Source organism: Diadema setosum, chromosome 16 (assembly GCF_964275005.1).
Source record: "Diadema setosum chromosome 16, eeDiaSeto1, whole genome shotgun sequence".
NCBI classification, from domain to species: Eukaryota; Metazoa; Echinodermata; class Echinoidea; order Diadematoida; family Diadematidae; genus Diadema; species Diadema setosum.
Genome location: NC_092700.1, coordinates 4,685,447 through 4,936,482, shown reverse-complemented (window position 1 = coordinate 4,936,482; position 251,036 = coordinate 4,685,447). Strand labels below are relative to the sequence as shown.

The 251,036-nt window shown below is 37.4% G+C and overlaps 9 protein-coding genes across 9 annotated transcripts; 6 read left to right on the top strand and 3 right to left on the bottom strand.

The window, feature by feature from the left end:
- The first annotated feature begins 9,152 nt into the window (after window positions 1-9,152).
- LOC140239562 (RCC1-like G exchanging factor-like protein) lies at window positions 9,153-21,361 on the top strand. Its single transcript, XM_072319393.1, has 11 exons — window positions 9,153-9,683; window positions 10,610-10,739; window positions 12,022-12,150; window positions 12,989-13,055; window positions 13,388-13,439; window positions 14,578-14,662; window positions 15,371-15,481; window positions 16,670-16,828; window positions 17,862-18,035; window positions 19,054-19,139; window positions 20,962-21,361. The coding sequence occupies exons 1-11, from the start codon at window positions 9,207-9,209 to the stop codon at window positions 21,037-21,039; spliced, it is 1,548 nt and encodes a 515-aa protein (XP_072175494.1). The 5' UTR covers window positions 9,153-9,206; the 3' UTR covers window positions 21,040-21,361.
- A 5,517-nt stretch (window positions 21,362-26,878) lies between these two features.
- LOC140240217 (myosin-IIIb-like) lies at window positions 26,879-85,498 on the bottom strand. The gene is made up of 25 exons (XM_072320009.1): window positions 85,385-85,498; window positions 84,203-84,268; window positions 81,806-82,033; window positions 77,792-77,906; window positions 77,196-77,343; window positions 75,720-75,837; window positions 74,993-75,110; window positions 74,315-74,386; window positions 73,413-73,551; window positions 72,497-72,722; window positions 71,525-71,698; window positions 70,507-70,634; window positions 69,719-69,838; window positions 68,685-68,763; window positions 66,657-66,862; window positions 65,867-65,978; window positions 48,351-48,611; window positions 38,487-38,747; window positions 33,169-33,323; window positions 32,076-32,307; window positions 31,174-31,369; window positions 29,548-29,624; window positions 29,062-29,243; window positions 28,132-28,292; window positions 26,879-27,036 (listed from the first exon to the last, which is right to left on the bottom strand). Exons 1-25 carry the CDS (start codon window positions 85,496-85,498, stop codon window positions 26,879-26,881), a joined length of 3,846 nt encoding a protein of 1,281 aa, XP_072176110.1.
- LOC140240298 (heparan sulfate glucosamine 3-O-sulfotransferase 5-like) lies at window positions 80,411-81,586 on the top strand. The gene has a single exon (XM_072320082.1). It carries the CDS (start codon window positions 80,411-80,413, stop codon window positions 81,584-81,586), a length of 1,176 nt encoding a protein of 391 aa, XP_072176183.1.
- Window positions 85,499-102,528: 17,030 nt separating the features above from the next.
- Window positions 102,529-116,103, bottom strand: LOC140240107 (adenosine deaminase-like). The gene is made up of 9 exons (XM_072319915.1): window positions 115,912-116,103; window positions 109,430-109,491; window positions 108,536-108,658; window positions 106,964-107,211; window positions 106,216-106,334; window positions 104,789-104,932; window positions 104,266-104,363; window positions 103,535-103,664; window positions 102,529-102,621 (listed from the first exon to the last, which is right to left on the bottom strand). The coding sequence occupies exons 1-9, from the start codon at window positions 116,101-116,103 to the stop codon at window positions 102,529-102,531; spliced, it is 1,209 nt and encodes a 402-aa protein (XP_072176016.1).
- A 2,227-nt stretch (window positions 116,104-118,330) lies between these two features.
- LOC140240216 (serine/threonine kinase-like domain-containing protein STKLD1) lies at window positions 118,331-125,988 on the top strand. The gene is made up of 5 exons (XM_072320008.1): window positions 118,331-118,345; window positions 119,969-120,787; window positions 121,924-122,066; window positions 122,893-123,023; window positions 125,957-125,988. Exons 1-5 carry the CDS (start codon window positions 118,331-118,333, stop codon window positions 125,986-125,988), a joined length of 1,140 nt encoding a protein of 379 aa, XP_072176109.1.
- A 222-nt stretch (window positions 125,989-126,210) lies between these two features.
- LOC140240043 (chitinase domain-containing protein 1-like) lies at window positions 126,211-139,320 on the top strand. The gene is made up of 10 exons (XM_072319854.1): window positions 126,211-126,327; window positions 127,807-127,962; window positions 129,518-129,650; window positions 131,536-131,687; window positions 132,707-132,861; window positions 134,428-134,523; window positions 134,863-135,015; window positions 135,830-135,901; window positions 138,673-138,715; window positions 139,155-139,320. The coding sequence occupies exons 1-10, from the start codon at window positions 126,211-126,213 to the stop codon at window positions 139,251-139,253; spliced, it is 1,176 nt and encodes a 391-aa protein (XP_072175955.1). The 3' UTR covers window positions 139,254-139,320.
- A 5,891-nt stretch (window positions 139,321-145,211) lies between these two features.
- Window positions 145,212-157,111, bottom strand: LOC140240215 (sialin-like). Its single transcript, XM_072320007.1, has 9 exons — window positions 156,893-157,111; window positions 153,668-153,907; window positions 152,152-152,239; window positions 151,382-151,477; window positions 149,354-149,478; window positions 148,698-148,856; window positions 147,164-147,296; window positions 145,739-145,980; window positions 145,212-145,388 (listed from the first exon to the last, which is right to left on the bottom strand). The coding sequence occupies exons 1-9, from the start codon at window positions 157,064-157,066 to the stop codon at window positions 145,212-145,214; spliced, it is 1,434 nt and encodes a 477-aa protein (XP_072176108.1). The 5' UTR covers window positions 157,067-157,111.
- Window positions 157,112-174,862: 17,751 nt separating this feature from the next.
- On the top strand, window positions 174,863-186,538 carry LOC140239924 (development-specific protein LVN1.2-like). Its single transcript, XM_072319742.1, has 7 exons — window positions 174,863-174,894; window positions 177,421-177,530; window positions 179,916-180,073; window positions 182,104-182,194; window positions 182,430-182,618; window positions 183,359-183,453; window positions 185,031-186,538. Exons 2-7 carry the CDS (start codon window positions 177,434-177,436, stop codon window positions 185,106-185,108), a joined length of 708 nt encoding a protein of 235 aa, XP_072175843.1. The 5' UTR covers window positions 174,863-174,894; window positions 177,421-177,433; the 3' UTR covers window positions 185,109-186,538.
- Window positions 186,539-192,007: 5,469 nt separating this feature from the next.
- LOC140239993 (development-specific protein LVN1.2-like) lies at window positions 192,008-206,078 on the top strand. Its single transcript, XM_072319801.1, has 7 exons — window positions 192,008-192,121; window positions 194,483-194,592; window positions 198,318-198,475; window positions 201,501-201,591; window positions 201,786-201,974; window positions 203,391-203,485; window positions 205,364-206,078. Exons 2-7 carry the CDS (start codon window positions 194,496-194,498, stop codon window positions 205,439-205,441), a joined length of 708 nt encoding a protein of 235 aa, XP_072175902.1. The 5' UTR covers window positions 192,008-192,121; window positions 194,483-194,495; the 3' UTR covers window positions 205,442-206,078.
- Window positions 206,079-251,036: the final 44,958 nt, after the last annotated feature.

Genomic DNA, 251,036 nt, shown 5'->3' with positions numbered 1-251,036 from the left:
CCGGTGGAAATGAGATTCAGCGGCCGCTATGGCAACTGTCTCTTCGAGGCGCCCCTGAGTGTGGCGGAGTGGAGTACAAATGACTGTCCAAGCCCTTCTCGATCGGCGCACCCGTTTAACTCTAGTAATGTATAGTGTGCGCCGCTCAGCTGAGCCAGCGAGTCTAGTGCATTGTAATGAGATGAAATACCCACACATCTTGGGGGAATGGATCGATGTTGATGATAGATGCACGCTAGATTAAGAGCTGCAGCAGTACATTTTCTCCCTCACTGCCCTCTCGTGTATACTCAATGTCTTTGCTCTCTCCCTCTCTCAAAATATATAAAACATTAAACATAATATTATGTAACCATTATATCAAATCTGTAGGCCCTATACTATACTTATAAGTGACTTATCGGTGTTATAACATTATAGCTCAGATGAAATATATCGATAATAATGATTATAATATGTGCGACTGAGTGTCTGCTGAAATTATACACGAAATTATACACGTATCCTTTCTATTTATTTTGAACGATCTTTTATTATCAGCCAAAAAAGTATATTACTTTTCTTATCTTCTTTCCTCTCAATTGTGGAGATGATGACGAAACTTTGAAAATTCCAGTGTATATCAGTCTTTGCTCCCCCGCTCTCTCTCAAAATATAAAACATATAACCCTATGTATATGTAACCATTACAATCTACACCTATAAGTAACTTATCGGTGTTATGATATTATAGGTCCAATAAAAGAGCTAACCATAATTATGTGCGTGTGCCAATTGAGTAGCTGCTACAGTATTACACGTCTCCTTTCTATTAATTTGAACAATTTTTGATTATCTGCCAATAAGGCATAACCCCCATTGCTTTTCATATTTTCTTTCTTCTCAGTTTTGGAAATAGTAAAACTTAGAAAATCAAAAAATGATGACGTTGATATACGAATGATAATAACAGCAAGCATTGCTGTTGTCGGTATGAACTCTGATACACTCATACATATTTTTTCTTGTTCCTCTTTCTCTCGTGTCATTTTCTAATTTTTGTTTCTTCACTTCTCTCACATCCACAATTATGTAGCTCACAACAATTACACACATACCTGCACTCGACCTTTTTTACTCTCTCTCTCTCTCTCTTCCGCTTTCTCTCCCTCTCTCTCAAATTCTCTTCCTAATTTCTGAGCAAAGAAAAAAAAAACCAACAACACCGAAAAAGGACCCATCACTCTTGCCGTGGTCACGTGCCTACCGACCAGACTAAAAAACAAATGACTTTGTATTTTTTTTTTCCATTTCATACGAGCTGTAAAACGATTTCGCCATCTGCACTGCATTATACACTGTCGTGCAGTTTATTGTAAATACTCAAACAGCTAGATCATAATATATCATAATTCATTTATATCAAACAGCCTTGTGACAATTCTTTAATATTAAGGGTTGAATCTGATTTCGTATCTACAATGCCTGTGAGTGAGCTATTTACTATCCTCCGCAGGGCCCCAGGAATAAATTATAGTTGAGAATACGCGACCGTGTCTATATCAAAAAGATAAATATGAGAGTAGTACAACGGATGATTTCCCCATAGCACGTCGCTAGCCCCTCGATCAATGAGCCGTACAGAAAATGTGGTACGAGGTGTAAAATTCGCATCAAACGCGTACGGCGCATTATCGATTCCACACACATAGAGGAAAAAAACACGGAAACGAGGCGATATTCATCTGTAATATTAAAGATCCTCCCGCTCAGTATGGTTGTATGTTATTCACATATAATATCCATTAGCAATCACATAAAGCAAGGGCCGTCCAAGCAATTCTCCAATGAGGTCTACAATATTCCCACCGAGCTTGCAAATCGCATGAGGTATATATATACAATGTGACTTACCGGTTGTGTATTATGCGTCCGTATCATATGCAGATCTTAAGTGGTTGTGCGAGCGGGCAGAGGTAAATTGGCGGCCAATGCTGCAGCTGCAGTTGTTACTGGCGTGTAAAACACCACGGGGAATGGTACACACAATATTGCTAGCAGCAGGTCTCCTTTTCCCCCACTCTCGTATAAAATAAGCTTCAGCTCCTAGGTACGCGCTATTTCAGCGTACGAGTTCGCATCGGAGAGTAAATTATGAATGATACTATTAACCGGTATATAGAAGAGATGATAATCATGATAACACAGCGGCAGGCACTTGTCTAAAATATTCACAGCAACCGCTTCTTGCACAGTTGTAGATCTCCGCATTGCATTTATGTTGTGTTGTAATATGCATGTTATAGACCAACCATCGCTGATACAGAAACATAGATTATGAGATTCACACCTTATTACGTTTTTTTCTTACTCTCTTTGACTCGTGCAGCCGACCAACATGACACACAGAAATTGCTTAATCGCAAGACCCACCTGCCATTATCAAATCATTTCACATTATTACAAAATGATGAGCATGTGCAGATATAGGTCATTGCACCATCTCCTGAAGGCTCTGTAATGTATTCCGATTTTGTGCATGCTTTGTTCACAAAAGTTGCCCCCAAAACCACAAAGCTTGCCAGAGGCTTGCCCTACGTTGCAACATCTAAGTGAATTCTCACCTGTGGAACTTAATGGAAGGGATCGAGCGGGTGAATGAAATATTTCATTACTATAGGCGGTAAGAAATGAAATATCCATAATTGTGTAAACGGTCTATTCACTTGCGACTGAGGTATTCAAAAAAAGGCTTTGATGAAAACTATGGTTTTGTTTGTTTGTTTGTTTGTTTGTTTTTAGATATTCATGTATGAACGAGGTGCACATTGGAATTTATCTGTAGGTGAATGTGTATAACTATTCTTTTCAACCAAATTTGCAAGAGACATTCATGCAGCACTTATTAATTACCACTTTCTGCTTGGCTGTCTTCAACGTCATCTTACGAGCCCGACACCCACGAGTTATAATAATAACCCACGAGCTCGACATTGAATAAAGGTCCATGAGTCGTACAGCCCACGAGCTTGACACCAGGCAAAAAGCCCCACCGGCCCGACTCTATATAGGCAAAATAAGGCCCATGAGTTCGACTCTTATAATGGGCAAAAGATTAATAAGGCCAATGACTTCGACATTAGGCAAAGTGGATGGCCTATAACGAGACCCGACACTATAGGCAAGAAAGGCTCACGAACTCGACACAAGGCAAAAATGACCCACGAGACCGACAATACACAAATAAGGCCCATGAGACCGACAGGGGCCGCGATACATTTTTTTATTTTGGGGGGGGGGGGGGGGTGAGAGGGTCAACGTCAAAAGGTCATCCCAACCTTTAGAACTTAGTAGGTGTTGAATTTTTGCCGTTTTTTATTTCCTTGTCTTTATTTTGTTTTCTTTTGACGAGCCAAACAAGTGGGGGGCCACAGCCCCCATTAGTCCCCCCTCCCCTCGGTTCTGCCACCCCGACTAACACGAGACAAACACGGCTTACAAGCTCGACACTGACTGTACGTATAGGGGCAAAGGCCCTATAGCGAGCTTGACACTGCATACATTTTAAAGCCATGAGATGTAATGTCGGTCTCATGCGATGGGCCCTTTTTTTTTTTTAGTAGTGTCGGTCTCGTGGGCCTTGTTTGCCTACAGTGTCAAGCTCATGGACCTTATTTGCCTAGTGTCGAGCTGATGAACCGTAGCTCGTGGGTCCATTTTAGGCCTACTTGATGTGGAGCCCATGGGCCTTGTTTACGTTATAGTGTCTTTAGCTCGTGGGTCGTAATTTCCATGACTCGTGGGTATCGAGCTCTTGAAGTGCACCTCTTATTGTTCTTTTAAAGGATTTAATCATTCATTGTGTTGTAAAGTCTCTGGTTCCAGAGGCCTAGTCTTGCAAACAAGCGAACAATTTCATCCTTACGAGACCGACACCCAAAAATCATACAGCCCACGAGTTCGACATTGAAAAAAGGTCCATGATTCATACAGCCCATGCACGAGTTCGACACTATAGGCAAATAAGACAGGCGATTTCGACACTAGGTAAAAACTTGATTCGTGGGTGTAGAACTCGTGACGTGCACCAACGAGTTATACTGCCCAAGAGTCATAATAGCCCACGAGTTCGACACTAAGTAAACTAGGCCCACGAGACCGATTCCGATACCGTTTTGTAATGTTGGCTCGTAGGCCTTATTTAGTGTCGAATTCATGGGCTGCAAGATTCGTGGGCTAGGACTCATGGATAGACCTTCATACTTCGTACTCCAGGGTTGTATAGATATGGCTCGCGAGCTCGTATAAGATGACCCCGCACGCAGGATCCTTTCAAAGAGGAAACAATGAATTTCATTATATGCACGCATGTGTGATCTTTTACAGTATTATTTTCTGCCTTTGAGTGGTCTCTACCCCCCTTTTTTGGGGGGAGGGGGGCTCATCCTGATGAAGAGGGGGGGGGGGTGCATAGGCCTACTACAGAGAAGGAGGAAGTACTGTTCTTTTTTTTTTTTTTAATCAATACACGTAACACAAAACAGATTACGATTGTATTTCCAGGGTGGTGGAACCACCTCCCTGCATCCGTACGTCATCAAGACAGTATATAATATTTTATGCTGCGCTGGTCTAGTGTATTGCGTGTGTTTGTGTATTATACATTAAAAATAAAGGAATATGTATGCTCATGCCCGTAACTTAAACATGTATGCCCATGCATCTATTTTTTGTTCTTTTTAAAGGAATGAACAATAGTTTTGGCTGAGATGGGGCTTCAGGTTGTTGTAAGAAACTGTGAAACCTCTGATGAGATACAGTGAAAGACCATTCAATTTTAAGACGAATTCAAAATTTATTCAATGAAAATTGGTTTTCAAAATATGGCTGAGATATCCAGTAATAAAGAGGTGGAACCCTCCTTTTATTAGGATCACTTTGGTTTACTTTGTTTTTGTATATCTCAGCCATTTTAAATTCATCAAGTTAAACTTTGAATAGGCCTACTTATAAGAATGGGACTAGAATCATGAGTCTTTAATATTTCAAAAGTGGTTTCTATATTATCTCGAACAAAGTTAGAATCTGAATTCCCCCATCTCAACAAAAACTATAACGCCATATGCCTTTACTATCGATGCGCATGACGTCGATGAAGGGAAATTTGTCAGTTAGTTGCAGTAGATGATTGTGCAACTTTATATAATTATAGCGAAAAAAATAATAACTTAAAATTGTCATCTTATAATAACAAGATATGAAAGATCACAATTTTGATTTATCTTTATAAGTCCCTTTCCACAGTTAAAGGCACTATCATTATAGTTAGAGCAACGTAACAACAATTTAAAATATCGATGAGGAGAACCTTTTTTTCCCTCTTAATTTTGATTCCATGTTAAACAAAGGGAAATTAATGTCAATTTTGTGTGGAGGCCATTATCATCCTCGAAGACACTCTTTAAATAACGAGATAATGATCTAAAAACGTCATGTGAATGAGCTTAATTTATGGTCACTTCGCTTCCCCGTATTGGTCACAGTGTATGATATTATATAGTTGCCGTCCTTTGGAGAGACGGGGTTGTACACAATGAAGAGGCTTAGCACATTCTAAAAAAAAATGTCTATTTTGTTTTCAGGTGTTAGGCTTATTATTATAATCATAATACACGGTTGTTACGCGCAAAGGATTTGCATCATTGGTGACTGATCAAACTGTATATCCCTTCTGTATTTGTTCCTGCTATCTACGCGTGTAGACATACTTCGAACAAAAAAACAAAAACAACAACAACAACAACAACAACCCAGCATTCTTACAAAGCGACCAAATGAACAAACACTCAGACATTAATCAACACAATTTTCCATTCCCATCCTTATTTACCTAATGTATACTCTGTACAAAAGACATGTAAGATTTCTTCATTTTGTTAATCACAACTTTTGTTAATTTACGTTTTGGGCATTATAACAGTCAAACCTGTCCATAGCGGCTACCCAAGGGAAACAACAAAAGTGGCCGCTATAGACAGGTCGGTGGCCATTTTGAATTTCAATACTTGCATTTTATGATAGCAGAAAATAGTACCGCATGCTATTCTTTAAAAACAACAACCAGCAAATAAGTTTGCATATTATAATATATACAGCTATATTCAATTCAATTCAATTCAATTCAATCATTATTGTCTGATTTAAAAAATACAGAAAATCTTCCTCCACTGCCAAGATAACAGAGCATAACACGACAAGAATAACAAACAGATCACATACAAAAAAAGAAAAAAAATGACTGATAATCAATTAACAATTCGATACATCATCAAACGATATATCGTAACTAATTAAACTGAAATACTAATGAAATGAAGAGGTATGTTTGAGACTATAAAAATAGAACATTAAAATATACTATTGATGCATTGAATCTTTTCAACATGCTGACGTCTGACTATGACATATCAAAAATGCAAAGTCATAAATACAAAATTGCACAGGCCCTAAAAATATGTTGGGAGTGAAACATGGTCGGTGGCCATTTTATGATAGGCCCATATATGGGCCTATCATGGGGATTTTTGTTGTACAGTTTACGTCAGTTTGATATCTTTTTTTTTTTTGCGACTTAATCTGTTCTTTTGATTTTAAAGATAACATTTCGGGCCTATAAGGAGCTGCTCTGGTTCGTACCGGTTTGCATGAATTGTGTTCACGAGTGATTTCGAGGGGACTGAAAATGTGCGAAGCTGACGTAAACAACAAACAATACCCAGACAAATACCCTATTGTCCTTATTCAAAGGGATTTAATAGGCCTAATAATAGGAGCCTAATAGAACTAGTAATTGACAGTTCTTAGCCTATCGGCCTATAGCGCATAACACAAAGTGATAATGTCCCTATAATATACACTATAGTCGGCATTTTGGTAAAATTCTAAGATGTTATTAGGAGTTGTCTTTGCTTTTGTCGCATCTATTCCGAGGGCGACATTACTGAAGCCTAGATCTGATTTAGTCATTAACTCAAGTTAGTTCTAGTGCTAAGACGGCTTTTCCAAAAAATGGCGAAGAGCTGCATTAGTTTTGTCAGTCATGTCTGTTTGATTAGGACTGAGCTAGGACTTGGTAGAATTCACGCGATGAACGTAAAAACCAACGTATTCATGGCTGATTTAGAGGTTCAGCTAAATTTTTGTGGCCGCTTTAAGCAGGTAAATATTCACCATGGGATACAAAATGAGTGGCCGCTGGCCGGGTCAGGCAGGTGGCCGCTAAAATTTTGTACGGGATATTTTTAAGTGGTTGCTATAAGCAGGTGGCCGCTATAGACAAGTGGCCGCTAACACATGTTGACTGTATTACAAAAATGTTCTGCTTACACATTATGATATATAATTTTCTCTGTTTATTTGATGAAAATGAAAATAAATTTGAACTTGAACTTGACAGAAACAAAGAATATATTGTTGACGTCGTTTCGATGATTTTCATAACGTTATTTTTGACTGACAGTCTGAGCAATGCAAAGGTGGATTGTTTCCTGTAGAGTGTGTACAACCTTCCTTGTTTGTGGTTGATCTATGGACACCATAGACCGTGTTGCGATGGTAGATTCCCATGTGTTGTGAGGGACTGGTACGGTGCACGGTCGGTGAGCGTGCTGTGTATTTTACCAGTACGCTCGCTCCCCCATCGGCCTCATTGATGACCTCCCATCCCCACCCACAGCGCCCCCGTAGCTAGCTCTGTGATTCTCATGCCCGGTCGCGAGTACGAGTTGAGGTCTACCAAAGCAAATATGTTGTAAGCTAGCCGTGAATGTACGTCAAAAGTAGGCCTACTATACCGAGAAGTGAGTAGATTGGTGAAGACAGTTGGAAAACGGCAAGAAAGTTCAGGACAGTATTAGAGCTCACTTCTCTACAGGTATGATTATGTGTCCACAATAGATCTAATAGTCATCTTCATCTAATCTCAGCTGTATAAAACACGTGAGTATTCCGGCAATTCGCACCGATAATATAGGGCCGTAAAGTGCACAATTGCCAGTATTCCTACCATTAAATTTAGCCTGAAATAAAAATCTCACTGTAATAACGTTAGTGTTAAATGTTAGATTCTAACAGCTGAATTAATTTAGATCTAAATTGTTAGATCTCATGTGACTGTGACTGAGTGTAAATTTACGGATGCATGGGAATGTTTACAGTAGGTAGGCCTACCTGCCTACTGTGGTATTCTAGTAGGTAGGCCTAGGACCCTACTGTGTTATTCTAGTAGTAGTAGGTCCTAAATTGACGACTTCTGCTGACCTCACTCACGACCTCGACCTGTGGGCCCATTGTTCTCAATCTGTAGACACAAACACAATGATCATTGATACAATGGCAATGCAACATTACTAACCAGCCAGTGCTAACACGTAACAGCAAATTTATCCAGTGACAGTGTGGGTGAAAGTGCACTGCCACTGGTGCTGCTGAAATCTATGACAAAGAGGTAGGACTGCCTAGATCCTAGTGTCTAATGCCGTTAGAATTTACAGAAGTGATTAAGATACTTTTATAGATCCCCTACCCTAGAACCTAACTAAACGTTAGTGAGACTCAAAAGAATGGAGACAGGTTCATGGTTGAATAGCCACAGTGACCTAGCCTTTATTGGGGTCGTAGTGATTTAGTATCTACAGCGACTGGGCTGTAGTTAGCCTTGGGATGACGCTACAGTTCAATGACATTTCTAGAAACATCCATTTTCAGGGAGGATCCAAGAATGGTGCTGACAAAGATGGTTTCTTTACAATTTATATAAAAATCAGACTGCAGTATGTTCCTTTTAATTTTTTTTTTTGTTTTAATTAAAAAAAAAGGGGGCGTGCATTCCCCCCCCCCCCCCCCCCCCCCCCCCCCCCCTGGGATCTGCCACTGATGTTGTGCATGGTTGAATTTTGGCACGGGAAGTCAAATTTCAGTGTGGACAGGTAGGGCCTACCATAAAAGTCTGAATTGAATTTGAAGAAAGCTCATAAGTACTAGAGACTGGCTGTATACTTTGCTCACATTGCATTGCACTGTTATAACTTGCAGGATAATTGTCAATACTATGAATGTTTAAAATTATCTTCTGTGAATTTCTGTGAATTGTGCCACTGCCAATTTTGGTTGATTTCCAGGTGTACTCCAGTCCAGCCAAGCGTTGTGTATAATTGTGAGAAAGGGAGATGTCGCTGACACAAGTTCATCCGCCCCTCCTGCTGCGTGCATGCTATACTTGCAGCTGCCTAGTCTTACCAAAGACCACCCCATCCCTCAGCAGAATCCCCTTACAGCGACAAGAATGCTTCTCTCAAAGACATTTTCACTGCGCAACGTCGACGGCAAATTCTTCCCTTGCACGAGAAAAGAGCTACTCTTTTTCCCGCCGCAGTCAACTCAGAACTCTCACCTCTGTTGGCGGCAAGAAGGCCGGCCACGAAATGCCAGACTCGATGAGCCACAATCCCGAGGGAAAGGACGTTGACATCATGCAGTTGGTTGGGAAGCACCGGAAACGGTACACCAGTGTGTATTCGTGGGGCTTTACGTACACGGGTGCGCTGGGAGTTCCCGCTTACTTCTTTCCCACCAAGAGGAAGAACGCCATACGCAAGCCGAAGAAGTTTCAGTCCACACCGTACAAGCTGAAATTTGATGAAAAGGTGATTTTCCTGTTAAAATATCCATGTCCCACCTCAAAATGCATAATTAAATGCATACAATGTGAATGCCATGTTCCATTAATTTTTTGAGATCTTTGCAAGCTGACATAACCTGAATACCAATTCTCTGTTCTCTTTTTTATAATCTTGGGTATGGGTGGTGTAATAGTCTACAAAATGTGAAATGGAAATTACAACAAAAATGCAAATAGGGTCCTACATTGATTAGAATCTGCCCATGAGATCTACAGAATACAGCACTTGACAGAATAAGGATTAATATCCCTTTTCAGAGAAAAACCAAGTCATTTTACACCCATAACATGTAGGACTTGGAGATGAGTACCACTGCCACCAGGGGATGTTTCATTAAGCTGTCCTTAAAGTTACAAACAACTTAGAATGACTGGAACACGTTCTGATGTGCTATACTTATCAGAATTTCAATAATTCAGCACAAGAACTGATCACCAGTCATTCTGAAAGTTGTTCTTAGCCTAAGAACAGCGTTAATGAACCCCCCCGATGTACTTGACTACACTTGTATACACTGTACAGGTGTACTTTGTAGAGTATTAAAACCTTATAAAGAGGTTGGATAAAACAAAACCCTGTTGTACACGTATATCCGGGTGATTTTGTACAGTTTGTAGGTCTCAATTCCGTACACTGTATTATGTTTGTTTGTTTTTGGAACTGGTATTGTAGTAAGATTCCTGATGTAACAAGATAATTGTCATGGGTTTAAGATTCTTATGAGGAGGTTCCCTTGTGTTACTGTAACTAATGGCAACATTTTACTCGCCTCGCCTCGCCTCACAATAAACACACCATGATAGGTACTGGTTAATGGCACATGTATGTAATACAAGAAAGCTGATTGTTGGGACAGCTAAAGGATCAAAATTCATTTTCAACATCCCCAGATCACGACAGCGGCATGTGGTTATGGCTTCACCCTCATCGGGAGCAACACCTTGGACACTCAGAAAGTTTGGGGCATGGGAATCAATACCAACTCACAGCTGGGCTACCAACCTAAGGCAGAAACCAGTGGTAGGATATGGAATCTCTTTCCATTAGCACAATAAGTCCTAATGAAATCCTTTTTTCCTCCCCCTTTAAAAAGGAAATCCACCCTTAAAATGAATAAACTTTAAAAGAAAGAGAAAAATATTCCCTACAGAACAATACAAAAATGACAAAAATTGGAAGGGAAATAAGGAAGATATGACATTTTGAAATTTCACATTTTTTTCGAAAAACATTTCTTGACCTGTCCTTAGGAATATTCAAATGAGCAAGTTGACGATGTCATGCTCTCACAATTTCTTATTAATTTCATATGTATACAGAAATGACAAAAATATCATGTTTCAGCTGTGTAAGTATAAAACTTGCCTTTTGAAACCACCCAAAAATAGAATTAGAACTAATGTTAACTCTGATTTGGTATGAGAATGTGCTTATTACTTGTATTAGCTGAAAATAGCAATTTTTCAGAATTTCATATTTTTATGTACAGTTGTAACATGCGAAATTGTGAGGATATCATGAGGGTGTAAATATTTTTCTCTTTCTTTTGAAGTTTATTTATTTTTCGGCAGGATTTCCTCTTTAAATCCTTTTTTAATTAGCTTGGAGTCTTGTGATATGTAATGCAGTGTGATGAAGCTCAGTCCTGAATTCCCCCCACAAAGTTTTTAGCCTGTGCCATTCAGCCAGTGCCAGATTGATTTGAAGATTCTGAAAGGAGAATGAAAGGTGGTCTGACTTCAATAAGAATTTCAATGATAGGCAATCAACCTTAATGTGGATACAAGGGATTTCATTCACAGTAGAATCAGTTACAAATATAATTTGAAGCTGTCGACTTGTATGTTTTTCAAATTTGTTTACAGTAGGTTTTATTTTTTTTTCCTTTGTCAAAATTAAGAAAGGTGTGTTTTTGCAAAGAAATATATTATACATACTACCTGTAGAAATATTGATGTAGTATGCTTAGTGTGAGCAACTTTTGCATGTTTGAAGGAATTCGAAACCCAAGTACAGTATGAGGATTAGCTAATTAATGCAGAAATTACAGTAGAACACATTAGTGTAAAAGTTTGAGGAAAATTGGACAATCCCTTCAAAAGTTATGAGATTGTAATTTTTTTTATTTTTTTAAGTGAGGGCATGTTGACAATATCAGATAAACTTTCAGGAAAGGTAAACAAACCAGTCAGTTTTTCAACCCAAAATGCAGCTTTTTAGCCCTCCTCATACCGTGATGTTGTTTAAACAAGGATAGCATCCTTGGGTACAATTGTATGTGTTTTACTATTGTCATTATCAGTGGAAGGGATGCATACGATCATCTCTCCAACCCCAATCCACCTGCCGCTCATGTTCCCGAGGAAGACGCGAGTCACCCAGGTCGACTGTGGCCGCGCCCACTCATTGATTCTCACCGACGAGGAGGGAGGTAAGGATACATTACCATCCTTTTTTGTGTGTGTTTTTTTTTTGGTGTTTTTTTTTTTTTATGTGTTGATGTACAATGTACATATTTGTTACCCACTGGTGTACTTGTATATCATGTGTACTTGTACGTTATTGGCAACATGTTACCATGTACAATACATGTATTATTACCTCCGCCAAGGGAGGAGGCTATGTTTTCTGCGACATTTAATGGATTGTTTGTTTGTCGATGTGCAAATACTCAAAAAGTAGTGAATGGATTTGCATGAAACTTTACAGGAAAGATTGAGAACAACACAAATAACAGATGATTAAATTTTGGTAGTGATCCGGGAATTTTTGTGGATTTTCTGAAGGATTTTCGATATTTTGGCAGGTAGGGTCAGTGAGCTTTGGAGTTCAAGCTGCGCATTTTTGAGGTTTTCATAAACACTAAAGTGCGTACTCTAGTTTCTGCTGTTAAAGGCAAGGCGCGCCGCGCAACTGGAGGTTGATGACGTAACAAAAAGCTTAGTTTATTTGGGAAATCGTGTGACTGTCAGCATGCATACGTATGGGTGGAAATCATGTATCTCTATGAAAGAATGAGATCAGTGGTGGAAATGAACTGCTTTACAGAGGTCTGCGCTCTCAGAGTGCTTCTCTAGTTCAGAATGTTATTTTAGATTATGTGCACGCACTGTATGCCATGCAAACAGAGAGAAAGGAAGCATTGATTAAGAATGTGAAAACAAAGAGGAGCTTTGTTCTGTGTGCATGAAACCATAGTAATCTCTTTCCACAATGCACGTTCTCTCTCTGTCTCTCTCTGCCCCCCCCCCCCCCCCCAAACCACTCAGTTTTTAGTCTTGGCAACAATGCTCATGGCCAGTGTGGAAGACCCGTCATAGAGAATGAAGATTACAGGTTAGTATTTCTTTATTGATGTTGAAATATTTCCCAATCATTAAACCAAAGCAGGACAAAAAAAAACAAAAACAAAACAAACAAAACAACAACCAAAAACAAAAGACAAAAAACAAAACAACTAAAAAAACAGCATACAGCTTTACACACGTATGCACACACACACACAGCACAGCACCCATACCACAGTGTGGTAAAGTACAGTACGTCATACATTGTTTATTATAGATTAAAATGGTACCTGCTTATCTGCCATTTTTTATTTCTGTTCGTCATGCCTACATGCCATTCGAACTAAAATATTTCTATCCATTCAAATCTTGTTTCTGCAGTTCAAATAAAGTGGTGCACAACATCAAGGGCATTGAAGGCAAAGTGACACAGGTGAGAATCAGAGTAATTTGACCTTTTTTGTCAATTTGGTGATTTTAAAGGCCGACAGTTAACAATTATCATGTATGTGTGAAATGCGCTATATAAAAAACCAGCTATTATTATTATTATTATTATGTGTGCCATTTATTGTCCGCTCTTTTGTAATAGGATACAGGAGTTTATATCTGGTCAAAGCTAACGGGAAACAACAAATGAATAGTGACAATTTTTGACTGCCCTAACCTGGTGCGAAGTTTGCTTAGCTGGATTCAGGGCATTGTGTGTTCATCTCGATTGTGTATAGTTGCGCTTGGCTCATAATCCCTATAGATGACAAATTTTGTACAGCTTTCTAAATGTGTAACAATCAGCAAGAGCATTGAAGGTAAAATGACTATGGTGAGAATCAGTGTGATTTGACCCTTTTCTAGTCAATTTGCTGATTTGTGGATTGACCTGTAGTCGTGAATGCTATATGCGCGTCCATATTTGTTTGCTTTTTGTACTTCGGAGGACATGGGAGTTTGTATCTGCACAAAGCTTGTGAGGAACAAAGACTGATTTACTGTCAGTTTCTGACTGTCAGTAATGAGTGTTTGCTTTGGTGCACATCTTCGCTGATGGACAGTTCTGTTCTAGCAAGCCTGTGCTACTGTAGTTGTGGTTTTGGAATGTACTGCGGTGGACAGCAAACAAAGATCAATTTAATTGAAGTACCTAATGTCTGACAACCAACTCCCTTTAAATGCCAATCACAATTCATTCTAAATAAGCTGCCACAAGGTTTAATACATTTTATCAAGTAGCTGTGGTCATGTCAGCTGGGAAAAGACTGTCAAAGTTTTCCTTGATAGGGATTGTTCAATGGGGTTATAATGTTGTTTGCTTTTGTTTGGTTCTTAGTTGGTATAATTTGCAGACGAAAGAGAGTCATTTTTTAAGGGCACAACACTCAATATTTTGTATTTATACTCCTGCAGTACTTTACAATGATTTGTTTCTTTTTTCATTGTTTTCTCAAAGACCATACAAGAATTTCAGTAAATGATGGTGCTGTATGAGTGTGAATCTTTGTTCTGTGAAATGACAAGGGAAATGTTGTCTGCAGTGTGAATGATGTCCCGCCTTATGGTTGCTCCCCACGCAGATCGCATGTGGACACGATCACAGCCTCTTCCTGACAGACGCTGGTCACGTGTACAGCTGTGGGTGGGGTGCAGATGGCCAAACAGGCAAGTGACATGCCTCATTAATATTTATGATCAATATTACAACATTGGCTCACCTAATTTGCATATTTTGACTTTTTTTAGCATAATAAAAGAGCACATAAGTATATCTCTTTCAGAAAGCAGGGGGAATAATTTATTCTTGACATATGTCAGTAAGTCGAGGAAATGTGTAATTTCCCCACAAAAATGGAATTTTGTGGATATCTTGTTGCAATTTTCTTTATATTGTTGTACATATGTGATGTCACAAACATTAGTAGTCTTCTCGTCATTGTGCCTGCACTGCAAATGTAAAAAATTCATAACTTTCTAGTGGATGGTCTGATTTTCATAAAACTTTGCTGATATGCTCTACTAATATTGCTGCATTTACTTAATCCACAGGTATATTTGGATGTCATTCCCCTATAACTTGTTTTTTTTTTTTGTTATTTCAATTTTGTTTGATAATTTTGTTGAATAATTTATGCATGTTTAACAGGACATTAATATACATAAAGACCAAAAACACTTTGGTATGAAACTGTTTTGTATGAAAACATTAATTTTTGATCCTGAGACTTTCTGATCTGAAATGTTCACGGAGGAATAACATACATTGTATCCTTGTCCTTGTAGCTCACTAAATTAAACAAATAATCAATCACAAATTATGTGGAATGTGTGAGCACGATGAGATATCATCTTTTGTTTTCTTTCCCTCTCCAGGTCTAGGCCACTACGGTGACACCAGTATTCCCAAAAGACTAGAAGGAGACATCAAAGACGTCCCCATCACACAAATCTCAACGTTTGCAGATTGCTGTCTGGCTATATCAGGTATGGTCAAACTTCAATGAAATCTCTTCTCATACTTATCTAATAGTAGTCCCTTTCTCCGACTGTACAGAAACCCCAAGAGCACACCCGTATTCACAATGACATTAGTTACGTTCAGACGGTGATCCTTAATCTCGAGGATTACCTAACTTCGAGGATAAGCTTGTCGTTAAGTATGGAGCGCCAAGTGTTGCATTGTCTCTTTTTGTCATAAAATAAAAATTTCATGATGAAATTGTGTTTTTGTTAACAAGTGACAATGTAATTTGTGTCAATGAAATGACAGTTTTGTTGTCGAGAGAACAGTTTCATCTCAAAATGACAATATTGTCAATGAAATGACAATTTCGTTGACAAAATAGCAATTTTGTCATGAAATTGTTATTTCATTGACGAAATTGACGTTCACAAATGTGTACAAAAAGCAATTTCATCATGAAATTGTCATTTTGTTACAAAAGAGACCTTGGCTCCCCATACTTAACTACAAGCTTACCCTCGAGGTTAAGGATCACCGTCTGAACGTAACTTCTGACTGCTTCGAGGGTCATGGAACAAATCCTACATAGACCCCTAATATTCACTCTTTAGTCTCAGATGTGTTGAGACCTGAATTTTATTCACTGGTCATAGCATGTCAGTTAAAAGTAAACAGATTTCTTTTATACCCTTGTTCCACAGAGATTTTTTTTTTTTCTCATCAGTCACTTGTCGGAAGCTAGGTTTGTTGCTTCCGGCCACCCACTGAAGTGTCCACTATCGGATCACAGTCTGATGAATCAGACTTGTGTTGGTCGTGTTCCGAGGTCAGTGTCAGACATGTCAGGCGTGTTCCGATGAGGTGAGATCAGTCGATGGAGGAACTAAGCTCAGTGCTTAGTTTGCCATCAGACGCAATTTGCTGTCACAACTCGAGTCAGCGTGGGATAAGTGTTGTGTTAACTTGGATGTGTGGCTGTTGAGCATGTCAAACCAGTGTCCTATGACTGTCTGTTGAGTGTCTGATGACTGAGGACTTGAGTCGCCACCAGGTCACCACCTAGTATACAGGCCATTGAGATACCCACATGATCTTTGGGCCTTGAAGAAGTATTCTCATCTGAACACACATTTCTTGTATGGCACCATTGCATGAATTGGTGTGTTTGAGTATTAATGTGTGGATGCTATTTGTTTGATATCTTTCAGACCAGGGTGAGCTGTTTGGCTGGGGGAACTCAGAGTACAACCAACTCAAGTGTATCACAGAGGAAACCCAAGTCTATGAGCCCCGGCACATTCCATTCAAGGAAGTGGGGAAGGTCACCAGTGCTTCCACTGGAGGGACCATTTGCGCCCTGACCAATGGTAGGAAATAGCAACCTTTTCTAAAAGATGTTAAAGATTATTTCAGGTTTTTAGAGTTTCAATAATGGCACTTGTCAGCTCAAGCTATAAACCAGTGTGAACCTTTCAGTTAATATTGAAAATGATAGCGATTTATATGGTTTATTGTAAAAAGAGACCCCTTGACATGTGCAGAGGGTATTGAATATTTGAGGTCTCAATGGCCTGTATTCACAAAGTCTGTTTGAATCAAAATGATGGTTTACATTTAGTCCATGGACTTTATAAACTAAGCATGAAATAGGCACCATGTGGTCATTAACCTGTTGAGGACGAGTCCTGAGTATACTCGGGCAAGTACGAATGTATCTATGGGAAATGCGTGTTGTAGCAAAATCAAACCGTCCTCAACGGGATAAAAGTCGCTTGGAGAACACAGTTTGTCAATCACATTTGCACAGAAGAATTGTGCATTAAGGGTAAACCAAGTTTAAGAAACCACCTGAGTGAATATGGGCCATCAAGTTTACAAATGTCATCAATCAGTTAGGATTTACTTCACTTTTGCTCCATGGATATATTGCCCCATGAAGTAAAATTTACCTTTACCTTACCTTTAAAAAGATGCCAGGTGTTGAAAACTGGTTGGTGCTGTAAATTGCAAGAAATTATGAGTTTTATTGCAAAATGAGCCAACTCTGTTCTTGTTAAGTTGAGATATTTGTGATTAAAGCTGCTAAAAAACAAACAAAATGATAAGAAAATACAGGATATTTTTAATCATAACTTCTAAAATATTCATTGTTATGTTGCAAGTGAAGTATTACTGGAAAGGTTTAATTTTGCTCTATCTGATGACAGACTTTATACTTTGAAATGTTTAAAAGTTGTGCTTAGCTCATTTTGCAGTAAAACTCTTCAAATCATTGTATACAGGTAGCTGTCTATTGAATGTCAGTTGTAATTCATGTGCCAAATATTCCTGCTGTTTTCTGCAGCAATATGCAGTGCTGCCTTGCAGTAATATTTGCGTGTCTGTTTGAATTTTCCCCAGATGCTGGTGAGGTATGGGTGTGGGGTTACGGCTTTCTTGGTAGGGGACCAAAGCTGACGGATACGGCCACGCCCGAGTGCATCGACATGAATCTCTTTGGGAAATCCCCTTCCAAGACTGATGTGGCTGTCACCAGGGTCTGGTGCGGCCTTCATTACTTTGCAGCTGTAACAAGTGAGAATGCTGCCCCTCTTTGAGAGAAAATATATTTTTTTTCTTGTTTGTTTCTTTGTTTGTTTGATGTCTTCATGCATTCCCAACAGCCCTGAGATGGCAAAACGTTATATCTACATGCAACCTCTTTTCCAGTAAATCAAGTTTAAAGTTTGGCAGAAATTTATAGCTCTGTTTGTGTTTTTGTTTAATGTTTCATATTTTACCCTAAGGAACAACAGCATAAAAAGTATATGGAATGCAAATTGATTTCACTAGACCAGATTTCACCAGGCAAAACATCATAACTCTCAATTAAGTGCGCATGGTGCATGTCACACAGCATCAATTTGCGCATGGCTCTGCACATGGTTCTGTGAACCCGGCCCAGCCGTGCAGCCTTTTACTGCATAAACATTATGTGGTCAAACAACATATTGCATGTAGATACATTGTTTTGTAAGTTCATGACTGATGCGTGTTGAGAAGGGGCCACATGTTTTGTCTTACCAGCAAAATTCTAACATTTCAAATTGGGAGGGGACATCATATCTTGGTATCAACTGGATGCGTTCTGATTTCAAGATTTGGTTAAAAGTTCGATTACACTGAAAAACATTGAAATATGTCACTATAAAAAAGTCAATTTTCCTCAATTTCAACATAACATTGTTTTGCCATCTCACGGCCACCAGTGATCACTTCAGTGACAGTAGGTAGTGTACATTTTGACAGTGGTTGTAATGTATGCTGTTTTTCCTTGGAATGGAAACATTTTAATGTAAAATTCATAACATGTTTCTGTAAGGAATGTTATAAACAAAGTAAATCATGTGAATCATGTCTGTCTTCCTTGTGTGAACCTGTTTGTTTGGATGATAATAATAATAATAATGAACCCGGGTCCTCTGATCGGGAGTTAGGAGTCTTATCCACTATGCAACAGTGCCCCCATGATGGAGAAATTCAGGTAAGAGAAGGCCAGACAGCTAAACACACTTTTACACGCCCTTTCTCTCTCCCTCTTTCCTCTGTTTAGACAAAGGGGACCTCTATACCTGGGGCACAAACGGCTCCGGCTGCCTCGGCCTCGGCCAGCTTCACAGTCAGTACTTCCCTCTCAAGGTGAGCAGAAAGACTTTTCCCTACCTGAGGATGAGAAGTCATTCTGCCTGCTTCTACCATTCCCTCTTTGCAAACCCCCACTGTTCCTACAAAGTTTTATCTGTTTCCTGTCTTAGAGATTTTTAGCTCATATTGCTTCACTTTTTGGCGGCATATAATGAGAATGCTTCCTGAATTGTGTTTTGGTTACATGAGAGTCTGAAAGATTTCCAATAAAGGCGACAGGGGGGGGGGGGGGGGGGGTTTGCATCACTCATGAAGTCTGGTTAGGAATGTACTCTTATTCTGTTTGTCTTCGTCTTTAATTCACACATCCACAAAGTCATTTAAAATGTTGTAGGATATTGTACAGTGGATTTGTAGTCTGACTATTGAGCTATTTAGCATCAAAATGAGCTATGTTTCTGTCAAAATGAATAAAGAGTATGAAAAGTTGTCTTCTGTTGCAATGGAAGTGTGACTAGAATATACTGTAAAATATTCTTGTTTTTTTTTAAAAATACATACAAATATATATTCATTACTGTCAAAGATTCTTGTACTGATGTCAATTTTATTCCCTACAAGACTTTGTTAGTCCCAACACACTTCGTACAAGATGCACTAGGTTTCCCAGGCAGTGCAATAATTGTTGCCAGATAAAACCTTAAGTATTCCATGCTCATTGATGCCTTCTCCCCTGTTGCTATGGTTACATGCTACAAGTTTCTCTTCAGGCCATAAAATGACCTTAAAGGGATGGTATAGTTTTGATTTAGTTAGGGGATTCAAATTGTAACTATTTGTGAGATAACTAGAAACTACTTATGAAATATAAAAGAGCATAAAGAGAAATTCAAAGTGTATTTGATGAAAATTGGTTTTGAAATGGCTAAATTCCTAGAAGCAAAGTAAAACAAATTGGCCCTAATAAGAGATGGATCCCACCTTTCATTAGGACCTCTTTGTTTGTGGATATCTGAGCCATTTCAAAACCAAGTAACATGAAATAGAATTTACATTCTTCTAATAGTTGCTCTATTTCATAAGAGGTTTTTCATTATCTTACAAAACAGTTGGAAACCTAAAGCCTCTCTCAACCCAAGCTATACCATACCTTAAACATGGCTCGACACTAATTTTTTTGTTTGATGGCCCGATGGGGCCACCAAAATGCTAAAATTCAAATTTTTGGTGGCCCGAGAGAAAAATTTGGTGTCCCGAAAAAAACAATAAAAAACATTAAAAGTCCTTCTTTTTTAATGAGTCAAATATTTAAGTTTTATGATAGTAAGAATTAGAAATTGGACATATCTACTCATAAATAAACTTCAACAAACTTGCAACACTCACTCTCAGGCACTCATTCAGTCCTTTTCATCCATCCTTTAAACAAATTTAACTGCTAATTTCCGGCGCAAAAAGTTGCGAATTTATTGACATACTTTTCAAAAAATTTTGGTGGCCCGAGGCGGGCCACCAAATTTGCCCTTTTTTGAAATTTGGTGGCCCGATTTTCATTTTTGGTGGCCCCGGGCCACCGGGCCACCGTTAGTGTCGAGCCCTGCCTTAAACAAGGTGTAACATTCACAACAATTATATTGACAACCCACTGATAACCTCTTCCTTGTTCCCGTGGTAACATGCCGTAAGATATGTTGCGAAATTCACAAAGGTGGTGTCAGTTTTTCCATTGATACATTCTTCATGTCCATGGTAAAGTGCTAAGACTCGGTATCTAGGCCTAGCAGTGCCTCTTAATTATGTCTCTATATTATTCACAGTGATGATGTTGGTATTCTCCTGATACATCCTCCTTTGTTTCCATGGCGATTCGCCACAGGTCTCTCTTCCCGGCCAAGTGACCCACGTGGCATGCGGAGTCGACCACACCCTGGCCTTAGTCAAGAAAGACCTGTGATGATGCTCTAAACCCGGTCACAGCCAGCAACACTGCACCAGTGCTCAATATCCATATCATAAGAGAGTTGGTGAATATGGGACGGTTATAACTTGCCTGAGAGAATTTATTTCGTATCTCGTCATTGAGCGGTATATGGATATCTTTGTTCATGAAAACAAGAAAGAAACGGTATCCAGGATACAAATCATATTCTATTAGCTGCACAAAGTGCCAAAGGTCGGTGATGGATGTAAATGAAGGGAGGCATGTGGCCTTTCTGTGTTTTTATCATACGTATGTAAAAGCAAGAAGTCACAGTTTATTATATTTTTCTTGCACTAGCCAGGTGATATGTTTGATTTTGTCTTCATTATGGGTAACGGAACTTAACCCATTGAAGACTAGCCCCGAGGGACTCAGGCAGGTATGACGTGTCTATGGGAAACATGTATTATAGCAAAATCAGCCCATCTTCAACGAGTTAAACTGAAGAGGTGGGTGCAAAATATCGATCAGTATTGTTACATTGATCCAAAGTTCATCAGGGTGCAAATAATTCAGTCTTATGCAGTCCTGTTATATTCACTCCTGTAACATATTATGATTGTAGAGTATTTGTGAGGATTTCGGGCCAGAATCATTCGCAATTGCTGCTTTTGGATAATTTTTGCATGCAATCATTTTTTTTTTTTTTTCACATCAGAGACAGTCATTTGAAAGGAAATTGCACCTTTAAAATAAGTTTCTTGAATGAAACCAGAATAATAAAAAAAACAAGAAAGTAAAAGTCTGACCAAATTCGGACTGAAAATTCTCAAGTGATGAAATTTTGAAGGTGTGACTGATTGAACAGAAATCAACAACTCTGTGATGTAGAACATGTAGGATGTAAGCTCCACCTTCCACTTGCCATGTACATGAAATTCCATAAATATCTAAAGATGGAATATGTTTTATGTGTGCAGAGGTTGTAATGATTGTAAGAAGTGTGCATGATATGCGCAATTGGATATTTATGTCATTGGAGAATGAGAAATTTTATATATGTATTTATCTTATGGTACAAAGCAAAGGGAAGTGAGCTCTTATGTGACATCAAGAAATTGTCAATTTGTGTTTGATTGTGATTGATTAAAACTTCAAGAAATCATAATCTCTCAGTTTTGATCAGAATTTGCTTCAGCTTTTGCTGTCCCAGTACTTCCTCTAATATTTCTGCTTCTACAATTTCTATGTATCTACACAAACTTATGTTCATTGACCTTGTGATTGGAAGTCTTTGGTCTTATCCATTGAGCTATACCAGCTTACCTATCATAGGTCTTTAGCACAGGATGCATTGCTTATTTTGCTCTTTCATAGTTTTCTAGATACTGCATTTTTTAAATTTCTGTAACACATGAAGGAATTGGAACTGATGCCCTGGAATATTGGTTTGCTATTTCTTTTCTTTTTTTTTTGTTTATTTAAAAATATTTGTGAGTGGGCTTCATGTGTGAAGAGACTTCATGTATTAACCCGTTGAAGATAAGTCCCGAGAATACTCGGGCAGGTGTCTATAAGAAATGCGTGTTATTAGCAAAATCAGTCGCCCTCAACGGTTTAACAACAAGTAAATGCAGCCAGGAGATACATGTATGACAAGTGACTCCCGTACTAACAAAATCCTCTGGACTGGCAGTTTGCTTTCATTACATTGAAATTTTGCGCAGCCGGACAAAGAAAGTGTGTCAAGCTCTATAGATGATAATTTGGGGACCTGAATTTTCACTTTGTTGCAGCAAAACTTTGTCATAACTGCGTTTGTTATAACTTGAGCGTTCTGTTATGGTTGAACTATGCTAATTTTCTCAAACTTTCACAAACTTTCATCCAGACATTTTGTAGAATGGGAGATACATGAATTAAGTACATGTTTTTGGGCAAGTAAAGTACACGATGAACCGCTGGCATGTTTGCATTATCAAAATAGTTTATTCATGTTTGTATACACAACATTTATTACGTGACAATACAGTATATCCTCCATGTTTTATAACCCTTCTTTCACCATAACACTATGTTTTTGTACACTGGTGTATCTCCTTTTAAAAATCATATGCTATGACACAAGTGAAGATGACGCAGTAGGTGTAACAGCTTTGATGTGTTAACACAATGCTTATTCAGTGCAAACTGAGTGTAAATTCAGTTTGGAAAGTGAATGATAAACAAATTATCGCCACATAATGTGGTCATTTTGTTTTCCAAATATAGCATACAACGTACATAGCATTTTTACCAACTAGCCTTTACTTTGCAAAGTTCTGAGCAAAGGTGCAATGAACACAGTTGTACATACTGCTGAAATCTAGCCATGAGCTCCCCTCTGCTCTCTATATTGATACAAAGGGAACTGACAGATTCAGAGATTAAACATCACCCTTCCTGCTAGGTCAACTATTCAGTAGAATGAACAAAACATGAATACATCTCATTAGTCATATCAAATGTCCACCCACCTATGCTAACATTTCTACAGTAGAACAATTCTGTTGGTCTCATGCAAAGTGCTGAAAATATTTAATTACGTATCTTTTGCACTAAACTGCAGTGTCAGGCATAAAGAAAAAAAAAATGTCAAGTTCTTTTAGACACAGATGTAGTAAAACTTTGAAGAAATATAAATTTTATGTGTATACACCCACAGTATTTTCTTAAATGTGCTACAGTACTGTTTAATTCTCATAATTCTATGTACAAATTGCTCAATTATTCATATATATACAATATCATCAACCAACGAAGAAGAAAAAATAAAACATCAGAAAGTGGCGCTACATGTAATGGGCTATTTGCAGCTACATTGCAGTCGCCCATTGTGGATGAGAGTTGTAGAAAAATAAAATGTATTGAACTGTAACAAAACATGCAGACTCAGCATGAAAGCAATATATACTATTCCCAACACCAGAATATTACAAGACCTTCATGATGTTAATTCAAATACTGACACAATTTTCTCATGAATTTAGGATAAATGTGATAAATGCTTCAATTTTTGAAGCTTTCATTTCATATAGACTTTCATATTATTAAGTGCACTTGATTATTCATACACTTTGTATAGAAATCCTGACACATTTTGTAAATTTTTAAAAGTGCATGTATCTGTACATATGGACTACTATGCTGACAAGAATAAACCAAATGAAGATATCTACTGCCATAAGAGTTGTTATACTAGTGCAGATAAAAGGTTGCCACAAATACCAGAGCTATTTACTTTTGATTATACAAAGTTGATAAAATTTATCAGTCTTGAACCAACCGGGCATAACCTTCAAAAACGCAAAGAAATAGAAACTGTGTCTTGTTTTCCACTCTCCTCTGCTTTCTATAACTTTCAGTCATGCCTGACTTGACATTTGTTCATGTTGGCAGTAGACTTACAAATGAAAATACCTCCATGTATTTGATAACAACACAGTATTTCAGCAGATGCTTTATTATTTTGCATTATTTTGTCCCTGTGAAACAATTTTGCTGCAATATTTTCATCTGTGTGTGAATTTTACAATAATTGAAGTTGAAAATGCAGTATTCTCATAATTGGCAAAGTAAATTGTCCTGAATTTTGAACACGGAGCTCCAGTACACATAACCATGTTTGCTGTGGGTGGAAGAAACTCTAAAGAAGCATGCTAAAACTCATTTCATTCAATGTTGGCCATTCTCAACAGAGACTTTTCATCTAAGTTTGTCCACTTTATGGAGAGATGTATTCTTTATAATCACATGTTATGCAAAGTATTTCATTTGAAGCACTTCTCTAGTTACTGTCAGAATTGTGCATTATTTTAGAAAAAGATGTACAGTATGTGTGCCATAATAGCGGTATCATGAAATGATATGCAATGTACCTCATGCATGATGAGTTCCCACTGCGCTTGTTCTCTTAAGAAGTTCAGTTTTCGTAGCCAGAGAGAAAATGGGCAGGGAAGATTGTTGAGGGACATACTTATGAATGAAGGCCCTGATTTAAACATTAAATAAGAATATGAGTTGCATTGCTTCTAGATATTTGTTCTTTATCAGTCCATTTTAGAATGCTGACTATCCTGCATCCTACTCATGATTTCATATTTTATTATTCATTGAAATCTGGTTCATACCCTTACTCTTGTCTTTAAATTTTGTTGCAATATGATTATTAAAACTGTTGAACACTGCTCACTTTTATTATCTTTGAATTATTGTTATATTCTTAATCATTCTTGAAAAGATTATACTGTGCTTAACAGTTCAACAGGTTTTTTTTTCTTTTTTTTTTCTCACATCTTCATGCTGCAGTTCCATATTTTGCCATCACACCCAAGTTTATGGTATGCAGCTGGATAAAATTTAGTTAAGAAAAGGTGGTTAATGTATCGAACTGAATAATTTTTTTCCCTATGTCAATCATTTTGGATGATATGCATGTGATGCTCGTTTTGCTGTCCAGTTTTTTTATGAATTGTTGCAGCTCTGAAATATTCATATACTTCTCATGGTTCAAGCCTGTTATTGAATCATTTAGATTATTGGCACAAGGCCTCTTCATATTCACCATTATTTGTAGTTCGACTATAATGTATGTAGGTAACCAGTCAGAGTACTCCAGCAAATGCTCAACACAATACTTGGCTAAAGTCTTTAGAATTGCTACATGGAGAGAAATGTGTAGTGTGAAAACTTAGTATGAAGAGATCTGATAGAACAGACTCTCTTCTACTGCTGTAGTACACATGGAACCAAGACATAAATAGCAAAATGCCTCATGTAATGGCAAATCCCTTGCCTCCTCCGCATCCTCACTGTATTTGAATAGACAAATAATTTTGACTCATAATTACTGTGAGGTGCAAGAATTAAGAAGGTATTCTCAAGTTGTATAAACTGATGTGTAATTTGAAGTAAGGTGCTGGTCAGGGAGACTAAACTGTGCCGTGGTCTTTTCATCTTCAGGGCAGCCTTGACTAGAGACTATTCAAAATGTTGCGTGATGTCAACATTTGCAATACCGAATGCAAGTTTAATTTCTTTTTCTTTTTGAAATAAAATATGGATACAATCTACTGAAGAGGGAAGACTGAGTATGTTGTTTGTTTGAGTTATCTTGTAGTAATTGTTGGGTGACTTTAATATTCACATGTAATCTTAATGTATCACTGAGAGTTGACTTGAAACCAGAGACTGGTCTGACATTAGTGCGTAATAAAATAATTATCTTGGCATACTAGTAAACATGTACAAATAAAATTTTGGATATAAGTGAAATGCTCACAGCTCATATGGTGATGTTGCCATGGTTACAGTATTTATTAGTCGTAATAAGGCGTTCGGCAGAAAGGCGCTCGGGATTCTACAAAGGGGGAGGAAAGAAAAAAAAAATTATAATTGTTTTGTACTAGCGTTTCAGTGTTATAAAATGCCGAGAAATTTGGATAGACTGTATGGTGACGGCACGAACCGATCGTTTCGGATTGATAATGATTGTACTGTGCTATGTCCTGCGTCTAGCGCGGCAGCGCATCCTGCGACCGCTGTCATGTAGACTTCACTATCTCATGTCAGCCCTAGTTTGCAGGCACAAACCCTTGTTGGTCGTATAGGAGTCTGCATGCGCCAAGACTAATACACGCACCACTACACTGCAGCCTCTCCCAGGAGAAGCTTCAACACAGGGCCTATGGGACAGTGCCAAAGTGGTGCATGTAGTAGTCTTGGCGCAGACTCCTTTACGACCAACAAGGGTTTGTGCCTGCAAACTATGTCAGCCCCTTGGCGGCCGGTGGTAATGGGTATGTGAGGAATGCTTCACAATAATCTTAATCGTTCAAAATTCTTCGGCGGCTTGTCGCTCTTTCTTGATCAGACGTACCCGCGCCCATTCCCGCTTCTTTTCCAAGTCGTAGCCGCTGTAGTTCGACGTGACCTGCTCCTCGCTCTGGCGATCTTCCAGTGACGAGCGGAGATTGCGTTGGCGGAACGCATCTAGAAACAAAATTAATACAAGCATTATTTGTTGAAGTGTCATTGATATTGTCGTGTGGAATAGTTATCATAATTATTATTACAATTACTGAAAGCTTCAATAATTGTTGTTACTGTTGCAGCAACAGACGAGATAACTGATCAGTTGTTGCTGCAATGACTGCAGTCTATTTACTCTAAATGAAACAAGATGACGAATAAGGGAGTTCATTGTTAGCGCATGTCTCATTTGACCCCTACACCACAGACTTTCAAATAACATGGAAAGGACCTGTGACAGAGCATTTTTTGTTGAAGCATGCCACCTTTGTAATCAATGTCAATGAAATGCGTGTGCAGTTTTTGTTAAACATTATTGATGAATCACTTTCACCTGTGCGTTCTAACAAGGTGAAACACACAACTTAACATTCCAAATCCTCATTTTGCCTAGGGATTCTTTTCGTTTGAAAGTCAATGGCAAATATACAAACATTCTCATTTGACCTTTATTTTGCACATGCGCAAATCGCAACATTTACCATGAACTCCCTTATTGGTTTCATCGCGATAGCTGGGAATGAACCCATAGAGGGCGCCGTAACTTACAGTTCGTAACTCGACATTGGGTGAGACATAATAGACTTTGCAGATTGAAGCAGGAAACTCTTCAGATTTACTGTTCTTAACCGATGTGCAGAGACGCAAAATCATTACATGTAACAGGTATCATGGGAAGTTGATGATATGAAATAGAGTTTCGATGTGTAACACATCTCGTTCGAGACAAGACAAGCGGTTTGTGACGAAGGAAATGCAGTTTCGTCCCTGACATGCTTTTTTTTTTTTTTTTTTTGCTCGAATCGATTGTTACATTGGAGCATTAACTTTATGCATTAGTCTTCTTTTTAGTCTTTGATCAGTCATGATTTCTATGATATTTTTCACTGCTTTTACATCACAATTTATTCCCTGCCAAACTAAATTTCCTTCTAAGACTAGAATCGTCTTGGGAATCTCTGTCTCAGTTTTACAAGCTTTGATATGCGAGTCTAGAAGGATACTAAGACTCTTTAGGGAAAAATACAACTTTTGAGAATCGGTCATCATTCTTACCTGCGTTTCGAATCGACACTGCCCTGAAGACACTCCGCCTGGTCGTCCGGCCACCGTACTGTCCGTACCCGTGAGAGTCCCCTGCCTCACTGTTGTAATACACCGATCCCGTCTCACTGTAGTTGGAGTAACGCTCGCTGCGATCGAACCCGGACACCACGCTTTGCCCGTCACTTGGGACATCTGTGAAAAGATTAGAATGAGAATGGTGATAATGATAATGTTAAAGGCATAATTTACCATTTTCAGATGGAACAAAAACCCAGCATTAGTGCTTTAGAAAAGTTCTAAAATGTGAGTTCGGGATAGAAACAACCACTGTAAAAAATTGAATCGGTAAAATCGATGTTAAGTATTGTTAAATATACAAAATGTGAACAATAGTTGTAATGTTTCCAGACTAAACCGTCTACAATTACGGTTTATTGAGAAAAATACAGATATCTCCTTATATTTTAGGCTTTATCGCGAAAATTTTAAATGACAGGATGTTTTGTGATACAACACACCTAGACATGTGCATTAAATGTCTATTTTGATTTTTTAAAATCACTGTTCCCAAAGGTAAACAGGACCTTTAACGACGATGACGATAAAGATGATGAAGTACAGATAACATTCTCTTGTACGAAATTTGATATTGACAACAACAGAACTGATCTACCTCTAATCATAACAGGGGTGAATTAACATTTACTATACTTCATTCAATGATGACAATAATATATACCAATGATAGGTAAGAGAGGTTAAAGGTGAAGATAAAAGAAAAGGAGGAGGAGTAGAAGGAAAAGGAGTAGAAGGAAGAGAAAGAAGTGCAAGGATGAATGAGAGAAGAAAAGAATATCATACTAGGAAAATGAAAATGGCGGGAAAGAGGAGGGGACGAAGAAGACCGATATCTCCGTTGCTATGACGGCAATAAGCCACGCCTCTACTTTGCCCGTACCTGGCTCTGATTGGTCGTCGTCTCCTTCCCAGCTGTAGTTGAATGGTTGCTTCTCCTTCTTCGCCTGTTTCATGGCCTCCATACGCGCGCGCCGCCCGTCCTTCTTGTCTTCCTTCTCGAAGTTGGAGCGCCGCTTGTTGACGCGCGCCCACTTCCGGCTCGTCTGTGACGAAACATCAATGTAAGCCGACCGTTAATTTAGCCAATTAAGAGAAGGGAGGAAAATGACCGTAAAAGTTGTAAGTGGTTGGGGACCATCATGTCAGTCAATTTCCGTTATGAAATCACTCGGCCCTATATTTCCTCCGAAGAGGATGATCTGTGTATCTTATCTTGATAATACGTTGTAACTAGTCCCCATGTTGGAGGGCTACTGGGTCAATAACTACACGTCAATCTTCGTACACTTCGTTAGATTCATCATGCTAAAAATGTATGAATTGTAATAACATTCCATTCGTTCTTACCTCCCGCCCCATCATGTTGTCTTCGATTTGAGCGGCAGTGCGGAAAACTTTCAGAAACCGGTTGACGTCACGAAGAACTGCATGAGAAGAAAGATGATTGGCTGAGGTTAACTCTTTGCCTCTGGCATAGTTAAAATAGCTTGAGTTAAAACATAACGAAGCGGAGTCCCATTTAAGAAAAAAAATAAAGGAAGGAATCGCATGACTCATCAAGCGAGACGCTGCTCTTTTCTTCATCTCCAGTGGGTATGTTGTATGGCAGATATGTACATTAGTATATTGACCAGTCGTTAACATAAATGATTATTTCCTGGCAGATATGATATATTGATCAGTCGTAAACATCGACATATAAAATACTAACTAAGGAAGCCATGACTCATCAAGCGAGACTCTGCTTTTCACTTCATCTCAAGTGGGTACTAGTATATTACCTGGCAGATTATGATGTATTGACCAGTCGTAAAAATCGCCATATAAAAATACTACAATACATACTACAATACATACTACAATCCATCCTACAATATAATTATGTATTGCATGTGACATTTATTTTGTACCTGCATAATTATGAATAAAATTTCTTTGTGAAAAAAAAAAAAAACCTAACTGTGCTCAGTAATTTAGTAAACGAAGACGCTTGCTCCCACAGGATGATTGTTAGAAATACAAAAAAAAAAAAGATGAAAAAAATTGAGATAAATTTAAAGGCAATCGGCGAACTTCCTCCACATCAGATCAGTTAATTTGATATTTACAAGAAAATCACGTGGATAACGATTTGAGTAAAGTGGATGTAATTGCTGTAGACTACATACTACGATGTCAGCATTTCATTTAAACTTTCAATCATCGCAGAAGAAGTCGATCTAAGGGAATATATATAGTGTAGGTGTCTGTCTTCAATTGCTTACGTAATTACCTTGTTACCTCGGTCGTGTAATACAGCCTGTCTGTCATGTCTCATTAATTCATGCGGAAGAACGAATCATTTATTACGTGATGAGCTGGGCCATTACAGATTTTATAGCAAAGAGGAGGCCCAACGTGTTTTGCATATAACGGGTAACCGTTATGGGGCGCACGGAACTGTGTTATGCCAAGAGCCTAGAAGTACCTCCTAGGTTATTCCTTACCTATTATTTTCACATCCTTGGATGACCCTTGAGACTAATAATCTCATAGGGATAATGTACTAGCTGGTCGGTTATACTATAGTAGTTCCGAGGATCTTTAGTGTACGCTTCTCATATGCCGTGCTAAGACACTTTGCTTGAAAAAATCTAAAACTGCTTGTTTTTCTTGTTTTTTACGATGCTGACTTTTCAAGGGTATCCTTCTATAATATATAATATAAAAAGAAAATACGACTATTGTCATGTATTAAAAAATACATGCATTATTCGCCATTAATGAGACTCAGCACCTATCATGACAATGTCAGGTCTCATCTGAATTACTAAGGTGCGCTTGCCAAAATATGATTGGATCGATAAAGCGAATTCGAGTTTCAAAGTTGATGCGCTGCTGTTGAATAATAGGATCAAAAAAGTGAAGTTCTATATCGTCACATGGAACAGGACAAATAAGATCCGTATCAAAATTTACGGTACCAAAATTTACCTCTGGGATTGTCCATTTTGATGGCGGGGAGAACAACTACAGAGATCCAGCAGGGTGTGTTGAAATCCTCGACCTTGTCCTTGACGAAGCTTAGCGATACGATACCAAGTTTCTTTAGTCGATTGCTATCGATTTGGCCATCTCCTTTCTTCGCCTCGAGAGCAAGTTGAACTTTGTACTCCACGATGTCAAAGACCTGTGATAGCACAGACAACCACAGACAATTTTGGTTTGATGTGCGATGGCGATGAATCATCATAATGGAACATGCGTAACTATAAGCCGCGATATCAAACGTAATTATGTAGGGCCTATGTCACAACTCAACCCTATATACGTATTGCAACGGAGTAGACGGACAGGTTTTATTTTCAGAATATGATAACTAGACTATCCACATTTTATTCTTCTCAATAGTGTGCGATCTCAAACGCGTCTATTTGATAGACGATCAATGAGAAATAATAATAAAAAAAAAAGCCTCACTCGTTATCATAGCTTGGATGGAATAATACGGCTGAATCATAATAATGAAATTTGTATGTATGGTAAGGTCACAGTTATTTGTAATAATTCGTATCACATATTAATGTAAAATTCACTTTTTTATTCGAAAAACATTTCTTTAAAACATAAAGAGAGTTTAATCGGAAAAACTAGTTAACTCCGCTGTTTTTAATTTGAGAAATTTACTATTACTTAATAACAAAATGTGGAATACTTTTGATCGTAACTCCAAGAATATTCATTGTTATGTAACAATAGATCATCAATCATAAATGGAAAAGTTTTATTTTGCTCTATCTGATGATGGACTTACTCCAAATTGTTTAAAGACGGCATGTAACTCGTTTTGCAATAGAATTATCCTTCAAGTGGCCTTCAAATGGCCTTCAAGTTACCTTCATGGCCTGGTTACGTGGTAGCCGTCCCATCCTTTCGATCACATCGGCGGAGATGCAGTGGTTTTCGGGTTCGAAGCATCCTTTCACGTAGACTTCGTTCTTGCCTAGTCTTGTCGCCCAGACGTTTCCATCACTGTCAATCTCCAGCTGGACTCCCTTGCCGATGTGCTCGCGTACTTTCTTGGTCTCCTGGTCGCGGAGAGGGTTTGTGAGCGCCCCGAATCCAAGTCTAATTTAGGTGACAAAAGATACATACTCTTACTGAAAGGAGACACCCAACCTATTATACCATCCCCGCACTTTCCAGATCACTGAAAACTGATTTCAAGCAAGCGAAGTGAGGGCGTCACCCCCATCCCCCCCCCCACACACTTTTACAGAATATTTGTTATGTCCAAATCATTATAATGTTTGTGTTTCCATTTCTTTCCTTGTCTCTTCACAAAACCTTGTCGAGAAAAAAAAAAATCCATACTTTCTGGACTCATCAATAAGCACCTGAATTGCAGCGTCTATCATTATTGTTTAACCTAGAGCTTTTCGGGATATTGAAATAAGAGATACAATTTCGACTCTTTTTAACTGCGAGTTCAGGAGTTACGTATTAGATTGATGAAAATGCAAGGCCACAGTTAATAAGGCCTGACACTTTTCTTTACCAGGTACATTGTACAGTGCACTCCCGTTATAACGAACACGGCTATAACGAAATTCCGGTTACAACGAAGTAAAAATTCAGGGAGCAGCATCATCCGTCCTATGTCTTTTATTGTGTATTTGTTGGGTTATAACGACAATACAATATTGCCCTCATGCACGTTGCCCTGTATGAACTCCCTCTCCAGCGTAGAATATACAAAACAACAACAACAACAAAGCAATCGAACACATGAAATGTCGTCTTTGATATTGACCGGTTCCATAAGTGCAATATAGATTAATATACAGTATGTGGTGTTTGAATTTATTTCGTTTGTTTGTTTGTGCGCGTGTGTTGTTATTGTTATTGTTGGTTTTTTTTTTTTTTTTTTTTTTTTTTTTTTTTTGGTAGTTGCTGATTTATTTTTCAATCGTGTTTTGCTTAACCAACCTGCCCGGATGTTGGAATGCGTAGCCGTCGATGATGAGGGCGGGCGACTTGATCTGATAGTCGGAGAGTCTGCATCGCTTCTCCATGAAGTAGACTTTGCACCAGGCCTCGGATCCGATCTCGTCCATGCCGTACGAGAGTTCGCTGATAATCTCCTGTAGGTCGAGAAAAGGGTTCGAGAATCATTGAAAAAAATTGAAAAAGATAAAAAAAGGGTCTCTGGTGGAGTCCATACTGGTCTTCCATCACCATGTGGAATTTCTTGCTTATAGTCTCAAGGCAGAAACGACTTAGAGGTAGACTATTCTGAAAACATCATGAAAACACCAAGCACTGCATTTCTCTTTCATCGTTAGAGACTTGAGATGCAGATGGATTTTTTTTTTTGGTTTTTTTTTTTGGTGGATATTTTAGGAGATGTTTTTCTCTGACCTGAACATAAGTACAAACTATCAAGCAGTCAGCATTTGGTCGGTGACACTGTGTGTTTATGAGTGGACGATGGCAATCTATCTGTCACGTTTACATGAACGTATGAAGACTTCGTCTTCAGTGACGCCATAATGAATCTATACAGAAATATAATCATTGAAGGAATAGACAATTTAGATGCCTGAATATGACTTGACAATGGCTTAGTCATCCATCTAGGGTCTATGAATTCATGATAACATGCTACTTAAAGTGAATGAGTAGATGAACATGAGGCCAAGAATGACTCGTCATGACTTTGTGGCGGGGGGGGGGGGGGGATAACGATATTTCATCGCCGAACTTATTGACGTAAAGAAACGTAAATGAAGATTTTACATGCACTAAAATAACATGAGGGGCATATAATACCATCACAAGACATGGAACTGCCGAGAAGTGATCGTTAATACGGAATCACTTTAATTCTTCTGCCAAATTCTTGGCACAGCTGATAGACAATGACACTGATAATGGCGATATTAGCAACATAATTCTATTTAATCTTGAGGCCCGCAACGTATATACAGCTACAAACGTCTATAATTACGTCATCAACAGTTCTTATAAATGGCAAAAGGTCCTGCATTGTTGATAAATCGAATGTTTTATTTATTCAAAGCTCATGAATTTATCCCTTTTCCTGTGGTGAAGTATCTTTTTTTTATTCCCAGAAAAAACAAGGCGAAGAGTATTATGTGATCATAATGGTTGACTCTGTATTACATGACGAACAGGAAGAGATTCCTTCCAGAAACACTTGAATAACATAATACAGACCAAGAAAATGTAAATGTAAATACAAGAACAAACACAAACACAAACACAAACACAAACACGCCAGCAAAGTTATCAACACCATTTATCTTTTGTTGAACCTTGACGCCAAAATAGACAGCTTTGGGGATTTTAATAATCATCTTTATAACCATTTTCCGAACCGCGTTTCTTGCATGCTATATGTGTCAGGAAACTTGTAATCGCGACTACCTGTGTTTCGCAATGAGCTCATGAAAACACGAGGGTTCCAGAAAAGGACGAAAATTACACTCCGATTATGAATCGACTTCTTGTTTAACTTGCCCTGTTACTGCCGCACATGCTAAATAGTTATCGCCGAGTAATATGGAGACTTGGCAAGACAGAGCACTTTTATTTTTTTTTTTCCATGGTTTGGTCATACTTTTACACAAAGGATCAAAATGGACAAGAAAAAAAAATACGAGTTCGTGAATAAGTTGTACCTCTTGGATCATGTTTTTGCCCTGCACTGCTCGGCGTATGATGCCCACCGACGTATCCTGCGTATTGCCGTTTGACCAGCTAACATGTTTTCCTTCTGTAGGGCTGGTCTTTTGCAATCTCTAAACGTTTGGGCGATGGAAACGTTATGATGACTTGAAATTTAAAACCACGAGCTGCAAACTGATTTTTTTTTTCCCAGGCAGTGGTGAACTAAAACTACCTGCTTCAAGTCTTATATACTTGACAATGGATTTGTTAGCATGTGCTTGGAGCGAGGATTAAAGTCATGTGGTGTAGGGCGCTCCAATATACACAGTAAAATGCGGAAATAGCGCTAATTAACTTTGCAAAAGAGAAAAAGCAAGCAACGCACCTATATTGCACATTTTTACCTACTTAGATATATCTATCATTCTATCTATCTATCTATCTGTCTATCTATCTATCTATCTATTTAGTGTATTATGATAATGCCGTAATGGTCTATATTATGAAACAAATTGATACAATACGAATACGAAGAATTAGTTATACACTTTTATCAAAGACATTTGGTATGTTTCTTCTTTCTAAGTCATTGTTTTCTTTGATATTCATTTAGTAATTTGAAGAGATAATGTTGAAAAAAGTTTTTTTTTTCTCAACCCCCCCTGTTTTGAATGTTATCGTCGTATATCCAGACGCTATTTGTATATCAACACTGATGGATCCCATTTTAGTGATTACAGAAAATAGAACTACTAAGGGGGCTAGAGCTACTAAATCTATAAGTATAAGACCTACTAAGGACTAAAAATATCCTGACGGTCATTTGCACAAAGTTTACTTGATGTGTCATATTGTGCGACTGCGTGCAGTGTGTTTGCGTGCATACATGTGTGTTTGTGATTGCCATGAAATCTCGCAGAATTTGTTTTTAAATTAAAAGCAATCATTATTGACAACGACGGAACACTGCGCGTGTGTTTAAGCAATATAAATTGCAAGTGCAAAGGAGCCAAATCTTTTCAACGAGTTATCGGCTCGGGAGATAGGGGTGATATAGCGCAGAAGGAAACAAGCTAAGCGTTCCGTCAATCAACTGCCTATAAAAATCATTCGTGACTAATAACCCCTGACTTGTGTGCTGCTATTAATGAAAGGTACAAATTTGGCAAGACAGGCGGCTAAATCTATATAGAACGCACAAATAGCTTTACAAGTTAAAACATCGTATATACAAGTAGTGTCGGTATAGTTTTGAAAACATGCAGGTTTTAACATATAGGATTTATATGATTAATAACGCATAAAGCAGAAGGAGGGAAAAGTATACCAAAACCTAATCTCCCTCGGCTAAAATGCAAGCATCCCAGAGAACTATCCATTTGCCCTGAATATTATACACCACTTCTCCAAAAATAATATCGGTAAACAGCAGAAGCAGACACACAAATAAGCCATAAAGCCCGATAAAACCCCCAAAACAAAATCCCGCACTCAAACCCAGCAGTAAAGCTTTTTCTGGTAAGTAAAATGACTCCTTCATACACATGCATTATTTTCTCTCTCTTACCAAACACACACTCATTCTTACACACACACACACACAAACACACACACACACACACACATTTTATCAGAAAGCGGATGTGAGCTTTAATACCCATTGAACGTGCGTTAGAACTAATGTTTGTGATATAATGATGTTGGAAGCATAAAAATATTAATGAAAACAAAAAGTTGTTCCTATATAACCAGAAAATATTCTGGGGAGTAACAAATCTAATGCATGCAAACAAACTTGGTAATGTGTGATATGTACGGGTGGATGGAACACCCTGTTTCTAATTATCATATAACAGGACTGGTCCTCACAAGGAAAATATGTCAGAAATATATCAGAAACGTGAGCCAATGCGATGCTTTGAAGGCCAGCATACATTGAAACTTATTCTACACTAAAGTATAATAGTTAAGTAATCTAATTTTAGTTTGTGATCACAGTCAGACTGTCTGGCTTTAAAAGAAACGTTTATGTTCGTATAAACTGCTAAAGCGACTAGCATGCAACTATAATGTCATTAGCGCAATTATAAACCTAGGTTAGTCAAATTGTTACATCATTTGAATAGAATCATTAACAGGCGATATTGTAAACATGCATTATTAAATATATGACAGATTTCAATTTAGTTGAAAATAAAATTACGCACATAAGAACTCTTGTATCACTTATTTGCTGAGGCTAAATTTTGTCTACTGGGCTGAACAAAATACATTTTAAAGACCCGGGCAAAATATCTCTATCAGAAAATATCATTTGTAAAATAGTTTAAATGATAAATGGCCAGGATATAACGTATAATTGTGAAGTTTAAATATATATATATATATATGAAACATTTCATATCAATCTATAATAAGTTGTTCATTTTCACAAGAGGCAAGAAACATCATTTTTCATGAAGCGAAATTTGCAGGGTAAACACATGGATTATATGAAAAGTTTAGTCACAAAATGAACATAAGCGCTATTTCTAAGCATCTTTAAAAAGTCCATCACTAGATGGAGCAAACTGAAATTTTTTCAGTAATATCTCACACGAAACAAAACAAAGAATGTTCTTGAAGTTATGATTAAAAATATACCACATTTTCTAATCATTTTCCTTGTTTATTCTAACAGCTTTTAAACAATGTTAAATTACAAATATCTCAATTAGGCAGCAAAAATGGAATTAACTCGTTAACTGCGATGAAACTCTCTCACAACGATAATACGATGACATTTTGGTCATATACACTACAGCTGAAGACCTAAAATCTTCCGGTTAAACTCAAATTCTCTTCGTCATTGTTGCCTGTGGTAGGTACTGCCTTTGAGAGTTTGTAGATGCAATTCGATTAGCTCCCAAATAACAAGCTTGAAATAAAAAGCATGAAGACATGCTAAGGAGGGATTTGGGACGAGTGTGGGGGTGGAGGGGAGGGGAGGAAGTAGCCTTTAGGGTTGGAAAGGGTACAGAACAGGACCTTTCTCAGATATGGGGAGGGTAAAAGGAAGCCTCAGTTATACAGGACGTCTGGTGGCCACAGCGGGATATGTAACGGGTCTTCGGGCTACAAATCTTACCCGTGGGATATACTCCACCAACGCGCTTGACCCCGTTTCGATAATATGAAATAGTTCTCATTATCGTAACGGTGATAGAAGGAAAGGGATGTCACAAGGGAGGGGGGGGGGGGGGGGGGAGTCTACCTAACGGTGCACAAAGAGAACGGTGATCGTGTTTTCCAGATTATTTGATTGTCCATATTCGATCAGCTAGAGACACTCAAGACAGTAATACATAATTATTGCCGGGTTATAGCTGATGCCGCGAATACTTTCCTTTAATTCTCAAACATCTCGACCTTGTTCTACATAATAGAGTAATAATTATTCTAAAACAGATAGATTACAGTGTTGCAGGCTATAGATTCTTTAGTGTCTTGAAATAAAATGTAGATTATTTTAGTATCTTTTCGTTTCTTTTTTATTATTGTAAAAAGGTTGGAATATTTGGGTATAAAGCCTTACGGTTAAACAAAATTGAAACGATTGAGAATAATCGACTTACATCGTCTATTTGAGGTTTGGCGGTTGGGATCTGAGATCTGTCTGTGCGAGGGCCGTTTACCGGAGTAAGAGGGCTGTAACCCACAGGGCGTGGTGAGACCGGTGGTGGGCCAGATCTTCTCTGGTTCTGAGCGTGGCTTGGATGCAGTCCGCCCGAGTAGTGGCCATTGACCGGTGCGCCCGGTGATGAGGCCGGGCGATTCTCCTGCTCCTTCTGTTTCTGGAGGCCATCGGTCTTCACTCTCAGCTCGGTCAAAATCATCTGAAAGGGAAGAAAACGTGCATGCAGTAGATTAGGATTTTATTCTCCTCTTAAAGAGTTGAGAGGGCTGAATTAATATTTAACTCAGATGAATTTAGTGCTGCCAAGAGAGTTAAAAAATTGATTGCGAGACATAGGCCCTACAGCTAGGTCATAAACATCATAAACTATCATAGTCAAACCTGTCTATAGTGGCCACCCGAGACGAAAAATCAGACATTGCAGACAGGTGGCCGCTATAGACAGGATGTATGGCATAAATTTTATGGGAAGGGGATTGAGTTTAGTGGTATTATACTGCAGGTGGCCACTATAGACAGGTGTTCGCTATGGAAGGTTTAGCTGTAGTTGCCATTGTTAATCTAAACTATGAATAGGAAGAATTTGCAAAAGGATATCACTACGTAAAAAGCTGTATACAAACAAATAGACAGACATACAAGGAAAGGTGGAGTTGATAAATGAGTGCAAAAGTGCCAAGGGAGAGAGAGAGAGAGAGAGAGAGAGAGGGGGGGGGGGGTATGAAGTGGGGACCAAGAAATGTAGAGACTCTATAGTCCATGGCGTGGGCAGGAATGGGTGCGGGTGACAACCCCACCTGCTTACAGGTTATTTCCCCATGGCAACGCAAACGTTCGAAGTTTGACTTCGTATAATATTATTCTTCCTCTTTGATGAAGCGGCAAGTCACTTTTTCCCTTCTTGTGATGTTTCAAACCTTTCCGCGACGCTTAATCATCACCACTTCATTTCCATTCTACTCTCAATTAACTATTCATAAACGAGAGGAATACGAAATCTCCCACGCTCTCTTACTCATGCCCGCTCTCCATTAGTCACTAACGCCTGAATTAAAAACCAGAAAGGAAAACATAACACAAACAACAAAAGAAAGGGAGGACACCAAGCTTAACTCGGGGTACCCGAAGTGAATTTATAGATTATGACGTCGTAGTGTGGTTGAGAAAACGTAAAAAGTGCAAATCGCTGAATGTAAACGCCTTCAGACTAAGTCGCCTTTGAGTGAATTCTCACCCTAGACCTTCACGCCTGCCAAGAATAACCCGAAACTTAATTGGGAAAATTGAACTTGGTGGTCATCGTATATGACGCCTGCTAATTGACAAAAGAGCTTCGCTCCACGCTTGGCCGCTTCCGGAGCAAATCCGCGGTGTCTTGACCATGACCGACATCACTTGTAAAAGACCTTCGACGTAATGGCACTTCCAGAGTGACGTCAAAGTGACGTCGCCACTGGTCAAGAAGTGGGTCAGGTCAAATGATGGGAGCTCAGTTAGCAAAGCTGAATCGTGTCAAGACTCAACAACTTGATATCCTAACTTTGAAACTCTCATTTAGAGAGAATTCTAGGACAAACAGATTTATCCACAATGTCCTTCTTGCCCTAGGTACCGGAGAGGATAGAATCACATCATCAAGCATTTTTTTTTAATGTTTAAAATGAAGGAAAACATATCTTAAATATTTTAATATGTCTCATAAAGGTTTCCTTAGTTGGGACCGTTAAGTCAAGTCACACACAGGCGATTCGTCAACTTTCATTGTGGACTTTCATATTATTAAAAAAAAAATCATGGGAAATAATGCAAAGAAAAGATATCGGGACATTCTCCTTGCGTCGACTTACATGACTTCTATTCGACTTATGCAATGTCGATATACGCAATCGAGGTTTATTGTCGTGTGATATAAGTATATTCTCTGCTAGAATATTGTCGGCGTTGGGTGCGGTTTGAACGATGCTGAATGCCAATCATCAATATAATTAGTCCGATTGATGTCCGGATGCCACAAAGCATACCACCTATCAGCATTTATTCCTTAAAATTGGCAGAGACTCACAGTGACCACAGTGAACATACATGACTTCCTGCTTCATTTTGAGCTAGCAAGCAGCTAATTTAATTACTGTCGACACCTTATCCTTCACCTAATCTGGGAGATCATGGATTTGGCATTGTGCCGTGACTGAGGCAGTTTATTCTTAGGAAACACATGAACAGGTACATGCAGTTAACCACAAGATAACGTGCTAATTTCAAACTCTTGATGCTAGTGTGCGACGAGAAAAGCTCTACCATAACTTGTTTGCTTTAGAGACTTCCTTTACTATCTCTCTGCTTTCTGATTTAAGACATTATCACCCTTGATATAGTTTGCATGTGTCGCTATTAATTCTTATCCTCTCTCACTGATATGTTTTCTTTGTTGTTTTAATTGTTGATATGGAAATATCGCATCTCAACCAGAAGTATAGCAGTCACCTCGAGTAGTAAAGTCAGCAAGCAAACTAGCGACAACTGTTTCCTGGGTAATATTTAGAGGTAATCGCACAACTGTATCCAAAGTCTTGTGACTAAAGCTAAACTTCCCATACTTCTGGCTGAAGTTAGCGGCTGTCGTCTTATGGTAGCTGTGAAGATAAAACGCGAAGATAAGATCATTTGTGCGGCTATTAGTGTCCGCGCTCGGCGCCATCATGTTTTTAACCAGGCCAGTCTTGGCGTCAAGGTATCCAACGCGACCGCTCGGAGCTAATCGCCCGTTTTTCGTCATTCCACCTGCGCCGCGCGAAACGCAAACTTCAATCTGTCATCGTGAATTCTGCCGATGACAGCTCCAACTCGGACATCGCGAAAGCCGAGTGCGTTTTGACGTCATAAAGGGGGCTAAGTTTAGACGAGGATATTTTTTCTGCGACGGTAATCTCGCACGAATTCCCAGCAACGAGCTACTCTTAGCTCCAGGTATTCCAAAATAATATAGACACAAAACAAAGTAACATTCTCCGGGTTCTATCTGTCTCCACCAAGAGATTTGGTCACGGGTGCATGAGAAAGAAAAAACGTCAACATGAGACATACATTTCCTCACCACACACCCATCAAAAATAACCCCATAACTAGATTACAGATGACGAAAAGCAGAAAGACTCCCCTCCCCCCAAAGAACAACAAATACAATTACAAAACAAAACTGGAAAAAAAAAAACAAGCACAAAAGCTAAATAAAACCCAAGACATCTTAAAGCTCGGTTGCTCTATGAGCTTGCACGTAAAAGTTGAGAGCTTCTAAGCAAAAAAAAAAAAAAAAAAAAAAAAAAAAAAAAACAACAACAAAAAAAAAAAACAAAAAAAAACGAAAACAAAAACAAAAATAAAAACAAAATAAAATATGGACGATAATGTGCATTGCAATTTGAACGAACTGAAATCGAGGGATTTGTCCATTTACCATTGTTTACGCCATTTACGTCATGTTATACTATTATTAAGCAGCATGCAGTTCCACCACTCGTTTGTCCTTGTTTGAAAAACATTTGAAGAAAGTCTCTTTGACAAAAACTAACTAACAAACAAACATACAAACCAAAAACAAGACACGATACCAAGTTTAAGACACATTCCCAGCACTCAAAACTCTACAACAGTATCTATCAGATCCCTACCTTATATACGGAGTGGGAGGGCATTTAACAAGAGAAAAGACATTTTAACAAACGAATAGCAAAAGAATGAATGCATGAATAAAAAAAAAAGAGAAAATAGATGACCAGATGAATTGATGAATAACTACTTAAGTAAACAAGTAAATGAATAACTAGGTATGTGTGTAACTAAATGAAGAAATGAATGAATAAATGAATGAATTAAAAGTAAATATAAGTTCTGAATTGTTTTTATCCTCATGGGAACGGCATTTTTCGGAGTGGTTACCGGTACCTGTTAAACCCTGGTGGCTTCCCGCCCAATTTGGCGCGGAAATGAGCCTAATTTCCGTGGATTTATGATATGACCGTAAGCCATGAACCCACCCAATATGATTTTTTCCTCTCCCTCTCTCTCTCTCTCCCTTCTTCTCTTTTCTAGTCTCTCTATCTGCCCCCCCCCCCCCAAAAAAAAAAAGAAGAAGAAGAAAAAAAAAAAAAAATCCCCCTTCGTTCCAGTATTCCCCCGTGCCATCTCTCGCTTGGGTCTCTTCCTCCGCCGGGCATCTTGAGTGCACATGTCGCAACGCGAGTAGGGGAGCTGCATGCGCCCGCTCTCCCCGGTGTATTCGTATGATCGGCGTGGAAACAGTTGGTGGGGGTAGATAACGGACGAAAGTGGCGCCCGTAACTCACAATTTGGGGTAACAACTTCTTGTCGCGCTGGGATTGACATCATAACTATTTTGGGTCAGCTATCCAAAACAAAGAGCCCTGATATTAAAGTGTATTTCTTTGTAATATTTCAGTGGCTGCTTGCGATTGACCCCAAGCCCTGGGCGTGACTCTCGTTTTTTATTTTGTTTTGTTTTGTTTTTGTTTTTTTCGCTGACCTCCTTTAACTTTAAGACGCTCTCGTACACCTGATATGAGCAATCATGAGTTTACAGTCTCTTGTTTAGGCCTACTTGTTTTTTTTTTTTTTTTTTGCGGGGGTAGGGGGAAATATAATCAAAGGACCGTCCACCTTCCCTGCCGAGCATTATATCATTATTTTCATGTTTGCTTAAAAGCTCTGAATCCAAACTATGAATAATGATTTCAGAAGCCATCTAGCACCGATAGGTCTCCAAAATACACGCATCATTAAGTTTTGCTTAGCTCTGAAAATAATGACAAGTTTCTTCTTGGTTCTTCTGCATACCCCCCCCCCCCCACCCACCCACCACCACCACCTGTCCAGAAAAGTGATGTTACTGCTGTCAGATACAATCCCAGCGTGATACCGTCGCTTTGTGTCGGTTCGAATCCCGTTCAAGGCATTTGCAAACCTGAGCGTGATATGATTGCCCTCCCGGTGTTCCCTTATCGAGCGGAACACCGAGCTTCCTCACGCCAGGAGTTATGGCTCATCACAAAGTTCATATACCCGCTTGAAGACATCAAAGTTGACCATGATCCTTCAATGCCTTGGGAGATAATTAATATTTTTGAAGTTTACAACTGAATATAATTTTGGAAGATAAAACAAAGGAGCTTGAAAGGGTGCAAGTTACCCAACATTACGTCTCTCCGTTTTGTTTTGTTTTGTTTTGTTTGTTATGTTCTTTCATTACATCATTCTTTTAACAGATACAGAAACCATGAACTGATGCCTGAAAAGAAAAAAAAATGAAAAGCAGCAAAATTCAGCATAAACGCTCTGAGATGAAATGACGAGAATAATCCGGTTGATATGATAAATATCATAAATTTAATATCTTGAAATTCCATTACCTTGCTTCTCTATGATTTTTTTTAAACAAATAACTGTGCACTTCTTCCACGCATAGAGAATATTTGCCGAGACACGACATACATTATCACCACATTCTGTTGGTCTACGTACATCTTCTGTAGTTATGAACGTTCTTGATGGTACCAGGGATACCTCCTTGATGACACTAATCCATTGATTGCAGCTGTTGTGAAATTATAATGCAGCAATTCTTCATTGGCGACTTTTCTTCATGCCAAGGAGCAGAGAATTTGATATTGTGTGTGTGTGTGTGTGTGTGTGTGTGTGTGTGTGCGCGCGCGTGGATGCCATCCCCTCTCCATCTCACTTTGAAACGCTTTGATTCAGAGGTACAACGCATCTTACTTCAGACACGTGCACAAGTTAACCAGGGACGTGGATCTCTCTTCCACCTCCCTGGGTTACCTGCATTATTAGATGAAATGTGCACCATACAATGATCTTGATCTATGTGTGCAATTTCGAATGTATACGTCTTGCAAGCTGTCGGTGGCTATATATAAGAGTATTCGTCACTTGAACGGACTATGAATCCCAAAAAAAAAAAAGGTTTCACAGATCACGATAAGCATTCAAATTGATATTCTCGGCAGTTGATAGATAAGCGAACTTTAATTCTACATTTATGCTCACTCCAATTTGCCCTGCAATTTGCATCATTATTTTTCTAAAGTCTTTTCAAGATTAAAGAAATTAAAGGGGAATTAAACACGCATGACGTTTTCGTATCGACACAATTGGCTTCTTCACTTACATGAAGTTAGAATTACTTCGAAAAACCGTCTGTATCCCTTTGGTTCAATTTGGGGTGTGACGGGGAGAGGTTACTCAACGCAAGAATTTGCAGTGGGCAGTGAGAGGGAGAAAACATAAGGTAAAGTTTTCAAGAAGTTATGTTTGTACCTATTTGATATTTTTGCTTTATGGTCGGTCACTGCAAAACTGGAACCATTATTTTTAGAAGCAATTTCCACACACGGATATTAGATCACCGAGTCACGGGAAACTCTCGGCCATATACAGCGGTACCTTGCTGCTTGTTTCCTCGTAAACACGAAGGAGCGCTTTAAGAGTTTGTTGAGAAGTCGCAAATCTATTCTGAGTTTGAGTTACTTTCCGACGAATTTTCTCTTTGGATGAAATAATTTCCCCATTTATGTATCCATGGCCCACGTGTAGGATTTGATACCTTGGAATGCAGGAACCATCTTGAAGAAAGATGTGTGTGTGTGTGTAATATAGGCCTATATTGAGACCCGCCACGACAAAAGGGTTAGAAAGTTGCTGACAGCCTATGCGAGGAATTTACCCTTGAAAATGCTGCAAGAAAATTGTCACTATCACTGGAATGATAATGACAATGGTCGCAATGCCAACAACGGCAATAACACTGCTTCTGTACTACAACAATTTAACGATATAAGATGAAAAGTAGTCATAAATCAATATTATGTTTATCATGTAATTGTATCAAAATTATTAGCGTTGCGATCAATAGTATTATCATCACTGTTATACCATCGATTCCAAAGGCACCATCATCCTATATACAAACAAAACTTCCATTCTAATTTCAAGTACAGCCTTGAATCACGTACAGAACGTTATGTCTGCTTTTAAAAATAATGGTATGTATACAATCGTGCTGACGATAGGTGTTCAGAAACATCTCAAATTACGGGAGCATCCTTCACTTTACATGTATGTATCGATCGTGCTTGAACACTGCATGCTTAGTTTTTAGGATGAGAATCATCACTTCTCTGGGTGAGGATATAATTTCTGTTTCGACCAAAAGCAACTTGTCACCCGGTAGACGTACTTAATGTCAATATTACAATTGGATCATCTATTGTACGACTAAGCAGGGAGTTAAAGAAATATACAGAACTTTTCAATGAAGACCACATAATGGAACCATCTAGTCGAATCAAGGAATTCAAGGTATTTCTATGCCAGACTCACATCGCCTTAAGAATTCGAAGATAATGCAAGGGAAAGTTAGTATTGTGTTTCTTACCCAAATATATGCCAAATATGTTGCATAGTTTAAGCTTGGTCTATAGTATACAGTTATTATTGTCTGTTAGGAATTTGTAGGTGAGAACAATAAGATGAGAACAATGATGATGATGATGATGATGATGATGATGATGATGACGACGATGATAAACATGGAATCACGCCGAAGACTATTTAAAAGGTCAGACATAACTGAGTGACTTTATAAGAGCACATTAAACTAGACTAAAAGATATTGAGACTGTCTATAAATTCGTCCTTCGCGAGCGAAGACCTGATTATTCCTTGCATGAACAGAAAACAGAAAGCATACCACGTACTCTGTAAGCCTTCTGGCTATGACTTAGATTAGATTTCCGCTTCTCCCTTTCGCTAAGGAATTGACAACAAGAGTTTCCTGCTCCGCCATCGTCAAATTCTGACTTGGGGTACATTCAAGGGAATCATGAAACAATGCTTGAACCGGTCCTAAAAGACTAAGTTTTCCCCGACTTCAAACATGACTCATTTCAGACAGTACATTCACAGGTCCAAAGCCCAACGCCCACGTGCAAGTAGGGGGCTGTTGCTGCACCTGTCGCAGTCACACCAAACACAACGCGTGGGACCACGGCATAAAATGGGTCTTCCGCCGTTATGGAACTTAATTATTACTACACTGTCCATACCTCGCCCACCTACATAATCCCCAGTGCTAGCTTATTTCTTAGAATGCAGAATGCGCACACCATAACATTATGTGTTCCCCTCTTGCGGCTCTTTAGCTATTATCAAAAAGAATGCCTCTTTAATAAGTTATTTAAAACTATTTTCATATTAATTTTTTGCGCATTTAGATTTAGTAGCATGACTCATTAATGCCATTGTAGATCTGTCTTTTTTTAATTCAAGGTCATGGGATTTTCTCTGTGAGTCGGTACTCAACGCTGCACAACGTTTTAATTCTATGAGGACGTGCGGTTGGGGATTGCAGCCTGTGGAGCCCGTAGTGCTAAAGGGCAATGAAATGATTTCGAATTTATGTTTAAGTTATAACTCGGGTCATTTGGCGTGGCCACCACTAATAAAGTAAACAAAAGGCTTGATTATCTGCTAGCAAGGAGTTAATCGTGGATTGTCTTGGGATACCATTTCAGTAACAGACACTCTCCAAACTGTCACGCTGTTCGGTAGCTTTTCATTCGTAAACTTTGACCGAAATAACGTATGATATCATTGTGGTGCAACACCAGGTCAATATCGGCAAGATGTGAATGAATGAATAAGTCATCATATCTTCTGTGTTTGATTTTGTTTGCTTGTTGAATAGCAAAGTCGATCGTTGAAAATAGCTTCTGCAGTTTGTCGCAAAAGAATAATTTGAGCTCTTTCAACTGTCTTTGAGAAGTAAGGAAATGAAGTTCAAGATAAGTGAAGATTCCAGTTGTGACTATGAGGTCGAAAACCTGAAAACTTGGGTAAGTCTCAAAAGGTCGAGTCATCATTATACACTCTGAGAATATCATGGTTTGCGTTTGATACTCCATCAACGTTTGCCTTTTATCGTCATGATCTTAGGGAACATTATGCCTTTAGAGCAATCCAGATCACGACGCTCTATTGAGGTGATATTACTGGTATCAACTGAGTAGAAATTTTGAGTCTTGACACCTATATAGCTGTCAATTTTTGGTCCAAAAAAGTATCGGAATACAGATACCCCGTGAAAGTGAAAGGTCTCTGAACATGAAATTTCGAGAGCATTCGATAAACACCTCAAATAAAATGCACAATCAAGAAAAAAAAAACGTACACTGATTCAAATATCAATATTAGAGGATTTATGACAACAACTTCATGCCAATGACATCGAAGACGATGTTGGAGGTCTTCAGCGTTGAAAGGCCTGCCATGTAGCACAAAGTTAGGAGAACAATATTCCCTGTCTTCAAACACATTTTTGCTTTTAGGGTAAGGTGTGCAACAAAAGTCTTGATAGTTCTGCTGATCAGAAAACGGGATAAACGGAGATTATTACAGAAAGATCCATTGAAAACACGTATTGGGCAGTCTAAAAGCAATTCCTGTTTCACATTCTCTTGTATTTCTACGATTATTGCTTCTCTAGAGGTTGTTGCGATATTGCAATTAAGATGTATAGGCTGAGATATGGTCCATAGAAACAACTGCACAGTAAATTGGAAGAAGTGCAAACAGGAATTAAGAAGAATGATAGAAATAAGTCTGTTAAAGAATTATTAATAAAGCTCATCGGAGCAGCAGCCATTAAGAGTATTAAATAACTGTTTGGAATAAAAGAAAACTTCGATGAAAGATGACAAGGACTGAGACTCACCTGCCGCTTCTTGAGGTCGAAGCGTTCCTTGTCTCTGCGGTCTAGTCTCACCATGGCTGTATAGACGTGGTCCGTCCTCCTCTCAATCTGAGCGAAAAATGACATCGCGTCTTGCTGGTCGCGGAGTACACGATTCCTCAGGATCGAGTAGCGCATGCGCGCGGCCCGCCCCCTAGCAACGCGCTGACACGTCACGACCTGAGCCAGGAGTTGGTCCATTCGGGTGTCGAGTTTTTCCGTGTGCCAGTATTTGAGGAAGACCTGGTGAGGGTGATGAAAGCGGGAAATCGGAGGCATGACGATCATGGGAAAAGATTAACACAATCGACAACAACAACTGTTATTCTTAACAGGCAAGCGATAGCAACATTCGAAGTGCTACTGTCGAGAAATTTCTATGCCACTGCCGAAAAAAACAACAACAAACAATCTGAGACGTTGACCCAGATTTTAACTTTTTACGAGATGATTGCAAACCTTTCATGAATTTATGAAACATTAAAGAGCAAACGGGTATAAGAGAATTTAAAAGTTTATTTGATGAAAATCGGTTTTGAAAGGGCTGAGGAAACAAAGTGGTTCTGTAGTGAAAAGTGGGTCCCAACTTTTATGAGGACCACTTTGCTTTCGTATATCTCATCGATTTTAAAACCGATTTTCATCAAATAAAGCTTAATATCCTCTTAGAATCGTATGCTCTGTAATATTTCATCTAAGTGGTTTCTGATTGATTAAAAAAAAGCTAAAACCTGAATCCCGACCTCAACCAAAACTATACCATCCCGTCAACTACAAGATCAAGGTCCCTACATATACGGCAGGGGATCTTAATGGACTGTAGCTTTGAGGGTTGTCTTTGCCCCGCTGAAATTTGCTACCAATATTCAATCTTAACAAAAAAAAAAGTGGTATTGACATGGATGACAAGGAACGAAATCCTTCTTGAAATTACATGTTTTTCATATTTCATAAGAGGTTTCTCATTATCTCACCGAAAAAATGTTATAAACCTAAATCCTCACCTCAACCAGTACTTTAAAGTCCCTTTAAAGGGCGCTGAAATGATTTCGAATTTATGTTTGAGGTACAGTTCGGAGTCATTTGGCGTGGTCAACACTAATGAAGTAAGGAAAAGGCATGATTATATGCAAGCAATGAGTTAATCGTGGATTTTCTTGGGATACCATCTCAGTCTCCGACTAATTGTTGTTTGGTAGCTTTTCATTCGTAAACTTTGACCGAAGTAACATATAATTGTGGTACCTGTTTAAGACAAGGTCAATATCAGCAAGATGTGAATGAATAAGTCATCATGTCTTCTGTGTTTGTTAAGAGTGATGAAAGCGGGAAACCCCAGGCATGACGATCATGGGAAGGATTACAACGACCGACAACAACAACTGTTATTCTTAACGGCAAGCGATAGCAACATTCAAAATGCGACTGTCGAGAAATTTCTATGCCACTGCCAAAAAAAAAAAAAAAAAAAAATCTGAGAGGTTGACCCAGATTTTAATTTTTACGAGATGATTGCAAACCTCTCATGAATTTATGAAAAATTAAAGAGCAAACGGGTCTAAGAGAATTTAAAAGTTTTTTTTTAATGAAAATCGGTTTTGAAAAGGCTGAGATATTCCACACAAAGGGAAACAAAGGGAAACGAACTTAATATGCTGAGGATGGTGTGATTCTGAATTCTATAAAAGATATACTTAATGCTGAAAAATAATTCTTTGAAAAAAAATATATGCCACTGAAAGCCCTCCCATTGTTGATTTAAATGGATATTCATCATTAAATCAAGATAATTTAACCTCCTAATTATCAGATGATTTGCAATTAAAATGCGAAGGTCCAATTTCTTACTGCAGGAATGTATTGACGCACTTAAAACTATGCCCAATAATAAGACCCCTGGAACTGATGGTTTTCCTTCTGAATTCTATACGTTTTGTTTTTTTTTTTTTTATTCAGGACCTCGGTCACTGTTTGATTCAAAGTTTTCATTATTATTTTGTTCATAAGAAATTAACACTTGATCAATGGAGAGGTGTTATAAATCTTATTCCTAAAAAAGATAAAGATTTATTATATTTAAAGAATTGGCGACCGATATCAATTTTGAATGCAGATTATAAAATTATTGCGAAATGTTTGGCTCTTCGTCTTAAAAAGGTTTTGCCAGAAATAATAAATCATGACCAAACTGGATTTCTTCCAGGGAGATATATTGGAGAAAGTATTCGATTAACACTTGAAATGATTGATTTTACAAATAAAACTCCTGGGTTTATGTTTTTGGCAGATTTTGAAAAAGCATTTTATAAATTAGTCTTAAGAATGGAATTTTATTTTTCAAACATTGCATTTTTTAATTTGGGGCAAGAGTTTATTAGATGGACTGAAATATCATACACAAATATAATGTCTTGCGTTGTAAATAACGGTCACGGTTATGAATTCTTTCATTTACAACGTGGTGTTCGTCAAGTTAAGTCCGTTACTGTATATTTCATGTAGTGATATACTTGCAATATGGATTGGAAATGATTTTAACATAAAAGGTATCAATGTATGTGGCCGCGAAATTCTTATTAGCGCTTATGCCGACGACACTGCTTTCTTTTTGAAAAATCCAATTTCTATTTTTAGGTTGTTACAAAATATATTTAATATGTATACAAAATATATTTTATATATCATATATCATAATTAATATATATTTGATATATATACAAAAATATTTAATATTGGACCAATTATATTTTTTTCAGGTTCAGCAATTAACGGGAATAAAAGTGAAAGTGCGGCTCTTGGTTATTATAAAGCACATCCACCAGATATAAGCAACTCCGGTTTTAGTTTTTCTAGTGGACCGTTTAAGTTACTCGGGATCACGTTCACTACAACTTTAGATGATATGTTTGAGTTGAATTACATAATTAAAAAAAAAAAGAAAGAAAATTGTTGGAGATTTTGAAAATTTGGTCGAGAAGACATTTAACCCCCATCGGGAAAATTGTTACATCAAAATCTTTGGCTCTTTCCCAATTAATTTTTCTGTTTTCGGTATTACCTTCTCGACCAGCACAGTTTATAAAAGAAATAGAGCAAATAGTATTTTCTTTTATCTGGGATGATAAACCAGATAAAATTAGATAAAAGAAGATACGATATACAATTTGTTCAGAAGATTTAAGATATTTCGATATGTACGCCGAACATTATGTGATAGAGTATTTCAAGTTCAAGTTCAAGTTCAAGTTCAAGTTCAAGTTCACATTTATTCGTTTTTTCCACAATATACAAACATAAATCTCACTTTCTGAGACAAAAGTGACAAAAACAATGCATACAATTGTATAGAGAAGACAACAATAATAGGAAAAAAACTAACAGTAGCGATACATTGCAATAGGTGCTAAGATCACGAAAGTGAAATAGTTTTCAATATATGCATTGTGTGAAAAAAACGGAGGGACCCACTAAAGAGATAGAGCTTGTAGAGTGTGGGCCCTTCTTGTATTAGAAGCCCGATGTAAAAATTGAATTGAAAACAGCAAAATATCCGCACAAAAAGTTCGTCACAAAAAAGTTTGGGAGCCCACTAAGAGACAGACGAACAAACAGTTATACATAAAACAACAACAAACAGAGTTATGAACATGTAACAGGACTGGGACAGCAACAAGACTACTTGTAGGAGGAAAAACAAGAAACAAACAGACTTGACGACACAAGAGGAAACAAGACTATAGCGTGATAAAGAGGTAACAGAATAGACAGGAATATGCAACACAGACAACGATCCTCGGAGGTTTGAGGAAGAAAGAGAAAGAGAAAAAAGAATATAGAACAAATCCTTCAACTGCGAAGTATGGGTTAAAGAAAATCTTATAATCAAGGCTTGAGCAATAGCTACAATAGTAAAGAGAACGGCAATGCCGATATTGCGGATGAGTTACAAAATAAGCCTATTAACTAATCTGATTCTTCGAGTCGTCATTATCAGATTGTAAAAGAAAAGACTTTAATCTCCTTTTAATGGAGTATATAGATGGGGCAGATTTTAAATCATGATTCAGGGAATTCCAATAATTTGGTCCAGTGTAAATAAGTGTATTCTTTGCTAAAATCGTTCGAAGAAGTGGTAAATGAAACTCGTTAGAACGCCGGGTGGGGTAATCATGGAATGATTGATTTTTTTGAAACATAGAACCAAAGATAGGTGGGAGTAAATTTTTATCATACATGTACATGATTTGACCTAAGTTAAATAAGAATAATTCGTTGATTTTTAATAGCTTATAACAGTCAAACAATGCATTTGTATGTGAACGTGTAGGAGAATTAGAAATAATACGGAGGGCTTTCTTTTGCAATAATAACACTCTATTCAGCAGTGTCTGATGAGTATTGCCCCAAGCTAAAATTCCATAATTAAGGTAAGGGAGTATCAAAGAGGAGTATAACACTAATAGGGTCTTTTCAGGAATATAGAATTTCAGTCTATTCAAAATACCTATATTGCGAGAAATAATTTTGCAGAAATAATTTTTCAACCACCTAAACACTGCTAAATCAGAAAGGAAATGGGAAGAAATATTCAACCAAAACTTAGATAAGACTAAAATATATAATGTTCCTTTTACAATTACTCTGAATTAAAGACTTCGTTATTTTCAGTATAAAATTCTGCATAGACTAATATTGGTGTTAACAAATTACTTTTTGCAATGGGACTATCTGACACACACCTCTGTACGTTTTGTTCGAGCTCCACAGAAACAATTGCACATTTGTTTTGGGAATGTGATGCTACCCAAAGGTTTATTGCTCAAATACAGGAAATCATGTTACAGAATAAAATTCAAATTACTAAAAGTTCCTTTATACTTGGTTCTACAGAAAATTCAAAATGTTACAACGTGGTTTTTTTATGCGCAACTTTTCTGTAAGAAATAAAAAGAAATCGTTACACTTTAGCCAATTTTGTCATTTCTTAAAGCAAGCGAAGAAAGTAGACGAATATATGTCTGAGAAAACTAAAGGTTTATTTTCTAATATCATGAAGTCGCATATACTATTAGTTGTTTCGTAGTTGCCTGTCAAATTTGGATCATTTGTCTTTATGCATTGTATGTAACATTTAATTTGTACCTGAATGTTTATATGAATAAAATTCTTTACAAAAAAAAAGGAACGAAATCAGGAAGAATACCCAACATTATGTTAAAGGAAATTGTGCATTTTGCTCTATACCTTTCACAGTTGTTTTTGCATCGTATGTCTTGTATAGTCGCTCATTTTATATTTCCTCTTCATTTCATTATTTGCATACTTTATTTTCTTCTTTATTCCGTGTTTCATTGTAAAGAAGAAGAAGAGACGCACTATTGCATACGTTTTCTTCAGTGTATTTTTTTTCTGTCAAGAGTTAACTTTCTTGACCTTAGTCGAACGACAATTTATAATTTTCTACCCCAAATTCCGCATGGAATTTTAAGTTATAACTGAATATTAACGTAAAACAGAAGTTCGTAAAGAATACAGGTCATAACTCATTGACGATCCTATGGATAATTTAGGTTCAGATTGTAATAAAGAAAATCATTAATATTTCACCATGCAGCTTCATTTCTGTTCAGCTTTTATATGTCTCTTTCTTACAGAGCTTTCACACGTCTGTCAGTTTTATCGCACTTTACAACTTGAAATATATCATCAAAATACATCTTTTATATACCTCTGGGGGACTTTATGCGTGTTTTTATTTTTGTTTTTGTTACATGTGCATGATATCGCGTGTACTGGAAGTTTCGTGATTGGAAATGTCCCTCCTGTAATGAATTGTGTCAAGTTTCTTTCATTTTGAAGGCGTATCGATCATTACCAAAGTTGGCTACAAAGTCGATAGTAATAATAATAAAAAAAAATATACTACAAAGCCAATACAGAGACCGTGTTCAAACATTCCTCAGATACACACGGGCAAGAACTATACCATAATTATCATAACGATTAATGTGATTTTTACTTCGATTACTGATAATTTACTTCAAAGACTTCGTTGAATAGTAATATAATTTTCAATATTTTTATTGTACAGAATCTGTCCGACGATCACCAAAATGTATAATGATTCATTGATTTTGTCTAATTCGCTTAGTTGTCTAATATCTTACACTTGGTGGCTAAGGGCTGTTACTGTAAACAAGCAATCGGCCAAACAACTATACGCAAGTATACACACATATAAACATAAACAAACAAACAAACAACACTTCCAAGAATCGGTGAGGTAGTGACATTGTTTGTTTGTCGGCGTTTGCGCGATTCAAACGATTAAAGGGATAGTACAGTATTGGTGGAGATGAGAATTGGGCTTTTAACTTTTTGCGAGATACCAAGAAAATACTTATGAAATAGTACAGATCATACCATTTTAAGAGGAACTCAAAGTTTATTTGATGAAAATCAGGTTTGGCATGACTGGAACATCCAAATATAAAGTAAAACAAAGCGATCGTAAAAAAAAGTGTGGGTCCCACACTTATTAGAATCGCTCTGTTTTAGATATCTCAGCCATTTCAAAACCAATTTTCATCAAATAAACGTTGAATTCCTCATGGAATTACATGTTCTTTCATATTTCATAAGAGATTTCTCATTATCTCACCAAAAAATGTTAGAAACCTGAAATTAGGTTTCAACCAAAACTATACGATCCCTTTAAACACGGCGTGCATGGACAAAACCGGAATCGATTGTCGAAAAGTCAGCTATCGGTTATTATCGGTGATTAATCTTGGCCGTGAATCACGCTCATTATCCTCTGTACTCGACGAGCGCAGCTGATCATATCATATCACGGCGCAACACACACAAATACACAGGCATGATACACACAAATACACAAGCATGACACACAATAGGCAAACACCTATATAGCAACTTCCTGTCGGAGTCAGCGGTTGCTAGGGGATACAGAGAAGCGAATAGACGCGATGGGGGTGGGGCAGGGAGAGCGGAAGAAGAGAAAACACTGTGTGGTGACATTGACGTTGCAATTCGCTTACGCCAAATGAGGATTCTGCACCACCTGCCGGAACTACAAACATCTTGGTCCCCAACAACAATCGCAGCTGAAAGAACAGATGATGGACCTCGACGTTACGCCTGAAATATTCAAGGATGTTGTGGTATGTTATTTGGGAGCAAAGAAAGACAGACAAACAAACAAACAAATAAACAAACAAACAAACAAACAAGCAAACTAAAAAAAAAATGTTACCTTAATTTTGTTCTTCTCGTTACTAAAGTACTTTGGAAATGTTTGTACGACCTAGTCTGCTCATTAGCAGTTTTTGATATAAGTTGACAAACAGCAGAATTTTCTTACTAAAAACTTCGACAATTTAAAAAAAAAAGTTCTTTCTTCTTTTGATTTTTAAGCAGTAAAGTGAATTTCGAAAAGATCGTTGTTGTGCTGAAATGTTTCATATGTCAACAAATCACAGCAAACAATGATGATTTTATCAGTGGGAGAGGGTAAAAACCCTTCAGTTGCATTTTATTTGAAGGTGAATTTTCTTAAAACGTACAGAACGAAATTGAACAATATTATTTAAAGCGTAATCAATAATATGATTCATGCCGAAAAATTCAGTCTATGTAAAGACATGAAGCTTAATCAAAACATGTTGAATAGCTTGATTCATCTTTTGTTCAAAACTGAATTCGTATACGGTGAGGAAATTGGTACGCAGAGAGTTACATTTGCCATGGAGCTATACAAACGTGTAGCTCCATGCATTTGCTAAGCTGTTGATATTAAGTGTCGTTAACAGTTTGTTACGAGAGAAAGTGTGAATGTGGTACATGTATCAATAAACTTGACTCTCTTTCAATAATAAAGATATTATGCCACAACCAGGCCACATAATACTCATCCAACAGTGTCCAAGGTACACTTCTGAATCGGACAGTATTACGTTTCACTTCTCTGGTGTTTTATTTGGATAGTTTGGAGGATTTTTCTTTCCTTTACATGAGACAGTTATTATGATAATCATCTTCGGGGTTGTCATGTCGTGGAAGGATATCGAGTGTACTAAAAGCAGCAGAAACAACAGCAGCAGCAGCAGCAGCAGCAGCAGCAGCAACACCACCACCACCACCACCACCACCAACAACAACAACAACAACAACAACAACAACAACAACACCAATAGTAACAACCGCGGCGACTAGAAACAACAACGACAACTCCTTTTTGTATCGTTGTCGCACGTCGTATTACGTCTACATTCCGCAGGAAATTGCTATTGCTCAGTGCGGTTGCACCATGGGAAGGGGAAACCAAAGCTTAGTGTAGATTCCTGCGTCAATTCTCACATGACCGTGATCATACCGATCACAACAATAATATCGTCACCGATATAATCGCATGGATTATACTAATGATTTCCAGACTCGCATCTAGACAGTGCGGTGCAGAAGTTCGATACACTCATCGCTGCCTTTTGAGTTGGGTCGAGCTTTCCGTCACATAATTATTAAATGGAAAAAATGTTTATCAGTACACTAGCTATCTCTGTAGGTTCCTACACCAATATAGCATGGATGTATGGATTGTTCGTGAAGCAAACATCTGGATAGCAGACTAGGTTTAAAGATTCCACTTCCAGGCGACTGATTTTCCCGTGGTTTTACGGTGTCGGTGGTCGCTGCTTACGGAGGGAATAATTGCTCGTTAACAACTGACGGAAATGTTCCTTATGCTATGTTAAGACCCCTTAAAGAGTCTTTCCTCATTTTCCCGTAGTTACGGAATTGGCGAAGTTCACGGGAGAGTCATGCGACAAAATTGGAATACTTTGGTAACACTACAAGAATGGATCCTCTGTATTACCTTGTGCACAACTGTTGTGGCTTGTCGTTCTCAAAAAATCTTGCTCTGTAATCGTGGTAATATTCTCAAACGCACACCTAAAAAGAACTACTGTTGATGAATGTCGAACCTAACCCCAAGAACACGAGAATGAAGAGCATGATAATGCAATTAGCTAACACAAAGAAAAATAAAACCTTGCTTCCCTAGCTTGAGCTGTGGTTAGGTCTTTGAAGCGAATGTTGTTGGGTTGTTTTTTATTTTTTCTCGATCGAATACCATCAACATCAAAAATGATATAATCAAAACCAACAGCAGTATCAAACTTGCCTGTACGCGCACTGCATCATATTGTACGGTGACAAAAGTTTAAGTGATACTGTATAGGTCTATGAGCAATACTATCAAGTTATTGCCGAATATAGCTCGGGCAAATGACAAACCTGTTTCTCATTATAGATTTATGAATTTCATATACCACGTATGTGTGTCATGTTATGTTAGGCGTTCAAGGGCTAATTGGGTCGAATATGGAGAACGAAATTCAAAATATTTTATTAACTTAGAAAAAAGAAATCAACGTTTAAAAACTATAACAACTTTATCCACTGAGGATGGTGTGATTTTGAATTCTATAAAAGATATACTCAACGCTGAAAAAGTATTTTTTGAAAATTTATATGCCACTGAAAGCCCTCCCATTGTTGATTTAAAGGGATTTGCAATATTAAATCAAGATAATCTAACCCCCAAATTATCAGATGATTTGCAATTAAAATGTGAAGGCCCAATTTCTTTGCAAGAATGCATTGAAGCACTTAAAACTATGCCCAATAATAAGACCCCTGGAACTGATGGTTTTCCTTCTGAATTTTATAAGTTTTTTATTCAAGACCTTGGTCATTGTTTAATTCAAAGTTTTCATTATTCCTTTGCTCATAAGAAATTAACAGTTGATCAAAGGAGAGGTGTTATAAATCTCATTCCTAAAAAAGATAAAGATTTATTACATTTGAAGAATTGGCGACCAATATCAATTTTGAATACAGATTATAAAATCATTGCGAAATGTTTGGCTCTTCGTCTTAAAAAAGTTTTGCCAGAAATTATAAATCATGACCAAACCGGATTTCTTCCAGGGAGATATATTGGAGAAAATATTAGATTAACACTTGAAATGATTGATTATACGAATAAGACGAATATTCCTGGGTATATGTTTTTGGCTGATTTTGAAAAGGCATTTGATAAATTAGAATGGAATTTTATTATTCAAACATTGCACTTTTTTAATTTTGGACAAGAGTTTATAACATGGATTGAAATATTATACACTGATATAATGTCTTGCGTTGTAAACAACGGTCACGCTTCTGAATTTTTTTATTTACAACGTGGCGTTCGTCAAGGGTGCCCTTTAAGTCCGTTACTGTATATTTTATGTAGTGAAATACTTGCAATATGGGTTAGAAATGATCTCAACATAAAAGGTATTAATGTTTGTGGCCGTGAAATTCTTATCAGCGCTTATGCCGACGACACTACGTTCTTTTTGAAAAATCCAAATTCTTTTTTTAGGTTGTTACAAATATTGGACCAATTTAGAATTTTTTCAGGTTTAGCAATCAACCGTAATAAGAGTGAGATTGTGGCTCTTGGCTATTATAAAGCATATCCACCAGATATAAACAACTCCGGTTTTAGTTTTTCTAGTGGACCATTTAAGTTACTCGGAATCACATTCACTACAACTTTAAATGACATGTTTGAGTTGAATTATATACCCAAGAAAAGAAAATTATTGGAAATTTTGAAAATTTGGTCGAGAAGATATTTAACACCCATCGGGAAAATTGTTATATTAAAATCTTTGGCTCTTTCTCAATTAATTTTTTTGTTTTCGGTATTACCTTCTCCACCAGCACAATTTATAAAAGAAATAGAACAAATAGTATTTTCTTTTATCTGGGATGATAAACCCGATAAAATCAGTCGGACCACAATAATTGGAGATTACTGTCAGGGAGGTTTAAAGATGTTTCATTTTTCATCTGTAATTTCAGGACTTAAAATCACTTGGGTGAAAAGATTATTAAATGATCAAAATAGAGGAAAGTGGAAATGTTTCTTTGAATATTATTTAGAAAACTTAGGGCACAATATGATTTGGTATTGTAATATGGCCCGAACAGAAAACAAAATCAATTTGATACAAAGTAGTTTTATACGTGAAATTCTTAGGGCTTGGTGTGATTATACCTTTTCCCCCAAGTTATCTGTAGAACAAGTGAAAAACCAAGTAATATGGTTTAATTCATTAATTCGTATAAATAATGAGATTGTATTTAAGAAAATGATGTTTCAAAGGGGTGTAATAAAGATTAAACAATTATTGAGTGATGATGGTTTATCTTTTTTAAATTTTGAACAGTTTCGCAATAAATACGGTGTTTGTTGTAATTTTTTAGAATATTTTTCAGTTATTCATGCAATCCCCTTAGAATGGAAAAAATATATTGAAGAGAAATCAGTATATGATAATGAAATAAAGACGCAACAAGAAGAAGCAATATATAATTTGTTTAAAAGAATTAAGATATGTCGATATATACATCGAATATTATGTGAGAGGATATTTCAACCACCTAAATCAGAAAGGAAATGGGAAGAAATTTTTAATCAAAACTTAGACTGGACTAAAATATATAATGTTCCTTTTACATCTACTTTAAATCAAAGACTTCGTTATTTTCAGTACAAAATTTTACATAGAAATATTGGTGTTAACAAATTACTTTTTGCAATGGGGCTATCTGACACACACCTCTGTACGTTTTGTTCGAGCTCCACAGAAACAATCGCACATCTATTTTGGGAATGTGACGTTACCCAAAGATTTATCGCTCAAATACAAGAAATTATGTTACAGAATAAAATTCAAATTACTAAAAGTTCCTTTATACTTGGTTCGACAGAAAATCCAAAATGTTACAACGTGGTTTATTTGTACGCAAAATACTTCATATTTTCTGTCAAAAATAAAAAGAAATCGTTACATTTTAGCCAATTTTGTCAATTCTTAAAACAAGCACAGAAAATAGACAAATATATGTCTGAGAAAACCAAAGGTTTTGTATCTAATATCAATTGGAATCGTATTTATATTGTTTAACTGTTTCGCATTTACCTGTCAAATTTCGATCATCTCTCTTTATGTACTGCATGTGACATTATTTTATTTTGTACCTGAATGTTTATATGAATAAATTTTCTTTGTGAAAAAAAAAAAAAAAAATGTTATGTTAGGCATTTTTTTCGTCGAAATCGAAACGCGTGTCGTCTTGAACAAGTCAAATTGATATTAATTTCGGGAAATATCAGCCTGACAAGATGGAGGTACGATTAGATGGCCGCCGATACACCTCAAATGTTTACCATTAAAGCATTGATTTCCCAGTAGGGAGGGGACACTTTGTTGTCCTGCTAAATGCACAGATATTAGTCCGGTTCCACACGCACCCCAACGGAAACGTGAACCGGCACTATCGACCTCGTGTGAACACCCTGGACGCGAGGTTGACAAATCGATCGTGACAGTGTGAAGAGAAGAGGGACATTCCCAGAAATCTTTGTACCAAGGCCTATATTTATTATTTTATCTGTTTGTTTTTATGTTTCTGGAAGTTTCTGTTTGGTTCTACCCCTATAGAATGCTTGGCCCTTTGTTGTTAGGTGACCAGATACAACCTATTTATACATTATGTCTGACTATATATTGTAACCCTTAAAGGGAAGGTATTCAAAACCCAAAGAATAATGTGGATTGAGTGAAAGCAGCAACATTAGTAGAACACATCAGTGAAAGTTTGAGAAAAATTGGACAATCGATGCAAAAGTTATGAATTTTTAAAGTTTTGGTGTTGGAACCGCTGGATGAGGAGACTACTAGAGGATATGACGTATGAGTGGACAACAATACAAAGAAAATATAAAGGATATTCAACAAAATTTCACTTTTCTGGAATTATGAAAGAGCAGTGGACCAACCGCTTTCAGAAAGCAGGGGGAATAATTGCTACCCTTAACATATGTTAATATCAAGTTGATGGAATTTGTAATTTTCATGAAAAATGGATTTTTGTAGTATTTTCTTTATATTTTCTCGATATTGTAGTCCACTCATACGTCATAACCTCTAGTAGTCTCCTCATCCAGCGGTTCCAACACCAAAACTTTAAAAATTCATAACTTTTGCATCGATTGTCCGATTTTCTTCAAACTTTCACTGATGTGTTCTACTAATGTTGCTGCTTTCACTCAATCCACATTGTTCTTGGGGTTTATCTTCCCTTTAACAACAACAGTGTTTTTTCTTATTACTTTTACCCAACATTCCTAATAAAGAGATGGCAAAGAAACGACAAAAGTCCCCCCAAAATAGTTATTGTTCACGGCACGAAAAATAATTGAGACGGGATCTATGTCGTGGAATTCCTTATCAGAAAAGACACTTTCGTTAACACTGCATGCATGGTTAACAGCTTTTGTGCTATTGGGTGGTAAAAAGTATTACGTCGAAAAAAATCTACAGTTTTCAATTTTGATTTTCTTTTTCTCTTTTTTTTTTTGTTTTTTGGTTGCAAATAACAAAGCCTAAATCTGATAGATTGGATTCTGCGATTGGTGAGGGCTTGTTTTTAGTCATCATACTTGTCAATAACTCACCAGAGTGCTACGGTAAATTTAATTCACAGGAGATGTCACGCATAAAGCAAAATGTTGAATTCGAGAGGATTTTACTCAAGAAGTATTTCGTAGTCAGGTATACTTAATGTGCAGTCTTTAGATGCGCCGAAATGGTAAATTATGCCTTAAACACTTTTATTTGTAACTGAACGTATGTACTACAGAGTTGAGCTTGAAGAATATAAACCTATGATTATCTCGTCGGATATATGAAAGAATGACATCGACTTTCGATTTGGAAATTAATTCATTGTTTGTTAATTTGTTTGTTTTTTGTTTGTCTGTTTTGTCACTACGCGATGCCTTTTAAAAGCCAGCTCAAAATTGCACACAGGTTAATGTCAGCGCAAATTATAAGTTAAGATATGTATGAAATACGAAATTGCAATTCAATAGAATGACCATGATGTATACATCACCGAACAAACTACAACAACACACACACAAGAAAAAATAAACAGGCTCTTTACATTTGTCATTTTCGGTGTGTAAGTATCGATTTTCTAGATCTCATAATCATATACAAAATTGCAGTATATATTAGTTTTGGTGCTCTGGCTATGATTATTATATCGGATATCATTAAAATGGCTCAAGAGATGCGTTTATGGACGCATGCGTCATCAATTTCTAACTTTGTAGCTTGTTGTTACCGGATGGCCCCTGCACTAGCTGCCCGCTGAGCCGGCTGAACCCCGTGCAGCAAGCCGTATAGACTGCAGCGTTCACTCGTAATTGTAATCACGCGGTGGTCTTTTATTTCGGGAAACATAAAAATCTGACTTCCTGACTAAAACATCCGTCTATGTTCTCAAAGCTTTTTTTTTTCTTTTTTTTTTCGGCGATCCCCATGTTATCAGTTGAATTCATCTAAAGCGCATGTGTGTTTTTCTTCTTTCTTTTTTCCAGTGACGTGAGCTATAACTCATGCAAACTGCACCTGCTCCCTGTGTGCTAGATGGTACAGTCTGTTTCATCTCAGCTGTCAGGGATCAACAGGAGGTAGGTAACGTGTACCTCGCAAATACCAAATTTTTTAGGACCTCCATTTTTCCATAATGCCATTTTAAGATGATATATTAGTAAGATGATAGTTATGGTGATGATTATGATGATGTCAGTGATGATCATAATGATAATTATAAAAAGCAATAAGAATGATAATAATGATAAAATAATGATACACTTATTGTGTGTGTACGTCGATAAACATGTTGAAGATTGTTGTAATTATGATTTAATTGTTATAATATCCTAGATCATCATAACCGTTATAATCATATCAGCAGCAAATGCCTTGTGCAGACAATTCACCATTTTTAAGGGCAAATTCTTGATTTTTTTTTCAACAGGATGTCGTGATAATATTATACTTTATGAAGCACTTCAAAAAGTACACATTTCAACCGCGTTTAGTTTCCATAACACTTCTTTCATTTACTTGGCAAAATTCATACTTGTTCTCCATAATGACGTGTAACATCTCCAATCCGCTGGGTTTGTCCTTTTCTCGCCAGCTGTTAGTGGATATTACCTTACACCCTCTATTCTGTCCCCAAAAGTTCCAGGTGCATGTACCTACAGTTGTTATCCTATACCTATCTGCACAAGCTGTCCAATGCGTTGTAGTTTGATGAGGCTGCACTACTGAACTGTTAAAAAGGGTGAAAGTATTTTTAGGGACCCCTTTCCAGAGCATTCGATCTTGATAAGAGTGACGAACGGTGACTCCTTGTCAAACCTTAATGTTCCGTGTTGGTACACTAACACAACCACGACACTTGGCAGACATCCAGTATTCTTTCTTTCTATCTCTTGTCCCCATTTTCCCCATCTTCCTTTCTGCATGCATTTTTATACCAATGATTAAAGATAGTTTCACTTGTGATCTTAGCTTTAAGAAAGATTGCAATAAATCGTAGACGACAGCAGGCTATTCGAGGATGCTTCTGTATGACTGATAGGTCGATCGTAGTGAAGTCGTGTCGACTTGAGAAGTTTTCAAGAGTTGCTCACGATTTGACACTCGCTAAAAGCTCGCAGGTGCTCGTGACTACAACTCGGCTAAGTGGAAACTCAAGCTTATAAATTGTTCCAGGTCTAATCTTTGCTTCTCGGTCGAGAACTGTTTTCAACCAGTTAAAATCCACGTGTGGCAGGAAATTGTCATTCCGATTTGATATGCCTGCCCTACAGGACTGAAGCTGAATTATATAGTTTACCTTAATGTGTGTGACTGTATTACATTATCTTATACAATTTGAATACAACAAATCGAGAAATATTTCACTCATGTCTACTTCCTTCATTCTGTCCTCACTCTTTGTCTTTGATCGATTTCCTTACAACTTTTCGACACATTAGTCCCGAAGATGCTGACACTCATGAAGCATCAAAGTCGGAGAGGTAAAAAGCATACAGCAGCACTGGCAGGAATAACCTCGTCCCCTTTCACACCCAGAGAACGAAACAATCAATGACGTCATAATTAATAGTCATAGGACCCCACTCCCCCCGCAAAAGCTTACGCACAGTCATACCCGTGCCGAAGAAAAACATGAACGAATTCACAATATTACTATTGTTATTGTTATTCTTCTTCTTCTTCTTCTTCTTATCATTATTATTATTATTATCATCATTATTATTATCATTATTATGATGATGATGATGATGATGATGATGATCATTATTATTATTGTTATTATTATTATTATTATTATTATTATTATTATTATTATTATTATTGTTATTATTATTATCATTATTGTTATTGTTATTATTATCATCATTATTGTTGTTATTATTATTAATGTTAATGTTATTTTTACTTTAGGGATAAATTGACAACAAGAAGCTGCTGATGTGTGCTTTTGACTAGCAGTGATACAAAACGTTCGAAACAGCGCACCTCTAACACAATACAGAAAATTTGTCGAGTAACTGTTCACACATATATCATGATTGCCAAAGCTAATAGGTTACACGTGATGGAAACATAAAACGTAGCCAGATATTTCATTGTCAAGCCAATAATAGCATAATTAAATTTCATAACGCTAAAATGATTCTATCACAAATGTGATGCCATTACTTGGCCTAAAGGCGAGCATTGGTCGGATAAACCGAACTTCTGAGTTAGGGTTATTTGGAAAATAGAAGTATGAAATGGATGACTATGACTTTTTTTATAACTTGGAATCATTCCATTGACCATAATTATTTTCGCTATTTTTGGGGGTGAGTATGATACAAGATCCTTGGTACACCGTTGCTGTGAAGGGAACATTATTTCGGACAGAGGCGAAAGTACTGATATAATTCGAAACCAAATGAATTTGAGGAAAATTTGAGGAACATGACCTAAATGACGTTATAGCCACGGAACCAGACGATTCTGCATTCTAAAGGCATAATTTACCGTGTGCAGATGAAACAAAAACTGAGCTTCAGTGCTTCAAAATAGTTCTAAAATGTGAGTTAGGGATAGAAACAACAAATGTAAAAATTTAAATCCGTATGATTAATGTTAATCATTGTTAAATATACAAAAGGTGAACAATGGTTATGATAAAAATGTTTCCAGACTTAACCGTCTACATTTATGGTTTACTGACAAAAATAGTGATATCTCCTTATATTTTAGGCTTTATTGCAAAATTTTTACATGGTAGGATGGTTTGTGATACAACTGACACGCACTTATTATAATAATTATGCATCAAATGTGATGTCTCGATTTTTTTTCTTCAAATCACTGCTCATAAAGGTAAACTATACCTTTAATAGCGATCACTGTAGTTGTAGGTTAGGACAAAATACGCACACACATAAACACATACAACTGTACACGTTATCACTGACAAGCACGACTTACCTTTGTCTTTCCGATGTGATAGTCTGTTAGTCCAGCCTTTTCCAAGACTTGCTTGCAGAGTTTCGGATTGCCTGGTATCTCCGCTGTCAGCGGGAATGCGATGAATTTGTATCTTTGATGAGTAAAGTAGAAGGAAAAAAGCTCATACAAGCTCATATGACAATTTCATCAATAACATGACCATTCAGTCGACATCTACCATTCTGTCTCTACTAACATCAACCCAATCATAATTTCGCGTACACTTTTATCTCTTTTTGCTTTGTTCGTGTTTGTGCGTGAATGCGTGTGTAAATTTAATTACTTTTTTACAGTAATATTCTTGCATCGAAGCTCTGAAAACGCCAGTGAGATTTGTCTTTAGTTAGGTCTTATCTGTTCAATTGCTCTTCAAATGAAGTATGCATAAACCCACCAATATATCGAATCAAAATTACCAGGTAAGTTGCCACTATCGACTCTTTACGTGAAAACCTTACTATTTGGTAACATTTTCTACTACTGCAGCCTTGTACCGCTCCTAATCATGTTATCAATTCAAAACATACACTTTGAGAGCTCTACGCTCACATCTTATTGAAGTAATTTCAATCCAGTTTGGTCGTTTTTGCTTTCATACAAGAATGACATTTCGAAATCTCTCTGTGCTTACTAATGGAACAAACCAGGCCCGCATGAAAATATTTGAAACAACCGCGAATCTAACTTAAATACATCGGATCTTACACTCCGCATCATTCGGTTGTCAGTTGAACAGTGAGATCACAAAGACACAGAGTTACAAACTCACCGATAGAGGAAATCCGGAAACTGCAACCGAGTCGGATATCCGCTCCGTCTGATCCGAATGGTCTCCAGCACCCCGGTGTACCTGAGTTGGCGGAGAACGAGCTCGTGGTCGAAGAGGTTGTGGCGGCTGACGGCGTTGGGCTTGATGCAGCGGATGAACTGGGCATCGGCCGAGAGGAGTTTCTCCATCAAATTCGTCAGAGAGCTCTGAAGATCAGGACGAAAAAAAAAAAACGCACCCAAATGTTTATCGTCCCATGAAAAGAAGGCACAAACGGGATCTTAGAGAAGGAACATGAAAAACGTTGCAAGTAATTTCATGAGATTAGGCATCATGCGGTGAACTTGGCCACATTTCGCTTTTATGAGCCTTTTGATTTCTTCTGCAGCAAAACAAACAAAACAAAATATCACGAGACAAAACGAAACAAACAAAACAAAACATACACTGAAAATAAGCTTCATAATTTACCTACCTGCCCTGAAAAATGCTCCTGCTGTTAGGATATTCCAAGGAAAGAATTTGCTCAAAGGATTAAGCTGGCAAATTGTTTGCGTCTTTATAAGTGAAATGTTTGCTCGTGAAACTTTAAACAAACTACCTGGTCACATGACCAGAAACCATCATCGCGCATGCGTATTTACACTGTTTACCATTTATCTTCCAAGAGTCTGACGTTTCTTCTTATTGAGCCGCCGAAGTGCGATGTATATTAAGGAAGTGTGCAACCACAACAACCAAGGCCAGATCAGCGCGGGAAGCAAACTGATCATATCCTATTTTCTCGTTAAGATGTGGTGGAATATTTACTACCAAAGTTTGGCACTCCCACCGTTTTTATAAAGGATGTAAGAGAAATGCCGATACCAACGCGCTGATTTGCGATATGATACACAGTCACACTCAGACGCACTAAAATTCGTCCTTGTTAAGTGCTCCTTTTATAAATATCCTGCAAAGACTTTCAGCAACAAAGTTGTTTAAATTCTGAATATCACTGGTGATACCAAAACAACATGAAATCTGTACTCTTGTTGCCTCACACCCTCATAAAATGTTTGTGTTATTGACAGCTCTAAAATCTTTCTGCGATGTACGACTAGTTTTATATGAATGGAGAAAAGGGAAAGAACTTTCACGAAGAACGTATCGCTTTGTAATCTGACAAGCAAGGGGCGGCACATGGCCTTGGAGAGAACTTCAATGTCAAAGCCAACTGGGAAGTGACCCGGAAGTAATCTTAGGTGGGTGATAGCGGCTTTGGTAATGTGATTTCCCTTGCAGAAATGTCATCGACCTCGTATTGCGGTTGGATAGACAGAGGCCAGGTGTGAAAAAAAGTCTCGCATTTTATTAGCATGGCGTATCTTCAGCCATTATAATCACATCATTTCTTACTCTCCCCGATGGATAGGTTGTAAACCGCATTTCAGGAAAGGCGCCGAGATTGATGGTTGATTATAGGGTATGTAAAATAATGATAGTGATAGTAGTAGTAAAAATAAAAACAAATTGGTGCCCCTTTCATCGAGGGATTTCCTGCTTTTGTACACACCAATAAATGTAGTTACTATCTCACTTTAAAGACTTAAAACTAAAGGGTTAAAGTCTGATTTTCGGTCCAGGTGACTTTGATATAATTTACAAATTTGGACTCAAAGGTGAATCAGTTTAACTTCAGGCCAAAGCCTAGCAATGTTTTCAATTAAAAAAAAAAATGAGTTGCAAGGTTATAATATATAACAGTCTTCAATGCTGTGTAGAAGCTATCTCAAATAGAAATCGGGATTGGAAGTGAACGCTGAATAGACACGGTATTCAAAAGTAAATAAGGACTTGGAGTTTTGACTTTTACACCGTCGTAGCTAACACATACATTGTTTGATGACTAGTAAACACTCCTTGTCAGGAAAAAATAGTATATCATTGAAACAAAAGCAATCGAAAAGCGAAAAATCAGTTGGATGGCTGATAGTTTGAATAAAAACGAACGAGAAGACGTAAAACACAGGAGGGCGCTCTACTCACCATGAAGTGTGAGCCAACAGTGGCGGTCTGATTGCGAGATTTCCCAGCTTTAGCCCGCGCTGCTTTCTCCTCCTTTAGTCTTTGGAAAGGCAAGAAAAAAAAATCATTCATTTATTTACTCACTTAATGCTCTCTTGGAAAAGGGAAAATTGGTGGAAAAGTTGAATCTACTATGGTCACTAAGGCAACATCTCTCAGTCACTTCTGTCTCAACCTTTGGAAAATATTAGATTTTTCTTTTCTGTCAATCTCCCCAAATCTGACGAGTGGCAAAATGTTCGATGTAGTTTCAATATGCGAGAATGTATTGTTAATGTGATATTGTCTTTCTAAATGGTCGGCATAGAAAATGACGAGATCATGGACACTAATGGCAGCATCAGAAATAACACCATCATCAGCAATAAGAAAGTGAGTAATATACAAACAAATAAGAAGAAGAAATAGAAGGAAAAGATGGTGGTGGTGATGATAATGAGATGACGACGATACTGTTGATGATTATGGTTATACTAATGAGGAAGAAGAAGTAGATACTTTCTTAACTTAGCTGTATGATCATGTTTTGGGGATGGTGATGTTAGGAATGATAAAGATGACGATGAAGGTAAGATGATGATGAAGCTGATGATGGATGATAAAGATGATGATGATAATAACATGGTGGTGATTAAGGTGACGATTATGTTACTGTATGATGATGACAATTTAAAAAAAAGTAAGAGAAGAATGGAAATGAGAAGGAAGAGGGGAAGATTACAATAGACCAGAGGAGGGGAGGTGGAAGTGGAGGAGGAAGGAGCGGAGGAGGAGGTCTACGTGGTGGAGGGGGAAGAGGAGGAGAAGGAGGTGGAGAAGGAGATGGAGGGAGGAGGAGGAAGAAAAAGAGGAGAAGGAGGAGGAGAAGGAGGAGGAGGAGGAGGAGGAGGAGGAGGAGAAGGAGGAGAAAGAGGAGGAGGAGGAGGAAGAGGAGGTCGAGGAGGAGGAGGAGGAGGTCGAGGAGGAGGAGGAGGAGGAGGAGGAGGAGCACTCACTGCTTCTTTAGTTTCCTTGCTGCATCCCTGGACAGACTGACGCCTGGATTGACAACGATCGTTGGGGGCGGTTTGCACATCAGGATATCCTTTTGATTGCGGAAGGGAGTCATTCCACCCCTGGGGATATGAAAACAAGTATACAATGTAGGCCTAATAATGAAACGAAATTCATGTCGGTAACGCCTCCAACAAATAGGTTATTCCAGTGTGTATAATAGACTGGGAACCAGGTCAAATTGTAAATAATACTTAAGGATGAAATTAAAATGGAGGGAAATGCTCTTCATCACTCATCAAGATTGTACTGGGTAAAACTAAAGTGAAAATGGTTTTCAAGTGTACACGTCTGGATAATTTGTGTGTTGAATGCAGACAGTATGCTATAAAAAGCAGCACATTTTTCTTAGATGAAAATCAAGGTTTTCTATTGCTTTTTTTGTTCGTTTTACGTCTTCAAAGGGCAATGTTTTAGTTCAATCATGAGGATATTAGCTCGGTATGGAACTTTGCAAGGGTGGATTGTCAAAGCACTTGTGGTCTTCGTATGTAGCAAGAATGCAATCTCATAACCTGTGAAATCGTATTATTTGTTTTTATAATGTATCATCACGTTGTGTCATTTATTTGTACGTGAATGTGGAAAAGTGAATAAAACTTCTCTGTGGAAAAAAAAAAGTAACATGGAGGCCAACAAAGACAATGAACTCGATTCAAAACAGATCTAGAAGTAGAGACCAGTCTTTTGCAGGGACTCGTTTTCCATCATATTTACAGTTTAAACTTACTTCTGGTCCGTCTGTTTGCTGAAGAGAAACTGCACGAGTCCATTCTGTGAGTTGGCCATGCACTCAGAGAGCACGCTGCTGAACGTGTCGCGGTTCTTCTCTAGAAAGCCCGTCGAGTCGTACCAGATCTAGCAACATGAATGTCATTGAATGTGGGCGCCATATATTATGTAAGTCATATCAAATCATATTGCAATGTATTGTATGTTGTATGACTCTTCTCTTCTCTTGTCTTCTTTTCCATTCCATTCCATTCTTATTTTATTTTATTTTATTCTATTTTATTTTATTTTATTTTATTTTATTTTATTTTAATTTATTCTATTCTATTCTATGTTTATCATATCATATCATATATCATATCATATCATATATCATCATATCATATCATATAATCACATCACCTCACATCACATCACATCACATCACATCACATCACATCACATCACATCACATCACATCACATCACATCACATCACATCACATCACACCACACCACACCACACCACACCACACCACACCACACCACACCACACCACACCACACCACACCACACCACATCACATCACATCACATCACATCACATCACATCACATCACATCACATCACATCACATCACATCACATCACATCACATCACACCACACCACACCACACCACACCACACCACACCACACCACACCACATCACATCACATCACATCACATCACATCACATCACATCACATCACCTCACATCACATCACATCACATCACATCACATCACATCACATCACATCACATCACATCACATCACATCACATCACATCACATCACATCACATCACATCACATCACATCACACCACACCACACCACACCACACCACACCACATCACATCACATCACATCACATCACATCACATCACATCACATCACATCACATCACATCACATCACATCACATCTGTTGCGGGTTCAATCCAGAGACAGAGAAATGAAGGGGTCGAGGTTGGACGGGCGTCCAAGGCAGTTGGAACTCACATCAGATGCGAAGTGTCTGATCCCAAAGATCGTCGTGTTTCCTTTGTTCTTCTTCTGCATGAGAAAGTTGGCATTCTTGGTGTGATTGGACGAACATTTCGTCACAAAAGTGACGTCACTGGCTTTCGGGAACCTAGACTCCTCGTCCAGGATGGAGAGAAGACCGAGAGGTTTCTAATATAGAAATATTAGCAGGGGGAGAATAAAGGCGGAGAAAGGATGATTCAAACAAGAATGGATATCAAACCCAAACATGTCATTACATAACGGTCTTTTGCGTACCCATGCGGTTTATTGTTTATTTCTCGTGGCTTGCGTTTATATCTGCTAGTCCCCTCACGTTGCACTCCTGAATAGGGTACTGCCTAAACATTGTACTGTATGAAGAGGCAGAAGTCGACCAACCTCCATCAGTGATTTGATAAACGACACAGGTCTTGATAGCTGGGATAAGTGAATTAAGGACGTGAAGGACAGTCATCTTTACAGACAAGTCTGCACCCCATTTCAAAAAAAAAAAAAAGTTTTGTTTATAGCAACTTTTGCTGCAGTGGCAAATGTCATGGTGAGGACATAAATTCAGCTACGTGATTGGCTCTTGCTACAAAAAGTTTCTATTCTAGCAAGATGAAGTTGCTATCCTATTGTCGTCTTAGAAATCCGACATCAGAGAGGCTACCATGTTCGTGGAACCAGCCGATGGTACAGCCTAAAGCCAATGAATGCGGTAGGACGTTAATGAACAATAATTACTGACATTTGATGACAGGACTGCAGCAAACTCACAATTATTTTATGACTGGTCCTTTCTGAATATTCGTTTAAATAAAAAGAGAGGTCTGCTTAAAATGACATATCACTTTCAGACCTATGAAGTAATATGCTAATATATATAACGACTGCTTGCTGAAAATATCCCTAGACTTCAATATTTATAAACAGCAACTCTAGTCTGATCTTTCACATGCATACCGCTAGAAAGAGATCCAGAACTGGCTTGTTGTCCTGGTAGGAGACCGCGTGCTTGGGAATGCCTTCCCCGGCGTACTCGGCCAGCTCCCATGCAAAGATCCGCTGGTTGAAGTAGTACTGGAGCTGTTCGTTCGTCAAGTTAATACACATTTGTTCGAAGCTGTTGGTCTCGAAGTTCTCGAAGCCGTAGATATCCAAGATTCCGATCTCATACCCCTTGGTTCCACTGAAAGGGGTTAAAAGCACCCAAGCAAACCAACAAGTAAGATTTTTATCTTTTTAAAGCATGTAATACCATGCGTAAGGCTGCTAAACATTTGTCTTTCTTTGATGTATGCCTTCCTTTCTACATAGAAGAGAGTTCATAGTACGGTAGAGGTTTTCTAATTGGTACTAGTTTAGTAAGCTCAGCGTTTCAGTTGAATACCTCAACACCATTCTTTTGGAATTAATTGACTGGTATACAGTGGTTGCAAACCGGCAACTTGTCAGAGATGCGTAGACCCGGACTGGAAATGGATATTATATTAAGCGTAAGTGCCACAGGTGTCTGTTGGAAACTTGCGCCGTCTGCCCGTGTACGTATTCGACTAAACCACCGAGTCTATGTGCCTTTAACTAATGTAGTATTTGGGATGCTAGAGATCATTATTGTCAGACGAGATCTTTCTCTCCCTTTCTTCATCTTTCATTGTTCAAGAATCTGTCTCTTCCATCGTCTGAAGGAACCAAGATCTCATGATCTTAAGTCGCTCTTTTACTCAAGATTGTACTATTATTGATAAGCTATTCAGTTCAGCCTAAAGAGGGCGGTCTCGACTTTCAACAAAAACGGTAAGGAAGCGTTTCGACAGGACGACGAGGGTCGTGCCGCACCGAAAAGACAGCTATATACCGCCTCGGCATCTTCACTTACGGACTTTCGGCGTCGGGTGCGAGGAGGACGTTGATCTGCTGGACGATCCAGTTGAAGAGCTTGTTGTAGAGAGCCTTGGCGAGAGCGTCGCGCCCGTCGTTGGCCTGGTCGACGGTCTTCAGTGTCACGATCTGTTCACCTGTCAAACGAGCAAATCATATTGTCAGCATTGTCTATAAATCATTGTTCGACAAGTAGTGGTTAGTGATCTTTTTCAAAAGTGATGTTTTATTAAACGATTTCCTAAAAGCAAGGTCAATCAAATCGTTATCAAACTTAGTCTCCATTGATACCGTGATGGAATGAAATCAATACCGTAACAATGGCATGTCGCAAAAGTAAAATATGAAAATACAAATAAACAAACATATGAACAAGCGAATGAACAAAAAAACAAACAAACAAATACACAATCAAACAATTGACTGCATGACAATGAAATGATAACGAAATAGATAACGATAAAAAGATGCAACAGGAAAATGCCATTGTCAGCTTTGTTCAAAATGACCAAAATATGCATTTATGTACAAAGAAAACAGTGCTATAAGATACTTTCGTCACCTATATCTGAAAGGAAATTGTTAGAAATTGTAATTGTAAACTGAATCAAAGGCTTCGAGATTTTCAAGCAAAAAATTGTACGAAGAGTCATTGGGGTTAATCGTATGAATTACTTTGTATTATGGACATCTGTAACATAAACATCTGTCCATTGTGTCCGAGCTCCATATAAACAATTTCTCATTTGTTTTGGATTGCGATGCTACACAGAGGTTTACTTCTCTTGAAATTATGTGACTGAATAAGATTTAAGTTACTAAAAGTATCTATACACTAAAAATATTTCACATTTCTGCCAGAAACAACAAAATGAACAATGTTCAATCATCGTGTCTTACCTCTGGCTTCTACTACATTTGAGATGAGTGCAGTAGCGAGGTTTGCCGCGTCGATTCCTAGGAGTGTCGAGACTTTAGGGAGGGGAAAATGGAAAAGTTTATATTAAGCGTCATAAATTCATCCTTTCTTTGTTTGACTGGACTCTTACCTTTATGCTTTCTTCAATAATAGTTGTAAAAAACAGAGAGCCAATAGTTGTTGAAAGGTGTAAATCGGCTTAGCCACTTATCATAGAACATTCTTTCTGTTTTGTTAACTGTTCGCAACAATAATACTTATACACAGAGTATACAGAGAGCGAAATAGTTATGAAACAAATTCACACAAGGGATCAAAGATATTTTTGTTTTGCTTTGTTTTTGAGTTTTGCTTGGAAGTAAGTTGAAATCAAACGGCATCGTATGCAGACTGAGGAAACGCACACTTATCGTCACTTTTTTTTTTCAAGTGGGTTTCGTGGATTAGGGAAAAAGCCACCTCTAAAGATGGAAAACTCAAAATATGTCGTCATTTTCATTCTTTTTTTGTGTATCCTTAGTCTAAAACAATGTGGTGGCTGGAAACATTCTAAAGAAAGTGTGATTGTTCGGTAGATAGGGAAAAAACCCGATATCGTTCTACATTGTCTCACACCGCGGAGCAATGGGGGCTTTCTATGAACAGAGGGCGCCACCTACCGACTTTCAGCACGTATTCGTCGACGATGTAGGAGCCACCCGTCTCTTCGTCCAAGGCGAACACGATGTCAGCGATCTGGATGACGGCCGACAGCAGACGGTAGGTCATCATAATGTCCTGGCAAAGTAACCATGGTAACGAGGTTAATAATATAGATAAGAAAGAACCATACCTCTGATATCCGATATCAATATTGTTTTATGTAGTACATTTTCAAGTCACATTGGCGAGAAAATGATACCAACGAGTAAAGCAAAGGCCGTCTTAGATCTTCCTGATGTTTACTGACTCAGATTTTGAAGAATTATTGAGATATTGCTTTGTTGTGTTGTTTTTTTTTTCGAATGACCCAAGGTCCTCGATCTCCAGATCGGTCGTGTTCTTTGATACAATAATCCAATGGCATTCCAATTGCTGCTCTTGAAAATCGATCCCAAGTATAGCATCGTTTGCAGACGCAGAACAGCTTCGCCTATCAGCCTTACTTCCCGGCGAACCCCTCCCCCTCCTCAACGCCCTGACCCCACCCCCCCCCCCCCCTCCATTCGAAATCCTTGCCAAGCGCCATGCATTGCCCCTTTCCCCAAATTGTAAGGAGCCAAAGTGGGCCTCTGGTTGAAAAAAAAAAAGGTTGAGAAGCGCAGCTTTAGAAAACTACTATATCCTATTTTGTTTCTTTCACCGTACGGTGGCGCTATGTATGTAGCTTTCGGCGTCACGGCCTACCTCTTGCGTGAAGCCGACGAGTTCCATGATTTCCTGGAGATCGTCGAACGCCCGCTGACAGTGCATAAATTCCTCTTCGCTCGTATAGATGTTTCTCGCTCCAGAACTGTTCAGAGTCCTGCCAAAAATGAACACCAAAGCCGAACAAAGACAAAGAAATACTTTATTGTTAAATTTGTTCAAAACACAAAAGAAACGACTGCATAGTTTACCTCACTTCGTGGGACAAAAGATCAACTTTATTTCCTTTCAGTTACTACCACGATGATTAACATCTTCCGTACTAAAACTGAGTCGAGGAATTGAGTGTATGAATGTGAAGGCGGCCCGGGTCCATGGTTGGTCATTTCGAGTAAAGTGGACAAAGCTTAACACTTTTGTCATTCATTCTTACACTAAAGCAAGATTTCACTCATTGAATAATTATGAACAATTATGTTAATGAAAACATATTTTTGTGTCCACTACGGAGTCGGGCTGGTCATAATCAGCTGCTTTCGTAGGTCCTTGGCAAACCATTTTTGGTTGGGTACAGCCATTTGTCTGCATTATTGTGTACCCTTTGCATGCATGATAGAAATAAAGATACTATAAATAGTTCTCGGCATGATATCCATCGGATAATAAATAGCATTTATAATGAGTTTATGTATTGTGCATTGATGGTAGAAAACATAATTATTATAGTATATCCCTTTATTGTATTTTTGTTAGTAAGGAGTTACTTGAATATTTGAAAAAAAAATGAAAAAAAAAAACCAACACACAGATAAGTGTTTAAATTGTCTGTACCAAAGAAATGGCTTGATATGGTGTTGAAGTAATAATTATGTATTTTATCCATCCTCTGTATAATTATGTTGCTTCCAGAAATCAATAAATTCTATCGTTTGAAAGAAAACCTCCTAACGTTCCGTAACACAAAGACAATGGTAAGCTGCAATTCTAAAATGAAATCCGTCTTCGACCATGAATACTCCTCTTCAATTTTTGATTCTTACTTACTTTTCCCACCGACCTGTGGGTCATCCCATGAGTTCGATACCAACCGTGACGAGTTATGTGGCCCACGAGCTAGACGCCAAGTAAAACAGGTCCATTACAGACAGACACGAAGTAAAACAGGTCGATGAACTAGACACTAGGTAAATAAGGCCCACGAACTCGACACTGGGCGAATAAGGTCTACAAGCTCGATACTAAAGTATACGCCCCGTGATTTTGATATCAAGCTTTTTTTTTTTTTTGCCTCGTGGCAAGCTCGTGGTCTGTGTTTGCCTGGTGTAGAATTCACGGGTCTTATTTACCTTGTGTCTAGCTCGTAGACCGCGTACAGGTCGTGGCCCTATTTTTATTATTTTCTTTTTAGTTGATGTCGAACCTGGCTTGTTCACGTAATATATAACTCGTGGCCCGGGCTCGACGTGGGCTGTTTGCTATATGACTCGTCAGTTTCGAGGTATGAGGTGCACCCACCTGTGTTTCTCCGGTGGTGTGAGGAGAAGACCCACGAGCTGTTGCTCCGTCAGTCCGGCGAACAAATAATAGAAGACGTGGAAGTTCCTCTCTCCAGCTCCCTGGGATACCACTCGAGACTTCTCCAGCAGGTACGTGTCTATTCGGGCTGGTTCGTGGAGCAAGCGATCAAAAACAAGTGTCATGTTAGCCCTCGTTTTTCGTTAGTGAATCCATTGATGACGAGTTTATAGACTTGATGGGAATTGTCTACATATCTTTGGAAGATAGTAACCTATGATATTCCATCTTCGTACATTTTTTCCTTGTACACATCATTCTTTTATATCATGATTGCAAATGATTATTGCTACAGTTTTTAATCATTCATACACCTGTTCATAAGACAAACACGCGCATACACAAGAAGGAACATGATCAAACACATAAAAAAGAACGAAGAAGCGAAAAGAAGTAAGCAAGAAGGGGAAGAAGAGAAAGAAGACGAAGAAGGAGGAGGTCTGGAGGAGGAGGAGGAGGAGGAGGAGGAGAAGAAGAATAGAAGAAAAGAGTTGACGCCACTCCCTGATGACATCAGCGTCTGCCTGTCAACTTACCTCCTGCTACTTGGCCATCCTCGGTGAATTGCAGCTCGAGAAATTTTCCAAACCGACTCGAGTTATCGTTCATGACCGTCTGTGCGTTTCCAAAAGCCTCAAGTAGAGGGTTCACCTACACAAAGGAAATCACATCAACGATTTCTATTCCATACAGGATTTCAACATTTTCTCTGAAATACAGCTTGAAATTGTTAAACCCCATACAACCTCTTCTTTTTTCCCCCGTATCCAAACTATATGGAAGACCGGCTTGGAGCACCGAACTTCAAAGCCAGAGCATAGCTAAGCATTCAAATGTCATGCTGTATAGAACCTACACGCAAATTGGTAGATAGATTCCACTCCATTTCTAACACCTTTCTTGTGTTAGGTGTAGTTACATGGCTCTCCGACAGCACGAAGGGTTTTTTTTTCGAGGCTTGCCCGGCATAACTACAATGACAGCATGTTTGTAGTAGAAATAAGGGAATGGATTATACAACTCCGTTCATGATAAGTAGTTCTGTCTATTTTAAAACGTCTGTTAGCTTTACAGTTTCAATACAGTCACTACTAAATTGTGTATTTAGCGATTTGATGGACGTTCTGTTCTAACAAACTATCTCCACATCAGCTCGTTGCTCACCTCTACCAATAGTCATGATCCTCTTGATTGCTCAATCGATCGCTTTGCAAATTACAATGTTGTTCATGTTTTATTTGCATACATCTAGATATGAAAGCCCATTATGTGTGACACTCGGGGCAGAAAAATCACATGCGATTTCGTAAACATATTCATATCTCCTTATAATTCCTAAACGTATTGTTCCATGTAAGGTGAAGTTCGCATGAAATGTTGGCCACAGACGTATGCATTCTTTTTGATTGTTGATTTTAAAAAAATGTCGACTGCCTCTGCTACAAACGATGACACCAACTATCGAGATGGCGGCCAATGACTTAATGAAACCTACGAGGATAGAAGCTCGTGAAGACATTACATTGACATAACAACCCAAACCGCAAGAAACGAACATGTTTTGACCAGTTTTTTTTTTTTTTTTAGACAAACAATTTCCCAATCGTTCTAAATTTCCGTCTCTTTGCACATTTATTGCTTTCATAGAGCAAATTTCTGTAGATCGATAGTAGTTGTGAATAAACAAAAAAAAAAAAAATCTCGGCTTGTTCCGGCAACACATTCCACACTGCTTGTATCTCGACAGCTGAATAAACACGCGGAAGTGTCGACGAAGGGATAAGTAAAAAACATTGACTTCACATTCTAATGATGTCGATTATACTGTTATCATTACAGAAAACACACCTATTCATCTTCAGATTCTACTTTAATTGGAAGCAAATACACTAGATTCTATGATTCGTAGCCTCCCATCTATCTTGGTATAGACGGTTAGGTGTAGGCTTTTGAAAAAAAGCAATCAAAGAAAGATAACAAGGTTTTATGTTTTATATTTTGTCATCACTGGTCGAGAAGTTCATTTAGAGTTTGAAGTGTTTGTTAGGCTAAACGAAGAATTTCAGTATCTGGAAAGAATGTGATTCGTATCAGGTCTAATTATCAGCGTTCATTTTATCACACCTCCCTTTAAGGCAGCTGCAGGTACTTATAATTATATCAGAATGAAGTTAACTAACTGAAAAAGAAAGGCTGTACAACTGACTGTTGTAAAGATTCGAGATGGACACTGTCTTAGACATAACGGCTGACATCACTTCATGTTTGCTTAACCATTTCTTTGTGCCGGTGCGTACAAGTGTGTGTGTGTGTGTGCGTGCGGATGAGTATGCGTATACGCGTACTTGTGTGTACATGTACGTACGTGTGTACATAATGAAAAAAGTGTGTGTTTGTGTGTAAAAACTCGTCACAGGACTAATGATCCAAGATGAACGATTCTACAAAAGCCGAGGGAGGACGAAAAATAACCAAGGAAACTGAGCAAGATTGAACATTGTCTGACAAAATCTGAGTGATCATTTCATACACCTGTTTGCTATCCAAGGCTCTCACTGCTTGAGTGTTCTCTTTTGTTGGTGTTCATGCAATTTCGTACTTCGTCCAGCCCTGATGATGTTGCTGTATTTTGAGGCTTGTTTAACGTGCATGGGAACAGAGGTCGGTCGCTTCCACACACGCACTCAGCCAGATGGGATTTTTTTTTTTTTTTTTTGAAAACGCAATTCGTCATTCTGTCGGTTTGCTTGCCTAAAGTGGCGCCAAGTAAGTAAATGACGCAGTTGAACAATTACGTCACTGCACTGCTGGCTGCACGATACCATTTAACCAATTCCTTACAGGAACCTGATGTACAAGGTTCTCGTACCGTCAACTCATAGACTTACAAATACTCGAGTAAAACACGGGGTAAAACAAACGTTATGCTTTGACACGTTATTGTCGTGCACCTTCGGAAACGAACTTGGACCTTCATACGCAAAGCTCCGCGACAAACATTTCCCAGCGAGGCGCTTATCAAATACTTCACTTAGCTACCGAGCTTATGCTGAGCAAATATACATTTGGGATACTCGGCAGGGCAGCCAGAGCATTTCCGTTTTTACACTGCGACGAGTGTTTTTGGTAGCTCGAGAAAATCAACCTTTTCCAGTATGGTTAGATATCAGTTTCCTATCATCGTCATCTCGTGTGTGGCTATCTTCACCCTCCTGAGTTACTCTGACTTGAGCACATCAAAAAGTTTCCTTGGTACAGTGCTATTGAATACCCCTTTCGTCAGCGGAGATGAGCATAACCTGAACAAGTCCACTGCACTTTCTCAACACGTGCCAGAACACAGCATAACCCGAGGAATTTCGCTGGATTATAACTCGAGTGCACACAGCGCGGGAACGGACAGCACTCCTTCAAGAGCCGCCGACATTAAGCAGTGCTACGTATACTATCCTTCTTTCAAGCGACCGTTGCCGGAAGCGTTCTGGGTTGTGAGGCAATGCAAGCGGAGGATCCCGCGTGCTATGGTAGTTGGCTACAAGAAATGCGGCACGGGGACACTCAGCCGATTCCTCGACCTTCATCCAGCGGTCTCCATATCTCACGAGCTGAAATTTCCCGCCGATGATGTCGATAATGCGTCCGTCAGCGAATGGGTGAGTCAGATGCCTCTCTCCAGTCAATATCAACTCCCCATGACGGAGAACCCGCAGTTCCTGATTGGCTACCGAAGGATCTTCCTCGCCCTGAAACCTGTACTACCCAAAGACGCCAAGTTCCTCGTCATTCTTCGAGACCCTGTACAAAGAGCAGTCTCGGACTACATACACGACCTCACACATTTAGGGGCACCAACGAATACCAGTGAGCCGTTTGAACACACGTTCAAGGGCGACATATTCCGGGACACCTTTGAAAGGACGGTCTTCAACCCAGAAACCCACCAACTTGAAAGTGAAAAGCGCATAATTCAGCAAAGTAAATACATTGAGAGTATCCGGTCTGTGCTCAGTGTATATCGGCGCAAACAGTTTTATTTCATAGACGGGAACGCCTTTGCAGATGATCCATTTCCCATTATGCGAGACATTGAGCGCTTCTTAGGTTTGCCGACGTTTTACGCGCGTTCACATTTCATCCGGGACGTAGAGCGCGGTTTCTTCTGCGCCAACGTGACAGAAAGGCCAGATTTCCGATGCATGCAACCAGGAAAAGGGCGCCCTCATCCAAACGTCTCTGATGATGCCCTGAAGGAATTATACGACTTCTATAGACCATACAATCGCGCATTATCTGAGGAAATTGGGATCCATTTTCCTTGGCTGAACAGCTAGCAGCACAATTGTGGAATAATGATTCAGTATAAATTATATCTGATTGATTATGTCCTACTAGTCTGTTCGACATTTGATGCAAGGTCCAAGTGCAAGGTGTATTTTGAAGGCAAGGGATGTCGCTCGCTAGCTTTATAAACTCCACTGAGAAGAAACCTTCAGTTCATCCTTGATTCAGTATGAGGAATGATAGAATTGACACTCGACAGAAATACATACCTGGAGGATTTTCTCCTGGAGGTTTGCCTTCTGGCTGTTGCAGTGACTAATGATATGCCCAATGACGTATTTCGCAGTTTCGGTCTTCCCCGCTCCACTCTCTCCGCTGATCACACAGCACTGTCTGATACCCGTTCGACGCATGGAGCTGTACGCCTTGTCGGCCACAGCGAAAACATGGGGTGGGAGCGATTGGCGGTACTTCAGATCTGCATACGATGACGATATCTGTGCAATGATGAATATTCATGTCAGTAGAATATACATACATGTAGATGCAGAGATAAGAAATGACTTCTTACAAACGTTAGTTGTGAGTTACAACGTTTATTCTGTAAAGCTGTGTTGACAACCACAGCATTGATTGATCCATAAGATACATATCGTTTGTACGTTTTTTTTTCTTCATGTATGCATAATTATGTCTCCCTAAGTACTCAGCATAGTACTACTTGTAAACGGTTTTGTTTTCCAGTCTCGGAGCAATTATACATATTGTTTGTACGTTGTTTTTTTTTTTTTCATGTATTCATATGTCTCCCTACGTACTCAATGCCTAGTACTACTTGTAAGCGGCTCTCTTCTCTCCTTAAAAGTCTTGCGAGCAATTTTATGCAATAATCTAGTTCTTGTTGTAATTTTGAGATGAACTCATAAGAAATGCTTAGTATATAAACCAATTTAATGTGAATTTACATCATCTCAAACCCGTCACTAAGATAGTCACATATTTTTCTTTTTCAGTTCTGTTCCACTGCGACGAAATCAAATCTTTTCAATCTATGAGAACAGACTACCTGGAGAACTACATGCCAAGGAGCCTAGACGCACTGAGTTTGCTCCGTTTTTGCCTTACTATTCGCACTATCTAAAGTGTGTAATATCTTGAACATCGCTTTCAGTCTTTCACTTTACGTGATAAATAATTGAATTTGTTAACCACATTCTTACCTCATCGTGAGTGCAACAGCGCGTTAAGTACATCCGATGTATGATTCATAAATAGACACAGTATGCCTAATTCATATATTTACATAATAGTATAATTATATATAATATATAATGTAAATATGTATACTATATGTGAGCGTGCGTGTGTGTCTGTATCTGTGAGTTTATCATTGTAATACAATATTGTTACACATTTGCAACAGTCTTCATTTAAACTTCATGGTACGACGCACAATGTCCCAGAATACAATGTATACATGAGCCATTACCTATGTGAATTAATTACTTTACTATCATACATTTTCATCTTCTAACATGTTTTTATGACCTGCATGGAAAGAAAAAGCGTTGAATATTCTGGTAACCCCTTTAAGTTGTAAAGAATTCGTAGTTCCACAACTATACAGGAAAAAGAATAGAATATATTGGTTTGTAAAGGTTTGCAGAAGGCGGGGGAATGTACACTGTACGGATGGTTTATCTTTAATTTTAAAAGCTGTTTTCAAGAGCACAAGAAAACAAAAGGAAGGAAATAGTTCTTGGAAAGTAACAAACTATAGATTGTTTGTTTGTTTGTTTGTTTTCGATATTAAAGGACAACAATAAATCCCCTTTTTAAAGAGATAATCCGAACGTCTTTGCGGCACTCTATTGCCACTGTGTTGAGACATGTTTTGTAAATAAAAGGAGAACGTAAAACATTTTGTACGGCACTTTCACGGCATCCAGGAATTCTTTGTGTGGAGGTGAATGTACTCTCAAGATTTTACGAATGGCTGAGCAGAAGTCTCGAGGCATTGCGGTTTTGCGCACAATGCACGTTTCTACACAACTCACATCTTCGTCGACTCGAGCCCCTCGCTGTGCAGTACTTAAAGGTATTGTATACAATTAGGAGAAGTGATTTAAACATGTTCGAGTTATTACGTTTGATGCATATGTGTAGGTCAGTTGTATCGCAAAATATCTTACCATAATAAAAGTGTCGAACTGTTAGAAAGGGTTGTGATGTTTGACGCTATAAAGTTAATAGGCAAACTTCGTTTGATTGATGCTTGCTACAATTAAAGTAACTGAGAAGAGCTGTCTTCTCCCATCATACTATTCCCAAACCGTTTCCGCCATTTATACTGATCTTACTCAGGGATATGCCAATAGGACCATGGACCTACATGATAAGACTTTACCTCCTCTTCCGATTTTGCTCTGATTATGTTTTATCTGTTTTGTTGTAATTTGTCTTAGGTAACTGATCCTTCTTACAACTAACGGCCATTTCCCGACCAACATGACCAATCCGTGCAAATTTTCGAGGTATAGAAAAGTCAAGATTTTTGTTACGTCGTCCTTACGGATCGATGTATTCCATACTCAAAACATCTTAGCTTAAATGTTTGAAGTTTCGGAAATCAAGTGAATAAGCATAAGGAAGAATAAATATCTTACCTCGAACGTGTACAATGGTAGAGGCTTGTATGGATTGACGGCGACCAATATGTCACCAATGTACGTCTGAAATAGATGATAGAGACAGGAAAATGTTCAATTAACAATATACAACATATAATTTGAGGGCAATGCTCTCACTGTACAACGCCAAGCCATTAGATGAATATAGAATCATCATAATCAGTAAAATGAATCAATGGTAAACGAAAAAATGAAGAGTTTGTTCGCAAAAACCGATAAGTCCATATTTGCCAAATGGAGATATTTGCGATTAAAGGTCAAGACAAACAAAGAGAATAATAAGAAAATTTTTGCTTCTTTTGACCATAACTTACAAAAATGTACCTTTATATGTAGTGACCAATATATCATTTAAAAGTTATTATTTTGTACTTTATGACAGAAACCGTACTTCAAAATTTTCAAAAATGGACTTATCGGTTTTTGCGAACAAACTCTTCAAATGTACATGAAGTCAAACACAAAAATGAAGTCATAAACGTAAATAATAAACACTGTTCTGAAAGAAAAAAGTTTAAATGAATTTCACTATGGCAAGAAATATTATGAAAGCAATTTGGATTTTTGTTTGTAATACATTATAGTCGAGAAGTAAATCAAAACACAATGAATTTGGACACCAAGCCACCCCTGACACAGTCATTATAGTAACTATCATGTTTATATTATCGTCATCGTCATCACCAAGATTATCACTTACGTTTCTCTAATTGCTCTTCCTACACATTTTGTAGTAGAAATGACCTTATGAGCTCCTAAGTCGCGGTCGAACTGAAGACTAAAATCCAGCATCTCTACCAACCTCAACCCCACCCCTTCGTTTGTGTTTGTGTGTGTGTGTGTGTGTGTGTGTGTGTGTGTGTGTTTGGGGGGGGGGTCAGAAAAGGTTCGCTACCTTTTATGTATCTCTCAAGTGAATTCTTTGATGGCGAAACTATGCAGTAACCCTATACAAATTAATGACAATATAGAAAAAAAAAATGAACGAAAAAAAGAAAGACAGACAAGGAATTAATTAATGTACTGTTATACGTAGCCTTCTGTCAGAGTAGCATCATTACTCAATACTATACATTTCTCCCCATCGGTGATTTGTAATATTTCTGAATAAACGCGGTAAATTACAACTGGTGGTGATAACTGAATGTTATAACTTACATAAATCTTGTCATTTTCATGGCGCCTCCCGATGGCTTCCAGCATAGTCTCCTCGTCCAGTGTGTCGAGAGCGGCAAGGTCATCCACTCCGTCAAAGTTGTAGCCGCGAGACATGGTGGCTGCGTTCAAACTCCTGGCTGGTAATGTCTAAATGAGAGATCACAACGTTTGGTCCAGTTTGACACGTAAATCCCACAGCGACTCTCGGCAGATAAAAAATTAATCTGTGTAGTCGCTTTAGTGTCTAGGATGATATTTCGTATACAGGGAATCCAATAATTATGCTACTCAGTCTTTCGCCGTTGTGCAAAGAAGATCTCGAGGACTTGGCAAGTGGCTGTAGAGCCGTTTTACCAATGCAACATTCCGTTATTAACTGCGTCAATAATAATTCGACGTGATGTTGACGAGAGTTGATCTAATCACTCATTCTCCGACAGACAGTCGCTGTAGAAATAAAACAAGCACAAAAAGTGGAATAGATCAATTAGTGAGAAATTAATGTGCCTAATAAACGCATTTTATTATGTCGGGTTGAATTGTGAGTTTTGAATGACACGTAATTTTTAAAAGGGGGAACTAATCCTTCTGAGAACCGTACAGAGTGTACACGAGACTAATGATCGTGCGTGCATGCATTCCTTTGTGCCTATAAGTTGCAGATAAGAAAACGTTGGCATTGCATTGTTAATGTTAGTTAATTGTGCTGAGTAACATCAAGAAGCTTCACGAGATGGAGTCACAACAGTCTTATTCCCTTTGATCTATGTTCGATGCCCCCACTCAAAAGCATTTGAAGTTTGTACCAAAGTGAAGATGTTCTTGTATAGAAGGACAGTTATCAAGATTATGATGCATGTGTTATTGCATAATGACCAGTCACTCCCTGAGGAAAGTATGTCTTTGTAATGATAATTACCTTTTGCCGGATCCGTCTGACAAAAAATGAGAGGTATATCATAATACTGGTATACAGACACGGGGATGTGCGAGTATAAGAGCTGAGATCGATAAAACAAAACTCAAAATCACCCGTGTTTACATGTCTTTTCCCTAATCTGACACATCAATTACAGAACTATAGGACCTACACTTTTATATATGAGGATTATACTACAGTATATCAGTTTCATTTGTCGGAAGTGACCGGACAAATTAAAAAAAAAAAATAATGTATCTAACTTTCAGACCACAACATCTACAGAGTGCCATAAGCAGGATCAATGACTGTCTTGCTGATGTTCTTTCATGGACTCACAAAAACTGTTTGAAAATCAATCCACATAAGACTGAACTAATTCACTTTTCGTCGAGATTTAATCCTGCGTCTTCACCAGCATGTATTGTAGTGGATGGACTGGATGTACATGAAACAACCAAAGCACGCAACTTGGGTGTACACATGGATCAACACCTTCAATTGAAAGAACATGTTAAAATTATGACTCAATCTGCAATGTGTGCATTAAAGAGAATAGGGAAAATACGAAATTATTTGTGCGAAAAAACTACTGAAAAGTTAATCCATGCATTTGTTTCTTCTAGAATAGATTTTTGTAATTCCCTTCTATTTGGCCTGCCCGAAAAAGACATAAGAAAACTCCAAATTGTTCAAAATTGCGCCGCCCGACTTGTAATGCGAGCAAAAGGAAGAGATCCCATAACACCCTTGTTGTCACACCTGCATTGGTTGCCTCTAGATAAGAGAATCATGTTTAAGATCCTTGCATTATGTCATAAAACATTGATAAATAAGTCCCCAACATATTTGTCTGACATGATCATTGAATATATTCCACAAAGAAATCTACGATCTTCTAGCCAGAATTTATTAGTTATACCAGCAACCAAAACATGTTCATATGGGGATCGGGCTTTTCAGTCAGCAGCACCTGTACTCTGGAACAAATTACCAAGTCAACTTAGGGCCATCATAGTACTCACACTTTCCTCAAGTCCTTAAAAACATATTTGTTTTGTTATTAAATGATTATGATAAGTTGTATTTTGTATGTTTAATTATATTGTTTTGTTAAAATTATGTAAGTTGTAGTTTATGGTACTCTACCCATTTGTGTAAAGCGCATAGAGATTCCAGGAATATTATGCGCTATATAAGCAGCTATTATTATTATTATTATTATTATTATTATTATTATTAAAATCGGCTTTCTAGTGAAGGTACAGTTTTAAATACTTCCATAAAACACAGCTAAGATTTACATTTTTGCAAATATTTCAAGACAAGATTGACTCTAATTATGCTTTATCATTCTGTGAAATTTTATTTCCTTCAATAAACAAACAAGCAAAGTATAGTCGACATTATTTAAGCCTTCCAATGAATGTTCATCAAAGGCAAAAGGTGCACTTGTAAAATTATTTTGTGCATCCACAGAAAACTGAGAGCTGTTTGAATAATGATATAGCCAGTTGGAACCCGGTTATCCTGACTCTCCTTGATACGAGTGCTCACAAGACTAATGGATATTCGATATGCATTTTTGTGTATAAATGGCACTTTAAACAGATTAAAAAAAAACAATTAAAAAACTAGCTGGTATTGCAACGGTGGTTGTGCTGCGCAACATTAAATGATATACTATCTGAGAACTCAAATTTATTGATGGTATTGCTGAACACAGACGTCATGACAATTCGGATTTCAATATCCAAATGCAAGGCCAGTAAGGATTTCAAACTATTAAGGCTAATCCATTATATCCATACATGAACTCGTAAAGACAATAATTTTGATGCAAGTTACAAAGTAAACCGGCGATTCACAGTAAGTATGGATTAACATGAATACTGCTGCGGACCTGGACTCAGATATTAGGCTCGAAATGTCGCCCCATGCCCTGGTCCTGAAGCGTAGTCTCGTTTTCAAAGCAACAAAAATATGCATAAAGCTCGCCCGACGAAACAGTTTATGGATTTTATCGTCATGTTCAAACAAAGGATGAGCTTAAATTGCGTAGAACAGGTGACCAGAATTGTCTATCAATGAACACTTTGGAAAGCATCAAGTTCATTATTCTGCATGTAGTGCAAAAACAATCTTTCTCTATTGATACTACCAAGTATACCACTTTTGCTGTCAGGTGAATGTGCTGGCAAACACCATTTATAAGGATTACTTGAAATAACCATTGCATCACAGACGCTTATCTCAGCGCACTTTAAAAAACAAAACAAAAACATCTGCTGGTACAAATGACCGTTTTCTGCTCATGCGTAAAGTGGAGGCCCAAACTGACTTATTATCACTTCATCTTCATACTACAAGGCGAACATCTGCACCAAAGATCTATATCATAATGATTATGCCAATGGAAAAGTTGACCGGACAAACAAACCGAAGCACACGCCGTCCATCCATCACTAGAGTGGTCGCTGACGCCACTATCAGGATGAATTGTCCGGTTTGCTCAGCAAACACTATTTTTTGTTTAAACCGCGTAAATATCAATAAAGCGTGTCCCGCAGATATGGCAAATAGAAAATAATATAAATATATTAAAATGTAGGGCACGTCATAATTGATCACAGCGTGGTTAACTCTTCTAATGAAGAAAGGCAAAACTGTTAAAAGCAATCCTCTTTCTATACAATGATGTATGGGTGTGTCTATGGGTGTATAATAATAATGGTGCCAAGGTACTGGTGACGACAACACTTCTTGTCCTCACCAGATTTGATAGTCACGCGAGTGAGTGTCCTAGTTGCGCGCCCTCTATCTTTGAATTTAGCGCATTTATCAACTCAAGTCCAGTTTCTGCAGTTTTCGCTAATAATGTTACCTTCGCAAGAGCAATGATATAATATTTAATGCCCGATGAAATTTCTTTTTCAACCAGGACTGGCGTCGTGGTATGTCCAAATTTAGCCGATTTTATCGTCTGCCTTGGCAGTACACGAAATTGCTTTAATAGTCGACTGTCTACACTTACAAAAGCTAATCCACACTTGGTAGTAACATCCCTTGGAAAAGTATTTTACTAACTTGTTACATGAAAGAATTATCATGAACCACACATTTCAGCATTTCACTCAAAACGAACCGTGTCGGTGTATGGGTATCTGACAACAGTGTCTCTTATCACAACTGCCAATATTTCACCACAATAGTTTATGCTAAAGATTACATCGAAAAAACAAGATAACATCGAAAAAAGACACATTCTTGTAGCTGTTGACGCACTGTCTAACCTCCCTCCCCCTTATCACACATTGTGCTGCTCTCATTCTGATAGTGGACAAAAAGATGAACCTTTGGGCATCGAAGGATGCACTTAGTGCGACAAAGCAATCAGTAAATTGTTTCTGAAAGGCATGGGTGGGGGAGGGGTGATTGATGTTGCAAATTTGAAGAAAGGAGCTTTGGTCGCATCGTATAGGCGACCTCTGGGTTTACAAAAACATTATGTAAAAAAAAATAATAATAATGTTCATATGACGAAAACAAGTGTTAGTGGCTATTAATTTGGTTGTTTTTCCGTTCTATAACTATATTATTTCGATAGCTGGATTCTAGAGTCCCTGTAGGTCCTATATAATGAGGTTGCTCTGAAAGTAAGCTGCTACACAGATCACACATTATAAGCAAACGCAAACACACACACACACACACACACACACACACACAAACACACACGAACAAACATTCACACACAGAGACACACAAGCAACATTATTACCATCACTATAAATTCTCATAATCATCATGGTATAGGAGTTGAGAGATACTGATTTTTCAGATTTTTACAAACAGCTATCATACGTAATACTGAACACACATGACGCAGTGGATGAGGGGGGAGACGATCTATCCTCTACCTGTCATTCTGAATTAACTGCACTGATCATAAATTCCACGAAGACATTTCGGCTGATTACATTGCCAATCTACATTGACTGATAAATCTTTATTTGCGCAATGGGTCGTACAAGATTTTAGACGCGATTGTAAATAACGAATTGCGAGATATAGCGATACGTACAATAGGGGGAAATTCCCACTGCTTTTTTTTTCTCTCTCTACTTGAACTTTAGAGCTGTCTACAAACTGATTATCGCGCTTATAATCTAACACCACGATTGCCTATAGGCCTACCCTTATTAACACGTATGCCTGTTGCTGGTGTACATCTTAATTCTCCCATGTTCGTGCTTACAATTTATGGTGCAATGGGAACGTATTCATCCGGCTAGTGTAAGTATACCTTATAGGAAAAACGTTGATTTCTTTCTCATGTCTCAAAATAAAACAAAGCAAAAAAAAAAAAAAAAAAAAAAAAAGAGAGAAAAGAAAACACAGCAAGAATGATAAAAACAATAACTTGTTATTCAACTCCCAAAGGGGATTGTAGGAATCTTTGCGTGTGCGGGACCATGATTACAATGAATTAAATCCTCTAACAGAGGCGAAATATATACATTTATTACATAACGTAATTTTCTCTCAAGATCTGCGCGCTTCCTTTTCAAACTATAATCATAACCTGTGTGCATGTTATTCCTATTGCAACCTGAGCATGTAAATAGGCGACATAGACACATTATGAAGGTTTATAAGTGTAAACATTATCAGCATTATCACAAGCACTATAATCAGTATCTTTATTGTCATTGTTATCGTTAAAATGCTATCATTAGTAATAATGTTATCATTATCGTTGATATTTTCTCAGCACTACTACCTATACTATATACTGTATACTACTACTATTACTGCTACTATTGCTACAACAACAGCAACAACAACAACTACTACTACTACTATTACTACTACAACTACTACGACTACTGCTACGACTATCGCTGCTACTACTACTACTACTACTACTACTACTACTACTACTACTACTATACGATATATTATTATCATTATCATTATTATTATTATCATTATTACCTCCGCCAAGGGGGGAGGTTATGTTTATTACTATTACTATTACTACTACTACTACTATTACTACAATACTACTACTACTACTACTACTACTACTACTACTACTACTACTACTACTACTACTACTACTACTACTACTACTACTGTCTGGAACAATATTGTGAAAATATTTTCTGCGCACCATTAAAATATCAATTTTTGATTACTCATGTTCTAGCAGTATTGATCGTGCAGTAACCTTTCCTCTCGTTCTCTCTCTCCCTCTCTCTCTCACTCTCTTTGACTCCCCACAGGCTCTTAATGCGTGAACATGAATGACTAAATCAGCTTTTAAATCAATTAATTTGCAATATCTGGAGGGGCTGGGCGTTGCTGCAAAAGATAATGGACTTATGTCAACTCGGTATAAAAACTCAGAACGTCACATGAGTTTAACCCTAAAGGGGCCGGGGGCAGAATCCGCCTCCCTCGACGTTTCGCGCTATAATTCTGTAAGGCGAGAAGGTTTTGTCGCGAGGGTTCTTGACTTTCTTTGTTCAAGTCTCGCGCAACTTTTGAGACAAATTTACATCGTACGTGTGTACTTTTTCGAAGCCACGCCCATTTTTGTAACGGCATGTCACCCCAAAACGGGCACAATTTTGTGATTTTGTGTACATTTCCTATAGAAAACTGTGCTCTGTCATGAAAGTCATAAAAACCTGATTATTTTTACAATTAATCACTTTCATTGATTAATTTTAAGCTAATTATGGTAGAAAAGTGGTCAGTGAAAATTTCCAATAGAAAACAAAGAAAAAAAACAAAAGTCGAAAAACAAAGAAATACATAAGAAATTCTGAAAACTATAAAATACATAAGAATTGAAATGACTTTTGGAAGTTTTTATGATGTACAATTGTTGAATATGCTCAAACAGATATCCAAACCAAAAAGGAGACACTCAATGCTTTTAATTAGGCTTAAATATTATCTTTTGCTTAATTTGCAAAAACACTTGAATTAATGAAAATTAGTAATTGGTTGTTTCAAAAAGTCGTTTGACGCAATCTTGTAGTTTTGACGTGGGTGTCATGCATGACAAATTTCGTCCCGATCGCACCTCTGATGGCCGAGATCTTGGGGGGGGGGGGGGCGGAATCCGCCCCCCCCCCCCGGTTTTAGCATAGCCAAAAAAGCCCGGCAAGTGACAGAACCTCCCTCTCTCTCTCTCTCTCTCTCTCTCTCTCTTTCTCTTTCTGTCTCTGTCTCCCAATGACTTCACAGTTAGCACTTTAGTCTATGAGTCCGATTCAATTCTATACTCCATGAGATATGCGCAAACATAAAATAGTTTTCTTGGTAAAGCTGATGATTCAAAAGGCTACATCTACAATCTATTGTTTGAAGATGGTTTCTTGACATATTTAATATCATAATAATACACACACATAAAACACACGCACAAAGGTATAGGGCTCGACACTAATTTTTTCTTTGATAGCCCGTTCGGACCACTAAAATCTTTAGATATCAAATTTTGGTGGCCCGAAAAAGAAATGTACTGGCTCGAAATGATAGGAATTATATCAACATAATTTTAGATTTTAGCTACCCGCTCGACCAACGAAAGAAAGATTTGGTGGCCCGACATCAATTTTTACTGGCTCCGGGCCACCGGGCCACCGGTAATACCGAGCACTTTGTAATTATACAGATGTCTATTTGTTTTGTGTGTGTGTGTGTAAGTACCATCAGTGCTTATACCCTCACTCGAGATAGCACGGAGAAAGAGGTGTATACATGCAGATGACTTTGTAGGGCTAACCTAGTTGAGTAAATATTTGTTCTCGACGAAGAACTTTATCACAAGGATATGTCGTCAGAATTAACCCGAACCGGATCTGGTCTAACGACTGCAGTTTTGATCCCTTCGCCTGATTTCCCTTTCCGAAACATTTTGGTGTTTACTAATAAAGCGTAATGGTCAAAAAATAAATTCTCATCTACTCAACCTCCTTCCCCATTTGCATGAGCTGAAACATCGAGATCGACAAGGCGTTATCTTTATTCTATCTTTCTTTTTTCATGACCTTGCATACTTTTTAATGTTATGATATTGGCCGACAAAAACCTTTAACTAATATAGAGGAAGTAATGGCGATATCTCCCATAGCACTCCCTGGCACTCATACATACACACACAATTCATAATGTGAAAATAAATTTATCATATCATATCTTTCTAGCCTCACCTCTCTATCTTATCATATAGTACACGCAAAAAACAGCAAGTAAATCATTAACATACTATACATAATTGAAATTGGCAGCAAATATTCATAATAATGGACCGAAAATGCATGTGGCGCCACGTTCGTGTAACGCCCATGTGTAGGCCGTAGATACGGGTATTGTGGAGAGTCTTTAAGCCTCTGTGTGCCATATTAATTTCATGTCCATAGGTCTGTATGTGAAATTTTGACTCACTGGCACAGAAAGAGATAAGAAAAAAAAAAGCGCTATCATTTCTATAGGGTTGATGGTGGAATTTACAAAGTAACTTTCCTATCAGGAGTTGTTATTATGATTATGAACATCATGCCAGAGTCACAAACATAATTATAATTATCATAAATATCATAATCCATATGCATGTATTGCAGGACAGTGACGTACAATAGAAAAAAGGAGCAATACACACAGAAAATACCACGTTGTAATCATCCTAATTGAGTCGAGATGCGAACGAGTATAATATATTATCATTGCACATATCAATGACGGAATTACATTTTATAGTCTATTATTTGCTAAGAGCATAACCGGAAATGAATGAATTGATGTTGTGGAATGTGTGCATAACAGTCGTCTTTGGAGCATTATTGTAGAGAAATATCTGCACGTATGCCAGTGTAAACATTATTATTGTCATTGCAACACAATTGATACGTATTAATGCGGTAAGGCTTTTTCTGTGCTAAATCAAAATGATGCCATGTTTATTTGAATAACTAAATATGCGGGAACACGGTTTCGATATCAATTTCACGCATTATACTCTCACGCGTTTGTATACACGTTTCATGGTACTGTACATAATTATGTACAATTTCGTGTATGAGGAGAGTTACTTCAAATGCATTTTCTGTTACTGAGCAGCAACAAAAAATCAAATCACTTTCAGGAACACTTGATCTCATGCAGAATGCTCAATGCAGGATATGCTACCAGAGTTCAAGAAAATATTTCATTTTACTTCATAGCAGAATAGCAGAATATGAGGGTCAAACTGTACCCCCCCCCCCAACACACATACAAATCTACAGTCTACTCTTGTTAACCTATAGAACGTTTTCGTTATGGTGAATATTGTTTTAGATCACAGTACATGTAAGTACCTACTGCAGCATGTGAAACGTGAAAACTTAATTGCCTATATTGGGCATCGATAAGAGAAAGGGCAGACGATCAATGATCTTTGAATTTGCAACTATGATATTCATGCTATGATAATCCCTTGTATTCTTTTTTTCGGGGAAAAGGAATGAAAATAAAACAAGTTTCATCTGATTTCTGTCTAAGAATATCGGTATCGTAGAGGTATGATCGAATGCTTCTCATCACTTCTTTGCTGTTTTGAATCATTCTAGAATTATTCGTGTGTTCAATGCCAAAATTTATTTCCTCTGTGGATGTTACTGAGAGCTCATTGTGTTCTTTATAGTTTGGAGGTATTGTATATAACCATGATTGCAATGTATTTAAGGCTTCGGGCTACGATTTTGCAAGTTTTTACCAAACAAACCATTCTAATAATAATAGTAATACTACTACACACAAGAGATTACTGCGTCACTATTTGCTTAGGGTTGATCAAAATTAATTTTCCTTCTAACTTATCAATGCTTAGGGGTTTCATCGTTTAGTAAATTTAGTAATATGTTGTACCTGCATGATGTAAGAAGTTATGCAGACTATGATAGTACCGTATAATTGCAGTATATCATAATGAACGAAAGGATTACAAGAACACACACACCATACTGCACACAAACTCAAGCACACACGTGCACAAACCCAAAGAGCAATACACTCACACAAACACATCATCAAGACACATGCACACAGTCACACACGCATACACACAAACATGCAGAAAACAGGACGATGCCAGAGTTTATGACAAATAATGGATACGCCTCTATTGTTATCCGCCACGGGAGTTGTACCCGGTAGCTGCACTAGACGAGGTAAGACGAGTGTGACGAGTGAACAATTGAGAAGTTAAACAGGCGGGGTCACGGTAAATACGTGTTAGCGAAAACCCTTGGTACAGACCTCACCCACTATAGGATTTGTATATGTACGTCACCAGCAGCTACTCCCATATAACTGTGACTAGAAAACCTGATATCCAGCTTTCTGCGACCGATTTCTCCTTGTACAACTTATCTCTGGCTGAAATTAAGCTTAACGTTAGGTCCTATTCAACGTAATACATGTTCACCTGCTTTGAACAACGAGAAAATACAATAATATTGTTGCCACAAGAACATTATTGTGAAGTGAAGATTTGGGATAATCATTCGTATTGCTGCTGTTATGTCGGAAAAAGAAAAATAAAAGATACAAGGTAACTACCATGACTACAACGTGCGGCTTTACCGCCATCGTGAATTCATCAAGCTACTTTTTGTATGGAATGGATCATTAGAGATGTATGACAAGTATTGTAGTTGTACACCTTTGTGACGACTACCTGATTATTGTATGAAATCATTACAAACCAAAATTGTTTGTTGTCTGTTTGCTTATTTGTTTCTTTATTTGACATGATTACCAGAATGCATATTAAACACAATAGAAGTAAAGACCCATCAGAATAAGAACATAAACGTAATGGAATTTAGGAGGGGCTTTAGGCCCTATCGAATATGTATGTCTGTGTTGTGCGTGTGTGTATTTGTCCGTCTGTCCGTCTGTCTGGCTCTCCCTTTCTGTACCCACGATCTCTATCTTCTATCTACATCTCCCCTCCTCTCCCCCTCTCTCTATCACACACACACACACACACACACACACACATACTTTATAACGTGCATGTGTTTGCACTTCAATCTTTTCATTCCATATAAAATTATTAATTTTACATTACTCCATAGTACAAAGCTTTACCACTCAATCAAAAATAGAACTTACTTTTTTTTTCACTGATGCACATTATGACTGACCAGGTGATCATGAATGAAAATGCCTTTTACGGACTATGCCACAAAGCGTCTACTCAGTATTTCCTTGGACTGTTTACTCTAGGCAGACTTCAGCACTCGTGCACCTATTTTTTGTCGAACCACGGAGGAATGATAATAGAACTTGTTCTATTATTAGGAACAACGGGACTTGTTCCTCCCACTGTATCTGATACCTTGTGGCAATAATGGTCCTTTCCTATTAAAGGCCTTGAACCACATGACGTATTAGACATTATACTTAAAGGGGAATTCTGTTGCAATTGAAAGTTTAGTCTGAAAAGAAGTACAAAATTTTCTCATCACTACAATTAAGATTTGAACAAATGTGCTGAAAAATGTGACCCTGCATCACAAAACCAACAAAAAGTCACCAGGCATGGATTTTTAGTTAAAGGCAGATTCTAAAAGAGCAGACTCTAAGCTTTAAAATGATGTATAGCTCAACTGAAATGGACTCTCCTAACCTATCTAAATATTGGAAAGAAAGCACACACTCTGGAAAAGTGGGAACTGAGAAAAGAGGCTCTGAAGTACAGGGGTCTATTCAAGCGCTTAATCTTTTCCAAGCCGTGCTATAGCTGTGCGATGAAAGGGACAAAACACAGGATGTAAACCACCGGAGCAACAACAATGAAGGAATTATCAGATTAAGCTGAAATTGAGCATGTTCTATTAACACAATCTGTCCATGATTAATGCCAAATTTCAAAGCAGTAGCCCTACCCTTTCAAAAGTTATTAGACTTGAAAGTGAAGAGTGTGCAAAGGATTTCAAGAAATGAAAAGGGGCCTCTGAGATACTTGATCATTCTACTCTCCCCCCAAAGTGGGTTGCAGAAAAACCGCTGACATCACATCTTCCCATTCATGTTATGATCACAAACTAAAGAATAATGTAGAAGATGGATAGCTCTTTCAGAAAATATGAAAAACTCAAGATTGACTCGGTTGACCCATTTCACCTTTTATATGAGTCCTCACGTAAAATCAAGGGGTGCGACTTTTGTTTGTTGTGTGGTGCACGGCCACAAAATAATATAAAAGGAAGTTGCGACATTTTGAAGTTTTAATAATTTGTCAGGAAACATAATTATTACCTCTCTAAAAAATCGAGTGAAAATATTTACTCTTGAAAGATTGAATACAAAAAAGAGTGAATTAAGAGTGAAATTGGAGTGAATTTTGAGTGAAAATGAACATTTTCACTCAAAATTTTGGAGTGATGTCAGGGATCACTCGAAGATTTTGGAGTGATCTCGGCCCTGAGGTCACTCTAAAACGAGTGAAAATGAACATTTTCACTCTTAATTCAATCATTTTTGTATACACTCCTTCAAGAGTGAATATTTTCACTCGATTTTTTTTTTTTTAGAGAGTATCTTAAACAGTCCATAGGACCATGCTAATAGTTAAGTGATGATGTTATTCTCTCACAACTTGCCATAATACAGTTGTGAATAAAACTTTGAAATGTCTAGTTTCTTATACAAACTGTAACCCTCCTTATTCTTTAACTCAGCTCCCACCGTTCTATTTGCCCCAAGTCTTCTTATTATCCAACTTCCATTTAATTATATCATATCATAATGCCTTTTAACTTATAACTTGAATCATAATTTACATGTATAATGTGTATGTATGCACAAATGAAATTATCATGTAAATATTCTTTGTTATGATCTTTGTTTTCAGCAGCTTCAATCTCAAATACCACAAATTGATACAAATGGATATACCTTATCTGTTTTTGCATTTAAGCTTTTTGTGTATTATGATTATGTACATGTATGTGTGTACTTCAGTGTCAATGTGTGGAAGGCAGGGGAAATACTTCCTCACCCCCCCCCCCCCACTAATTTTACCACTCTACACTACCCTACCCCTGCTGGCTTACGCACATGAAATGCCAACTGGTGGAGTAGACGTTGGGAGACATAAGGGAGTCTAGCCGAATATGTGTAGATAGATACATTGTATATCGTACACGGATGTGTATAACGTTAATAGATCGTCTACATTTCAATAGAATAGAAATCTGCCTAAAATGTTAATTTTGTCATTTTTTTTTTCACTCATCGCACTGGTACAAAATTTTTTAATACCGCAGCACCATAGAGAATCATGGCGCCAAGATACACTGTAGTACCATGGCACAAATTGAACCATCATAGTGCGATACTACGATGCACTTGACACCGAGAACCACTGCGGTGCAGAATGATACCGGTAGTCACGGAAATCGAGTACGGACCGGGAGTACCGGTGACACTTTAATCGCAAGATGATTCAAGAATAGATCAATGAATGAATAAATGAATGAAGATGAAAAGAGAAAAGAAGTGAAATATTCTAACTGTGAGGTGCTTACTACAGTTGTATGTCGGAGGAAAATGAGTACATTAGAAGTAGAAATAGCATAGTACAAGGAGTAAGAGTGGAAGCCTGTACATGATGAAGGGGAGAAAAGCTGATCAACTTTACCTGTCTAGTTACCCTCTGTTCCGATTCCCGGTCCACACAGTCCGGTGATGGAAGAGCTTTTCGCTGCTCACCAGATAAATGCAGTAAAACACATTATTTCCTGGAAAACACACCAGAATGTTACACCCGGTGTTGACGGTACGTTTTCCTGCCGGGAATTAGTGGTTGCCAAGATACTCTAGAAGAAGAAGAAACTCTTACATTTTGACAATCTGTTATGCGTCTCAGGTGCTAGATAACAAGTAACTCTGTGCACGGGACTACAGCTGATACCAACAGTTTTAAATAAATACTTCAGTGAACTCACAATTACAAAGCAATACAACAGTGGTGCGCTGACTCACACACACACACAGACACGGATGTAAGGTCTGTAAAATCCACCTTACGGTTCACCCATCCATGCATAATCTTTTCTATGACGTGCGTTCTGGTGCTGCAGCTTTTTTTTTTTCCTTTTAAGAGGGCTGGGTCCAAAGTGCTATCTATTGCGAGAGATGTAGATCTTTTGATTGTCTTGTAGACTGAAATAGCAGACAAGAGAGAGAAAGGGAGAGAGAGAGAGAGAGAGAGGGGGGGGGGGAGGAGAGAGAGAGAAGGAAAAAGAGGGAGGGGGAAAGAAAGGAAACACGGTGATTCAGAGTACTGGTATAAAGAGGGTATCAAAAGGGTTTACTACCTGAGCGTTGCAATGAAATTCTTGAAAATGAGGTCATTTCTTAGTGTATCCCTGCCTGGTGTCGTCACAAGTGCCCGACTTAAAAACTTTCATATCCATTTTCTGTAAGATGATACTTACACTCTGCATGCCTGCCAAAAACATGGCTTTATCAATCATGTGTAGGGAATTTAACAGCAGATATGATCATTTTTCCATCAATAAGTTGCCACTAAATTTCACGGCATGTCAATATCAACATGGATATTAACGATATAAAACAGAGCTGGTTAAAGAATTTTACTAAATAAAGTGCAACTGTTAGAGAGAAGTAGGATCTCATAAAATGTGTTACTGGTTTTGAGAATGAATTACAGATTTAACAATTATAAGGCTTAAAAACAACAACAACAACAACAACAAAACCGCTTATAACCGAAACGCCAATCGCAAATGGACAACGTGAAGATCTATATGAAAAATATGTTGACATTTTTCTAAGCTTACATCCTTAAAAAAAGGGAAAGATAAAAATCATTGGATTTAATACCAAACACTGTGAATGATTTTTGTAACGTTTTGATTAAAAGTTTCCACATATTTCACACAAGATCGATGAATTTCAGTGCTGAAAATGAAAAGCCCTTTCGAGTGGAAGAGGGCAATTGCAATTGAATCCCCCCCCCCCCCCCCCGACCTCGGCCTGCACCGCTCGGTTGCTCTGCTCCATCACTTGATTTTGTGAAAAACTCCTTATATTTTCTTTATTATCATTATGGGTCAGAGTGAAGGAGGTAGCCATGCCTTCGTTTGTCTGTAGCGCTAACTGTTATTTCTTTTTTGTTGTATGTGTGTGTGTGTGTGTGTGTGTGTGTGATATTTTCTGTTCCGAAGCAGATGTTGGCAGCGATGAACAAAGTTAACTTTATCACTATTATTTTACGTTTTCTGTGTCGCCCCGAGACTGTCTCATTTGCTGTCATTTTTTTTTATCAAACGCCCTCTGTCGGCCTGTCCCGTTTACAACATGGAAGAAGCTAAAGAATGTACATTATTGCATTGCGTACACACGCGCACACACACACACACACACACACACACACACACACACACACCTTTTTAATAATTCTTTATTCGAATTTCATTCAATTACTCATATCACAAAATTCATGTTCACAGAAACAAAAACAAAACATTAAACAAAGACAAACTGCATTATACACAAACATTGTACAAAACAATGTCAATCTTACATTATACAAAGACAGAATGCAGTATACAGTACATAGACATTGTGCAAAATTATGTAAGTCTTACATTATGACTCTTTTTTTTTCAACGAGAGAAACGAAATCCGTTTTTCTTTTTTTTTAACACTCACATATTCTAGCAAAATGACCGCGGGCCGAACGAGGACATGATAGTTTGCTCAAGGCAACTGGGCATATTCCATTACTTGTTTCTCAAAACGCCAACGTGCTCCCCCACCCGCCCCTGCGAATATGCCTTCAGCCCTCAGGTTTCAGGTTTTATTCACACTGAAGCAATAAAGAGGAAAAAACCGACACACACACACACACACGCACACACACACACAAACACAACATTCGTGATTTTTTTTTTATTACGTTTATTAATCACTATTCACCCTAACAGAGGCATCGGGATACACGGAAATTTCATATCAATCTTGATTTGTTTATTGATACTTTAACAAAAGGAATGTGAGTCAATGTAAATCGCAACTGCATAAGTGTTCGTCTTTTCTCTCAAACCTGTGGTTTTCTACAAAAAAAAAAACAAAGTAAAAATAGCAGATTGAATTATATTACGCAGTAGTAATTCATGCATTTACTTATCTAGATAATCATTTATACATGATATTCTTGTGCACTACTCGACCTGCCAAGGAACGGTATAATCCTATTAAAACAATTCCGTAGTAAATGATTGAATCTCTTCTCACTCCGATGACGATGAACATGATTGTCGATTGTATCAAACCATTAACTTTGATTGCTTCATTTAATATCAAAACTGAGTAAAACATAATCAGCTTACATAACTTGTGCATGCACCACATCTGTATCGGATATGTACTTTGATAATGACGCTACTGCCAAAGTTATCGTTCATCATTTTGCTTTTTTTAACGAATATTATTTACAGACTTATTCTAAGACCCGTACATTGTTTATGAAACCTGCAGCCTGTCATTCCGCTGTACACTTCACCTCCAAGCACAGACCCAGTCAACGACTGGGCGCACTGACAACTTCATCTTTGCAAACTGAATGAATGAATGAACAAATAAACAAATAAGCAAATAATTGAATAAATAAATGAATAAACAAGTAAACAAACAAATTCATAAATAAATGAATAAACAAATAAACAAAATAAGTAAACAACATAATAATTATATTGTATGGATCTTAATTGCAAAGTTGTTACTCGTATTAAACCATTGCTATTTGTTGATGAAAATTCGATATTCTGTGACACTACCTGATTTTACAAATGATTACAATCATGTAGTATAATAAAGCAGCTGACAGTATAAGTGATGTGTCTTTGTTGTTGTTGTTGTTGTTGCTGAGCTGTTTGTCTGCATTTCATTACATATTCGGGTATTTCTATTCCCTTTAATTTATACGATTATTTAACTTTGGCATAGAAACTCTAATTGTATTTAATATGTAGCCCTTCAAAAAAGAAGAAGAATATAATGTAATAAAGCAACGAGCAAACATTAGATGAAAATTGAAACCCCAATCCGGGTCTTTTTCGATTTAACTTCCTGGAAGAAGAACCCTAAGACATTATTCTTGCAGGCTATAAGAGTAGGTGCTTTGGTGTCATAACTTTGAGTCGAACTCCGCCTGAAGCTCCCGCACCAATTCTTTCTTCTCGTCTTTTGGGAGAAAACTGGCTCGCGCTGCATTCATAGTCTGGTATACAGAAAAAAAAGAGAGATGAAAAAGACACTCGCCATAAAAAGGAACTAAATAGGAACTATTTATTCAAAACTATTTCAGATCAATAAGTATTAAAAAGGAGGGAAATTATTGGTGGTAATGTCAGTAAGTTCATCACAAGGTCAAGTAGGCCTACATTGTATTCAGAATGTACGGCAGGATCGAGTGACATGACGTAGTTATTTCTGATGCTTTTCTTTCTTTTTTTTTCTTTTTTTGAGGAGGTGTCCCAGACGCGGCTGATACTTGTAAAAATTGTACAGTCCATCCAAAGTTTTCAATCTTCAAAATTTCTGAGCAAACATCGCTAGATGCGGAGACAACTATGTATGGAAGCGTTAAAGAAAATAAAGAGATCAATAACACAAAAATTTCTTCTTTTTTAAGTAGACCTACGCATTCCATCGACTTGTTTTTGACATTTAATTATAGGGAAGTATTAGTCCCTTTTCATTATGATGGGAAATCGACAATAATATGTTCACTTTCCTGCCTATTTTCTTTATACAATGTATCTTTTTTCCATGATGTCACAGACTGGGTTTTCTCACCCAGCGATGGCAGCATCAAAGCTTTGACGTGTTTGAGATATTCTCAATTTTCTAAAGGATTGTTATGACTATATCCCTCAAAATTTCACAGATGTGCTCTACTTATGTTGCTACCTTCCCTCATTGTACATAATTTTGGGTTTCTTTCTCCTTTTGCGTGATTTGCAGGACATAACAAGACAGAAGTGGTATCGGCAGTGTGTGCGCCCTCTTTTGACTTCTACCATAAAGTGATATTATACTCGGGTTCAGAGATAGCAGTTCTCTGCAATTATGTCTCAATTATTAACCATTGCATTATCTGGCAAGAATAATCATGTAGATGTTGAACTCACCATGTCCGCTAACTGGCGATTGGTCATGCCGAAGTGGTCTCGGGCAATCTGGTATTCGGACGTCATTGTGTTGCAGAAAATGGTGGGATCGTCCGTGTTCAGGCCCATGTTTAGACCGTCTTCAAAAAATCTGCGGTGGTAAATGAGGGGCGTGATATCGTCATCACACACATTTAAATCTTATGAAAACTATCGCAAGAATATTATGCAGAGCTCATGTTGTGATTACAAGAAGAAGAAGAAGAAGAAGAAGAAGAATCTGCGGTGGTAAATGAGGGGCGTGATATCGTCATCACACACATTTAAATCTTATGAAAACTATCGCAAGAATATTATGCAGAGCTCATGTTGTGATTACAAGAAGAAGAAGAAGAAGAAGAAGAAGAAGAAGAAGAGGAGGAGGAAGAAGAAGAAGAAGGATAGAAGATTAAAGTTAACAGTAATTTGTAAAGGCATCGTCCGGTAAGAAAGTAAACAACATACAACACTCAAGATATGAAGACTTTCTTTTTTTAAAATAAAAAACAAACAAACAAATATGCAACAACTTAAAGTTGTGTATCCAATATTAACTGGAATCGTTACTCACTATTATTGAGACGGTTTGTAGCTGTCTGTCAAATCGTATTATTTGTTTTATGTATCACATGATGTAACAATTATTTGTACCTGAATGTTGATAAGTGAATAAAATCTCTTTGTGAAAAAATAAGAATGATATACAGACTTACTTCATGGTGCAGTGATCTTCTAGACTCCCCGACCAGGCTCCTGTTTGAATACTTGATGTCGGGCAAAGCTCCAGGTGAATGAACTTTTCACGTACCATCTTGAATTACATGAAACAAAATCAATGTTACACTCTGATTCATCCGTTTTGTGGTCCATATTGGCATCCCCACCCCCTCATTGCTTGATTGTGACGTGCACAGACGTCATAGTATCACTTCAATCAATTTCAAACATATACTGACAGAGGTATATATTGCACTGCAAGGTGACAGCTATCACTGAAAACAGAGAGTACCTGAAGAAAACATTTGAGACACTATAACCTGGAAGATTCAACAATTCATGTTATACATCAGAAAATTTGAATAATTATGAATACAAGCAACATGTATGATATAGTTTTATCCCTTTAAAGCAGAGAACTCTGAAAATTGCTTCTAATTAGGTAAGCCAATTCCTTTAGTATTTTAACTATTTATTTGTTTATTTTTTTTTTTTCAATCGTACGAGGTTACCCCGCACCTCATAGACGTCGCGGTTTTCGGTTATCCGATAACCGTGTCCTATCCGTTCGGCTCCAAGTTGTTCGATGGCAAAGCGCACGTTGTCTGCTGATCCCAGCTCTCCGGCATGAACTGTACGGTGGATGCCGAGTTCCCGTGCTATCTGACGTCAAAAAGACATCAAGATTGTCATTAGATAGGCAACAAGGACGTATGAAACATTCTCATGCAATGTATTACCAGCAAATTTTCACTTACATTACTTTTTGCTACATCATGTTTAACAGTGATTACCTTTTATCAGCACTTCAAAATTTTGTTCACAAACTACGGATACTCATTGCTGATTGCCTTTTGAAGGTCGGGCATAATCAACGGTAGAGATCCGCTGTACATATATGCATTTATTTTTAACACTAAAAAGGAGATCATAACTTATATGAATGAATGTCCTACTGTTCATGCTACACTGTCCTCCCAATATAATAATAGAGAGTTTTATCGCAAAATGAACTAAATCCATTCTTGTTAAGTTGAGATATTTGAGATTAAAGCTGCTAAAAACAAAGAAAATAAAAGATTCACGGAAAATAAAAATAGCCAAAGAAAGATATGGCATCCCACAAATGTTCATGTTTTTAACAGCGATGTTGCCAGCAGCAACACGATTATACAAATCACATGCTCAGAATGCAGCTCCTCACTCACTAAAGTCCTTTCGAATATGAAAACATTTCCAAAGTTATAAGCCTTTATCAGGAACAAAACACACATTTAAACACCACGAAAGAAGACTACTCGGGATGACGAAATAGAATTCGTTATAAAGGATTTGACGATTTTAAAGACTATACGAAGAGTTTTATTGCAAAATGAGCAAATTGCCATTTTTAAACATTTCAAAGTAAAATAGTCCATCATCAGATAGAGCAAAATTAAACCTTTCCAATAGTACCTCACATGTGACATAAGAAGGAATATTCCAGAAGTTATGATTAAAGATATCCTGTATTTTTCTATATGTCTGTTTGCATACTCTCTGAAACAATAAGGTCGGCGCGTATATTGAGTAGTACTTTGCTTGGAGTCACTCTCGTATATACAAACGACGCAGTTGTATAAAAATGTGATTCACACCGCCTTATAAGAATCAACAACATGCCACTCTTATTGAAACAGTTGTTTATTTATTTGTTTGCTTTTTTGTTGGTGAAACAACATTTGCTCCTGCGACAAGTGTTTCGGTCTTATTTTCTTCAAGGACTTAGTGATAGGGTTGTGGTATGATTTCAGGGTTAGTTTGATGGGATGATTATGATTAGGGTTAGGATTATATTTGTGGGTAGAATTTATGTTTGGCTAAAAGGGGTGCATATATTTCATGGGAACATTTTTTTTTTGTCGCAAATTGGAGCAAAGTTTGATGTCAAGGAACGGTTTTGTTACCCTGTAAGCGTCTTCATGTTCTTTGGCCCACGGTGCATTCTCGTCCCCCGCCAGATCGATCCCCACAACTGTATCATTGAAGAATTCTTGACTCAGCTCCATGACCTCTTTGGAAAATTCTGTTCGAAGAGCGATTGATTTCGAAGGAACATCCTACTCTTTGCTTTGTAACATGTAAGGTCATATCAGTTTAGGTAAGATTAAACAATGTTCATCATCTTATTTTGGGAACTGTTTTACAGCATTATTCATTTTCGATGTCATCAATACACGTTTGTAATACTGATGACAATGTAGTAGCAAAAGCAAATAGAAATGTAAAAACAAAAAATTAACACATTTTAAAAAATAGTGTTGTCTTTTTATTGTTGTTTGAGGAAGAATGTGACTCTATTATCGACCAATTATTATGCAGTTCATTGCTGGTTAGCATTTAGCAAAAGAGCACCAGTAATTCCGGTTGATATCATATCTAATGCTTTTCCCTAAACGTGTATATTCCTATGGCTTACTTTGCACTTGTATAGCGACAAAATATCTATTTCTCTCCCTTTATATCAACATTTCTGTTACATTACTAGAGCAAAACACATATCTCTGGTACAAAATCTTTTACCTTCTCTTGCTTTGTTGGTTTGAATTCCCCATTCAAGATCCCTTTCGTGAACTGCGACGTTTTAATTGCAAAACCTATTTTAGACAGGGGAATACTGATCAATAATTTGTAATGCTTTAGTCATAAGCTGACCTGGAAAAGCCCTGATCATGCACAGGATTGTGCGACCTTTCACCCCGTAGTCCCGGCATCCCCTGCGAATCCCATCATTCACCGCGACGACGACATCCCGCGGCGATACTGTGACGTCATTACCGGAGGACCTGCTGGGGGAGGCGAGAAAGTGCGGACAGTAGCGAGCCTCGAAGTACCTCACGCCTTCACGCGCCTGATCCTCACAAAGCTCGTAGGCTACTTGGCTAATGACATCTCGGTCTCCTCTGAAATAAAATCATTTCGGAACATCGCAAATTTCTTTCCACATGACACCAAAAGCAATAAATAAATCTGTACACAATACAGTTGCGTAGTACGCTACATTACATTGCAACTGATTAACAAGTGGCCCTACATCGACGTAAATAAGCACTGAATTGATCAGTGTTTTAGTAGCCAAGATAAAAAAAAAACAAACAAACAAACAAACAACAACATGGGCGTACATAGCAGGATTCGAACCTACGACCTACGAATCCTGCTCGAGAATGTTCGCCCATGATTTTTTTTTTCTTTTTATCATGGCTACTACTAAAACACTGATCAATTCAGTGCTTATTTACTTCGATGTGGGGCAATTTGTCAATCAGTTGCAATGAAAACATCTCGACGGAAGAATGTCATGAATTTGGACGCTACATATAACAGTCTGCAACACAATCCCTCATGATTATTAAGACGTTTTGTGCACACGTTGGTTTTAAATTATTATCAACACTTTGCATGCCACATTAATTATCTGTCCATAGATGTGTGTGTTGAATTTGTGTACATTTCACCCATTGATACAGAAGGGGTTAACATAATTATCCATAGGCCTACATCGATAATACAAGGTCCACAAACGACTAAGCTCCTGTGTCCATAACTTCTACATTGTAGTAGTGAGGGGAAAAAAGGCGTCATCCTACAAGTCATTTGGCAGTTAAGGTATGTTGCCACTAATACCTGCAATTTTCTGCCTGCTGTGAAAGAATGCATGTCAGGAACAACTCGACAAGTTATTAGCATGGTTAGAGTGATGTCAGAAATTCATGTCACACAAGAGTTCCGCTTCAAAACTGCAGTCCCTCAGCGGGCATATTAATTAAGCTACCCTTCCTGCTCACAGCGGTCTCATTAATCGAGCTTAGAACGACCGTCCACATTTTAGGCCATTCAGAAACACTGGTGTCAATGTGCATGAGGCCCGGTACAGGAAAGTGAGCAACGTATTGTGGTGAAGAGGCTTCGTATTTCGTACTACTCTCGGCTGCTTAATTCAATTTATTTCATTTTCTTCTTCCACAGAACATAACATGATACACGAAAATTACAAATGAACTCTGACATTCAACCTACTCGGTATGAAAAATGGGCTGCGAGAGAAAGAAACCTACACCTCTGGTAGTTTGTAAGTTGAAAAAAAGAAGAAGAGAAAATGCCTTATCATTATACAATGAATACTGTAGGTAAACCCTCATTCACTTTTTGTGACAACATTTTACCTGCATATTGTTTAGGGAGTATCATTCTGCACAGACGGCTAACTAATATACTTCAACTTACCGAATAATGGGTAAGATCAGGTCGAAATTTGACAGAAAAGTGGCAAAATCTCGTTGTTTCTGACTGCGAAATGCTTCCACAAATTCTGGCAACGTCCTACTCAGCAGTGGTATTCCTTTCTTCCTGTGATTTTAAAGACAAGCAAGGAAGAAAAATAAGTTAACCAATACAGTGTACAAGTCAATGATGGGTCTCAGAAAATGATACTGTTTACTTTGTGTTTCAAATCAACCAAAAATGGTAAAACAGATGTTCAAACAACATGAATGTAAAACAAATCCAAACTTCAAAATTGGCTGAAGAAGACACTAAGAAAATCAACGTACAGTCCACCCTTTGCAAACCTCTCTTTGTCAGTATCGTTCGGGGTCTCCATGAATCAAAATATCAATCCAGGGGCGGATCCAGGAATTCTGTAAAGGGGGGGGGGGGGGGCACAACTGATATTTGTGGTGCCACTTTCGGTTTCATTTCATTTCATTTTTTCTTTTTATTTCTTTGTTTTTAACGAAATATAAGGGGTGGGGGCGTGCGCTGGCTGCGCCCCCTCCTTCTGGGTCCGCCACTGCAAACAACAGTACAAACAATGACAAAGCTACAGTGGTGCTACAGTGCCACAGAGGGCTTACATCGCAAAAGAAAACAACGTCTAAAATCATCTGTGAGTTTTCTATTCTCACCTAATCTGGTGCCTCTAAAAAGAGTTGGTTCATGACAAGTGGCGCCACGGACGAGGCAACATTATCATCGCAAAATTTCTGAAATATTTCCACATTTCTAACCTTAGCGTAGTTATTGTGTCCATGCAAAGGTCGCTGTAGATCTTTTTGGCCAAGATCTGTAACAATGATAATCCTAGCAGATGTTACTGATCAAGGTTTAGGACGAACGTACCTTGCTATTCTCCACAGTGTCTCATGTCTGACGGCACCGTCTATGTGGATGTGAAGCTGGACCTGTGGAGTACAGAAAGCAAACGAACAGACAAACTGATTACATAGCATAAAGGTACCATAGTAGATAACCACTGTACAGTGACTCATCTGTTATCATATGTGAAAGAAGTATTACATTGGGCATAAAAATAGATATATGACAGAGGCACCAGGTTAATGGTTCTAGATCTGTGAACTAGAAATGCTGAATTCTATTACTATCAAAGATGAATCTCCTTTACGAGCTGATTCATCTCAAAATTATCCACCTCCGATCCCCCCCCCCCCCCGGACAAATTTTCTGTCAGGTTATGCAGGGATGATCCATTGTTTGTAAGAACAGCACTCGAAAGAACAGCCTGAACATTTTTAAAGCTTTTTACATCATATACACCTTTTACCGCATAGTACCCTTCTATATCTTCATTAGATCAGATGAGGGAGATGGGGATTATAGAGCTCGAAGCATCATTCCCTTTTTGAAAAATAATAGCTGCTCCTGCTCAGGGCCGCGTTGAATTGAATCACTTCGCGTGTAATTCACATAAATCTGTGTTTCTCATCAGAAACCTATCGGTCTGCCTTTCTAATTTGTTTGCAATAGATGCATCCGTTTATGCAATCAATCCTGAAAAGCGAGGAATCTTTTCTAGGGTATATCCCTTGACGGCGAGGAAATAATGTAATGGATTTATCATGTCTTACATGATAAATCCATTATCACGGTAATGTGATATGAAACACATGCCATTCATGTTTGCGTTTTTCTTCTCATTCTTTTCACTAAAACCAAGGAGCTTCTTGATAAAAACCCTAACACAGCATCCACACACTGACACATCCAGATTAAGCCACACTGAATTTCAGGTGGTTTATTCTAATTGACTTTTCACTGCTTTCATTTCGAATGACCAATCAATCATCTGCCTTAATCAACTGTCAATTTCTTCTTGTCCTGTAAACTTTTTAAAGAGATGAACTATTTATCAATCTCACATTTCCATTCTCTAATTTAAGATTATCTTTCCAAAAGTATTTTGTGTCTAAATCTTGAATAGGTTCCTTTTTTTTTGGGGGGGGGGGGTGGGGGGTCGGAAACTCTCATGAGAATTACCAACGAATTTTAGATTGATCACTTACATTTTCTTTTGAGAGAGAAGTAGACAAAAATTTGATCAATCACGGACAAAGTAGCTTACTATACGACGCTAAATCCATTTCCACCGTTGATAAGATCTGGATGCTGTAGGATTTTAGCTTTATTGCTGGCTAAGAGTATCAGCTAACCATCGTAATTTATGACATTATCGCAAATTTTGATAACATGATTCATTGTTTCAATAAACGGAGGAAAAAAATGTTTGCTCCACTCTATTTACCTCATGGACGCTCAAAGCTGACGAAATCGAAACGGAGTATTGATAATTATTGCAAAACGCGCGACTACAGTTTCCCCTTGCCTGGCCCGTATCAGACGCAACGTCGACCGCTGCGGCGTTTCAGGGCCCCCTACGTGATCTGCGCGTTGTATGGATCGAAGGAGAGAGCAATGTGAGCAATGCTATGCTGTTAGTGGTCTCAACTTCTCAAGCATGGTAAGCATATCATTCTGCACATTGGCTATGCAGCTATTTTCGTCCAATCGGTAGTGCATTGATAGAGCGAGAGAGTCGCATTGCATTGCTTATACTATGCATCAAAGAAGTAAGATGTCTTCTTGCACTTAATTGGCCAGTCATTCAAAACTGGCTCCCAGCGTGTGTCTATAGGTGAAACGCATCCAAGAACTGTTCACGTGACGTGAGGTGAGTGCATGTTGTGTGGAAAGTAACACCTCGCTCAACACCCCCGGGCTTTTCACACGGCACGTTGCCTAGCAACCATCCAGTACCCATCCTATACGTTTTACACGGTATTAGGTGTTTCAGCGTCAGATATCAAAACAATCTCTTGTAGGATATATAATTCTCTCTCTCTTCCTCTTTCTCTCTATATATGTAATTATATATATATATATATATATATATATATATATATATATATATATATATATATATAAATCATATATACTTGTATATACTATATATATATATATATATATACTTGTATATAATATATATATATATATATATATATATATATATACTTGTATATATATATATATATATATATATATATATATATATATATATATATACATTATATATATATATATATATATATATATATATACACACTGGACATCAAAAGAACGTACCCACTTCTGTAAAGGCCGCACACAAAAAATTCACCCCCTAGAAAAAAACAATTTTTGTACACAGGTATGCTGCAATATCCATTAGTAATCACATACCAAATAGCAAGTGATTATCTTTATTACAAAGAAAAAAAAAATGACATGCACAGCATCTTGGTCACTGAATCAAAAGTCACAAAGTGTAACAGAATGAGCCTTACAAGTTTTACGCAAAAATCAGTGTCACAGGACGAAAAAAGCAGTCACAAATATCAATTTTCAATAATGTGTATGTCCTCCTCGTGCCTGGACACATTCCAGGCATCTCTGACGCATGCTCTGGACAAGCTGTCTGGCGTATAGTCCTGGGGAAGTTCTGTCCATTCCTCCTGCAGAGCTTGGATCAATGTTGGTTGTTTAAAAATGTTGTCCATTCAGTGGCCATTTTTGCGTGGTGGAAAGTGCTTTTGTGTGGGACTTTTGATTCAGTGACCAAGATGCTGTGCATGTCAAGTTCTTCTTTGTTATGAAGACATTCACTTGCTTATGTACATGTGATTAGTAAGGGGCATTGTAGCACACCTGTGTACAAAAATTATTTATTTCTAGGGGGTGAATTTTTGTGTGCGGCCTTTGACAGAGGTGGGTACTTTCTTTTGCTGTCCAATGTATGTATACACACATACATATACACACACATTTATATACATAGGCCTACATAATTACAAATTCATACAAAAATACGCAATATAAATGAAGTATCATTTAAAGTGTTGAATTTTGGTTCTGCTATTTCCTCTCTTGGAGGCATAAACTAAACTTTTATTTTTCTTTTATATTTCTTTACTTGTCGTATTTGTACTGCAGACCAATGCTTCAATCTCCCCTCCGACCTCTTCCACACATTGTACTGTCATGAGGTAAGTAGGCAATGAGAGGAGTGTGCAATATATATATATATATATATATATATATATATATATATATATATATATAGTACATATATATATATATATATATATATACACACATATATACATAATATATACAATATATTATGTTTATTACATATATGTATATACATATATTATGTATATATGTATAGATATATTTTTTATTACATAAAATGTATATATATATATATATATAGATATATATATATATCATGTTATGTTGTATTATATTTACACTTTTGAATGCAGTCAATGAAATCATCTTTTACTTTTGAATGCTTGACTAGAATATAAATGTATCATTGGGGGAAATTATTTCCTTTCAGCATTTCAGCTTTTGTTGTTGCTGTTTTACGAGCAATCTGCAGATGTATAACTAGCATTGCATCGGCCTACTCTTTATTATTATTATTATTATCATTCCCGTCCTTGTTGGGTCTTTGTCTTCTTTGACAAATAGAATATTTTTATTCCTCTTCGGTGCCTATAGTTTCAATTTCGGCAACCCATTAAATAAAATGAATCATTCCTGATTGCAAACACTTCTGCAGAGAATGAGAACATTAATGTATTCCTCTCATACATGTAGCCTACAGGCCCTACATAATAATTTTATTTCTTGGGGGAGGGGGAGGTGGGTGGGATTAAAGAAATGTATTGTGGTTTTTAATGAGTCAATGACTTTGTCATACCGAGGATGTATTTTCTCTCAATTAAACGAGACCCTTCACATAACTGGAAATAAAATCTGATATTTGGAGGCATAGCCTCTGCTGCGGAACGCGGAACGCGGAAGTATAATCACAACCTGAATCATAATTTAACGCATCCTCTGCATGGATTACGAAATTACTGCCTAATTGTCTGACCCAGCAGAATACTACGTCATCCACTCTATCGTGATATGGCCCTGAGCCAATATCTCTCTTCTTCTTTCGCCTTACTATCTGTGCTTCACAAATAAAAAGTTTCCGCTCACACACAAGAAACTCCAATTCAGTTTTCTCTCAATTACTCATGGTACAGATATTGGTGATGTTTGTCGGTCAACGAAACCACGTAACGCTCTGCGGTGTCCATAATAGCCTATGCGCATGGTGATAGTATACACAAACAATATCGTTGTTGAAAAATGCTTAGGCACAAATGTTTCACATCATAATGACTGTGCATTAATTGTAGCATAAGACATGACGTACAGTGATTAACACTGTAAATAGTGAATGATCCTCGTGGGTGCAATATTATACAATACCGTATATGCGTGACAATGAGATACATGACATGTATGTACCCCGGATTGAATAAGTGTAGATAATGCAAAGTAAATTTTACCGGTGCCAATGGTCAAAATAAAACAAAAGCGTAATTGTATCTGGAATACATGATAAAATGTCTCGAATAGTGCATGGCATAGCCTGTTTCTTTTAGTCATAATTAATCCCTTTCTTACTCGCTCTGGCTGTATAATTATATGCATGTGCGTCTTATATTGTATTATGCATATTAAACAGCTAATAATAATAAACGTTATTATATATTATCGTATATATAATACACTCACATATGTGAACCTTTCATTGTGTAAGGAATTGTTATTAAGGTATCAAGTATGAATAAGAGAGTAAGACATCACAGAAATAAATAGTTGCTTTAACATACAAGACTCGGTTGACAATGGAAGCAGGTATACTTGACCTTAGTACTGTCCGTGAGTACCAGAATATGCCTGACCCTGATGATGATATGCAGGCATCCAGTGCGGTTTGACACAGTTATAAGCAGATTCTGCATATTTATCCGTCATAGTACACAGCGCTTACCAAGATGTAAGTCCCGCATTAGATAAAGCATTAGTACTATTTGCTTTTAGGATTGAACGTATTGACGCGAAACTGACAAAGGGAAATAAGCCGAACAATATATTAAAGGGTGTGTACAGTTCTGGTTGAGGTGAGGATTTAGCTTATAACGTTTTGCGAGATATTCAGAAACCACTCTATGAGATGTCAAAGAGCATGCAATAATTCTAAGGGGTATCAAAAGTTTATTTGATGAAAATCGGTTTGGAAATGGCTGAGATATCAAAAAACAAGGTGAAACAAAGAGATCCTAATAAAAGGCGTGGCCTGTCGCCTTTTATTATTATCCCTTTTATGGATATCTCAGCCATTTGTAAACCAATTTTCATCAAATAAATGTTGAATCCTTCTTAATATTACATGCTCTTTCATATTTCATAAGAGGTTTAATTCTCGTTATCTCACTTAGGAATGTTCAAAACATGAATCCCCACCTCAACCAGTACTGTACAGTCCCTTTAAGATTTGATTACCTGTGTGAAGTCTAATCCGTATGCCTCCAGTACTGGAAGAAGAAAGAGTTGCCTATATCGTACGCTACCCTTGCAGCTACAAAAGCAAAATGAGAGGTAGTTTCCCTTCCGTTTTAGAGTGACAAAGTGCCCAGCGGGATAACATAATTAGGCACGTTCTTACAGTGCATTGCAGTGCATAAGATGCATTTACTCTGGGTACTGGTTTGGATATGCATGTGGGCTATATAGTATATATATATATGCACAGCAATTTACTGTATATAGTTTGACCACGTTGATTATACGCGGTGATTTTATATTACTCTAAATATTGAGGAATACATTTCATGAGGAAATACGAAAACAAGTTTCCCCTTGTCTTTATTTATTCCCCTTTATGTGTGTGTTTCTTTACTGTAAGCACACGTGTACTAGATAAAAAAAAACCCCGCATGAGTGCATGATGTACATTGTCCGTTACATAATCAGCATTACAAGCATACAAAAGCAGTGGCAGTAAAGGTCCGTTGATATACAAACTAGTGTATGATAAGTTCATGAATTATGATGAGACATTGTAATCACGGCAAGATATGCCATACACTATCCGGATACCTAATTTTGGCACCACCAATAAGCGCAAAGCAATGAACGGGTATTTCAGACAAACGTTTAGGCCTATATTTACTATAGCGTAGATTATCCGCACAAGTATGAATGATAAGTCTGCCGATTTCATGCTCAAAATACATTCATAATCCCTACAATTTTGCGACGAACATAGATATATAATCTTTAAGAAGGCAGAATATTACATCAGAAATAGATGAGTTGATTTTAAAAGCTATTCATAGTCATGCACAGGGGAGGATCTGCGTTGCATTGCGTAATACAGTAATCTGTCGTTGATAAGTATAGTGTACGTATTGCCTTACCTTCGGAAATCTATCCTTCGTACACAGCGCTTTTGCTGCGTTGCGTTCACCCATAGAAGTACTCATGAATCGTAGGAAATAATGTCTATTCACGTTGAGTGGGGTGATAGAGGAGCGTTGATTCACACGAACGAAGCCACGAGCACTGAATGCAATCAGCGACGATAATTTCCCGTTTATACCTCGCGCCATTTCCCTCGCGTTCGAGTACTGTGGGAACCTACACAGCCATACATGGCTTTCATGTCGGAATTGATTATCGGGTAGTGCGCTCCAGTGAAAAGGTCGTTCCCATCTTTTGCCAGCTCCTTGACGGGTGTCTGTGAATGCAGAACACGTGAATACCGTCGTCGATCATGCACGAAACATAATACTGCACTGGCGGAGCATTTGTGTCCCTCTGTACGGCTGGGAAAGAATAGGTTATCAAGGGGCCAGTACGCTGTCAATTATAATCACTCAATATAACTGTACTCTCACTTTCGTCCCTATTGGTATTTTGTAAGTCGAGTTTCCTCCCTCCACCCCTCTCTATTAGACTCTCTTTCTTTCTTGCTTTCTTCCTTCCTTCCTTTCTTTCTTTCTTTCTTTCTTTCTGTCTTTCTTTTTTTTTTCTTTCTTTCCATTCTCTCTCCTCTATCGTCACTCTTACGTCTCCCTTACACGATGTGACACAACGTTAATAGGCTTCTAATAGCCTGTATGCAAGTGTATGTATATAATTTTCTAACTTTATATTATGAAGAGCTTGCTTCCAAAAGGCGTTAAATCCATCATTTTTCAATGGATTTAGCGCCATTTGGAAGCAAGCTCTTCATTTATCATAATACACATACATTTTACACACTATATTATAGTTCATTTAATCTTTGAAAGGTACATACAATGTTATAGAATGTTATAATAATATAATTATTTGTATATGACTCAAGCACCTACACACACGCAATTATGTGACATATTATGGTACTAGATGCGCGTCATAATAGCATTTGTGTGTTTTCGTATCTATAATCCACATTATGTTTAATCTTGATTATGCTTGTGCGTAAATGTGCGAGTGCGGATATTTCTCTCTGTGAATATGCTTCTGTACACGAAAAAAAAAAAAAATGCGGCAAAAATTGCAAACAAACGAAAGCAATTTTCTGCATGAAGGCATGAAATATGTCAGGATATGGTGGCAACTCCAGACTTTTTATGAACTTTGAGCTTGATTGCAGAAAACTTCGCCAGACATGCAGAATATCAGGGTTGTAGTTTTCATCATTACAATATTATTTCGATTCGAAGATGTGCAAAAATGATAAAAAATGCGAGAGACGGAAAGACTCTGACGGTATTGAAAATTTCGCTGCTGCCCTAAAAATATGATTTTGATATCTAAGTATATAAGATAATTACTATGCTTTATAAGGGGGGTTAAACCGACTCCAGATATAATAATGTCAACATCAAAACTATCCCGTGGCAGATAAAACGCCAGAGAACCCCCTCCCCCCAAAAAAAAGAAGAAAAAAAAGAAAAAAAAAAGAAAGCGATATTTTAGGTCAAAAATAAACTTGTTAGAGATGAAATGTCAGATGTCAAGAGGAATAAAAAATAGTCAGTGGAAATAACGTCGGAGCCAAACATGGCAAAGGTTTTAATCGAAAAGGCCAATATACCGAGGACATAGTTAGGTGGACGGGCTTTGATATTAATTGGCATGTTAACCTATGACATTTTTTTTTAATACTTTTGTGGTCTTATTCACAGCAGATTTACTTCTGACACGTTGACTTCCGGTATTGTATCCTCCAACCTCTACCGTGTTGGCCTCTGCATTGCTATTTTTTTAATCTTTCTGCGACATTTCTACTGTCGGCATTTTCTATCCCGCATTTTTCACATTTTCTGACGTGGGAATATCTTAAGTTTACCATTATCATCATATCTAACCATCTCACGACCATCATCTGAAGTTAAGTATTGACATCGCAAACAGACAGTAACAGAATTCATATTGTAACCTTATTTTTGTCTCCTCGTCATAATTTGTTGCGATTATTTGATTCATCGACATACGGTCGTCGCGTCAAAATAATTACGTCAATTTGGTGGGGGGATAAGATCGAAACCATGGCAACGAAATTACCGCGGTCCCCGATGCGTGACTGAGAGAATGTCCGTTCCCATGGCAACCGCATCCTTAAGTTCGTCCGTGCGTTTCCATTAGGGGAGACCAATCAATTTCTGAACTTGATCAAATTGATATCATACCAGCCAAACGACTGGTAGGGGTATGTTTTCCGTTCGCCAGTGTAACAGTCATTTATTGCTTTGCAGTCCATTTGTTAGCTGCACAGGATTTAACCCTTTTGGATATTGGTATATCTCATCTCCTCTTTGGAGGGATTTGGATGCAATTCTTAAAAAGATGGACAAATATGTGGTAAGTCTCATCTGCGGGTCTTTTGCCACCGGCAACTTTATATCTCGACTAAGTGACCAGAACGTTTGTCAAACCGTGCAGTGTATAGTCATGACTACGTTGGTGTCAGGCCTTCATCTTGTTTTCAGAGAATTACATTACTGTTGAAGCGTTGTTATACTGCCAAGATACAATGGGATTTGGGAAAAGAAAATGTCGATTGAAATGATCATAATTCTACTTTGGAGGGTGCAGAGGGTGTATACCTTATATCCCTCCTTGCAATGTATAGAAATGCCTGGTAAGCAGCTGCTGCACTCTCAATTTCTAACTGATGAAGTTGTTAACTGTCAGTGTTAGATGTGAACAACCGAGTTTTCGACTATACACCCATATACTATGTTGTATTTCCTGTGTGTGTGTGTAGGGGGGGGGGGGGGGTGAGGATTTGCCCAATCAACATTGCGTTGTAGCATTCCTCCCCATATCCTGCATTTCTGTATACTTTGATTATTTTGCAAACTATACAAACTATTCGATAATCGTACAATGTAATGTACCTTATGCATTCAACTTCTGTGAAAAAAGAAATAATGTTTCTGTATGAAATGGAAAAAAATGAATGAATGAATGAATGAATGAATGAATGAATGAATGAAGGTTGAATGAATGAATGAATGAATGAATGAATGAATGAATGAATGAATGAATGAATGAAATGAATGGTGTAAGTCTATTAATGTGGGGTTAGGTCTGTTTCAATGGGACGATGGGGGAGAGGGATATTTTGGTTTAGAGTGTGCGCAAATTCATATACATTCATTTTTTTTTACTATCGCTTTTGACAGGGTTCATAAATACACCATTGCACTAGGAAGACAAACGTTGCATTGCTAATAATCATCACCAATCATTGAAATACAGCCTTTTGATTGGTATCATCATACATGTAGTTCCTATCAAAATCATGGTTCTGAAATGTCACAATCATCATCATAATCATACAAAAAATAATCATCATACATGAAAGCAAGAGATTATTAAGCAGAGGGGTGAAGGTTAAGTTGTGAGTTTTTGTCTCCCTTAAGAAATGAAATGTGTAAGATCGAAACTGCTGATCTACAATTTAACAAACATGTCGGGGGAAAAGGAACCATGGGACTCGAACATGCCATCTTCTCCGTGCAGCGACACTACTACCACCAGGATATCCCTGGTTGCCGGCAGTGACGCGATTTCATTTGTAGAGGGAGACAAAATTGAGGAAAACTCACGCCTCAATCATCACACATGTTTATAAAATTGATGAGGCATTCAAATCCCCAGAGATCTACATGGTATTTTAGAACAGATTGCACCATTAAATCACTTAAATGATATTTTAGAATTTTGTGTAAGCACAAGAGAGATATGACATTTAAACATAATAATGTATGAACCTTTTAGATGGTGTATAGTCCGTTTTCAAGCAATGTTCTCAGTTTTTATGTGTGGAATAAAAACACAAAGACAATATCATTGACGTTCACAATAATTCCCTAAATACCCACCAAACCAACCAAAATAAAAGAAATCAAAACAAAACACTGAAAGGATTCTTTTGGTAACGCGTTATTTTCATTTCAACTCCATGTATATTTCCAGATCATTGATTCGCTAAAAGAAGGTCCACAAGGCGTTGCTTTCTTGGTCAGACATCGCGTCAACAACACGACGTACGTCTTGAAGAAGATCGAATGTAATGATGACCCGGAAGCACACAAGGCTCTCCGAGAGGTCAAGCGACTGGCAAAGCTAAGACACCGTCACGTGAGCGTACCTCACGATGTTTTCCTCCACTGGGGTACAAAGGAGGCCGCCATCTACCTTTGTGTTGTCTCGGAATTCTTCGTGACTGGTGACCTGGACACCTTCATCAATGAGAAATCAAGGAAAAGTTCTCCGATCAAGGAAATCGATCTTCGCCGCTGGTACGGACAAATTCTTCACGCACTTGTCTACCTGTACGACAACGGAATCGCCCACACCAATCTAAAGCCAAGCAATTTTTACCTGACCCCAGAAATGGACGTGTGCGTCGGTGATATCGGGATTCGCGCGATAGTCGAGGATCTCTATCGATTTCGATCGAGGACGAGGTCGGTTGTCTGGACCCTTTACTGGATGCCCCCGGAAGTGTTCGATGGTCCGCACGGAACAACGACCGACGTCTGGGCTCTGGGATGCTTCCTTTATGAGGTTGCGGTCATGAGGCATCAGAGCATTTTGAAATCACGTGACCTAATGCTTAATATGCGATTGGGCGAAAAGAAGGACTTTCTACAATCATTGGACCAACTCAAATGTGACAACGCAGATATCATAAGCGCGTGCGTTCGGCAGCTCCTGTGCGCTGATCAAGCCCACAGGCCAACCATTCGAGACGCTATCAAACTGCCGTACCCCCAGCTATGTCTCGACCTTGTCACCACAAAAGCTTCTTGAACTTTGTCCATACAAAGACTAGTAAAGTTAAAGGCTAACACATATGCAGTCAGAGGCACAAACATACGGAAATACATTTTCTATTTCCATTTTTTATATGTGTTCACATTTCAAGTGAAAATTTCAAGCGAAAATCAAGCAGAGTTAGTTGAGCAAAACAATTTCAGCACCCACACAATCTCTAAAGCATTCTTTTACTTTGATTGAAACTGACACGTCAACCGCTATACTATGTTCGTATTATTTTTCTTGTATATCCAAGCTGGACATTTTGTATTACCATATCAATGTTTTCCATCGTGGAATACGAAAATAAAATTGAAATTGGAAAATTGAAAATAACGCCGAAAGAAACGCGAAAACACGAACAAACACAAAAACAAATTATTCAAACGATACACTCGAAAGAAAGGGTGCCAACAGTGAACGAAATCGGTTTAAAAGATGTAATGACTCAATCCTCTCACATGATTTGTTTTTCGTTATTGAATTTCATATTTGAAGAAACACACACTTACAGACTACTGAGTAGATAATGACATTCTGTACACGTATGTTTCAATATTTCTATTAATACAGGAGAGTTGTATAAGACGATGAAATCGCAACCTCATCTAATTTAGATAGCAAGTCATGTGATTATGGCTACTTACTGTTTCATAAATTCTTAGTTTTAGTTTAAATTTTGACGATTCTTCCACCGTCCTTTTAGAATCACGTCGTTCTTCATTTATTAAATGTTTAGTTAGAGTGTTATTGCTAAAATAGATCAAGGAGATCATGTACGATAATAATTATTTCTGTCTCTAAAGGCTTTTTGATAAGTATCTACAATGTTCTGTCCTTTTTTACATGTAAGTGCATCCGTCTGTCATGTCTTCTAGTCGGTTTATTTACACTTCTTTGTAATGTAATTAATTGTAAGCCAGATCATGCAATTCTTTAAGCAACAGGTAATGATGACGTGATAGGAATATTCATTTTGAACAGACTAAGAAATGATTGTGACTCCTGAATTCTCTGTCAAGTCTGTAGCCAATTTAGAACGCATACAAATGACATAGTTGATTATAATGATGCCTATAAATTATATTCAGTTTGACATTTTTTTAAAGGTTCGCATAATAAAAGACAGTCCGAAAGGTAATGAATTTGATAAGTTGAGGTTGGAGGGTCCGCCCCATTGTAATCGGGCACATGCCACGATCATGGAGTCCAACACCCACGAGTCATACAGTCCACGAGGCATCCAGTCCATGTGAGTCATACGGTCGATGAGTCGTACAGCCCACAAGCTCGACACTATACGCTATAGGCAACTAAGGGGCCCGAGTCCGACACTAGGCAAAACAGGCCCAAGAGTTCCACACAGCCGGAAAACAAGGGCCACGTGTCCCACACTCATTACATCACGGGGCTTAATGTATACACTGTGTCCACCTCTTTTTCCCTAATTTTGGTATCGTGGGCCTTCTATATCTAGTGTAGAACCAATGGGCCCTGTTTGTCTACTTTCGAACTCGTGGGCTTTATATGTCTAATGTCGAGCTCAATGGTCTGTTTGACTCACGGGATCTTTTTCAATGTCAAACTCGTGGCTGCATGACTCGTGGATGTGCGGCATTGAGGGATTACTCCTTGAAATCATCCTGTACAACATTGTTTGGTATAACTGAACAAGAAAATATTGAACAAAATGAGGCAGTTCAATTTTTTATTGTCAAAGAGCCTGAACGAATGGTACTTCTTACACACTTTATTTATATAATTATAGATGGATGTTATAGTTATAGGGTCTATTTTTGTGCAATGTGGCAATAATTCAATACATTACATGTAAATCTTACACCGTTCGATCCATTTCTTTCTTTTGTGACTTTTTGTGTAGGCCTTGAATGTGTGTTCTCTCTAGCTGTAGACACTATCATAGTGTGTGTGTGTGTGTGTGTGTGTGTGTGTATGTGTGTGTGTATGTGTGTGTGTATGTGTGTGTGTTTAAATTAGATCAACCTTATTCATATTGACTCGAATAGATGCCAGATAATTCTATCTTCTCAATTTCATAATTTGTTTTTCTCCGTCAGTCTGTCCTTATTTATCATCAGTACATTAGTGGATGGTATCAAAGAGACAGTGAGCGAAAGATTGCAGTCTGAAAAAGCAATGACGGAAATGAATGCCAAATCTAACAACTTTTACTTGAACAATTACCCTTGTAACATTGCATGCTTCAGGTTCCTTTGCATCTTATACTTCAACGAAAAAAAAAAATGTAAAGCTACAACAAAGAATTTGAATTGCAAACAAACAGAAAAACAAACAAACAAACAAACAAACGATACACGCCATTCTTAAATTTGGGGTCATCATCAATGGAGGAGAAAAGTAAAATCTTTTCAGTAATACAGCACTCGTTACATAACAAGGAATATTTCTGAAGATTTCATTAGAATATAATCACAGATATTCTAAAAGTAAATTCAAATAAGTACTGATGAAAAGTAATCAAAAGTTGCCTTCCAATCCGAATATCTTTCACCACACAGAAACAGTTTTATTTATACATTTAATTCTTATCTGAAGTGTTTAACACTTCATAATTTGGCGCTCTTAGTCCCCCAACACAATAATCTTGAAATGTTATATTCCATTTTATTCTGTCTTTCTCTTCCCAAATGAAATAAAGAAATATAATATTATATCTTTCTTTCTTGGTAAGTACTATAAGGAACTGTCAAAAGAAACAAAACGTAATTCAACTTTGAAAACACATACATTCCAACAATTTGATTTTTCCAAACATTGTCAAACTTGTTGCTTCTACAAACCAAGTAATGTTTTCACTTTTATTACTGATTTTTCCGTATAATTCAAATCAACTTTTTCTTAAAATTTCGTGACAAATAAGCACCTATTATCTAGTTTGTACCAAATTACGAAGTAGATGCAAACACGGTGTATAGCCTTCCTCTCCCAATATTTATCTTTGATATACTGCATTTCTCAAAATCAGTTAAAACTTTCTTCACTCTGTCCACAACATTTACTGTTTAATACCATCTTTATATAACACTTGTTTATTTTCTCTACTCCCAAAATCTATTCTCTGAATATCATTATCCTTCGTACTATTTATATTATACTAACAATACAAATGGCTATTATACAATCTGATACAGCGACAAAGGGTCACGTTGTCATAACTCTTCTTTAAGCCTCAAAATATTTCGCTGAATATTCCCCCTTTCATCAAACAACAACATTATTCTTAAAAGAATATCTAACCCATTAACATAAGTTTCAAATCATTAACATAAGTTTCAAATCCGAAATTCTAATGCTAAAAAGGGAAATATTATAATCGATTTTTTTTTTCAAAGTCCACCGCACTATCAGAAAGATTGCCGACTGATAATGCAAAGATGGAAAAGATATTATTATTATTATTATTATTATTATTATTATTATTATTGTTATTATTATTATTATTATTATTATTATTATTATTATTATTGTTATTATTATCATTATTATTATTTATTCGGCAATTGCAAAACAATACAAGTGACAACAGAGAAACAAATAAAACAAGCAAAACACAAGAAAACAAAATGTCAGGCTTTCCCTGTTGAGCTTCCCTATAAGGAGCCTGGTCATCATCTATTAAACGAACCGCTTCCCCAATATTTCTATCTCTAACATAACCCACTTGTTATAATCATAATGAATAATATCCCCAACACCTCCTTTACCCTGGCTTGTAACTGTTACTTTTGATTCTTATTTTCAAATCTTCATTTAACAAAGTTATTGGCCAAAAACTTCAAGGATCTTTTCAATCTTTCTCAGTAAGTGTGATGACTCGGTCCTTCTAAGCACTGTCTCAGTGAATATTGGAAAACATTTCTCTATCAAAGCCCTCATTAAAGCATCACTGACCTTTTTTTCCACATCTGTCCACTGGACGTAAAATGATATCAAATCATATATCAGTTATAAAACCATCATCCTGGTGACTTATTTCATTTCATTTCCTTCATTGCTTGATAACTTTCTTTCAATGAAATTGGCCCTTCAAACAAATCCTTTTTCCTCCAGTTAATTTGGGCAATTCATTAGAAATTTGCTGTATCTTCATTATCATTGTTAATATCTCCATCTTTACAATAAGCTTTAACCTTCCATAGTACCGGTACTTCCTTTTTATTCTCTTTACCATCACAAACAAGTATCTAAGACTCCGTCATTATAAATACCGAATTCCTTTTCGTATTCGACTCCACATAATTATTAACATTATTCAAAAAATTCAAATTTTCCCCTTCTTCAGACCATTCTATTCTTTAACGCACCTTTAAATGTCGTCGCAAATAATTGTCTTCTCCATTCAATTTCATTTTTTTCTGCAGCCCCCCCCCCCCCGTCCTGCTGCCCCTGTAATATTATGAAAATTATTATTTATCATTATTATGTCCACACAACTCACATTTCAAAATAAGACAAGGAATCTGCTGCCCTCAACGATTCATGTAAGTAATCCGGTACCTCGGACTCAGATCTCGAGCTGCTGATCCCAGGTGACGGTAAGTGATAGCAAATTCCTGCTCTTATCATGTCCCATTTTAGTTCAACGGTGGCATATTGCCTGTAAAAATAGTGTCAGTATGAGTTGTAAATAAGACAAAATTCTTGACGAAAAGGTTAACTGAACTGCTTATTCGCTTATTCGCAATGTAGCAGCTTAGTCCCATATGCTTATATGCCTGTTAGTGCGAGCACTGCAATTGGATGGGTGGTTGATGGTTGATACATGTCATGTATGATACCAACCCACAACTGTCTTGTACTAAGTTTACGTTAGATGTAACATCACATGAAACAGGGTCGCTGTCAACGGCCAGTGAGCTACAGGCTACATGTACTCATCTAAAAATCTCTTCCCTGCTGGTATGCTGCTTCTTTTTGTTCGTCGTCCTTATTAATAGGCCCTAGGCCTACTACACATTGAAATATTAAAATCTACTTTTTTCCCCATATCATTACTACATTAGATCTGTCGACAGTAGCACAGCATTATTTTGTGCATTTTTTTTTTCATTCAGTCATTTCAGGTTCCTGGTTCTCAGTATGTTCACCTTTGAATCATAGATCTAGCCTATTCCGATCTAGACCAGGCCTAGATCTGACGTTTTATTGAATATGAGCAATGTGCTCATAAATCAAATTATGTATGTACAGTAGACGTTGTGTAAGCATAATTTGTGAACAAAATCAGTAAAAAATTTGATTTCCCAGCAGTCATTCTGTTTAATTTAATGTTGATGGCAACATAGTACTAGTAGTTCCTTGCACATTGTATGCAGGTCTTGTATATCAGAAGCTGGTGTATCAACTCAAGAGCAATGCGGGTGACTGGCCATGCCTATGTGATTCTACTTGGCCTCTGTTCACTTCAAATTCTGCCAGTGAATGCCGGGGGACCTCCCAAAAAGGGAAATAAGAAAAACAAGAATGGACAGGTGAGGTGCTTCATACAATATGTATGTCCTTATAGGAAAATTCATCCCACAGAAACTCAGGCAGCATTATTGAGAAATAAGCATGAAAAAAAAAAAAAAGTATGACTTGATCATGTTCCAGTCCCCTGTATGTTGTGGTTAGAAGAATGGTAATTTCCTTCATTTGTTTTATCTGTGTGAGTATAAGTTTCATTGTTTATACTACTTTAGAGATCTGCCGCTAATTTTGTGTAATAGTGCTTTTCAATATAGGGGCATAGGAAGGGGAAAAACCAACTCACTTAACCCGTCTGAATACAGATTTTTGAAAGTGCATGAAAGAAATTTGGAGATTCACCTTGTGGTGAGGGAGAGTTAGGGGGAGCAGGAATGTTCTTTCTTGCTATGTTTCTTGGGCAAAATCATGGAGACAACTTAGAGCTGACATGTGGAGACTTTTGGATGGCTGAAATTTGTTTGAAACAACCAATCTGTACATTTGTAAATGCACTTGATCTGACAAGGGTTGTAAAACGGAAAATAAGTCACAATGTTGTGTATTTGTCAGTGAAAATCGAAAATGATATCAAGAAGGAATAGCTTTTTTTTTAAATGATTTTTTTTTCAGGATTCATAGCATAACATATTAGCATTTATAACAGTAAACAAATCACATAAAAAGAAAAAAAATAAGGATTTACAAGGGAAAAAACAAGAAGAAAAAAGGGCAGTGTAAAATATGAACTGATTCTTAGTTCTTAAAGAACAAGTTCACCTTCATAGACATGTGGATTGAGTGAATGCAACAATATTAATAGAACACACCAGCGAGAGTTTGAGGAAAATCGGACAATCCCTTTAAAAGTTATGAATTTTTGAAGTTTCTGCTTAGTCACTGCTGGATGAGAAGACTACTACAGCTTGTGATGTCACATGTGTACAACGATAGTATTTATAAAGAAAATATAAAGAAAATTCAAGATATTATTACTTTTCTTGCATAATGAAAGAACACTTGACTTCCCTCTTTCAGGAGGCAAGGGGAATAATATTACCCTTAACATACGTCAGTGACGAGTCAAGGAAATGAACACTTTTTTCAAAAAGTAAAATTTTGTGAAATTCTCTTTATATTTTCCTTATATCGTACGCATGTGACATCATACACTGTGGTAGTCTTCTCATCTAGCAGTAATTGTGCAGATACTTAAAAAAATCATGACTTTTGAATGGGTTGTCCGATTTTCCCCAAACTTTCACCAATGTGTTCAACTAATATTGCTGAATTCACTCAATCCACATGTATATGAAGGTGGACTTGTCCTTTAAATGATTGTCAAGTCTGAGAGTAATAAATTATTCTTATCTTCAAGAATCATTTATTGACTTTTACATCGTAGTTTCATAGCCGTAGAGCACTCGTGAACACAATTATACTCTTGAATGCATAGCTTTCTGAGATAAAGTTTCTCTAACATTTATTTGACCCTGATTGGACAGGCTGAAGTCAAGTTGTCTGACAAGACGGTGGTGGAGAGAGACTTGGTGCAAGAAAACATGAAAGCCAAAGATATTCACAAGGAGCATGCTAACTACTGCAACACCAAGGCAGAGGTTAAACACTTTGAAGGGGAAGTGCTGGGATATGTTACTCCAGTAAGTAACACATCAATCTGTTTTTTTTTTTCTTCTTTTTTTTTCTCTCTCTTGGTATGCACAAAGTGTATACCATTAATACCAGTTTTGTCAGCTGACAATAAGAAGGGCACTATCGCATTCTAAGATCTGAACGTAAGTAACAACGAAACAATCAATTTTCATGAAATAACAAGTTTATTTAGTCAAAAGAGGTAAATGTATAAACGTTGCTCCAAATATAGGGTAGAACAGCACCCTTACAAGTGGTCTTAATTTTGAACATTTTACCGAAAATGGAAATAATTCAAAATTGCCATCATAATGTAGAGTACATTCTAGATCGAGCTCTACAACATGATACCAATAACTCAATACCCTTCAAAATAGTGATAAAGCCCTTCTGGTTCTCAACCAATGAATTACACTCTTGGTAGTCAAGTGGGATGTTAGAATACAAAATATTACTCACCAAATCATTTTAGGTGGCACTATTGGGGTTCAGTGGATGAGAACACAAACCGTCAATCACAAGGTCTGTGATTCAAGTCCCCTGGATGCGGTGATTATATCCCTTGGCAAGGCACTTTATCTTCATTGCCATGTACTTTGGTAGAGACTTACAGCGGGAAGTCTCATCGTTGCTTATTTGGTGGTCTTGGATGAATGAATTCAAAATCCAATTAATTTGAATTATTGGAGCCTTCACTGGAATAATTTATACAATATGTGACCACCCAACTCAACCCCCCCCCCCCCCCAAATTAGGCCAAAGTGAATTTCAACTTTTCTACATACTGGTGTAGTTCACAAGAGGAAGCTCCAAGCTGTAGAATGATGATATGTGTAGAAAAAATATCCTTGTCTTCTGTTTAAAACAAAATTTATGAAAATTGCATGAAACAGCCACAGATTTACGAACAGTAAATTTCAAAATGCATCCGGAGATGGTTTTGTTGCAATCATAAGATGTATGGAAAATTCATCTCTCATAATGATACAATGTAACGTGGGAGTGTCACCCTTTAGCCCTTTATGTGTGCACCCTTACATATTTAGCTCAACTTGTCAAGCTCTTTCATGTACATTCAGTCACCCAGTCAACTTGATGTTGTTGTACAATGCACTCCCGTTATAACGAACATGGTTATAACGAAATTCCGGTTACCGCGAAGTAAAATTCCAGGCCACAACATTATCCACTCTATGTATTTCTGTTGTTTATTTATTGGGCTATTACACATTTTTGATATAACGAAAGAAAACTGCCGGTCCTGAGGACTTTGTTATAATGGGAGTCCACTGTAGATTAGCAAGCCCACTCAGATGTAGTAATGTGCCGAAGACCATGGTCACACAACCAATGCTAAAAGTGATGGTATTTTTCTCCCTTATCATATACACATTGCCTTAAAGAGTATTGTTTTTGTTTTACTTTTGATTTTGATTTATTGTGAGTAATATAACACGAGGAGTTGTGATTTTTTTTTTCTTTTATTAAACGAGGACAATGAAATCATCTCATGTAGTTTACATACATTAAGTGCATACTGAACTTTTCTCCCTCTCTCCACAGTGGAATTCACATGGATATGACACGGCTAAATGGTTCGGGGGCAAGTTCAGCACCATTTCACCGGTCTGGCTTCAAGTACGGAGAGTAGGGCTAGGAGACTTCACCATCACCGGAGGGCATGATATTGATAAAGGTTTGTAGCCTGCCCTCTACAGTTCCTTTTTATACCAACATTAACAGATTCTGGATATGCAGCTCTGTGAGATGGCCTCTTCCATTAGTAAGATTAAAGGGACTGTACAGTACTGGTTGAGGTGGGGATTCATGTTTTGAACATTCCTAAGTGAGATAATGAGAAACCTCTTATGAAATATGAAAGAGCATGTAATTTTAAAGGGGATGGCTAGTAAACTGATCAGTGAGAATCAGTGGGAATGCTGGGATATGATTGTTCCAATTCTTGTGGGATTCATTTAAGAGTACATTATATATCTATTGGTGTGTGAAAATTATTTGCATCAGAACGGTCTCATATTCAAGTAATGTGCAGTTTAATGCTCCGTCACTGTACAGGCATGCTAACTTTGAAACATTAAACTGCACATTACTTGAATATGAGACCATTCTGAAGCAAATAATTTTCACACAATAATAGATACATCATGTACTCTTAAATGAATCGCACAAGGATTGGAACAATCATCCCCCAGCATTCCCACTGATTCCCACTGATTAGTTACCAGCCATCCCCTTTAAGAAGGATTCAATGTTTATTTGATGAAAATTGGTTTTCAAATGGCTGAGATATCCAAAAAAGTGATTATAAGAAAAGGTGACAGGCCACAGCTTTTATTAGGATCTCTTTATTTCACCTTGTTTTTTTGATATCTCAGCCATTTCAAGACCGATTTTCGTCAAATAAACTTTTGATACCCCTTAGAATTGCATGCTCTTTGACATCTCATAGAGTGGTTTCTGAATATCTCGCAAAATGTTAAAAGCTAAATTCTCACCTCGACCAGAACTGTACACACCCTTTAAAAATTCTCCCTCAATTCAATGATAGCATATAACTCTTGTGTATATTGAGCACAAAGCAAGAGCATTTTGTCATCTACAATTTAGACAAAACCGAGAATGGCAAAAGTATGATTATGGGCAATTTCTCACTGATATAATTCATTGATTATTAAAAAGATGGTTATAAGACAAGGAAGATGGTGTTATTTGTAAAGACTTGGAACAAGCTTCATATGCACATACAGTGTACCATAGTCAGCATTTAATTAAAAGTGGCAAAAAGGGGAGAAAAAAGGAAAAGAAGTACAAACACATAAAAGACAAACATTTGTTGATCTGACCAAAAATGCTATCATGTCATGATCATGAAATATGCTTTCATTTTGATGTGTGTTTGTGAATGAAGTGGAAATACTGTTTTATGGCTCATTACTATGAAGGATTTTCCCTGCATAGGATATTGAAAGGGTGCTTTAAGATAATTCAAAAGGAGTACTTGTATCGGAATGACTTGCTCTATTTTGCAAAGAACAATTGCATTTGAGGTATCAACCTGTACTTTTCTTCACTATGAAGTATCATTTGCTGATGTGCATTATGAAATGCCATCTTGAATTCAAGTAAACCATGTATCAGACTTTTGAAGACCATGAAGCGTGGGGATTCATGGTTGCCCAAATAATTTGCTGCCTACTGCTAGGATGCATTAAGAAGCCATGATTAGCAATGGAGAGTGAATAATTATGAGCATCAAATCGTATGCTCATAGAATAGTCACTTCCAGCAGAGATTCTTATGCTGTGTGTGTATAGAGATCAGTCAGTGATAATGCTGTACCATTCATTACTGGGATTCTCAAATATGTCCAAGCCGGGCCAGCCTTCCCACTACATGTTATCCCCACACTGCTGGGTCTTAATCCATTGGGGATGAGTCCCGAGTATACTCGGGTTAGCGTCTATGGGAAATGCGTTTGGTAGCAAAATCTGTCCGTCCTCAACAGGTTAAGAAACTGCATTCATTCCTCCTCACATGCTGCTGACACTGTTCCTTTCCAGGCTGGATCAAGGACGTAAAGCGCGGAAAGCGGCAGGTCCGCCTGGCTCCGCGGCTCCTCTTTGACGGCTGGACGAGGCGCGACTACGACGCCATCTTCAAGAGCGAGGCCGAGATCCAAAGCCTGGCAGCAACCATCGTTGCATTTTATCGGGTATCTATCTCCTCTTCTTCACCTGCCGCTTTTTCTTTCACTTGTGTTTGTGCTCTCTCATATCATGTAGAAAATGTTGTATACCTCACAAATTCATAGGGGTTACCGTAGTCTAAAGATAGTTTACTATAACTGTGTTGTGACATTAACTGTACTTATTGATTTTGTTTTGTTTGTTTTGCTTGTTTTGTGTCAGTTTTAGAGGGAGGCAGTTTAGAAGTGAAGAATGCATTGCAAATTTGTTGAGTTGTTTCATAGTATGACATTGTTGCTAATATTTTGTCTATACTAAACTGTGCAATGATGGCGTAATAAATATATCAGTAAGTGTATTTGACACATATCAAGGTATAAATCAGATAGAAATGCATTGGAATGTTAAAGGGACTGTACAGTACTGGTTGAGGTGGGGATTCATGGAATATGAACATTCCTTAAGTGAGATAATGAGAAACCTGTTCTGAATAATGAAAGAGCATGTAATTTTAAGAAGGATTCAACGTTTATTAACTTGATGAAAATTGGTTGTTTTCAAATGGCTGAGATATCCAAAAAAGTGACAATAATAAAAGGCGACATGCCACACTTTTATTAGGATCTCTTTGTTTCACCTTGTTTTTTGATATCTCAGCCATTTCAAAACCGATTTTCATCAAATAAACTTTTGATATCCCTTAGAATTGTATGCTTTTTGACATCTCAGAGTGGTTTCTGAATATCTTGCAAAACGTTAAGAGCTAAATCCTCACCTCGACCAGAACTGTACACACCCTTTAATGAGAATGAAGAGCCAGTGACAGTATCTTGTCAAATACTTCAGCCAGGATTGTTAGGAAAACAGAACAGATCAATGAGGATCTTGTACAAAGTGTCATGGGAGAAAATGCATTTCTATGTACTGTTATACTGAATCATTTCTCAGTTTTTGTACGCTTTTTCCAAGCATGCCTTGAAGCAATGATTAGGTGAAAATTTCAAACATCTGACATTTCCATTTGGCTGGTGGCTTGTGAATCCAGAAACACAAGTTTGATGGCATAACACTAGAGGTATGGAGTCAGGTCCGATCCATGGATGAGGACGACGTCCTTCACATGGTCATCGACATCGCTGATGCTGTGCACCAGGCGGACATGGTCTTCTACCTGGTGGTCCCACCCCCCTCGTTAGGAGAGTGAGTATGACTCATGATGGTTCTTTTTTTTGTGTGTTTTTGGTTAATGCCTTATGTGCCATGGTGTAAATATTCTGTGTGCCATAAGCCTTTAATCTGAGACATTATTCTGAGTCTGCAACACGGGCATGCTTTTGGAAAACAAACATATTTAATTTTTTTTTGTTTTGTTATGTCAGACATGCAATGACCAAAGTTGTAGAGAAAGTCCCAAGCTCTGCTATTAAAGATGTAAATTTTATGATGACTGTATGTTGTTCTTTTTTCCCGTTCAAATGTCCAGAAGCTTCATTATTATTGTGGCATGACTTTGCTCAAAAGCACAATGACAAAAACTTATAATGTACACAAATCCAATAGAAAACATCAATTGCTATTCAGTCTCCACACAATGAAAGCTGCATGTGAGAGGTATGGAATCGCAAGTGAAGCTTTCATTGTAATGTGGCACTTGGCGATATATCAATTGGTTTGGGCGGGGTTGTGCGTTGAGCAAAATATGTGAACTTGGCACGCCATTGACTGAGTCGGGCATGCCAGTGTGGCACATTAAGAGTTCAACTGCATATATTGGATTCTGAGGTGAGATACCATTATGCTGCTGATGAAATGGGGAATACACTTACCTGGTAAAGTGGGGGATCTTGCTGTGGCTTTTTCATTGGTAGTGTCTCCCCTTGACCCTTGGTGTGCTTTGTTCGCCGTTTGACGTGCACACTGGAGTGCTCTCTGGGCCAATCAGCACATAAGTCAAATCTGTCTGTAGTGGCCACCCAATGGAGACCAAAAAAGTGACCATTATAGACAGGTGGCTGCTATAGACGGGTTTTAACATGCCTTTTCTCTCGGAGGGAATTGTTTTTAATGGCTGTATACGGCAGGTGGCAGTTACGTATATAAACGGGCGGTTGCTATTAAAGACAGGATTGACTGTATTTGTATCTGGAAAATGAATTGTGATAGATAGCGACTACCTACAGTAATTCCTCTAATCCCTGCCGTGTTACCATGGCCTTCCTATTGGATGAAAGCACATTGCCGCACCCGAGTGGGCTTGCTGACCTGTAATTATTTCAAGTTGTAGATATTCTACTGAATGCTGATGAAAATGCATGGCAATTCTAACTATCCAAAGTGCTTGGGCTCATGAAGGTTTTAGGTAGAATTGCATGAAATGGCAAAGAGGACTAATCAGAAAGCCATCTTCTCAGTAAATCACATAATTCCATTCAAGCAGCTATGGGAATAAATTACTCTTTTTTTTGTGGTAAATATGTGTAACTTGATATGACAAGAAGTAAAATCTATTTCCATTAGTGACAATAGAAATCATGAAAACGACAGTGAAATGTTGTATTATGGACATAATCTGATATCATTACCAAGCCCTTGGACTGTTTGACACTTAAGTCTTGATAAACTATGAATCAGAATCATGTAAGCTATCAGTTTAACCAATTGAGGACGAGTTGCGAGTATACTCGGGCTTGGTCTATGGGAAATGCGTGTTGTAGCAAAATCGTTATTCCAAACCTTTTAATCTCTCTTTCTCTCTTTTCTTTCCAGACAAAAAGGACTATTTTCCAAAGAGAACTTTGATATGCTGTCAGCTGATGTAGATGGGTTCAGCTTAATGACATATGACTTTTCAAATGCTCACAGGTAATAATGTCAAACATTTCACATACTGTAATTATTATGCATGTCCATTTTCATGTTTCATTTTTGTTTAAAAGGGGCCCACTGAAATCTTAACACATTTGTTCATCAGGTATGTTTTAGTTGGTCGTGACTATTATTGTTTTTTGTTTGTTTGCTTGTTTTTATTTTCACCCTAGTAGAAAACAGCCTAAAACGGGACCACTTGAGAAATCAGTTCAAGATATTGCTATTTTCTATCGGATAATTACATCTTATGTATGTTATTGATTTCTTAGACCAGAGCTCTCTTTCCGTATTTCCCTAATGCTATATCTTTTATTACACATACTTTAATTTCAGGCCAGGACCTAATTCTCCCATTGAGTGGGTCAGACTATGTGTTGAAGCCCTTGTTCCAGAGCCGGGACCAGACAGGGCCAAAATTCTCCTGGGTCTGAATTTCTATGGCTATGACTTTGGTCTCCAGGCAGCAGATGCCATCACAGGACCAAGGTATTGAGTCTGTGATGTTTTACTATTGTGAACATGTAGTCCCATGCATATCATGACTTAGTCTTTGACATTTTTGTGAAGCCTCATCAAGGCCTAAAAGTTTATCTTGCAGGTTGGTGATGAATGTCTGATATATTTAGACTTGCAGAAAGTAGTTGGTTTGTTTGATAAATTATGGGAAGGACTAGTATGTATTACAATACTTCAGTGTTATACCTATATCTGTAAAGCAGGAAGGGCACTCAATGCATGTGTGTAAACAAGAACTTAAACCCGTTGAGGATGGACTGATTTTGCTACAACACGCATTTCCCATAGACACCTGCCCGAGTATACTCGGGACTCGTCCTTAACGGGTTAACATACATTTTGATTTTACGAATCTTGCCTCTTGCAAAATTTGTGAAAGTAATTATGCACAAATTTGTGGTTTTGTAGTTTTTTTCTAATATGTATGTATTATTTCTTCATTTTCGTTTATCAGTGGTTTATAGTCTCTCTCAAAATGAGGAAGAAAAAAGTAGCATTTTCTTTAATGTAGTGTTCTGATTCCTTATAAATTGCTATCAATAGATTATTTGTGATGTTATGATATTCAAGATGTACAATGTTGAATATCTTTAATGTTGGCATGACAAAATCGAACTTCATGTGGATATAATCCGTCTGTTTCATGTTTATTACAGTCACTTCTCCTCAACTTCTCAATATAATAAGTAGATATAATTTCACTAGTGTTGTTTTGGCGCTTTAGAAATGTGTATGTTTGCATGCAAATCATATCCCATAATAATAATGGAATGTTTCTGCACAGGTATTTGGAATTATTGAAGAAACACAAGCTGAAATGGGAGGCAGGAGCAGCAGAGCATGTATTTGAATACAAGTGAGTTTATTCTCTACCCACAGCAGGCTTAAAGGACAAGTTCGCCTTCATTAACATAACGATTGAGATAATGTAGCAATATTAGTAAAACACATCATTGAAAGTTTGAGGAAAATCGGACAATCCGTTCAAATGTTATGAATTTTTGAAGTTTTTGTGCAGTCACCGCTGGATGAGAAGACTACTGCAGTGTATGATGTCACATGCGTACAACAATATAAGGAAAATATAAAGAGAATTTCACAAAATTTCATCTTTTGAAAAAAGTACACATTCCCTCGACTCGTTACTGACATATGTTATGGGTAATATTATTCCCATTGCCTTTAGAAAGAGGCAAGTCAAGTGCTCTTTTATTATGCGAAAAAAGTGAAAATATGTTGAATGTTCTTTACATTTTCTTTATGCTGTTGTACTCATATGACATCACAAGCCTTAGTAGTCTCCTCATCCAGCGGTTCCAACACAAAAATCTTAAAAATTCATAACTTTTGCATCGATTGTCCAATTTTCCTCAAACTTTCACTAATGTGTTCTACTTATATTGCTGCATTCTCTCAATCCTTATGTTTATGAAGGTGAACTTGTCCTTTAAGTTTGTCAGGAAAAATTTCAAAGTCAGTTTATCATAATGTTTGTGGGCCCTCTATTCCTCTGAGCACTGCACTTTGGTCTGTTCGCCCATTCCCTGTAGAGTTTGCAAAAATTGGCATCTCAACGGAGCACTCTCTCTTGGCGTGTTCTGTTAAAAAAAGGTATAACTTACACATGTTGCATCCTTTGTTATGGCATGTTTACTTAAGGTTGCAGAAATGTCAGAAATGCCAGAAGTGAACCCAAGTTTGGTATTAAAGCCTTGTGCAGCCACAAATCACAATACAACATGTAGAACACCAGTGCTATCATCCCAATTTGACTGTTATTGCTTGGACATTGACAGCTTAAACAATCGAAGACTAGTCCTGTACTCGGGCAGGTACAATGTATCTGTGGAAAGTATGTGTAGTAAATGTGTAGTTCATCCTCAACGAGTTAAAACCTTGGCATTTTTTTGATTTGTTATGCCTTTTGTGTTTTATCTTGAGTTATAGGCTGATCAGGAGGGGCAGTTGTTTTACAGTTGTTCCTCTTGTTATAATTATAATCATCCCCACCCCCTCCCCCTCCCCCCAAAGTAAAATCGATCTGCATACAGTAAATTCATGTAGGTCGTATTCACACTAGACAAGAAGCAATGATTTTGCCACATTTTTATGTACATGAGTTAACTATTGCACTTTCTTTCAAATTTTGTTCAGAAAATTTGTGTAAACTGTAGTGGAAAAGGCTTTTAATTATCTGGAATACTCTTCCACTGATGATTCGATTCGCAGGCTCCATAGAAACATTTAAAAAGCATCTGAAGTCAGATGTTTGCATCTTGCTTTAGTTGAATACTTGTTAGATTTGTTTATTATATGTGACCCTGCATCACAAAACCAACAAAAAGTCGCCAGACATGAATTTTTAGCTAAGGGCAGATTCTGAAAGAGCAGATTCTAAAATTTAAAATGATGTATAACTCAATTCAAATGGACTCTCCTAACCTATCTAAATAATGGAAAGAAAGCACACACTCTGGAAAGTGTGAACTGAGAAAAGAGGCTCTGAAGTACAGGGTCTATTCAAGCACTTAATCTTCACCAAGCTGTGCTAGCTGTGGTGTGAATGGGACCAAAAAATAATAAAGATAAAAAATAAAATAAAAAAGATAATGGGCTGTTAACCACTGGAGCAACAACAATAAAGGGATTATCAAATTAAGCTGAAATTGAGCATGCTGTATTAACACATTTTGTCCATGATTAATGCAAACTTTCAAAGCAGTAGCATTTTCCTTTCAAAATTTATTAGAGTTGAAAGTGAAGAGGGAGCAAAGGATATGAAAAGGGACCTCTTTAAGACATACCTGATCACACTACTCTACAAAAAAGGTTGTAGAAACACTGCTAAAAACACACTTTCCCATTCATTCTATGATCTCAAACTTAAGGATAATGTAGAAGGAGAATAGCTCTTTCAGATAATATGAAAAACTCAAGATCAACTTGGTTGACCCGTTTCACCTTTTTTGAGTCCACACGTAAAATCAGTGGGTGGGACTTTTTGTTTGTTTTGTAATGCATAGTCACATATTATATAATTATATTTGAAGAGTTTGTTTGCAAAAACCGACAAGTCCGTATTTGCCAAATGGAGATATTTGAGATGAAAGGTCAAGAAAAATAAAAAGAATAATAGGAAAAATTTTTGCTGCTTTTGACCGTAACTTCAAAAATGTACCTTTATGTAGTGACCAATATATCATTTAAAAGGTATTATTTTGTACTTTATGACAGAGACCGTACTTCAAAATCTTCAAAAATGGACTTATCGGTTTTTGCGAACAAACTCTTCATTTTTCTGCATCTATTGCTTTTATCATCATTATTATTCTTCCGTGCCTACTTGTCTTGTTGTTTGAGGTCAATAAGTCCAGACCAAGTTTACTGGTAGTACTACCCTCTTGGTCTTGAAAGCAAAGGTACGGAGATTTTGTTGGAGATCTCATCGGCTTCTTGCTGAACCATTCATCAGTGGGACATTTTACAAAGAGTCAGAAATATCACTTGAAAAATAAAGACTGATTTTTTTTTTTCTTTTATCTTTTACTGCGTGAGAACTCAGTGTGTGAATTGATATCAGACCTAACGTGCACATGTGTTCTGTCTTTCATTATTGTCCAATTTTAGAGATGGAACCGTCACACGACAAGTATATTATCCAACATTAAAGGTGAGTATTAACCCCTTTCGTGCAAGCTTGATTTACAGAAACAGAATGATATAAAATTGTGTTTGTTTACACAAGTAATAAAATAGTGAAACAAATTTAAACAAACTAATTGATAACAATTTTCTGAAGTAAACACACTGTACCTGTACATCATGTTATCAAACTCACCCAATATCTAAAGAGAGAGAGAGAGAGAGAGAGTTTTTAGAATGACAAATACTTCACAGGAGTACAATGTATTAAGTGCTTTGGAAGACAAATGTACTACAATTACAAAATAATGTAGAAAACCAAATCAGCACCATTTCTTTCTTCTGATCGAATTGCTCTAATTTGAGCTTTAATCTTGTATGCTATGTTTAGTTTTTGTTTTCTTTGTGACCTTTTTCACTCCTTTTATTTGTGTTTGTGTTATTGTTTTCTGTTTCCGCACCTGCAGTCGATATCAGCCAGACTAGACCTGGCCCGAGAACTGGGGACTGGAATCTCAATATGGGAACTGGGCCAGGGCCTGGACTACTTCTATGACCTCTTATAACAGTGCCAAGAGCCCGAAGTATTCTATTCTCTACTCGAAACCAATCATTCTTTCACTACGTGCCTTATGATTTATACCCCTTTCCCGCTGAAGAAAATCTTCCCCGGGGGCACCTGGGGGCGCCCGGGGAACCCCGCAGTGTGAAAGGTCACTCGGTTGAAACCTAGGGGAAGCCTAGGTGAAACACCGATGAAATTTTGGGCAATTTTTACCCGAGAAGCGTCCTGGGTAGACACCGATAGTTCAACGGGATTGCACCCGGTGGTTCACCGAGAGCGCCCAGCGTGAAAGGTTGTCTCGGTGAAACACCGGGGAAAATATGCAGATTATGTCAAAGGTCATGTCTTGTTTCTGGTCATGCACACGTTTTCAGCTAGCTAGCGCGCACTCGACCTCCCAAATCCACACGTACAGGGTACTAGTAATTCGTGTTTGTGAACATACACACGACACTACATAGTATGTCGTTTCGTGTTCAATGTGGCGTTCACAGTGTGACAGCATTGTTTTCCATCGTGCTGTGCATTGTATTATTTATAATTAGCACGCCGTGTATACAAAGCTGATATAGGTTTACAATGTACTTGATCGCTATCGCGCTTTGATGCTTCCTCCTTCTTCGTCTTCCTCTAGTGTCTAGCTCTTAACTCTTCCAGTAAAGTCTGATAGTGATACAGTCCGCCTCTTGCTTGATTTTTTCGTATTTTTTGCTTTTCTCGTCAAGTGCTGGGTTTACAATGTGCAGGAGAAATCCGTTGACGTTTTGTACTGTTGAAATTTGAGGGAATTTTGCAAATGGCTGGAGCGTGGACCAAAGACGAAGAGAGATTGTTACTTCAATTACGTAGTGAGCGAGGCAGCAGTGAACGAAGAACTGAGCGGGACGTCGGCTGACGCTGGCACCGCGTACGAGTCCCTCCTCCGAAAACTTGCTGAACATGGAATCGAAAAAAAAACCAAATCGCAGATGCACAACAAACTCAAGTACATAAGATCACCCACGTTGCGAGCAGAAAACCCGTCTAGGGGAAAGTTTCACCGAGAGCAGTGTGAAATGACGGCACTGAAACTTTCACCGAGAGGTTCCCCGGTGAATTAACCGGGGAACCTCTCGGTGGTTCACCGAGACGGGCAGCGGGAAAGGGGTATTAGACTAGAGACTAGATTAGAGAAGTCTATAAGAATTATGAGCTGGCAATTTCAGCATAAAAAATATATCAACAAATGATTTTAAAGATATTAGGAGTACGCTGTATACGCTGTTATTTTCGCATACAGATATTTTCGCGAATGATTAGGTCATAGACATTTTTGCGAGATGTTGGTTTCGCGAATTGACACCAACGCCAACATAAATGCGCTATTACCCTAGCGCATGGAGACATTTTTGCTTGTTGTTACATTTGCAATCCAACTGAGATTCGCGAAATTCGCGAAAATAACAGCTTATACAGTAATATAGTATTTTGTGACTGTTTTAAACCATCATTCCTTGTTAAATGTGGTTAACTCTTTATGTGCCACATTCGCACCTCCGACTCAGTCGACGGCGTGCCAACTTCGCATCTTCTGCTCAACAAACAAAGCCGCCAAGACCGATCGATAAACCGCTAATTACTGCTAATCCCGCGGCAAAATGAGAGCGTTTCTCGTGCTTTTGTTCCTCTCATATACGGCTTCCATTCTATGTGGTGATCGACTATCAAGCGATGTTCCCAAATAGATTTGCTCGTACATTGTAAGTTTCTGTCACGGTTCTACGTGCAAAAGTCATGCCTTTTCAGTAATGTAGCACTTCGTCATTCAAAAGAAAAAATGGAAAATAGGGTCGTCATACAATTTATATCGAAACAAAGCTTGGCATTCCTCTTTAACTTCGCCTACTACAATATGCCCATCTTAACAGAAATTTGTAGAAGTTACACAAATTAGAAAAACAGAATTCTTTCTCAAAGCATGACTACCTTCATGTCTCAGAATAACGTGGCACACGGGGGGTTTCCACAATGGCACATAAAGAGTTAAAGCGATGCAGTTCATACCAAACAGAGGCAACTACATGAACCTCCAAAGGACATGTAAGTGTTCTTCAAAATTGTCATTGGTGAGAATTTAATAAACACTCAGATAATACACTTTTTATGACTTTTAGACTTTCAGACTCATGGAAAAAAAAAGAGGAAATATTTGCTCATTACAAAAGTCAATGATACTATTATTCTGTGTGAGAACAGGGTACTGTACTCGACTATATTTCCATTGTATTAGGGTAGCTTCAGGCCTACTGTAGTGTGTACAGTAGATATACATTTTATGAAGTGGAGATTATATATCATTTCTCTAGACCAGGCAAATCTTGCTTGCTACAAAGACAATCAGGGATCAGTTCTATTGATTCTCTCTCTCTGTCTCCCTTTCTTCTTAATAAATAGTATGAGGTGTGTGATATATTTCTGTCCAAGAAACTGAAACTAGTAATGTGCAGATAAGAGTAGAATGGACTATTTTTAGTTGGTTTCTTGTGTGGTTCTCGCAGTGGGGATTTTTGGTGCAGTGAAGGCATGTTGGTTGGGTATGGCCTGAAAATTGAGCCTTGTATAGAGGTGTTTCCTTTAAAAAACCAAAAACAAAACAAAAAAACAACGAAAGAAAGAAACGCCTAGGATATGTACTGGTGCTTACTGAATGATCTACATTAATTTGCGTCAAAGAAGGTCATTGTTCCTTATTAAAAGGTTTTAAAAAGTACATTCAGATCTGCTGATTTCCTCCCAGAGCCCGATTCTGTTATGAGGACCTTTCAAAACTGTGCTGATTTCTTCAAAACACTTTGTACTATCCTGCAAATTCTGAAATGATGTGTTCAGATTGCTGTTACCCACTTGTGCTCTTTTCTTTACAAAAAGTTCATTACTTTTATTTCTTGTTGTTTCCTTTTCTGTTTGTACGAGATGGCTAGATAACCCATGTGTAGCATGAAGGAACATTAGCTGGTCCTTCATTGGGTCTCGTATGTACTTTGGGTGGACCTGTTCCCCAGGTTATGCACCTTGCTCTTTATGATGAATGAATGGAGCGGGATCTTTTGGAGGTTCTAGGGGAATTACCCGCGGACAATATTACCCCAGACCCTTCCCCTGACCCTAATCCCTAATCATAATCCTGAACTTCATCCTAACCCTAACCCAAACTCTATTAAAGCCTAAACCTAACCTTAACCCTAATCTTTCCTGTAACCTAATCACTAACCAGTATTATAGCAGGGGGGGGGGGGGGGGGGATTGTCCTTGGGGCATAATTGCCATGATACGCTTTAGGGCGTGGGTTGTGTCTTTCTCACACGCAAGGCCATTAATTTTCATGTCCTATCCGAGGAACAGAGTGTTTTGCCTCTTACTAGGGGGATGGTATGATTACACGCAACATTACTCAAGGAGACTCGGTGGGATTTATGCAGGTTTTCAGTGATTGCTGTCATCTTTCTCGCAGCCATTGAACTGGTGACACACTCAAAATATTTGAGATGGCAAACAATAACAGTACTGGGATTGTCATTGAGTAGATTTTTCTGTGTAGATCTACACTTGCAAATAATAATGTACATTGCTTACGATTCTCCCCCCCCCCCCTTACTTCGTCATCATCCTGTACATCTCTTCCGAGTTCTCATATTTCATATCAAGCTGGGATCTTTTCATTATTATAATTGCCGTCATCATCATCAAGTTTCTTTATTATCTTCGTGAATATGCGTGTATTATCTGTTCCATATGCACACTGCACTGATATAAGCGCGCGTCTTTGGTAGTAATGAACCCCACTGTGTTTACTCTGGCAACGTTCAATGAAAATCAAATGTGTCATATCAAGTAGTTGCGCCACACCTGAAATCATGATGTATTGAAATTATATCTATGAAGTGATTTTTCTCTAGTTTCTAATAAATTGTATGAAATAATGGCTTAGATCATAGCTTTGAAACAGATCTTGATTACAAAGTACTTGTACAAGAGTGCCACCGTCACTGCTGATACAGTGTAGATTATATTTTTGAAAAAAAAAACGTGCCCATGTTATGTGGAAAAAAATAATATTGTGGCTTTGTTCAAGTCAAATACATCGTAGTGCACAGTGTAATGTTACTGCATTTTCTCTACACCTGAAATAAGCTTTTCATAAATAACGGAGTTTCAATAAAGCCTATCTTCTCATAAACACGATTTAGTTGTGTTGGTCGTAATGTGTTGAAAGTCTATTCTTTAAAGTGTATTTTGGCATATTAAAAAATGCCAAAATGCTTCTACACAGTATTCACCTACAGCAAGCTGCGCTGATCAGGCTTGTTATATAGCGGAAGCTTAATGTCCTTCACTCCTGGACATTTGTTTGTTCGTTTTGTTTGTTTGTTTGTTTTTTGAATGATTTTTTTTTTTGCATCTTTACAAATGAAAAGTCGAAAACGTCTAGATTGGACATCTCCAAAGTGTTGGTACTCAAGCGATACACTCCACTATCAGGATAGATTATCGGCTCGTGATACTTGGACTAATGCGGAGCTTCTGATACATGTTAGTAGAAGTTTCCCTGTATTCTCTTCAACTTTCGACATCAGACTCAATGATAACACTAATTATAGATCCCACGGATGGTTTGACAAATTAATGACGAAACAGAAATGTAGAGATACAAAGACTACCAGCTTTGCTGGATTTAATTTCATAAATCGGAAATAGAATACATGTATGACAAAGGTACATGACGCACAGATAAAAATGATAACGTAAAGAAGATGAGTTAAGAAATATAATGTAAATATTGACACACGGAATATTCCATAACATTACTCTTTATTATTAAAACAAACATCATCGCGACATAGATAAATAACAAAGCTGGCAAAAAAATCTAATTTACAAACAATATCAAGTGACAATATTGCAAATGTCTAGATATAGTGAAATGTATTGCAAAATCCCACGATTCATCCCTACAAAGATATTAGAAAAATATGAATATGCAGATATATACATAGGTACATGTCTACAGAAATATCGACAATATAAAATCTCAATGTTGTAAGCTAATTCATTGCAATAAGACGAATCTTTCAAACGTAAATGCATCATTTTCTAGAATGATAAAGTCCACACTATTGCAGCTGCAGTTGATTCTAAAAGGCAGAAATCAATTTTGGCAATTTAACAATATTGATAAACAAGATAAGGTCAAAAGCACAGGGCTGCTCAGGAGATGCGAGGATAGAGTTCCATTGGCTATATGTCTCTGAAATAACTAAATAAACGCTACAAGTGAATCCATCATACTTGTATCTAGCAATCTAATGTTGCTATAGTTTGTAAAGAAAAGAAACAAAAGAGAAGATTAATCACCAAGCTCTTACACGTCGGATGTGTAGAAAATGGAGGTGCATGCCATCTTACAACGCGACAATTTTGCGAAGTGTAACTCGTAAATTGCCTTGTATTTTATAATCACGAGCGGGATATATCGTAGCAACGGGGAATTGCAACCTCTGCCATAGTGTTTCAAAACATATTATTCCTGACTGAATAACAACAGACGATTAGTATGATGTATTATGAAAAATAAGAGTGAGGCATAAATACGTTTGAACAAACGAAAAAAGGAAATATTTTTTGAAGATTTTATGTACAAATTATAATTGATAAATTGCGAGGGGATGACATCTGCAACTACCTCAAATTCTAATTTGACTATATTTATACTGACTGTTTGATAAGTCTTCTGTGAAAATTAGCGAAATTTCATAATTTCATGACTTACTTAATTCTTATCCGATTCTTATCAGTTAATGTTTTTACAGTTTTGCAGTAAATGAATTTCCATCTATAAATTTTTCTCCTTCGTATCAGACTAACTTCTAATAGATCTATGCTTCCCCTTTTAAATCACAAAATGTTACCAGCTAGCCAGTTATCAAGGGCTTGTTGATATCAGATGCCTTTTCTCGTCGCCCTGATCGTCTGGTTCCTTTTCCTCGAGGATGGCCCATGGCTGGGGTTCCGAGGAGCCACACACCATAAAGAAAGCCCAGGCTGGGAGGATTAAACCGGCAGTGATCCAGAAAAACGTCCTCCATCCACTGATGTCAGCCTGAATGCAAGAAACGGAGAAAAATGAGAAATGAACTTTTAAAGTTGTAATGTGCCCCCAATGACGTCAGCAAGGGACCTACAGGCGACTCAAGTTTAATATAAAGAAGTCTTCGGGACCGCCAGTTTTCTTTCGTTATGTCGAAATTTCGCTATACCCGACCAGTAAAGTATATAACGTAAAGATGTAGCCTATATAAAAATTATCGAACCTGAACTTTTACCTTGTTGTAATAGGGATTTTGTTATGGCCGTGTTCTTTATGAGAGGAGTGAACTGTTTTAAATTGTGTGTGTTTACTAAATTGATGATATTCCTAATATGGTTAGTCTTTCACAGAGTGGAACTTGCCTGATTTTCCGTGTACATTCCAAGAACCAGTGGTCCCATGAATCCACTGCATACGGCGAAGGTATTCGCGATAGCCACCGTAATACCTGCGTAGGGAGCAGCGAATTCCATGGGCGTGATCATGGCGCCAGAGTAGGACAGACCCGTGAAGGCGAGCCCGAGGGAGAGGAAGCTGATAGCTAGAGTCGCGTTACAACCCACGTAGACGCCGAGGATGAGAAACAGTGCGGACGGAAGCAACCCTGAGTGAACAAGAACGTCACAATGTTGCCACAAGACGTCACAATGTGAACATGGACAGATGCACCTGCTACAAGCATGACAAGTACCATTCTTGTTACAAGATCTGCAGACATTTCTATCAAACTCATACGCACTATGCTCTATATCAAGTTTAATACCAGAGTTCCCATAAATACATTGTAAAGGCATATTGTGATCAGGGGCATGAGTTCTGCAGCCCTCTCCTCCTATCTTTGGCAAAATGATAATAATAATAATACTCTGGAAAAAGGATTTAAAAACCCAAAAACTCATGACACTCCCACTCCCACCCGGGGCCCCAAATTCACCCTAGTAAGGAATAGATAGAAAAGAAATAAGTAAATAGAAACGTTCTACGACCTTTCTGTGACGTTGGTTAATTATCTTGGTAGTGACATCAATGCGCAGAATGGTATGGAGGTAGCCTATAGAGTAGCTCGTGAAGTGTACAGTATAGGATTCACATCATAGTATTTGCATGACCAAAATCTAACAACGGCGATCAAAGTGGTGAAGGATAGCGCCCAGTAGTGCCTGAAGGCAATAATCCCATAATGGTAATAATTATGAGTATTATCCTCTCCTCAAAATGTAATTAGATAGAAGGGGCCCACTTGCGTCTACTTCAAATAACCATTATTAACCGTCAATTAAAGCCATTGTTGCATTTCGTGAATAAAAATAGTAGAACTAATCGTGTGCTACTGTGTAGCACACGGTTCCGACAAGGCCCGAGGCATTCAAGAACTTTGGAGGAATTAGACGTAATGTACACTGCCGTGCCATTTCCGGGTTTCTTCAGCTGACAAACAAAACAAAACAAAACAAAATGAAACAAAACAAAACAAAACAAAATGAAACAAAATAAAACAAAACAAAACATAAAAGGTCCACCCGCACTTTTAAGCCTTCTGTCTATTCATTTTTAGGGTGAATTTGGGGGGTGGGGGGTAGGAGAGTCATTGAGTTTGAAAAATTAACCAAGCTTTTTTTTTATTTCTTTTTCTTTTCTGGTGCCACTTCCGGGGCAAAAGAAAAAAATAAGCGGGGACCCCCAAGTGTTTATGTATTATCCATCACACAACCCCCCCCCCCCCCCAAACCGGTTCCGCCGGCCCTGTAATACCACTAAGAAAATCAGAGCTGCAGCGAATCGCATACCGAGTGTGGTCATGATCTTTCTTGTCGCTGTGAGGGAAATCCCGGTCCGGGAATGAATAGCGTCGGCAAGAATCCCGCCTCCAGTGATGAAGATGAAATACAGAATATAGGGAATTGAGGAGATGAAACCGGCCTAGAGAGAAAGGGAAGAAGAAGCCCCACTTAAGGCGTTATTTTTGCATTGATTGTTTATTGAGTATTTGTTGTTATTATCATTGATGAGGCCTCAGTGATGGTTTACAATTCGGTTGTGTTACATTGTATTGCATGATAACAGCATGCATGTATAATATTATTATCTAATTTGGTGTCATAAGATGCGTTTTATGATAGGCTTATCAGTATACTGATAGGTCTATCTTGTATGTATATATATATATATATATATATATATATATATATATATATATATATATATATATATGTATAATATGAGATTAAAACCTAAAATGGCATTAAAACGCTTTATCCTGGCGAGGAAAGCGCATGTTTTAGAAACAAGACACCAAACAGGTTAGTCATCGCATTCTTCATCAGCGACCAGGATGCGATGTGATGTTAGATTAAAATCCAACATCAGTGATATATATATATATATATATATATATATATATATATATATATATATATACATATATATAGTGTGTACGAATGCTCTTCTTGTCGCACTGAATATAAGTAATGAAGGAACTACACTGGTGCTGTACATGGTCGGGACTCCTTCTCGCACTCTCTCTCTATAATAATACCGTGCATGACAAAACGAACAAAAAGTCGCACCCCTTGATTTTAAGTGAGGACTCAAAAAAAGCTGAAATGGGTCAGCCGAGTCAATATTGAGTTTTTCACATTTTCTGAAAGAGCTGTCATTTGATATATACCATTCTTTAGTTTGGGATCAAAACATGAATGGGAAAGTGTGTTTTCAGCAGCTTTTCTACAACCCTTTTATGGGGGAGAATAGAATGATCAGGCGTGTCTTAGAGTCCCCCTTTGATTTCTTGAAATCCTTTACACACTCTTCACTTTCCAAGTCTGATAACCATTGAAAGGATAACTCTACTGCTTTGAAAGTTGGCATTAATCATGGACAGAATGTGTTAATAGAACATGCTTAACAATATAAAGAAAACATAAAGAAAATTCAACATGCTTTCACTTTTCTCATGTAATGAACGAGCACTTGACTAACCGCTTTCAGAAAGCAGGGAGAATAATTACTACCCTGAACATATGTCAGTATCAAGTTGATGGAATGTGTAATTTTCATGAAAAATTAATTTTTGTGGAATTCTCCTTATATTTTCTTTATATTGTTGTCCACACATGATGTCATAACCTCTAGTAGTCTCTTCATCCAGTGGTTCCAACACCAAAACTTTAAAAGTTAATAACTTTTGCATCGATTGTCCGATTTTTCTCAAGCTTTCGCTGATGTGTTCTAATAATGTCGCACCTTTCACTCGATCCACAATGCTCTTTGGGTTTTGGTTTCCTTTAAAGTAAGATATTTACAATGTGAAACAGTTTTTACCTCTGATACGTTGAACCGAAGTACCTCCGTTAGGAATATTGGTAGATTTGTCGACAAAACGAAGAGAACCCAGCTAACGGCAAAATCGGCAAGCACTGTGGCCATTAGCGGCGGGGAGGTCAGTATCGACATCCAGGGATACGGGCTGGACCGGATCCTCTGTTATACGAGTATCAAGAGACGTGAAAATGGCGGGACTTAGAATCGGTTTTGATAATTACGCAAGTCGTAAAATGGTGACGAGTGCAATGGTTCAATATTTCACACCGGGCAAACGATTGCATGCTCCTTTCGACTAGGCAAAACTAAGTTGTTTAGAGCGTCTCACTAATTTTACAACAAAGCGCGATATCTTTTTCCAGCGCAACAAGGGTCAGTCACTATTTTGTTTTATACAACAGTTTTGACGATAATGGGCGTACATGTAGCCTGAGACAAGGCTTGGGCACTACAACATCAACGACCATTTGTCGAGGTAAGATGACATAATGTTCCAAACTGTTCATCGATATGAAAGTTATTAACTGGAAATAATAATAAAAAAAAAAACACACACACACTGTCAATCAATGAATGTTTGAGTAACTTTTTCATATACAAAATGCGTATGAATATGTCTTGTGAACTTTTTTTTTTCGTTTGCTTTTTATTTCTACCTTTTTATCGAGCTGCAGCTCTGCCAGGATGCAATCTTTTTCTTCATTCGAAATTCTCGGATGAGACATTGGTGACTCGTAGACAAGCAGTTTCCACAGAATAAACCACGCAATGCCGAAAGACCCTGGTTAATGAGGAAGACAGAACGTGTAGTTGTTTCATTGGGTGCACGTCACGAGACCGACACCCACGAGTCATACAGCCAACGAGTCATACAGCTCACGAGTCACACAGCCCATGAGTTATACAGCTCACGAGTCATACAGCCCATAGCTCGACACTAAGCTAACAAGGCCCACGAGACCGACACATTAACCCTATAAAGCTCAAGCTATTTTGACCCCTTCCAGGCCCAAGGGCACATTGTGCCCCCCTATATAACTTCTTTATCATATGATGTATGACCGTCATATTTGGCCCATGGGTAGAGCAACTCATACTCTACAAGACTCAACATTTGAAATTTCCCAAGGTCATCCACTGAGGGCGCTATTAACCAAAATACATAAAAGTACATAGGAAATATGCTAAAATCGTGTTTTTTCTTTTTATTTTTTTTATCCCAAGTATATATGTTTTTATTTCATATCAATCATTTTCATATTTACCACAAAGGAAAAGCAAGTCAACCTTCACTATTTGTTACTGTTGAAATTTCTCAAGGTCAACATCTGGGGGCGCTATTCAATACAATATAAAGAATTATATGAAACCTATGATGTATTGCTTGGAATGGGTACATATATTGGTATCATATTTCATATTTCCAAAATATTGAAATTTTGAGGTTGCAGATTGATAATATGATGAAGAAATGATATTACAGGCAAAGCTTGTGTGAAGATAACATAAAATAAAAGGGTAGTCTTTGGAAAATGCTGTATTTTCGATTATTTCTATTATGTCTATCGTCTGATGCCTATGTCGTATAAAAAATAAAGGAAATAACAAGAATACCATTTCAGGGTAATTCACAACCTATATATAATATAATAACTTCACACTTTGGTCCTTCAGCAAATTATAGCCAAGAAAACCCCCATTTCATCCATTATTATATTGTTAACTGAAATTTGAACAGAAAATCATGCAAAATCTGACGAACATGGTTGTCAGTTTACGGTTGCCATGGCAACCAGCAATATCGGACATAGCTAAATTATATATCAAAATGTTTGCAATAAGATTTTAGGAAAAGTCATCAAATTTGGTTGAAATCGAGTAAAAGGTGTAGGAGTGGCAAACGAAAATATGGTAGGGGGCACAATGTGCCCCCCACCCTTGGGCTTTATAGGGTTAAGCCCCGTGTTGTATCTGTCGAACTCGTGGGCTGTTTTTACCTAGTGTCGAACTCGTGGGCTTTATTTGCCTAGTGTTGAACTCATGGGCTGTATGACTCTTGAGCTGTATGACTCATGGACCTCTTTTCAATGTCGAACTCTTGAGCTGTATGACTCATGGACCTGTTTTCAATGTCGAACTCGTGGGCTGTATGACTCGTGGGTGTCGGTCTGGTGGGATGACCCGGTTTCATTGACGTACTGCGAAAGTTATTGTACTGATTTACTGCGTGAGAATGATTAAATAGAAAAAACTTATCAGTATCATATCTATTACAACTGAAATTATAAGCAAGGCTATGATCACTGCCGATATAAACAATGACCATATCAAAATGGTTATTACTGTGTCGTTTTAGAGTCTGAAGGGAGGCGATGAACATTAAAGATCCCAGAGCTCGACACTCCGTATGGAAACGGATAAAGGCAAGGGAAGTGATAAAATCTCTAGATAAGAAAGAGGGACCGTGTTTATTACACATTAGGGGTGTTACCAAAGGGGATGTTTATATTTGTGGTTCCATTTCCGGGTTTCATCAGCTAACAAGCCCCCCCCCCCCCCAAAAAAAAGGGGCCTTCAGCAAACCCCCCTTTTTTTTTAAGAGTCGGGGGGGGGGTGGCAAAACGCAGCCCCCCCCCCCCCCCCCCACGCGCGACGCCAATGCACATAAACTTGAGTTTGCTTACCACACAGGTAGAACGTTGTTGGCCAGCCACCTGCAGCTTCAGACTGGGAAATGGCGCCAGAAATCGGAGGACCAATGATTTGGCCACATGATACACCTGTTGATATCAGGAGATGTTGTCCTGTCATTAGATTTCTCGAATAAGTAATGAAAATGCATTCTGTTTGTTTATTTGTTTCATTTCTATCTGAGAAGATAGCTGGATAGCCAATATTCAGCTGCAATAGCTGGTCTTCCATTGAGTCCTGTTGGATGTAAAGCGGGACCACGTCCCCCGGTTATTAAACACCCTGCTCTGTGCGATAAATACAGCTGTAAATGAAGTGAGATCTTTTACGTGCACGAGTTGTGACTCTCTCATGTTACACGAGACCAGTCCATTTTATGTCCTATCCGAGGGACAGAGTGTTTTGCCTTTTACTTGAGGGGACGGTGTAACTACACACGACATTCATGACATTCCTCAGTGGGAACCGGGAATCGAACCGGGGTCCCTTTGATTGTGAGGCAGACGCACTACCGACAGAGCTAACTCACCGCCCGTATTCACATGATGTGTAAGACACACATGACACAGAAACACATTTTATGGAATGAAATTAGGATAAGCTACTATAAATTTTCAAATAGAATTCATTTGCTCTCACATAAAGCCTTCCAAATACACAATATTCCCCCAAACAGCATCAATATTCATTAATGGTTTGCCTTATCCAAACTTTTTTTTTTTTTTCATAATCATGGCCTTATAAAATTTAAATCTGTACTCACCAGACAGCGCAATGGCCAGGAGTTTGCTCCGGTCTGCTCTGGGGGACCAACGAGTCAGCAACGAGTATACAGCAGGATAAGAACCGCTCTGTATGCCAAAAAAGCACTTCACTGACTTTAAACACTGTTAAAGGGAAGAAAAATAGTTTTGGCTGAGATGGGGATTCAGATTGCAACTTTTTGCGAGATAACTAGATACAATTTATATGAAATATGAAAGAACAAGATTGTAACAAAAATTAAGAGTTGTTGCTTAGAAACATTGTATTAAGCGCATTACAAATGTAATGTATTATTATTATTATTATCAAATGAAAATTGCTGGGATCCACCTTTTATCTGGACCATTTTTGTGTTGCTTTTCTCTGGGAATATCTCAGCAAATTCAACACTGATTTTCTTCAAATAAACCTTGAATTCTTTTTAGAAATGTATGCTTTGATATTTAATAAATGTGATTTCTCATTATCTCGCAAAAATGTTAAACAATAAATCTCTATCTCAACCAAATCTATAGCATCACTTTAACGTTCAGACGATTAACCTCGTACATTCTGACAGAGGCATTACTCTTGTTGTGCCTAATATCTTGCTAATGCCATAAGAACACCTTACGCATCCCCATACGCGTGTCTATATGGTAAACTGAAACGGCAATTGTATTCAACAATGTTCTTTCATAGTTACATTGAAAGTCGTTATTACTCTGTGTTCGTGAGTGCGTGTGTGTGTGTGTGTGTGTGTGTGTGTGTGTGTATGTGTGTGTGTGTTGGGTGTGCGTGTTACTGTTGTACTGATGCGATGATGAAATAAAAAGACCAAATTAAGTACTAATAATGACAAAATTGTGCTTCTTTTAGTAATTTTCGCTATAAATACTGATAAGCTGGATTTATTTTTTTCTTAAATTGCGTTTCGCACAGCGGTGAAACCAGAACTGAAAGAATTTACATCAATTCACATAATTCCCATCTATTGAATTCATGTTAATTTTCATTGAGAACACAAAATAAACGTTCAAAGACTAATTGTACTTGGTTCACACCACATTAAACAACAAATTAAGTATTTGGCGATAACAATGAGACAAAGAGAAAGGATATAATAATAATCACTATAAAAAAGGTAACAGCAAATATTATGGAATTTCCATTATCAATATTCTAAACTCATTACAAGATACCCAAAAAAGACAGTGAATTAAAAAGAAAGGTTAATTCCAACGCAGTTAGCTGAAACCATAAATATTTCATCATTTTCATAAGCCTGGATAGTTACTTTGAAGATAGAAAAGAACAGAGATATAAAAAAAAAATAATTATGAAGTAAAGGACTACAGGTCCAGGGAACTCATTGACATTTCAGATCTGTCACATTATGTTTACAATTTATTACATCTTTATTTATCCTTATTATTTTATTTCTCCTTCTTTTTCTTCTTTTTTTTCTCTTACAGTGTATTCAATCTATTCCATTATTGAGAAGATTTTTATATAGATTCATCGTTATCACCTACCTCCAGAAGTCCGGGAATAATTCTTATCGCGACGAGCGCCGTCACTCCACTGCGTGCAGCGAGCGGAACAAAGAAGTTGCAGATAGCGGAGAGCACCAGGCCAAAGCCGATGACCCAGGGAGAGGATCTCGGGTAAGCATCGGCGAGGAGTCCGCCGGGAATCAGCAGGATGGGGAAGCCGTAGTAGAACGAGGATAGAATCAGTTCTTGGGTGTGCGCATCCCAAGGGAACTCTCCGTCCTGGAGAAAAGATTAACAAACATGATTTTTTCTTTTGTTTTTGTTTGTTTGTTTGTTTTTAAACAAAATATACATAAATCACAAGGTGAAAAAGTGTTCGGTATAACATTCGTCTATCAAATTTGGGATAACGTCATAATAAGTTGTAAAAATGGTTGATAATAACGCTGGCAGGTCTAAAGTTGTGGCAACTTCAACACGAGTAAAAAAAAAAAAATATATATATATATGTGGCTGAACAATTAGTCAACGTTAGTCCAACGTCAATTTTTCATTATTGAGCCAACGATGGACCAATGACCTCCTTCCCTCCCCCCCCCCCCGGAAAAAAAAAAGACGCTGGGACAAAATATTTCTGACGGCAAAACGTACGAGCGTGACGTTTGACCAATGTTTGGCTAAAGTAGTATTTTTATCTGGGATCCTGTGTGTGTGTGTGTGTGTGTGTGTGTGTGTGTGTGTGTGTGTGTGTGTTTGTTTGTTTGTTTCTGCTAGGGTTAGGGTTAGGTTAGGGTCCAGTGATCAGGTTGGTCGTTGGTTCGAATCTTGCTAGAGTATGACATAATGCCCAACTCAGTGGTCTATAGTGGATAGTATCCACTATAGACCGCAAAACTTCCGTTTGACGCCAGAGCTGATTTTAATCCTTTATAGCATCCAGTGGGTACTATTAAATTTAGCATCAATCATTTTGCATTAACAACAACTCGACGCAAGAATTGTACTAATTTGAATAAATGAACTTGCTGTTGTACTCTCTCAGCGTTACATCTGAACAGCCATGCTTTGGGTTATCAAGTGAACAGTGAATACATAAGCTCGAAATATAATTGCATAATGGTACAGGATCGGGTTCGTGTTTTCGCATCAGACCTGCGTAGATTTGCGTAATGTTACGTACCGACTACGCCGAAATAGGTCGCGTACCCATGAAAAAAAAAAAAAAGGACGGAAGCAATCGATCGCAAGAATTAGGAAAAAAAACTGTTTTGGTATACCCTTGGACCCATCCTCAAAGCTTATTCTTCTTCTTTTTTTATTTTCTGGTATATAGGGTAGTATACTATTGCGTATACAGACATTGGCATGCAACAGCGTAGTTAGGCATAGAAGCTAGAGTAAATTTTATTGCATAATATAGGCATACATGGAATAACCACTACAGCAGCGTAGTATTGCTTGCGTAGATTTGCATATGATTGCATATTTTGGCGTCATGACTGTGGTTTACGCCGAAAGTACGTTTTGTTTTGTTTTGTATTCCTTTTATATTCGTCTCACATAGGGCCTACTGCTGCCGTATTTGGTACGCATCGCTACACAATACTGCGCGAGCCAGCAGCAGAAGAGCCCCGTATGGCTTTTAGGGTTAGGATTAGGGATATGGTCAGGGTTAGGGTTAGGATTAGGGTAAGGGTTAGGGTTAGGGTTAGGGTTAGGGTTAGGGTTAGGGTTAGGGTTAGGGTTAGGGTGAGGGTTAGGGTTGGACTAAGGGCTCACAATCTTCTAGGCATATATTTGAGTTAGGGATGGGGTTAGGGTTGAGGTAAGGGTTAGGAATAGGGTAAGGGTTGACTTAGCGTTAGAGATAGGGGAAGGACAGGGTTAGGTTTGGATTAAAGGGATAGTACAGTATTGGTGGAGATGAGAATTGGGCTTTTAAGGTTAGATAAAGCCCTAATCTAGACGTAACAACACCACGTATGGAGCTAGTGAGTAATCGGAAGGCGCGAAGACTCTTTTAGTTACGTAGGGAAAAAGGTGATAATGCATAATACTGTCAATTTCTATACCTTTTTTGTTTCGTTTTGTAGCCCTCATTGAATAAATTTGCTTGATCGATTTCTATAAGGAAGGACCACTTAAACAAAATAAATAAAAATAACCTGGGATTTGAATTTGTTACGTACTGCTAATCTATGCTAAGCTACAGCCAGGTTGTCTAATAAGAAGATGAAATTGAAAATGATACCCTTTGGCTGCCATAGACTTACAGTTGAAATCAACTATATAATCAATATCAACTATTCATAAAACAGGGCCCATAGCTACTAACAAATTAACCTTCACAAAATGAGTATGATATTCAACATTTTTTTTTTCTAATACACAGATAATAATGTATTGAACAATACTGCCGAGCGGGACTCTGACATGAAGCATCAATGTGAATCATTCTTTTGTTTTTTATTACTTTTTTTTTTTTTACACGTGTATGAAATGGAGTATTTTTAACGCCGCGTGCTTCCTAAAACAAATCCATCTTTTGGTTGACTTACTGACGTTGAATGCTTAGGATGAATACAGCAGCTCATTCTTCACTGTTCTAGGTGATGAAATGTAATTCATGTCATTAACCTCTTGACAATACCTCGTGGTGACATTAACGCCAAAGAGCGTTAATTCCTCACCGCTCTTGAGTTAGAACTTAGTTTTGTGTGATGCATAGCTTCTCCCTTATATCGGTCGAAATTAACGAGCCTTGCAATTTAAAGGGGAAGGCTAGTAACTGATCAATGGGAATCAGTGGAAATGCTGGGAGATGATTGTTCCAATCCTTATGGGATTCATTCAAGAGTTCATTGTATATCTATTGTTGTGTGAAAATGATTTGCTTCAAAATGGTCTCATATTCAAGTACCGGGGTAATGTGCTTCCAGGTTAGCGTCCCTGGTCAGTGACGGAGCATTAATCTGCACATTACTTGAATATGAGACCGTTCTGAAGCAAATCATTTTCACACAACAATAGATATATACAATGAACTCTTGAATGAATCCTATAAGGACTGGAACAATCATCTCCCAGCATTTCCACTGATTCCCACTGATCAGTTACTAGCCTTCCCCTTTAACACCCTACAGTTTTATCAAAATGCGAAATAAATTCACCGTTGGTGAAGCCCAAGTATTCTTTTAAATCTTTTCTCCCTCCGTCTACAACCAATGAAAACAAAGCTATTTATTGACTATGATGAGGTCTCACTTTGCCGTGCGAACTAGTGTTGTCTTCATCGTAGCGAGGTGGGCAGCTTTCGATGGATGAAAAGTTGAGGCTGCTGTCGTAGGTGACGCTGTAGCTGCTGTTGGCCATAGCAGTTATGGCGACACTCATGTTAGCCCGGGCTATGTAGGTCATGGTAAAACCCAGACAAATCATGTAGCTGAGGATGTAACGAGTAGAGCACAGTCTGTGTCCCGCCTCTTTTCATAATGACCGAGGAAACAAAGAAAAAACAACAAACAAACAAAGAAACAAACCCGAAGGCAGTTAAAGGAGCATTCCAGATGATTTTCATAATTTCACAACATGTAGTACATAAGTCGACAGCTTTATGTATAGATTCGTGGAATTTATTGTGGTCCTTGTGATCCAGGAATTCCGTAAAGAGGGGGCGCGTTTACAAAATTAAAGGGGGGGGGGGGCGCACGCACCCCTCCCCCATTTTTTCTTTTTATTTCTTTTGTTTCAACAAAAAATAAAGGGGGGGGGGGGCGTGCGCCGTTTGCGGTCCTCCCTGGATCCGCCACTGATATTGGTAGGTCTCAAAAAGAGCATAATGATATCATCAAGTATATAAGGGGTGCACGGAATAGTATGATCTACGCGTGTGTGGAAAGAACACTCCCCTCCCCCTCGCAGGAAAATTATTCAGCAAATCTTTTATTCAATTTCACCTAATTAGCTTAATTTTGTAAAATTTTATATTGTAGTTGTGATGGGTATCACATCAAAGGAAAAATAAACGAAGCTTTAAATGTTTACATAAATGTAACCAACTTCAATCCATAGATCATTCTCAGGACAAGGTGGTGGTAATGCGGAGAGCTCCAAACTATGTCTGCTGACTAGATATCCTCTAGAACTGGTTGTGTCCATATAAACTCATGTTACATAAAACTTTCTTGAGAGTAAGGATAGAATGATGGTGGTTTAGAATAATTATTGATAATTTCGTGCTTAAAGGGATTGTACAGTATCGGTGAAGATGAGAATTGGGCTTTAAACTTTTTTGAGAGATAAGAACCAAGAAAACACTTATGAAATAGTAGAGAACGTACGATTTTAAGAGGAATTCAAAGTTTATTTGATGAAAATCGGGTTTGTAATGACTGAAACATCCAAAAACAAAGTAAAACAAAGCGACCGTAATAAAAGGTGGGTCCCACACTCTCTTAGAATCACTCTGTTTTGGATATCCCAGCCATTTCAAAACCAATTTTCATCAATAAGCGTCGAATTCATCATGGAATTGCATGCTCTTTCATATTTCATAAGAGGTTTCTCATTATCTCACCAAAAAATTTTAGAAACCTGAAATTAGGTCTCAACCAAATCTATACGATCCCCGAAACGTATGAATGAGCAGACACATGATAAAGAAAAGGAAATGAATAAGTGTTTCCATGAGCTGTAAGCAAATCAATAACACGGTATGACGCTGCTTCGATTAAGTGTTGTGGTTCTCTGTGCTATGTTTTAGGGGAAAAACAGACACCACCATTTCGAATATTGTGCTGTATTTCCATGTATTCTTTTCTTCTTTTTTTTTTGAACATCCAACGCCCCCAAGTTACATGAGAGAATACTTTATTTTACGTGAAAATTAGACTAATTGCTTAACATAGGAAGATGTAATAAGTCTGTTAAGATAGCAGGATCTCCTAGAGTACGGACATCAACTTACCCGTTTTCCGTGGCAGCAGCGGGGAAAGCTCGGCATGTTGGCTCCTTCCCTTTACGCCATCGCTGCGGCTGCCGTCCCGCTCGACTCTGAATGGTCGATCCCGTGGGTTTCTTCCCAATCCCATTTTCTGTGATTAAACCTAGACTAAATGAAGTTATTGCAATTTCTGAGGACGTTATGACGGTGAGCCAAATCAAGACACAAAAATCAGCGGTTGTACTTGAGCGTTACTTGTTCTCGCCTGTCTGCTAGTGAAACGGATGGAAACGGTGATGCCGTCGCGACCGATGCGAAACAGAAGATGCGATCTGTCCATGGACGATAATAAAAACTTGCCCTTCGTCTTCATGTTTGTGTTTCATAATCAGATATTTCCAGACGTTGTAAATACACCACAGAACCGGTTTGATCTGGATTGCTTACTACATAAGTAGTGTTTATGCTTTTACTGTGCATACAAAGATTGCTGTCACACACATCTTATTATTATCACATAGAAGTTTCATTGAAGAAACAATGCACCAGTACCTGAAAACCGGAAATATCCAGATTATCTGTATACGGTTTATTAGATGGCGGAACCAGCTGAATCATCAACTAATAAAGAAAAATGGGTTTCATTTTTTTATTCAGTTTATCAGTAAATAGTTACTTCAAGAAATATGGCACGTTTCAAGATTGGATGAATAATATTGCAAAATCAAATGTTCTTTGCCGTTATTTGAAAGATATTTACAAACCTCGTTTCGTACAAGGGGGGGGGGGGGGAACAATAATCTGATTCATTACGATATGTTATGTGTAATAATAAGTGTATTAACTTTATTTGTAACAAAGCAGCTGATATTATATACACCTGATTGTTGACAGGAGTGTAATATCAAGGAAATATTAAAATATGTTGTAGAATCATGTATGACATCAAATATTGAGTATAATAATCATGCATATAAAGCCAGCCCATCAACCTTATTCTAAGCAAATTATATTAGCCTTTTGAAAAGTAAGAAAAGCTCAGAATAGAATCAAACAAAGAACAAAACTGAAGAAAAGAATATATATATAATATATATACACAATATATATATATATATATACACATATGTATATATATATATATATATATATATATATATACACAATATATATATATATATATATATATACACAATATATATATATATATATATATATATATATATATATATATATGAAGAGTTTGTTTGCAAAAACCGATAAGTCCATTTTTGAAGATTTTGAAGTACGGTCTCTGTCATAAAGTACAAAACAATACCTTTTAAATGATATATTGGTCACTACATATAAAGGTATATTTTTGAAGTTAATCAAAAGAAGCAGAAATTTTCTTATTATTCTCTTTATTTTTCTTGACCTTTAATCGCAAATATCTCCACTTGACAAATATGGACTTATCGGTTTTTGCAAACAAACTCTCTCTCTCTCTCTATATATATATATATTATATATATATAGATATATAGATAGATCTTATATATGATAGAAGAAAAGCAGAGAAGCGAGGCAAATAAGGTAAATCACATTTGATATCTGCACACTGAGCCCTGATGGGTCAACGCCACCACTGGCAAAATTTGCTGACTTGGCAAAATTTTGCAGTTGTCGCTGAGAGGTACTCCGCACTTTATGGGGGCACCAATAAAGATTGCCAGCCACGTATGATTATAACAGTACATTTATATGGAATGTTTGTTCGAGATTATGATATTGTGCTTTGAAACGTGTTTTCTTTCTTTTTTTTTTGTATGCTTGTGTGCGTTTATTATTATGCAAACAATGTCTCTTCAATATTATACGTCATGGGCGTGATGTAGTCAGCTCAATTTGGAAAGAGTCAACATCATTCACGGTTCTCGAAATTGTTCCTCTGGTAATCAAAAAAATCTGAATAAACTGAGACAGATTTATAAAACCACAAATCAAAAAAAAAAAAAAAATACAAGGTGACCTACAATACCTCCCCCCCCCCCCCCAAACATGGTTACATGCACACATTCGCCTTACGTCACCTGTTTCAAGGAAGATAAGACATACATACTATCATATTTTTTTCTTAGACAAGAAATCTTTCATTGGCATAAACTTTTTTTTTTAAGTGGGGGGGGGGGGGGGGGGGGCAGGAGTGTTAGGCCAACTGAGGATGTGTGATGAACGCAGTGATTTAGGAAAGAAAGTGTACATTACAAAAAGTGAAGCTTAAAGGGATAATATAGCTTTGGTCGTGATGGGAAATTCAGCTTCAAAAACAAAGTAAAAAAAAAAATTGTCCTATAGTAAAAGATGGGCCTCACCTTTATTGAATCTCTTTGTTTTGGGATATCTCAGCCGTTTTATATATATATATATATATATATATATATATATATATATATATTTTATTTTTTTATTTTTTTTTTTGGCACTCCGATTTTTATTTATTGGGGTTTAAATGCAAATTTTGAATGATATACAAAAACAAAAATGACTTGAAATATACTAGTCGATCACCGGATTCTTTCAATTGAAAAATCGCGCTATCGATTTTTAAAAAATATTTTCTAGATATTATTCGTAAAGACGTACGCGTATACTTGTAACTATAGAACGAGTACACATGGCCAAATTGTTACAGAGATATGATTTGATTTATCGAAATATGTATACTTCCAGGGGCTATCACAGGTGAATTATGGCTGTATGTGTGTGTGCATTCTATAGCTGTACACAAATTTTATTTCCAGGGTATTGGTACACTTTAATTCCAAGAATCTAAATGGTTTTCTTTAATGTATTCTGTTATGCACACAATTACAACATCAAAGAAACTTGCAGTGCGATTTCAAACCATTTTGAGCTGCCACAATGAAAGAAATTTAAATGAAACAAGCACGCAGTATAAAGCATGCTTGTTTGTTTGTTTCTTTTTGTTGCGAATATTTACTGGCGGCAACCAAGTACGTCAATCAGGAGAGGAGGTATTGCCATCATCTCTCATTTATCCGTTGTTGTCAATGATTTTAGGGATGATACAGTATTGGCGGAGATGAGAATTGGGCTTTTTACTTTTTGCGAGATACCAAGACAACACTTATGAAATAGTACAGAGCATACCATCTTAAGAGGAATTCAAAGTTTATTTGATGAAAATCGGGTTTGGAATGACTGAAACATCCAAAAACAAAATAAAACATAGCGGTCGTAATAAAATGGGGTCCCACACTTTATCAGAATCGCTCTGTTTTGGATATCTCAGCCAATTCAAAACCAATTTTCATCAAATAAACGTTGAATTACTCATGGAATTACATTTTCTTGCATAATATATTTCGTAAGAGGATTCTCATTATCTCACCAAGAAATGTTAGAAACCTAAAATTAGGTCTCAACCAAAACGATACGATCCCTTTAAGACATCCCCTTTCTCTTCAAAGTTCAACTCTGGTTAGTTTAAATCAGTGGACTACAATATACTTTGATGCGAATGATACCAAAACAACAACAACAACAACAACAACAACAACAACAACAACAATAATAACAAAACAACACAGAAAAATAAAAGAGAAAATAAAAGAGTGAAGACTAATGCTTAGGTCGATTTGAAACCTGCGAGGTGATCATTACCTCCTGTAATTTGCTTATGAAATTTCGATTGATAACACTATCAATATGAAGGAAAACCCTCGAATTTTACCACCTATCCCTTGTACATTTCACCGCTTATCTTATAGGCCCAAACTGTAAGAAACAGTCAAGATTTTGTTCTTCTCTATTAAAATTAATTTGAACATGATATGCATTTCTTTTTTTTCCACATTGCTCATAACATGAACCGACGAATGCGTACTTTTACGTATTACTTTTGTTGATGTTGGAAATTAAATTGTATTGAATTGACCTTGAAATGGCTTTTGACATTGCACTTTTTTAATGAAAGTAATCATGTCACGTTGTGTAATGTTGGTATACATGTAGAGAAAGTGAGATACTGCAAACGTCGATATTTTCCCGTGAGTAATTTTTCCCTCTGAGCGGCTCAAAAACATTCGCGGGTTCTTGAATTCGCGGTGTGCAATTGTCAAACCATTCAAAATGGGCAGAGTTTTTAAATTCGCGCTAGCCAGAAGTATCGCTAAATAGGAGGGAAAGAATGAACCTCGAACATTTCTGCGTTTACAGTAAATAAATGGTGGGACAGAGAGACCTATTTGAAGAGCAACACGTGCTTGGACTATATTTAAGTTGTGAAGGGGGGGGGGGTTATTGCATCTCGAGGTTTGATTATCTCATATGACGTCAGGCAACACATGGGGCGTGTCGAATGACGTCGATTGTAGAATAACTCGGCGTAGATGGCGCTATATTCAATCTTCATGACTTGAGCAGTGGAGTCCGTCTTTCATTTACCTTTTCACAAACCCTTGACTGGACCCTTCGAATAAGCACATTGCACTTTAATCTCATTGCATTTTTAGGTGATACGCTATTAGGCCATGGGGTGAAGCTGAAAAAGAGGCTTAGAAAATGGGTTTCGTTCCTGCAACACTGGCACTACTTTCTGAATGCGGAAATGTGATGTTTTGTACATCCTAAATATACAGTAAAAAGTTCTCCTCGAAGTATCCTGCAGTTTTTGCGAAAATCCATATTTTATAAACTGCGACCAGCAACCCAATACACATATCGTAATGGGGCTGCGGATTGCAGCATTTAGGATCATGACAGGATAGTATCGCGGACAAACGTCAACCTTAAATCGAACAAAAATTTTTCAATTTGAAGACCTACAAGTAAGGTTGAAGTATTGACAACAGGGTTCGTGCAAGGTTTGGTTCTACAAATAGTCATTTTCTGTTCGAATTGATGACTTAATATGAATAGGTCGAGAGGAATCTGGGAGAGCTACGCTGAATTGACGGTCAGCGCAGGCGCACACATCACTGCGCACAAATTTCGTATCCATTGACTGGATATGATGTCTGTGTGCGCATGCGCTGGCCGTCAATTCAGTGTAGCTCTCCCAGTTTCCTCTCGACCGAGTCACATTTAGTCATCAATTTGAACAGAAAGGAACTGTTTGCAGAAGCAAACCTTGCACGAACTCTGTTATCAATACTTCAAATTTATTAATAAGTCTTCAAATTGAAGATTTTTTCCCGATATTAAGTTGATATTTGTCCGCAGTAAAATATCCGTCATGATCCTGTATGCTATAGTTCACAGCTCCATGACGCTATGCGTATGGGGCTGCTGGCCGCAGTTATGCGTATGGGGCTGCTAGCCGCAGTATAGTTCCCATAGTGTTTCTAAGCTGAATTACATGTATACACATTTGTAAAGCACTGCTTTTAGCCACATAGTACCTAGAAAAAAAGAGAAGTTTTGGTTTAATAGTTGCATTATATCTCATGTTTCAGCTTTTCCTGATGCTGGCTATGCAAAGGAGGACAAGAGCAAAGTGGTTCGAGACCATAATGAGAGAGAGCACTGACTAACTGTCAGAGGTCAAGGCAAATGCCTTATATTCTGTTCAACGACATGTTATTAATCAAATGACTCATCATTCAAGGCAAAAAAAAAAAAAAAAATCAGAGCGTTTGTTTGTTTGTGTGTCCGCGTGCATGTGGGAGAATCTTATTGTACACACACACACACACACACACACACACCCTCACATGCACACACACACATATGCACACACATAGTTATGAAGATACCCAAGTGTATTACAATATTATTCTACATGCCTTGGCCATTTATCACATCAGCATCATAAAAAAGATTATCATAAACATGAACACACACAATGATATAATACATGTATTGATCAGTGCATTACACATACACAGGTGCATAAAAACGCTGACATACCTATTATACACTCACACGCACAAACAAACTCATTTACACACATGAGACATTACTATTAAACAGATCACATTGTTTATCAGTAAACATGTTTTTCTTTTCTTCTTCTTCTTCTTCTTCTTAAGAAGCTTTGATATTAGATCACATAGCAATCACGTTGTTCATGAAATATTACAGTACTTAAGAAAATTTAATCTTCATAAAATTTCCTGAAGTTTTCATTGCTATCATTAGGTTGGTGGGACACTACCTCCTTTCATGTAAGATAGCTCAAAATGATAAAATGTTCTAGTTTTAATTAATTTCCTGGAACATTCCATGGTCCAAATATCCTTGAAAGGGTGTAAAAGTTTTGAAAAATGCCAATATATAAAATAAAGGCAATATCATAGTTTACCCATTCATGAGTGAAAACTGCTGGATTCTGTATTGGAGGCAATGTGTACCTGAAAATCTTGGAGAGAATAAATACATGTATATAAAACAGGTTTGGCATTAAAAATTATGATAACATTGCAATTAACTTCCAATATCAGAGGATCTGTGCAAACCTGACTCAACTTATGCACAATTTTCATTTGGCTGGTATTAGTTTTAGCAAACTGATTTTGTGCTCACACCTACATTGTAATGACCTTTCTACATGAACATTCTGTTTCAGTATTAATAATAGTTACACATTTTTTCCCCCAGAGTGGGAGAAACAAATTTCAATCGTAGTCATTCGGTTTTATGAAAAAAACCACACAGGAAAACATCTTTGTTCTTAGATAATTCAACCCTAATCAAATCATAATAGTGGGCAGAAATGTTTGCTAAAGGGCGAACAATCACATACTGAGGCAAGTAGTCAAAAACATGTTGCATAAACATTGGCATTCAAAATACAGGAAGCAATCTGTATTACAAAGACATTTTATCATGCACAACTTTGGTAAGATGTCAATTCTTGAACATTAATCACATTGACCAAAGCATTGGTGCATACACAGTACATTCTGTTGTTTCTGAACTTTGCACTGAAGTTCTTTGTGTATGTGTGTGAATGTTTCAGTGGTGTATATACAATGTATATTGCTCCATTTTATCAAGGACAACTTATAGTAACATGACAATGTTTTCATGCTTCAATATTAATCATATTGACCTATTTCCCTTGGCAAGTAATGAGCAGGTTGACTCTGTTGCAAATGATGCATTTTACAGGCAACACAGCAGAACCTGAAGAGCTTCCAGAAGAAAATCTTGATCTTGATGTGAGCGTCTTAGGGGAGGAAACAGATGCTCCTGCTGACGGACCAGGCTCCTCCTTCAGCTTTCATTTCCTAGCGAGATTCAGGCGTTTGCTATCTATAATCCTCTTGTAGCACGTTTCATGGAATCCTATTTAATACAATGGAGAAATGAACAGCAATGATTAGCCATTGGATTTTGTTAGGGGGAAAAAAAGGCTAAACGCTAGTGGGAGGGGTTGAACATTACACTCAATATATCATTAAATGTACGGTAGACTACTGACTGCCAATATTTGAATCTTGTAATTACCAATAGGCCCTAGTACTATGCCAGGTACACCTCATGATCATTGTCATCAACTACTTCAACTTGTACTTGCAGTGCAATTACTGATTTTCAATGACATCTACAGCTTTCAGCACCTGATCACATGCAATATCAATTATCATATATGAATACAACTGCCTTATCATCATTAATACTAGTACATTACTAGTAATCCTTGGCCTTTCACTATCACCACCACCCACTGCTTTATAATTTGGCACAACATAAAGGTAATCTTAAGTTTTAGGGAGTTTAATTGTTGAAATTATGTTTTTGTCATTGTTGGTTTTTTAGACCTATTCATATAAAATATTAATAAGTTAATTTAATGAGATGCCAAATGTGTGTTTTGAGGGGGGATTCGCCAATTTCGGGGTGAGAGAGACAGGATGGATTTTTAATATTAATACTCCATGGCCATGATTATCAAAATATACATTTACATGCAGTTTAGACCTTTTTCAATCCAGTCCTGTGTGTCAAGATTTTTACAAAACAATATCACTGATCAGCTACATCAACCTAACCTGGGCTGTATAGAACAACATGTACAATTCATCTAGGCTACATCGTACATTGATAACGGCGCTATGCCATGCCAAGGTGAAATTCAAGATAATTTATCTAAAATGTAACAGACACGCTACTAAACGGTCCATTATAATATCCTTATAATATACACAAGCAACGTTCATAACATAGCTAACGTTGTACTTGTACAGTCATCATGCATGGTCATTAACATTACGCATGATAGCCATACATATATGAGACTGCACTGCAGTGTCGACTGCTACGACTGTACGCACGTAAACTAACCTGTAAATTATCCTATGTAGGTTGCAGTCAGTCCCCCTGAGTGAGCAGTATGAATCACTTCGTTCTGGTCTGCGATTTCACGGTCTCCCCCACTCAATTTGATCCACTCTTTGGCACACAAAATAGGTTTCGTCTATCTTAGGTTTGTCATAGCCGTGAAATTTTCAAACTTCATCGATGTTACATGCATAATAACGCATCTTAAAAGTTTCGGCAGAGCAGACGACGTAGACGCGTCGACAGGCTCACAGGGGGCGGCCATTTTGACTCGTAAACAATAATTCTCGATTCGGATTGGATAACATACATCACATGATCGTTCGCGAATGAATATCGTACACGGCAAAGTGTACATATTCAGCTCCTCAGTGACAAAAAAGTTCACTGTTTCCCCCTAAATTACCAAAATACTGCAGGAGGGTTTGTGTCGAACTTTTTCCTGTAGCCTTTTTGGTTATTTGTTTACACGTAGCTGTGGAGATATTTTAGTGCCGCAGTTGTCGGAACGAAACAAGCGAAAAAACCAGCTCACCCCATGGCCTATATCAGCGTATCATCTATTATTTCTTGTTTTGTCGCGTGAAGCCTTTCACGTAAAGCCCTCTACAAGAGTTAATGAGGTCATAACTTTGTGAAGACATTTGCGAAAACAGATAATGTCCTCCTTTCGTACGTACTGTATAATTCTGTTGCAACTGTTCTTTTAATTCGACATTGCAAGCATATTTCGCCAATTGGCATCAAGTCTGTTAGTGGCTTGAAGATTAAATAGAAACTTCTCATCTCTGTCACGAGGCGCTGTATTTCCTCTAATTGAAGATTTATAGCCTCACAAGTCGCTGATGTGCGAGTAATGTGTGTGGGTGTTTATATTCGATGAATTTGTTTTCCAAGATTCATTTACATTACACAATTCCCCTTTTTAATGTTTACTGAAAGCACACAAATCACCCCACAAACTCGTGATCGAGTCGCGTTTCACTTTAAGGGGTCGTAGATGGCACTTGCAGCTTCCAATGATTGAGAAAGCTGAAGGGGTGTGTCCCTAGTTCTGTGGTGTGTCCTCATGACGCAGTGTCACATGACACGGTCTACTACAGTCAATGAGATCGGTGACTACGGTCTACGAACTGTCACTAAAAGCACTGATCAGAGACTGAAAGCAATAGAATCACCATGCTCACTCTGGGTCGTAGGTGGCGCCTGCAGCTACTGCCGTTGATCTTGAGGGCTCACCGTCGGTGCAGGTAAATAATTCCCCATAGAGAAGTGTGTTAAAATTCAAAATTCAAAAAATTCTGAAAAATATCTGGGAGAAATGAGGTGTTTCATCTTCACTAACCTGGATAAGTGCGCTATACCCTGTCATCTATCAAATTTCCAAGGCAGGTTCTTCTGCTCAAACTCTGTCCAAGGGTCCGCAAAGCCAGACTACGAGTTCTTTTCACTCAAAAAAACACCCATTTTCCGTACACGCACCTAATGAAATAAAAGGTATAGTCCCTTCAAATTCCATGAGAAAAGCTTTCATCTTCAAACTAAAATGCAGTTTGTAAAGGAATTCATACTCAATATCTGCAGCTATTAAGTTGTATGCCAAACTGCATCAATGATTTTTGATTAATTTCTTTCTTCATTTATTTTGGTATTTTTGGTACGAATTTGTGAAGGGTCTGGGACATTCCATTTTATTTACAGGTGCGAGCCCTTGAAAGCTAAGGGGGTGTGTCCTCATGTCGCTTTGTCACATGACACGGTCGTGGAAGTTTACTGGACTACCCCGAAGAGCACCACATGTCGGGCGAACCAGCCATAAAGCTCTCCAAAAGAGCTGAGAAAAGACTTTGATCTAATTGCTATACCTCATGATGTATACATGGTGAGCTGGAGACGTGGAACTGAGTGTACTATCAAAGGTCCAACAGTTACCTCCTGAAAATAATCTAGTCGTCATTATTTCACAGACACACGTGCACAAACACATTCAATTATACACGTATATCTATAAGTGGAAGAAATCAAGTTGAAGCTGACGTTGCTCTCAACTTTTCTTTTTAATCAATCTTTCGGCGTTCATATGTGTGTATATATATATATATATATATATATATATATATATATATATATACATATATATATACATATATAATGATTTTATTTGTATGTCTCTGTAATGATTATAATATAAAGTATATCAACGTGTAAACATAATTAGACATACTAAAATAATATATAGGTCTTATACATATCATTATTATTTAGTGTCTGTCGTGTTTCAGATGTTATGAGATTATTATTTTACTCCAGTTCTGAGGTTACTGGGTGGAGAGGCTTCTCAATTTAAATTCTGCTCAGAATTCCTGAAAAGAAGACTATTGATTGAAAAAATAAAGAATAATCACTTGTCTTCATAATCTACGCTAATTTAATGACATTGTCCTCCCAGTATATCCAGCCTCGAAATGAGGCGAATTTGTGGAGGGATTCGCTCCCCATAAGTCACACGAAATCTGTTTAGAACGGACCAGTTAGCAGGTAAATATGACTTTTATTTCTTTTTTTTTCCAGATTTATAATAGAATCTTTGGTACGATAGAGTGATGGGCCTCAGGCCGGTCAATAATTTACAGGTGTGGGACCTATACATTACAGGTAAGTTCCATCAACTCTCTTCATTCTTTGTAATACGGTAGGTCACATTGTAAAACAAACAAACAAACCCCCAAACCACCCCCCAAAAACAAACAAAAACAAAACAAAACAAAAGCAAAGACAAACAAACCAAAAACAAAAATTGAAATCACTATCATTTAACGTGATTGGGATCGGGCTTGTCCACTTTTTAGATGTGAGAGGCCTGTATTTACTGGAATGGGGACGTTGTTGCCTTCCTTTTTAGGCCTCGAGCATGTCTTTAAAGTTAGATTCCACACCGCACGACTCTCGACCCGAACTTTCACCCCATGCCACTCCCCTTACCCCTCGCACCGGATCATATAAAAACCCAGATCTCAGATAGAATACGTGCCCCAAAGACCCAGCATACGCGGTAGTATTACACAATAAAGCACAGTGCAACCCACTACGTCACTACACAAAAATTCTAACATAAGAATTGGAATCAGAATATTGTTCCGTGTATTGATTAGAGAGTGGAAAAGAGGAAGAAACCTGCAAAAGACAAATAGTCGAACAATAATATGAAGGGATATAAAAAAAGGAAAAAGAAATTAAAGGAAAAGAAATTTGGAGGAGATGAAAAAAAAAAAAAACACCCAAGTTCAAGTTCAAGTTGATCTATTTCACTTCCAACAAACAAGCAATTAGAAATACAATGAAACGCTCGTATACACAGACGTCAGGAAATCAGTACCACAATGAGATGAACAGAATAACATTGTAAAAGAGATACAGGTAAATTATCAACAGAGATACAAATAACTGTTCAGTCACGGTGGTAAATGCATAAACAATATTGCTGGAAATGAAGGGGACTGCTAAAAAGCAGAGCTTGTAGAATGCAGTCCCCTCATAGAGAAAAAACATAATTGCCAAAAAAAGAAAACCCCAACCAAAACAACACATTTCCCTTACAAATTAGACCAAATTACCCCAAACAAACCACGACTAGCATGATAAAGTTCACAAAAAGGGACGAAAATCAGAAATTGAAGAGAGAGAGAGAGAGAGAGAGAGAGAGAGAGATAAAGAGAGATAGAGATGGAGGGAGAGAGAGAGAGAGAGATAGAGATAGAGAGAGATAGAGAGGGAGAGAGAGATGGAGATAGAGATAGAGGGAGATAGAGATAGAGAGAGAGGGAGAGAGATAGATAGAGAGAGATAGAGATAGAGAGAGATAGAGAGGGAGAGAGAGATGGAGATAGAGATAGAAAGAGAGAGAGATAGATAGAGAGAGAGATAGAGATAGAGGGAGATAGAGATAGAGAGAGAGAGGGAGAGAGATAGAGAGAGTGAGAGAGAGATAGAGAGAGAGATAGAGATAGAGATAGAGAGGGAGATAGAGAGAGAGAGAACAAAGAAGAACCTGGATAATTTCTTTTGAATACTGCCTATTACAGGTGGTATACATTACCTACATCAAGTCTGAAAGCTGCCAGTCATAGGCCTAATGCATGATCTGGTATCTTAGATGATCTTCATTCTAAATGATAGGCCTATGTCTTCCTCCCCACCACTCCCCCCCCCCCCCCCAAAAAAAAAAAAAAAAAAAAAAAAGGAAAAAGAACAGGAAAGAAAACAGCAATGAGATAACTTTATCTAACGAAGTATCATAGAAAGTCTCAGGCTTATTGCACTTTTTTATTTTTTTCTTTTATTGAAGCGTAATTATATCGAAGAACGCTAAAAAAAACAACAACACCCCAATGGCCATGACTTGTAATTTTCAATGGAAATCTAAACAAACATCAGTGTACAACCAGTAGCTATTTAGAAAACAGGAAGGCCCTGCTGTTTCCTTTGTACTTAGATCATAGATTAGTGGATGTAGATAGGAAATGAAAGTGGTAATGGTTCCTGGATCCGGTATTACTGGACAGACCTACTTCATTTACTGCAAGGGCCGGGGGGGGGGGGGGGATCTCATACAGCGTTATACTAGTACCTACTGCACTGTTGTTATGTTAATATGTTTATCGCATTTACTGTATTCCGGGCAGTAGTTCATTGCTCTGTGTTGCAATCCTACAATTTCATAAACTATTATTTTCATAAAGTCTGCATGCTCGAGAAAGCACATAATACTTTACGATGAGAATGATCTCAGACTGAATAGTTGAATTGACTTTATAAGGCGTGGTAAAATCGAGCAGTGAAGGCAGACCTACTTGTAGGTATTATACCTATGTAATATTAAGTTTCCATCTCTTAGAGCTGATATGATAGAGGATGTATAACACAGCAGCGTTTACACAGCAGCGTTTTTACCCTAACGAGGAATACGCATCATTATATTACATCACTGTCATTTGGCATAATTTACACCTGATCTAACGGCGAGAAGGAGAATGAATCATTATTGTTTTTTGTTCAGATATTCTGTATTTCTCTGTTCAACTGTTCATGTTTTATCTTATTTTATGCTGCTTTGAGTGGGGTTTATTACACTATCTTCCAGTGGCGAATCCAGAGTGCATGGGGGGGGGGGGGTCACCGGGCGTCCCCACTTTAATTTGTTATCTTTGTTTGATTGTTTGTTTTTGAATGAAAGTTTGCATGAAGTCGCATGATGACCAGCATATGATACGGCAAATCCCCATACTGTGGAAAGGGGAACACCCCCTTACCCTTGTCAGTCAAATTACAAGTGGCACCAGAAATTGTTTGTTTGTTTGTTTATTTGTTTTGGCTTGTCAGCCGATGAAACCCTGAAATGGCCAAGAAATATAAACTGCCCCCTTCCAAGAATCGCAACGCCAGCCTTGTCTCGGTCCCTACACGTACGTTCCCTTGCTTTGAGTCCCACCCCACCCCCTTTACGATATTCTTGGATCCGCCCCTGCTTTTCCTTTCTTTGTCGTGAACGTGCAATAAAATCAAAACTAAACCTGAATAAATCATCATCACCGACAGCCGTTGGATGGTGTGTGATAAATTTCAGTTTTACGACGTGATAAATTGCTTTGTTTTGTTTTGTTTTTATACAATGACCTTTTATGCTGAATATGTTTCAGTTTCATCTCAATTTCCCGACATAATCTGTTCGCTGCTTTTGCTTTCTGCACAGACCAGCAGTCTCCAAACGACATTCTGAAAACCAGCGCTTAGCTTATATAAATACACAACTGTAGAACATTATTCCTGGTTACATTCATGCTATACTGTATGCTATGTGTTCTTGTATGAAAAATGCATTTTCTTCATGTTTTAGGCGACCATGGGTTCCAAAATTCATGTTTAGTTGTATTGATTAACAATGCCATGCATGATCGGCAATAATGCGCCCAGAGGAATATTTAAAATGTGCTCGCCATAATAGCTTCAGATACCCTACCTATTTCTTTTTTTTTTCTTCAGAGTTCTTGGATACGCCCCCCAAAACCATTATTCATTTAATATATAAGTAAAAAAGACAAAGGAATGCACCTACCCTAGATCCAGAATGACTTGCACTTTCCCTGTATAATGTACGTCGTCCGGTGATCATGTTAAACATGTAATGCAAGTTAGGATCAGGCTGTAGGTAAAGGTGCATTCTAGTGTCTTTTCTTAATCATAATTATCAGTAATCCTGCAATGATTGACAGATGAAGGGATTTCGGTGGCAGAATCTTGGTATGAAAGATTTTTTTTGTTGTTTGTGTCGCTGTTATTGTAGGCGTATTCAAGTAATGTTAGAAAAGAGATTGGAAAACCATTATGAAATACATGTATATGGCACAGATAATTATTTAGATATTAATTTGGCCACATGAATGGGGGTATCATGAACCTAAACAAGACAGTCAATATGCAATCATTTATTTGCATTGTGCACGTAGTTCTTTTAAAATATTCCTTTTTCATTTCATTGCAATGACGAAATGTGGTGCAATCAGATCAAAATTAATGGAAACGCGTGAGGCCAGGACACGCCCACCACCGCATATCACGTGGGTGCGACTAATAGGTTTCTCGCTACTTCTTGAAAACAGGAACGCATTTCCTTTTTTGGCCTAATTGATTAGTTTGCTTGTTTCTTGTTTCGTTTTAATTTTATTTCTAGAGTGCGGCCAAGCCACATACCCTACAACCTCCACGTACGTATCGTCTATATCCATCCAACATATGGATCGTAAGCCCTGGCAAGTGAAATAAGCCTCGATCACATTGAACGCAAAGCCAAGACCCTGTGCCACACACCAGTAGATCACGTGCTTTTTATGATTTCAATAGTAGAAACAAATGTCAAAATGATGAGGGATGTTGAGTATCTTGATTTGATGGCATAGTATATTCTTAAAAACTTGCTAGCGTGGGGATACCATGGCATGGAAAGAATGACCCGGCTTGGATATATTCAAGAATCCCCGAAACGAATTGTTGACTGCTTTATGTAAACACGGTAAGTGCACACACATGACATACAGCCCTTGATTCTCAACTGCAGTTGACCGTTACCGACTAGTACTATGATAAGTCTTTGCAAACATGAATCATAACAGCATAACATCATAATTTATTGTACTAGTATAAACACTACAGGTACAATGACGAAGGCCAGAGGAGGGTTGAAAATTTTGTGAATAAAAACCTTCTTGTTGGATCTACAGATGGCGTAACTGAGACTCATTCTTCTTATAATTCTAACATTCGAAGTCCAACACGTGGAAAATTCCAAGATGAACATTATAATATACATATGTATTTGTTTAAACTCCCACACTCACAATTAGATGTTCCATTGCGAAGTTATTCATAAGATATATTTTTGCAATTTTACCCTAGCTGTTACCATAATTATGTCTTCTTTGTTTGAGCAAAACAAAACAAAAAACAAAACAAAAACAAAAACAAAAAACCAAAACAGAGATCACTTTGAAAACGCCGTCATATCAATGGTGTGCTATCTCGACACACAACTCAAAGCCGCCTAACATAGCATGTATTATTTTTTTTTCTTCTCTCAGCTCAAGGACTGCATATCACGTGCATTACGTCATGTCTTTATTGAGACACAGACAGCCACCTGACCAACAAAACCTTTACTCAGGAGCACGTGGGATGCGTCGATGTGTTCGATCCACGTACGTCACCACTTACCAGTCACCTTCAACTTCTTAATATACTGTGTAAAGCAGTGGGATTTTTGTTCTTGTTATTGTGTTGTACCGGCAACACATCACGACACCATGTTTTTGGACTCTGTACCCAAGCGACATTGGACGACCTGCGCTAGCATTAATTATTGCCTCTCGGAAGATGGGGTCGATGTAAACGTCTAGCTCAGATCTGAGAAGATTCACTACAACGTGCACGGCGACTTGAATTATACGTGTGGTTCGGAAATCTCTCATACGAACACCTTGCATCGGTAAGTAATCTGGCGATAGATAAGATAGGTATAGGTCGTAAGTAGTAATAGCATGATACAATTCCTCTTTTTTTTTGGACATACCTGTCGCTAGTAAAGCAGACGTGCATGTGGAGATTGTAAAGCCAAAAATAATTTAAACCCCTAAAACCCAGGACAGCCCTATGAATGAATGCATTCACTCTATACCCTGCACTTTATATCAGTCCTACTTCATAATATATCTAAAATAGTACCTGGACTCTTCCAGCTCCTCGGCAGGTGTAATTGTGTGTTAAAGGAGCGATAGGGCCTATACTTTTGGTGGAGATGGGGCTTGAGGTTTTCAAAGTTTTTTGATGATTATTTTTTGGATAATGAGAAACCTCTTATGAAATATGAAAGATCATATTCCATAATTCTAAGATGAATCCAAAGTTTATTTGATGAAAATCGATTTTGAACTGGCTGACATATTCAAAAGTAACACAAAACCATCCTAATAAAAGGTGGGACCCTCCTTTTATTAGGATGGCTTTGTTTTACTTTGTTTTTGGATATCTTTAAAAAAATCAAACATCATATAATCTTCAAATAACTTAGAATACCTCTTAGAATATCATACTTTTTTTGAACAATTCATGCAGTGGTTTCCTAGTACCTCACAAACAGGTAAAAGCGGAATTCTCACCACAACCAATGTATACATCCCTTTAAGACCATGATATTATTACATTATATCATTTCCACGATTATTCTTTATGAATCTTTGTCTCGGTGTTGCTACGCACAGCCATGACATCAGCGTCCCTAGTGTTAAGTCGTCAAGATAATACAAGCACCTTCTCTCGGCTCCACATCCAAATCGAACCGCTGAATTGAAAAGCCTTAGACTGCTGTATCCCAATCGAAAGCATACAGAGTTTTGATACTGATATACTGGATTTTAGTAAGCATGCCTTGCTTCTAGGTTTGTAATTTGATGTACCACTCTGATTCCAGTATGATGAGTGGTAAGTTAATGTTATTGGCTTGATAACTGAACAATTTGTGACGTATTTTGCTGTCTGTTTAATAGGTGGTGTTACGGTTATTTATCAAAGTGAGATCAATTATTTTAATGACATTTTTGAAGGCTTCCGTGGCGGTAGAACGTTTGCTGGCAGAAGGCTTAACGGTACACCAAGTATTCCTCTTAGATAGGGTATGTGTGTGGCCCTGAAAAGGCAATCTCAGTCCTGACGTTTCGGCAAGCATGTTCTCGCCATTCGATCACATGCTTGCCGAAACGTCGGGACTGGGTAGGCCCTTTTGAGGGACAAACACTTTCCCGATATATAGAAAGAATACGTACGTGGTGCACCGTTAAGCATTCTACCACCTTATTATTTTCTCGTTAGAATCTCTGTGATAAATGTCCATTGTGACCAAAGACACACTAATAATCATTCTCCTGTTTTTCTCATATTTCTCCATGAGTATCCATGGAATCGCCTGACCTTGACGTTTTTTAGGCATCGTGATCTAGAAGCATAATATACTAACAATCTTATCTTTATATCCTGGTATTAGCAAGCAAACATTTTTAAAAGTCACTAAGAAAACCCGTTATTATTGTTATCATCATTATTATTATAAACATTTCTAGTTGAAAAAAGAACCACTTTCATATACTCTAAACCGCAGGGACTACGTAGTTAAACTGTGGAAAGCTTGATGGTCTCTACTTAACACTTTTTCTTTCAAGCTTCAAGATATTAAGCTGCCAATATGAATATGGTTATGAGGGCTGAAACATCGCCTTATATATGAGTCAGAAGCCCATCATAAATAAACGATTGTCCTGGTAAAGGAAATTGTACTTTGTACTTGTGCAAGTTGAAAGTTCAGTATAAGTAAATAACTTTGTCCCCTTTTTTATACGATAACGCTTATTGTAATGCAGTGGTGTTCGTGTGCAGAAAGATCAACTATCGCTAATACCTCCGAGTATTAATCTTTAATCTATTGAAATGATACAGGTAGGCTTTGTAAGACAACTTAGTGAATTGGGATGATTGCCTGTATTTCCCAGCTATATAGCGATGTCGATCGAGCCTACTTATAACCTCTGAGTCGATCGCGAAATCACGTCTAGTAGTTTCTGTAGAATATCGTCATCGTTATTGCTCATTCGTTTCTTCGTGTCTACCTTAAATGTATTGTTTGGGAACTGTGATTTTAAAAAAAATCAAGTTATGTACACATTTGATGCATATGTGAAGGGCAGTTGTATCGCAAACCATCCACCACATAAGAATTTCACAATAAAGCCTAAAATAAAAGGATATAAATTATCATTATAGTTTCTCAATAAATCATTAATGTAGACGGTTTAGTCTAGAAGCAATTTTATCATAGCTATTGTTCACATTTTGTATATTTAACGATACTGATTAACATTGGTTGTTTCTATCCCTAACTCACAATTTAAAACTATTTTAAGCACTAAAGCTTGGTTTTTGTTTCACCTGCAAATGGTATAAACAATGCCTTTAATCTCTTTAGCGTGTATTCAAGTATGGCGAGACTGTCGCTCCTTTTGACTCTGGTAGCCGTGGTGGCGGTGAATGCTCAAAAGCGATGTTGCACTCCGAAGCAGTTCATGGCGGGTGTTGGTAAGCCGAGGCTTTGCTTCCTTTCGTACTCTTTGGCCCGAATTCACGAAGGTGGTACAATTAACCGAAATCAATCATTTCGTCGACGAAATGACTGATTTCGGACCGAAATAGGTCATGCGACACTTGGCACTCCATACAAATTGTCCATGGTTCAAACCATGGTTTCAATTGTAACACTTTCGTGAATTCGGGCCAATTTGTTTGTTTTGTTAATCACGTTGTGTTGGTATGTTTGTGTTTGAGGATCTGTGTTGTGTCACTGTGTTTCTCGTTAGTTTTTCACAGTTTCAATTCTCTATCTTTAACATCATTCTTTTCATTCCTCATTACAACCCCACATGTAAGATATTTTGTAGGCGCCAAGGTCCCAAAGTTTTATTTGAGAGTGCCGATTAACGTTCACTCTCCATTTTCGTGTTGGAGAGCGAAATGTCATGTTCACGCTTACAATGTAATATTACTATTGCTCCGAATTATCTTACATTGTTATGATTCTTTAAAATTATGTCTTTAGACTTGGCACTATCCACCCAGCATATTTAGATTTTTATTTTTTTTTTGGCAAAGAAAGTTAGATCAAATCAACATCAATCAGATAAATCTTGCAACAATGCGAACCTTGACAGACGTTGTATTGTTACGAAGTGCATTAAATAATGGATGAACATGGTCAAATAATTGAGTGCACATTATTTCTGTCCTAATGACTGCTTTAATCGCAAACAGACTTTTAGTCGATCTAACCAAGGAGGTATAGGTGAGCCCGCCTGATAGTACCTCCTTGATATAATTTCCCATGGAGTCACGACGTAGAAATTATGACGTTGAATTGGTATCATCTATTTTTTTTTTTGTTTCCGTTTATCACAAGATAATTTTCTGTCACGGTTAATCGAGTCTTTAAATTCAGCAGATGTCTTCATTCAAAATACATAAATAGATAGATAGATAAAATGAATAAATAATAATTAGATAAATAGATAAATAAAAGAAGAAAAACTCGCTGCACAAGTAGGCCTTACTAGTTGCACAGTCATTTTAGTACCAACTTTAGCATTGTAGTGTGTCCCCTTTTCGCTCTCTCGGATTGACCTTTCATATTCGACTTCTGCTGACTTTCGAGTATGTTTAGTGCAATGCAAAAAATGGACATGACGGTACGCAACACCTTCCGTCGATTTCAAAGTCAAAGCGGCATGAGCAAACCTCGCGAAAGTTTACCTTTGTTCTCTGTGTACGGCTGAACAAATGTAAACATTCACATTATGTGTGCATATGTGCGTTGTGCAATGTGTGGTTTTATGTTGCCTGGTCGAGGTACATGTATGTTTCATTTAATACATGAAAGCAAGATATTATTAAGCAGAGGGGGAATTTTGAGGCGTGGACTTTCTTCAATGTGTCTCCCTCTACTAAATTAATGAAATTTGTGAGATAATACTGGTATGATAATTAAAATAATAACAATTATCTTCTATATCCGGGTAGTCTCTTTAGTGTTGTCATTGCTCTGCCATCATCATTGCCCTAGAGTTGCCAGGTACCTATTTATACATATGGGTCGAGACGGACATTGTGGGTAAAATCATCTTGTCCAAGGACATAAACACTGGGCGGGAATCGAACTCAGGTCCTCCGATCAGATTGGGAGTCGGGAGACTTATCCATCATGCCACAGCGCCCCACATCGCAACTGCTATGGTCTACAAATTTCAGTTGTTTTGATAAAGACATGATTGAAGAAAACCCACACCTCATAATTTATATTGATTTCCTTTATAAAAACAAACAAACAAACTAACAAAAAACCAAATTCTAGCCAAGAAATTCCGAGAAGTCGTGTCATGTCATATTCGAGAAAACAAATGAAAAAGGAAAATTTGTTTTGGTATTTGAATAAAGTGAAAGACCTACGCTGAAGATTAGTTTTTGAAACGCATGTTTCGCTTCGAAACAACATAGGCCTACACTCACGCCCCATTCGAACAAAAAATTTTCTAATCAATATTCCCTGATTTTGAAATTGAGACAGGAGGTATATCATCCACTTTCTAAACGTCAAATACATGTCACTTTGTGAATGGTAGCTCGAAATCGTTCCATAAAAGTTTTCGGGCTTTCATTGCCTGCAATATTATCGGGGTATTGCGATGAGGGATCGGGTTGAGAATAACATCATGACGATTGTGTATATATGTCAGTATTTACCTCAATTTCATTTCATTTTAGGAATCACGATAATGAAATATTATACGTCTCCTCTAAGGTACATTACGCACCTAATATCATAGAGCAACAGTCTATTTTCCTTCTAGTTTCATGTTTAAATTGAAGTGTTGAATGATAACTGTAAATCACGTGCTCTTCGCTTGCTCCATTCAGGCGCCACAGTTGGTGAGTCCGATCCCGGACCCACGGCCCTGTTCGTCAGCTCCTACGGGGCGTATGACTTCACAAACAAAAGGTTCGGACTGAACGTAACAATTTCTTTCCTGAATGACACCTCCACAAGCTATCGCCTTATTCAAAAGTTCAGCCAGGTAATGTTTCTCAGGACCACTTCAAAGTGTGTTAGCTCGAATCAGCTTTAATGAGAGCTAGGTCATTCTTACTAAAATATAACTGTTGTCATAAGTATCATGTTCTGTTCTTAATTTCCCATTGAATACACTGACACCACGCAAACACATGCATATTCAAAACATTTCTGCTGATTCAATTAACTGGACGTCGTGAGCTTGTTTTTTTTTTTCACTAATGGCGTAAAAACACACGGAAAAGAAAGAGAATGGAAATGATCTAGGAATCACAATAACAATTATTGTATCACCGAAAAGAGTTCGAAAGATGCTATAGATTTGGCCTCGGCGCGACGCCGCAGCCGTCGCTGCAGCCCCGTCGGCAGCTGTGACCGTGATATTATTGTAGGTGGTGGCACCTTCACTTGTTCTGTCTTTCACAAGGTAAACATTGTGTGCCCGATACTGGCCGCGTTTCTTGACCGATTTCCCCCACCCCCTCCCCAAATTTGCTATGTCAATGTGTCATAGACACATCTAGACATCAATACTTAATTGGCAATGCTGCCCTCACTGTATCATCTTTTACAGGGTCAAAGGCCAACCTCAGCAGGTCAAAAATTGCAAAAAAAAAAAAAATTGCTTATTTTGTGCTATAACTTGGATGTTCCTCAACGGATTTTATTCAGACTTGACGGGTGGTCATTCTAAATGTAGAACACAAAAGTTTGTACTGACGGCATGCCACGGCGCCCTCAGTGTACCGGCTTGGAATGATGCCACGTCTGATTGATCAGATTGTGTTCTATCAGCCACATTTTCATGTCGGTTTTCATTCAAACTTGCTTTGGATGTTTATGAGGGTTATTCTAAGTTACACAAGTTTTTATTGACACCCCTCATTGTTCTGACTTTTATAGGATGCCATGTCAAATGTCTTGTAGGTGCTATATCAGCCTCATTTCTCGTCGGATGTTATTTTATCCCGAGAACAACTCCATCTCCAATAAGTCGAAACACATGTTTTGGTTGTTTTTTCTTCGGGTAAGGACAGACTCTAGAAAAGCAATATTTTATGGCCCGAATTTACGACGGCGGTACAAATCTAGACCCGAATTCACGAAGTTGGTACGACCATTAAAACCATGTTTTCAACCATGGTCAATTTTAATGGAGCGCCAAGTGTCGCATGGCCTATGTCGTTACGAAATAAGTCATTTCGTCAGCGAAATAATAACATTTTGTCGACGAAATTGTCATTATGTGGACGAAATGACTGACTTCAGAACGAAATAGTCCATGCGACACTTGGGGCTCAATACAAATTGTCCATGGTTGAAAACATGGTTTTAATGGTCGTACCAACTTCGTGAATTCGGATCTAGATTTAGATAATCCATAAGTCAGAACAAATTGATTCTAAATCTGAATGAATGAAAGAAAGTAGACACTGCTAAAGGTGTTAATTGAGAAAAGTGGCTTAGACGGTTCGAAACTATCCAAATGCTAATCTCACCAATCTGTGTTCTTGGCGATAAATGAGACATAAAGTCGAATATAACACTCCTCATCAACCACAACAGAGGGATCATCAGTTTTAACAGTTTTGACACACTTCTTTACCGCATTTTGTTTATGACACCTTAAATTTCAAAGAAGTAGCTTCATCCTTTTTTATGTTGAAAGTGAAAAGTGTGCAAAGGTTTTTTATGAATTGAAAAAGGACACATATCTAAGACTTACCATGTCACACAATTCTACAAAAAAGTCTTACAAAAGGTACAATAAAATGATTTCCCATTCGTTTTATGATCCTAAGCTTGTTATTTAGAAGTGATGTAGAAGAATGATTTTTTTTTTTTCAGAAAATGAATATCTGGACCCGTTTTACATATTTTGAGTCCTCATTTAAAATCAGGAGGTGCGTTTTTTCCTTTTGTGTTGTGTTGCACGGTCATACATATGTTTCTACTTTTCCTCGGTCATGTTTGAGTACATGTATTTCTTTTATTTCTTCTGTTCTCACATACGCCCCCTTCTACTGACTTCAGGCGGGAAATTTCCAATGGATCATCTTCGACCAATACAAACTTTGTATCAAAGAACCAGTCACTGCACCGACTATTCAGAACTGCGTTCCAGGTAGACAACAACACCATAATCTTGCATGCAACAGAAAACTGTAAAATAGATTAAACTATCAGTTCATTGAAAATTCTACTAAATTACTAATTAAAAGATATCTATGCGTTTAGAGACGAAATAGGATGTACAAAAAATACCAAAGAGTATGTAACTGTTTTTAAGGATCTACATGTATTTCAAATCTGTATCTCATTTTTTTGCCACCTCTTTTTTCCCCATCCTAATTTGCTAGAGAACGCTACGTTCTATGGTACCATGTCAGTTGGCGGACCTTCTGGACTAATGGTTGACCTGTGGACGTACGTGATGTCCACCCCAAAGGACCCTGTGGATGGGACGGCATCAGCCACAGTCATCCAGAAGAACTGTTACCCAGTCGGTAACTCATTCGTGGGTGTTTCGTACCAGGGATCTGAACCAGGTATTTTTTCCTCTCTCTCTCTCTGGAGATGCAACTTTTGAAGTGTCACCACCCCTTCCCGGCCTCAAGAAAAAGCCTTTTCGTACAGGTCACAGTTTTGGATAGATAGAAGAGAGAATTTCAGCTGTAAAACGTTTATGAGGCTTACCACTTTTAATTATTTTCTTCCAGCCTTTCTCCCAAAACACATCTAATGCATGGGTGAAAATACGGTTTCAGTTCGTTTTTTTCGAAGCTTCGTTGATCAGAAGATGAAGTAAGGTTCGTTATTTTGATGTCCGTTAATCCACGGGTTCGCTACTTCGAAGATTCGTTGTTCCGAAGAATCGTTAAACCAAACATAAAAATTTGTTATTCCGTAGGTCCCTTAATCCCTTTGAATAAAAACGATTAACGAACCTTTGATTATAACGAGCCTTATTTCTTTCCCGATATAAACCTTCGGAATAATGTGACATCACTCTAAACTTTTTATCTCTACAGGACTTATTAACATGTATCAAATTTACAGAACCTAACTTTGTTAAAAGTGACAATACCCAGCTTAATCTTAAACAATGGCGTTAGCAAAATTATTTCTTTGCTACTTTAGCCTGGTGTTGTGGTTAAGCAGCATTGATTTTTTTTTTTCATCCTCATGACATAGATGATTATTTTTCATTTGTTTTTATCTTTGCCTGGATTGGTTGTTATATGGAATAATACTTGTATTTTGAACCAAACTTCCCTTGCCCTACTAGTTCCCATGGTGAGTACTTCCGGAGTCTTTAATATGACCGAAGGCATTCCCGATCCTGATGCCTGGTTCACCCTCCCCAGTTACTGCCAGCAAGAGGTATGTTTGGCTGTGCTGCAGTCATTTTCATATTTGTGATGAACAAAAAATAACCCACTTTTTTTTTCTTTGTTACTTCCAAGGAGCTTTCATTAAAATATATATATATATATTTATGTATTTTGTTAAAGCAAATCATTCACTTCGAAAAAGACTAAAACAATACGCCAGAAATCTTTAGGTACACAGTGTACAAAATAGCAAGTGTGGGTGTATATTTCATATTGCATGTATGTATAAATTCCATTTCATTACGCGTAAAGTTGTGAAGGACATAACTTTTGATAATTATGATGATCAATGTGATGTTGACTGAAAAGAATGATTAAAGAAATTATAACACGATATCTTTAAATCTCTTCCGGGGATACCTCCAAAACGCAAAGTTTCACTGGTCTGGCGGGATGTCTCAGTCGACACCATGTGTTTAAAGGTCCAGTATACCTTTGGGAGCAGTGATTTCAAAAATGTTCAAGATATCACATTTAATGCATATGTGTAGGTCTGTTGTATCATAAAACATCCTACCATATGAAATATTTGCCATAAAACCTAAAATATAAGGAGATATCAGGATTTTTCTCAATAAACCGTAACTGTATACGGTTTAGTCTGGAAACATTTTTTATTATAACTATTGTTCACATTTTGTGTATTTAACAACACTTAACATCCATTATACGGATTCAAATTTTGACAGTGGTTGTTTCTATCCCTAACTCACATTTTAGAACTATTTTAAAGCACTAATGCTTTCATCTGCAAATGGTAAATTATGCCTTTAACCGCTAGAGTGTAGGCAAAATTATAAATGAAGTTTGAACGCAGATAAAATGAGTGAAGTTATTCAAGAATTATGCACATTTTCCGGCAGAGTCAAAGTTGCAGTATATGAATATTACGCCTGTTTACAAAATACATTGTTAATGATAGGCCTATATGCTGACATTACGTGCGCATAATTCGTAGACTTTGTATGCATATATATCTATATAATTATATATACATGTATGTCCAATCAAATCTTTCAACATGGATGCGCAAATATCATTTTACCATCGAGCACGAACAACTTTGCGGTAAAGGTTATGAAGTAAATGTCAGGTGGTTTCTTTCAATGTTTTTGTTAAAAGGTCATACATTCATCATTATGTATTTCTGATAGAAAACATATTACCTATATAATCAGCCAAGTGAAATGTTAACTCTTAACGTTCGGTACTTCTTTAATCTATTCTTCCCCAATGATGCATAATATTGCAAGACAATTATTATATGGCTCAATAAGTGTGAACAAGGCGTTAAACCCTCCCAATTAGTATCGTTATCAATATGATGGTTGTTATCATCATTATCAGAACTGTTTAGCGTCATTATTGATGTCACACTGTTCATTATCATTAAATATCATAAATAATTGTCGCTTTTTACCGTAATCATTATAGCATAATCATCATTTTACATAATTTGTCCTATTTGTAATAACGATATCATCTTGACACCTTTTTGTTGTTGTTTGTTGCTTTTTAATCAATATCATTGTGACATCTGTGTTGTTGCTTTCGGATTTCTTTCAGGTCAATGACATACCACACCGACATGCTCGTTCTATCAAGACCGCCCACGACTATTTTGTCCCTCTGGCTGGGTTCTAGAGTCGAGCAGCGACGAAATTACACTTCTATCTGTCTGCTTGATATCACTCGATAGTTTCACTCGCATTCTCAGTGTTAACCCTATAATGCTCAAGCTATTTTGACCCCTTCCAGGCCCAAGGGGGGGGGGGGGGTAAGACACATTCTGCCCCCTATATATCTTTATCACGGTCATATTTGGCATATGGGTAGAGCAACTCGTACTCTACATGACCCAAAATGTTAAATTTCTCAAGGTCACTCATTGAGGACGCTATTTACCAAAATATAAGGAATTACATAGGAAATATGTTCAAATCATGTTTTTTCTTTATATATCTTTAACCCCAGTGTATATGCTTTTATCTTATATCAACCATTTTGATATTTGCCACTAGAGAAAAGCAAGTAAAATTTCACCATTTGCTATGGTTGAAATTTCCCAAGGCCAGCATGTGGGGGCGCTATTCATTACAATATAAAGAAATATCTTATGAGACCTATGATGTCTTGCTTGGGAAAGGTACATATAGGTATCACATTTCATATTTCCATAATATTGAAATTTTGAGTTTGCAGATTGATAAAGTGATAAACAAATAATATTCCAGGCAAAGCTTGTGTAAAAATACACTAAATAAAGGGTAGTTTTTCGAAAATGCTGTATTTTGGATTATTTCTATTATATATGTATTGTTTGATGTCTATTTTTTAAAAATAAAGTAAATAATAAGAAGACCATTTCAGAGTGATTCACAACCATAATTACTTCACATTTCGGTCTTTCAGAAATTACAGTCAAGAAACCCCCATTTCATCCATTATTATAATTGTGAACTACAAATTGAAACAGAAAAACCTGCAAAGTCTGACGAACATGGTTGTCAGTTTACGGTTACCATAGCAACCAGCAATATGCGACGTAGCTAAATAATATATCAAAATGTCTACAATAAGATTATAGGAAAAGCCACCAAAATTGGTTGAAAACGTCGGGAAATAATTGAAAACAATAATGGTCATAAAAGCAATCTCGTAGTGTTTTGTTTGCTTTTTGTTTGTTTCTGTATGGTAGTTTTTGAAAAGAAGAACAAACAACATTCTAATGATTATATTCTGCATGTCCTGGTTATTGTGATAAAGTTAGTAAATGAAACCTTGAAAGCCCTTTTTTGCAGTCATTGTAATGTTGTTTTCGTACACTGTGTACGTGTTACTTGCAATTTTGTCGTCATACATTGTATTTGTAGTTTGTTACAGTATTTTCTTCTAATGATCTTCGCAGCAAATGTTTTGTCGTAGTTGTAAAACTACTTGTAGTCATTGGAGATTTTCTCTTTTTCCTTCTCCCTCTTCCTTTTTATGAAGATAACAATTATAAATGCAAGCATTAACTGAAAGAGGAATATCGTAACAAAATTTTCAGTGAAATAAATGGTGACGCAGTCACTTTAGCAACAAGTAACAATTTCCATCTCCTTTCTATTGTGCCGGCCGGTGTGAGTTCGAGTAGGTTCAGGAGAGTAAATGCATGTGATACTGAAACAGAAGCCGACAAACTCACACACACGCACAATCAAACGCAAACATAAACACACGCGTGCGCGCACATACAAACACACTTTGTATTTAAATATTTGACTGTACTTTGCATAATTCGCACATTGTGTCCCTTGAGCTCTCATACGACCGATACCCTACATTTCAGTCTTTCTTGTTATTTATGTCCCGCCTCTATTAAAGGGGATGGCTTTTAACTGATCAGTGGGAGTCAGTGGGAATGCTCGAGGATGATTGTTCCAATCCTTGTGGGATTTATTTAAGAGTACATTATAGATCTACTGTTGTGTGAAAATTATTTGCTTCAGAATGGTGTCATATTCAAGTAATGTGCAGTTTAATGTTTTCAGGTTAGCATGCCTGGTCAGTGACGGGGCATTAATCTGCACATTACTTGAATATGAGACCGTTCTGAAGCAAATTATTTTCACACAACAGTAGATATATAAGGTACTCTTAAGTGAATCCTACAAGGATTGGAACAATCATCCCTCAGCATTCTCACTGATTCCCACTGATCGGTTACTAGCCATCCCTTTAAGGGAATGCCCCTATCACTTTCAAATTGGTCTCTCCAGTGAGCCTAGTAATGTCTTCTTTTTAAAAGAAGAAATCCACTCCAGAATTTCATAAATTTCATTAAAAATAGAGAAAACAAAATCCTTTGCGGAACAATGCAAAAATAATAAAAATCAAGTGAGAAATCAAGAAGTTAAGACATTTTTCATGAAACTTCATTGTTTGTTTCCAGAAACACTTCTTTACAAGTCATTATGAATATTCAAATAAAAAAGTTGATGGTGTCATACTTTGACGATTTCTTATTCATTTCCTACACAGATATGACAACAATTTTATAGTTCAGCTTAACAGATATAAAACTTGCCGCCACAATAATAAAACATGTAAAATGGAACAAGTATGAACTCAGATTTATCTTATTATTGGATTATATCTTTTACCCATATTACATGAAAATAAAAGAAGCTTCCACGAATTGCGTAATAGAGATTTTGAGGAAATGACATTATCAACTCGCTCATTTGTATAATCTTAAAGGGACTGTACAGTACTGGTTGAGGTAGGGATTCATGTTTTGAACATTCCTAAGTGAGATAATGAAAAGTTTCTTATGAAATATGAAAGAGCATGTAATTTTAAGAAGGATTCAACGTTTATTTGATGAAAATTGGTTTTCAAATGGCTGAGATATCCAAAAAAGTGCTAATAATAAAAGGCGACATGCCCCAACTTTATTAGTATCTCTTTGTTTCACCTTGTTTTTGGATATCTCAGCCATTTCAAAACCGATTTTCATCGAATAAACTTTTGATACCCCTTAGAACCGCATGCTCTTTGACATTTCATAGAGTGGTTTCTGAATATCTCACAAAACGTTAAAAGCTAAATCTTCACCTCGACCAGAACTGTACACACCCTTTAAGGACTGGTCAAGAACTATTTTCCGAAAAAAAGGGGTTGTAATTTTAAGATACATTATATCATATCTTCCTTTTTTCTACCCGAAGTTCGTCACCTTTAGTTTTAGGGTGGATTGCCTTTTTAGGAAGGTCAGTCTTTTAGGGTTGGGATAGAGTTCTATGGGAGCTCAGCTTCGATCGCTTATGTACATGCTCGTACGAGTTTTAGAGCAAAGCAGGCGGAAACTAAATTAGAAAAACGGTAATAATGCTGTGATATACAATTTTTCCCTACATAAAGTGAGCATTTGGAGATAGAAAGAATTCTTATCTTTTTATCAAACCAATTTTTTTTTTTCTGGACATTACAACTCAAAGAAACATGAATTTAGGCCACGAAAGTAGGCATCCTTATCTTCATCTTGGGAACCTGGTATACCAGGTACCCGTATAATCAGTTGCTCCCACGGGAACCTGGTATACCAGGTCCCGGTAAGGAACGGGTAAACATCCCCGCTACATACTACCCACGTCCGTTCTTTTCCGTTCTGTTTTCTCAAATTTTCACCAATTTTGTCAATTTCTGGAGCCGATGAAAGCGGATGGAGCCACCCCCGAAGTTTTGCTCGTCCGCTGTGTCCTTTCTCCATACGTTTTGTGTCCATCGGCCAGTGGGACCGGGACTATACCGGGGTACATTATGTGACGGTGTGAGATTCTTGGCGAGGGAGCGAAGCAACCGAGCGGGGGAGGGTGTTTGGGGGGGGGGGGGGTATCACGGCAGGGACTTTTTGTAAAAACAGAGTGTAAAAGTCGCGTTTTTTAATTCAATTTTTTTTTTAGGGAATTAAACGTAGTAAAACAAACATCAATGTACGGACAGAGCGAGCGAGCCACTTTCACTTTCCCATTCGTCTGAAATGTATTCATTAACCCTTTCTCTGCCATCGGAGTCAAATGTGAACAAATTTCACACACAAACCTATGGACAAGAAATAAACACGGCACTGAAAGAGTTCAAATCTTAAATGTGATCACATTGTTCGAGCAATAAAAATTATTGTTATATTGCTAAAAAGCATAGAAGAAAGGGAAAATGTAAGGTTTACTAAAGGTATGTTTCAGGGGGCACACTCGAGGACGCGAGGCTACCATCAATACACTAAATTTACTCACAAGTAGATATCGGTGTATAGATATTATAATGTATATTAATAATGAATTATGAAAATTTTGCATTTTCAGTTATGAAATTGACAACTTTTAGACAAAAGTGCCTTTATTTCTTCATTTTGGTCTTTAAATAATTGTTTAATTATTTCTTACAGGGACACTTTAAGGGGGGGGGGGCAAAAACTCGTTTTGCCCCCCCCCCCGCCATCATATATATATATGAAGAGTTTGTTCGCAAAAACCGATAAGTCCATATTTGCCAAATGGAGATATTTGCGATTAAAGGTCAAGAAAAATAGAGAGAATAATAAGAACATGTTTGCTTCTTTTGATCATAACTTCAAAAATATACCTTTATATGTAGTGACCAACATATCATTTAAAAGGTATTATTTTGTACTTTATGGCAGAGACCGTACTTCAAAATCTTCAAAAATGGACTTATCGGTTTTTGCGAACAAACTCTTCGTATATATATATATATATATATATATATTTTTTTTTTTTTTTTTTGGGGGGGGGGGGGAAGTAACTCCACTGCCACCAACACCCCCCCCCCCCCCCCTTTCCGGCGCCCTTGTTGGAGAGGATATCCTTTCTTACAACAATATGAAAAAAAAAAAAAAACAGGACGCGCGAACTCATTATTTTTTACTTTCAATTTACGAAACAGTTCATTCTCCGTGCAGACATTATGCCCATCCAAGAGAAAAAGAAATGAACGACAAAAGAAAAAAAAAATCAGCATATAGTTACTTAGAGAGCGAGAGGCTTTTAAATTCTGTTAGCGTGTATCAAGAAATGTTCTCTATTCGTCATCATTAAATGAATTAACGGACTTTTATTACCAAGAACATGATGACTTATATCACTATGTACGATGTGTACATGGTAATTCAATTTTGGGACATTCAAATTTGAAGAAAATGTAACATTTCCCTTGGGTACATAATGCACAGCAGAAGTAATCCTATGTGTTCCTACTGGGAATTAAGGTGGTTGAAGTAATTTAAATTACAGTATACGTGCACACCAAACATGTCAAAGATAACGGTTACAGCTCGTTATTCCGAAGGCTTTTTAGTCCGAAGGTTCGTTATTCCGAAGGTTCATTGTTCCGAATTTCATTTTCAGATTAACGAATCTTCGGAATAACAAACCTTCGGAATAACGCCACACATGTTCGGATTAACGAACCCTTTTTCATTTTCTGATTAACGAATATCTAGGCATGGGGAATTTGTGTGTTTCGGATTAACGACCCAACGGAATAACGAACCTTCGGAATAGCGAACCTTCGGAATAACGAACAGCACCCAAGATAACAATCTTACAGCCCTATTAAAACTGTCCTTCTTTAAAATTCTTTACGATTTACGGCTATTGCACAAAAGCAAAAATATGATGAATATGAAGTCAAACGAATTGGAAATTATTTCAGTACCTGCAGAAATAACACGACTGTTAAGAGCTTATTGCATGTTTCGCTATGTGACTATTTATTTGTCACAAATTAATTACTTTGGCTATTAAAATCATTGTGCATGCACTGCTTTTCTTGAGGGAAGTGAGGTAAGTTAAACAAAACATTGTTTTATAACAACGTATGAAATTGGCAAGGTGCAGTTAAAACTCAAGATAAGGTAAGAAAAGGTAAGATAAGATATGATAAGATAAGATAAGATAAGACGAGATGAGATGATATAAACGATATGATCAGACACGTATTTTAAGCAATGTTGTAAATCTTTCGAGGCAGAGATTTTGAGAAAAAACAAAACAAAACAAAAAACGGATTATATTAAATACGTCTTCATCCAGAATCAGAAAAGCATTACCTACCACTGTCATCCACCTGTTCATGTAGAGATCGCTCCTATGCTGTTGTAGCATCGTGGAATAATGTTGCTTGAAAGTTTGGGGTGGCTACACAGCCACCTATAAAATTTCTAAACCTCAGAAAATTGATTGTTTTCCACTGGTGTTTATCTATGAAGTATTGTAATGCGCACTGACTCTTCTCGATTACTATTGGCAGATATGTTTATGCTAAATAAATGCACATTTACTATTAACAATCAAAGTGAGGACTTTAAAGTGGGAGATATCGACGAAAAATGGATACGATAGCAGCAACTGCAACTCATTTCTGATACTGAATACAGAGATGGTTGCTGGCATGTAATCGCGTACCGAACCATCTGACTGAAGAAGAGGGATACGCATGGTACAGATGTATACTTGTTTTTTTTTTTTAAACTTGTTTACACTCACAATTAGGTGTTCCATTGTGAAGTTATCCATAACGAATAGTTTTGTGTTTTTACCCTGTTATTATCTTTCTTCTTTAATAGTTTGAGCTAAAGCAGAGATCGCTCTGAACACGCCGTCAAATATAGCTGCGTGCTATCTGGACATACTATACAACTCAAAGCCGGTTGATGTATCGATTGGGCTCGGGAGTGCATATCACGTGCATTGTATACTTCACGTCATGTCTTTATTTAGGCACAAAACGTCACCTGATCAACCGAAGAAAACGTTTACTCAATAGCACGTGGGATACGGCGACGTGTTCGATCCACCGCCACCACTCACCAATCACCGCCGACATCCTAATACTATATGCACTTTAGCGTAAAGCCGTGTGGCTTTTGTTCTTGTTATTGTGTTGTACCGACAACACACTACGACGCCATGTTTTTGGACTCTGTACCCAAGCGACAGCAGACGACCTACGCTAGCATTTACAGCCTTTAGGGAGATGGGGTCAATGAATATAAACGCGTAGCTCGTATCTAAGAAGACATACTACTGCGCGGACGGCGACTTGAATTATACGTGTGGTTCGGAAATCTGTCAGACGAACATCTTGTATCGGTAAGTTATCTGGCGATAGATAGATATGGGTCGAAAAATAGTTTAGCATGATACAATTCCTGGCTGGGACATACCTGTAGCTACTACTAAAGCAGAGGTGCACGTGTTGAAGTTAAAAGCCAAAATAAAATAAACCTCGAAAATCCAGGGTAACCCTCTGAATGAACGCATGCACTACCCTGCACTTCATAAGATATATCTGTCCTGCTACATAAATAGTATCTGAGCTCTTCAAGCTTTGAGGCTGCTATCCATCGATGTCTCCTCGGCAGGTGTAATTATGTGTTAAAGGTATGGCACACTTGGTTGAGATGGTGCTTGAGGTTTGCAACTTTTTTGATATTTTTTTTTTTATGAGAAACTTCATATAAAAATTTAATATGAAAGAGCATACAATTCTAAGAAAAATTCAAAGTTAATTTGATGAAAATCGATACGTGAACTGTCTGAAATATCCAAAACGATGATGGGACCCAATTTTTATTAGGATCTCTTTGTTTTATTGTTTTTGGATATGTCATCCATTTTAACCAATGTTCATCAAATAAACTTAGAAATCTTCTTTTTAACAAATAATTTTAACAATATTCATGTAGTGGTTTCTTAGTACCTCGCAAAGAGGTAAAATCGGATTTCTCAACTCAACCGATACTACATTTATGATCCCTTTCAAGACCATAGTTTGCACGGTTTTTCTTTAATAATCTTGATTTCAGTGTTCTCTTTCGATGAACTTATGCGAATTGATACGCACAGCCATGACATCAGTTTCTCTCTAGTGTTTAGTCTTCAAGATGATACAAGCACCTTCTTCTCCGCTCCCTAACAAGATCAAACTGCTGAATTACAAAGCCTTAGACTTTTCCGTCCCCAGCCGAAAGCATACAGACTTTTATTACCGATATACTGTATCTTAGTAAGCATGCTTGGCATCTAGATTTGTATTTTGTACCACTCGACTGGTTCCAGAAATGTCAGTATGATGAGTGGAAATTTGATATCATTGGCTTGATAAGTGAACAATTTGTGACGTATTTTGCTGTCTGTTTATTAGGGGTTACGGTTATTTACCAAAGTGATATCAATTATTTTCTTGAAAGTTTTAAGGCTTTCGTGGCGGTAGAACTTTGGATGGTAAAAGGCTTAACGGTGCAACGGTCTCTCCATTAGAGAACGTGCTTGCCGAAACGTCGGGACATGTAGGCCCTTTTCAGGGCCAAACACTTACCCTATATAGAAAGAATACGTTGTTCTACCACCCACTTTTTTCTTGTTAGAATCTCTTTGATAATTAATGTCTGTTTGACACACTAAAAGATCATTATCTTTTTTCCCCTCCTTTCCCTTTCTCCTTTCTACTATCTTATCTCTGCGCAAGTCATCCCTCCCTCCTAATATTTTCTATGTGTTTAAGGTACGAGGGCTACACGCAAATCAAGCCACGCTTAAGCTGTAGCCCTGCTGTATTATTCATTGTGAGGTTGTATTGCTGATACGTTTCTGCTGTACATTGTGTTGAAAGGCAATGAAGAAAAATAATTTGTTAACAACTGATGTTTATGTGTGGCTCCAACAATGTATGTTGATTATGTTCATGTACAATGATACATATGAAATACAGAAGTCAATAAATCAAATCAAATCAAATCAAATCAAATCATGTCTTTGTTCCTGATTATATCCATGGGATCACCAGGACGTGATGTTTTCTAAGAGTCGTGATCTAGAAGCATTCTAAAAATATATGATTTATCTTTATATCCTGATATTAGCAAGTCAATTATTTTCAAAAGCCACTGGGGAAAAGCCAACATTGTGAAAGTTTCTCGTATAAAAACGAACCACCTTTCATATACTTTAAACCGCATGGACTAAATCCGTTAGGCTGTGATACGACTTGCTTCTTGGTCTCTACTTCACACTATTTTTTTTTTCAAGTTTCAAAATATTAAGCTGCCAATCTAAACATGGTTATGACAGTTTGAGGGCTGACATCATCATACATAAACGATTGTCCTGGTAAAGGAAATTGTACTTGTGCAAGTTCAGAATGAGTCAATCATCCTTACGATAAAGAATAGTGATTGTTATGTAATTGCGTCGATGTGCAAAGCAGGGTAAGTTCTCAGTACTTCCACGACTTCAGAGAATCAATTTTTAATACATCGAAATATTAGGCTTTGTAAGAGAAGTTTCCGTCACAGAATAAGTTGGGAGGATTGCCTGTATATCCCAGCTGTATAGCGATAGGGATTAGCTCACTTGTAACCTCATGAGATGATCGCAAGGCACGTCTATTTGCAAAAAATTACTGATATCGTCATCATTATGGCTCATTCTTTTCTTCGTGTCTACCTTTAGCGTGCATTCAAGTATGGCGAGACTGTCGCTCCTTTTGACTTTGGTGGCAGTGGTTGCAGTGAGTGCTCAGAAGCGATGCTGCACTCCGGACCAGTTCATGGCGGGTGTTGGTGAGCCGAGCCTTCGCTTCCTTTCGTACTCTATGGCCCGATTTCACGAAGGTGTTACAATTATTGAAACCATGGTTTAAACCATGGACAAGTTGTATGGAGCGCCAAGTGTCGCATGTCGCATGACCTATTTCGTTACGAAATATCAATCATTTCGTGGAAGAAATGTGGTCATTTTGCAACAAAATGATCACTTCGTCGACAAAATGACTGATTTCGGAACGAAATAGGTCATGCGACACTTGGCGCTCAATACAAATTGTCCATGGTTTAAAGCATGTTTTCAGTCGTACCACCTTCGTGAATTCGTGCCAATTTGTTTGTTTTATTAGTAATGTGTGGCTGAATCCTCACGTTGTGCTGGTATGTTTGTGTGAGGATCTGTGTTGTCTCTCTGTGTTTCTGGTTATTTTTTCACAGTTTCAATCCTCTGTCTATTACATCATTCTTTGCATCCCTTATCAGACCTACGCATGTAATGGTGTGTTTATAAGATTTTTCTGGTCAAACAGTGTTTCTAGCAAAGAGATAAAAATCTTATAAACGCTAGCCGTGATTTGAAATAATATTTTGAAACACTGTTTCAAATCGCACAATCGCTCTCCTGACAAAAATGTGTTTCAAATCAGTATTTCGAATCAGTGTTCCAAAACAGTGATTCTCAAAGTCTTATAAACGCGGCCTATGATGTTTTGTAGGCTCCAAAATCCTAAAGTTTTCTTTGCGAGTGCCGATTTACGTTCGGTCTCCCGTGTACGTGTAGTGTTGCTAGTGCTTCGAATTTTGTACATTGTTGTGTTCTTTCTTGATATTGTGTCCTTAGACTCAACACTATCTACCCATTATAATTTTTATTCAAATCTTTGCAAAGATAGATCAAAATCAATCAGATAAATCTTGCAACAATGCAAACCTTCACGAATGTTGTACTGTTACGAAGTGCATAAAGGCTGAACAACTAGACCTTACTAGTTGAACAGTCACTTTAATACCAACTTAGCATTGTTGTGGTTGCGTGTGTGTGTGTGTGTGTGTGTGTGTGTGTGTGTGTTTAGCTCTCTCGGATTGACCTTTCTTGTTCGACTTCTGCTGACTTTCGAGTATGTTTAGTGCAATGTAAAGAATGGCTCTGATGGTATACAAAACCTTCCATTGATTTCAATGTCGATAGGCGTTTTCACATCAGCTCGATGTTTCGAAATAGTGCGCTATTTTCTGACTTGGGAAGTTAAAACATATCTCGAGCTTGGATTTTTATCGGGCTTATGTGAAAACGCCTAATATGGCATGAACAAACCTCGTGAAAGTTTACCTTTGTTCTTTGTGTACGGCTGCTGTACAAATGTAATCATTTACATTTCGTGTGCATATGCACTGTAAAAACATCGGTGTTAGATTTAACACCATGGGTGTTAAATCTAACACCGATCAAACTTCAATGAAGGACCACACCCACAGGTGTTAAAACTGCACTGTGATGGTGTTGAAAAGTGTTCACCTGACACTTCGTGGTGTTAATTTGACACTGTACCTGGTGTCATTTTGACACTGTATTGGTGTTAATTCAAAAATGATACCACATGGTGTTGATTTGATATTTTTTGGTGTTAATATCAATGGTTTAACACCCGTCCAGCTTCAATAAGAGACCACACCAGCTGGTGTTACTTTGGTGTAAATTTATTTTCACATTTTTTTTCAAAAATCTAGTATTTTAATGTAAAATTCTTGATCGTCTTGTTTAAATCAAAAATCAACAAGAAGTGCAGTTACTAAGAAACTCTTCAAAAAACAGTTTAAAATTTGGAAATGACACCCGGAGGTGTTAATTTAACACCATAAATGAGCACCGAAAATTTAACACCAGCTCGGTGTTCACTATTTAACACCGGACTTTTTGCAGTGTGTGTGTTCTTGTGCAATGTGTGTGGTTTTATGCTGCCTGGTAGAGGTATGTTTCATTTTATGAAAGCAAGAGATTATTAAGCAGAGGGTTGAAGGTCGAAGTTGGAGCTTTCTTCAATCCTGTTTCCCAATACAAATGAAATTTGTAAGATAATAATGGCAAAATAATTATAGTAATGTCTTCTTTATCCAGGGTGGCCTTGTCAGTGTTACCACTGCTCTGCCAGAGGGCCCTGCCATTATCATTGCACTAGCATTGCCAGGTACCCATTTATAACACCTGGGTTTAGAGGGACATTGTGGGTAAAATCATCTTGTCCAAGGACAAGTACTGGGCGGGAATCGAACTCCAGTCCTCCGATATGGAGTCGGGAGTCTTATCCACTATGCCACAGCGCCCCAGCATGGCAACTGCTGGCATTTTTGTGCTGGTCTACAAATGTCATTTGTTGAGGAAGACAAGATTGAAGAAAACCCACACCTCATGTATTATTGCTTTACTTTTTTAAATAAAACAATTTCAGCAAAGAAATTACGAGAAATTGTGTCATATCTTATTTTAAAAAAATGAATAAAAAAGAAAATCCGTTTTGGTATTTGAATACAGTGAAGAACCAACGCTGAAGATTAATTTTAGAAACTCATGTTGAGGTTCAAAACAATATACGTTCACGCTCCATTTAAGCAAAAACATTTTTCAATCAGAACGAAATTTTCATCGATTTTGAAGTTGAGTAAGTTAAGTAAAGTATTGTACATCATCCACTCTTTAATCGTCAAAGAGTACACGTCACTTGGATGTGTGGTAGCTCGAAATCCTTTCATAAAAGTTTTCGGGCTTTCATTGTCTGTATTATTATCAGGATATCGAGATGAGGGATCGAGGTGAGTAATCATGTGTATTTAGGGCTTATCAGTATTTACTTCAAATTCTTTTCATTTTAGGAATCACGGTAATGACAATTTATATTTTACGTCTTTTCTAAGGTACGTCATTGCGCACCTTATATCATAGCGCTGCAGTCTATTTGCCTTCTATAAGCTCATGTTAAAATTGAAGTGATGAATGTTGCGTTGATAACTATTATTATGTGACCCTGCACCATAAAACCAAGAAAAAGTCACCTGATAGGTTTTTCCGTTTAGGGTAGATTATAAAAGAGCAAACTCTAAGCTTTAAAATGATGTATAACTCAAAAATAAATGGACTCCCTTAACATATCTAAAAAGGAAGCACACACTCTGAAAAAGTGTGAACTGAGAAAAGAGGCTCTCAAGTACAGTGTCTATTCAAGCGCTTAATCTTTAACAAGCTGTGCTGGCTGTGTAATGAAAGGGACAAAACACAGGATGTAAACCACTGGAACAACAACGATGAAGAGATTATCAAATTAAGCTGAATTTGGGGAATGTTCTATTAACACATTCTGCCCATTATTCAGTGTTATTAATGCCAACTTTCAGAGCAGTAGAGTTATCTCTTCAAAAGTCATCAGATTTGAAAGTGAAGAGTGTGTAAAGCATTTCAAAAAATGAAAAAGGGACTCTCAAAGACACACCTGATCATTCTATTCTCCTTATAAAAAAATCGTTGTAGAAAAACAACTGATAACACACTTTCCCATTCATGTTATGATCCCAAACTAAAGAGTAATGTAGAAGGATACTTTGTAGCTCTTTCAGAAAATATGAAAAACTCAAGATTGACCCAGTTGACCCTTTTCACCTTTTCTTAGTCCTCACGTAAAATCAAGGGTGCGACTTTTTGTTCGTTTTGTGATGCACGGTCACATATATCACGTGCTCTTCGCTCCATGCAGGCGCCACAGTTGGTGAGTCCGATCCCGGACCCACGGCCCTGTACTCCAACTCCTACGGGGCGTATGACTTCACAAACAAAAGGTTCGGACTGAACGTGACGATTGCTTTCCTGAATGATACCTCCATCAGCTATCGCCTTGTTCAAAAGTTCAGCACGGTAATGTTTCTCAGGATCACTTCAAAGTGTGTTAGCTCGAATCAACTTAAATGAGAGCTAGGTCATTCTTACTGAAATATAACTGTTGTCATAAGTATCATGTTCTGTTCTTAATTTTCCCATTGAATACACTGAAACCACACGATTACATGCACATTCAAAACATTTCTGCTGATTCACCTAACTGGACGTCGTGAGCTTGTTTTTCTTTTTCCACCAATGGCGTAAAATGACGTTATGACACACGGACAAGAAAGAGAACGTAAATGATCTAGAAATCATTATCTGTGAACACAGCGATTATTGTATCCACCGAAAAGAGTTAGAAGGATGCTATACATTTGGCCTAGTCGCGACGCCGCCGCCATCTTGTAAGCTTCTTGTAAGCGTTCTACTGGCTGCAGTTCTTCTTTGATCACCTTCAAGTTTGCTATAAAGGTTCATAATGGTAAAACAAAGACGAATATATTTGTAGGTGGTGGCTCCCTCATTTGTTCTGTCTTATAAAAGGTAAATATTGTGTGCCCGATACTGGCCGTGTTTCTAGACTGTTTTTTTTTTTTTTACTTCCAAATTTGGTATGTCAATGTGTCATAGACAAATCTAGACATGAATACCTATTGGCAATGCTGCCCTCACTGTATTACCTTTTACAGGGTCAAAGGCCACCCTCAGCAGGTCAAAATTTGCAAAAACTGCTTGTTTATGCTACAACTTGGATGTTCCTCAACGGATTTAATTCAGACTTGATGGGTGGACATTCTACATTTTTAGAACTTACTGTTTGTACTGAGGGCATGCCGCGGACGGGTGCCCTCAGTGTACCGGTTGGGAATGATGCCACGTAAGGTAAATCTATCAGCCACATTTCATATCGGTTTTCATTCAAACTTGCTATGGATGTGTATGGGGTTATTCTAAGTAACAACAGATTTTATTGACACCCCCCTCATTGTTCTGACTTTTATAGGATGCCATGTCATATGCATTGAGCGTGCTTTACCAGCCTCATTTCTCGTCGGATTTTATTTTATCCCGCGACAGTTATCATATTACACAACACCTCCATTTCCAATAAGTTGAAACACATGTTTTTTTTTTTTCTCTTCAAGGACAGATTCTAAAAGAACAATATTTATGGCCCGAACTCACGAAGGTAGTATAATTGAAACAATGATCTAAGACCATGGACAATTTTTATGGAGCGCCAAGTGTTGCATGGCCTATTTCGTTACGAAATCAGTCATTTCGTCAACGAAACGATCATTTTGCAATGAAATGAATATTAAGGATTTTTGTCGACGAAATTGTCAGTACGTCGACAAAATGACTAATTTCGTAGCAAAATTTCATGCGACACTTGGCGCTCCATACAAATTGTCTATGGTTGAAAACATGGTTTCAATTGTACCACCTTCGTGATTTCAGGTCTATATTTTTATAATATTGACTGGCCTCGAGGGAGATACCAGAAAATATTGCCCAAACTGAAAGAATATTGCCCGAGTCGAAGACGAGGGCAATATTCTTTCAGTGCGGGCAATATTCATCTGGTATCTCCCTCAAGGCCAGTCAATATCATAATTATTACCTATCCCCTAGGTAAATTAGGAAAATATGTGAATACAGCTATACACTATGATATAGATCAAGCCACATTTGACTACCTGTAGATCATCACCAACATGTCGAATAATTGAAAAATTGTTCATCAATGTATATCATTCAACTCCAACTTCAAAAATACATATGTAGTTGTAACAGGCGAACTTCAAACATCTGAACGCTTTTACACTTTATTTTTGCTTCTGTTTCAATTCGGAGAGTTGTAATAACTGATGGTCACTGTGCAGTTAGTCATTGTTTGACGCGTCGTGTTGCTGGAACTAGTGGAAGTGGTCGACCTTGTATGAGTTGATTTATCGGCGTTCTTCTGCGGTGCGTGTAATCGACACGCAGCGACGTCCTTGAGTGTTTTCTCTTCGTGGTCGATCGGAATGTTTACATGAGGTGGGAAGAGAAGGAGTGGAATCTCTCTTCCCACCTCCCTGTTTTACAGTGCACTCCCGTTATAACGAACACGGTTATAACAAAATTCTGGTTATAACGAAGTAAAACTTTGGGCTGCAATGTCATCCACTCTATGTATTTCTATCGTTTATTTGTTCGGTTATAACAAAATTCCGATATGACGAAAGAGTAACTGCCGGTCCCGAGGATTTCGTTATAACGGGAGCCCACTGTATATGTAAAACCCCGGATGCTCGTAATATGCTCTAATATCGCCCGCTGAACTCCCGACCCTGCAAAATACCAACTGTAATTGCCTCGCAAAACTACCTCGTATAGGTAAACTACCTCGTATAGGTAATAATTTGAAATAATGCGCAAGTCAGAACAAATTAACTCTAAATCTGAATGAATGAAAGAAAGTAGACACTGCAAAAGGTGTTAACTGAGAAAATTGGCTTAGACGGTCCGCAACTATCAGAGTACTAATCTCACCAATCTGTGTTCCTGGCGATAAATGGGATAAAAAAGTCAAATATAATACTCCTCATCAACCACAAGAGAGTCAGTATCAGTTTTAATAGTTTTGACACACTTCTTTATCGCATTTTATTCATGACAACTCTTAAATTTTAAAGAAGCGTCATTGTCCTTTTTTTAAGTCGAAAGTTAAGAGTGTGTGAAGGTTTTTTTTTATATAATAGCACAAAGGACACGTATGTAATTCTTATAATATTACACAATTCTGCATAGAAAACGTCTTACAAAAGCTACAAGAAAATTGATTGTCAATTTTATGATCATAAGCTTGTTATTTAGAAGTTATATTGAAGAGTGATTTTTTTTTTCAGAAAATATATACAATTTAAGATTGATCATGTGGTCCCGTTTTATATATTTTGAATCATCACTTAAAATCAGGAGATGCATTTTTCCTCCTTTGTGTTGTGTTGCATTGTTGTACTTTCTTTTCTTTTGTCTGTTCTCACATGCGCTCCTTTTTTACTGACTTCAGGCGGGAAATTTCCAATGGATCATCTACGACCAATACAAACTTTGTATCAAACAACCAGTCACCGCACCGGCTTTTCAGAACTGCGTTCCAGGTAGGCAATGAAACCATTATCTGAAACTTTTAGTTTATTGAAAATTTTACTAAATTACTAAGTAAAAGATACATGTACGTCTAGAGACGAATGTAGTATGTCGCTGTTTTTAAGGATCTACATGTAGTTTAACTCTGAATCTCATTTCATCTTATTTTTGTGCTACCTCTTTCTTTTCCATTCTAATTCCCTAGAGAATGCTACGTTCTATGATACCATGTCAATCGGCGGACCTTCTGGACTTATGGTTGACGTCTGGTCATACGAGATGTCCACCCCGAAGGACCCTGTGGATGGGAGAGTATCGGCCACTGTCATCCCAAAGAACTGTTACCCAGCTGGTAACTCATTCGTTGGTGTTCGCTACCAGGGATCTGAATCAGGTATATTCTACCTCTCTCTAGAGATGCAACTTTTGCATATCTCATAATAAGAGCTTAAGTGTATATAAGTGTTTTGCCTCCCCCCCCCAAAAAAAAAAGAAAAAAGAAAAAAAGAATTCAAATATGCCTTTTTCGTTCAGGTCACAGTTTTGAATAGATATAAGAGAGAATTTCAGCCGTCACTAGATGTTATGAGGCGTACCACTTTTAATTACTTCCAGGCTTTCTCGCAAATACACGGGTAAAAATACTGTTACACTTCGCTATTTTGGAGCTTCGTCTATCAGAAAATGAAATAAGGTTCGTTATTTCGATGTTTTTCACTGCATTGATTGGATAATATTCGTCACTCCGCAGGTTCGATACTTCGAAAGTACGTAAATCCGAACATAGAATATGGGCAGGAATAATTCCGTAGGTTTCTTAATCCATCACAGTAAAAACAATTACCGAACTTTTGATTAAAACGAACCTTATTTCTCTTTAGATATGTAATTAGCCTCTGGAATAATGTGACATCACTCTATAATTGATATCTACGGGGTGATTAATGCTACAGTCATACACAACTGGGTCACAAAACGGATTTGATCCAGGTGAAAGTGAGCCGGAGTAGTCCAGGAGTGGAGGGTAATCTATGCTACATTCACACACGGCCGGATTTTGAACCGGTTCCATAAGGAATTAAATCCGTATTGGCCCGGCTCGAGCGGTAGAGACCCGTAATGACCAGTAGGTAACAGTACAAAAATCCGTTTTAAATCCTTTCCGACCACTATCGACCCGTGTCCACCCTCTTCGACCCGTACCGGATGTAAACCTTGTCATCATCCGTTGCATGAAGGCAATGCGGTATACGGCAAGGGTCCATACTGTTTTACGCAGACGCTGCGGGTTGCAGTGGGTTGATGGGAGTCAATGCGGTTCGAACCGGGTCAATTCGGATATCAATACGGAATTGAAAACCGTGAGAAAATTTTGAACATGACCAAAAATAATTTTTCACCGCCGTATCGAACCCCCCCCCCCCCCCCGAATCCATCAGGAATTGACACGGGTTACGATGCGGGTCAATGCGGGTCTCTACTGCTCGAACCGAGTCGATACGGTTTTAATTCCTTGTGGACCCCTTTCGAAACCCGGTCGTGTGTGATTGTAGCATAACATGTATCAAATGAACAGAACCTGACCCTGTGAAAATTGACAATAGCCAGCTTAATCTTATACAATGGCGTTAGCAAAATTAAATATCTGCTACTATTGCCTATAGTAGTGTTGTGATTACGCAGCATTGATTTTTTATCCTTATGACATAGATGATTATTTTTGTTTTTGTTTTACCTTTACCGGGATTGGTTGTTATATGGAATAATACTTGTATTTTGAACCAAACATACCTTGTCCTACTACATTTAGTTCCCATGGTGACTACTTCCGGAGTCTTTAATATGACCGAAGGCATCCCCGATCCTGATGCTTGGTTCACCCTCCCCAGTTACTGCCAGCAAGAGGTATGTTTGGCTGTGCTGCAGTCATTTTCATATTTGTGACCACCCCCCCCCCCAAAAAAAAAAAAACACAGCCAACCAAGCAAACAAACAAACAAACAAACAAACAAAAACCAAACAAGAACAACAACATTTTTTTCTTTGTTTTTTCCAAGGAGTTTTCATTAAAAACATACATATCTATATATATTGTTTAAGCAAATCCATAACTTTGAAAAAGACTAAAACAATAAACAGGAAATCTTTAGATACACAGTGTACAAAAATGCGAGCATGTGTGTACATTTCATATTTATTCAATTCAATTCAATTCAATTCAATTCAATTCAATTCAATTCAATAGTTTATTTATTTCCATCATCACAAAGAAAAGAAAAGAAAAAGTTGACATAATCCAAAGTGATACATTTTTTTTTCATTTCTCTTACACTCGTCTGATAAAGGATTTTTTCAATACAATATAAAGTATGTTATACACGAATGATGTCGTAAAAAGAAACAATACACTTTGTCATGGCAACAAAAATAGTAAATAATCACAATGATGGAAAACAGTGTTCCACTAAAAAAGCCACACTTGTAAAACGTGGAACACTGGAACAAAACAACAATAGCCCCAATTTGTTTTACCAATAAGACATATTCATTTTAAATTCTTCTATATACTATTGTACATTTTACTCATTGATATAATGATGTTGATACTATGAACAAAACTTGCTAAGATTTTAGGATGCAAACGTATAAACTATATAACATATCACATTTGTGACACAGACACTATGGGGCCAGGTGTGCCAGGAAAATTGAAGGGAAAGGAAGATATGCAATCGGCCACAAAAAACATATTTATGCAAACATTTCCATTTAATTACGCGTAAACTTGTGGAGGTCATACATTTTGATAATTTTGATCATCAATGTGATGTTGACTGGAAAGAATGATTAAAGAAATTACAACATGATATCTTTAAATCCCTTCCGGCGGATACCTCCAAAACACAAAGTTTCACTGGTCTGGCGGGATGTCTCAGTCGACACTGTCCGTGTGTTAAACCGCTAGAGTGTAGGCAAAATTATAAATAAAGTTTGAACGCAGATAAAATGAGTGAAGTTATTCAAGAATTATGCACATTTTCCGGCAGAGTCAAAGTTGCAGTATATGAATATTACGCCTGTTTACAAAATACATTGTAAATGATAGACCTATATGCTGACATTACGTGCGTATAATTCGCAGGCTTTGTATACACAACATAATATGTATATGATTTATATACATATCCAATCAAATCTCTCAACATGGATGCAAAATGCGCATCGAGCACGAACAACGTTGCGGTAAAGGTTATGAAGTAAATGTTATGTGATTTCTTTTACTGTTTTTGTTAAAAAGCCATACATTCATCATTATGTATTATTTATAGAAAGCATACTACCTATTCATAATCAGCCAAGTGAATTGATTGCTCTTAATGTTGTTGTTGTTGTTTTAGAGAACGAAAGAAGAATGTTCGGTACTTCTTTTATCTATTCTTCCCCAAAGATGCATAATATTCTAAGACAATGCTCCTTAAGTGTGAACCAAGGTGTTTTACTCTCCCTATTAGTATTTTTATCAATATGATGGTTATCATCGTCATAATCGGAACTGTTAAGCATCATTATTGATATTTCTATCAATAACACCACTGTCCATTATCATTTCATATCTTAAATATCATTTTATCGTAATCATTAAAGCATAATCATAATCTTACATAATTTGTACTTTTTTTTTTTTAATAACAATATCACCATGATATCATTTTGCTTTTTTATTGTTGCTTCTTTAACAATATTATTGTGACATCTGTTTTGTTGCTTTCGGAATTCTTTCAGGTCAATGAAATACCACCCCGACATGCTCGTTCTATTCATACTGTCCACGACTATTTTGTCCCTCTGGCTGGGTTCTAGAGTCGAGAAGCGACGAGATTACACTTCTATCTATCTGCTTGATGTCACTCGATAATTTCACTCGCAATCTCCGTCGACAAATGCGAATTTGTATTTACGTTTGTCACCATGCTTATGATTACTGAAGAAGCAATAATCGCAGTGTTAAGGCATGTTATGTGGCTGCGATTGTACAATTAGAGGTCAACAGGCTTCATAGAAGTTCTCCTAGTGTTCAGTTTTTGTATGTTTGTTTGTTTCTGTATGGTAGTTTTTGAAAAAAAGGAACATAACAACATTCTAATGATTGTTTGCATTCTGCATTTAATGGTTTCTGTAAAGATGTAAGTAAATGAAACCTAGGAAGTCGTTCTATTGCAGCTGCAGTTATTGCAATTTTGTTGTCGTACACTGTGCTTGTTATACTTACAATTTCGTCGTCATACATTGTACTTGTTACTTATTACTTGTTACAGTATTTTCTTGAAATGACCTTCTCAGTAAGTGTTTTGTCATAGTTGTAAAACCACTTGTAGTCATTGGAGATTTTCTTTCTTTCCTTCTCCCTCTTCCCTTTTTATGAAGATGATATAAATTCAAGCATAAACCGAAAAAGGAAAATAGTAACAAAATTTTCAGTGAAATAAAATGGTGACGCAGTCACTTTAGCAATAACTATCAATTTCTATCTCCTTTCTATTGTGCCAACCGGTGTGAGTTCGTGTAGGATGATGAGAGTTATGCATGTAATACTGAATAGAAGGAGATACACTCACACACTCGCAGACTCACAGACACATTTTCTGTTTATTTGACTGTACTTTGCATCATTCGGACATTGTGTCTTTTTGCTCTCCTATACGACTGATACCTCTCCATTTCAGTCTTCCCAGTGATTATGCCCCTATCACTTTCCAGTTATTGGTGTCTCCAGCGTTCCTGGTAATGTCTTCTCTTTAAAAGAAGATAATATGACGAATTCGTTCGTAAAAACGATAAGTCCATTTTTGAAGATGTTGAAGTACGGTCTCTGTCATAAAGTTCAAAATAATACCTTTTAAATGATATATTGGTCACTACATAATATATAGGTACATTTTTGAAGTTATGGTAAAAAGAAGCAAACAATTTCTTATCATTCTCTTTAATTTTCTTGACCTTTAATCGCAAATATCTCCATTTGGCAAATATGGACTTATCGGTTTGTGCGAAGAAACTCTTCATACCCCTCCGGAATTTTATAAATTTAATTAAAAACAGAGAAAACAAAATGATCAAAATCAAGTGAGAAATAAAGAAGTTAAGACATTCTGAAATTTCTTTTTTTTTTTGTCCAGAAATACTTCTTTACCAGTCGTTATGAATATTCAAATCAGCAAGTTGATGGTGCCATACTTTAACAATTTCTTATTCATTTCTTACACTGATATGACAACAATTTTAACGTTCAGCTGACCAGATGTAAAACATGCTGCCCACACACACACACACAAAAAAATGTAAAATGGAACAAGTGTTAACTCAGATTTATCTTGTTATGGGAGTATGTTTTTTACCCATATTAGATGAAAATAAAACACGTTTTCTCGAATTGCATGATAGAGATTTTGAGGAAATGACATCATCCACTCGCTCATTTGAATAATCTTAAGGACTGGTCAAGAACTAATAAAAAGGAGGTGAAATTTTCAAAAAAAAATGTATTATCTTCCCTTTTTTTCTACCCGAATTTCGTCTCCTTTCGAACGTCCTTGGGGATTTTTTTCTCTTTCTCGGAAAGTTTATCTAGTTTTAGGATTGATTTCATTTTTAAGAAGGCCAGTCTTTCAGGGTTTGAATAGAGTTCTATGGGAGGCAAGGGGACTACATGCCAGAACCATTTCAATCGTCTTTTGGATACTTCATCACAATGGCGGTAGTTATGTGAAGCTTCTTCCTGTGTGACTTCCTGAACAGTTTGTCTTTTGCAGTTCTAATCTTCACTCTGCGAATAGAGCAATACATTTTACAATTCTTAAAATAGGGTTACTGCATTTTTTATTACTTTTTCATATTTACCAGGAAATGAAGCACAATGTCCAAAGTGTAAACCTGGAACAAAACAGATGATAAAATTACATGCAAAACAGCTCAAACAATCAACCGTTTTGAGAGCACTCGTAAAAATAGACGAATACGCGACAATGCAGTGTAAAGCAGTGAAACCTTTTTTCCTTTCTTTATTCTTATTTATTTATTCATTTTCATTCCAAATATATCCAAGTCTATATATATATATATATATATATATATATATATATATATGTATATAATTTTTTTTGAGAGCTGTTACTTTAAGGGCTTATATTAGTAGGGCAGAAAACATGAAATACATGATAATTCCGAAATAGTTCGTTGTTTAGGTAATCTATTTCTCTTGCATTCCTTCAGCTGCTCTTCCATAACATTCGTAATACTAAACAGTGCCCTCTTTGTCACCTACGGCCTCTGCCAGTACAGTCTATATCTCCACCCACGTGCCGGGGGGGGGGGGGGAGGGGGGGGGGGGTCATGTTCACATAAATAAGTACGCCTACGTGTTGTAATCATTCTTGATATAGCAGCAGGCATTATACTGTATAATTTGTACTTTTCGGGAGCGCGTGAATCTTACCTATTTCAGAAAATGTTCAGCCAGATAAGAAAATAGGAATCTCCTCCCCTGTACACCTTGTTAGATTCAGGAAAAGTGAGAAACGTACAGATGTCTTGTAATTTTTGAGACAATCTAAGCTGTTTTATTAACTTTCACTGTTTACTTATAGGTAACCCTTCGAGGTTGTGCCTCAAGCTTTTATGTTGTATTACTTTGGCAAGGAATACAATTGTTTCTCTCTATATAAAAAAGTTCTCTTCAGAATTATGCTGGGTAAAATGAACACTACACTTGAATCTATTAGGCCCTGGTCATGAGTAATCAAAGACCGTCGACGACCATTTTTTTTTACCTCTGAAATAACTAGTCGGCTGTCGCAGGTTGTAAAAAATCTTTTTTTTTTTTTTTTTTTTGAAGGCTCCAAACGGTTTGTAAAGATATGTAACTATACTACATTTTCTTTTTTTGGATACTGCTTTGCTGCATCGAAAACCTTTGGCCGACCAAGGCTAGTTATTGGCAAAGGCCAATAATGTTGTGCCACGTATATTATCTTTGAAAAAAGGCTAAAAATCTTTGTAAATGCTCAATGACTATGGCAAGATGAAAGAAGTCTGTTGAGAATGAGTGTGCATGCATGTTTGTGTATGCCTTTGTCTGTAGTCAGTTTTTATTCTTGTGCGTTTTACCGTAAATGGTTGTGACCCTGCACCACAAAGCAAACAAAAAGTCGCCAGACATGGACTTTTAGTTAAGGGCAGATCCTGAAAGAGCAGACTCCAAGCTTTAAAATGATGTATAACTCAATTCAAATGGATTCTTCTAACCTATATAAATACTGGAAAGAAAGCACACACTCTGGAAAGTGTGAACTGAGAAAAGAGGCTCTGAAGCACAGGGTCTATTCAAGTGCTTAATCTTTACTTTAAGCCGTGCTACCTGTGCCATGAATGGGACAAAAACATGGTGTTGACCACTGTGGCACCAACAATTAGAGGATTATCAGATTAAGCTGAAATTAAGCGTGATCTATTACCACATTCTGACCATGATAAATATTAACTTTCAGAGCAGTAACATCACCCTTTCAGAAGTTATTAGAGTTGAAAGTGAAAAGGGTGCAAAGGATTTTCAAGAAATGAAAGGGGCCTCTAAGAAAAACATGATCACAATATTCTACCAAAGAAGGGGCTGTAGAAAAACTGCTGAAAACCCACTTTCCCATTCAATTTATGATCCCAAACTTAAGAATAATGTAGAAGAAGAATAGCTCTTTCAGAAAATATGGAAAACTCAAAATTGACTTGGTTCACCCATTTCACCTTTTTTGAGTCCTCACGTAAAATCAAGGGGTGCGACTTTTTGTTTGATTTGTGATGCACAGTCACATATGAACTGTGTTCCTCGACTTTTTTTTTTTTTTTATCCAAGACTTGCCAAAACCCTTGCTACATTTCTTTCTGGTTTACACCCAGTAATGCTTGATACAATACAATACAATATTGTATTTTAAATACATTTACCATACCGCTTAATGGAAAAAAAAACCCCACGGCATATTCTCTACTACAAATAGTCTATTAACCTCTGTATTTGTTCTTCTTATTATTCTTCTTCTAATAACTATTATATATGATAGTAGCATCAAGGAGAGTATGCACAACCTGGAATACAAATTTGAATACATTCGCTACCGATGCATAATCCTTCAAATTGTGGTTGATTACACGATCCCGTTATATTTGAGAAGCGCCTAAGGTTTCCGATAGTGAGGTTTACACACACGTTGCCTTCCCAGTGTGTTCTAAATTGACATGAAGAAGAAGAAAGATATAAAAGTTGATTAATATATCAGTGATAAATATGGAAACAAAATTAAATGAAATAAAATGGCAAGAAAACAAGAATGACCAATACAAAAAAAGTGCTTATTGCCTTTTCATGGGTTAATTTTTAGATTACAAGACAACAGACTTTGATTTAAATAAAATCAGGAAAATATTGAAGAAAAAAAAAAAAACCAGGAGAATATTTATATAATATTGACTGGCCTCAAGGGAGATACCAGAAAATATTCTTTCAGTGCGGACAATATTTATCTGGTATCTCCCTCAAGATCAGTCAATATCATAATTATTACCTATCCCCTAGGTAAATTAAGAAAATATGTGAATACAGCTATACACTATGATATAGATCAAGCCACATTTGACTACCTGTAGATCATCACCAACATGTCGAATATTGAAAAATTGTTCATCAATGTATATCATTCAACTCCAACTTCAAAGATACATATGTAGTTGTAACAGGCGAACTTCAAACATCTGAACGCTTTTACACATTATTTTTGCTTCTGTTTCAATTTGGAGAGTTGTAATAACTGATGGTGTGATTTGGGCTGCAATGTCATCCACTCTATGTATTTCTATCGTTTATTTGTTCGGTTATAACAAAATTCCGATATGACGAAAGAATAACTGCCGGTCCCGAGATTTCGTTATAACGGGAGCCCACTGTATATGTAAAACCCCCGGATGCTCGTAATATGCTCTGATATCGCCCGCTGAACTCCCGACCCTGCAAAATAACAACTGTAATTGCCTCGCAAAACTACCTCGTATAGGTAATAATATTTATTATTGAATTATATACTGTAAGGTTTTTATCTCATGCCTCTTTATGTGCAAACGGATATTTGTAAGATCGCAACTGCTAATCTTTAGTTTTATAAACATGTTGGAAAATGCAGTTAAATATCGAATCCCGCTGGTTCCTTTTTTTCAGCGACATGTCAGTTAAAATTAATTGCAAATTGCGATCCTACAAATACGTATGAACAGAGAAACTTTGATATATTGTATATTCTATAATTCAATAAATTTTTTGACAAAGCTCACGTGAGCTTTGTCTCGCAAGGTAAGCTTCTGATTGGTCCGAAAAATAGCAAATATCAATTTATGTATGAAGACCTGGATATACGAACGACCCAAGTCCATTTTTTTGGCCAAATTCAGTTTGACATGGGAAATAGTAGCTTATGCATGGACTCATCTTGTGTATAAATGATAAATCCTAACTACCCCCGGAAGTGCCTGAAATGAATGAGTTAAATCTTATATAAATGTAAGAATGAAGGACTTGGGTCATTTTTACATTCATATTATAGCGCCCTCTCTCATCCTTCTCTCATCTCTATAGCAGAATATCATGTATATGAATCAAAGAACGACCCAAGTCCATATGATTCAAAGAACAACCCAAGTCCATGACACAAAATGGCCTCTCCACAATAAATGTAAATGTTAATTGTCATAATAATTATGTTCTAATTTGTACTTATAAAATGTTGCCTTCTCATCACAGTTAGATAGAATAAATATTGGACAAATAAAAAAAAATATGAGGTTTTTTAAGTTTACTCGAAATGGTCTTCCATGGACTTGGGTAGTTCTTATACATGTATTCAGATACTCATATACATGAATATAATATATATAGGCTTTTTAAAGATTTGGTATCACGACATCCCGACTTCTTGGCGGGTCTATAGTAGGCTAAACTATTAAGCACTGGATCTTGTATTACAAAATTTGAACCTGGGATGGATGTTCCTTGGGTCAAAAGTAAATGATTCATCTGAAGAGACAAACTGTTTCTATGCAAACGACCTGTTATTTGCATAATATGCATATCAATACCTACATATGTATAGATAATCAGAACAAACAAAAAGCCTTAATGAAGCCTTAATGAAACTCCCCTTAAATCTCATCCTAGATAGGTATAAACCGTTAGAAACACTTAATGAAACAAAATGAGAAGAGAATTTAAATAGAAGTGGACCATCATTACCTGCTAATTCACATAATCACTAAAGAAAGTGAAGTAAAACCATTATTTTTAAAGTTTTTCTTACAGTCTAAGAACTGCATTTTATGATGAAAACTACCGAAGTAGTATGCCTTTCCTTTAGTCAAAAGGAAATGGTTTGTAATATCAAAACACCATTTGTCTATGCAAATACCACCTAATTAGCATATTGTGCATATTAATACCAGAATGTAGCAGAAGTCAATGGTCAAGGTCGACTTAAGAAATTGTATCAGTTTACGCGATACCTCAAGACTGGATTATGCAAATTTCACCAAACCTGGTCCAAAGCTGACGTATGATGGGGCAAGTGATTAAGAGGTCAAAGGTCAATGCTAAAATTATTATATTCCCCATATCTATGCAATGTCTGAAGGTACTTTCTTCAGACTTAGTGACTGCATACAATGTACTACCAAAATAAGATTCTCCAGAGAGTTTCAGGTCAAGAGGTCAAAGGTCAGGTGAAAATATTAAAATTTCACTTTCTTGTCTGTATCTCGCAAATGGTTCAAGGTGTCTTCATGGAACTTGGTACTGGCAGGGATTTTCTAGGGAATTTAGGGGGTCATTTGTCAAAGGTCAGGGGATCAAAGATCAAAGTCAATTGGGCCCTCAAAATGACACTATTAGACTCATGTTTTTGCAATGCTTGTAGGATTTTTCTTGAAACTTAATATATACATGTATTACCTAATGGATATTCTCTGGGAAATTTCCTGCCAAAACGTCAAAGCTCTGATGAAAGTGCAATATTTCACTTTTTCTTTCATATCTTGAATGTGAATCAAGGTATCATGAATCTTAGTAAATATTTGTGCATGTTCTACCTGACAGTGATACCTTTGTTGATTATATAAAAAAAAAAATGTTAAGCCCTCCCCTCTCAAGTACACTGAGTTAACATTATTTTTTTTTTCAGAAACAGACTTTGTTTCTAACTCAAGCTTGTAAGTTCTTAATGTGTGCAGATACCCTTGCATCCACATAATTTGCACAAGTTTATAATCAGTTTGATGTAAAAAGCCTCTTATTTGCTTGGTTGCCTACAAAATACAATGCAAATCAGAATTCACACTTTCACTATGGTAGTGTTTTTTGTTATGATTTTCTAACCATGACCTCAGTTGTGTACTGTTTGCGAGGGAAAACAGTCCTTTTGTAGGCAAAATTGTTCCGATTTGCATCTGTTCATATGTAGGCCCTACTGTTAGATTTGCATAATCATATTTAAAGAGTGTCACCATCGATTGCTATTTTCCCACCCTGCAAAGCATTTACGCAATGAGGGAAAACTGATAGCAAAAATTATTTCAAAGATCAATTTGTTTCGAAATTTCACGTATGGTGTACTTATTTACATGATTTATGCATAAAATGCCTAAGTTAATTAATGGAAACAATTCAAGCGACTGAAAAGTGTTGTTGTGAGAATATTGTCTTATTCTATTAGCTTTTGGATATTAAGTTCAAAGCGATTTAAGACATTGTCACATTAAAATTTTTTGTTTGTTCTGATTATCTATAGATGTGTAGGTATTGATATGCATATTATGCAAATAACAGGTTGTTTGCATAGAGACAGTTTCTCTTCAGATGAATCATTTACTTTTGACCCAAGGAACATCCATCCCAGGTTCAAACTTTGTAATACAAGATCCAGTGCTTAATAGTTTAGAAATTCTTTTAAAAATGCAGATTTTTGCACAATAACTTGCGTAATTATGCAAATTTTATGTTTATTTACATAGGTATGAGATCAATTTTTGCAGGAATTGTTTCCACGATACTCTATAGAATACTTCTACCAAATTAGGTATTTCTGCTGGATGCACATATGTTTTTTATAATTTTTATATGTATTTCTGCATAAATTATGCAAATTAAGGCTTATTATAGATACAGAGTGTCTCTTTAGATGAAAATTTTTTAATTGCCCTAGGGAACATCTGCGGCAAGTAGGACATTTGTACTAAAAAATGCAGCGATTACCCCCTTAGCAAGTCTACTACCAGGCAATTGGACAACCATAAGGCTGCGTGTGTGTTGTTTGTGGGGTATCTTATTTTTTAAGTAAAATAAATGATTATGGCTCATAACTTGCTTAAAGTCTCTTAGATTTAATTTTCCAAGACCCATTGTTCTTGCCGAAACGTCTTTGCACGTTATACTTGACTTTAATTTAGCGCGTTTGTAAAAATCAATCTTAATGATTTTTTTTTTGTACGTTCGGTTGCTTTTTTTTTCTTGCTGTGTTACTATAGGCTTTTACTAGGAGAAATCAACAATTTGGAAGCTTGAGTTATGAGGCTAGAAAAAACAAACCAGAAAACTTTTTGTTTTAATAGCTTGAAGTCTTTTTTTTTTCTCAAGGTCTCAATTTTCTCTTTCTTTTCATTAATTACGATAATATGTATGTATGCATAATTCCATATACTTATTCATATATAGAATAGTAATATAAAAAAAAAATCATGACATGATGTATTTTTCTTTATCATTATTATAAATTATTTACCGTTGATGGGGGCCTACATGAAGAAAAAGTTACCGGATGACCTGTATGTAGGAAAATAACGAAAATGAACAAAACAAAGTATTTTACAATTGAAAGAAAATATAGTTTTATAAGCAAACGGCTAGTATGAAACGTTTTTGTTTGTTTTTTCTCTTGAAGGTAAATAATGAAAGTTTCAATTTTATCACAGAAACTTTTTTCTTTTTGAACTAAAATGGAGGCAGGCGGTTAAGTAATATGAAGTAATGCTGTAGTGACACAATTACAGTTAGGTATAACTGTGAAAATGCGTAAAATTTTACAAAAGGTTTTATATTCCATCGTGTTTACTACGTCACGTATTATAATCAACTACATAGGTTTCAGTAAAACGGGTCATTGCAGTAACTGATGTAATGAGTAAATTAACAAGTGCAACACTATTAGCGATAAGAAGAATGATGATTATAATGACAATTAATATTATCATTTTTACTACTACTACTACTACTACTACTACTATTTAAATTGCTGCTGTGAAAAACAATGCGCTATATCCACAGAAGTGCTCAAAGCGCTAAAACGAGTTGAAAGTATAAATTTTACATAGCAAACAATAATCTGTATGACAAAATGAAAAACACTCATATGAAAAAAAAAATTGCGTTTTAGCATCAATATCTGAATCATCTAATGGCAAATTATTCTCAAGTAATGGTAGTCCTGCTAAGCGTGAATAAATAACCTATCCCCCCTCCATTTGGTGCATGGCACAACATAATAAATAGAGTCAAATGATCGTATTTGCATTACAGGGATTATCGAGAGAAACATTATAATAGAGAAGTGCACTGGCCATAGTGAGACATGAGGACTTTGAATAGAATTCACGAACCTCTGAGCGACAGAGGTAATAATATATGATCTATTTCCTACATAGGGTGATATATCACAGCTCTTAAGGGAGTGCAAGCTGATTACATGGAAGTGAATGAAATGAAAACCTAAAAAAACAAAAAACAAAAACAAACAACAACTATGTCTAGTTAAATTTTCTCATTTGTAGACATATTCAATTCCAAATTTCGAAAGTAATGATTTACAGTTTTTCAGACAAATTGATAGACTATTAAGTAAACAATGGACCTAAAGTAATTTCTCTCTGTCCCTCACTCATGTGCTTTCTTTTCTTTTGATAAAAATACATTTTTTTTTCGTTACACCTGTCGTACCTGTAACGCGGAGAGTCGAAACGCAGATCTTGTACAGCACGTCATCGGCGATAGTGGTGTTGACTTGATGAAGGCCTACTGGAACGTCGTTTCCGCCTACGACCATGTGGCTGACCGTCAATTCGCCGATATAGGCGTAAAAGGCTGCGTTCTTTGTGACGTCCTCAGGGCCGAATGTAGTGTTGTATGTATAAGTACAACTCCCAAGGTCTGTTGTGACGTTTGCGCTGAGATCAGGGCAGTTTACGGGCAACTGTGTAACTGGCAATTATAAATTTCAGTGTATTTCTAGCTTTTAGTAGAACAAACAAACCAAAACAAAACAAAAACAAAACAACACACCAAACAAACAAGCAAACAAATAAACGTAAAAGCAAATGAATGATGCGGAAAACAAATAACATCACACAGTTTACACTATAAGTGCTGAGCCTTAATAATAAATAATCAATAACATTACACTGTATATATTACATTTTATAAGTGTTCGGAAACACGACACGGAAAGACCATGCTTTTTTTTAAAAAAAACCCTATAATTATTGACTTTATGTCATTTTACAAACACAGAGAAATGTGAGTATTCATACACTTCTTTAACATCTTCCAACCTTAACAAAAATGGGAAGAATGGACAGATGATTGTGATAGTTACTGATACTTTGTTGTTGTTGTTTTTTTGTGTGAATTGGAGTATTCTTATCAAGTTTCACCCCAGGTTATTCTGTTTCTGTATCTTTGGAAGTAAAATGTGACTTTGCATCACAAAACCGACAAAAAAGTCGCACCCCTCGATTTCACGTGAGCGCACTCAAACCAGGTGAAACAGGTCAACCAAGTCAATTTTGAGTTCCCCATATTTTCTGAAAGAGCTATTCTTCTACATTACCCTAGCCTTTGGACAAGGCCTCGGGCGCTGTTTGCCTCTCAGCAGTGTCTGAAAATAGACAACAGTGATCGCTGGACCGAGCCGCGTCCCCTGCGGCCCCTCCGACGGTGTTCGTTGCTGTATCGCAGTTAGTCTCGATTCAAACACGCGGGGGATATAAGCCCAGACCGCGTTGGCTAAAGGCTACGGCGAGCTGCGTCCCCTCCGACTGTTTTCGTTGCTGTATCGCAATTAGTCTCGATTCAGACACGCAGGGAATATAAGCCCAGACCGCATTGGCTAAAGGCTAACATTATCCCCGAGTCTGGTATCATAAGATGAAAGTGAGCGTGGGTTTTCAGCCGTTTTTTCAACAACTCTTTTTTGGTAGAGTAGTGTGATCAGGTATGTCAGGCCCCTTTTCATTTCTTGAAAATCATTTGCACATTCTTCACTCTCAACTCTAATTACTTTTGAAAGGGCAATGCTACTGCTTTGAAAGTTGAAATTGAATATGGACAGAATGAGTTGATAGAGCATGCTCAATTTTTAGCCTAATGTAATAATCCCTTCTTTGTTGCTACGGTGGCTCAAATCTTGGGTTCTTTTTTGCGTGTCTCATTCATCGCACAGGTGGCACGGTTAAGTAAAGATTAAGTGATTGAATAGACATTGCACTTCACAGCCGCTTTTCTCAGTTCACAATTTTCCATTGTGTGTTTTCTTTCCAATATATAGGTAGGTTAGGAGAGTGCATTTGAATTGATTTATGCATAATTTCAAAGCTTAGTGTCTGTTCTTTTAATTCAAATTCAAATTCAAATTCAAACTTTATTTTCACTTTTTTTTCTTTAACAGCATGTACAAGAAACAATTATGAATTTGACATGCAGGGTCACAAATATGGGTTCGGGCATCGCGGTTTATATCTATATAAAACAGGGGGAAAAAAGAGAGAAAAAAATGTCTGTTTGTGTCAACTCCTCATAAAGTTCATCTTCTGAAACTGTTATAGAGTGTGATCAAGTGTGATCAAGTTTTCTGTATGTAAATGTGTTTCTTTTCCCAACATCCCTATAAGTTGGTGTTCAGACTATCAAAAAAAGAATTTGAAACACTGAGTTGGAGATATTCTAGAAAGCCCATCTCGCCAATAACACAGACTGAAGGGGAAAGGGGAACGAGAACACATGGTTCTAAACTTTAATGTTAAGCACTTTCATTTTTTTTTTACGTGCAGTGTGTGGTTATGGAAAGTTTATAAGCCAATTAAATGCTTACTTTAGATATCTGAAATAGTTGTGCAATGTGTTTACTCACGTGTATTGAATACGGTGAAATTACAGGTAGCAACGTTGCCGCAAATGTCTCGTGCAAAAAGTGTTACTGGGGTCGGGCCGGGATGAAATCGTGTGCCAGAAAAACCTGTGTAAACACTGTACGACACTCCATTGAAGTTCGGATTTACGTCATCGTACGTGTACCCATCAGGAGCATTTCGAATCAGACCGAAGAAGAGATTTGGGTACGGTCCTGCGAGGGTTGTGTTATTGCAAGTCACCTCTGGTGGCGTTGTGTCTTTAAAAGAAAGAAAAAAAATGTTCATAGACATTATAATATAAACATAGTGACCCTGCACCATAAAACAAACAAAAAGTCGCCAGACATGAATTTTCAGTTAAGACCATATTCTGAAAGAGCAGACTTTAAGCTTTAAAATGATGTATAACTCAAATCAAATGGACTCTCCTAACCTATCTAAATATTGGAAAGAAAGCATATACTCAAGAAAAGTGTGAGCTGAGAAAAGAGGCTCTGAAGTGCAGTGTCTATTCAATTAAGTCTATTCTATTAATCTTAACCAAGCCGTGCTGGCTGTGCGATGAATGGGACAAAAATCAGGCAGTAAACCACTGGAGTAACAACAATGAAGAGATTGTCAAATTAAACTGAAATTGAGCATGCCTCCTTAACACATTCTGTCTATAATTAATGACAACTTTCAAAGCAGTAGCATTATCTTTTCAAAATTTATTAGAGTTGAAAGTGAAGAGTGTGTACAAGGTTTTTCAGAAATGAAAAGGGCACTCTAAAGACACACCTAATCACACTATTCAACCAAAAATGCTTAAACCCCCCCCCCCAAAAAACCACACACACTTTCCTGCCCGTTTTATGATCCCAAATTTTAGCATAATGTTAAAGAAGACTTGCTCTTTCAGAAAATATGAAAAAGTCAAGATCGGCTAGATTGACCCATTTCACTTAATTTCAGTCCTCACGCAAAATCAGTGTGTGCGACTTTTTGTTCGTTTTGTGATGCACGGTAATATATATGCGTATGTATATGTATATATATATATATATATATATATATATATACATGATATATATATATATATATATATGTAACATTGTGGTTTTTGTCAAAACAAAGAGAAAGAAAGATTTCTAAGAATCAAAAAATCAAAACAAAAAGTAACATAAAAATACATTTTCTGGAAAATGAGTCACCCTGCGTCATTCAGGAAGTCCAATCCTTCCGGTCACATTCTCCACTTTTACTTGCCAAATTTGGGCATAATGTCCACTCTCTGCCCTCCTTGGGTCAAGCTATGACCTCATAGCCAGACATAGCCCTTCACCCAAACAAAGTGGCAGTAAAAGTGACGTAGGAATGTGCGTCGGTGGATTGGAATTTAAAGTTAAAATATATCTTTGGGAAGGGTCCTAAACCCAATAAATAGCGAAGTTTTCCTCTCCTCACTTCATATTGGAATCTTTGACAACGAAGAAGCAGCAAGATATTGTGAAGCAGAGCGAGTGATCGGGAGTCAGCTATCTTTGTCTCCGGCAGGGGTAAGTTATCTTCTTTGTCAAGCTTAAACTGTGAAATCTAGTTCGAGACTAGTATGTTGTCCAGATAGTATTAGGATTATCTATGAGCTACTTGCGCTATAGATCAGTGATAACATTGTTGCTATTTCAAATAGAGTTGAAATAGGGATCCTCCGTTATGTTGAACAGAGTGATGCGAATGTGCATGGGCACATCATGAGATTTCATTGTCGTTCATATATATCTGACTTCTGAAATGTATGGCTCAAACCTGCCTCAGACTCAGATTGGTTGATATGACATTGTTTATCGGTTATCGAGCTCCTACATTATGTGAGTGGACGTTAAGTTGAGTTGACAAATAGGAAGAACTTGTTGGAAAAGCTGGTTAAAAGATAGACCTGACAATTTGAAGATGTATGTTCATTCCTACTTTCACAACATCTTGTTAGCTGACATTGTGCGTGACAGTGTTGTGGAGTAAACACACGTGAATGTAATATTCTAGTCATATTGGAGTACGCACTGGCTAGGAACCCCCCCCCCCCCTCTCTCTCTCTCTCCTTCTTCTCCTTCTTCTTTATTCTTCCTCTAATTCCTTTCCCTATTTCCATATCTTGCCTATTGAAGATGATAGGAGTGTTTAAATGTATAAGGCCCGGTGTTGAATGTATACTGTTGGTTTTCTGAGCAAACAGAACCTTGCTTTATTATGTTGAGTTGTATAAGAGAATATTTGGATATCAATATCTATACTTTGAAGTTTGATTCATTTTGATTCTTTGATGTCTGTTAACTACATTTGCTAATAATTCAGCTTAAGATGCATTACTCTGATTTAGCATGTGATTACCTCCTCAAGTTAGTTAGCAATACATTTATGAATTCGAGAGCAGTGTAGAACAATTCATTATAGCAAGAAACAATGTGACGTCAAGATTCTAGAAAACAGAGCAAATTCACTTTAACCTAGTGAGCGGACTTTGGACATAAGGTCATTCAATCCTCTCTGGTCAGTGAGAGAGCATTCTTGACACATATACGACCTAGGAGCTTTCACATGGAAACACCTGTTATAGAACAGTAGAGCTACAGTTAAGCCAATAAAAACGCTTTCACATCGGAGTTTGTATCAGAACTTCTGACATAAAGTTAACTCTTTGGACTGTATAGAGAGAAACCTAACGCGAATTAGAGATTTGCAACTGAAAATATGTAAGCGCAAAGGAATAGCTATAATGATGCAGTGGAAACAATTAGTCAATGAGCATAGCGTAAACTATCAGAATCTAACCATTCACTGTTGGAATTAAATGTCAATAATCAATGACTATATGTGCCAATTACAAGTTGCAGAAATTATACTACTGAATGTCGATGTATAACGAATAAGAGTGAACACAACTGAGCTATAAGACTGTGTTACATGCTATATTAATGTCAAATATTCATTCATGTATTCAACGACAATACAATGTACTCATTATCCCTTGTACATAATGTTGACATCTTTCAGGGTTTGGGTTCGGTTTGATGAGCAGAACCTGCGAATAATAAAGAACACCCGTAACCAACACTGCGAGTCCCGGCTCCATTTGTTGTCGTTATATGAAGAGTTTGTTCGCAAAAACCGATAAGTCCATTTTTGAAGTAAAGTATAAAAGTCATAAAGTACAAAATAATACCTTTTATTGGTCACTACATATAAAGGTACATTTTTTAAGTTATGGTCAAAAGAAGCAAAAATTTTCTTATTATTCTCTTTATTTTTCTTCACCTTTAATCGCAGATATCTCCATTTGGGAAATATGGACTTATCGGTTTTTGCGAACAAACTCTTCATATATATATATATATATGAAGGGTTTGTTTGCAAAAACCGATAAGTCCATTTTTGAAGATTTTGAAGTACGATCTCTGTCATAAAGTACAAAATAATACCTTTTAAATGATATATTGGTCACTACATATAAAGGTATATTTTTGAAGTTATGGTCAAAAGAAGCAAACATTTTCTTATTATTCTCTTTATTTTTCTTGACCTTTAATCGCAAATATCTCCATTTGGCAAATGTGGACTTATCGGTTTTTGCAAACAAACTCTTCATATATATATATATATATATATATATATAATTTATATATAAACATGTACATGTATATATATGGAGAGAGAGAGAGAGAGACAGTGTGTGTGTGTGCGAGAAGGGGTCCCAACCGTGTACAGAACCAGTGTAGTACCACTAGCTACGTCCACGAATGCTGTTCTTCTCGACAAAATCGATTTTCATGCAAAGGAAAAAAAAAATAGATTTTTATTTCACAATTGTATGCTACAAAATGTTTTCTTGCAATGTCTTATTTCCCATGATAATATCCCATAATGGAATAACAAAAATGTGCCTCAGAAAACTCTACATGTCTACACTGATGTTTCAACAGTAGAATATGCTGTATATCTTTTTAATTTACCTCCTTATGGTGCTAAAATTATCAACTTGTATTAAGTATCACTTTATTGGGCGTCGTGCGTGTTCTAAGATGATTGTTATCTGTGCACGTTCTTTGCCTGTTTCTTTTATCTCCCAAAGAAGTCGTACGTATAGTATATAGAACTAAAACATTTTGCAGCTTATAATCGAGTGCTGATATTATGCGGGTCATCTGGAAAACAATATAAGCAGGAAAAAATGCCAGCCTGGCCTTTCTCTTGGGTCAAAGGGAGGTCAACCTTGCACACGGCCTTCTGATTTATTTTGATCCTGCTGAATTAAAATTATTCGTTGGATTTTCTTTTTTCTATTTTCTTTTGTGACAACCTTGAAGACGCATGGGACTACAAAGAGTAAATAATCCTATATTATTTCTATCAAAAATTCTAATTTGAAAAGGAATGGATTCAGCACCGTTCGGAATGAACTCCTCTTACAGATATGTTCTAGCAATGATATCCTTGATGGTCATTTCATGTTCAACATATTTCGTCTGAAGGCAAGGTTCTCTTCTGTTTTGTTCTTTTCAAACATAACAGGCAAAAATAATTTTGACCATCTATTTGATACATGATATGATTTTTTTGTTTGTACTAGTGGGTTGGAAGACCATCCAACAGGCGCTGATTTTTCAAAAGGTCCAATGGATATTGCGAACATAATATTACTTTTTATTTACATGATAGTGAAGTCTGGAAGTGTATGATGATAATATAAATAACACCACATAATTAAAATTAAACGTAGTATGTTCACTACACTCTTTTACAAAGTCGATATTTTTAACAAAAAAAAAGGTACAACAAAAGAAGATGGAGAGAAAACAAAGATAAGCTGGCAAAGACACACGAAAACATACACACACGATGTTTTAGAGATTTACCAGATAAAACGAAATTATATCGTGACAGTGCGGCAATACTTTTAACAGATTAAAAGGTTTTGCAAATAAAACAGATTATTCTATTTTTCCGTACAAAAGTCATATTCCGACTGTTTCTTCTTTTTCAAAATGTGAGGAATTAACTTTTGGAAGTGTTGGATGCTAATTTTTAAGATTACATCAAGATGCTGCACAAAAACCTCAAAAACATAAACAAAAAACAGTGGCACGTCATTCCGGGTGACAGACATTGACTGTCAAAATTTGAAGAGTTTGTTCGCAAAAACCGATAAGTCCTTTTTTGAAGATTTTGAAGTACGGTCTGTGTTATAAAGTACAAAATTTTACCTCTAAATTTTCTGATTATTCTCTTTATTTTTTTACCTTTAATCGCAAATATCTCCATTTGGCAATTATGGACTTATCGGTTTTTGCGAACAGACTCTTCATTTATTGACGTCTAACACTCGGAATGAGCTGTGAATATTTCTTATCTTTTTATATTTTTTTCATATCTTTTTGATGAAACCTCTGGAAGTAAGAGCATTCAAAACATACTGACGTACAAGGAATGCAAAATTCAGAAGCCATACGCGTGCATTACACAAGGATAGGGACTCATTTTGACGTCATCTACTTAATTTTCACGTGAGGTGTGTGCTCAAATATCCAACCGTTGTCAAATGCACGATTGAAGGAATTGAAGGGGTCGGTGCAATATAGTGCTAACCCACACAATAGTCATTTTGAGATAATCGCTGTTGAGCGTTTGGAAAGTCAATACATTGTACATTAATAAAACATGAATGCATGCATTTTTACCATCTTATTGGTTGATTTCAAATATGATATTTTCACGGAGGTTAGAGTGAAGGATACGGATTTTAAAAATGCATGTAACTCAATTTTGACAAAAGTGTGGGTTGATGTTTGATGTTTGATAGATACTTTATTTTCTGCAGATCAACATACATAAGTTACATAATCATGAACATGTAGGAAATATACAAAGTAAATTCAACACAAAGTTGTTTGACTTGCGTAAACAACGATATACATAAGTTACATAATCATGAACATGTAGGAAATATACAAAGTAAATTTAACACAGAGTCGTTTGACTTGCATAAACAACGATATGAAAGAAAATTAATGATATAATATACAGTATGCATGTCTATGCAGCAGTGGTTACAATAACAATTGTAGTTAAGAAACGATTATGCAGAAGGCCGCCATTATAAGCATTGCTTGAAAAGATGGCCGGTCCGAGGAAAAGATAGGGACGTACTAGATTCGTAACAATACAAATTCTGCTGCGAAGATAGCAGGGGAAAATAAACTATGATGTGTGATGGTGGTGAATGTGTGTGCAGGTGCTTGAAAGTGCACAAGGGCAGATATGCTTGAATTTAGAATAATACAATTGGTTTGCTGGAAGAGGGGACGATATAGTATGCGATGTTGCTATCGGGAGACCAACATTAACTATATACATTGTTTGTTTGTAGTTCGTATTTGAGACTACTGTAATGTACTTCTTTAAGTTTGCTTTGAATGAAAACAAGGAGGCACACTGTTTCAACTCCTCAGGAAGAGTGTTCCATGTATCCGGACCGTGACGTCTAATCGACTTTTGAGCAAGTAAAAACTTTGGATTGCTTAAATGAAAATCGTGGGAACGACGGGTAGGGTATGAGTGAATATGTTCATTGGTTACTATAGGGCATTATGAAAAAAATGGTAATAAATTTCGAGTGTGTTCATACATAAATACGGCAGTTAGGTATAAATGTATATCATGAGCTTTCAAAGTTTTTAGGCGATGAAATACGGGATCAGTGTGAGCCAAAAAATGCGTGCATACACGAAGAGCCTTTTTCTGGAGAAGAAAAATTGTGTTCAATTTAGTTTTGCTGCAGTTGCCCAATACGATGTAATCAAAGGTGATGATACATATGTCATATTTACAGGAGCGAAAAGGGAAAACAGCTGAATCATATTTTCTTACTGATATAGGCATCCTATTTACTCATTTTGATGTTCCACCGAAACATGTATCAAATACCTGTCGGAGATGTAGACCAACTGCCATGCTGATTAGAAGCAGGGTTTTATAGCTGGTTTGGCGACTGAGCTGCGGCTCGGTGTATTGTGTGTGGGTCAGGAGGCTCTCCCCCCGGGTAATGTACGCAACGATTCACAAAAGCTTAATTATTTTTTACTCCTTTCCTTGCGTGTGTTCATTTCCTCTTTTGCTTCTCTCAGAGAGGAAAGACTGTTATAACATCTTCAAGATATTTTTAATTTCTTTTTTTTTTTGGGGGGGGGGGGCAGACAACATTATATCGTAAGCTGGTACGTGAAACCAATGCCATGTTCTCCTTTTTTTACTGTCACTATAAACACCAGCAAGATATATTTTGTACTAAATTCACTAAATGTTATCTGTTTTTAAGAGTATGTCTTTCTTTAAAGGTTATTCTGGCATATGATTCAGATAAAAGCATTTTTTATTATCAACAGGAGGATCATAATACTAAATTATGTATTTTTATAATAAAGACAGTTATGCTGCTGCCTGTTTTTTCTCTCTCCACATCTTTCTCAGATGTGTTCTGATTTATAATGGTTGATTAGGGAGAACGCCAGAATGGAGTGCATCTTTCTTATATATGAGTACCTGAGTATAAGTACGAAACAAGTCCAAATTTGGCTATCGCGTTTGAAAGCCATTTACGTAGTCATGCAAGTACAGATAATCATTCAAGTGACTGTTTTATATTCAAATTTGAATTAATAACACCCCAATAACCGAAAACACTTAAGGGAGTATGGATTTTTTTTTTTATTAATTTCCATTTTTCCTAAATTTTCTCTAATGGACTTGGGTCGTTCTTATATTCATATACTCATATATTTTTTTTTTCCCAAGAATTCTGAAGTATTCACTTCATGCTTTACTACAAACTTACATTATTACGTATGTAAAAGGACTTTCTTTTGAGGGGTTTTGGTATATTCATTTTCTATGATGCAGTGTACCTTACTTAATGAACCTTATCATTAACTACACCAATTCAATTTTAAATTCAGTTCATGGACCAAAACTTAATTCTGCAATTATTGTAAATTGTATCAGGGAGGGGAGGGTGGGTTGGCCGTCGCTATCTCATGACTCTAAGAAATGTACAGTTTGAATTTTTTTGTCACCTTATTATCACTTGTGATGTGCTCTAAGGTAGAGCCAGTGTTGTACATGCTTATCTTTCTTTTGTTTGTTTCTGCGTTTTTGTCTGAATGTTACATCTTCGTATTTATTAGCAATACCATATCTGCTCTTAGGGAAGGTCACATGTTCGCAATTCTTAATTGAACCTACAGAAATGTTATTCGCACCAGTTGAATCTATGAGTGTATCCACTGTATCCATTGTATACATTGTTTCACGCGTTAGCCCATCGAGTGACACATTCCATTCGTGTTTGCAGAACCTCAGTACTTTTTATTCGCTCACTCGCTATTTGCACTTCCGAATTCCATGCGTTGATGCTGGTGTATTTTTCCCTGTCCTTACGTAAACATGTTTTCCAACTGTCGGCAATAGCTGCTCTGGTGCATACAAGTCTCCAGGACAAACATTATTACGTGTCTTTTACCACCTTGTATCTTGGTCAATGGCAATATGTCATGTTCAGTATTTCTCATTCTGCACATTTTGTCACATTTCGCAACGAAAATACTGTGGAAAATAGGATGATTTGCATAGAGTTTTATCCCAATGAATATGAGTGATACTTTTGCAGATGTTCAGTTATCGGAAGGTGGAAGTTCTGTAACCACTACAAAATAATGAAAACGATGATAATTTTGCTTCTAAAATGTTTTAACCACAGAATCTGATGAATTAAAACGAGATTTTGATCCTAATGATATTCCAGCTCATATGTTTCTACAAGTTACTGCTTAGAAAAAATCTCATTTCATCATCCCATTCCGACCCAAATCAACTTTACATTTCTCATTTTAATATAAGGAGTTTAAACCAACATTTTCATCAATTTCTTTTAATCATTGATGAATTACGATTCACACATGGTGTCATCGGCCTCAGTGAAACATGGTTACAGGAGAAGTCACCTTCCTCTTTATTTCACATTGATCGATTTAAACTAATAACAAATAATAGATTGTGTAAGAAAGGAGGTGGAGTTGGTTTTTATGTCACAGAAAATTTAAACCATCGGTTATTAGAGGAGTTCAGTTTTATGACAGAATTTTTTGAAAGTATTTTCATGGAGATAAAGTACCAAATAAAGGAAATGTAATTGTCGGGGAAATTTACAGGCCACCAAATTCGAATTTAACTGAGTTTGTTGAATTACTCGATAGCATTTTGTTGAACCAGTATTTTAGAAAATAAACATGTTTTCTTATGGGTGATTTTAATTTAAATCTTTTAAACTATGATAATTATAATTGTCAAGAGTTTCTTAATCAAATGTTGTCTAAGTCTTTTATTCCTCTTATAAGAAAACCTACAAGAATCACTTATATTTCTTCTACTTTAATCGATAATATATTTGTTAATAAGTTATCTTCTCCTATTTCACCTGGTATTGTGGTAACTGATATCTCCGATCATTCTCCTGTGTATGCACTTATTGGTAACATTCACACTCTGACAGAAAGTGCGCACAACAATGCCGGTTTTCGTGTTATGTCAGAGTCAAATATTAATAGACTTAGAGAAAAGTTCAAATTCGTTGACTGGTCGATTGTTTGTAATCAAAACTTATCATTTGATTTTTTTCATTGATATTTTAATTACTCAGCTCAATATGGTTATCCCTTGTCGTAAATGTTTTAAATTAAATTATAAAAAAATACCTCGGAAGCCATGGGTTACTAAATCACTTTTAAAATCTATCAATAAGAAAAACAAATTGTTTCGTAAATATCGTAAAGTACCCACTGTTATGAATAAGTCCCGATATACTGGGTATCGTAATATCCTCACTTCTTCATTACGGTTAGCCAAACGGGTGTATTTTATGAATCAATTCGATAAATGCAAATATGATGTGAAGGGTAATGCTCCTAGTTATATTCAAGAGGATGATGTTCGTATTGATGACCCCGTAGACATATCTGAAGTTTTTAATGATTTTTTTTTTTTTTTGTGCACATTTGCCCAAATCTGGCTGACAAAATCCCTTCAGCGCTCCAGGAATTTCACTCTTTTCTGGATGATAGAAATGTGGCATCTTTATTTTTTGTACCGATTGTTGAAGATGAAATAATAAAGATTGTTGATAGATTAAATAACAAAAAAAAAAAGTTGGGGATACGATGGAATCACAATTTTTTTGGTAAAAAACGTGATTCATGAAATAATTTTACCTCTTACTTTTATTTTAAATCAATCCTTATCTAGTGGTAAAGTTCCTTGTAAAATGAAAGTAGCCAGAGTTGTTCCCATTTTTAAAAAAGGGCGAAAAGATTTTGTTAATAATTATCGTCCTATTTCTCTTTTAACTTCCTTTTCAAAGATACTCGAAAGACTTGTGTATAAACGTACCCTTAATTTTCTTCTTCAGTCAACATTTTTTTACTGATTCTCAATTTGGATTTCGCTAAAAACATAGTACAACTCACGCATTACTCAAGTTCATTGATAAGATAGCTCATGCTATAGATGATGGATCTCATACTGTTGGTGTTTTTCTTGATTTTTCAAAGGCGTTTGATACAATAGATCATGATATTTTACTTTATAAGTTAAATCATTACGAAATTCGGGGTAAGGCGCTAGAATGGTTTTCTGATTATCTCACAAATAGAAAACAATTTGTAAGTATCCACGGTCACGATTCTCAACCTAAGTTAATTTCTTGCGGTGTTCCTCAGGGTTCCCTGTTACAAATGTAGGTCCACTTCTTTTTATTTTGAATATTAACGATATTCAGAACTCATCTAAGATCCTTTCCTTCGTTTGTTTTGCAGACGATACAAATTTGTTCTTTTCTCATCAAAATCCTGATGAGCTTATAAACATAATAAATAAAGAACTTGTTTCTGTTCAATCTTGGATTTTTGCAGACAAACTTTCCTTAAACATTGAAAAAACTCATTATATTTTGTTTAGTAATTCCCCACCTGTACTATCTATCTCTGTCAAGATCAACAACATTGATTTGTCACAGGTCAATAGTACAAAAATTTTGGGTCTTTACATTGATAGTGATTTATCTTGGAGAACCCATATTGGTTATGTAAGTAGAATTATTGCTAGAAATACAGGGGTTCTAAACAAACTTAGTCATTATTTTCCATGTAATATTCTACAGAGTATAATAAATATTCAACTTTGATATCTCCCTATCTTAATTATGGGATTCTGGCGTGGGGAAATGCTTCTAAAAACCTTATCGATTCGTTATTTATTGTGCAAAAACGCGCTATTAGAATTGTAAACCACGCTTGATACTTATCGCACACGAATTAACTTTTTGTGAGCAATAAAATTTTGAAAATTCCTGAGTTATTTTCCTGCAACGTTTGCCTGTTTATGTTTCAGTTCTCAACTGGCCAATTACCAGATGCATTTTCTCAAATGTTTACAAGAAACTATACAGTTCATGATTATCCAACCCGCCAACGTTATGCGTATCACCTTCCACGTATCCGAACAATTTTTTTTTTTTGCGAAAAAAAAAACTATTATGTTCACTGGGCCTAAGTACTGGAATGAACTCCCTACGGAACTTACAAGCTGCACCACTTTAGCCTCATTCAAACGAAAATTAAAACAATATCTTTTGAGCAGCTACGGCATGCATATTGTATAGTACCGTACTTGTTGCTCAGTATTTCCCCCTTGTCTATCTTATTTAACTTCTATTAGTAGTCCGACGGGATCCTAACCATGTACATTATTATTTTCGATCAGTCTGCCTGTTGCGCTCTCTAAGCACTTACTGTTACATTCGATTGTTGGAATTCTTGAGCGTGGCAGCTGTCTGTTAACATGGTCACACGGCCTGCATGGTTTAGGACCCCGCTGGAATTTTGACTCCTGAGCTCCATTGTCCTTGTGTGTATAGTTTGTATTCACGACAAAATTCTATTAGCCCACCTTCCATTTATGTATTTATGCCAAACTGTTACGTCATCATCTATACCTCCACACCCACTTAAATCCTGACAATCTCAGTCGTTGTTCTCTCAATGTCCTTATTTGTAGTAGCGTATAGTTGCAACATGTGACCTTTCTGTATTTTATTCTGTATTTCATTTAGTAACACTTATTTGATTTGATCTTTGTTCGTTTTAATCGGATCCCCCAGTTATAGTATGGTCCAAAAAAAAATATTTGTACTTATGTTTCCCCTAATCTGATTTTATCACGGGACCTGCGGCTCTATACAACCTTGCTTTTACCCAGGCCCCATCATATTATTCGCATTATGATCTCAGTTTAACTCGCATGTATACAGACCTTGTGTATACCAAGACAAACTTTTGAACATTCCGGTGAAGTTCTATATTGAATTATGTTCTGTACAAATTTCGCATCAATTTACTTTATATTGTCATATATGTGAGAAAATATGAAAATAAATTGAAATGAAATGAAATGAAAACGATATTGCAGTACATTACATATGGTAAAAATAAAGTGTTGTATAACATTATCAAAGTTTGATCATTAATTAAGTATATTATTCTTCTTAAAACACCAGTTGCTTTAGATATTGCTGTTGTAATATTCTGGACATGAGTATTCCAAGTTAGATTGCTATCTAGGGTCACTCCTAGGAACTTGGTTGAATGTTTCTCGACAATGTTTGTATCATCAATAAAAATACTTTGAGGAAGGGTGGGTTGGGATTGAAGCGTATGAAAGTGTATAAAACATGTCTTATCAATATTCAATGAAAGCCTGTTGCTTTAAAACCATTTCGAGATGTTACTTAATTCCGTATTTAGTGTATCAACCAATGTTACAATGTCCTTGTGGGAATAAAAAAAAAAACATTAGTGTCGTCTGTAAATAAGATGAAGTTTAAAGGAGGAGAGGAATTGATAATATAATTAATGTAAATTCAAAAAAGTAGGAGCCCGAGGATAGATCCCGGAGGGACACCACATGACACGTTAGAATATGTTGAGTGACTGGATTTAAATGCGACATATTGTTTTCGATAACTTAGATAACTTATGAACCACGACAGAGTAATCTCTCTCACGCCATAAATACACAATTTTTCAAATAAAATGTCATGATCGATAGTGTCAAAGGCTTTACTAAGATCCATAAAAACTCCAATTATGTCCTCCTTTTTAGTAAGCGTATCAATAATATTATCAACAGATTTAATTATGGCATAATCGGTAGAAAATCCTTTCCTAAAACAAAACTGATTCGCATTTAATATTTCATTTTCAATCATGAACGAGTAGAGACGCTTGTAAACTACTTTTTCTAGAATTTTCGATATTGCAGGTAACAATGAAATGAGTCTATAATTTTCTCTGTATTTCAGCACTATATTGCACCGACCCCTTCAATTGTTCAATCACCCCCATTTTTAGGAATGGAAAATGACTAAGCTACTTTGACATTACCATTATTTGATGTTCGACAGATTAACTTCTAATTACATGCAGAGCAGAAATCGGATTGTGTAATATTGGATTCAATTAAAGTCGCGATTTTTCTGGTTACAATGGACTTTGCATTTAATTTTGTATTTTTTTTTTTTTTGCCACTGTACAATGAATATCACAAGTATATCTTTTTTTTTTTGAAGAATACACTATCTTTTATATGTATCTATGGCATGGCTGTGTTCGTATGACGAGAATATCTTTGATTGCCTTCGTGCTATAATCGACATTGAACAATCCCCTCCATCCCTCCCCCCCCCCCCAAAAAAAAAAACAACAACTAAAAAACAAAACGGGAATCAGACCGCTTTCAATAATTGTATAAACCCTGATTCAACCATTTTACAAAATTTCATGGAATTTTGCTTAATGTTATGATGGTCAGTCTTATCATTTTAGTGCCATTGCTGAAATCGGTTTATGTTAATACGAAATAAAGCCCGTCTTGTTCCAATCCTTGTGGGATTCATTTAAGAGTACATTATGTATCTATTGTTGTGTGAAAATTATTTGCTTCAGAATGGTATCATATTTAAGTACTGTGCAGTTTAATGGTTCCAGGCTGGCATGCCTGTACAGTGACGGGGCATTAAACTGCACATTTCTTGAACATGGGACCTTTCTGAAGCAAATAATTTTCACACAACAATAGATATGAATGTACTCTTAAATGAATCCCACAATAATTTGAACAATCATCCCCTAGCATTCCCACTGATTCCCATTGATCAGTTACTAGCCATCCCCTTTAAATTAGCTGTACTGGATTTGGAACCGGCAAGGAAGTCTGCTGAAAGTTACACACATATTATCTTATATTCAATGGAGGAAAACAACAACAAAAAGCCAGTATTTTTCTGGAGTTACACCGGAAAATTAAAAGAGTTTTGACAACCTGTATTTTTTTTTTAAATCAGAAGTTCCCTATTGAACGTTTCTTTTTACACCATTAACCCAAAGTAGCAGGGTGTTCATGTAGAAGTATACCTACCTGCGGTGCAGTCTGCACAGTTGACACTACAATACGGCAAAAGCACAACCGCTGCTAATATCGCGATGGCGTCTCCAAAACATTTCCTTCCCATGCTTCATCGATTGGGCATACGCTTGCTATAATAGTAGGCAATCACAGTAGGATGCAAGTAAACTATCATATACTTCGACCCAGTTACGAAGTCAGATACGAAGCTGCGTGAAAACCGTCTTGGTGCATTTTCCAGGGCCTGCGACCGAATGCAAGTCTATACTCATTGACTATCGCTCACGGAGGAATGGTGTGATATACCAAACTATGCACAAAAATCAGGATCAGATTTGGTCGAGTTCAATGTCCATTGACACTCCCTACACAGATGTGTACAGTGTGTATCAACAACATCAAACGAAAGCAAGAAATTATTAGTCAGGTGGTGAAGACATATGATAGGACTTCTCCTCAATTTGTCTCCCTCTTTACGAATGAAATTTGCAAGATCGCAACTGCTTATCTATAAAAGAAATGTTGGGAATCGAACATGACACTACCACCAGGCTATCGTTGCCGGCAGTGACACCATGAACTTGGAACAAATGCCAACGCTTCGACTTGTTGTTGTTGTTGTTCAAAATAATGTAGATCAGCAGTATGTACATTCTTTATAGCGAAATTACACATTTCATTCTTACCTTACACCTTCACCCCGCCGCTTGATAAGCTCTTTGCTTTCATTTAATATGCCTGTCCACCTTGGACTACTTAACATAACAACGTCGGTATTTCTGAGCTTGGATATTTTATTTGTTCCAAGTTTATCGTGTCACTTACTGGCGGCAACTATCTGGGGTAAACTTGCGATAGTGCTGCTACCCACAAAGCAATATAATGAAATTTTTCGATTCCTACAGGTTCCTGTTTTTCTGAGATGTTGGTTAAAATGTAGATCGGTAGTTGCGATCTTACAAAATGTCATTTGTAGAGAGGAAGAAAAAGTGGAAGAAAACGGATACCTCACAACACATTGCCCAAGAACATTAATATTATCTTATTTACATTGGATAACTTGTATCATGAAGTTAGGTGCATCAAGGCTATTACATTTTGGTCATGAATCTTTTCTATGTACAATGAGGACAAGGCAAACTGATAACGCGTTTTTAATCTCTCTTTTTTTTTTTACAATACAGTATTGTACTTTGATGAATGATCAAGAGAGGGGTATTTTACAAACGATACGGCAGTATAGAGACATTGCAAGCTAAAAAAAGGAGGAATTTAAAAGAGATCTAAATGTATCACAATTGTTTCTACGCGATTCTTTTCTATTAAGACTTGAATTATTTTTCATCTTCAAATCGCTGTCAACGAAACAACACACACACAGTGAGACACACACATTGACACACACAAACACACACACAGAAAAAAAAGAAACAAACAACTATAGGTTCTATTCTATGTGCAGTATCCAGGCCAAGGATCAATGCAATGACAAAATATCAACAAAAATTCTTTGGGAATGTATGACATTTTTACAGTACCCAAACAATGTACAGCTTTTCGCGACAGAATATATATATCTATAGATATTTTTGTTAACACACCCTGTAGATGACGAGTATTTTTTTTTTTATTGAACTTGTTGGGTTTGGGAAGAGACTTCGCTAGTCCAGGAAAATGCATGTTTTCCAAATGTTCATTGTATTATGTCACAATACCCCACAATCGGTGCTGGTTGAATGGGTAGGCGGAAAAATGAATAGTGCGTAGTGCTGCTAAGGAATGAATGGCTTTGTTTGCAAAAAAAAAAAAAAAAAAAAAATGCCACCACCTAGAGTGCTCTTGAAATATCATTACTCTAGTATTTGTAACTTAGAAGACCCATTTTCCCTGTAATATCATCGACATACATTTTTGGCTGGGCATTTTTCATTTTCTCTTTCATTGCAATTTTGAATCATAGCTGATTTGTTAGTATGCCTAATTATTCAGTCTATTAACTCTCTCAACATGAATCAATTTCATTTAAAGATATATTCAATCTTGATTGAGGATCTTCCTGCGCTAATCATGCTAAAGGCTCTATTAAAGAGATAATGCTTGGTGTAGTAAGTATACTGCAACTTGAATCTATCGCAGTATATCTCAATCTATTCGCATGATGCTATCTTTCTGTGTGTTACTGTAATACACAACTGTCAGAATTGTTTTCCCTATGAACGGCCTTGTTATGCATAATCATAATGGAAAACGTACAACAGACAACAACAACAACAACATGTGTTCGTACACATATCAGACCTGAATAAACATCCAGGCCAAAATAAACGAAAAAAAAAAAAACCCAAAACAAAACATCTACTATACACACACACTCACTCACACTCAAAACATCCAATATTACAAACACACAACGATTAAACCAGCCATATTTCCTAAAACCAGGCAGACAATACGGAGAGCAACAGTTTTTTGTTTTGTTTTTTTTTTGTCCTCACACATACAACTAAAAGAGATGTATAGGGCTTATGGCAGGTGAGTTAGAAGAATGCATTTCAAAAGATAAGCAGGTCAGTGTTTACGGTTGTTTGACAAATATGAAAGATTCAATGCTCTCCGGTAAAACTCGATCTTGCGTTGTCTGGCTCTCACTGCCGTATTCTCGTGTGGATTAAGCGAATAATGGCTCCTAACTTGTTGTAAAATCGTAGGCATTGATGCAATATTGATAGGCACTAGAACGACTGCACGTTAAAGGAACTGCAGACAAATGTTGTGAAGCCTGACCAACAGTGTACTATGAGATTTGAATCACGTTGGTCTGTATGAAAGGAGGAAAACCAACAACGACACACACGATATTTAAATTTCAGAATTCATTCTAAGTAGATCATGTTCAGTAACATGGATTTTATCACAAAATAGAAAATGCCTTTGCTCATTCTGGATATCTGTTACAAGCAGAAATTTCATGTTTTGGTTCCCTACCCAACATCAACCTTTTTTTTTACAACATTTTTCACAGTTGTTTGATGAGCATATCATGGGTGACGAGTTGTTTTTACAAGGATATGGCATTTCATTTTGACTTCAGCTTTTGTTGTTGTTGCTTTGCTTTTGTGAAAAATGCTTCAAAGAATCGTTAACTGTGAGTTGATTGGTTGTTGTTTTTTTATTTGCACATTTCATTTTTGAGGCTATATTATTATAACTTCAAGGCACGGATTGAAGACGTTGTGATACGTGTATGATTATGATTATCTTATTGGATAAAAAGATAATTTATTGTAATATTGCAAAATAAATTCATCAATTTGATATAAATGTCCAATTTGACAAATATATCATTAGAAACACCTGTTTCGATAGTTACCTCGTAAAATGAACAATTCAGAGGGAGCTCCTTAATTTGATTATTACTCAGGATCTCTGCTCAGCTGGTAAATTGACTGACGCATATTATTATGATTAGATGGATATGTTTGGCAAATTCGTTGATTTGTGGTTTAGCGAGTCGAGGGAGAGCAAACATTTAAAATCCACGTACCTGACGTCTCATAGTTTAGCCGTTGTCGAACTGATCTATATTATCGTCATAGTGGCGGATCCAGAGTGGGGCGTAACCGGCGCACTCCCCCCTTTATTTTTTGTTGAAAACACAAGAAATAAAAAAGAAATAAAATGAAATTAACCCGGAAGTGGCACCACGAATATCAGCTGCGCCCCCCTTTACAGAATTCCTGGATCTGCCCCTGCATCACAACCTGACGAACAAGGCATAATCATTGAGGCGTGGGGAAAGAGTCTAACATTGCACTATCATGGTTACAAACGTTTCGAGAGACGTTTCCAAATGACTGCCCACAAATAATGAAAGGCGATTTATCAAAATGCTACATAGTTTACATCAATATCACATGCCCCATTCATGTTTCAATAGTGTAAAAATGAGACTTTGTATTCAAAGCGTATTTCACGAAGGGAGCTCTGTGTGTCTCCGTGTCCTCATAAAACGTCTGACTCTAACGTGTTTGGCGGAAGTCATATGTGCATGGCTTGCAGAAATAGTACGACAAAACTATTCATTACAAAATACTTCAGGAAATGTCTCCATTTCTCAAGAAGACAAAAGAGAAAAACAGAGACAATAACAAGCGAAAATTAAAGGGATAGTACAGTATTGGTGGAGATGAGAATTGGGCTTTTAACTTTTTGCGAGATACCAAGAATACACTTGTGAAATAGTACAGAGCATACCATTTTAAGAGGAATTCAAAGTTTATTTGATGAAAATCGGGTTTGGAATGACTGAAACATCCAAAAACAAAGTAAAACAAAGCGATCGTAATAAAAGATGAGTCCCACACTTTATTAAAATCGCTCTGTTTTGGATATCTCAGTCATTTCAAAACCAATTTTCATCAAATAAACTTTGAATTCCTCATGGAATTACATGCTCTTCCATATTTCATGAGGTTTCTTATCATCTCACCAACAATTGTTAGAAACCTGAAATTATGTATCAACCAAAAACTATACGATCCCTTTAAATAGTGTTGTGCCTTATATCTCATCACTACTGTATGTAACAACCACTCGTACCGCAGTATGAAGCGTAGCACTACCAGAATATTCGTTTACAACTCCGACCGCTGAAAGCAGTGTCACTTCACTGAGTAACTATAGAACAATTTGATTTTTTTTTTCGCCAATGGTTTTCTCATCAATATTGATAATTGCTTTGTTTGCCAAAAGTATAAGCGTTTTAGACTTCTAACCAAGTGTTACGACGATTATGTACATTGTAAAAACAAAGGATTCCCACAATGCACATTGTCTTATGCTATGTCAAGCAACAGCTCCGACTATGATGTATTTCTTGTTTGTTTTCATTTTTCCGATATGGTTGAGTTGCAATGATCTGTATTTTTTTTTTCTATGACGTCCGAAAATATTGTTGAAGGCAAAATTCTTGCTGATCGCACACTGTGTGTCACAAAATCAGTCACACATATAAAACTAAATACCTTTTATCATGTTTATAGTACAAAAGATCTGCACTACGCCACGAAATAACATGGGAAGGTATAACGGGATTATCAGATACATGACAACACCGAGCTATGATGGAGACGCGAGACAAATTGTAGTTACGGGTTTGAAAATACTGCAATGAATGTAACAGAAAGACTCAAAACAATGTATTATACTTTGGGAACATGGGTGCTCCCTATTAGCTTGCATATTTCAATTCCATAATGTCTGATCTGCTGCGTTTACACCATGCGCCTGGCAGCCGACACAGCAGTCACTTTTCAGGCCACCGTGGACAAAACCAGATTGGACATTCATGGACATGGGACAACGCACGGGAATGGGCCAGACAGATAACTATGGCATGCGTGGTTGGCCATGGATGCCTTGCTAGATTTCTAAACTGTCAAAAAGTTCGCCGCGGCAGTTACGATGCCAATAAGAAACCCAGTAGATCGTAATTAAAAGCGGTGGACACAACAAAACGTGGCATAGGCCGCTACTAGAACTTAGAGGCGGTCGTGGGACTTAACAGAAAATATTGTGTAGTCTAGCCTGGCCAGACGCCGTGTGAACGTCGCCTGACAGCTACATGTTCATCAGAACAAGAAATTAAAAGAACAAGATTAGCATAGGGCTTCTGGCGGGGTATACAGGGTTGGGGTATCTCACCTATACCCACGGCACAATACGTTTCGAGCAACATGGTGTAGCATTAGCATTAGATAGGCCGCATCAAGTCATATTCTAGGAGAACGGAGTATTGTTATATCAATGAGTGAACACATGCCTGTGAGGGGCAGCAGAAGCTGGTATAAATCCTCAATTTGCCTAATTTGGAGAGGGAATTAAGCAGGGAGGAGTCTCCTGGTAGTAGGGAGGTGTTGGAGGGCACTGTGCCCATTTTGGATTAGTCTTTGTCGAAGGCGCCATAGATTAATTTCGGAGAGGAGAAGAGAGGTTCGCCACACGCGAAAGACAAAGACAAGTGAATTATAGAGACAGTCACGTGATTAAAACTCATCTGTATTCTTCTAAACTAGTGCCTTCGCAGAACCGAGTTAATTTTTACCAACACCTCGTATAGCGCTCTAACCGATGTATGATTTATCAGGTCTATTAATTGAAGTGACCAGTTGTACTTTTAAAACGTCCCCCTTCTTCTAATGATGGTAATTTCACCCACGGGCACTATGCCATGACCCGCTATTCTGTCAATTATCGACAATGAGAATTTCCTTCTGATATTAGCTTCTATTTTACTAACTATAGATAACATACTACCATTCTAAGACAGATGATATTAAATTTAGTGCGTCTCCCACAGTGTCCCACAGTGTTTTCACAGTGTATTCACATAGTCGACTATGTGAAAACACTCGAATTTAACAGTGTGGAGACGATTTCACACTGTGGTGTGGTTTTCACAGAGTGTTCACGTAGTAATGTTTTGTGTCACACTGAATTGATGATTCACAATCTGTTCACACTGTTAAAACGCTCGAATTTAACAGTGTGAAGAGATTTCACACTATGTTCACAATGTGTTCAAATTGTGCTCACATTGTGTTCACATTGTGTTTCTCACACTGTGTTATAATGAAATGTATAATGCTGTGGCGTGGATGTGTGTGTGTGTGTGTGTGTGTGTGTGTGTGTGTTTGTGTGTGTGTGTGAGTGCATGTACATGTATGTGTGTGGGCACATCCGAGCGTAAATAATGCTCACATGAATGAAATCATTGAAACGTGACAGAAAGCAGCCAGCATGAGGCTTGTTGCCAGCATTTCATTAAACAATAGATGAGTAATGCATTCAGTATATTATCATTATTGTTCTCATGCTTCGTAATTCTGAAGCATGCGCTAATGGGGAGAAGGAAGAGGGGGGGGGGGATAAACTATGACCAAGGGAGTTCCTTTTACATTTCAGCTCAGATATTTCACATGTTTCCTGTTCCATTGGAAACAATGAAGCTTACCCTGATGTGGTGCCATCCATGACTGGTGGAATATAGTACAGTGATAGTCGAAAATGTTACCATCACTTTATCGGTTGGCAATGCTTCTGTTTAATCAGTTATTTGTACCAACATTTAGATTCATATCCGGTATATTCCATTTTCCCCTTAATCAGTCTGTAATCAATCATGATCATCACAATAGACCACATGATGTTTTCAAGTGACTTCTCATACTTAATGAAAAAAAAAAAGATTTATTGCAACTATAATCAATAAAATTCATGCAAGTCATGCTTCAACTATCAGGATTATGGAGGAATTCAATTGACACGAATTCAGAGCACTTCATGGGAAGGAGATACTGTATCTCAGTGTTTCCTGTCAAAATGTCTCTTCATAACATGAGAAGACAAACATTCACTGTGACGAATTATTTAATGACAAATTGCCCATCAGTAGGGCCTGTTGCGACACGGATTGTCGCCCCTACACGGATTGTCGCCCCCTACACGGATTGTCGCCTGGCGACAATCCGTGACGCTTGTGCAGTTCCCAGTTTTTGACCTCGAAGGCGACAATCCGTGTTGGCAAAAAAATTGTTGCGACACGGATTGTCGCCCCGTCACAGATTGTCGCCCCGGGCTCGGGCTTTGGTGGGATGGGTATGACTGGTAAGTTATGCGTATGTGTGTGTGTGTGTGTGTGTGTTGGTGGGTGTGTGTGTGTGCGTGTGTGTGTGTGTGTGTGTGTGTGTGTGTGTGTATTGTGAGCTGCACGATATGTGATGTGTGTTGTTTGTTGTGTGTGTGTGTGTGTGTAAATGTGTGTATGTGTGTGTGTTTGGAGTATAATAGTACAATATGTAGAAACTGTGCATGTGTGGTGGTCATAGTGGTAGTGGTTTGTTTGTCTGTGTGTATACGTGTGCCTGTATGCTTACGTGTGTATGTGGCATATAGTGGCGCTACTGTGGCCCGCAATAGAAACGCCTTCAGAGTGTATGAGCACGTGTTTAAAAAATTCACACCAGCGTTGATCTAAAAATAGTATGGGTGTGTGAACCAATATCAGCGGTGAGGCAGGCTAGGCGAGAGAGAGACCGAGAGAAAATTCATACGAGGGAGGTACCCTCCCCAAATGTTATTTGTCTTTGTTCATTTTTCACTGCAGTCATTTTCTTCCATCAGTCTTATAAACTAGAACGTTCACACCACTATCATTTGTCCAAGAATAGGTTTGGCATGCTTTATGCATGAGCGAATAATTTCCACACGCCGTAAAAAATTTGTCAATCGTTAGTTGATTTTAGCACAAACGAACTGCCATTGCACACCGCTAATACATACGTAACACAAACAAACACCAACAAACACTGAAACAAATCCTCATAATGCAAATAAACCAACTCAACACTTTTTTCCTTGATATTCATTGATTTCATTCAAATCATTCATAAATCGACTCATTCTGGGTGTAACATGAAAAAAAAGTTACAAATGGCAATTCGAAACAGAAACAAATCCATTTGTCAATTTATACCACAAAATAAATCTCACTTCAACATAGATAACTCGATTATAGACCAACCCTACTAACAATTTCTTCACGAGAAAGTTTTGACATGTAGGGCCCTACCAAACCTATATTCCTTGAATACATTGGTTTGGATCATGTAACACCTTCTTACTTTAATACAAGGGCATATACATAAAAAACACACAAATACATTACACGAATCTAGAATGAAATCAGTCATAAAAAAACCCGACCACCCCCTCCCCTCCCCATCCGAAACAAATCTAGGGCCTACATCTATCCTAACTATTAAATCCTACCAACATCTGTCATACCATTTATAACTATCCTTCTTCAAATCCAATCCCCAACCCACCAACCCCTGATTAAACAAAACCTAAATCATCCCACACCCACATTCACCAACCCAAATACATACACACACACACACACACACACACACACACACACACGAAGGTTCCGAATATTCCGAAGTTTCGTTTTTTCCGAGGCTTCATTTATCCGAAACACACAATTCCCTATACCTAGAGGTTCGTTGATCCAAAAATGAAATTCGGAATAACGAACCTTCGGAATAATGAGCCTTCGGACGAATGAGCCTTCGGACGAATGAGCCTTCAGAGTAACAAACTTTTGCAATAACGAAATGTAACCACCTTCCCACATACCGACGCACACCCGAACCGATACCACATTCCTTCCTGATGAAACGATTTCCCAACGTTGATAAATAAGACATAATGGACCGTATGCAGAAAAGCAGCATCTGCCCGCACGCAAGCTCCACTCCGAATTCATAATTATACAAATCTGCCAAACAAGCTAAAAAACACATACGCAAAAAAACCTGACATAATAAACACATTCTTCCATCACACACACACACACACACACACACACACACACACGCACAAACGGACACTAAATTATCATGTGCACGCGCACATACACACTTCCTTGAAACCTCACCATGACTTTTTACATGACATGTTTGCATGGATGTAGCCATGTAAGTTATGTGTTAGTATTTCAATGATTATGTCCAGAACGATATTACCCAGCAAAATGTGCTTCGAGGGCGGGCGACAATCCGTGCCGCCAGCCCCCTACACGGATTGTCGCCAGGCGACAATCCGTGTAGGGGGCGACAATCCGTGCCGCCAACGCCCGTCACGGATTGTCGCCCCGAGCGGGAGGCGACAATCCGTGTAGGGGCGACAATCCGTGTCGCAGCAGGGCCTAATTATCTCTTTCGTTACGTCAAGGCAAAACAGAGGTAAGACAAAGTACACGTGGCTTCAAAGCAGAGTTAAGAATGTCGTCTCTCTTAAAACTTGGAATTATAATTGGAAATAATCCGAATGTTTCGCGCATTTATTAATGTGTTTCTGAAGTAACAGAGTGCCCCGTCCTCATAAAGCGTCTGACTCTATAAAAAGCGTGTGATGGAAGTCATATGTGCATGGCTTGCTATTCGTAGAAATAGTACGACAAACCTATTCATTGCTGTGACTATGGATTACAAAATGATGATGAATCAATAACTATGGCCCGAATTCACAAAGGTGGTTTCGCTCGAAACCATGGTTTCAAACCTCAGATTTTAAACCATGGTTTCAACTTGCAATTCACAAAGGTGGTTTCGGCAGAAACCATGGTTTCTCCGCAGTCTTCTACGCCACGATTTTGAGTCAACTGTTTGGGGTGGTCTGAAACCGTGGACTCAAATGAAACCGTGTTTTTTTTTTAGTCCACCATTTGTTAATCACAGACTCGAAACCACGGTTTCTAGGAACCGTGGTTTCTAGAAACCATAGTTTCATTTGAAACCACCTATGTGAATTCGGGCCATATATGTCACATTGGTTTACGCCTCTAACTTTCAAAGTATTACTTAGCCATGTGTCAGCAGGTAGTTCACGGCATGTGTATATTGAATCAGAAAAAAAAGACATTTGTTATAGGTGCCGCAACACTTGATATTATTCGTAGGCTATAATTTTAATGTTTCACCTTTTTATGAATATGTTTGTGTGGAGACACAGCTTCTCCATTGAAAAAATGTTTGACAATTTTTTCTTTCTTCTGAAATCGCCTTCACTGGGTGAAAAGGGAAGTAGTCTGGAATTTCACAATGAGTCAGCGTAACTCATATCGCGGTAACTGGTCGGAAAGGCTTTGCACCGTCTTCTAATAACGACCGCTGGTCTGAGGCCGCCTTGTTCACCCAAATCTAAGTATACCATTTATGATATACATTAATTTGTGTATAGATGGCTCTGCATACAAAGCGAGGACTGTATTGAAGTTGGTCCTTCAAACGCCTTGTCAGATGGCATGTGGACTATTTCCAGAAGTTACTAGATAACAAGACATTGGAGCATTTCAGGAAGCGTTTTGACAGATAATTTTCTGACAAACTGTTATAAGCTACAGGAAATTCTTGCACCTGATTGACTGAGTGCAAATTTGACAAAAAATACATATTTAGATATGAAACGCTTCAGGAAATGCCCATCCCCCTCTTCCCACGAAGACAAAGGAAATAATCAGTGAGAATGACAAACGAAAACTAAAATATTGTTGTGCAGATCATATCTCATCCTATTGTCTGTATCCCATACCGCCGTCTGAAACGCAGCACTATACCACACTATTCGTTTACAACCCCAAACCCCCCCCCCAAAGCAGTGTAACTTGAGTGAGTAATTATAGAACAATTTGGTTCTTCTTTCAGGCAATGGTTTTCTCATCAATATTGATAATATTGCTTTTTTTTTTCTATGACATTCCCAAATATTGTTAAAGGCAAAATTCATGCTGATCACTGTGCGTCACAAAATGAGTCATGCATGTCAATACAAAATGGAAGGCAATAGCACGATTATCAAGCACATGGTAATGCTGATATGAGCAACGGCGTAAATCCATACAGAGGAGTGAGGGGGGGGGGGGAGGGAGGGAAGCCTGGTGGGGGGCTCCCCCCCCCCCCACACACACACACATACTTTACAGGGATCGAATGTTTGCATCCCCCACTCTTTTGCATGAAATATAAAGTGGGAGGGAAATGGCAACAACAATATGAAAACTTTTGTTCTTGTTTTTGTTTTGTTTTTGCTTGTCAGCCGATTTTCGGAGGAAAATCACACCTAAAAAGTATGAAGACGTTTTTGTTGTTGTTTCTCTGGTATTCTGTTTTTCTTTCTGCTTGACAGGCGATATGACCCCCCTTTATAAAACGTATCGTCGCCCTGAATATAATGTCCAAATAAAATCAATAAAATGGTAATAAATACCACATGGATCTCCATTCCTTTTTATATAATAATGTATTAGATATCTCCCTATAGCTATTGTATTTTTTTTTTTATTTTCTTGATTTAAGTCAAAGCAATAATCCCAATAGTCGGGGGTCTAAGGGCATAGTATAAAGTGTTTTGTTCAAATTCTTCAAAAAGCACCAAACTTGGCCTACAGGTCACTTATATTATACTTTTTAAATTTTTGATGGGCGCCAAGTCTGGCGCCTGCTGGGGCGGCCATATTGGTTAAATCCAATATGGCCGCCATCCAGGTTAAAGGTCAATTGTAATATTACCAAACTGAAAGAGCTTGAATTAGAAATATTTCCACTGAGGAGGAGTTTTTGGTGTTAGAGAATGTGATCCTGATATCATTTCAACAATTCAAGGTCAAGATTACCTCTCATGGTCTCTTTCAGGGTCAAGTTTGGGTCAAATCAGGCAATTTGGGGCATTTTTTAATACCTCTTTAGGTATCTCACATCTTTCCGCTGAATAAGTGGAACTCCTATTTGCTCTAATTGTCTTCTTTATACTCTTTACTCCTTAACAATTGGGCCTGGCCAAGAGTGGTGCCCCCGTGCCCCAATATTGCTTGTTTCCAGTATGGTTTGCATCCAAGGTGTTGAACCAGGGTACGCTGGCAGCGGGTAAAATCACCTGCATGATCCGGTTAAAACTCTGCCAGCAAGTGATTATTCAGTGCAGCCTCCTGCTGAAATTGGTCTAGATCTATACCCTCGATCTCTTTCAAGACAGGGCAGCATCTGCATCTTCACTGAAGTACGCGATGGAGCTTACATTGCAGGGATCGGCACACAGATCTCCACGACTAAACTGGATAGACATCCTGAGGTCAGACCAGCATTCTTACAGGTGCACAGCCACTGTATGCGATTATCAGAGTCTTCCAATGATAATATCTAAACAGTTTAGGTGAAGACAAGCTTGTCGCTATATGATGGATGCATTGCAGAGGATGCACGAGATGATAAGAAAGCTTCTTTTTGACTCGTGGGGTAGGCTAATACATGAAAAATGTGTGGAAAAATCAAAATATGCATGTCTATGTATTTTACATGGAATCATTTCCCGTCTGTTGTCTTGGTAGAAATGTATCAATCTTGCAATGTTGTTGTTAACTATTTTCCCTCTCCATCACAAGTAAATATGGATTGTGTTCATCAAAGTTGGTGTGATGTCGGAAAATGTGAGGCTGTATTGCAGGCGCCTTCAATTTGTTTTTCATATTATATTGACATGTTTAACAGACTGCAAGTCACCAAGATGCCTTTTGAAATGTTTTGAAAAAATAAAGCAAGCAAAAACTTCTGCTTGATGTCATGTGAGCGGATCATTACCAGTAGTTTTTTGTTTGTTTGTTTTTTATATCACCTCAGCAAAGCATTGTGGCTCTTCGAAAGATAGCGTGCAGATTAATCTGCAGTTACGGTTGGTGCTCTAAACAAGACATTCCAACCCATCTCCACCTTGAGACATCCGTAGGCGTTGTGGTTTAGAGCGGGATATATGCTCTCATGAAGCGAGACTTCTCTTTTCTTTTCATTTCCCCACTAACAAATAAGTTTAGCAGGAAACGTAGAAGCATTCGCACATGCTGTTTACATTTCCCATCACATGCAAATCACATCACATTGGAATTTTCATGTACACATTTTGCCTAGGCCTGCAGTTTTTTTTTTTTTTTAATATATGAATATTTGTTTTGGCCAATTCTTAATCATTTCCGATCCACATATTGATGCTAAGAAATTACATTTCCTTGGAAACTTTCAACTCCTATTTCGTATTAGTTTCCTTCATTTTTTTCTCTTTGCTCTTTTACAGGAGTAATGACAGCATGAATGACAGTTAAGAGTCGGACGGGGGAGGGTGTAGGATGGGGTATCCCCTCCCACGCCTGAGAGATTTTGCATTTTCAGAATTGAAATTCAACAATCTGGTGCCCATTTTGGAGAAGCTATTGGTCACTACATATAACGGTACATTTTTGAAGTTATGGTCGAAAGAAGCAAACATTTTCTTATTATTCTCTTTATTTTTCTTGACCTTTAATCGAAAATATCTCCATTTGGCAAAAATGGACTTATCGGTTTTTGCGAACAAACTCTTCGTAACTCCTTCCATCCACCCGACGGAACTTTTGCATTTTTTTTTTAACCGAAGTGACAGATCTGGTGCACACTTTAGATGAAACATTTGGAAATCTGTCACGATCTGGACCCCGATCTCTCCCGATCTAGCACATCGGGAGAGAGCGGCAAAAGCGTACGGGGATCGGAAGCATCGTAGCAGCAGCGTGTGGAGGTCGGGGTTAGAGCGGGCATTTTTTCAGATCGGGAAGAAATTTTGAAAATGTCTTCATCTCGGGTCCTCATCCTCGGGAATTGTTTGGGTGACAAATGATTTGTCTGCCCTCAACATTTCCTGGGGGCGGGACAAATGCCCCTTTGCAACACCCTCCCCGAGATAGGATCGGCGCCCCTGATCATCAGAAGGGAAAAACAGAAACAATAACAAGCGAAAATTAAAGGGATAGTGCAGTATTGGTGGAGATGAGAATTGGGCTTTTAACTTTTTGCGAGATACCAAGAATACACTTGTGAAATATTACAGAGCATACAATTTTAAGAGGAATTCAACGTTTATTTGATGAAAATCGGGTTTGGAATGACTGAAACATCCAAAAACAAAGTAAAACAAAGCGATCGTAATAAAAGATGAGTCCCACACATTATTAGAATCGTTCTGTTTTGGATATCTCAGTCATTTCAAAACCAATTTTCATCAAATAAACTTTGAATTCCTCATGGAATTACATGCTCTTCCATATTTCATAAGAGGTTTCTTATTATCTCACCAAAAATTGTTAGAAACCTGAAATTATGTATCAACCAAAACTATACGATCCCTTTAAATAGTGTTGTGCCTTATATCTCATCACTACTGTCCGTAACAACCACTCGTACCGCAGTATGAAGCGTAGCACTACCAAAATATTCGTTTACAACTCCGACCGCTGAAAGCAGTGTTACTTCACTGAGTAAGTATAGAACAATTTGATGTTTGTTTTTTTTTTTTCGGCAATGGTTTTCTCATCAATATTGATAATTGCTTTGTTTGCCAAAAGTATAAGCGTTTTAGACTTCTAACCAAGTGTTACGACGATTATGTACATTGTAAAAACAAAGGATTCCCACAATGTCCATTGTCTTATGCTATGTCAAGCAACAGCTCCGACTATGATGTATTTCTTGTTTGTTTTCATTTTTCCGATATGGTTGAGTTGCAATGATCTGTATTTTTTTTTCTATGACGTCCGAAAATATTGTTGAAGGCAAAATTCTTGCTGATCGCACACTGTGTGTCACAAAATCAGTCACACATATAAAACTAAATACCTTTTATCATGTTTATAGTACAAAAGATCTGCACTACGCCACGAAATAACATGGGAAGGTATAACGGGATTATCAGATACATGACAACACCGAGCTATGATGGAGACGCGAGACACATTGTAGAACGGGTTTGAAAATAGTGCAATGAATGTAACAGACAGACTCAAAACAATGTATTATACTTTGGGAACATGTATTGGGTGCTCCCTATTAGCTTGCCTATTTCAATTACATAATGTCTGATCTGCTGCGTTTACACCATGTGCCTGGCAGCCGACACAGCAGTCACTTTTCAGGCCACCGTGGACAAAACCAGATGGACATTCATGGACGTAGGACAACGCACGGGGATGGGCCAGACAGATAACTATGGCATGCGTGGTTGCCATGGATACCTTGCTAGATTTCTAAACTGTCAAAACGTTCGCCACGACAGTTACGATGCCAATAAGAAACCCAGCAGACAGTAATTAAAAGCGGTGGACAGAACAAAACGTGACATAGGCCGCTACAGAACTTAGAGGCGGTCGTGGGACTTTAAACAGAAAATATTGTGCAGTCTAGCCTGGCCAGACGCCGTGTGAACGTCGCCTGGCAGCTACATGTATGCGCTAACGGGGAGAAGGAAGGGGGGGGGGGGATAAACTATGACCAAGGGAGTTCCTTTTACATTTCAGCTCAAATATTTCACATGTTTCCTGTTCCATTGGAAACAATGAAGCTTACCCTGATGTGGTGCCATCCATGACTGGTGGAATACAGAGACTCCAACCCAAAGCACCTTCTGATCTGGAGATTCTCCCGCCTGAAACCCCTAGCAAACGGGAGACTCCAAGTTGATGTGTGCGAAGCGCAAAGTTCCTAGGGTTCTAGATGCTCTCTGGTGCAATCTAAGGCTTATTTTTTTCAACATACAATAGCAATAAGTAAGAAATCCTTTCCAACGGGAGACACAGAGCCAGGGCGGGAGAAATCAAATCTCAAACGGGAGAACGGGAGATTTTGTAAAAATGGGTTTTCGGCGGGAGATCTCCCGTCGAAAACGGGAGAGTTGGAGTCTCTGGGAATATAATACAGTGATGGTCGAAAATGTTACCATCACTTTATCGGTTGGCAATGCTTCTGTTTAATCAGTTGTTTGTACACCATTTAGATTCATAACCGTTACATTCCATTTTCCCCTTAATCAGTCTGTAATCAATCATGATCATCACAATAGACCACATGATGTTTTCAAGTGACTTCTCATACTAAATGAAAAAAAAAATGATTTATTGCAACTATAATCAATAACATTCATGCAAGTCATGCTTCAACTATCAGGATTATGGAGGAATTCAATTGACACGAATTCAGAGCACTTCATGGGAAGGAGATATTATATCTCAGTGTTTCCTGTCAAAATGTCTCTTCATAACATTAGAAGACAAACATTCACTGTGACGAAACATTATTTTAATGACAAATTGCCCATCAGTAGGGCCTAATTATCTCTTACGTTACGTCAAGGTAAAACAGAGGTAAGACAAAGTACACGTGGCTTCAAAGCAGAGTTAAAAATGAAAACGTTCCATGCCGTCTCTCTTAAACTTGGAATTATAATTGGAAATAATCCGAATGTTTCGCGCATGTATTATTCATGTGTTTAACAGAGTGCTCCGTCCTCACAAAGCGTCTGACTCTAAAGCGTGTGATGGAAGTCATGTGCATGGCTTGCTATTCGTAGAAATAGTACGACAAACCTATTCATTGCTATGACTATGGATAAAAAAAAATGATGATGAATCAATAACTATGGCCCGAATTCACAAAGGTGGTTTCGCTCGAAACCATGTTTTCAAACCTCATATTTTAAACCATGGTTTCAACTTGCGATTCACAAAGCTGGTTTCGGCAGAAACCATGGTTTCTCCGCAGTCTTCTACGTCACGATTCAAATGGACTCAAATGAAAGCGTGCTTTTTTGAGTCCACCATTAATTTTGTTTAATCACAGACTCGAAACCACGGTTTCTAGGAACCGTGGTTTCTAGAAACCATAGTTTCATTTGAAACCACCTTTGTGAATTCGGGCCATTATGTCACATTGGTTTACGCCTCTAACTTTCAAAGTATTACTTAGCCATGTGTCAGCAGGTAGTTCACGGCATATGCAGGCCTATATTGAATCAGAAGAAAAAGACATTTGTTATAGGTGCCTCAACGCTTGATATTATTTGTAGGCTATTATTTTAATGTTAATGAGCTATTTCCAGAAGTTACTAGATAACAAGACATTGGAGCATTTCATGAAGCGTTTTGACAGATACTTTTCTGACAAACTGTTATAAGCTACAGGAAATTCTTGCATTCTGATTGACTGAGTGCAAATTTGTCAAAAACTACATATTTAGATTTGGAACGCTTCAGGAAATGCCCATCCCCCTCTTCCCACGAAGACAAAGGAAATAATCAGTGAGAATGACAAACGAAAACTAAAATAGTGTTGTGCAGATTATATCTCATCCTATTATACCACACTATTCGTTTACAGCCCCAAACCCCCCAAAAGCAGTGTAACTTGACTGAGTAATTGTAGAACAATTTGGTGCTTCTTTTCGGCAATGGTTTTTTCATCAATATTAATAATATTGCTTTGTTTGACGAAACGTATAAGCGTTGCACACTTCTGACCAATTATGTTACGATGATTATGTACATTGTAAAAACAAAGGATTCCGAAAATGCCCATTTTTTTTTTTTTTTCGCCAGAGTTAAATGGTAATTTAACTCTGGTTGTCCGTCTGTTCAAGCACGGCTTATAACGGCGGCCCTCTGCATCATATGTATATATTATATATTGTACTGTGAATTAAGTCATTATTGGCCATATAAACATTTCGTATGTTATTTAACGTTTCATTTGTCTTTACATACAAAATATGACTTACTATGTAATATGTCAATAATTTTCAGAATTGTATTTGTGTAATTGAACCTGCCTTTGTTATTTTTGTTATTCTGAAAGAAAATATGAAATGCAGAAAATAAAATCTTTTCAAACAAAAAACAAAAAATTATGTCAAAACAAGTATCAGCAATGTGCGCAATAACTCCGACTTTCATCTCTTTGTTGTTTCTTTTCATTCATTTTTTTTTTCGATATGGTTGAGTTGTAATGATCTTTTTTTTTTTTCTATGACGTTCCCAAATATTGGTAAAGGCAAAATTCATGCTCATCACTGTGCGTCACAAAATGAGTCATGCATGTCAATACAAAATGGAAGGCAATAGCACGATTATCAAGGACATGGTAATGCTGATATGAGCAACGGCGTAAATCCATACAGAGGAGTGGGGGGGGGGGGGGGGGTGATCGGCGATATTCACCATCACCACAATTTCAAGCCT

Coding starts and splice junctions, on each gene's coding strand:
- LOC140240043 (XM_072319854.1), top strand. CDS start 126,211: ATGCGGGTGACTGGCCATGCCTATGTGATTCTACTTGGCCTCTGTTCA. Junction 129,651..131,535: donor AGGGCATGATATTGATAAAG/GTTTGTAGCCTG, acceptor GTTCCTTTCCAG/GCTGGATCAAGGACGTAAAG. Junction 131,688..132,706: donor CCATCGTTGCATTTTATCGG/GTATCTATCTCC, acceptor TTGTGAATCCAG/AAACACAAGTTTGATGGCAT.
- LOC140240217 (XM_072320009.1), bottom strand. CDS start 85,498: ATGTCTCGCGGCTACAACTTTGACGGAGTGGATGACCTTGCCGCTCTC. Junction 48,612..65,866: donor ATCACATCGGAAAGACAAAG/GTAAGTCGTGCT, acceptor CACCCTCACCAG/GTCTTCCTCAAATACTGGCA. Junction 28,293..29,061: donor GGTACGGGCAAAGTAGAGGC/GTGGCTTATTGC, acceptor TGACGGGCAAAG/CGTGGTGTCCGGGTTCGATC.
- LOC140240107 (XM_072319915.1), bottom strand. CDS start 116,103: ATGGCGCGAGGTATAAACGGGAAATTATCGTCGCTGATTGCATTCAGT. Junction 108,659..109,429: donor ACACTGTGGAGAATAGCAAG/GTACGTTCGTCC, acceptor TTAAAATCACAG/GAAGAAAGGAATACCACTGC. Junction 103,665..104,265: donor GAAGATCACTGCACCATGAA/GTAAGTCTGTAT, acceptor TTACCACCGCAG/ATTTTTTGAAGACGGTCTAA.
- LOC140239562 (XM_072319393.1), top strand. CDS start 9,207: ATGTCGCTGACACAAGTTCATCCGCCCCTCCTGCTGCGTGCATGCTAT. Junction 15,482..16,669: donor TTGCTGTCTGGCTATATCAG/GTATGGTCAAAC, acceptor GATATCTTTCAG/ACCAGGGTGAGCTGTTTGGC. Junction 18,036..19,053: donor TTACTTTGCAGCTGTAACAA/GTGAGAATGCTG, acceptor TCCTCTGTTTAG/ACAAAGGGGACCTCTATACC.
- LOC140239993 (XM_072319801.1), top strand. CDS start 194,496: ATGGCGAGACTGTCGCTCCTTTTGACTTTGGTGGCAGTGGTTGCAGTG. Junction 201,592..201,785: donor TTTTCAGAACTGCGTTCCAG/GTAGGCAATGAA, acceptor CTAATTCCCTAG/AGAATGCTACGTTCTATGAT. Junction 201,975..203,390: donor CTACCAGGGATCTGAATCAG/GTATATTCTACC, acceptor TACTACATTTAG/TTCCCATGGTGACTACTTCC.
- LOC140240215 (XM_072320007.1), bottom strand. CDS start 157,066: ATGATTTGTCTGGGTTTTACCATGACCTACATAGCCCGGGCTAACATG. Junction 152,240..153,667: donor TTATTCCCGGACTTCTGGAG/GTAGGTGATAAC, acceptor TTTGGCATACAG/AGCGGTTCTTATCCTGCTGT. Junction 148,857..149,353: donor AGCTGCAGCTCGATAAAAAG/GTAGAAATAAAA, acceptor CTCGTATAACAG/AGGATCCGGTCCAGCCCGTA.
- LOC140240298 (XM_072320082.1), top strand. CDS start 80,411: ATGGTTAGATATCAGTTTCCTATCATCGTCATCTCGTGTGTGGCTATC.
- LOC140239924 (XM_072319742.1), top strand. CDS start 177,434: ATGGCGAGACTGTCGCTCCTTTTGACTCTGGTAGCCGTGGTGGCGGTG. Junction 182,195..182,429: donor TATTCAGAACTGCGTTCCAG/GTAGACAACAAC, acceptor CTAATTTGCTAG/AGAACGCTACGTTCTATGGT. Junction 183,454..185,030: donor CCAGTTACTGCCAGCAAGAG/GTATGTTTGGCT, acceptor GATTTCTTTCAG/GTCAATGACATACCACACCG.
- LOC140240216 (XM_072320008.1), top strand. Junction 120,788..121,923: donor CCCAGCTATGTCTCGACCTT/GTCACCACAAAA, acceptor ATTTTTTTAAAG/GTTCGCATAATAAAAGACAG. Junction 122,067..122,892: donor CCACGAGGCATCCAGTCCAT/GTGAGTCATACG, acceptor TTTCTCCGTCAG/TCTGTCCTTATTTATCATCA.